This window comes from Brachycentrus maculatus, unplaced genomic scaffold (genome assembly GCF_059751285.1).
Source record: "Brachycentrus maculatus isolate JH-2025_06_01 unplaced genomic scaffold, ASM5975128v1 h1tg000362l, whole genome shotgun sequence".
NCBI lineage: Eukaryota > Metazoa > Arthropoda > Insecta > Trichoptera > Brachycentridae > Brachycentrus > Brachycentrus maculatus.
In genome coordinates, this window is record NW_028281111.1 from 922,856 (window position 1) to 1,211,213 (window position 288,358).

At 32.5% G+C, this 288,358-nt stretch overlaps 9 protein-coding genes and 1 non-coding gene across 23 annotated transcripts in view; 4 read left to right on the top strand and 6 right to left on the bottom strand.

Moving 5' to 3' along the window:
* The window catches only part of LOC148303559 (xaa-Pro aminopeptidase 1), a 60,451-nt gene extending 50,613 nt beyond the window's left edge, over window positions 1-9,838 (top strand). Inside the window, exons 2-11 of the mRNA XM_088269753.1 lie at window positions 1,122-1,312; window positions 2,482-2,688; window positions 3,434-3,638; window positions 4,823-5,084; window positions 5,670-5,937; window positions 6,837-7,050; window positions 7,147-7,380; window positions 7,672-7,740; window positions 7,814-7,989; window positions 9,620-9,838. Of these exons, the coding sequence (XP_088125879.1) occupies window positions 1,122-1,312; window positions 2,482-2,688; window positions 3,434-3,638; window positions 4,823-5,084; window positions 5,670-5,937; window positions 6,837-7,050; window positions 7,147-7,380; window positions 7,672-7,740; window positions 7,814-7,989; window positions 9,620-9,835 (2,042 nt within the window). The 3' untranslated portion in view covers window positions 9,836-9,838. The remainder of the gene's footprint in view (window positions 1-1,121; window positions 1,313-2,481; window positions 2,689-3,433; window positions 3,639-4,822; window positions 5,085-5,669; window positions 5,938-6,836; window positions 7,051-7,146; window positions 7,381-7,671; window positions 7,741-7,813; window positions 7,990-9,619) is intronic.
* An 11,820-nt stretch (window positions 9,839-21,658) lies between these two features.
* Window positions 21,659-33,084, bottom strand: LOC148303560 (STAM-binding protein-like A). The gene is made up of 9 exons (XM_088269746.1): window positions 32,726-33,084; window positions 31,158-31,425; window positions 30,387-30,515; window positions 29,420-29,559; window positions 28,678-28,858; window positions 27,674-27,811; window positions 26,484-26,596; window positions 25,253-25,355; window positions 21,659-23,770 (listed from the first exon to the last, which is right to left on the bottom strand). The coding sequence occupies exons 1-9, from the start codon at window positions 32,851-32,853 to the stop codon at window positions 23,708-23,710; spliced, it is 1,263 nt and encodes a 420-aa protein (XP_088125872.1). The 5' UTR covers window positions 32,854-33,084; the 3' UTR covers window positions 21,659-23,707.
* A 7,599-nt stretch (window positions 33,085-40,683) lies between these two features.
* Window positions 40,684-40,802, bottom strand: LOC148303561 (5S ribosomal RNA). The gene has a single exon (XR_015838470.1). It is a non-coding gene; the product is annotated as a 5S ribosomal RNA (ribosomal RNA).
* Window positions 40,803-44,036: 3,234 nt separating this feature from the next.
* Window positions 44,037-67,110, top strand: LOC148303562 (uncharacterized). Its single transcript, XM_088269760.1, has 4 exons — window positions 44,037-44,477; window positions 54,514-55,021; window positions 63,619-63,688; window positions 65,535-67,110. Exons 1-4 carry the CDS (start codon window positions 44,435-44,437, stop codon window positions 65,538-65,540), a joined length of 627 nt encoding a protein of 208 aa, XP_088125886.1. The 5' UTR covers window positions 44,037-44,434; the 3' UTR covers window positions 65,541-67,110.
* A 2,828-nt stretch (window positions 67,111-69,938) lies between these two features.
* Cisd2 (CDGSH iron sulfur domain 2) lies at window positions 69,939-74,444 on the bottom strand. Its single transcript, XM_088269761.1, has 3 exons — window positions 74,146-74,444; window positions 71,341-71,546; window positions 69,939-70,588 (listed from the first exon to the last, which is right to left on the bottom strand). The coding sequence occupies exons 1-3, from the start codon at window positions 74,240-74,242 to the stop codon at window positions 70,499-70,501; spliced, it is 393 nt and encodes a 130-aa protein (XP_088125887.1). The 5' UTR covers window positions 74,243-74,444; the 3' UTR covers window positions 69,939-70,498.
* Window positions 74,445-75,031: 587 nt separating this feature from the next.
* Window positions 75,032-205,101, top strand: Efa6 (Exchange factor for Arf 6). 7 transcript variants are annotated; one of them, XM_088269762.1, is made up of 22 exons: window positions 75,032-75,266; window positions 148,939-149,005; window positions 170,678-170,731; window positions 173,543-173,672; window positions 174,842-174,966; window positions 176,445-176,568; window positions 178,374-178,529; window positions 179,076-179,225; window positions 180,536-180,695; window positions 181,331-181,476; window positions 182,316-182,444; window positions 183,261-183,642; window positions 184,275-184,477; window positions 187,839-188,032; window positions 188,665-188,857; window positions 190,283-190,479; window positions 191,286-191,412; window positions 191,528-191,629; window positions 192,209-192,353; window positions 192,441-192,560; window positions 193,194-193,390; window positions 204,420-205,100. In XM_088269762.1, the coding sequence occupies exons 1-22, from the start codon at window positions 75,132-75,134 to the stop codon at window positions 204,433-204,435; spliced, it is 3,252 nt and encodes a 1,083-aa protein (XP_088125888.1). In that variant the 5' UTR covers window positions 75,032-75,131; the 3' UTR covers window positions 204,436-205,100. The 7 variants fall into 7 exon arrangements, with proteins under 7 accessions (XP_088125888.1, XP_088125892.1, XP_088125893.1 ...); XM_088269766.1 differs by having other exon boundaries at window positions 75,038-75,266; window positions 180,551-180,695; window positions 204,420-205,101; XM_088269767.1 differs by having other exon boundaries at window positions 75,038-75,266; window positions 180,551-180,695; window positions 181,337-181,476; window positions 204,420-205,101.
* Window positions 205,102-206,112: 1,011 nt separating this feature from the next.
* On the bottom strand, window positions 206,113-208,280 carry LOC148303565 (uncharacterized). Its single transcript, XM_088269745.1, has 3 exons — window positions 207,834-208,280; window positions 207,457-207,614; window positions 206,113-206,513 (listed from the first exon to the last, which is right to left on the bottom strand). The coding sequence occupies exons 1-3, from the start codon at window positions 207,946-207,948 to the stop codon at window positions 206,349-206,351; spliced, it is 438 nt and encodes a 145-aa protein (XP_088125871.1). The 5' UTR covers window positions 207,949-208,280; the 3' UTR covers window positions 206,113-206,348.
* A 1,700-nt stretch (window positions 208,281-209,980) lies between these two features.
* Window positions 209,981-211,302, bottom strand: Samtor (S-adenosylmethionine sensor upstream of TORC1). The gene is made up of 2 exons (XM_088269742.1): window positions 211,162-211,302; window positions 209,981-211,070 (listed from the first exon to the last, which is right to left on the bottom strand). Exon 2 carries the CDS (start codon window positions 211,063-211,065, stop codon window positions 210,088-210,090), a length of 978 nt encoding a protein of 325 aa, XP_088125868.1. The 5' UTR covers window positions 211,066-211,070; window positions 211,162-211,302; the 3' UTR covers window positions 209,981-210,087.
* Window positions 211,303-213,583: 2,281 nt separating this feature from the next.
* LOC148303567 (uncharacterized) lies at window positions 213,584-241,478 on the bottom strand. 8 transcript variants are annotated; one of them, XM_088269732.1, is made up of 21 exons: window positions 241,342-241,478; window positions 240,999-241,160; window positions 239,728-239,888; window positions 232,859-232,973; window positions 231,892-232,020; window positions 231,173-231,255; window positions 229,959-230,113; window positions 227,049-227,201; window positions 226,816-226,931; window positions 226,208-226,326; window positions 225,941-226,126; window positions 224,887-225,053; window positions 222,805-222,911; window positions 221,190-221,355; window positions 218,199-219,075; window positions 217,484-217,594; window positions 216,670-216,723; window positions 216,409-216,474; window positions 214,597-214,733; window positions 214,343-214,451; window positions 213,584-213,887 (listed from the first exon to the last, which is right to left on the bottom strand). In XM_088269732.1, the coding sequence occupies exons 1-21, from the start codon at window positions 241,349-241,351 to the stop codon at window positions 213,870-213,872; spliced, it is 3,201 nt and encodes a 1,066-aa protein (XP_088125858.1). In that variant the 5' UTR covers window positions 241,352-241,478; the 3' UTR covers window positions 213,584-213,869. The 8 variants fall into 8 exon arrangements, with proteins under 8 accessions (XP_088125858.1, XP_088125857.1, XP_088125855.1 ...); XM_088269731.1 differs by having other exon boundaries at window positions 221,190-221,358; XM_088269729.1 differs by having other exon boundaries at window positions 231,164-231,255.
* Window positions 241,479-246,022: 4,544 nt separating this feature from the next.
* LOC148303568 (acetylcholine receptor subunit alpha-like) overlaps window positions 246,023-288,358 on the top strand; it is a 207,421-nt gene continuing 165,085 nt past the window's right edge. The window contains exon 1 of the mRNA XM_088269754.1: window positions 246,023-246,386. The gene's annotated coding sequence lies outside the window, so the exon portion shown is untranslated. The remainder of the gene's footprint in view (window positions 246,387-288,358) is intronic.

The window sequence follows — 288,358 nt, forward strand, 5'->3', positions numbered from 1 at the left end:
TAATCCTATTCAATAATTTTAATAGGTACCTTTACTATACTATGTATTTTCCTTGAAACAAACATGTATTTTTCTTATAATTAGTATTTTATTTTTTTTAAAATCTTTATTTAAACAGAGTGCCAGAGAGAATGGATATTTGAGAAAATGAAACTAATAATTATAGCGTAATAATTTAAAATTATCATTTGGACTCCAATTTAGTTTTCTTTTAAATTACTTCAATCATTTTTACTTTGCACATGTCTGACTAAAAATAAAAACGTAGAAGTACACATAAAAAAATCTAAAAATTGTTAATAATTTGGAGTAAAAATTACTAAAATATTTTTTGAATTAGCATGAAAAATCAGCTTACGAAAACATACTGAAAATTCTAGAATTTGAAAATAAATCACGGATATATTTATTAATTTTTTTAGCCGTAATCCTTATTGCCATCTTTCAACTACTGGCTAGTGATAAAATATTTTTACTTACACAATTGTTCGTAGGAATAAACGTGAATTAAATAAAATAATTTATTTTAAAATGCCGATAATGCTTTTTACAAACGATGCATTGAAAATAATAAAAATCAAAGAAAAAATTACAAAAACATAGGTTAACACACCAGAATGATATTTTAGAAACATGAAATAAAAAAAGGAGAAAAATAACAATCTTGAAAAGAAAAAAAAACTTTATTGAAATAAGAAAAGAAAGAAATATAAAAAAGGAATAAAAAAATATTAATTATGAATGTATACCTAATACATAGAACTATGATGGAACTCCATCACTCCTAAGGACTCTAAAATGTTTAACAGGCGTCAACTTATATGTATATTCTAAAGCTAACATGTTTTCATTTATCAATTCGGCAGTCACTTTGTGGTAATATCTATCCATTTTTAATTTTAGTTTTACTTGGTAAATACCAATATTTCTTAAAATCTATTGTGACATGTGTTTCAATGCATTCCGTATTATTTTCAAACACGGTGTTTGAAAATAATGCGGAATGCATCAAAAACCATTAAATGTGTCGGCTATATAGACATACCAATTGTGTGCAATATATTGATAACAGAGTTTGTACTTTGCGATGTATGAGTAATATACGTTCATATTGTTTCCAGAATGCATATCTCCACTACTATGCAGCACCCCGCGCCCCGGCACCCCCGGGTCACGAGTGTCGTGCCAGACACTGGGTGTCCCTCCCGACGATGGCAAGTTGCGCCTTATCCGAGCCGAGATGAGAAGACGTACATCTGTTCTGGGGGCAGAACTGGACGCGTATATTGTGCCAACATATGACGAACATCAGGTATTCATTGAACATTATGCCTTTGGTTGCTTATTTTATAATTTTGCAGGTGAAAATTTTAAATTTTAAAACCTTTGTGGCAGGTCTTGGAATGTTCTGAAAGAAATCAACCATAATTTGCACTTTTTCCAAGAAAGAAAAAAAATACATGCAATATTTCATTTCCACAGTTTTGTTTTACATTTTTAAGTAATCTATTACATCGCTCACTCCTTTCAAGAACGTCATAAATCAAAAATCGTGAATTTTGAGTTGTGTGTGTTTTCGGAATGCCCAGAAAATGTACTATATACCAGTAAAAGTGACATATTTTTAACTTAATATTTACCCACCACAGGGCAGAAAATGTTGTTTTTGCATTTTGATGAAAAGGTATTGTTTAATTATTTTTTTAAATATACTAAATATTTTTCAAATGGAGAAAAAACCTTCAGGTTTTACCTAAAAAGATCTGTTGCACAGCAAAAAGTTCAATAAGTGGCTTGATGTTTATTTTTAATACATTGTGATTTCTTTTTAAACTTCAAAAACGTTCTGAAAAATCAAGTTTTTTGATTTATGACGTTCTTGAAAGGAGTGCGCGATATGTCTTTGTCCGCCTTCATAGTGGTTAGTACATTTGGTTACCATGTTAGAGGGATCAAAATAAATTTAAGTGCATTTTCACTCTAATATTTATTTTATATTTATATGTATTTACCTGTATGGTGGTACCTGAAGTGCAGTACTGATCACCTTACTTTCATATAATAAACTATTAATTTAATAAAGTGCCCCATGCACCATTGGTTGCGGAAAAGGGTTGGTAATGAATCTGTTGTTTTGCGGAGACTCACCAAACCATTTGATATAGATTGTCTGTAGAGTTCTCTTTTTTATTATTTCCACTTAATTTTTAACACAACATAAACATGCACATACAAGAAGAAAGAAGACATTGTATAGATTGATTTCTTGATATATATTTACCCAAATACATCCACGTGTAACAGAGCCCTCTACCAACTTACAAAGTCTCTCCGAGGGTACATCTTGGTTGATTCAAAATATGTAACGCAATAATCGATATTAAGGAGCCCATAGAGTGTCCAATTCTAACAAATATAATTTGAGAGAATCTTGAAAACCGGATTATAACATTTTACATGAATGTTACTTATTTATTATAGAGTGAGACTCCAAGTCACCGCGACCGCCGCTTAATGTACCTTACCAACTTTAGTGGAAGTGATGGAATAGCAGTGATCACAATGAACAATGCTGCACTGTGGACCGATGGACGCTACCATCTTCAGGCAGACAGAGAACTTTCGTGCCATTGGTTGATAATGAAACATGAAGAAATCAGCAATCCCACCATACCGCAGTGGCTAAATGTAAGATATTTAGAGTTTTTATTTTTAATTAGTGTTAAATCTATGTAGAAAATGTTAATGATGTAATGAAATATCTTGAATATTGATACTTAGTGGCACATTTTATAAAATTTATAAAATAAAACCCAAATTTTGTTTTTTACAACTTTTATTTTGGTTATTTTTTTTCAAATGGTTTCGACAAGCATCTTGTCATCTTCCGGTGATGGATATGTACAGTAGGTATATATGCTTGATTGCTTGTCAAAACCGGTTGGATAAAAATACCAAAAATAAAAGTAGTTAAAAACAAAGTTTGATTTAAGTTTTGTACTGACATTTCTAGGTGAAATTGCATTTTATAGAAAAAAATAACAACTATATATTGTGTTTTCCACACAAGATTTTTATCAGACTAGTCTGATGATTTTGGTTACAATGAAACTTGGTTGCTGGTCAAACAAAATTTATATGGAAAAAACTACATACTTTTTATTTTATTCTGTTTTATTTCATAAAAATTAGTTGTATTACCTTTTACGAAGCACACTTTGACATGAAATATTTATATAAATTTCACAGTGGATGAAACAGTCCCAGTCCTAGAAAACTAGGTTCGATAATGAGATGATGACATTTAAAGTAGATATTTTCAATTCAATATTTGTGCACTTCTATTATATATTATTCCAGTTCTTCTTCAATCGTCAATCTAAACAATTTCTTCAAGAACAAGGTCTGCTAACTATTGAAGATTGAATTTCAGGGTCAGCTATCCAGAGGAGCTAGAGTAGGGGCAGATCCTCGTTTGATCCCCCATCATCTGTGGGAACAGTGGGAGAACGGGCTCAGTCTCATGGGGATCTATTTAGTGCAAGTCCCTAACAACTTGGTGGACATCTTGTGGGAAAAGGATGAGAGGCCTCTCCCTTCCAGGGTACAAATATATGTGCATCATAAAGAATTTGCCGGTAATTATGAATAAATTAAACAAGTAGTTTAAAAACATCTCCCGCTGAGAATAAATGGAGGTCACTCACTTAAAACCCACTTAGATTGTAATATTTCATAATTATAACTATTAACACTAAATCAGACCTTTTTGTAAAAAGATACAGGGAAATTAACTTCGAGGTCAGTCTTAATGTCCTAGCTCATTCTGAGTTTTTATCCTACTTTTAACTCAATAAAAAAATGTTGTTATCACATGATGAAATTTTGAAAAAATGTGAAATGTTGCATTAAAGTTTTTTGTCCACCTCCGTAGTGTAATGGCTAGCGCATTTAGCTACCGTGTTGAACGTACCCGGGTTCGATTCCCAGGCGGTGAGGGTCAATTTTTTTAGTGTTCTTTAGCTCTAATATTTATTCCTGGACTGGTGCCTGAAACGTAAGACTAATCACTTTGCCTTCATATAATTAACGTTCAATTGAACATTACACCAATTGTATCCAGTGCCCATTGAGCCATTTTGTGCGGATGAAGGTAAGAAGAAAGAAAAAGAAAAATGGTAATAATTAATATGGCCAATATATATTGCGCTGTTTTCGTGAGAAAAGGATGCAATAATCCTCAGTAGTTTGTTTATTACACAAACTTGTTTGAGTATGGATATGCAACCCAAACCATTATTTGACATCTCTATCCCATCAAATACAATAATCCACTCCTATATTCAAACAACTAGAGCGCAAGGCAGATCAACTTTCCTTCATGTAATAATTATAACACCTTATTGTCTCAAGTATTCACCCTTGTGTACCATTGTTCTTTCACTATCTTCCTGAATATGACTTTGGCCAATGTCTGTACCCGACGGATTCTCCAGTTGTTTGGATACATTGCGCGTGGCAACGAGGATAGCCTGGAACGACTAGTTGTGATTGGTAGCCTGGAGGGAAAGAGAGGGAGAAGAAGATCCCCACACGATGGACCGATCAAATTAAGGCAGCAGCAGGCACCTCGGTGGTTGGAGCGCTACGTGCAGCACAGTCAAGGGATAACTGGAGAAGACTCATTGCTTCTGCAAGGGTCACAACCCTCAGCAATGAGGAATAAGACGGAGAAGAATCATATGTAATGTCTCACTGAGACTATAATTAGTTGATAGCTACTGTCCACCGATTAATATATGATTATTGGTTTGAACTGCAGGTAAACTTTGGCAAACTAAAGTAGCTGAACTCAGAAAGGAATTGAGAGATCACGAAGTAGACGCAATGGTTATTACTGCTCTGGACGAGCTGGCGTGGCTCTTGAATGTTCGCGGGAAGGACTTACCTTTCAGTCCGGTTGCTAAGGCGTACCTGATCTTAACTCACGAACAACTGCACTTATATGCTGAACCATCCAAACTTTCCATTGAAACTAAACTGAGTCTTCGTGCTGATGTATGCTTCAATCCTAATTGCACAAAGTGGGTATAATGGATATATTACTAACTATCAATCAGTTTTTATAGTAAATTCTTTCATTCCTTTTGTTCACATCTACAGAATAGGGCCTTTTCTAAGTAAATCCAGCTCAAAGTTTTTTTTGCAATTATTAATGATTATTAAATTTAAGTAAAAATGTTTAATTGCTTTTATTAATATTTTTATATTCATTTATAAAGAATTGACAACAAAGCCATAAAAAGGTTATTTAAAAGCACTGATTGCGTACACACACACACATGCAGGTACCTAGAGTATAACTTTATCCCCGATTTATCAAAAAACCCTATTGCTTTGCCTTCTGAATTAGATTTTCCTGACCATGTCATATCATGTCGACCTTCCTAGGCTTCTAAATTCTAAGTTGTCGAAAAAAATTGGCGTAGTAAACTTCTTTTCCTATTAAACGATAACAGACTCTAGGTTAGATAAATTATAAATTTTATATAAGTTCCATCTACTTCCTTTCTTCCATGATTATAGACAAGTATTTACCATTATATATTTTTACGAGATAATAAGTAAAAAAAAGGATGTATGATGTAATATTTTTCTTAATATTTTAGATTACACGCTTACGATAGTATCTGGAGTGATCTCCGTACATTATCTCAAGCCTGGAATGCAGTGTTACTTCCAGCGTTCTACTCCTTTTCACCTGGAGTAAGTGAAGCCATATACACTTCTGTTCCTGAAGAGAAACGAGTGTATAAACAGTCACCAATAATAAATATGAAGGCCAAGAAGAATCCAACGGAAATTGCCGGAATGAGAAAAGCACACATCAGAGATGGGGCAGCCATGTGCGATGTTTTATCATACTTGGAAGAAAGAGTAAGCTATAATAATAATTCAATTTTATGATACTTGCACTTTGATTCTGTTACATGCAGTGTAGCGTTTAGAGGCTTTAGCTATGTTACATGTCCAAGAATTAACAATAAATATGGGAGTCGAACACTGCAATATATCGTTCCGAACGTTTCCAATTTGTTGCCAACGGATGTTAGAGGTCAAAATAAAATATGGAACAAAGGCAAAATAAAGGAATGGGTAAATGATCAAGAGTTAATTTTATGAAAATTGTAAAATGTTTATATTCTTAATTTTTTCTCTTTTTTGTGTCTATATTAGGTTAAAATCGTTAAAAACAATAAAAATGTATTAAAAAATAACTCCACCGACAAGACACACAAGGTGGCTTGGTGAGTCTAAAAAAAGTTATAAATATGTATAAATTGTGATTTAAATAAATGTATACAAATAAAAAAATTAAAAAATGAGGTCCTGGAAAGGTCAAAATAAATATTATGTTTTTTTCACTCCAATTTATTTCCTGATTTAGTATGTATTACCGTGGACTGGTAACTGAAATGCCAGACTGATGATTACCTTGCCTTTATGGCATTTATGTTTAAATTAACACTGCTTCAATACAATGCCATGCCCTATACGCCACTATGTGCAGATAAGGGTCAAAAAGAGGAAGAAATTGCATGATGATAGAGTTTACATTAAACTAGTGTTCTCTGCCGAATATGTCGGTTGCTTGGGACGTGTTAAAATATCTTAGAAATGACAAAATTTCAATTAACACTGAAGCGAACTGATGTTTACATTTGAAAAAGACCATTATGACATGTTTATTAAAACATAAAACAACTCAAACGAGAATGAGTTAAATGAAATATATATTGAATCTTGTATGGTAATATTTTAATGATTTACGTTAGATGCAAATTGATGAGGGCTGGGATGAAATGAAGGTGGTAAAGGTGCTGGATATAACGAGGAAATCCCAAGAAAACAACAAAGGACTTTCTTTTGCAACAATAGCGGGTTATGGACCTCACGGAGCTCTACCTCATTACCAGCCGACTAATGAGACATCCAGTCTTATATTGAAGGACTCTACGTTTGTGTTGGACTCTGGTGGCCAATATGATGGTAAGTTTTATTAATTATCCAGCCTTATTTAAGCGAAATTATCTACATGTCCAAATTATTACTTTAATCATTAATTTTCTTTGTTACGTTTTATAGACGGCACAACTGATATTTCAAGGACCCTTCACTATGGAAAGCCATCATATCAACAGAAGAAAGCATACACTCATGTTCTAATAGCAGCTATAGATTTATCTATGATGATTTTCCCAGCAGATTTAAAAATCAACGATATTGACATTGTTGCCAGGAAGGAACTTTGGAAAGAGCGAAAAGATTATATGCACAGCACAGGACACGGAATTGGATCATTTTTGCAAGCGCATGAAGGTTGATACGATGTTTTCGATAGTTATGACATGATTCTAAATAATTGTTTTTAAATATATCAATATTTAAAACAGTAACTTTGTGATTTCATATTATATATATTTATTTTTTAAATTGTATAAAATCACCATGTGTTTTATTATAACTTAAAAAATTTATATAAATTAATGTTGAGGAAGAAATTGCTTACTTCAAACTGTTAGGCATTACAATTAAGTTAAATACATAAATATTTTATAAAAAAATTGTTTTATGTGTACTTTAAAATGATTGGGGTGTATATTTTTGCAGCTCCGGTTCAAATTGCTTACGGTCAGAGGCAAAAAGCTACCTTTAAGCCAGGATATTTCTTTTCAAATGGTAAGATGGAATAAATTATAGCCATTAAATAAGATAACTGAGAACTTTCCATTATGACAATTCATTTTTGTAGAACCCGGTTACTACGAGGAGGGCAAATTTGGTGTTCGACTGGAAAATATTTTAGAAGTTGAAGAGTACACTGGCGGTAAACACAATGATGGCAATACTTATCTCAAGTTCACAGATATCACACTTGTACCGTATGAACCAAAACTGATTGACCTCAATATGATGAGCCAATATCAGGTAAACAAAATGCAATATAGTCTTTTGTCACTTAATGACCATTTTCAGTTTTAACCACTAGTATGCGCTACCAACACTATACAGCACGGGTGGGCTGCTAATTTTTTAAGAAGGGGCTCGCGTGTGGATGGGGAAGGGGTTAGGGGGAGGGGGGAGGTGTGTCATTTTGATTTGACTATCTAAAATACATAATAATGAAAAATAAATAAAAAATACATAATATGCACATCAGAGACTCAATAAAGATGACTTTATGGTGTAAATTCTTTAATTTGACAAATCAAATATTTAATTTTAGTCGTATATGTACTTACGTAGGTACCTCAGATTTCAAGAAAATTTTAAAGAAATTTTCTCGAGAAATTTCAAAAGGCAGCAATGTTTTATGTTTCATAATACATTTAAACTAACCACTGAATTTGCATTTGTGTAATGATTTAATCAGAGAATATCGATTTCTCTTAATTTAACAAGGGGCTCGCCTGCCCAAGTCAAATTTAACAAGGGACTCACGCGAGCCCCTCCGAGCCCCGTGCAGACCACCGCTGCTATACAGGCATTCCATCATCATAAGTTGAGAAGTCGCATCATCCACCTCTCACACCAAGCAATTGACCATTCAATTATGTTGTATATAATATGCTTCTTGACCAGATTAGTGGCAAACATGACAAATTAGACGTTTCAGACATATTATTTTACAAAGTTGAATGTGCACACTGCCACAGTATAAAGGTGGAGACTGACCGGAGCATTTCATCGTTACATCGCTCGTGGCGATCGCTCAGCATCAGTGAGCATCCGAAACTATGGATGAAGCCCTCGGCTCGGTGTACTGACTGCCTATATGCTCGCATCGTAACGTGTTACGTTACGACGAAATGCTCCGGTCAGTCTTCACCTTAAGGTTTCTGAAACGCACAAATATGTGCATGTCGTAAACAATGTGCTAACTATCTGGAGTTGATAAACATAAATTAAATTTTAAAAAGGCTAAATAAACAATAATATCAAATATACTTTCTAGAAGCGACAATCTTATGTATGGCAATAAATTTATACATAAACATATATTTATATTCAAATATGCCAATTAAAATGTAATACCACTGAATTGACGGAGATTAATATTGACTGGAGATACAGTGCGTAGATACATTATTTTAAATAACCTAATCTTCAACATTTTGAGTGTGTCCAAATACTTGTTCACAAAATCTGGATTATCTCCAATTACAGGAGTTATTTTCATTTTATTTTTTGACAACTAACCAATAGATGTCTCTAGTGAAGTTCTAGTGATTCAAGAACAAAGTTTCTAAATTGGTTCATATATATAGAACTTCCAAGAATTTGAGTAGTGTGGTTGTCAATAATGGGTAGAATTGGTGAATGTTACACGTGTGTAAAGTGATCACTTAAACCAGCCTATGACTGTCGTCAGCCCCGTAAATGCCCAGACTTCCATATTCTTTCTCATCTTTGATGAGATGTCAAAAAATAAAACCTAATCTTCTGAGAAATATATAATTGTACTTTGGCCTTTAGTGTAAAGGAGATTAATATAAATCGTTCATTAAAATATAAATTTTTAAGGAAATTTTTAAAATGTTTAATTTCTTTATTTCAGAGACGATGGTTGAATGACTACAATATCCGCATAAGAGAAGTTATAGGGTCTGAACTCAAGAGAAAAACTAATATGAAAGCGTTTCACTGGATGATGAATAAAACAGTTTTAGTTCCCGAATATGGAATAGTTGATCATGCAAATAGTATGTACGTGTCCAAAGTACTGATAACACTAATGGTGATTTCTTTACTTATTCAAAACTTTTTACAATAAAAATATCGAAACAAAACTGTTACAAAATACTCTAACATGGCTATCGTATAAAAATTAATATTAAACTGCACTCATTTCTACATTATTATTATACATAAACATTATGACCGTTTGCTTGAGTTTTAAAATGCAAATTAAATGGTTATATCCATGTTTCTCTTCACTGCCACATTTAGATGTTATGAAATTTAATATATAAATTACTATGTAATGCAATTGTTGGTTATGTAAGAAAAAAAAACTATTATAAACATTCCTATTGTAAATGGAGAGTGAAAAATATAATGTTTATATTTAACAGTTAGTTGCCTTAAAAAAGGTTATACTTTTGTCACTAGCAAAAAGAGGTGCCTTTTGACTAAACAAACAGTAGGTAGTGTAAGAGAACAATTATTTTAAATAAAGGGAATAATTACAGCAAAATGAAATAATTAATTTTGATTAATGTTTTGCTTAGTAAATATATACCACTATTTCTTAAAATCTACTGTGACACGTGTTTCGATGCATCCCGCACATTGAAACACGTGTCACAGTAGATTTTAAGAAATAGTGGTATTTACTAAGTAAAACATCAATTAAAAATAGATAGATTTTACCACAAAGTGACTATCGAATCAATTAATGAAATAATTATATCTAAAACAAGTAACTGTCTACTCCGGGACTCAAACCTAGGCTTACCTTTTTTTAAAGCCTCTGCATCAAGAGGCTTATCTGCAGGTAGGGAAGGTAAATGTGGAAAATACATCACACTCATACCAATTGAAAGTAAATCTTTCTTGATTTCTTCGCAATTGGCGGGAATCGAACTCGCAACACCAGTTTCGCAGTCGAGCACAACCCAACATTGCCTCAGCGCTTAACCTAAGTTGAGAAATCAACCTTACCAGTGAAGGGTATCAAAATTTTCAAGAACCGGTTCGCCCTTTAGGTACTACTATCCCTACCTAAAAAAATATTTTTTCCATTTATTCATTTATCTGTTCTTCATTCTGCACATAAACAGAACATTCACATACCAACTCAGAATTCTCCAATTATAGTAGTAGGTACAGTAGGTAAGTCAATTAAAAGTAATGTAACAATGTTGTAGTGATTTTCTATCGCATTTTTTTATGTTCTAAATGTGTCTATCTCCTTCTGGCCCTGTGGGAGACCGGCAAGTTATAGAAAGAAAATCATAGTTTCCTTGTACATTTTTTGAAGCGTATATCTTTCACAACAATCTTTTTACTAAGTGCAATAATTTAACTGAATTTTTCCACTATTTTTATTCATCTTTCCAATATTTTCTCTTCGTGAGGTTCAAATATTTTTACAACGTGGCGGACCAAGTAACCCGAGCGTGCTCCGATACATGATCTCAATCGGAATATTGTGTGACAACAAAGGGTTGAGAACCGGTTCGGCGAGCTATAAAAATCCCACCACTGAATCTTACCCTATTGAATGTTATCACCTCCCCATCTCTTTTGTGTATTAGACCAAACGAATATGACTAAGATTATGAATTTTTCATTGTGCCCACAGATGGCAGTCAAACTTTTTACTTGTTCAATTTTATTAGTTAATTATTTCAATTGTTGTATTAACATTTCCTGTATTAACAATTTGTTGAATGTAAAGTGTTACCATTGCTTTATTCACAGATGAATATGTAAAAAAAATATTCAATAGATTATAATTTTCTGTATCATCCGGACTAAACTAAAGAAAGTTTTTTACTAATGGATTTATAATAAATTATTAAATGATATAATACTGATTAAAGGTAATTGTAATATTTGAAATTTTATTTTTAAATGATGTAGGTACAATACTCCAAGTACATATGTACTATGTTTATGTAATAGGTATTTTAGTGCCATATTTTGCCTCTGCATCATGCAAGAATACAGTACGTACAGTAAAAGCTCCTTAATTTGGAATAGAAAGTAGCATAAATGGAAAAATAATTTGAATAAATATTTTTGAAAAATATATTTACGCTCATTTTTCATGTGTGAACTGTATGGCTCAGTTTCCAAAATAATTAATATTTTTTTGTTATCAAGTAACAAAAGCGTGAATATAATTTTGTTTTTCTCAATTAGTTTACGAAAAATATCCGATTTTTTTTTCTATAAATATTATGTAAGAATTTTTAAATTTTTTGAATGATTTTTTGTTATTTTCTCGTAAATTTAAATCGAATTTTTGGCGAAATATTTTTTTAATTTTTTATTATAGAAAGTTTCGTACGAAAAGTCATTATAGGTACCAGAACATTGATTTATGGTGAAGCTTGAATTAATGAGCTTTTACTTTGTACTAATTTTTTTTATAAATATATGTTACTTAAATATTCCAAGTCTACAAACAAGGAATGTAAATATTTTTTAAAAACTGCCCTTATAACTTTGCATTCACTTTTTTTTAAAACTTAACTTTGCTGTATGCAATATTTTATTCAATTTAGTTTTCAAAAAATAAATCACTATTAAATTGTTGGTAAAATGCTTTCATTCCAATTCAAAAGTAATCAATCTCATTAAGACCAACTAAAGTGTTCATGCGTATTCAAAATTTATATGTAACTTTAATTAATTTATGTTGGTTAAAACTATAAATGAATAATTAATTTATGTTGGCTTACATTTATTGTCATCAATAGATCAGAGTTCTTCAACTGTTAATGTACATAAAATAAATAGTTTTAAGTTTATAGTTATGTCATTATACATATTTATATTCTGAATCCAAGATAAGATCTTAACTCATTACACCTAAAAAATCATTTTATATGTGGAGTATGTTAAATCCGATATACCTCTTGAGAAATTTTCGAGAAATCGAAAATGTGCCATTTATTGGTGATTTCTTTATATTTGTATCAATTTATGACTAGGTGATGAAAAATATTTTAGCACATTACAAAAAACCGGTACATGAGAAAAACTGTTCTAGAATAAGGTTTATTACCTACAATTATTTCTTAGTGTAGTGATGCATGTGTGTAGATTAATTAATATATATTTTTAATTGGCATTATATAACTTATTATGATTATTATGTCTAATTAATTCCAAATTATTAACTCATTTTGACTGCCGTATACAAATTGGTATTATATGAATATTTTGAAAATATTTATTAAGTCAAAAGGAGTTTTTAATGATTTTAACCGCCGTTAAATCCAAAATCCAAATAACAACAAACATTGAAATAATAAACTAAAATTTAGATTTTATCTGAAAACACTAGTTAGAATAATTATTAATTTTCATATATTTTTTTTTTATTTCTTAGTACTTAATAATCTTCCTTTATATGTTTAGTATAGATATTAATTTTATCTGTGATTATGTTGTGTTATAGAAGTATTTATTTATCCAAAGAAATATTATTTATATGTTTTAAGTAAAAAAAAAGTTAAATATCAATGGAACTATCCTTTAAAAAACATATTAAAATATTTGTAACATTTTCACAATTGTTAGCATCAGCTCTGAAGATGAACACCGTAATGCAGTCTGAAATGATGTCACACGGCATAATAACTTCGAAAATACTACCATATATTTAAATATGCTAGATAAAGAAATAAATCCTTCCACTGTTCCTCCACAGCTGTCATCCTTTTACATTTAATTTATGTTCTCGATATTACTGATTTTTCCAACGGATCCAACATGATTCGGCAGGTCACCAATACACTTCTTTTGTAGAAATCAAAAATTGTCTAATTACTTGGATCGTCTCAAAAGACGAGACGATTTCTCTTAATTGAATTCGAAAATTCCCTGAGAAGTGGGAAAAGTAGTATCCAATGAGACAATACTTTGCTTCTACTAATGTGTTTGTTCATTTTGTTCTGAAATAAGTGCATTTTCTCCACAAAAAATACCAAAATAATGTGTAATCGCAATAAATAACCACAAAATATTAAGATATTAAATTTTTTCAGTAAAAAATCAGCAGTGAGAGGGGGACCGCCATTTAAATATGTACGCCACTTTTAACTGCTGGGTAACCTAGCAGTTAATGTATATAGATTTTTTCCTTACTCTGCATATTTGTAATGCAAATGTCATGTTAAAAATGTTCATAATTTAAAACATTTATATTATTCACATAACTAATTTTATTATTTTAAAAATAAATATTATTGAGACTAGATTTACAAAGATTTTCATTAGGAAATGCTTTTTTCAATATCAGATAAGACAATGTCTTCAGTCTATTATCAAAGATGTTTGGTTAAACTCTTTTTTTGCAAAAGTGAAACTCTTTTTTTGCAAAAGTGCGAGAGAATAATATGGTAGATCTGAAATTTACACCAACATTCTTATGAAAACAGTTTATTTTATGAGTTGAATAATTAAAACATAACTGCTTGAGTAAATTATTCAAATAATTAATAATAATAATAAAACCCTTATCCGCACCCCAATGGCGCATAGGGCACTGCGTCATATAAACGCAGTGTCATCTTGATGGTTTACACATGAAGGAAAGGTGATCAATCCTCCGCTTCAGGTACCAGTCCAGGGTAATATTGAATAAATATGACAGTGAAAAAATCACTTATATTTATTTTACCCCCCTTGGGAATCGAACCCGGGACCTCCAGAACGGTAGCCGAGCGTGCTGACCATTACACTACGGAGGCGGAGACATTCAAATAATTTGTTAGTATAATCTTAGCATTAAGTGAATTAAATTGTTATGCCTGTAATAATTATTGATGTTCTATAATATTTCTTAGTAAAAATGATGTGTCCATAATAATTAAATGTGTCTCTGAGAACAATTAAAATTGGTTTGTTTTATTTCACTTCAAATTACCTTTACGGACATCAATTACAAAGAAAAGTTAAATATGTAGTGTAGATAAGTTTATTTCTATTTGGTAAAGAACAAATTATAAAAATCACTTTATCATCCTGACAATACAGATAAAAAACCGGCATAGTCAATGTCATTACAAATAAAAGTCTAGAAGTAAAGTTAAAGTTATCTTCCATGTGGAATCCCAGGCCTGACTGAAAAATGGAAATCAAGAATTCTATTGGCTGAAAAATAGGCACATAAATGTATGATTATAAAAAAAACTTGTCAACCATTTCCTTGATCTCCTAAAATAATTCACCGATTGCTGAAAAAAGAGAATTATTTGCGTTTTTATTATTTACAAAGATACCTCAATTTCATACAATTTCTGTGAGACTAAGCGGCTCATTATTAGAAATAGGTATCAAATTGTGGTAGAGTGGATTCGAATCGAGAAACTCTGACTCACGAGTCCGCAACACTAACCACGGGACCACAACCCGACACGTATAATTTGTACATATTAGAAATGCGTGCTTCCTAATTTCTCTTCCTCTTTTCCATTTAGCTGGACAGCCACAGCAACGCGTAGCCAGGTACAGTAGTATAAATATAAAACTAATAATTATTTTGTGAAATAAATCAAATTTGTCATTATTATTGTTAAATTTGTGTTGCCATATATTATATCAATATTTAATTTACACAATAGAAAACACATTTAAACATTCAAAAGCAATTTCAGTAGAATGCAATATCAATTCACTTGAAAAAATAAATATTTTTTAAATAAAACACATTTTTAATTTTTACATAGTTATTCCCACTGTAGTCATAAATCATGGTGCATATTTATAGGTTTACATGGTAAATATAAATTTAACCAGGGGACATATTGTATTAACACATAGAAACATACAATTGATGACATTTATAATTATATTTCATATGGTTCGACAATCACCAACGCTTAATAAATACTTTTTTTAAATATTCTGGCATACATAGTGATATAAGTTTGATATTAAACCATAATTTTATACTGAGTAATTTCACCGTGTAACTATATAAAGATTTATAGAACCAAAGGTTAAAAATAGTTATGATATTTTTATACAATATAATTTGTTTTCTTACAAGATACAGTAGAACCTCGATTACCCGGATTTTAGGTCATTCTGATAGTTCAAAATATTTTTTAAATATGAATTTGCTTATGTGCGCGAAACAAATGCTTTTACCTTTGTTACGCATAACGTTTTGGTCGTTGTTATATGCATTCTTCTCAACAATATCCTAGAAAATATGAGTCATCATGCGTAACATTTGTGATTTGGTAACTTCAAAAAGAACTGCTGGGTTGAAGCGGAAATTAGTAATTGATTTCATTATTTAAAAAAAGTAATACTGAAGCCATTTGTAAATCTTGACTTATAAAAATGATTAATACCAAAGAATATACTTCTCTTTCCTTGTCAATTATGAATTTTTTCGATTAAGCCAGATAATCGAGGTTCTACTCTACATAAACATTTCAATTAATAATAGTATTTTTGGGTAAGTCTAAGTGGTTTGAAAATAGTAATAAAGTAGGGTTCGAACCAGTGTCTCCGAGTCCACGACACTGCCTCAGGACCACAGCCTGACACAAATTAAAAATGAAACCATAAAATGCATCATAAAATGCATATATAGCTGAAGATTAACTGTGCAAGTTTAATCATAATTTTAAAGGACTGAAGGATAAATTGTCAATAGGCGATTCTTTAAACCTTGACTAGGTCTTAACTGTCTTTATAATAACAACAAACAGTTAAAAAAAACTTTCATAAGAATTTGCATTTCACACATTTTATTTGATTGTGAAATTTTATAATCCTAGTGTTCATTTTAGGCAAATTCTAATAATTTCACCCGTTACCACAATAATTTGAGTTTTCACTTAATACGTATTAATAGTATACTTCATCATGCTAGCATTCTGTTTTCAATTGAAAACACAATGCACAGTTGTAATTTGAGGTTAAAAATATATCAATTGGCAGTCAACATATTTCGTTTTTTTTTTGCTGAATAATTAAAAAAAAATTCTACTTTTACCGCATCGAATACATGTCATGTCACAAAAATCATGATCTTTTCTTTCATAGTTATGTAAAATTTTCGGCATTATTAAAAACAAAAAATGTAAAAAAAATCAATGAACAAATTGAAAATTTCGACAATATGATTTAGAATTTTAAAAGAATTGGTGACATATTTAACAAATTAAATTATTTAGCCTACTACATTGTTTGACTGTTACTTTACATAAGTATGTACCAAACATAATATTGTTTTAAAGAAAGTTCTTTAAAACAATATTATGTTTGGTTTCATGCCAATTGTATCTCAAAGTGTAATAGGAAGTGAGAGAAGTGGAAATATGAGGTTAACACGTCGGCTGCCACGGCAATTTTCAGAATTCCGGTCTAAAAAACCAATTCATTAAAAATATTATTTTACAATTTTTTTTATAATTATATTTTCTGTTAATTTATTATTAAATTTTCTGTTCATTTAAGCCAGCATTGATTTTTTGTTAATTAAAATATAACTTTGTTTTAGAATCACTATAAATTTTTAATTATAACTTAATTATAATATCTACCGGTTTCGAAGCTAACCGCTTCTTTATCAAGACTGATTAATACTATAGTATTGATCAGTCTTGATTAAGAAGCGGTTAGCTTCGAAACCGGTAGACATTATAATTAAGTTTTAATAAAATATTTATAGTATATTAAAACAAAGTTAAATTTTAGTTAAAAAATGGAAAATCACAAAATTAATGCCTCAAATATAAATTATATGATTTTTTGTTCTCTTCCCAAAAGCCATATTTCCACATTAGCACTGATTTACTATTTAACTGCACGAATATGGCAAGTACACACAGTATGAAATACCTCGTAGTCGGTGTCCTAGCAAGGAATGCAATTTAAGAGTTATCTCATATTTGGCAGTCAACGTGTTAGTATGTAACAGTTTAAAGCATGGGTAGCCGGGCCAGATTTTAATAATGACATTTCCTACCGGGCCGTAAAACAAAATTTATATTATTATTCAAGGCAAACAAGATATTTATATGTGTATATATATATATATATATATATATATATATATATATATATATATATATATATATATATATATATATATATATATATATATATACATATATATATATATATATATATATATATATATATATATATATATATATATATATATATATATATATATATATATATTATATATATATATATATATACATATATATATATATACATATATATATATATATATATATATATATATATATATATATATATATATATATTTACTAGTTACCTTATTGGGTACTTTTCAAACTTATTTGCAAGTTTAGAATGTTATACTTTTTTAAGATAGAAACAGAAATATTGCATATCAGGCATGTTGGCTTTGTTTTAAATTTCACGAAAATAGTTTATGGTCCATCTGTCTTAAAAACTTCTAAGTTCTTCTTTAGTCCAACGTCTGTACGACGCCATTATGGGTTTTGAAATTGTCAGGATAGTGAAATACTCCCATATATGGGATATTATGTGAACTATGCACGAAAGAATGTTCATTTGGTGGTTTTGTGTACACTAAAGGAAAAAATGTGTGATTTGCTCCGCGGACCGCAAGTAGACACCCGGCGGGCCGCGGGTTGGCCACCCTTGGCTTAAAGTCGACTCTCTGTTAGTTGCAATGTAAAAGAAGAGTTGATGTTTGCCTTGCATTATGTGTTATTTGGAAAAATTATCAGTAAAAATATGAACAGATTAGAATGGATATGAAAATATAAACTTAAGTACACCTTTGATTTGGTATCGGTGTTATATGCAAAATAAATTATTTCTAACAAAAATATTTTAACTTATTCAATTCAAATATTTTTAATGAATTATAATTTAACAGTATATACAATCTTAAAAGAAGGGAATAATTAACGTGAGATCTTATAAAAAAAAATAATGGCCGAAAATAAATAAAAATTTAAACATGGACTAAATTTTCTATCCACATAATTTTTTTTGTTGTTGATAAAGTGCATTTGATTCTATATACCTTCAATAAATAAAAAATTGATTAAAATATAGTTATAAGATTATGTTTACTAATAAAGACTCATTTTTTAAAGGCATTAATTTGGTCAAAAGGCTTTTTGGCGAACCACCCTAAATATATATGTATGTACTATGAAGATTTTAAAATACACAATAATAAATAAAATGCAATGTAAATATATTGAGTTTCTCCTAAGATTGATATTTAAATTAAAAATCAGAGCGATTTAATAAAAATATCAAGAAAATATAAATGGTGAAAAATTGTAATAATAAGGATATGATTTTTAAGCTGCCAAAGTATTATAGTTAGAAGTAGGCATGGTGGATTCATATACAGTGATACCTTGACTTCAAGCAAAATTAAAAAAAAAATCATACCAGTCAATTGAAGATATCTGTAATATGCTGAGTTCTCTATGCACACAATTGCAATAGTTTCAGATTTCGTTTGTAGTCTATAGATTATTTTCTATGGTAAAAATACATGTTTGTATGCAGCTACATATTAAAGATACAAAGTATATTGGCATTAGGATCTAGACATTTGTAAGCTCAATCATTTGACACTAGGAAAAGGAACAATAAGTATGATGTAAATGTTGGCTGCAGCTGTTCCGAACAATAAATCAGTGCTTCAGTTGAATCACTGTCCCAATTCTTCCTGAGCTGCATTTACCTTTAACTTTTCCTTGTAGTATAATTAATATGTATTTGTACGAAAAAATATATTTTTTTGTATTTCTCTCCCCTCGTTAAATGCAAAAAATAAAGGATTCACATAGATTAATTATGATTAGTTTTATTAAATACATGCAATAGAATAAACAAAAGCTAAGAAAATATAATGCACACAGCCCTATGAAAGTAAAAACAATTATAATTTAATAATAAAATATAAAATTAGTACAAATAACAAAACATTATGCAGTCACTGAAGTGTAGCACAAGTATGTATGTAATAGGTGTTTGCAAGAAACATGTAAAGAACTCTACAGACATTCCACCATATTGGTAAAAAGAAAAACTGAAAAACAATATCAAAATCATCGCTAAATACTTATAGGGTTATTTTTCACCTTTTACATGTTATTACTGCACTTCAGTGGCAGCTTTGCAGTAAACATAATCAAAGAATTCTGTTTGTAAATAAATTAAAATCGTCTTATCAGCAATAAGCTTGCATTTCACCCATTTATTGCGATTTAAATACACAAATTCTTAATATTATTCTCACTATCTTTACAAGAATATAAGCAGATTTAAAAATAGACAAGATACAGCACATAAGACTTGCGGAATGGAATGAATCAAAATAGCTTCCAATTAAATTCGGTTACTCCAGCTAAACACTGGAGAAAATGAAAAGATTTTATTTGGCAATTTTTATTTCCCTAAAAACTTGTATGGTAACTGTATACAAACAATTTAAGTAATGCAAATAAACACAATACCCTATTGAATGAAAAAAAAATTCAAAAAGAATAAAAATTGGATTGGATTGTAAAAATTGGACTGGTTGCCAGGTTACATATGCCAGTATGGATATTTAAAAAAATATATCTTAGTTGGCTCTGAATTGTTTTTTTTTATGAAAAAGAGGCTAAATTTATGATATTCACTTATTCAAAGATATCCTATTATGTTATAGTATTACTAAACCAAACAATGACGTGGTCTTTTTTACCTTCCATCAGACACAGGATGTGTAGCGAGTTTTTGGTTTTTGATCATCATACTGCACAAATGGTCTCTGGACACGGGGAGTTTAGAGACAAGCTTTATAAGCTTGGACTTTCCTCTGTTTCGGGCTGTGCTTGCGGCGATGAACATCAATCGGCCGAACACATCCTGTGGCATTGTGTGCTATTGGATGACGCCAGAGATGAGATGCTGAATGGTCTGACAGGGGTCATGCGACCAGCGTGGAATGTGGATCTGATGGCCAACAGTACGAATTTTGCACTCTTCCGTCGGTTTGTCCGGACTTGGGTATCTCGTTGGGAACTCCTCAGATGCGCGGACGCCTAGGTGAGATTGATTTGGTGGGACAGGCTGCTGTTCCTGTGGGATGCTGATACGGCCAGGACTGTGCTTCCTTCCGAGCGGAACGCACACGTTCTTTTGTGTTTTGTCCTCCCCTTACGGGGGTGGTATTTGGATCCTCTGCATTTGTTCACCCAGGAAGTCCTTCTTTATTAATGGTTTTTTTTTTCTTCTCTTAATGTAAATAACGGTGTTTTTTTTTTGTTTTTAAATATTATTTACTAGTTCTCTATTACTTTAGTCTTTAAATCATTGTTTGTGTTCGCCTTAAATTGTATTCTGTTTTTTATTTTTTGGAAACATTGTTATTTTTTTTTTGTGTTCTTATTGTTTTTATTTTATTAAAATTAAAAGAGGTAATGAGGGGATCCCGAGGGGTGGGGACGAAGTGTCGGCCTCTGTCCGTACATCCTCCTCCCCCCTCATTAATTGAATAGAGCAATATTTATTTCTTCAGAAATATTTTGAAGATTTTCCTCTATGTGCAGCTGACAGAGAGTCCCTCAGGACTCTATAACTGCTGCGGGTGGATGGTGGGCTCAGATTCCAAAAAAAAATAAAAATAAAAAAAATAAAAAATAAAAAAAATAAACCAAACAATTTCAACTGGATTTACAAAGTTGTTGAATGTTACCGTAATTTACAGTAAGCTTTGAATGCCCACTAATCGTAGAATTTCTTATTGAAAAAATATGTTTTGAATACAGAGTTCATCGTTCATATGGAGTCTTCTAACTCAAAAGAATGTGGAGTTGATGGCATATTTCAAATTCCATACCTGTATATTTTGAAATCTTTGCATGTTATATTAATTTGACACCACAATAGTATTTTTTTTAAGTTTATTAATTTTAGCAAAAATATTTTGGAAAACAGTGCAACAGTAATCTCTAAACTCTAAAGATTTATTATTTAATCTCTATCAGTCGTGAAGATTAATATTGAAATATAACAATAAAGCTACAAAAATTATGAAGAGATTTAATAAAAAATATTAATATTCTCCCAAATATGACATCATTATACGAGAAACTTGATTATCCAAACAAAATTTAAAAAAAAAATAAGGTGCAAATCCCACAATTTGATAATAAACATTATTTTTTCATAATTTTAAAAATAATATTATTTTTCAGATTTTGCTAGACATTTTAACAAGATCAGATATTCATATACCGGCACTTAATAAAGAAATTAAAAATATTTCAATATGCTCATTTGCAAAATCCACAGTGACAATTCAGTAGACTGCCATCTGTTGGGCTGTACACAAACTATTGTGCACACAAGCTATCGACTATAACAAACACTATTCAATCAAATTAGCCATTTAAAATTATATTGGCGATTATTTTGACGGCTTTCACTTATCTATGTAATTTGTACAATTAAAAGTAAAAAAATTTAAATTCTTTATTTTTTACACCAAAGAGATGAGATATTTTTTTGAACATCCAATGAATTTATAAGGAGCTAATTTACAAAAGGGTTTATGGCCGGTTGTGCCATTTTATATGTATAGTTTATTGTACTGAATGATCAAGTATATAATGGTCAATTTGAAAATTTTAATACTCTTTTTTTAGATCGATATAAACTGACGTGACAATGACGTATCTCAATCAACGATAGCTGCGGTCAGTAGTCAGTGGATACGTGTATAGATGTCAGGCAAAAGCGTTTGCCATTGCATTTTTGTGGAGTTTCACAGATTAACATATTTGGGAAATATTAATTGTGATAACAGAAAAATCTGGATACTAGAGTTTCAAGCATACTTTAGTTTCATCACTCGTACAAAACATTATTAAAAATAAACTTTTTTCACTAATATTATCACACATAACAATTTTAATTTGTCACACAAATGTAGTTAGTTTTAGTGATGCAAATCTAAATTTCATTAAAACAACAATATAATACAGAATCATCCTACAATATATCATATTACATACATACATTGGATCATAAGATGTCATAAATACTATCGAGTAACTATAATAGCGACTTGTTGCAGATTCTTACACATATTGTCAATAAGAAGACAAAATTTCATTTCAAAATAAATATTAAATACATATGACAAGTTTAGGATACAAAATATCAAATTTAAAAACAACTAAACCGCTAGATAAACATATCTTTGAATTTATATTAAAAATGCCAAAACTAAGTAAACAATTACTGTGTTATTGTAAAGCCGGTGAATTTTATACCTTCAATTTATTCATTCCGATGAATCAAATAACGGATGAGGTAGAAATACTAAGCATGTCCAAACCTTTAAACACAAATAAAGGATTTAATCACTGAGGGATAGTTATCAAGTATTCTTTAAATAGACATCTCAATAGGCATTATTAAACTTTTAAGGGGAATATGGAACTATTGGCATTAGCAAGACTTACCATCTGAAATTGGCAACATTCCATATTCAACTTGCGATGTCAACATGCCCTGTTGAACATAGTAAATAAGCCAGTTAAGTCAGGCCAATATCGTTTTGATTTAGAAAATCAGTTAAAATATATTATATGGGCAAGATCAAGAAACTTAAAAACGATCACAGGAGTGCTCCCTTAAATAATTTGGAAGAGAATTGTTTATTTTTACTCTCACCTGTTCAATAATCCCCGATGAAGTTAGATACTTTACAGACAAAGCTGGCAACACTTAACATGAAATTTAATGGAAGCGAATATTCATATATATACTTATACACACTTTCAATCACATACACTACAAATATTAAGTATAAACATTTTTCATAATATAATATATCCATGACAATGAAAGCTCATTCAAGTTGAATATAAATAAGTCATTTATATTTTAATTTATGCCAAAGGAATGGTCCATATTTTAGATATAGTATCTATCTTCTTAGATCAACAACTTCCAATGTGGAAAACTCATTCAAGATTATGTGCGTGGCATCCTGGAAAATATGAAATTATTAAAATTGGGAATAATTATTAAAAATATTCATAATTCAGAAGAATCAGACCAGACATTACACCCGGAGTCAAATACAAACACAAAATACAATCGAAAATATTTATGTACATTTTCCTACTTATAATTGACTTTGGACGATCTGTGCCCATTTTAACAAAGAACAAGGAACTTTCCATTATTATTTTAATTATTAAGTTTTTTTAAATATCACAAGAATGTCAGGTATACACAGGTCAATATTTCAAGAATAATCTAGGCATTGTGTGGCTTGATAAACGACTCAATAATTAGTAGAGGTATTTGATAGATGTATTCTCAATGCACGCTTCATATGATCCTATTTTTACATTTATAAAAATTAAAATATATACAGTCTTCTTGTACCATAATTGACACATTCTGTCTCTAATTTAATCAAAGAAAAATCACTGATAAATGTTATTCAATGGGCACTTGCAGTTCTATCAGATTACCTTAATATGTATTTACAGATGACGTATTTCAATATCTGTGTCAAGTCATATATCATAATATATTTTAATCTATACATAATATCATTTCAAGTCTGGGGTTAATATCATTTTCCTTTTAATTCAATTGAGCATTAATTCGAAATTTGTATTCTGTTTTATACTGTGGGTTTCCTGGCAAGTTAACTCGAAATAATGTAATTTTTACATAATGATGCAGTATTATAAAGTTTTCAACATTCTATAAACTGGCAAAATACACAAAGTAGTTTGAAATGTCATATTTATGTGGTTTTACAAGTAGTCAACCTTAAGTTTAATAAGTTAAGATGGGGTCAAAACGAATATCAATAAGCAATCATCAAAATAAATTACGGACTTTGTAGGTACATAAAAATAATTATTTGAAGGTGTAAGGTACATACAAAATACAAATACAATTGAATGGCTTAATCTGTTGGTATCTGAGAACGTATTTTTATTTCATTTCACAATATGTTCCCAATTAAATCACAGTGAAGCGCCCTTGAGGTAATATTTTACGAAAATGGCGCTATACAAATTATACAAAATTATTATTATCATTTGAATAATAAGTCGAAATCAACATCTTATATTTACTACTTTGGGACCAATTATGTTTTCGAAAAATAAGGTTCATCTGAAGAGTAGCATTTCATTTGTATAATACCGCAACAATATAAAGAAAGACCCCACCTAACAAGGGGGATACATTTCAATATGTTTCAATAAGTTCCAGTCTAACAAACAAGCGTTAAACGACGTCATTTTAAAATGTAAATACTCATGTTTCAACTTGTACTTTGATGATACCAAACACGCTGCAAGGTTGCATGCGAGTATCGAGACAGCCAAATTGTGTGCAATTTTGGAAAATACCAGTACCGCATGCGATTTCAGGAATTCCAATACTACCGAGTAATACATACTGAACAGCGTTAAGCGGAGTCTTACTGAATAAAGATATTTACCGTAAATAGAGGAGGGTCATTTGGGTGAGGGTGGAATCCACTGAGTCTACAGTTGGATATATAAGACATTCCATAGTTAGGTGTGAGGCTAAAGTAACGGGTCCTGGAAGATGAAAAAAAAATTATGGGATAAAATAGGATAATCAAACTACAAAAGGTCAAACATTATGATGCGAGAATACAAAATGAATGAGGGGGTCAATATTAGCCGGCTTAGGAATGACTGCCAATAACTATGCATGTTATGTTTAATGTATTTTTTTTTTAAAGAAACAGAAATCATTTGGTATAAAGAAATGTATACACAGCCATGCTATTCTTGGAACATATTATAGTGAAAAAAAAAGTAATACCGTAAAATACATATTTTTTTACAAAGCTTAATATTTGTCTCATATATTCAAAAAGATTAAGAGATAGAGAATCACAATCACAACACAAATTCAACATATCACAAGAAAAAAAAACTATTTCGCTCCAAGATTCGATTTGTAAAAGGTTTTTCGCTTTATGTTGGTTCGCCCTTAAAAAGAAGGTTAAGTATCATGATATCATAGATACTTTGTATTTAGCGGTTTAGCGTCATAGGCGATAGATAGTTTTCAATACTTTTAAATTACAATTAATGCCATCTATCAAGAGGTTCCTATATCAACTAATAATACTTTAATTATGAAAGGTTCTAGTAAGCATTTTTCACTGATTTAATAAATAAAAAAAATTATTTATAGACCGGTCAAACATTAAAAAGAATTGTAATTAAATTTCCTTTCCAACGTATTGAACTAAATAACTGCGGAAACAAATAACATTTGCAATAAAATGCAAAAAATATCTCTGATAAAGTTTATCCCAATATATATAAGTTATAGGCGGCAGCTTAGTGGGTATGAAGGTAGTCTTCCGATGAGTTGTATTTTGAATATAAAATTTACGATTTTATACTTTTTTTTTAATTTTCCTACTATGTAACTACCTTGATCAAAACCTCTGTTCACACCATTGGCTGCCATGATAAGATTCATTAATTTCTTAGTTTCACTAAATATTTTTTTAGTTCAGATAAATAAAATGTATGACCAGGTTATTTATTTTTCCTGTGATAAGATGAATTCATATTGTGATAAAAAAAAATATTAATTTTTTTGTTTAAAAAAAATTACTGCAACATTCACAGTGTTAACAGGGTAGTGTTAAAGCAAGATGAATTAATTACTTAAAAATTACATACTCATTGTATTTGGGGGCACAAACAATGGCGATTGCTTCCGGCATCATTAGCTGGTACGAGCATTGTGTATGAAGATCTACAGATGAAAGGAAGGCAGTCTGAGTTGGGTGGGTCTGAAAAGTTAAAAAATTCTTCATATTTATTTCACACACGGAAAACCATAATAAAGTTCAAGAAATATTTATCATTAAAACTTTTGAGTTTGACCTCATAATTGTATGTACATACATATTTTTTTATTGTTTAAATAATAAATGAAAAATACTTCTTACTATACAAAATACTTTGAAAATAGATACAAATTTGAGTTTGATAAATAAATCTTTCTAACCCATTGCAGAACAAGGGAATTTTTGCTTAAAATTCAATATTTTGCATAAAAAACATTCACTCTTTGGCAAATTAAGTTTAAAGGTGGAGACAGACCGGAGCATTTCGTCGTAACATAACGTTGTAACATCGCTCGCGGCGAGCATCAGCGAGCATCTGAAACTATGGATGGAGCGCTCGGTTCGCTGTACTGACTGCCTGAATGCTCGTATCGTAACATGTTACATTACGACGAAATGCTCTGGTCAGTCTTCACCCTAACAGTGGTGCAAAACCGGTGATAATGTGGAATTAATCATCAATAAAAACTTATAGTTATTCAGACATATCGCTCACTCCTTTCAAGAACGTCATAAATCAAAATACTTGATTTTTCAGGAGAACGATTTTAAAGTTTAAAAATATAATACAATATATTAAAAATAAATATCAAGCCAATTATTGAACTTTTTACTTTGCAACACATCTTTTTAAGTAAAACCTGAAATTTTTTCCTCCATTTGAAAAATATTTAGTTTATTGAAAAAAATAATTAAACAAAACATTTTCTTCAAAATGCAAAAACAACACTTTCTGCCCTGTAGCGGGTAAATATTAAGTTAAAAATATGCCACTTTTGCTGAGATATAGTACATTTTTTGCGCATTCCGAAAATATGCACAACTGAAAATTGACGATTTTTGATTTATGACGTTCTTGAAAGGAGTGAGCGATATGTCATAACACAAAAGGTGGTGGTAATTGAGAGTGGCCATTGATCATCAGTGAATTCTTTATAAAAGCACAGTAAAATTTGTACCATTGTTTTCTGAAGGAACGAGTTTCTACTGTAAGTAAATAGTTTGTATAATATGCCATACATGTATCCACCCGAGAGTTATCAGATTGTGTTGATCTTGGTAGTTAAAGATCTCTTCTTCATTCTTGGTTATACACGAGTCAGCGGTGCCGTTCTGCTTGGGGACAATCATGTGAGTTATCAGGAGGCGATCTCTTTCCTGAAAAGGAATTCATCCGAGATAAGACACGAGCTTGCTTGACATTTGTTTATATATTTTATCACAAGTAAATAAATAATATATTGATATTTGTATTTTCAAGGTATACCAAGGTTTGTTATTTATGTATATAAATAAAAAATCAATTATTACTTTGATTAAAATCTAAAATCTCCTTGAATTATTCACCGATTGTTTTAAATTTTGCCACAGTGTTTAATTTGAATACGCGGATGTTTAATATGCTTTTTTCCTTCTTTTTCATTTAACCAGACTTAACCACAGCAATGCATAGCCGAGTTCAGCTGGTTATTTATATATGCACTTAATTACTATTACATACAACTGGGGTTGAAAATGTATTTTTTTAAAGTAAGAATATATATAAATAGAGTATAAATTAGAAAAGAGAAAATATTAAAAAATTACAAACAAATTTTTTTTTACAGGAAAATTATTAGTGTAAGCAATGCAGCATCCCATGGTGACATATTTATTTTAAAAAAATACTATATAAAGTGCAAAAAAGTTTTAATATTATTTTAAAGTTGCGTCAGTATTCTAAGTGCACTAAATTTGAGGGATGTTCAATGAAGTTTTTACTGTAATTAGCAACTGTAGAAAGAGTCGTGGTAACTACGGTAGAAGGAAAAATATGTGGAATAGTCCCAACAAGATAGAGTAATGTCATCAAGAATGACACAGAACTCTTTCCTTGAAGTCCCGAGAATGGCACAGGATTGTTTCAGAGAGAGAAAGAGAGAGCGGCCATTCGCTGCTCATATGGCAACAGATAGGTACCCTCATCCTCGGTAGAAAAACTAGACAATATACGTTGATCATGAATAATATCTGTTCAGATTTACCAGTGTTCCAGCCAGAATGCCGCACGTCTCGATTTTCTTCTTGGTGTTGGGGGCTGCCAGACCCAGGAAGCGGTCCAGCAGGAAGGAAGGCACCATGATGGTCCGCAGGGAAGAGCCCCCGCTCAGCAGAGATGTCGCCGTGGGAGGCGGAGTTGGGTACAAACCGTCCGACGTCGAAGGCCTGAACACCAAAATTCACTTCAGAACAAATTGAACAGGTAAAGTAAGCACCTTAATCTAAAACTCCGGCAAAGAATGGTTAGGCATTATGTTTAGTCACCAATTCTAAATGGAGTTGAATTGTGGATTAGAGGCATTCGAAACATGGCTACATCGTAGAATGCTACGCATTCCATGGACTGATATGGTCAGCAACTAGAATGTACTCCTAAGAGCAAGAGTAGAAAAGTTGCTGACTGATATCAAAATCCTATCTGGAGCATAAGAAGTACGAGCTACTGCACCTAATCACTAAAGGCATAATAGAGGGTTGACGAGATGTGGTCAGAAGACAGATCTCCTGGCTCAGGAATATACGAGATTGGACGAGGATCAGAACCATCAAGGCGCTGCAAAGAGCTGCCTAACATAAGGACAATTACTCTCAAGTGTAGTCTATGTCAGGGGGAACTGACATGACAGGCACAGAAGAAAAAGAAAGTAAGTGCAGAGCTATCTAGATTTTAAGTTACTCAAACTTGCTTTGTTCAGGTCCGGAAAGTTAAAGAATAAATGAACTTACAGCTGTGGTTTGTTCTCTCTGATGATAGGCGGCGCATGTTCATAATTTTCGGGTGGAGCGCGATTCGGTTCTGTGGCAAAGTCATCAGGATACAGGACTCCTTTAACGCTCGGTACTTGGTTCACAACGTTCCAAAGGGGCTGGAATTTAATTTAACCTTTTAGAAATATGATCTTACTAGCTTAAAGGAAGCAAAATGACAAAGTCTAACCAAAAAGTAAGTAGATTCATCGCAACAATATTAAATAAGTGACATTCACTGAGCCATCACTCTATTACATATTGCTCACTCCATTCAACAACGTCATATATCAAAAATCGTAAATTTTCAGTTGTGCATGTTTTTGGAATGCTCAGAAAATGTACAGTATCCCAGCAAAAGCGGCATATTTTTAACTTAATATTTACCCGCTACAGGGCAGAAAGTGTTGTTTTTGCATTTTGAAGAAAAGGTATTGTTTAATTATTTTTTTAAATATCAACATTTTTCAAATGGAGAAAAAACCTACAGGTTTTACCTTAAAAGATCTGTTGCACAGTAAAAATTTGAATAAGTGGCTTGATATTTATTTTTAAAACATTGTATTATATTTTTAAACTTTAAAAACGTTCTCATGAATAATCCCATTTTTTGATTTATGACGTTCTTGAAAGGAGTGAGCGATGTATACACATTTGATATTGTCAAGTGAAGTGTCGTAGGATTACTTAGATGATGGTCTCTGGTCAACCGAGTTCTTGCAAAAATAGAGCCTTATTGCCAATATCATTTAAACTTTTTTTTGTTTTTGTTTTTGTCAAGCATCATATTTTGAGTTTCAAATTACTAACAGAGCATCCCATGCGATATAAACATTTAAAAAAAATACTTTCAAGAGTTAATGGCCTAACTTATTTTTGATAAAGTATATACTATCCTTTTGAGAGGAAGAAGTATTCTTTATTAAATAAATAAAAATTTAATTACTGTATCGAGTGGCGGAGCACTCGGATGATTGGAACTCGCAGCGGCCCTCACAGCATTTGCCTTATTTTTTTCATCATCTTCTTTCTTTTTCTTGAGGGCTTTTGCAGCATTTTCAGCTTCTTTCCGTTTCTAAAATAATTTAATAATAAAATGAGTATGTAACATTTTAATTTGAAATTTAAAAATTGGTTTAAACAGTAATATAATATCACAATGACATTATGCACGTTTTTAAACAGCAGATGTTTTATAACAAAAGAACTATTGATAATTGAATAAAACAGGTGGGAAGATTTGAAACAGATCATATCAGATAGACAAATAACTTCATGAACAATTGTTGTAAAAATGTATCCTTGGCATGGGAAAACCCAGTGTGAACACATTAATGTAAACTTAAAATTGTAGATATCGTAGTCATACAGTAGAAAGTGACCAACTAACAAAACGTAAAATATTCAGGAGGGCCATTTAAGTCACTTTTGCTTGGCAAAAAATAAACATCAATGCAGTTAATCATTTTTAACAAATCAATATAGTATACTTCCAAGTTTTAAATCCTTTGGGTTTTTTTTCAGGGCAACATTAAACTAGTAAGATATCATATGGTCAATGATCACGTTTTTGTAAAAAATGCACTTGGTCACTTTCTCCTGTATGACTACGCATTATGCATATGATAAAAAAATCTTATCAATTAAAAAAACAAAAATTGCTTGTTATTTTCTATTATTATATATCCATAGAGGGCATTAATAGAAGGAGCTGTACCTGATCAGCTAAGGCTTGATTATACTCCTTTGTAAATTGTTCCAACAGCTTGGCTTTCAGTTTCTCAGCCTTAGGAAAGACTTCTTTCAACTGCGCCTGGTTTGCAGATTTCATTTCTGCCGGCACCGAGGCATACTCCGGATGTTTGACTATCTTTTCCACGAATAACGTCATGAACCTGATGTAAAGTATGTAAGCATACTGCAGATTCCCTTCCTCCAAGTATACATTGGCCATCCGGACAACTTCTAATCCAGATTGATAATACCTAAAAATAAAACACCATTTTAAATAAAGTAATATTTAGTGAAAACAAATACAGTAGATCTTCTCTCCTGCGTCTACGACTGGTCCGACACTCGTTTTCAGACCGTGCTCACAAAAAAATTACTTTTAGTCAGTAATTTTTGATAAACTTCCGGAAAACTTAAAATCTATAAAAAATTATTAAACCTTTAAAACTGAAATAAAAAAATAAAAAACATAAGACCTACCTAGACTCCATACCAAGGAATATTTTTTTTATTTTTAATATATTTTGTTTAATTTGTTTTGTTTATAAAAAAATAAAAATAAATGTAAAACAAACTCCCTCTCTAAACACAAATATTGACTTTTTTAGAGAGGTAGAAACGTTATATTTGAAATGTATTACATATTTACCAACTATTTTGTTTTATTTAAATATGTATTTTGTAAAAAATTGAAAATAAATCTATAAAAAAAAATATATATATATATATTAAGTGAGGTTAAGTTGGGTTACATCAAATTTTTAAAGGTATTATTATATATATTGCTCTTCTTCAATAATAACAACAGCTTTTGTGCGGTTTATTTCAATCTTTTGAATGTAGAGAACGATACATGGTTAGTTATATTTGAGTTCAGAGTTTGCTTATTTCACTGTAAATCTATATTTTTCTGTATTTTCGGATAATCTGACCATTTTTGCGTTCCAATCATAGCCCTAGTCCTGAAGGTGACGGATTGGAAGGGTTCTACTCAAGCTAGTGCAATTATAGGAATGTCTGAATGTCTGTTTAGCCAAATGTGCTTTAATATTGATGAATGATATTTATTGAACGCCACAAAGCAGTACACAGTAGGTTCTCTTATACAAGCTTGGAGTACGGGTATGAAACCTCAAGTATCGTAGTCATTGCTCTTTTTCCTTTTCTTACCTACCATTCCTTCTTTCCCATAAAGCAATAATGTCTTCACGTTGACTTCTTTTACTTCAGTCATTGTCATCTGTTTTTATTCAAATATTTTCCACTCCTTTTAGATCTGAAGTGTAGGGCTGCATAATCTGCCTTAATACTATCAAGGATCATGTCGACACTGTGTCGACATGATGCTGTATCCAACGCACCAATTGGTTGTGATTAGGGATCAGTAAAAAAAATTGAGGTAATAACGTGTTGGGATTATTATAATACAGTATAAAACGTAGCTTATTTTAACAAATAATTCGATTTTATCTAAACATTAATCAATAAAAACCATGAATAATAAATTAAAAGTACAAATAAACATGGCATGAATACACTAAAATATGCTGTTACCTTCTAGAGGGAATATTTGGATCTACAGTAACAGAAGCTCCATTTTCTGCCAATTGTTTCACTCGAGCTGATGGTTCCATCAAACCGACATCGGCCGCTGAAGAATATTTCAAATGTGACGAATCCATGATTTCTAAATATTCAGGCACAGCAAATCATTGTACTCAAGTAATTCCACTTACAAAATAAACAAAACCCTGATTTGTTTATCCATAGATTTAAATTCCATTATCAACTGTAAAATTTTAACTCCTAGAGTCTTATAAGTACGATTGGGATGAGTAATGAAAAAATACGATTATTGAATGCATTTTGACGTTTAAACTAGATTTGACAGTAGAAAAAATTTCATATTGCACAAATAAACTGTTTTAAATTCCTTCGGTCGGTATAAAAATGAAGAAAACTGCCTTATTATGTTAGAAGAAAGTTTGAATAAAATCGTATAGATGGCTCTTTACTTCAAAAAAAAAACTTTTTATCCTTAATGCAAAACAATGATTATATATTTTCGCAAGAAGTAAATACAATACAGATTAGGGTTATTTTATTTATATTTTCATATATCTTGAATAAAATGTTTTATATGGTTATTTTACATACGCCGTGGATAGTTGCAATTTGTTGAAATTTTATGCATGGAAAATGCAATAATATGCATGGTAATCAGTACCTACCTTAAATACCTACAATAATGTAAAATGAATACAAAAACAGTTCACACCAGTCAATAACTCGCATCTATGTCATTTCCACTTTGCCTCTATTCGCCCTTTATGTTACATAAACTAACTAACCATCACGCCGCTTCCCCGCAGGGGTAGGTACAGAAAATAGAACGCCACACAACTCTGTCTTTGTAAACATTCTTCGCCTCTTCCACGTTCATGCATCAGCTCATACATACCCGCAGATTATTTCGACTTCTAATCTGACCTTATAGTACATAGGGTACCTAATATTTAGTCCCATTCTTATTACTTTCTGAATCGACCTTACACCTCATTTATAATGGTTTACAATTTTGAAAATCATTTCAATATAGTGAGGATTTTTTTAAACTTTATAAAATTAAATACCTTTGTTATAACCACTTTTTTATTCATACAATTTAACTACCGGTTTAGACAAGAACCTTGTCATTATCAGGGTTTATTTAAATAAAAAAAACATTAAAATACTCTCACCAAAAAAACTTCCACACACTCCGTAAAAATCCTAAATATTATGCTTTCCGGAGTCTGTGGAAGTTTTTTGGTGAGAGTATTTTATTGTTTTTAAAATAAACCCTGATGATGACAAGGTTCTTGTCGAAACCGATAGGTTAAATTGTATTAATAAAAAAGTGGTTATAACAAACGTATTTAATTTTATAAAGTTTATAAAATGTGCCACAAAGTACCTGCGGAAAACATTCAAGAGAGGATTTTTCACTACCTACAATATTCTCTCGCTATTGAATGCAATTCATGTCAATGTTCAATATGCTCATATTTGCATAATCTAAAATTAGTTTCCTTGATGTCAACGTCACGACCATTTCAAGTAGTTGAGTACATAGTTACCCAGGTGATCCCCACATACAGAGTGTTCATAAACATATTTATACACTTTGAACTCGGAGCGGGAGTTTGTCAACATTAGTTTCGACCTTTGACTCATTGGAGCCTTGAGGCGAAGGTCAAACTGGCGTCCAATTTCATATCGACGACCAAAAAAGGTCGTCTAACAAATTTCCTACCCTAAAAAAATAAGGCTACTTGAGATCTACCTAATCTTCGTTCCTTAACCGTCAAAATATTTTGAATATTGTTTAGTAGATATTGTTTTAGTATTAATCAGTTTTGATAAAGAAGCGGTTCGCTTCGAAACCGGTAGACATTATAATTAAGTTATTATACAATATTTATAGTGATTTAAAAACAAAGTTACATTTTAATTATAAAATTTCCTACCGCTTATTGCAGTTTTTCATGATTTTCCAAAACATTCCGCGAACCTTTTTTTGTTGATGGGGGGGGGGGTTCGTTTTTTTTCTTAAAATTATAATTTTTCATGCTCATGTCGGCGGAGAGGGGAAAATCAGCACTATTCTGTTTTAGATTTTCAGGTATTTTCATGGTCCAGATGTTTTCGAAAACAAAGCAGAATTTTCAAGGATATCTTCATTTTTAGGGCGTTTGTAAATTACTCGAAATTTTACCGTCCGGTACGTCAGATAGCGTTTTAAAACGATGATTGTCTTGCATTGGCTTGTGCTTTTGTCCATCTTTCTTCGGATCGGTGCGTAAACACGTTGCGCGTAAAATCTAAACGCTAAACTGTCGTAGTCGCTTTTATTTTTCAAAACCGGACTGCCGGACGGTAAAATTCCGTGTAGTGCACAAGCGGCTTAGGGGCGCTAAGTCAGATCGCTAATAGTGCCGTGTAATGGGATGCCCTATATTGCAAGGTGCCCTCATTCCACGACCTAGCCTCGCCCAAAGCACATACTCGAAGAATGAAGAGTTTGGAGATAATGATATTTACTTCTACTTAAACAACTTTGCGCCCAACCTGTGGCTATATTATTATTATTGATTATTATTGAACTAGAAGAAATTCTTAAATTTGTTTTTATAATTCTGAAAATACCTTTTGCCATAAATTTATTGTTCTTCTTAGAAGTAAACGTTCACTTTTTGAAATTACTTAAAAATACGTAACTTAGAAAATAGAATTGTTTGTAAAATCACTATAACTATGTATGTTGTAAATCGGTTTCGAAGCAAACAACTTTTCCTACCGACAAATAAATATTTAAATTTTTTTTAAAATAAAAAATAAACAAACACAAAAAAAAGCCACGCGAGTCAACTATCGGACTTTTTAAAATTCTAAATATTATGTACTTGTACATAGTATTTAGAATTAGTCTTGAGGTAACCTGTCGACATTACAATTAGGTAAGTAATAATAATATACTTAGCGATTTTATAACAAAGTTATTCAGTTATAAAAAATAAAATCACAAAGATGGTGCATGATTTTCGTATGAAAATTCGTCTTATCTTAGAAAAAAAACGCTGAATATACAATCATTCGAAGCGTGTATGTCTACACTTTTGGGACACCTTGTATGTGATAGAGGTACGTGCAGTGTATTACGATTAGTAAGTTTAGTTCTGTACATAAATAGACACTTAGGCATCGTATATTACAATCATACACATTGCCATTACAAGTATTTGGATCCATTATTCTATTTGGTTTCATATTTCAGCTTCTCCAGTCCTTGTAATATTTTATTCGCCCAGAAGTGCAAAGCGTTAGGCATTCTTTATATAAAAAACATCAAATATAAATTATTGATAATATTTATTGCAATGCACGCTAAGAGATTGTTATTCTCCGAAAACCGATAAAGCGACACATCGCAAAACATTAACGGTAAATATTTAACGTTTATATTAAGAAGACATCAAAATACCACAACATTTGAGTGTGTCCGAATACTTGTTCACAAATCTGGATTATCTCCAATTATAGGAGTATTTTTCATATATAAAAATAAATGTCCAGACTTCCATATTCTTCTTCATCTTTGGTGAGATGTCAAAAAATAATATCAAAATATCAGCTTATTAAAAAAAACATTAAATCCTTACGTAAAACGAAACTACATATACTACAACAACTGAAAAAAAAACGGTGGCTAAAATTCTCAAAATACAAATGTATATTTTTGATACTATGTATAATATAAATAAAACGAAGGAATGTTACATGAAATAAGCATAAAATAATCACATAAACCAGCCTATGACAGGTTGTGAGCCCTGAAAATACACAGGCTTCCATATTATTCTTCATTTAAGTTGAATTATCAATAAAAAAGGAGCTGAAACCATAAATTAAGAACGAAAATTTGGACACACTCAAAATATTGTTTTAGTAGAAGTTGATAATACTGAATCCAAAGCTGACCCCGATTTTAGATTATTCTTTTGATTTTTAATACATCTTCATGAAAAGAAAAATTCAATCTACATACATACGTATATTTACTAGTAGGTATTGCAAATTAAATTGGTAAAAGCGTATTCATACGAGGATATGAGGGTGAACTTTCTTATTTCGAAGGTTGAAGACACCTGTAACAATCAGAGAGTTAATTTAAAATTGTTCGTATTTAACCTTTCGACCTTCGACATTGATTTTTGAGCATGTTGCTGGTTGAATCTCCATACTCCGCTCCCCCAAAATCGGAGGCCCGAGCTCGTGAGTTGATAAGTATTAATGTACATTTTATATGATCGAATTGTAAAATTGATTATATCCTTTTCGTAAGATATTTCACTGTCTTATTACAAATCCTTTGGATCATGGGTTATATAGTTTAGATATTATACGAGTACATAATATTATAAGAATTACATGTATCTACGAAAAACAATCTTAGATAATGTTTTTTTCTATCGATTTTTTTTTACAAAATACATATTTAAATAATACAAAATAGTAGGTAAATATACTATACATTTTAAATATAACGTTTCTACCTCTCTAATAAAGTAGATACTTGTGTTTAGAGAGGGAGTTCGTTTTAATTTAATTTTAAACAAAGTAAATTAAAATTATAATTAAAAATAAATAAAGTAAATAAAAAATAAAAATAAATATTCTTTGGTATGGAGTCTAGGTAGGGGTGTGTCTTATATGTTTTTTTTTTAATTTTAGTTTTAAAGATTTGATATTTTTTTTATAGATTTTAAGTTTTCCGGAAGTTTATTTTTAAAAAATTATCCACGTACGTATAATAGTTTAACGCTGCTGTTATTCCACATCTGTGTAATATTAAATTATTAGAAAATCTAGGGTTACGTGAAATTTGTACATCAGTTGTTTTTTTCTTTAAAACTTTGTAAGATAGAGGCTTTATTATTAAAAAAATCAATTGTTGGTACATTAAGTTCTTTGAATACTACGTACATGTATCTACGAAAAACAATCTTAGATAATGTTATACGAAGTACATGTATCTACGAAAAACAATCTTAGATAATGTTATACGAAGTACATGTATCTACGAAAAACAATCTTAGATAATGTTATACGAAGTACATGTATCTACGAAAAACAATCTTAGATAATGTTATACGAAGTACATGTATCTACGAAAAACAATCTTAGATAATGTTATACGAAGTACATGTATCTATGAAAAACAATCTTAGATAATGTTATACGAAGTACATGCATCTACGAAAAACAATCTAATTGTTCTTAATATTTGATTCCTGAAAGAATTAAACACTTTTCCTTCAGACGGGTCTAGATTTTAGACCACCGTTAGACTTTGTTGTCCTAAGCATACCTTATTTTACTATTAGACGCACTATTTTCTATAAAAAATTGCCTCCAAAATTCAGGTGCTGCTTATACTCAAAATTAATATTAAAATGTCCAGTGTTTGATTCAAAATTCCTGTTTGTCTTAACAATGACCATATTTAATGTCGTGGGAAACCCATCTCTATCTAGCAAAATTCTAGTGTTGGAAATGACAAATTATGGAAATCGTATAATAATACAAATGGCACTTTTTTACCTAACGTCCAAGGCACCCTGAATTCTAGCTACGGCTTGTGCAACACCGTTTATCGTCACCCTACCTTAGGCTACAACTTTTTAATTTTTACAGCCTATGCCTACACGTGAGTGGAGTAACTCCTTCTGTTTACATGTTTACATAATTTCATGTAATACATGAGTGAAAAGCAAGGCAAAAAGCAAAAACACTTACAATAGCACTCACTGTAACAGGCTATTAGATTCTGCACACCAGAATACGAGAATACCTATTATCCTAATTTAATAAATAATGATATACATTCCTAAATAAAATATTGCTAAAACTTAATTGAAGTTAATTGGTGAGAATCTTACACGAGTGATCTTTGGATTTAAAAGGTTAATATTAACTTCCTACGCGGTTATCAATAACATTTATGTTCTAAGAATACATTGTATACCGTAAGAATAATAACGTCTTTTTATTTGATTGATAAGAGAGGATTTTGTTGCTGAGCTGTAAGAAAGTAAATAGTAAATATATGTATATATATATATATATATATATATATATATATATATATATATATATATATATATATATATATATATATATACATATATATATATATATATATATATATATATATATATATATATATATATATATATATATATATATAAATATATATTTATATATATAATATATATATATATATATATATATATATATATATATATATATATATATATATATATATATATATTTGTGTGTGTGTGTGTGTGTATATTGAAGTATATTGAATCCCTCTTCTTCAAACCCTTATCCACACCCGATCATATAAACGCGGTGTTATCTTGATCATTAACACATGAAGGAAAGGTGATCAGCCTCCGCTTCAGGTACCACTCCAGGGTTATTAATATTGAATAAATATCAGAGTAAAAAAATCACTTATATTTACTTGACCCCCCCCCCCCTGGGAATCGACCCCGGGACCTCCAGAACGGTAGCCGAGCGTGCTGACCAATGAACAACGGAGGCGGACTATTTGATTTTACATATATTATTTTTAGCAAAAATATTTACAGTGTTGTATGAAAATAATTGAATAGCTCGAAATAGATACGATAATTCCGCAGACACAATTGATTTTAATGTTTCTATCTAAATGTCGAAACTTCAATAAAAAGGTCATTTATGTAATACCAGTACATTAGTGGTAATCTTGAAATTCCAATGCTCAGAAATATTGACCATCTACGTTTTATTTTTTCCTTCTTTATCTTTGTTTATTCCGGTACAAGTTGAAAAACATGTTTATTTTGTTTACTATTTGAAAGAATCGTGAAATAGTTCAACATCCATAATAACATTTTAATGGCATTGATAATAATGAACTGATATATTATTGAATTATGCTCTTTGATTTTTCAGAATGTCAACGTAAATAACTTATATCTAGAATGCACTATGTGCAAGTAGTATTATTGGTGCATTCGTCTCTATGCATGATATGGTACGGTGGTATTTGGAATTCCTGTGGCATACGTGACCAGTCGTCTTCATAGATTTGGGTCCAGACTGTGGTTCGCAGAGTCAAGGAAGGCATGTTGCCTTCGAATGTTCGTTGAAAATAACTTCAAAATGTAGATTTAAAAAAATGTTCATATCGCTCACTCCTTTCAAGAACGTCGTATAAAATATTTTAAAAAACTTGATTTTTCAGGAGAACGTTTTTAAAGTTTAAAAATAAATACAATGTATTAAAAATAAATATCAAGCGACTTATTGAACTTTTTAGTGTGCAACAGATCTTTTTCGGTAAAACGTGAAGGTTTTTTCTCCATTTGAAAAATATTTAGTATATTTAAAAAATAATTAAACAACACCTATTCTTCAAAATGCAAAAACAATACTTTCTGCCCTGTAGCGGGTATATATTAAGTTAAAAATATGTTTTTTTTGCTGGGATATAGTACATTTTCTGAGCATTCCGAAAACACGCACAACTGAAAAATGACGATTTCTGATTTATGACGTTCTTGAAATGACTGAGCGAATATCATCAGATTGTTCATATTAATGATACCTTCTTTACAGCACGTTCTTTACGAATACTTAAATGTAGGAATTCATTTTAAAGAGAGCCAAAAAGAGTTTTATTTTAATATTTCGTTTGTTTAAATTAGCCAGGCGCCGTGGCGTAGTTGGGTAGACGTTCGATTCTCGCCAATTGAAAAATAAATTCAAGAAAGTTTTATTTTCAATTGGTCTGGGTTTTTGAGATGTGTTTTTCAAATTTACCTTCCCTTTGCTTACTATCCTACCTGCAGACAAGCTTCTAAAAAGTTTGTGGATTATTTACTTAAAAATTAAATTTACAAATAAAATATCAAAAAAGGGGCCAACGGCACGCGGTGTTCCCAAGCGGTCACCCATCCAAGTACTGACCGCGCCCAATGGTGCTTAACTTCGGTGATCGGACGAGAACCGGTGCATTCAACATGGTATGGTCGTTGGCAATTGGTTTAAGAAAATAGCTCAATATGTTAATATTTTTAAAATGCTGCATTTTGTGTTTCTTGCTACTTCTTCATCGTCATCATCCTGGACTGGATCTCACCACTCTTCGCAAAGGAGAAAATGTCTTAATGTTTAAATGTTTAAAACGCAATGCATAATAAAAATAACATTTAGGATCTTTTTACGGAGTGTGTGGAAGTTTTTGGTAAGGGAATGTAATTAATTATGAGTATTTTAATGTTTTAGAATTTAATAAACCCTGATGATGACAAGGTTCTTTTCGAAACCGGTAGGTTAAAGTGTACTTATCATAAAAAAGTGGTTAAAACAAAGTTATTTAATTTTATAAAGATTATAATTTATTTTACCCCCCTTGGGAATCGAACCCAGGACCTCCGGAACGGTAGCCGAGCGTGCTGACCATTACACTACGGAGGCGGTATTTGTGATTTTTTCACTGTCATATTTATTCAATATTACCCTGGACTGGTACCTGAAGCGGAGGGCTGATCACCTTTCCTTCATGTGTAAACGATCAAGATAACACTGCGTTTATATGACGCAGTGCCCTATGCACCATTGGGGTGCGGATAAGGGTATTATTATTATTATTATTATAAAATGTGCCACAAAGTATTTGCGAAAAACATTCAAGAAAAGAAAATCTCTTTAATATCTCTAATCTGATCATCTCCTGAACCCCATGAAGCCACATTCATTTACTTTTGCCAAAACATTGCAATTTCCAAAAAAAAAAACAGCGGACTATAATGTTCACGACGAAGAAGGAAAATTTTGTATAAGGGCGGCAGTATTTCTTCGTACGAAAGTAATAAAAAAAGCTGCAAAATAATACTATCAAATGCATATAAAAAATCTGTCATGATAATCGACGGCCCCTACGTAAAGTAATCTATCTGCAAATCTGTTACTTTACAGGAGAGAGCTTAGAAGATTTTTTCAACGTATTTTTTTTTATTAATTAACGGTTTTATCCAAAATTCTAAACTAGCATTAAACATTCAAAAACATGTAAAATAATGTATTCAATCGTTTTAAAACATTATGCCTTGCCAAAATTAAGTAGTTAGCGTTTTAGGAGTTCAGTTCATTTCGAAAATTCGATGTAGATAGCGTCTTATACGCCTGAAAGCTAGGCGTAATTCATTTTATATACTTTGTTTCTTTGTTTATATTTGTAGATAACGGTCAATTGATAACATACACCTCATATCTCAAAATTGTTAAAAATGTAGTTAGAGCACTTTACGTAGGGCACGTCGATGTGATATGTATATTTTTATTATTCAGCATTTATATTTCAAAACGGATATTCCTTCCGATGACAAGAGATTACTGTCATAACAGATTATTTGTCATGCTATAAAGAATATCAGTGACTCAACTCTTTACGGCCAGGGCTAATAATAATAATAATAATCTTGGATGATTTATATAGCGCCATTTTCGTAAAAAACTACCTCAAGGGCGCTTATACAGGTATGGAATATGATATGAAAATGATAATGAGAGAAAATTTAAAAAATATATAAGAAATATATAAGGGCTCCCAAAAAGCCTGTCGAAAACCGGATACCGATTTTTCGTACATAAATGATTTTAACTATTTGATTAAGAAATTATGGAAACTTTAAAAATTCATACTTGAGTCTTATGCGCCCTTTAGGTAGTATTTTACGAAAATGGCGCTATATAAATTATTCAAATTTATTATTATCGCCGTCGCTTGGCTTAGGAACTAATTAATTAATTTTGTACTTTATTAATATTTTTTGAGAACGAAATTTTTTAAAAGTAAATGTAAAAATATTCGTAAAAAGGGCTAACCGGTAGCCGGTTTTTGGTTCAATATTTTGAATCTGTTTTAATTTTTAATATTGGAAACCCTACCCCGTGTCATTGCCGATAGTAACAATACAATACATAGGTTTTTTTACTATACCGGTCTCGAGTTATGCATCATTATTTATAGCAACCGGTATATACATAGATAAGATGATAAAATGATGGTAACAAATCAATAATCCAAATATAGAAGACTATTTTTTTAAATGTAAAAATATATTATATGAAATATAAATTAAACCGCTATTTGCAGTTTACAGTATTAAAATAATAGGGATCGAATTTAATTGTGAAGGAGATCGCATCATAGTATTTTCATATATTTATTTCACCGTAAACCCATTTCTTACAAAAAGTGAAAACAGGGTTTTTTTTAAAACAAAAAGGTCCTGGAACTCACTTCACGTCAAGCTTATTACAAAATAAAATATATTAAAATATCATTTAAATATTCATGACAATACCATATTTTATCATATTGACAAATTATATAAATATAGATTCATTATATTCAATTACATAAATATAGTTTCGTCTAAAAAAAAACGTGAAAAAAGGTGCTGGAACACCGTTTTACTGCGTTACATGGAAGAAAAGCCCTGGGTGTATGTATGTACCTACCGGGGTGTATTTATATAACAATATTTAAAAAAAATTACATTGTCATGAATCAAATTTCATTATTCTCCGTGCAAATTGCCATCCCCTTCAATCGATCTCGGTACATTGTACTCGGTACTATGAGAAAAAAAAATATGTCAAAAGGATCACTTTCTCCATCACCACATTTTTCTTTCTTTCTATCTTCCCTTGCACGATAGTCTGAAGGAACTCATACTAGGTGGATTTCTGTAATGCGGCGTTTTATATAGTCCTTGGGAGATCTCTCCTTTGTAAAGCATTTCCATTATACACGTATGTACTAACGATATCAATAACTATGAAACGTGTGTACATCATAGAAACACAATTTATAAAAAAAAATACTTATAGACCTAGGGGAGGTCATAAACGAAAACTAGTTTTTAACACTATGTACATATATGATACAAGCAACGCGTCTATTTAGTACTATATTCGAGTCAACTCTGATGGAGTTAGGCCACACCGTTATGTAATTTACGATCGAAATAAAATGTTCCATAAGTACCACGAAATCAAATTACTTTCAGCCACGTGTAGCAAAGAGTAAGGTATCAGGAGAGCAGAAAACGCAAAAGGTTCCGCGGTCGCTGGTCGCTGGCTCTATCTCAGCTGTTCACACCTCCCCCGCCCCTCTGTCGCCCGCGCCTCAGCACCGTGTGGTTCTACGTCACGCGCCAAACTTATCTATACCTACCTCGAACTCCACGCTCGCCGAACACTTCCAGTTGCTTGTCTCTGTTTGGTCGGTTCAGTTCGCTCGGAGAAGTCAATAGAGAAATTTATTTCGAAAATATCGTACCCGACTGTCGTAGGAAAATCGTTTAAACTATTGAACACAACGGTCGGCGCTTTAGTATATGCGATTTCCAATAAATTTCCTTTACTTCGAACAAGCGCGTAAGAACTGAAAACGAAATAAAGAAAATCATCCGGAAAATATTTTTTTCTCACAATATTTCACTGAATTATGTATCGTGCATTTAAATGTTTGATGTCATTCAAATGTCATGATATAAACAAAGTTACAGTTTAAAATTCACTGAACAAGACTCTGAAAAATAAAAATAGTGCTAAGCTAAATATTTATTTAAGTGCTCAAGTAAAAAGTGAATTACGAAAATGTCTGCCTCATTTATTTTGACGGTGATGTTTATATCGTCAGGTAATATATAATATTTTGTAACTATATATTAAAAACCAGACCAGTACAGATAAATTTATAATTGTATAATATTTTGATACAGTTAATAATTGTATTGGCGATAATCGAACCCGCGACCTTGTGTATGCTAGTAAGATGCATTACTTACTTATCTACACCGGCCGTCCTATTTGTGTCAATTCCATTAAAATCTTCTACAAATTTTCAACGTTCTAACCATATACGAGTAGCTACAATTATATTGTAATGAAAATAATTTGTTGACACCTTAACTAATTTATCAAATAAGTTCCTATAAAATAATATTAACCCTTTGCAGCATAAGTGGATAAATTACATACAAATATTTGATATGTGACATGACATTAAAAAAGCAGTTTAATAATCGATGTTTTACTAAAATTGTTTTTTACAAAATTAAACCCTCCGTGCCACATAAATTTCTTACGTATTCACGACCGTTGAAATGCTGGTAGCGTATTTTTGGGTTATTATGCTGTTGAAGTAGATTGTACTTTTCGTCAGAAATTAAATTCGTTTTTAATTAATATTTCTCTATGAAATATCATTGTAACGATATCAATTTGTTGTACTGTAAAACTCAAAACAGCCTATTTCTGAAAGGCTTCCCTTCTTTGAGCCGGAAGCATATTCTTTTTTAAACCAAAGGTCCAACATTTCGCATCACTTATATTGTCCTGAATATACATATTTTGCCCTTAGACTGTCTCCACATAACGATGGAAAACATTTGGATAATTTTTATTATTTTATTTTCTGATTAGTTTCCCGTCTGAATTTCTGATTATTCATATTATTTTTTGACAAAGAATATGTATTCACATAGTACATTCATATTTACAATTTTCTTAACTGTTACTTATCTATATGCTTTTAATGTTTTTGTTTTAAATTTGCAAATTTTAAAAATACCTACGCATTACTCGTCTTCATCGTTTACTTTTGCTACAGTAATCACGATCAAACATTATTTGGCCTCGTGACACGTCGAACTATTTTACGCCACCTGTCGCGCTGCGAGGACTGTCTTGCGCATCCATTCAAAGGAGAACCTGCTAGTTTTTTTTATCCGTTCCGGCCAACGCACAAGGGAGCGACCACATGAAATGCAACTGCCCTGGACAAGTAGTTCCACGAATTCTCCACTTGTTCATAGTACCAGAGGATACTAGAGTTTATGAAAGGGGACAATCTCTCCGTAGTGCGAAGTTTCTAATATGGAGACATCGTGTGGTGTTTAGTCCATGGTACACGCAGCATCCTTCTGCAGATCCACATCTCCAATGCGTCCCTGTTCTATGGTTCCCTTTCCTTTATATCAATGGGCTGTACAAAAAATGGGAAAACAAGTATATTACTAGTATGCATTGGTTTTTTGGTTATATTCCATCCGTAGTTTGTATATTATAGTTGCTCCATGAACGTTCTCGTTATAGCAATACGCTACTTTATATTTTCTACTGAGCCTTCGTCTTCTCAGATAAACGGAATATTCTACAGTTCGCAATATGTTGTTTGTGGAGCATTGTCGCAGTTATAGAACACTCATTTTTTGTTTTTTTCTTGGCCGAAGTTTAGATAGGTACTCAAAGGTGATCTGTCAACCCAAGTTATGCAATAAGAGTTCACATGTTACTAATGCTGTTACGTCATCGGAAGTTTGAGATATTTTTCCCACCAAAGGGTATAACTAACTGTCCTATCTTCTATCGCTAGCCTTATTATGTACTCCGTGTATATGTTGAACGAGTGGGTGACAAAATATATCCTTAATGAACACCGCAGCGAGATACCAGTGTCCATTTTGACACATTTTTCAATAAATTTCGCGACTTGGTTTTAAAAAATTGCTTTGCAAGAGAAGGTCTGTCAGGAAGCCTAGATGCTTGTTTATCAGATCTGGGAATGCGGTGAGACAGCTTTCAATGTCCATTTTGACAGATGCTTATTGGCATTATTTATTTATCTATGGAAGATTGAGCTGTATAGGGTTAAAATCTTAAGTGTGTATACAATAGTTATAATACCTGTATCACAAACTGGAAATAAAAACTGATAACCTTAATTTATGATTATTTTGCCAAAATAGTTTTTAGCACGGGTTAAATGTTTAAATCTTAAGTAAATAAGTTGCAACTTTGGAGATTATAAATGTTAACATAAATATGTATTTCACAAAAACTGTAACGAACGAAATGGCTTTAAATTTTAGAGATAAGAATCATAATGTGAAATATATTGGGTGATTTTCACTATTATATTATCATAAAGGAAACGAAACGAAATATTGAATAAAACATATATTATAAATATGTTGATACTCTTACGTATATAGTAATAATTGATAACGATTCTGCGGAGTCGATAGTAAAGATTTTTCATGCGAACCCCAGCAGAGGATCGATGAATAATTTGTTTTTTTTTTTACAAAATACCTTAGCAATGAGGTATTCTCCATATCGGTCCATTTTTCACCCATGCTCAATGCACGTATAAGGGATTTTCCGGATAATCAATTGATCAGATTCTGGCTAAAAAGATTAAAGCTAACCTTCTTTACATTTTCTTTTTTTCTTTTCTTTCCCCAATTTAATTTCAATGAAGCGCCCTAGAGGTCGTATTTATGAAAATAGCGCTGCATAATTTAATTTTTTTAAATTATTAATCAATACAAGAGCCAGATAAAGAACAAGACCATCAGATCATCCAAAAAACATTGATCGATGATTTTTAAAAAGCCGCGGCGACATGCTTAGAATGAATGTGTTGTTGATATCTGTGTTCTTTGTATTATTTGAAGTTAGACCTATAGCACAATAGACATCCTTACAATTTTCAACTTGATGTAATAAAAGCCCGAGTACTAATTGAAGCGAAAAATTACTATAATTTAATGTTGAACAAAAAAAAGATTTGGAAAATGACCTACTAAGGGTTGGTTCGGTGTTAAGTCACAAGAATTACTTTAAATATTTCGAAAATTAAGACTGAAGAACTATCATTGTCAGTTATCGTCAGTTATGTAGAAATAATCAATATCACTTACACAACTTATACTTCACATAAATTATTGGGTACAATGCAGAAAGCCTGATGGCGAAAATGAGACATCCATTACAGTCTATTGTCTATTATTAAAATCTATTCACAGATTGAGAAAACGTAGTGACGAGGTGATTTGTAATCATCATCTGCATTCGTGTGTTTTGATTTGTTGCTTTTAAAATTCTGCATACATAATAAGCGACTTTTTACTAATTTTTCAATGTTTAAAATATTTTAGACATATCTTATATTTATCTTAGTAACTACTACTTTATATTTTTTCCAATAAGAGAAGCTGCGTTTATCTTTTTATTTGATATACCTTCCTATGTGGGTCACAAAAACATCTTTAAATAATTTCCATAATTAAATCATATGGACGATGTATAGTTTTTACTACAATAACACCAATATTAGACCTCACGTGCATTGGTAATCTTTTTCAAACAACTTTTTGATACCCATAATGAGACATATTAATTATTGATACGCGAAAATATTTTGAACGACAATTAAAAAATAATCATTCTCTATTCTAAGGCTGATATAACTTCTGTTGGTGGTAATAAATTAGAAAACCGTGCTTAAAAGTTTGCTGTCGCGATGTTTATTTTTCATGTTAAGTTTTGGCATCTCAACATAGATAAAGAAGAATATGGGAGTCTAGACATTTACGGGGCTTATGGCCTTCATAGGCTAGTTTAAGTGATCAGATCAATCAATCTACTCAAGTTCTTGGAATTTATATATATATATATATATATATATATATATATATATATATATATATATATATATATATATATATATATATATGGTTCTATATTAAAACTTAATGCTTAAATCACTATAATTTCACTAGAGATATCTATTGGTGAGATATATGACAATAATATGAAAAATAACTCAAATAATAGAGAAATTAAGCATTTGGCCACACTCAAAATGTTGTATGTTTATTTTTGCTTTGACGCTGTTGTTTAATTTACTTTTACTTGCGAATACGCGACTTTCGTTCATTTGCTTGATTGAATAACAATACTAATAAAATATACTCAAATAATACTCTGACAAGACATCGAATGAGATGTTGTTATTTAAAAATATTTGCTTTTCTAATTTGAAATCTTGCCGTACTAGAAATTAGTTTTTCGCAACAATTTTGTCGGTCAATGGTCGCGTACCTAACAGAACAGTTGCAAGTGCGCGGGGTGCCTAATTATCATAAGAGCATCATTATTTATTTTAGAAATAGTTTAAACTTTTTCTTTATAAATTTCAAATATTCGCGTCATCTGTAAGTGCGATTTTCTGTATAAACAATTGCTTTATTTTATTCCATATGGCAACACAGGCGTTTTATATATCGCTAGACATTCCGATCTCGTTCACCTTGGACGTACATATTTCTACTTGTTTTTTAGTCTGATTTGACGGTATTTATTATAATTCCAATTGATTTTATTAGGCTTGTAAATTAAGATAATATGTAAATTATACGAGTGATCTTCTGCATATATTTTAAATATATAAAAATATCGATAACAGATGGTAAAAGTTTACATTGTTTTCTGCTATTAAATTTCAGTAACAATTATTTTTATTATCTTTTGCAGACATCGAGTAATTATGTTACATGTCATTGGATGAAGATACAATATGTTAATTATTTTCATGTTTTCGTAAAAAAAATATAACATTTTAAGTTTTTAAACAAATAGGTATTCTACTCTGTTTTTTTTTTACATAATCGTACTACCCATATGAAGCCAATGGTATGTAGATATTTTGCTTTTTAGTTGGTTGAAAGATGGTTGAAAGTTGGTTGTTTCCATGCAACAAATAGGTACTCTTCTATGTTTTTTTTATATAATCGTACTACCCATATGAAGCCAATGGTATGTAGATATTTCGCTTTTTAGTTGGTTGAAAGATGGTTGAAAGTTGGTTGTTTCCATGCAACAAATAGGTACTCTTCTATGTTTTTTTTATATAATCGTACTACCCATATGAAGCCAATGGTATGTAGATATTTCGCTTTTTAGTTGGTTGAAAGATGGTTGAAAGTTGGTTGTTTCCATGCAACAAATAGGTACTCTTCTATGTTTTTTTTTACATAATCGTACTACCCATATGAAGCCAATGGTATGTAGATATTTCGCTTTTTAGTTGGTTGAAAGATGGTTGAAAGTTGGTTGTTTCCATGCAACAAATAGGTACTCTTCTATGTTTTTTTTATATAATCGTACTACCCATATGAAGCCAATGGTATGTAGATATTTCGCTTTTTAGTTGGTTGAAAGATGGTTGAAAGTTGGTTGTTTCCATGCAATCCAATGTGCTGAGATCTATTTTGGGTGAAGTTTTAAATGAAATGAGTTTAAAAATTTAGCCTGTTTTGGATAGATTTAAATGCAAATTTAATGCAAAATTATCGTGTATTTAAAATTATGAAAAACTCTTTTACGGAATATCTTAGAAGGATTTCTGAAGCGTCTCTTAGTTGCTTACTTAAATATTAACATACGATATAAAAATAAAAATAAACCTCTTATTGAGACTCCTGATGTGGAATTTGATATATTTTTTTACATATGTAGGTACTACAAAATATAAAATAATGAGTCTGCCTCCATGTTGTGGTGGTTGCCTTATTTAGCCACCATGTGTTGGTCCCAGGTTTGATTCCCAGAGGGGTCAAATTAATATAAGTGTTTATTCACTCTGGTATTTATTTAAGATTACCTTGGACTGGTTCCTGAAGTAAACGATTAATCACCTTGCCTTTATGTAAGTAACGATCAAAATAACATTGCACCACCACGATGCAGTATCCTATGCACCATTGGGTGTGGATAAAAGAAGAATAATAAGAAATTTAATGTAATAACCTTTCCTTGAGATTTTTATTGTAGACTTGGTGAATTTTTAGCATTTGTTCGTACAAAATATAACTTTGTGTCTGTATGTATGTATGTATGTATATATATATATATATATATATATATATATATATATATATATATATATATATATATATATATATATATATATATATATATATATATATATATATTATATATATACATGTATAGATATATATATATATATATATATATATATATATATATATATATATATATATATATATATATATATATATATATATATATATATATATATATATATATATATATATATATAAATATATATATTTATATATATATATATATATATATACATATATATATATATATATATATATATATATATATTTATATATATATATATATATATATATATATATATATATATATATATATATATATATATATATATATATATATATATATATATATATGCACATATTCTTCAAATTGAGAAAAATATTAAATTATTTTTATCTTGAGTTATAAATAGTATATCTGAAAGTCATATTTCTATTTATACTTATTGAAAAATAATGTTTTTATTTAGCATAACGGTTTTTATTTAGCATACTTGTAGATAACAAATAAAACCTGATAAAATGTGTTATGTCTAAGAATACGGTAATAACATGGTAATAATCCTTATCACTATCACCTTTGACTGTGGAACGGGTTGACTAGCACCGCTTCTTACCATACACGTGCAAAAATACACGTGCAAAATGTAAATTAATATAACAATAGACTAAGGTTTATTTACTACCAATGATTATAACAAAACGAAATACATACATCGCTCACTCCTTTCAACAACACGTCATATATCAAAATCGTCATTTTCAGTGGTGCATGTTTTCGGAGTGCCCAGAAAATGTACTATATCTCAGCAAAAGCGGCATATTTTTAACATAATATTTACCCGTTACGGGCAGAGAGCGTTGTTTTTGCATTTTGAAGAAAAGGTATTGTTTAATTATTTTTTTAAATACACCAAATATTTTTCAAATAGAGAAAATCATTCAGGTTTTACCTAAAAAGATCTGTTGCACAGTAAAAGGTTCAATAAGTGGCTCGATAATTACTTTTGAAACATTTAAGTATATTTTTAAACTTTAAAAACGATCTCCCGAAAAATCGAGTTTTTTTTATATCTGACGTTGTTGAAAGGAGTGAGCGATATGTAAACGTATCCTTGTACTGTCATCTGATGCCAGCATTCCTGCCATAGATTTTAATTTATGATTATATTTAAAAAATAGCGAATATTGGCCAAGACCCAAATAAAGGTAAATAAATGAATGATCATTCTCTTTAAACAAAATATTACCGTTAAAAAATTGTTCATAATGAACAATAAAATTAAATTTAAGTTTTACTTAGTAAATACCATATTTTCTTCAAACACCTTTGAAAATAATGCAGAATGCATCGAAACACGTGTCATAATAGATTTTTTTTTAAAAAGTGGTATTTTCCATCTTAAACTTAAATTAAAAAATCATATATCCAATTCCCGAAATACGAGATGTTAGTATAGATGTCCGGATACTTGGTTCGCACAAACCTTTCCCTCAAGACACTACACTAACAGCAATTGAACCACTACAAAGTAGTGGACATTCGGAATATCTCCAAAAACAAATTATGTAAAGTAATAAAACAAATTATTTGATATCTTACAAAATAACTTTTTTTCTTATATATATATATATACATACACATACACACACACTACATATATCGGTAGTGTAAAGGCAAATGGGTATATCTGTCTCAGACCAAATTGTACAGGAGAGCAAAATCAAACTTGTGAAATTAAATAACTCATTTGTTTTACTATTTTTACATGTACATATACCGATATATATATATATATATTTATATATATATATATATATATATATATATATATATATATATATATATATATATTTATATATATATATATATATATATATATATATATATATATATATATATATATATATATATATATATATATATATATATATATGTATATATTTTTTTATTATTTATTTATTTATTTAACTCTTTATTCCAGCTTGACTAAGTGGTGGGTGCAATACTTAGTCAGCCATATATGTTTTACAAACATTTTATTTAAACAATGAAATTAAAAATAAGAAAGAAATAAGGAATTGAAAGAAAAAAAAAAAAATAAATATATATATATATATATATATATATATATATATATATATATATATATATATATATATATATATATATATATATATATATATATATATATATATATATATATATATATATATATATATATATATATATATATATATATATATAAATATATATATATATATACATATATATAAAGATATATATACATATATATAATATATATATATATATAAAGAAAACAATTGAAAGTTTCTAACCGCCCGCCATTTGCTATTTACCTCATTTTCCCCTACGCGTTTTCTCATTTGATTAGAAACATAAATAGTTGTTGTCCGACTACGATATTTACATATCTTAAGAAATAAAATTAATTATTACCGACCGTCTAGAGTCTAGACTAAATATCGTTCTAATTACGGCTATTTCTTCCGATAAAGACTTTATTTATTGCGTTTATGGTAGGCTATACGTAATAATTTAAATTTATTACAACATCTTCAATAATCACGCAAATAGAAAGTTGTTGCCAATGGCTACAAATATTATGATTTAATCGAATTAATAGTGGGTTGTATTATAGCACAATCATTGTCCTTAAATGGATTAGCGGAGGACCAAAAAGTAATAGTAACAAAATTTAAATGTTTAAGGCTGAGATCTCGGTCGTTGAAATTCTGAACACGAACGATCGCGCTAGAGGTCTCGACATTTTTTAAAAGAATATTTATTTTAAAAATAAACAATTTTTTAACTCTGACCTTTCAATAATTTCTTTTTGGGTCAGGAATAATAATCGGCGGGTATGTATGAGGAGATGCATGAATTTGGAAGACGCGAAGAATGTTTGCAAAGACAGGGTGGTATGGCGTTCTATTATCTATGCCTACCCCTGCGGAGGTGCGGCGTATTGGTTAGTTAGTTAGTTGTATTTATTTATTTTTCATTTAGTTATATTCATAAAGTTATATTTATTTATAAGAAAAACTTTAAAGCGGTATTTTAAGCAAAAGATTCATTTATGGTACATATTTCAAATGTTACCTAGGTTTGAAGTAAATTAAGTTGCGATTTATCGTACATTGGGCCTTAAATATTTTTTTAGCTTCAACACTTCCTTTTGCAGGTGATACAAACAAAACATTTGAATGTGTAGATAATTCCATAGGAAAAACATTGTACAAAATAAAAAATGCATTAATTTATCATTGTTTGAATTCTGATTTAAATCTACCGAAATTACCACCATCTTTTTTGCTGTACACTTTAGAAAACTAACTAAAAAAACAGCTTGCAGTAATAAGGAAGAAAATTGTGACGTTTGTAACATAATATATGATTATATTTTATATAATATTCACGACCGCATTCTTTATTAATAATAACTCGAAAGCAATCTGAAATCTCTAAATATATCTGATGAAGGAATTCGGTTGAAATTTGACTACACACTGCCATTATTTGTTTGAATTTTGTATATAAATTGTGCACCGTATTATAATCGATTAAATTATTCATCAAATCATCTGGTATTGTTTTATGACACTCGCGATTTATTCATATTTAATTTTGCGGCAAAACTCAACGAAATATTTACCGATACAAGATCGCTACCTTGAGCCACATAATGTTCTAGATTAATGTTATTAGTCGCAACAAATTTATTAAACTTAGTTGCGAAAATTATTGAAAATGTGAAATAAAATTGCATCCCAATTTAACTTTGAATTTACATTTAAAAGCTTTCAATATCCCTGTCACTGTCAATCTAAATAAATACAAGTTTGTAAATCCACCACAAAATTTTTAGTTCAAAGGTCATTCAAAGGAATCCTTTCTATGCAGTTGTAAATTTTGCCAATTATTTTTTATTTTATTTCCAGGTATTTCAGATTATGTCCAGTGCATCAGCCTAGATACATCCTCCCAGAAGTCTTCTAGCGTGGAGCAGCCTCCCCTCGTATTCCCAGAAGACAGCAATAAATACAAAATAGTCACCAACAAGTCCCCCGAACTGGACACCTTACTCTACAAGTCAAGCAACTCGTCCAAGTCGGAGATATTCGACCTCCTGCACGCTCCGACCTTCGAGCAGACCAAAGAGCTGTCCAGCAAACTGGACAAGGAGAAAGAGAAGCCCATCGAAACGTATGACCTATCAAAAAATGCGTCGGTTAGGATGTCGTATGATTTGGTGAACTTGAAATTGGATTCGGAGTTGGTGCAGAAAGTTGGAGCGAATGTGGAGAAAGACACAGTCAAGCAAGACGTCGGGGATGGCGGTGGGCTCGGGATTCAGACGGGGAAACTGGCCACCATGATAGCTGCCATCATATTAGCTGTTGCAGCTGCCGCGTACGTTGGCATGGTCTTATGGAGGAAATCACTCGAGTAAGTATAACAAATGAGTTATAATTATAATCGCTTAGTGTTAGTTTCTGTGTGTGGGCAGGTGATAATGAACACGAGTGTACGCTTTCCGATATTATTGTCAATGAAGAAGGGATGCTGATATTTAAAAAAAAAAACATGAAGATATTTCAAATGAGAGGTATAAGTGGAAAAATACAAAGTGCACATTCAAAACTCAACGGCAAGGATAAGTCTGACCAGTGGCGTGCACAGAGTTTTAATCAGGGTAGGCAGTAGGGTTGGGTAAGTAGGCACTGGTCGAGTTTATATATGGAACGCGAGTAATCCAGGGTAGGCACCGCTTTTCTGCTTATATAGAATACGCGCCTCTGAGACCGACATAATGTTTACTACAGATCCAAGTGGCGATATACATTTTGCCATCCTTTGTAGTAAATTAACTATTTTGGTGTTATCAGAGTCGTTTTTCATGTGGATGGGTTTTCAAAAACCGCATTTCTAGGCCTGTTAGTTAATAATTTTAATAACAACGAATTTAGATAATTTATATAGCGCCATTTTCGTAAAATACTGCCCCAAGGGCGCGGCACTGTGATTGAATTGGGGAAAAGGAGTTAGTGGAAATGATTTAGCAACTTAATACGTTTGTCGTTTTTTTAAGATACCACATAAAGTGGACGCGCAAGCATGATCACTTTTGTATAAGGCGCTGATTCGATTCTAACGGCAGCATCCACCCGAGTGATTAGCAACGTAAAGCTAAATCACTAAACAAACTCTCAACATATTATGCTAAACGTAGGATAGTAAGGATAGGGAAGGTAGATGTGAAAAATACATCACAAACACTCATACCAATTGAAAATAAATATTTTTAAATTTATGTTACAATTGGTAGGGATCGAACCCGCGACGTCAGCATCTACCCAACTACGCCACGGCGCTGGTCTAAAATTGAAAACACATTATTTACTCTCGATCTAAAAAAAAACATTATAAATAAATAAAAACAAAAAAACTGGAAATCATTTTTAAAAAGTAATGCACATTTTAATAAATAAAGTAAGTAAAAGTCAGTAACTGGCCACTCAAACACAGTGACTGACAACAAAAATACAGCTACTTATCACTGAAATAATATTACTGGTAACTCGATAAAAAAACATTCTGGAGTTAGGCCTTTTATTATAGATATAGATTAAGAAATCTCAAACGAAAATACTCGTACATATGAAAGTGCGAACTTATAGATCAGTGCAACGAACGGGAGTGGATCAAAATTGCTATATTTTTTGACGATAGTCGTCACTTCAAATGATGTCATTATACATATTATTTATTATTGTATAACGTCATCACTAAATAAGCTTTTAAAAATCGTGATAATTTTTTCAAACTATTTCATAACAAACAGCGCTATTTGATTCATTAGATTTTTCCCCAGTATTAAGAGGATATTCGCAAACACAAAATTTATTTTATGTATTGATTTTTAAATCAAACACAGATTTTTCGAGTCTACTAAGTTGTATTTTATTTTTAAAAAACCCATTAAAATTAATATTGTGACAATTGTTTCGCCTAGTTATAACATTTTCAAACGAATGTACATAATAAAATAAAATACAACTTGGTAGACTCAAAAAATCTGTGTTTGATTTAAAAATTAATACCTAAATTAAAATGGAGTTCTACAAAGTAAACGCCAAATCAATAAACAAAATTTATTCCACCGGAGAGGTCACATGTCAGATGACGCCTGATTTTTTTAAAGAATGCACACTGGATATTTTTGTTTTTTAAATAATAGAGAAAAAAATCTTTACATTTTTTTAACTCCTTACCTTTCAATAACTCTTTTTTTTTAAACTATTTAAATAATTATTTCGAAGAAAAACTTGTTTTATCAATGCAAAAATTGTGTTTTCAGAAAAAAATCTATTTCGTAAAATGTTGCCTGGATTTAGAGAAAATTGCATTAATTCAAAATTAGAGAATACTGGGCCTTAAAACATATGTATTATTATACTTGTGCGTATAAATTCTACACCTATTATATTTAAATTATACATTATACCTTTGTCCGCCCCCGTAGTGTAATGGTCAGCACGCTCGGCTACCGTTCTGGAGGTCCCGGGTTCGATTCCCAAGAGGGGTAAAATAAATAAAAGTGATTTTTTCACTGTCATATTTATTCAATATTACCCTGGACTGGTACCTGAAGCGGAGGGCTGATCACCTTTCCTTCATGTGTTAAACGATCAAGATAACACTGCGTTTATATGACGCAGTGCCCTATGCACCATTGGGGTGCGGATAAGGGTTTATATTTATTATATTATACATTGTTCACCATTATTGAATGGAGATATGGATAGGTAGGTACAGGGTAACAAAAGTGTTTCTGTCGGACGGATGAAGACGAAACTGTACTTTAAAGATGAAGTTGGCTGTAATTTATTATTGTGCTCTGAGTTTCTTGAACTTGTAATAATTCTTGGAACATATGATAATTTATTCTCTTCTTTGTTGCGAATCGTATGAGGAATTCTCTTTTAACTGAAGGGACGTTTTCAATGTAAACTTTTTCAAATACTTGCGCCTTGCATCAATTTTTCATTGACATTAAAATGATTTTATCAATTTAATTTCATTTTATTTTGAACTAACCTATTGAAATCACTGTGAATCTTTCTTCTTCAGCATTATCTAAGTTTCCAGCGTTTTCATACATAATATTTTGAGTGTGTCCAAATCTTTGTTCGGTAATCTAAGTATGTTCAGTGATGAGTTATTTATATTAATACCCTAGCACATATTTACAGGATTTAAGCCCTATAAATCTATCATTATGTCCTGTAAATGAGCCCCTGTGAATGTCTAGACTTCCACATTCTTTTTCATCCTATGTAGAGAAATCAATATTTCGACTAATTCAACAAATTTTTAGTGAAAAATATAAATTCATGTTTATTGTAAAAACCTTTTGTTTACGCCCTTACTTACGTCTTTGCCTTACGTGTACTAAATTTGAAATGGGACATTTTTACAATAAAGTCTTCTGCAATTTGAGCATACACTTAAGAAAAAATCTTAGCACTAAAACGGTTAATTTTAATTGAAAATAAATATTTTAAAATGTCTGTATTCTCAATTCGTCGCTGAAATTCGGTTGTGTTCTGTTTGGTTGCTGATTTCCTGCTGTTTATTTAACTACTGGCTGAGAGAAACGAGAAACAAGTGAAGACTTATAAGAAAACAAGAAAAACTAGTATTCTTCGAATACGAGTCGCATTTGTATGTTCGTCTGTTGTACCGACTCGGCTGCCTGCAAAACTTGAACAAATATTATGTACAGCATTTTGTAAACCTAGATTTAAACCAGTTTGTTATTTTTAGACAGACTTTTGACTTTAGGGCTGTTACGAGACTGCATTATTATTATTGAAGTATTTTGATTAATATCGAATGGACATGTTTACGTTATCTGTGCAATTAGCCTACTTTGGTTTAATAACATACAATATAAGTTGAAACACATTCATCTTTGTATACAGAAAAATAAGGTAAGATCACTGTGTAATGTTTAAATCAATAAAATCACAAGGCTAATTATTCAAATATAATTTATGTATATCAGTAAATAAATACAAAATAATTTAATACATTTTGGATCTCCAACACCAGCAACTAATAGAGAAATTCCTGGATGACGTTTAACGACATACAAATTTGATATATTTTTTTTAAGACTCTCGCCTTTGAGCTGTCATTGAGCCATCATTTTCGCAATCTTAAGTAAACGTATCGCTTGTGGTTGTCATTTTCATTGGGTTGAACGAATGTTTTTTAAATTATTTTTTAAAATAGTATGTTTTAAAAGTAGTATGTCATAAAACGCAAAAAGCTATATTAATAGTAATTACATATTTACAAAAAATAACTACCAAACGGACGTTTCTTGAACGAACAAAAGCCTAGAGAAAGTGGAGAAATCAAAGTTTTCCCGATTTTCTTCTATTATGGTTGGAAATTTTCATTACATAACAAATCAGGATGCGTTTGTATCGTTTTTAAGTACGTTTTTAAGGATATAGAGTGACGATTATTTACAAGCAAAAAATTGATGAATGGAATGTAGAAGAATACCCTTGTATTCTTCTAGAAGAAGATCGAAGGTAGAAGATCTGGTTATTTTTTTTGGGATGACTTTTCGTCATAAGTTAAAATTTTAACAGCCACACGAATATCTTTAGCAGAAACGATTTAGATGAACAATCCCATTTCTAAACTAAAAAGTATTCTAGATTTATAATTGATGTGTATGTATTTGGATAAAATAATAGCTTGCACATACCATTTTATATTTGCATGAAACGCGTGCACAACAAAACGTGCCAGTAATAAAGCAATTATTACCATTATAAAAAAATATATAAAATATATGCCATATACTTTGTATCTATGCAATATGTGTTTGTGACTATATCCAGCGACGTAAAATGTACCAGCAATGTAACCTGTATACTTTCTACATGCAAATGCACGCTTTAAAAAGGCAGCCAGTTGACTTATGGGACGATAATAATATACTTCGATAATAATAATGTATTTTAGATCAGGCATGTCCAACGGCCGTGAACATAAAACGTAGGCGTACAACATTTTTAAGATTGCGATTAAAAATACAATATAACCTGCTATTACAGTGGAATCAGTGGAACCTCTACATTCGTCAAATTCGATATTCGTTCCAATATTCGTCAGCATTTTCGATATTTGTCACATTCATCGTGCGTGAATCTTAACTGAAGAATTGTTGGATCTTCATAAAGAATAAGAAGCTGAAAATAAAGGAGTCAAATAAAGAGTAAGTTCTACTAAAGGTCTTACTAGAGCAAAAGCTGGATATCGAAGTGACCACTAATTTTACTGAAATCAACAAAATATTAAAATGCCAAATAAAAACAAACAAGAGCTCCGTAATGTAATGCGCTTTTATATCGTCCTTCGTTCATGAGATATAGTCTCTCGATCGATGAAAATGTGTCAATCTTGACATATTTTTTTTCCATGTTCGCTCCCTAGGTGGAGCATATGGCCAACACGAGACGTCTCCAAGTCACTCTGTCACGCGCCATCTCCTTGGCTTCCTCCCAGGTCAGTCCGGCGTCTAGGAGTTCTGCTGAGTATAGTCGGTGAATGGTCGTCAGCGGCCTTCCGGGGCGCCGGAATCCTCGGGGTTGGAAGAAGAGACATGAGGGGTTGATGCTCTCAGATGGCATTCTAAGGACATGTCCCAACCATGTCCACCTTCTCCTCTTCAGGACTTCCAGTATGAAGGGCTATTGAGTTCTTCTCCACAGCCCCTCATACTGGACATATTATTACAACATAGAGCTTTCATCGGGAGGTACGAAAGTCGAATGTCCAAATGTTGAGGACTGCTTGTAATAACAGTAATACAAGTTTGTACCTACCTTTTTTTTTAAATCAGTGGGGCGACAGTGATTATGTAAAATAATGCAAACAGATCAATCGAAAATTAAATGAATAAGAATAAAAGTACCTGTCCGTAAAATAGGTTTTCAAATTTAGTTGGTGATTTTTTTGTATACTCAGATTTTGAGACTCAAAATTTACATTTCATACGACGATTGCGTACAAAATAATACGTTAAGAAAGAAAATGTTTCAGCATTCTACTTGCTACATTTAAATTTTAAAAACACTTCATTTTTATTCCACCCCTATACTTCTTACTCGAACATTCTCAATCAAGTATTTATTGATTAGTTTGTTTTGCGGTTCATGTTATCTTAACCCTTAAATGCACGATAAAAAAATATTAAAAAAAAAACATATTCTGTTGATCAGACGCCATGGCGTCGTTGGTTCGATTCCCGCTAAAAGCTCAATGATTACAATAAATACCTACTTAAAGAGTTTTTTTAAAAATAGGTATAGGTATTTGTGATGTATTTTTCGTAATAAATTTCCCTAATTTTACCTGCAGACAAGCTCCTAAAACGGAGCCTTTGCGAATTATTCTTTTTTAATTTTAATATCATTAATTTTTAATATTAATAGCAATTATTTTTCGAGCATTACTGTTTATGTTCAAATGAAAACACTAAATATATAAGACTTGAATACTTTCTATTAGGTTCTGATTAATCTAATAACAAAAAAATACATGTTTAATGTAAAATAAATATTTTTTGAACTACACATTACTGGTTTTAAAGGTAAATACTTACAATGTAAAGACAAGCCTATTTGCGTAACTGACACCTGTATTTACAACGAAAAAGTAAATTGTTATTCTCGTGAATTGTTCTGCCTTAAGTGTAGAAAAAATAATAAGGCTATAATACTGTCTGCATTTTAAAAATAACTTCAGTGGGGTCCTTGTTTACGATCTAAAAAAAGATTTTTTTTCTTACTGCAATCGATATTTGCGGCCCAATATACGATAAATCGCAACTTAATTTTGTTTAAACCCAACATATGACGTAATTGTATTTTTTAATAATACACAACTGTAATAATATAAATAAATTAACTGACGTAAAGTAGAGAAACCCAGTTTTGTGAACAAATATTTGGACAAACTCAAAATATAGTGAATATATAAAAACTCCGGTCGTGTGGTCCTGCAAACACGTCTTTTTAAAATTAAAAACTAACAGATGATAGTTTCTATCACAGAATTAACAGATGACAGTCTTACCAAGTAAGCCTACGATACAAAAATAAGAAATGAAGAGATTAGGCGCTGGACAAAAGTCTTTCACTCCTTTCAAGAACGTCATAAATAAAAAATCGTCAATTTTCAGTTGTGTATGTTTTTGGAATGCCCAGGAAATGTACTATATCCCAGCAAAAGAGGCATATTTTTAACTTAATATTAACCCGCTACAGGGCAGAAAGTGTTGTTTTTGCATTTTGATGAAAAGGTATAATTTTAATATTTTTTTGAATATACTAAATATTTTTCAAATGGAGAAAAAAACCTTCAGGTTTTACAAAGTTCAATAAGTGGCTTGATATTTATTTTTAATACATTGTATTATATTTTTAAACTTTAAAAACATTCTTCTGAAAAATCAAGTTTTTTTCATTTATGACGTTCTTGACAGATCGTATTGCAAGATTAAAATGGCAATGGGGAGGACATGTTGCAAGACAGGGTACCAAAAAATGGATACCAAGAATTCTAAAATGGAGATCCTAGGAAAATAATAGATCGGTAGGCGGATCACAAATAAAATAAATGGCTAAAGAAGAAGAAGTCTTACTGTAGCCATAATTGTTATTCTTCCTTTTCTACCTTTTATTAATTTTCTATTTTTTATAGCATAGAGCAGTAATGTCCTCCACCCTGAACCGCTTCACTTCATCCTTCAAGTCACCGGTATCTTATCAAATAAATTCCATTTCTAAATCCAGGAATCTGTAGAGCAGAACTAATCATCATCCCTTCATACGATTAATGATGAAGGTTTTCCATATTCATCTGATATGGTGCTCTACAGTATAGAGAATTAATTAGGATAGGCAGTAGAGGTAGGTAGTAAGGTAAACTTGTACTACTTATTAAGGTAGGGTAGGTACTGGTTGCGTTTTTATATGTCACGCGGGTAAGTTAGGATAGGCACTGCTTTTCTGTCTATATGGAATGCACGCCCCTGGTGCTCTATGCGCCATCTGGATACAGATAGAAGTAATAATATAAGAATTTCTTGTTATCAAAATAAGCCGCTCAATTCTGTTATTCTGAGCTCTCATTCTTTGTGAGCAATAATCCCAGATGTAAGTAGGATTGGATGATCTCGAGAGTTTGGTTATACCAATACTCATGTAATGTATGATTCTCCAGATGTTTAATATTAAATTTCTCAATTGAATAAAGTATGCAGTTTAAACACCGAGATACAAAATAAATAAAACTGAAATATTGGGTACACATGGTTAAACATGACACAAAAATAATGTAAATAAAGTTTCCACACAAAGATTAAGTCTGCATAACTTGAGGTTTCAACGCTAAATATATAATTATTGTCAGTATAAAAATACTACATAAGTATATATAAATGTTAGCGCTTCATTTGCCCACATTTAATCATCTAACGGAGGCGAATGTAAAATTTCATTTATTAATAAACTCAAATAATAAAAAAATGTTTTCATAGTATCCTGAATAGTCACAAGCACTGGGTCATTATCATCTTCTTCGTCAAATTCACAGGTTTCCGACGTTTTTGGTCTAGCTCTCCCCTACCAAAAAAAAGTTGATAAGAGAAAGACAATGCCAGAATGCCTCATAGCGGAGAAGGAATGAAGATAGATTGACCACTTTCCAGCCCTCCATTCAGTTTCTTAGGGTCTCTAGAATCCCTAAGAAAAGATAAAAGATCCCCCCAGCATGATCAGGGGGTTGTACCGTTTCTATCGGGAACCTATGATCAATTTTTTATATTTCAATTAAATTACATTCTCACAGGCTTCTTTTTGTGAATCATGATAAAATCATGTAAAAAATCTTTCTACACAAATTAAAATATTCATGAGGAGTCATTTCATAAATAATAATATTTTATGTATTTTCAGAAAAAAATATGGGAGCCGTCATATGCTAGTAAATGAGGAAGAAGCCCCTAATTCCTTCAGACATTCCACGGTAATTATTATTTATTTTCTTATATTGTTAACATAATTCAAATAAGATAAAAAATCAGTTATCGATTTGGTATTCCATTTGTAGAATCTCAAAATTAAACTATGGAATTACTTTTCATATCCAATAAGCAGTTCATAAGTCATTTTCCATTTGAGGATTTAACACTTCAAATGTCTGTGGTAGCTTTTTGCATACTATAGTAAAAGAAAAATAAATGGTGCATATAAGGTGGAGTGCAATCTCTGTATTGCGCTTTTAACTTTGAATAAATATATTTAAATATGTACTTTATTTTTAATTAAACCATAATCATTGTAATTTTGTAATTGGATGTTGTTGACGTCAATAGTTTTTCACATTTGTAGACAAAGCAGACTGATTTATTTCAGGTACATGTGTAATTTAATCATAAAAGGTATTGTACTCCGCAATTTTGGTTTGGAAAAATTAACATCATTTGATAGTCAGTCACTAAAATCAAACCAACAGCTAATATAACTCTCGCAAGCTAATTATGTATATTTTTTTAAAATTTATAAGTTTTAAAAGTTGTGGTCCCGTGGTTAGTGTCGCGGACTCTTGAGTCAGAGTTTCTCGGTTTAAATCCACTCTACCACAATTTGATAGCTATTTCTAATATGAACTGCTTAGGCTCACAGAAATATAAGATTGAAGTATTTTTGTAAATAAACAATTACAAAAATTTCTCTTTTAATTTAAGAATAAATGACACGCCCTTATAAATATGGAGAAGTTTGTAAAATATAAAAGATTTGTATAATTGTTTCTTCCTTAGTGGAATCCTTTTTCTCTCCCTCCTTTGCACATTGATTACTGAATATGCGCAAGCCGTGTACTACCGACATTTTATCAAGTATTTTACTAACAACATTTATGATACTCAGTTAGTAGTATGAAATAATCAGCATCACTAGCTAGCCATAACTTGATGTTACCATGAAAACTGAGAGGTGTTATATTGAATCCAGTCAGCAATAGTAGTTTTAATTTATTTTCAAAGATGGCCCTAGTGTGCATGTGGGTTTATTATGACTGACCTCGCAATTTACTTATCCCGAAATGTATTGTAAATATTTCTTAGGAAACAGTTTAATTTCTATCGGTTTTATTACTTTATTCCTTTTAAATTAGATCATCCTTCTAAATTACTTGGAAATATTTTGCAATGGACATGTCAACTCCTTGCCTGATTGTACTTTTTATACCTTCCTTTCTATCCTCGATTTGCAGTATTGTAATCTTTACATATTCCAACTGCAATTTCTTTGTGTTTTAAAATCTTATACTTCTCACTTTTTTGTACAATCACTAGCTTCTCACTGATTTCAAACATGTTTATAAGGTAAAATCTATGTATGTACTATCATTAGTCTGTTTATAGATGGTTCAAAGGTATTGCTTCATAGCAATAATCCTGTTAATGTACGAATGCATATATAGTACAAGTTGTTTAGTACTAATGTTTTAAGGCAAATAGCTGTAACTCAAGTTGCGGCTGTTTGGCTCAAAGCATTCTTAAAACTGGCCCTATCATATACAATCACAGATTTTACTCTATCTCTTTCCTTTAACGAGATATTCATTATCCAAATAGCCTCAAAATTGTATTAATTTGATACATGTTTTGGCAAAAAGCATCATTTTAAATTAGCTATAAACTCGAAACTACTGTTTTTAACATGCGGCTATTTGCCTTTGCACATTAGAGTAAAAAGGAGTGTTTAAAAATTTTTGAAATGTAAATACAACCACTAAAAAGATGTTTTGTCCTGGAGCAAGTAGACATGTATGGTACTAAAATGTATGATTATTTTTTGTGTTGCAGGTTTAAAAAGCACTGGAAAAATTGTGAAAGCTGATCGGAAACCACTTACAAAATTTTTGTGAAACACTACAACCTATTGATATTTGAATTAAGTGGCAAGAAAATGTGATTTGAAAAATGTAGAAAGTGGCGATGAATTTTACAATATAAAAATTAACTATACTCTTTCAAAATATTCCACGTTCACTGGTCATTTTTTTTTATTTTTTCAGAGGTGAATAATGCACCCTGTAAATAGGGGACCGATTACTGTGATTTATCAGCCAATTAAAATTACTTTTTGAATTGCAATATACATACAAATGTACTGTTTTCCTTTTGGCAGATTTATCTACTTTAATTTATTATGTAAGTATGGAAAAACACCCATTTAAATTGATTTTAGTAATCTAATCATTCTTTTTAACTTGTCATATGCAGCAGTTGTTAAGACTTAAATAATTGTATAAATTTTAATGTGAAAAAAATCCTCTCCATATTGTCAATCCAAGCATTTGTTTTACTTGATGAGTTGATAGAATCGGCAAAATCTGCAAATAATACAACTGGCGTTTGATCGTATCGCCTGAATATTTTGAGAAATCAGCGATCCATCAGAATGTGTTAGCGAGTTTCAATCACATGGGGAATATCTAACACCATTGACCGTTTCGACTAGAGATTGTTGGGATCCATTGTTCATGTAAAGTATGTTTTATTCAGTTCTAGAACTTTACCAAATGAGTGAGAGTTGTGATTTGTAAATGTGTCGCTATGAAAGGAAGTGAAAATTTTAGATTTGGGAACCTTTATACATATCTATTACATACATGCAGGGTTTTTTTCTATGTAATGTGGTGGAATGGCGTTCCGGCACCATTTTTCACAGATAACTTAATTTTTTTTTATTTAAAAAATCAATTAGACAAAACAATGTTTGAGCTTACGTAATTAAAAGCAATATTTATTTAATTCGTTAAAATGATAAAATATGGTATTCCAATGAAGTAATTGTTTTAAGTAAAAAGCTTAACATGAAGTGAGGACCTTTTTAGTTTTTAAAAAAGCCCTGCATACATGTAAAAAAATATTTTGTGGTTTAATTTTAAGGCAGAATAAGTGAGTTGTTTATATTTGAAATTAATATTATGACTTTAAATTAATAAACAAATCCTTATCATGTACATATTATTTTAAAATAAGACAGTGGTTTCCAAAATTAATATTAAAATCTCTTATCTGCCAAAAGGATATATTTTTTTTAAAATATCCAGATTTAGAGTAAAAATGCCTTGATTTTTCAAGTTGGAATAATACTATCTCGCTTTTGTCAGTTTATGGTATCATCAGTATAAAAATTGTAATTACTTAATCATTCATACAGCAACTATTTCATATTAAATATTTTATTCTTCTCACTAATGTGTGCAAGCCCTATCTGCCCGCTAATTTCAAACATCTGGATTAGCCACAAACCTTGACTAACATTATCAGTCTGTTTTTGGTTGGTTGGAAGATTTTAGTTCATAGCAATAAGCCTGCCAATGTACATATATTTTGAATGGGAATTTAATATTTAAAAAAAAAAAATTAAAAATGTGTTGAGAATTTTTGACAAAAGTAGTAAAGTTTTTGATAGAAATGTTTTTACACATCATTAAAACACACAAAACTGTTTCTTTTAAAAATGAATAAGGTTTAAACATAAAATAAATAATATCTTAAACTATACAAACTTACATTCTGTTAGAATTCAATTTTTGTACGCTTGCCGTATTGGATACCGAAAGATGATCCATCAATCCAATGCTAATTTTTTTTTTTAAATTTTAAGATTTCATATTTAGAATTAGTATCTAAATCAGTTTATATTTTTACTAAATCTGCTTGCTATTGTAGTTAAATATCTATAATTTAAGATTCCAATTGAAAAAATAATATTCTTGGGTTCATCCATTGCATTCTTGATCAAAACTGGAAAATGCAGATTAGCAACAATAATATGTGCATGACGATATAATTAAATTGGTGCTAATTTAAGCAGTGCCGGCCTTTGACCTATTTCCCCCCTACAAAGGCTTTTTAGGGTACTTTTTAAAGGGTTATAACTCATTTTAATTGATATCAATGACTAGAAAAAGTCATCGGCTAACAAAATTTACAAGATAATTTTTTAGAAGCCAGAATGACCTTGTCCTTTCCCTAAAGACCGGAACTGCATTAAGATATGATATATTCACTATTTTGACTATTAAAAGGTGATATAATCTCACTTAATACTATCATAAATAGTTTCTTGTTTAAGTCTAAAAGTCAATCAGCTACATTTCAAGTATAGTAATGACTACCAATTAGGCACGATGGGTATTCATTACTTTTTCGATTACCAAATTGGAATGATATACATTGCTTCTTCTCAGATTGTTTATTTCCTACTTAATTGCTTGGTCCCGTGGTTAGTGTCGCGGACTCTTAAGTCAGAGTTTCTCGGTTCGAATCCACTCTACCACAATTCGATACCTATTTCTAATAATGAAGCGCTTAGGCTCACAGAAATAGTATGAAATTGATATATTTGTGTAAATAATAAAAACACAAATATTTCTCTTTTAAAAATTAAAATAAAAAATATTAAAAAATTACATAAGTTTTCTTAAAAAGGAGAAATTATCATCTGTGCATTACTTAGTCTTTTTGATAACTACCCTCTTAAAACCTTAAATACTCTAAATTTGCTATGTATAATATTTTTATGGTCTCGTAGTATAAGGTTTTACGATATGTTAGAATATTTAATTTTATAAGCGCTCTTGAGATAATAGTACAAAAATAGTGCTATAGACTTTATCCACTTTATTATAGTTTCCATTACAATCTGCTTTTAAATGTATATTATTTCATGTTTGTTTTTTTTCTTCCATTCTGTTACTATTATGGTTTAATTTTTTTTTTGGTTCGTAAGTTTATATTTTATCTTTGCTCTGATACCATGTTACTTTAATATAAGAACATAATATATCAAAAATATAATAAATGTTTTGTCATTCTCTCAAATTTTTCAAAATAATTTGTGGTAAATACCGGTCAATTTTTTTTTCCTTCTATTTTCACATGAATCCTCAATATGTTATGTCAATTTAATTTTTTTCACATCTCATCAAAGATGAGGAAGAATATGGAAGTCTGAGCATTTACGGGGCTGACGACCGTCATAGGCTGGTGTAAGTGATCACTTTACACATGTGTACCATATTCTTCTTCATCTTTGATGAGATGTCAAAAAATAATAAGAAAAATAACTCCTATAATAGGAGATAATCCAGATTTGTAACCAGGTATTTGGACACACTCAAAATGTTGTAAATGTTAATAGTAAATAAATAAACTTTGTTAACTAATTTTGTTTTACTTTAAAATTCAGTAGTTATATTAACTACTTTAAATGCATCATATCTTAATAGCTTTTACAAATAAACTTAAAAAAATACCCATGAATGAAATCCAATAGATTTTTACTTATAATAATATCAAATTACAAGTATCTTTAACATTTTCCGGTCCCCAAAAACATCCAGGTTGACAGTTACACATTCCAATGGGCAAAAATTCATTTGCTCTATGCTTCACATACATACCGATGTAATAGATACGAGTGAAAAAAATGTGAGCTTGCATTTTAACTTGAATGATACTAATTATGAAAAAAATGTCCAATGATATTCGACATGCGACCTACGAGGATTTTTTTTATCTGAAATGAGATTGAACATTCGACTGGTATGCGTTAATATAAATCTTCAGTAATTCCTTCTCTGTCCAAGCGGCCAGACTATGGAGTGAATTACCTCTCCTTGTAAAATATGCACCTTCTCTAATAACTTGTAAGAAACGTCTGAGACATTACTATTTAGCATTAGAATCTTGTTTATCCTATCATTAGAATCCTATATATCACTAGAAACTGTCCACAAATCTCCTCCTTTAGTTTTTCCCTCTATCTCCTTCCCTAAACTCCCTTTCTCCTTTGCCTTACTTATTATCATCAATTTGTAATTTATGTTTTTTTAAATGTTCAAGTACTATCTACCCTCTGATTGTAAACAGTTTTATATGGTATGAAACATTTGTTAAATATCATTATGTAGTCTGTTTTTGTGTTGGTTGGAAGATATTGCTTTTTAGCAATAAGCCCGCTAATGTACTTATTTCTTTTCTGTACATGAAGTTTAAATAAATAAAGGATGGGTAAAAAAGTAAAATAATACCCAGACCAACCAAAATAACATTGTAAATAGACTGTTATACTAAGCTTAATTTGACAGTCTATTTACAAATAATGATAACGATAATGATAATGATAATCAACTTAACATTCTCATAGTGTACTTTCTGCATTTCAGAAGACATTGTGAAAAAAAATACCAGTTATCAATGAGTTGAAATTTATTGCAATAGGATAGTAATAAAGCACCACAAACTATTAAACAATTACATTAGTAATAGAGTTAATATGTTTTGTAAAATATTTGTGACTATCAAAAAAATATATTTACAAACCAAAAACCATTCATTAGACAACTTGTGTGAACTACTAACAATTCTAGTAACTAAGTCACATATTTCAATATATTTACAGCCCAATCGTGTAAAATACTTAATGTCTTTTTTTTTTAAAACATCTAAAACATGTCCGAGATGGATTGAAACTTAATTAATATAAAAAAATATTGCTTTACACCATTTAAAATGGATTTTCAATCCTTTTGAAGATCCTTAACTATTATGCTACAATATCATATTATCACCCAATTATATGTTGTTCTCTGAAATCTCGTATTGATTTTAATCAAATTCGAGGTGCTGGAATATGAAGCAAAAACTGGTTGATTTGATTTGATTTTCAAGAGTGAATATCAGACAAATGCAGATTAAACATAAAATGCCGGAAGACAAAATTGGTGATTGTATAATCTTGATTATTGTTTCTATTTCTTCTTGTGGGCTATAACAACGGGTCCTACATTATCACCAGTGCTTTTATTATGCGGTCCATGGCTCCCATCACAGTACGGCCACTAAAAATGACAAAAACGAGTAATTAAGCAACAACGTTTAATAACCAGATACAAAAAAGGATCAAGTATTCATAAACTATGAAAAATAACAGTTTGACCAGTAATATAAGTATTTTTTCAATGATTTTTGTAAATAATCTTATTAGACATATTACAAAATTCTAAGTAAAAAAAATTGAATTTTTTTCTTTTTGTTGCAGTTTTGTTTGAATTAAAAGGGAATAAATACATTTGAATTTTTTTAAACACTAACATTACTTGCTTTGTTTATTTAAATAAAAGTTATTTTTTTATCAAACAATTTTTTAAACTCATTTACAGTCAAAGATAAATATGGAAAAATATTAAATTGTCAGAAACAAAAAAATCCAAATCAATGTTTCTATAGACGACTTTTGAATAATGTGAATAAAACCAGCTTCTTTAAGAGGCTAGAAAATATACAGTTTACCAAATGTAAAAACAGTTAAATGAAACAAAAAAAAAATGAGGTGATTGAATTTGATAACCGAATGAATAGATAGTACAAAAAGAATTGTTCTTTATTAAATGATGCTCAGATGAAAAAATTCGGGAACTGAATTTTTTACAGTTCTCAATAAAGCCATTATACAAATACAGGCTAAGACATTAACAAGAAGTGTTATTAGTTACGTTCGGATGCCAAAAAGGGTGGATTGATTTTATTATAAACAAAATATGAAATAAATCACATAAATTATAACTGTGGTGATATTAGAAAAAATCCTTACATTTTTGCTCAGCCAACACCTGCACATGACTGCTTTCTCAGCAATGTCTTCAATGTCAATAGAATCCACCACTTTGGGACAGTCCTTCTGGATACCAGGATTAATGGGCTTATTCTTGCAGGCCATGGGACAGAAGGCCCTGTACGTTATGTAGTACAGACCGGCAGTGGCCGCCGCGGGAGGGATGAGGGCGAGCCAATCCTTAACTGAAAAATCAAAAATTCATTTTAATTCTACAAAAAACATGCAGTTATCAGATGAGGCCCAGCCGCTAATAACAAGTAATACCCTTTAGTTTGAGTGTTAGAAATTCCATTTCACAGTCAGTTTCATTCTAACTATTTTACATTTGTAATCCCCAACATCACACAAGCGCCATGATGTAGTTGGGTGTAGATGCTCAACTGCGAAACTGGCGACACGGGTTCGATTACCACCAAATTAAAAAATACATTCAAGAAAGGCTTATTTTTAATTGGTCTGGGTGTTTGTGATGTATTTTTCACATTTACCTTCCCTACCTCACAATCCAACCTGCAGCGAGTCTTTAAAAGTAGAGGCTTAGCGGGATATTCCCTAAATAAATAAATAAATTAATGTACTTTATTTGAAACCAAATATCGTTTTCCCAACAAATCATCATATACCCCTTATTCTTGTTTTAAAGTTCTTTTTTTTAAAAATTATCTCACATTCAGTTTTTGTATTACCTAACATCCGTTTTTTTTAATTATGTAACATCCAAAAAAATACTTTAATATTTATCTTTACAATTCAAGGACAAACGGTGTTTACATAGAAAGATATAACTATCTATTCTTTTTTTAGTAAACCGATTGGGATGGTATTTTTTTATTATTTCAGTTCATATTTCTTAATAGCCCAAGTTTTTGATTTCAAATATATTGTATTAGGAGCTAGAAATATGCGATATGTAACCAACTTATGATTGGTGTGATGACCGTTAAATAATTAAATCTCAAAATCAAAATTAGTGACAACTTATTTTTAATTGTATCTGATTAAGTTTAAAAATTCAATCATCCATGTCAAGTTGACAATTTTATATTATTTTGAGAAATAAAAAGACTTAGTTTTTTTTATCCAAAAACAAAGTCTTCTTATTTCTCAAAATACATTATGATCCACAAAGTTAATGCTTTCAATATTGAAAATATGACAATTTTATGTCCAAAATTTAAGATATAATATTAACACACCAAAGACAGGTGTTCTTTATGCCTGAAGACTGCTGGCGACAGGATTTGATAATTATGTACATAAAGATAAGACCTCTTAACAGAGAGATTGGTACATAATATTTATATAAAAGTATTAAATATGTAGTTCCTTCTTTTCTGACTTTGAAATGAGGCCTGCGTAGGTAAAAATACCCTTCCCATCTTTAAGCATCAATCGACCAAACAAACCTTAACCAATCCCATCCATAGTGTGTTAATATCTTAAATTTAGTCAAAATTATTACTTTTTGAATTACAAAAAAGGTATTCTTTTTAATATACCTATAGCAAAACTTATATCTGTAGTATTTTTTGTATCCTATAAAATAACTTTTATTTTAAATATTTGCTTGACAATAAATTTAAGTTAAAATAAGAAAAGCAATTACCAAGCGAAAGATATCTCACAAATCAGCAGCAGTTTGTCTAGCTTTTACAAGTACGGGTATGCACACGGAGTGCTCTAGCTATTGCTGTTATTCTATTTTCTCAACCAAATGTCTGAGAAATTTTAAAACCCGAAAAAGTTACCCAACAAATCGGGTAGTATATTATGGATGGATGCTAGTTCTTTTTATAAATAAATAACTTTATAAAATATAGCAAACAGGCATCATTCTTTAAAAAAAAAACACACAGATAATACAATATTATATTTATTTACTAATATTAAAAAACCTTAATTTGTTTCAGTATGGTGAAATCTAGGTTAACATACAAGGTTAATACATAAATGTTATCATTTTTTTACTTAACATTCAGTTAATGACTCTCCTTGTAAAGTCAAAATATAAAAATAATCAAAAAATAAAATGAAAATATACAGAAAAAAATAAAAACACATACAGTTGGTACTACGAATAATATTGCTAAACATAATACTGTTTTTGTCAAACTACCTACTTCTGCTATAAATATGTAACTAATAAACTAAAAACAAAATCAAGGATGAACCATCTTGTATATAAATATTTTACAATGAGGTGACCATTTCTACTAGTTTTACTAGTAGCAGCCTCGTTTTTGTGACACTTTTCTATTTTTTTTTAGATCACAAACGCGTTAGGTACATAGTGCGAATGACTTTAACTTTGCTTCTATTTGGTTAAAACATCTTTTTGCTTTCATTTTTAATTCCGTAACTTTAACTTCCAGACAATCCTAATTGACAACCGGTTTCATAATGCCCAAGTCCCACCCGACGGCGGATGGACCATCATATGAAGCTATAGTAGTTAAAATTCCTGATATCAAAATCTTAATTAATCCGGGTTCTAATTTTGTTTCGCAAAACGCATGATAAGAAAACCCAGTAAGAATAAACACAACAATCAGATAAGATTCTATTATAACCTTGAAGCCATTCTTGTACGTAGGTTTTCAATTCGAGTTATTTAGTAAAATATCAATACCATTACCAAAAGCATTGACTTTTCAGTCAATACAATCTAAATTAGAGTAGCCGCACTTTCGTTATTTAGAATGCCTGCCAAATGTGATGTAACTGGGTCAATGTATCGGTCGATTTAGTATTTATTTAAAAAAAAAACATAATTTTACTTACATCCTAATCTGAACCAACCACCTATGGAATCCGGGATCGGTAAACTCTCCAAATATCCAGGCAATGATACCTTCACTAAATGTGCGAATGGTTGCATTTTAAACTTTTATTTTAGATCTCTGCCTTAAAAGCGTCGACAAGCACTCGACGGAAACGAAATGTATGAGTCAATGAGTTAAAAAACGAAAACGTACGACCTACGGAACAAGTATGAGCGGACTTTTACTGCGAGTGACGAGAAGACAAACTACGTAAACGTAAATCTGTCAGGCGATCGGCGAACGAATCAAAGACTAACTAATTTGAAGAAATCGACGAACGAAACAGGAAACAAAGATTTATATATTAGAATGAAACGTCGTAAGTGCACGGAAACAAAATCCGGCAATATATGACTTAGTTCATTACGATGAATAAATGTGTTGCCAATTTGATCTTTATACAAATTGTAATAAGGCACACTTTTAAATGCCAAAAATGATAGAATTTTCAAAATTATTTATTTTATAAGTATTTAAAAATGCAGAAAAGCGCAAAGGCCAATTACAATTTTCTAGTAAGGAGTTTTCAAAATTAGTTTTGTAACCGATCATCCCGAAAATGTATAAAAAATCATATTTTTTCGCATTCATATAAAGTCGTTAGAATCACATAAAATCACGTGCTCAACCGAAAATTGTATAAAAAAATTCAATATTAAAATTATGAGATCACCTTTTTATTTGATCTAAAAAATTACTACATGTTTAATTAGATTTTAGAAACTGTTGGGTTTGGAAAAGAATAAAGTAAAATTACGATAGATGTCGCTACACAAAACAATTTAAAATAGTACAGTGGACTGTAGCGCTGCCTGCATGCATGCGGTATGTTCCGTTACTACTGCAGTCTTGTGCAGGGAGCGCCGTCGGGTGTTGTGTGAATAATAATCCGAGGGCGAGTTCGTTTTGTTGGTACCGTGAAATCGATGTTGTTAAAAACCGAATATGGCTGAAGAGTGGTTGGTGGTGTTAAATCGAAGTGACAGTTTAGGATTTGGTTTCTCTTTATTGGGAAAAGCTGGACTACCGCATATTATATACAAAATTGAAGAAAATTCGCCGGCGGCGAGAAGCGGCGAGGTAAGAATTTCCGTCCATTTTGGATTATAAACACGATTTAGCAGTTCGGCGTCCCGTCAATTTGACGTTTTGCAAAATGTGGTCTGTTAAAAATTTCACTACGTTTTTAAAATATACCTTGTTCGGTTCACCCGAATCAAAGTTTATATTGAATTGTCTTATTTAATCGTCTTCGAGTCACCAGCTGCGACTACACTTTTTTATTAATTTATAACAGCCGTTTTATAATTGTTATATTATTTACCTAGTAAGTTTATGTCCTTCACCGTGTATTATTTATTATTACAAGAGATTGACAGACGTAGAATTCGTGATATTTTTCTAATTACGTTTCACACACGTGTTATGAAATATATAATAAAACAGTGCATTTTGCATTATCGCATTAGCTGCATTGCACGTCATGCCCTATATTAGAATACCTCGAAATCCGTAGATAAGTTCGCAACGGTAAAACCTAAATCAACCTAGCTTATTTTATGCCTTACTGAAGTAATTCCACGAAATTTGTAATTATTATTCATACAAATAATGGCCCTTTGATCTCCGCCCACTTCTGCTTAGGTACTCGCGGTTTAAGTTTGACGTAGATTTTAGCGTAACAAAATCGATCTGAAAAAAATACACCCCATCTATAAAAATGTATTTTCAACACCTACTTTCAAAGGCCTTAACATTGTGTATTATTAATAAATGTCAGTCTGTAATACGAAATATATTATCTGCATGGTATTTTAAATCAATGCGCATTAGAAAAGTAGATAGTCGAATTAAACAAATCTCTTTACCGTACCAAGGTTCTTGACGTTTTTTCTTCAAAATGATTCATTATAATATTTTTATCGTTTACGGAGAATTTTATACTTCGCTTAACGCCTTTCCAAACTTTAACATTTCATATATATTACACATTATAAAATAAGATAGGGATGTTTAAATTCAAATACTAATCTTATGCAAAATGATTATTTTTATTTTTAAAAAGACTTATCTGCAATTTTTCTATTCTTATTATCTGACTTTCATTCATTATTCATTCCATTATATTTTAATATCTTCTTATTTATTACTGTTTCTATGTCGTTTTTCTTTTCCCTTTATTGTTTATTTCACTTTATTTTATCTCTTACTATATTATGTTTTCGTAATCAAAATATGGCTAAGTATTGCATTGCGCACACCGCTTAGTCATGCCAGAATAAACAATTATTGTAATCATTATCACTCTGAGACTATTCATTAAAATATCTTCTTCTTATCCTCAATCAAAATCAAATATTTTGATACTTATAATAAAACCCTTACACGCACCCCAATGGTGCATAGGGCACTGTGTCATATAAACGCAGTGTTATCTTGATCGTTTACACATGAAGGAAAGGTGATCAGCCCTCCGCTTCAGGTACCAGTCCATGGTAATATTGAATAAATATTACAGTGAAAAAATCACTTATATTTATTTTACCCCCCTTGGGAATCGAACCCGGGACCTCCAGAACGGTAGCCGAGCGTGCTGACCATTACAATACGGAGGCAGACATACTTATCCTCAATTAAAATCAAATATTTGAAAAAAATATTTTGATTTGCAGTGACAGGGATATTGAAAGCGTTTAAAAGTAAATTCACAGCAAAGTCGGGATACAATTTTATTTTGTTTCACATTTTCAATAAATTTCGCAACTAGTTAAAAAAAAAAATTGTTTTGCAAGATTAGGTCTGTCAGGAAGCCTAGATGCTTCTGTATCAGATCTGGGAATGCGGTGGGACAGCTTTCAATATGTTCTTATCCTCATTTGCGGACAATGGTGCATAGGGCGCTTCATCGAATCCATGTAGTGTTAATTCGATATGTAATCTCATGAAAGCAAAGTAATGAATCTTGCACTTCAGGTACCAACCAGTTCAGGGTAATAATGCATTTAAGAGTAGAAAAATCTGGTTTTTGGTTTGAAATTAGAAATTTTGGTTCCCACGTTTCAAGTTTTAATGTTTCTTCATCGTCTTGTTTTATGGTTTTCGGCTTACAGCTTAAAAGAAAATATAATGTATGCGTACTAAATACAGACTCGCGCAAAGACACTCATTTTTCATATCTCTAAAACTGCTTAATTCATTCCATAAATACTATATTTATGATAGACATTAATTATTTCAATTTGTTTCGATTTAAGATTTTGCTGATTATTTTTATTAAAAAAAATCAAATATCTCATTTTAATTTAAAGCTCATAAAGTATTTACTTACTTATCGTTAATTTTTTTATTTATTTATTTTTATATATATTGAATTTTTTTCAGTACCCTTTATTATAACCTAAAATAAAATGTATACCCACACACAGGCCATGCCTTTGTGGGATTTTTTTTGTATTAATGTACACGCAATTATATTTTATCATGAATTACAAAAAAAGGAAAAATAATAATGAATAATGAAATATTAAAAAAAAAACACGTTCGCGGTTACTGAATGTACTGTAATCGTGTCGTGTTTATACTGTGTCACCTGTGTTTATATTATGTGATAGATTATCACCTTCTACTACCTTATACGAGTATCAGCTTATCATGTAGATGTATAAATCGACGATTGTTATTATGCCATACACCAGTGGTTCCCAATTAGGTTTACCTGCATATACTACTTCAGGAAAGACCTCAAACTCGCGTACCCCTTATTGTGAGAAACCCTTATTGCGAGAACCCCTTATTGCAGTAACCCCTTATTGCGAGAACCCCTTATTACAAAACTCCCTTATTATGAGATCCCCTTATACCACTCTGCGCATTTATACTGATCGATTGTGAATATATTATTCCAACTATGCGTTTTACACATTACAGTGTAATGATTAAAAAAAAAACCCTGTCTGCACCCGATGGTGCTTAGGGCACTGCATCGTATAAACGTAGTGTTATATTGATCGTTAACACGTGAAGGAAAGGTGATCAGCCCTCCGCTTCAGGTACCAACCAGTCCAATATTGAATAAATATTAGAGTGATAATCACTTAAATTTATTTGAGAACCCGGGACCTCCAGTAAGGTAGCCGAGCGTGCTGACCATTACACTACGGAGTCGGAATAATTACACTGATGTATTAAAAACATATTTCGGCAATTGTAGTATTCGCAATTGTTTTTTTTACTGATTTAATTGTCTTAGTCGAGAGATCGTCGCGCGTACCCCTTGATGTAAGTTGAGTACCCCTGGAGGTACGCGAACTAGTTGGGAAGCACTGCCCTCCATTATGGTATATATGGGCGTTTTAACCCTCTCCGGCCCGAACGCGGTTTTGTGGCGCTCAATCAACACGTTTGCCATTATAAACCCGTGCGGAATTTGAAGCGAGTTCTGTGAATTGAACACGCTTTTCTGTTAAAATCGTTTACAATCGCTTACTATCCGCGCTTATTTGGAGGCACTATAGCCTCGTATCGGTGATAACACCCTCTGCCAAAAAATATTAACCATCACCCCGCTTCTCCGAAGGGGTAGGCAGAAAGAATGGAACGCCACACCTCTTTATCTTTGCAAACATTCTTCGCTTTTCTACATTCATGCATCTCCTCATAATTACATACACGCCGATTATTCAGATTCCTGACCTTACCGCTTTCAAGCACATATTTGAAATACTTGATTATTCCAAGTTTTTCTCGGTCTTCCTCTGTTTCTATTATTAACTAAATTCGCCTCATAAATTTGTTTTACTTTAGTATTTTCACACTGCATGTGTTGCGTGGTATTGATCTTGCTACATTTTTTACTGAAAATTTCAAACTCAAAACTATGTTAACGTAGTCAGATGTGGTGCGAATGGAAAACGGTTGACACATTTAAGGTTTTAGTTGACTTTTTACATTTATTTGACTCCGCCAGGGTATGATAAAATATTAAATAAGTTCTGCATAAGACGATACTTCACGACTTCGTTAGTCCGATATGAGATTTTTTTTTAAATATTCTCAATATTATTAATATTTAAAGCATTTACTTTGTGGTTGGTCATTTTTACTTTTTTTTTTTTTTACGAAAAAGTTAATAATATTAGTATATAACCACTCACCGAGATTTTTATGTCTACCGGTTTCAAGACGTACCCGTTTCTTCGTCAGGACAATCACTACCACAACATCAAACATTATCACCCTTCACTACCATAGCACCATTTACACACTTAAAACTACAAAAAATGTTTAACACATGCGATTTTTGGTCAACCCGAAGACCAACATGCACTAAAAGTTTCAGCACAAACATGCGTTACGAGCCGAGGTTGAACATAAAAAAATACTCATCCCTCAAAAATTCGAGTATTATTAAAAATACTCAAAAATAAAAATATTCAATTATTCGATAAAAATACGTATCTTGATAGTAAAAATCAGTTGTAACTATGTCATTACAGAATTTTGATTGTGACGATATTATGTATAGTGTACAACCGGAATTTACATAATATATTTATAGTGCTATGTTATATATAGAGGCACCTACCGAAAGAAATTCGTCGGTACAAATATTTTTCTTCCTGTATTGGAACGTTCAGCCTTGAGAGATTCACGATCTGGATTTTCATTTTTGGCCCTGTGTCGCAGCGCAAACGGCTGCTATAAAAATCTGGTGTGGATGTATCCAAATTTATATCGAATCCTCGCGCAGGCGTAAAAATACGTGTGGCATAAAATCAGAGCAAGTAATATGCAGCCGAACATATAAAAAATATCGTAAAAATAAATTAATTATAAACTTGTGTGCGACTGAGATTGAATAAGACTGTTGACAAATCCTGCCTATTTTATTATCATTCAATCGATACATTTTAAAAGTTTACTATTTATCTAATAATTTATTTATTTGTTTAAATTTATATGTACAAGACAGCAAAGCCAATTACAATATACGTATAAGTATTCATATATATTTTTAAATGCACGAATGAAAATAACAGAAAGTTTTAAAGAAAGTATACAAAAAATAATAAAACGTAACGTAAAAATAGAACCCAATAACATCCATAATATATGAACTAAAAAATACTTTATGGAAATATGTTTGTATTAGTTATATTTTCTTATTTGTTTTCATTAAACATGCTTCTTACCTTATGTTTTATGTGCCTATTTACTATATCTGTTTATTGTTTTATATTTTTCCCTGTGTTAGTTTTGTTTATTTTTTTATTTTTTTTTTGAACTTTCTTACTTGTGTTTCAGTCTTGTTAATCTTAATCCCATGACCCTACATGAGAAATAGAAATCATTCATCGGGAATATTATATATGTGACCTATGTATGTTTTATGTTTAAATTAAATAAATAAAAGAACTAAAAAATTACAAGACAAAACAAAATCACCAGTACACATCATGTTATATAATCCGAGAGTAATTGCCTAAATCTATTAGTGCTAAGATGAAACAGATCCACCTTTCTTGGTAGGCCGTTGAGTAGACCAATAAACGTTTCATTAGAGAATATTAATTATATTAACATTATTAATTGTTTCGGCATTATGACATGATTAAGTTAAAAGTAGAACACTTGTTAAACTTTTAATTTATTCTATTAACATCGTTAGTCACAATTTTAGAAATATCCTTCATATACTTTTTTTTATAAAACATTCTTTGACGTATAAAAAAAAACATTGCACGCCAATTGACAAATAAAATAACACCCTTAAAAACGATCAATATATTGTTTTCATCATTGTTTTTCTAAACGTAAAATTTACATTTCTTGATTTATGGCAGAGCATGGGTCGGCAACCTTTTGTTGTAAAATGACCAAATATTTTACACGGGGATTAGTGCGGGCCGCACTTAGACCACATGTTATTACAGTATGCCTATAATATTTTCTATAAATATTTTAGTCTAAAAAAAATACATTTATTGTATATTTTTACGACATTTACCATATTCTACTAGGTAGAGGATGGTGTATGTAAATTCAATATAACAAATGGCCTAGTATTGAAATTTTCGTTTTAGTTTCCGAGTAAAAGGTTTTAAAATTGAATGTATGGCATATTGGAAAATTGACCTGAATAAATGTTTCGCAATTTCCATTATTTGATTTTCTCTGAAAATAAATATTTATCGTCTGGAAGCAATATATTATTACGTCGGCATTACTAAACTGTGTTGATATTGTTTTATGCCAACTTAGCCGAGATTTATTTTCCTTCTGGGTGATCCATTAGCGTTGGCGAGAATATGCTTTTATATCGACACGATTATAGTGTAATAGATAAGACTCCCTTAATTCTGAATCACTTTCCAATTCCATTATGGCCATTATCGCATACTGAAATGTAGGGTAAAATTTTCGATAAACCACTATTAAATATTTATATATCGACGCCAAACCCTAAATATGTTTTGTTATTTATGGAAAAATGAGTATCTTAGTCACAACATTTTGAGTGTGTCCAAATACTTAGGAGTTATTTTTATGTATTAATATTTTTTTTCGTCACGTTTTTATTTTATTTCAGACATTTCTCAGTGTGTTAAAATAGTCCGGTGTTCGGATCTTGCATGTAAATAAAAGGGTCTCTGCTAAATAAAAGCTTTTCTCGATCCAACATATAGATGGCTGTTGTGAACTCTTATGTGGTGTGTCATAAGATTCTTCGATATATCTAAGAGATCCGAAAATTTGAGTAGTGTAATTGTCAGGTAAGAATGGTGAATATTGCACGTGTGTAAAGTGATCACTTAACCAGCCTATGATAGGTCATGCATACAAATAGGCATACAAATAAAAGTGTTCACAATATAATACTCAAGTCGTAAAAAACAAGTGTTTTTATTTATAATTTAATCATGTTTTACCACGAAGAGAATGCCGAAACAATAAATAACGTAACCCGGTTAATATTCAGATTTCCATATTCTTCTTCATCTATGTTGCAACAATGAAGTATACATATTAGTTTCTATTTTCTTCGTTGCATTTTTCTCGGAATTGGGAATGAAACGAGAAATTAGATTTTTTTTTATTTTATGAGTTTGTGTAGATTGGCGCCAACACGAAAGTGTATAAAATTCAATTTTTTTTCGTCTGTCTCAGCCTGTAATGGGGCACAAAGTTTAAAGCGATGATTACTCGAAAGGGAATGTACCAGAAAGTATGCGCGGTGAAATGCCGACATGTTTCTAATGGACAACAAATTAAGTTTCCAACGCGAAAGCTAAACGCGTTTGTGCACTGCAGTCGTCGTTAGCACGGTCTCAGAGGCTCTCAAATATTGCACTCGGAGAGGTCCCATGTTCTCGACACATTTTCAAAATGCCGTTTCTAACAAAATACACTTATGGGTAACTTAAGAGATGAAAACATTTAGATAGGTAAAATATTTAAATGCACGTTTAGTTGGTATTAAATAATGTGATTGTCTACCTTTACCAGATCCCTGACTAGCCCGAGCGTGACTCGGGCAAGTATTATGTATTGCATTTGATGAGCCCGAGCACTGCTCGGGTAAATCGTATTCCGACTCGTCAGTTCTGCTTTGCCCGAGTCAAAGCAGAACCCATTTGTTTTTATTGAATAACCCGAGAGGTGTTCGGACTGTCTTGTTTCGACTTGTGGGTGACAATTTCCTGCACCGACGAATTTTTTCGCCAGAATTCAACAGTTGTGTGGTTAATAGAGCAGTGATCAGTGCCTTTGAATACAATACTTCATTATTAATGAACATAATAACTCATCAATATCGTACGTTGTCATCAAGTCTAATGGAATTCAGTTTATCCAAATATTTAGTCCAGGCTCTTTTTGGAGGTATTTCTTAAAACGCTTACAATTCACACATCCTTGATCTAATAAGATAATATTCATCTTTTCTGGTCATTATTTGTAGAAGGTAGAGAGTAGTTGTATCACATTTGTAAGTGAATTCCAAGAAGTATTTTAAAATGACTACCGGAGTCACAAATAAGTATTTTGATTATGAAATTCGATATGCTTATCAATTAAAATTCTTAGAAATAATTATATTCTTTAACTAGTCGGGTTTTTATGGATTGGAATTATTTATTTGGAAATTGTTCATAATATAATTTTCATCAACATGTACATAATTGTAAATTTTGGGACAAAAAACGCACGTGTCACGAAATCCATCTTTACAGGTAGTTAAAATTGAACTACTTTGTTAACACATCTACACCTCGGCTGTCCAAACTCAAAACACAGTAAGGGACAATTTTTTTGTAGTATGTTTTTTTTGCATTTTTGGACTAAGTAGATCCTACTTAGTCTAAAAATGCAAAAAAAAAACGTACTATAAAAAAATGTCCCTTACTGTGTTTTAAAATTCGACAGCCGACCTGGTCGCTTTCATTAATACTTCTGCATTTGTCTACAATCACATACAAGGTATCTAATATCTAAAAATAAAAATGAAAATTTTGGACATTGTAGTTCTTGGCCCAAAGTTTTCAATTGTTTATTGTTCCAATTGAATTTGGCAGTCCTGTAGGTTTGTTGTAAATAACAACTCTAAAGGTCTAATCAACATTCTTTAACGGACACGAAAAATATTGTATAAGTATATACAATATCTGAAAAGGTCATCGTGGTATTTGGTAAGCATTATAAAATAATGGAAGCCTTCGGATTAACAATTGTCGATGTTTAAAAAAAATATATATTTATTTCTTTATGTATGGAAATCAAGCATGGAGTTGGCTAAAGAAGGATGAAAATAGACTGAATGCAGTCGAAATGCGATCTTTCAGACAAATGTGCGGCAAAGCGATGTATGATAGATGTTCGAATGGTGAAATAAGGAAGGAATGCAAAGCTGAGATAAGCATTATCGATAAAATTAAGAAAGGCGCGTTGGTTTTTACATGTGGAACAAATGAGCGACAAATAACTATGAAAAAAATTGATGAGGTGAATGTAGTTCGAAAAAGGAGCAGAGGATGACCGAAAAAAACATGGCGCGATCAGGTATGTGAAATACTTGAAAGGGATCAGGTTAGGAGTCGAAATAATCGGCGGGTATGTATGAGGAGATGCATGAACGTGGATGAGGCGAAGAATGTTTGCTAAGACAGAGTGGCGTGGCGTTCTATTCTCTCTGCCCACCCTGCGGGGAATCGGCATAATGGTTGGTTAGAATCATTCCAAAGTCTCCGTTTCAAACATTTTGGGAAACTCTGCGGCTCGGAGGGTGAACACTTTGAACAGTGTTCGCTCCTCTGCACCTGCCTTATTTTTGTTTACTGCCCGGCGTACTATAATATCCCCATTAGTAATCAAGGTAAGAAACCCGAAACGGGTCTTTGCATATCTACATACTACACAATATTCTGTGCCAACAGAAAGCAAGAATGTCACCAAGCATAGCTTCTATAGCATAGATTTTTAAATTTAAGGCGGTATAATCAATAGCCCGCGACTTAATTATTTTAAACCTAGGTACAATTTAACGTAAAAGCATTTTTTTCGCTTAAAACACTCATTGAAAAAATAAGTGTTTCTTCGAAATAAATATATGATTTTGATAAGAAAAGAGTTATTAAAAGGTAAGGAGTTAACAAATCATTAAAAAAAATATACGACTAATTCCAATATATATTCTTTAAAAAAATTGTGCGCAGACTACACGGCTTCTTGCGAAGCTAATCGAGCACTGACTTTGTATATTTCAGATTACACCCTTAAGGAGAAAAAAAATACTTGAACTAATGAATGAAATAAAAAAATATATACCCTTTATAAAATAAAACTCAAACTTTGCTTTTAATAACTTTTTTTTCGGTACTTTTTTCCAACCTGTTTCGAGAAGCACCTTTTCATCTTCAGGTATGGATATGTAATCCTGCCTTGAAGATAACAAGGTGCTAGTCGAAATTTATTTAAATGATTTATTTAAAAGAACATGTAGGAAGACTGGTATTCTGCTGGTTTTTGTATTCGGAGCAACTGCTTAAAACAGAAACTACAAAAAACATTCTCATACTTTTTTTATAGCGAAGCGACCATATTTTCATGTCGATATTATGACAATGAAAATGTTTATAAAGTAGCTGACTTTTCCCTTGAAACAGGGTATAAAATTTGGAAATTGAACTACATTGAATTTAAATGTATTGATTTATACGTAATTCTGCTTTTTCTCTTTTATGCGTAGTATTATCTTTAAAAAAAACTCTTTTTATATTGATGAACAATACCTCGTTCCGAATGTACTCATATTCTTTTCTCCTTCATTCGTGTATTACCATTTACTAGAAGTGGGGCTTTTTTATCGCCTTCCTCTTTATTCTCTCCGGACTTCGACTAATGTACCTAATGGATTTATAAGTGAAACTCCTTGCTTTGGAATAATATGCGTTTATAAAAAACATCTTATCCTTGTGTATGCTCTCATTCTTCTGGTAAAATGTCGTATACGCTAATTTGACGAAATGATTAGTTGTCCCGAAACATCAACATCTTATCAAGAATGTAATGAATTCAGAAAGTACATGTATTATTTCTTATTATTTATTTTCAATGTAAGTTTTACTTATTATTTTTTGACATCTCATCAAAGATGAAGAAGAATATGGAAGTCTGGGCATTTACGGGGCTGACGACCGTCATAGGCTGGTTTAAGTGATCACTTTACACACGTGTAACATTCACCAATTCTACCCATTATTGACAACCACACTACTCAAATTCTTGGAAGTTCTATATATATGAACCAATTTAGAAACTTTGTTCTTGAATCACTAGAACTTCACTAGAGACATCTATTGGTGAGATGTAAAGAAGCTTTTTTATTAAGCAGAATCTCTTATATTTAGTATGTGAGATCCGAATCCTAGACTAAGTTTTGATTCGTAAATACCACTATTAAATCTATTGTGACACGTGTTTCGATGCATTCCTCATCATTTTCAAACACCGTATGTGATGCTAATTCTAAATTTTAGAGCTGGGTCCTCTTTTTATTTTAATGTATTAATATTGAGCATTCGTTTTAGTAAGGTAGCCTACCTACGTTTATGTATCTAATAATTCTTACGATCTTTTTTTTACATTTATTTCTCCGTAGTAATATTTCATTCGCTTTGAAATCACTAATGTTTACAACATTAGCTACTAATATTCTTGTGGAATCATAACAGAGTTTTTATGTAAAATTTTCATCATTTAATAAAACTTGCATTAATAAAACTCAGTTGGCTACCGGCAATACATAGAGCCGGACGTCTGTTCACGCCTAATTTTTTTTTTAATACATATATTCAATTTTTTGTTAATTATTTAGAATATGTATTGAAAAAAATATATTTATAACTCATTACCTTTCGACACCTCTTTTCTTTTCAAAACCATATAATTATTTCAAAGAGAACATATTTTTTCAATACGAAAACAGTGTTTTTTTGACAAAATGAAAAGCAATTGCGTCAAATGTTACCTGGGTTTAAAAAAATTAAGTTGTGACTTAACGAATACTGTCCTTAATTTAAATGAAAATCGCCTCGCGGATAAAGCTAGACATTCATTTTCATCACCATTCATAAGAACGAATTTCCTTTGATTTTCATATTATTTTTTTGACGTCTCATCAAAGATGAAAAAGAATATGGAAGTCTGTGCATTTACGGGGCTGACGACCGTCATAGGCTGGTTTAAGTCATCGCTTTACACATGTGTAACATTCACCAATTCCACCCATTATTGACAACCACACTACTCAAATTCTTGGAAGCCCTATACGTATGAACCAATTCAGAAACATTGTTATTGAATCACTAGAATTTCACTAGACACATCTATTGGTGAGATGAAAAGAAGGTTTTTATTGAGCAGAAACTCTTATATCAGTATGTGAGGTCCGAATCCTGGATTATAATCACACACATCCTTTGATTTTGTTTGTAGATTTAGTAATATCACTAAACAAATGTTCTCGATTTCATTGCATTATCATTATCATTAAGTACATCTCGGCTGTACAAACTTAAAACACAGTAATGAACATTTTTTTTTGTAGTACGTTTTTTTTCATTTTTGGACTAAGTAGAATCTACTTAGTCCAAAAATGCAAAAAAAACGTACTACATAAAAATGTCCCTTACTGTGTTTTGAGTTTGGACAGCCGATCTATGAATTGGTTGAAATTTCACTTGACTCACCAATCAGACAGGTCAACAAAAGGATCTCCCGAAATTGCAGTTACGGTCGGCGGTTCGAGATACTTTGCGCAAGCAATATTCATCTTAGTGTGAATGGCTCCGCAAATGGACACCGATTGAATGGATAAACAGGTCCAATTACGATCGGAATTTTCTCAATGGCTCTACATTTGGTTACGTTTACGACTTTTCGGTCCTCTTCAGTACCTACCTACTTCGCTTGTTTATTTCCCCTCACAACTTTCTCGGTTTTTACGATCATTTGATGGGCGTATCCGTTTTATATTCCTTCGAGCTGGTCACCATTTATTTGTAAAGATATCGGAAACCGGCATATTATTCATTGAATTTTTACATTTTATATTCTGATAATTATAATATAATCTTCTTCTTCTTCCTCTGCATTTAAGACTATGTCCTGTCATCCTCCAGTCCGCTCCTCATAGGCTGGTTTAAGTGTTCACTTTACACACGTGTAACATTCACCAATTCTACCAATTATTGACAACCATAGTTCTCAGATTCTTGGAAGTTCTATATATATGAACCAATTTAGAAACCTTGTTCTTGAATCACCAGAACTTCACTAGAGACATCTATGGGCGAGTTGAAAAGAAGCTTTTTATTGAGCAGAAACTCTAATATCAGTATGTCAGGTCCGAATCCTGGATTATAATTACATACATAAGAAACGCCTGAAAATATCATTTTAATTTTTATTATTTTAGCTTATAATTTGGCCAGTTAATTTATTTACAACATTTTGAGTGTGTCCAAATACTTGTTCAATAATCGGGATTATCTCCAATTATTGGGGTTATTTTTTATATGAAAATTAACTCCTATAATTGGAGATAATCCAGATTTTTGAACAAGTATTTGGACATGCTCCAAATGTTGTGGACATATATTAATTACGACCTGATTCTTGTTATTAATAAAGTCATTAACTTATATAAAAGTCAACGACTTTATTAATAACAAGAATCATTATTATATAGAATATCTGCAATGGGCAAAGTGATCTTACCAACTCGCAATCAACGCACTAAATTTGGCGAGCGTGCCTTTGCTGTTGCGGGACCGACGGCGTGGAATGCTCTTCCACCAATTGTTAGAAATAGTGAGAGTGAGATGATCTTTAGGAAAAGACTAAAAACACATTTGTTTGCTAAATCATTTCCACCATAATATTTTCCCCAATTCATTCACAGTGAAGCGCCCTTGAGGTATTATTTTACGAAAATGGCGTTATATAAGTTATCCAAATTTATTATTACTATTAACTCCTGTCTGCTTTATCTACTTAAAATTAAACACGCACTGAGTACCTACTCACTGACTGTCGAAGTTTCAGCCAAATTAAGTTTGTTTTGCGCAGTGGCGAGCACAGAATAGCGAACATGCATCACTAAAAGCTCTCAACTCTTCCACATTCTACACAACAACATTCCTAAGGGAAATGTTTCAATTCTCACTCTATCTTCCTCCTCTTGCTACCGACCCTCTAAGCCATTATTATTCTACAAATATCTCTACTTAACTCCTCACTATATTTATTTTATAAATTGAAATACTCTCATTCATTACTAAACTATCTTTCTTATTCCTTTGTGTTGTCTTTTTTTATTTGAATTCTAACGTCAAACACACATAAAAATGAAATTAAAACATTTTCATGTTTATTTTGTTTCAAATTAGGTACGAAAAAGGTTTTGTAGGGGCGGATATGCAATTATAGTATATATTTACGTAAGAAACATAAAAAATAATAGAATATCTTCATAAATTCCAAATTTGGTGCTAATGAAAAAAAAATTCAACAGCTATGTACAATTTGATATATAGCTCACTCCTTTCAAGAACGTCATAAATAAAAAATCGTCAATTTTCAGTTGTGCATGTTTTCGGGATGCCCAGAAAATGTACAATATCCCAGCAAAAGAGGCATATTTTTAACTTAATATTTACCCGCTACAGGGCAGAAAATGTTCTTTTGCATTTTGAAGAAAAGGTATTGTTTGATTATTTTTTTTAAATACACTAAATATTTTTCAAATGGAGAAAAAACCTTCAGGTTTTACCTAAAAAGATCTATTGCAAAGTGGCTTGATATTCATTTTTAATACATTGTATTATATTTTACAACTTTAAAAAGGCTCTCCTGAAAAATCCAGTTTTTTGATTTATGACGTTCTTGAAAGGAGTGAGCGATATATAAAAACAGATTCTTAATTTAAGTTAATTCAAAACTTTGGTAGGTACTTTACTTTCTCGTTCTGTCGCGGTATTATTAAAACAAACAAATTTTGGTTAAAAAATGCTTCTGAAGAAAATATGTTTTGCTCTGTTTAATCGTGTTCTGTGTAAATTAGTGCAAATAACAATCCCATTTTAGTAAATGTGTTTGTTTTTTTGTTAATCGTTTTTACGTGTTTATTTTATTTTATTTCTCCCACTTGATGGTGTATGTATGGAACTGTTACTGCGTTATCGGTGTTGGGCTTCAGGTACGTACATAATAAATAATAATAAAAATATGGAATCAGTCGGGAATCGAAGAATTGATTTGTTTTTGCCAAAAATAATAATGAAGGAAGAAAAATTCATATTAAATATGATGCATCCTTAAAAAAAAATTGTTGATCCCTTTAACATAAATGTACATTTAATGAAATGAATCTAATTCCCAAGTGTTTTTTCTTCAATCTGTCTTTCGTAGAATATGATTGGAGTTTATTGTCCAATTGGATTGAGAGTGTCTGTATTGAAATTGTATTTTATGTGAAAAAAAAACAAGTTTATTTTCATCTTTGTAGCCGGATGTTATTGTATTGCTACTCAAGTACTGTAATATTGGATATAATGCATTTTTCTCGATAGAATTTCTTTACACATAATTGCCTACGTGTGTATATTAACACGTATTATTTCGTAATCTATTGTATTATGAATGACTCATTATTAAGAACCCTTGCTTACCACACGAATCACACGTTTAGTATTTATTTGAACGTGTGGTAAGTAAAGGTTGTTATCGCACATGGTTCCGAGTGAATGCCGTGCATTTGGCTGAATGCAACCGTTAGAAAACGGGGAAAAGAAAATTCGAGAATACAAAGCACCACGGGGATATAAATAATAACGCGTCTCTACACAGTTACCCAGCACTCCTGTGGCGTATCACGAATTCTCGGAAATGACTTTGGATCCACATTTCTTCCACCTGCATTATGGATACCTCAAGATCCCCACAGGCGAAAATAAAGCATAATCTATTTTTTCTGAATGACAACCATTTTCCTCTGATTTGTAAGTTTCATCCGTACCTAATGGTGCATAGGGCACTGCTTCAAATTGATGTAATGTTAAGTTTATCGTTAACTATACGATAGCAAGGTGATCAGTCTTGTGCTTCGGTTATCATTGCAGTGTAATTGTACCCGAATACGTATTAATGTGAAAAAATACTTATGTTTATTTTAACTCCCCTTGGAGTCGAATTTAGGATCTCTAGCTCGGTAGCCGAACGCGATGACCATTACACTATGGAGGTAGGCACGGTTTTTGCTTGATTGATCATAAATATGGCAAGGTGGTCAGACCTACGCTCTTTCATTCTGGACATACGATAGATTCTTGGATATACGAGTTAAATATATTTAATCTGATACTGATAACGTATGTGAAGAAGCTTAGGGTTAAGGATATTACAGCCGTTCCGAAAAGGAAATGGAGCCGAAAAAGCAAGTAGAGAGAGGAGAATAACATCAATGGCTTGCATTCGAGGATTTATACCCATAAACAATTTACTTAGTAATTTAAGTGCATTGTATATGTAAACGTTACATTTAAGTATCGTTTTCGATACACACACACACACACACACACACACACATATTAATTTATATACATATACATATATAAACATATGTTCACAAACATAATACGGCCACCATAGTATTACGTCATTTCGGACAAACTGTTAAATTAAGAAAATTTCATTGTATTTTTTTTTCCTAAATACTACACTAGCCCGAAGCGTTCTCCGATGGTTATAATTATGATATGGTTTTATTTTTATTCTTTATTATTTTTCGCCTTGCCTTACGTCACTTCTTCTCGATGACCAAGGCCTAAAAATTCGGTGCCAAGGATTACTTTACAGCGAATTGATAGTACCAGTGATATCATCAGTGTTCAAACACACATTGTAAATATTTTGAAATTCTTTGGCATTCTTCTTCGAGTATGCATAACTCGGAGTGCCAATTATTATTAGGATAAAACTTTTTACGTTGTTACTGAAAATAAAAATATACATGACAGACTTCACTGTTATTTGATCCTGTTTTCAAATCCTGATTGGTAATAGTAATGTAATATATATATTTTTAAATTATTATTATTTATGTAAGCTACAGTAACTGTTGTGGGGAGGTTTTGGTTATTCTGAACACTTTAATACAAGTATAATTTAAATATATGAGAAATTCAAGAAGTCACAGTCTCTATTGATAAAGATCTGTCTATAGTAAGGAATTGCTTATGGCCCAGTATTCGATAAATCGCAACTTAATTTTCTTCAAACCCTGTAACATTTGACGTAATTAAACTTTTTTCTTAAAACATTGTTTTTTTTTTAAAAAATAAATACAATGTTTTTCTTCGGAATAAATACATATATGGTTTTGAAAACAAAATAGCTTTTAAAAAGTAAGGAGCAAAACAATATATTTTCAAAACATTCTTTAAGGCAATTTCTTTAAAAATATGTATTCTAAAAAAAATTGGGCGTGAACTGACGTCCGGCTCTCAGCGTTGCCGGATGCTAACTGAATTGTATTATTGCGAGTAAGGCCTTAAACTTAACTCACCAGTTGTGAGAGAGACTTTCAGACTTTGACGTTCCAAGATTTTTCATCTTTGTTCTAGAACACTCGTTGGGAACAGCATTAATTTTATTCAAATTTTAACAGTACAAAAAAGTACCATTTTATTTGTGGCTGACGTGCAGATTGCGAACTAGCGCAAATGATATTAGTCCAAATTGAAGTGGGAAGAACACTGCCACTGTCCAATTAAGGGATCATTTGCAATATTGTCACGCCGGTTAATTTTATGAACAACCGTTACATAAATTAAACATTTCGCTCACTCCTTTCGAGAACGTCATACATCAAAAATCATCAATTTTCAGTTGTGCATGTTTTCGGAATGCCCAGCAAAAATGTACTATATCCCAGCAAAAGCGGCATATTTTTAACATAATATTTACCCGCTACAGGGCAGAAAGTGTTTTTGCATTTTGAAGAAAAGGTATTGGTTACATCTTTTTTTAAATAGACTAAATATTTTTCAAATGGAGAAAAAACATTCAGGTTTCACCTAAAAAGATCTGTTGCACAGTAAAAGGTTCAATAAGTGGCTTGTTATTTATTTTTAATACATTGTGTTATATTTTTAAACTTTAAAAACGATCTCCTGAAAAATCATGTTTTTTTTTTATATATGACGTTGTTGAAAGGAGTGAACGATTTGTATGGGTTTAATGATAAATAGTTTATTATGATTCGTAATGGAGCCTCGGTATTGAATATTATTAATTTGATTTAGGACGCCTCTTCCGTCTTCTGAGCTCAGACGAGATTCCTAATCGCCGGCGCTGGATGCGGAATGTCTCCACAGACGGAAATGCGACAAATTCCATTCACGATGATCCACGATCGCTTCGCGTTTAAATTATATCTATCCTTGCATAATAAATTACAATATAATTCTGCTATTCTTACACAATGCAAACTGAACAACTATTGCATAAATGAAAATTTTATTTCATTTGGCGACTGATATTCCACATTTTTTTTTCACCGATATTCCTTTATTTTCAAATATACTTATGAACATATTATTTATAAGTTACATAAATGTTTGTATATCTAGCACAGCGCACCAGTTATGACCGAGATAGAATTTGCCGAACAAAATATTCCGTTTTTGTTTATTGTTACCCAGAAAATCAAGGTTTCTCAAATTGATAGTAATAATAAATCATTTTCAGAGCTCAAATTGGTAAAACATAAATACATTTAAATTTCATTGAATAACCTCAAAGATCTGAAGTAAAGTCTCCTGTATATATATACTGTATATATATATATATATATATATATATATATATATATATATATATATATATATATATATATATATATATATATATATATATATATATATATATATATATATATATATTTGTGTAAAACACTTATTATTAATGTTTTTATAGCTTGTATGTTAGTGGTACAGTAAAAAAGTACTCTCATTATGTGCCATGGATATCGTTCATCTTCATTTGATTATGTTTATTTACCTAGTGAAAAATAATGAAATCACTTAAAAAAAAAAAACAAGAATATAATAATAAATATAATAAAACCCTTATCCGTACCCCAATGGTGCATAGGGCACTGCGTCATGTAAACGCAGTGTCATCTTGATGGTTTACACATGAAGGAAAGGTGATCAGCCCTCCGCTTCAGGTACCAGTCCAGGGTAATATTGAATAAATATGACAGTGAAAAAATCACTTATATTTATTTTACCCCCCTTGGGAATCGAACCCGGGACCTCCAGAACGGTAGCCGAGCGTGCTGACCATTACACTACGGAGGCGGACAAATAATGAAATCACTTTAAAAAAAAAAGAATATACCATGTTTTATTTGAAGTTGAGTACCTACTCCAAATTATACAGTTCTTCAAATTTAAAACAAATTCAATGAATATACTATAAATCATTTTTAAATAAGATTTTCCCCCCAGTTTTGAAATACCGGAGGTGTTCAGAGTTTAGCTGTGGGGTGGGCATTTAAATGGAAACGGGAAGCCTTATTCATTCTACGAATAAACTTCCATTTCATTCTAATTTTACCGGTTTTTTATTCTACACCCCAATTCTTTCACCTGGGGAGTTACTGTAATCCCTATCTTTATCATAATCAGACGTTTCATATTATCTGTCTTTTGTTGTTGTTACATAAATTATATTTCTTTAAATACTTTGTCACCATAACATAATAATATGCAGAGATGCGAGTACCTACTACCTTTTTTTCTAATTTTTAATTAATGTTTTACTTAGTTTTTTTTCTAACCCTATCTGCACTCAACAAAGCACAGGACACTGCATCGTATAGAAGCAGTTTTCTCTTGATCTATAAAATCATGAAGGAAATGCGATCACCCCTCCGCTTCATGCTTCAAGTCCAGGGTGATATTTAATAAATATTTGGAGTATAAAATCACATACATTTATTTTGATCCTCCCGGGAATCAAACCCGGGACCTCCAGCACGGTAGATAACGTACTGATCACTACACTGTGGTGGCAGACATATGGAATGCCATTTACTGACCAAAAATCGTACAAACAGCGCATTAAGCCAAACTTCATGCTGTTTAATTGTCGCGAGTCGGGTGTTTATAATGTACGAAGTCATATAATGCGTTCTTCTTTTTCCACTGAAAAACTCAATCAATATGGTAAATTGTTTTATCAGAATGTACACGGTAAATTTTTGAATTCTATAGGATTTAAAGTATGTACTCACAAAAACACAGACTTAATACGTTTTACTAGTATGCTCTCGATACAATTTAAGGATTTTGAAAATTTATAGGCAGGGTAAATAAAAATATGAATCAAAGGCAATATGAAGGAATGGGATCAAGAGTTTTTTGTTGGTGTTGTTTTTTGTATGTGTTACGTATTAATTTTGTCGATGAATTTATAAATGTATGTGCATATATTTGTATGTATGTACATACATATTTTTATAAACAAATGAATGAAATTCCAAGAAAATATGAATTCTAGATGTAAAAAAATACTAAATTATACCCTTGGCATTACATGCCCTCCCAGATTTAAAATTCTGCTATATAAAAGGAAGAGAATACAACCTTATGAAAGTAAGAGAATACAAACTAAGCATTCGCTTTGGTCTCGCTGTGTACCTACTTGATCAAATTGTAGCCGACGAATATTCACTTCCGATGTTATTTTAAGCTTCGCCTCACCTAATCAGAGACATGGAAGCCTGTATAAATATTTTCTCAAATTGGATTTCTTCTGTGTACAAAGCCATATAATACATTTTTAGAATGAACCGGGTCTGTTATCGTAATCCCTATCCGCGAGCGCGGAACATCACCTGCACAATTATACTACATGTTATTTCCTTTCCCGCAAATATTGGCATTGCTACGTTTGAATTCATTGTTTGCGTTAGCGTACATTACACAAAATCCGGTATTTTTATTGCAGTATAATAATTTCGGTGTAACCTGTCGTTAAGACAATAGTTGTCTTCAATTAAAGCTAGAAGGGCTGACGATGAATCTCGTGTAAATTGGTCAGGTAAGAGTCGAAATAATCGGCGGGCATGTATGAGGAGATGCATGAACGTGGAAGAGGCGAAGAATGTTTGCAAAGACAGAGTGGTGTGGCGTTCTATTCTCTTTGCCTACCCCAGCGGGGAAGCGGCGTGATGGTTAGTTTTTTTTTGGAACTGGTACATATGCAACATCTTCTATATTCTCTAAAAATTGCATTTTTGCGATATCTATGATATGTTTTGAAAACAGTTGCTCTGGGAATAAATCTAGATTTTTATTTTTATTATGAATTTTAAAATATATGCTTAAACTACTCTAAGGGTGTCTGTTCAGTTAGCACGTCGTTAAACAATAGTAATTATGGTGTATTTCCGTTATCTCTCAGATTCGCCATTTCTCTTTATCGTTTGATTGGCGAACTAATTAATACGCGGAACAGATACCCTTTGTCGTTAGCGCTCCGATATCCGCCTAGTGCCTAGTCGATGCATTCTGAATTCTGACACACATTTCCCTGCAAACTAGACCTACAAATTGCAGTGGCGCGTATTGAGTTGGAAAAAGCCGAGAATTTCCCATTTCGGTACAACCTCCAAAGAAAAACCCCTTTAGACGCGGGTAAAATTGTTTTCTGCGGATTGAAAACGAATTCATAATAACAATAATCATTAAGGATAATTTATTTACATACCGCCAGTTTCGTAAAATACTACCTCAAGGGCGCTCCACTGTGATTCAATTGAAGAAAATGAGATCGTGGAAATGATTTTCACAAATAAGATACGCGGATCGATTCATGAACTACGTATGTAATAATAATAATAATAATAATAATAATAAATTTGGACACAGGGAATGAATTGGGGAAAAGAAGATGGTGGAAATAATTTAACAAACAAATGTATTTTTTTCTTATGATCATCTCACTCTCAGTGTTTCTAATTACTGGTAAAAGAGCATTCATGCCATCGTTCACGTAACAGCAAAGGCACACTCGTCAAATTTAGCTGGTTTCGAGCTGGTAAGATCACTTTACCCATAGCAATTGTAGCCGGTCGAAGGGTTATACGTCTATCAACCAATTCCTCAGGAATGCACAGCTCGTTTAGATACTCTGGAGCTACATTATGTATTGATTTATACATGAGTAGGCATAGTTTATATTCTCCCTTTCGGGAAATCGTAACTAGTGCAGTTCGTGAAGTATGGGGGTTATATTTAGAAAAATGTTGTTTTTTGGTCACAATATTATTTTCTTTATATCAAAGAACGAGATCATCCAATTTAATAGCAGAATTCTTGAGATTACGGGTTTTATATATAGATAAGATGATGTTTATTAACCGACAAAAAAAAATTGAAGGTTATTTTAGCAAGTAATATAACGTCTTCGTAAAAATTAATGACCCAGAACAAACACTGTTTTGTGGAGCTCAATCGGCACGTGTATCATTACAAACCCGTGCCAGATTCAAGGCAAGTTCCGTAAATCCAACACTGTTTTGTAAGTTGAAATTTCTCACCACACCTTGCTGGCTCGGAGGCGCCACTGCCTCCCATTGAACACGCGAACGGTAATATGCACACAGCATTAGTTGGTCATGAGCCGTTCTGGAATCGGTGCAAAGCCGATACGGGTTCGGCGTAAGCCGACGGGTTCTGAACAAGCTACCCGGTGTGAACGGAAAATGCGTACAGTCAGCGTAATGACAAATAGCTAGGGGCAACTGCTGTACCTATGAACAGATTCTTAATTTAACAATAAAATATTTTTATTCCTTTTCTAATTTTAGTTTTACTTGGTAAATACCACTATTTCGTAATTCGATTCATTTTGTGTCATTTTCAAACACGGTGTTTGCAAATGATGCGGAATGCATCTCCATATTTGCTTATTTCTCCATAGGTACAATCGTCGAATGTACCTATGAACAAAGGTCAATAAACATTATCGATAGAATTAAGATAGGTTTATTGAGATGATTTTAGAGATGAGTTTATTGAGACAAATTGATGAGGCGAATGTGGTTTGTAATAAAAGCAGAGGAAGAACGAAGATAATTGGCATGTAAATTTTTATATAAAATGCAATTACACCAAGAAATGTCAATGCAAACGTCACCAAAATTTTAACTACTGTTTACTTACACACACAATTTTTAACATGAATAACCTATGATGGTAATAACTTTTTAATAATCAAATTACAACTAAATACATAATTGGTGGCATTGTATTTCAAGTATATGGGGGAAAAACAATTTAAATACGTAAAATGATTTACTTTTTGTCGAAAAATAATTCAACTCAACCGAACTGCGAGAACTTCAAAGGAAGAGAAGTAACTGTCAGTGTTGCTTTATGGCAAAAATACGATGTATTATATTTATATATTTAATAAAAATGTATGATTCGTGAGATATGCGAAATGTGCACAGGTAAAACCGTCCACTGATTTAACATTTGCCGTAATGGTCGACCAATGCAACGACCATCGTAGAACCACGGTATGTCGCTATTTCTAATCATTCAACCGTACCAAGTTCATGGACATCCATTTTAAGCTGAAATAAGATGGCGTTGTCTGTTGAAAATTTCTTTATCTTCACCAATAAAAATGTTGATTAAAGTTTTATGCATTTTTTACCGAATTTACATTTGTGCATAATGTATTTGAACGCCGACAGAAAAAAATGTTAGAGCTTTCGGCGCAGTACTGGACCATTAGCGTTATTTGAATATTTTGTGACGAAAAAAGTGTAATGTTTCTTTCAGTTAGTAATATTTTTTAGTATATTACTTTCAGATCTGTATTACGTTCAAATTGTGTGAGGCGTTAAATTCCAGTAAAATTTCCATTTTATAAATACGTACGGTTATTATATTTTTATAGCAATAAAATATACTTGTTGGTATCTTTATGATATAATTAAACAAAGCAGAATATGTTTAATTAATGTTATTATAAATGTTACATTTTTACTTAAATTTTCATCATTAACTTGTAAATTGAAGATTTTTGAAATATTTTTTCCTTTCCCATAGTAATTTCCGTATCTCACCTCTCAAGTTAAAATCATATTCTCTGGTTAAATATCACCGCGTTCAGTACCCAAGTCTTAAAAAACAAAGTAAACGCAAACTCATTCATTATGTTAACAAAATTTTTAAAGACAATCAACAAAACAATTTAATGTACCTACCTAAGATACCTTAAAAATATTATTTATGGTCTATTTACTCAGCTGTCGCGAACCTTCCAAAAATTATACCATACATAAATCAAATATATCGTAGTCATACAGGAGAATGTGACCATGTGCATTTTTTACAAAAACGCAATCATTGACTATTTGATATTTTACTAGCTTAATACTGCCTTGAAAAAATCCCAAAGGAATTTAAACTTGGAAGTATAATATATTGACTTGTTAATAATGACTAACTGTATTGATATTTATTTCCTTGCTAAGCAAGAGTGACTTAATTGGCCCTCCTGAACATTTGGTTAGTTGGTCACTTTCTCCTGTACGACTACGATATGTTTATAAATAAATATACACTCACATATAAATATAACAAAATACATATAAAAATTTTACCCATTTTAATTCTGTTATAAGGTTGTTAAAAAACAACGTTTATTATTATGAACATTATTTTCTTACATGTAAAGCGTTGCGATATTGTTATTATTTCATTGAGAATGTTTACTCATATTATTGTATACAATAATCCTAATGGTCAGTTGGTGAATCTCATATTAGAATAGACGTTTTATGTAGGTAGGTGAATAATGATTTTAACCTACATTTTCGGAACACACATTACTGACATAGTAAGAGAATAATAATAATAATCGATTTATACATCAATAATCCATTTCTTGGAGTAAAATGTTAATTCAGGGCATGTATGACTGTTCGTTTGGCCGTTCAAATAATTACAAATTTGTGGCAACGAAGAAAACCGGAGTAAGTTATAAAACGCTAGAATTTCGCCAAACTTCTCGTCGGTAAAATGTTAATTTTTATTTTTATTTTTTAAATCCACTATCTTGCAAGTTATGGTAAATATGTTCATATAGCTGCGATTTATAAAAATAAGTAAATTGATCATGCTCCTTTCATTAGAGCATATCTTTTGAAACCCTTCTTATTCGGAAAATTATGGCCAATATCTTGTTTACAAATCGAATAGCGTGGGTTAGAGTTCTAAATAAAACATTCTAGTAAATCATTAGTATGGTGTGAGCTCTTTGAAAAATCAACGGTTGAATATTTTTTTAATATACAGTGAATTTAGGATCCCTGATAAATCTTTTTAGTTTAGTTAAATTGTTTACGTAGGTACTTATGTACATCTTACAATCACAAGTTTATGACATCGGTAACGTTTTTCAAATTATCGAGACGTGTCATATATACCCTATTCTGACGTTTCGCCCTTATTGAAGGGTCTATCTCAATCCAAATTATGAATGTTGCAATGTGGCCCTAAACGTTTGCAAGAAGTGCGAACAACAACCTAAGGGCGCACTATCAAATGTACAAAGTCAGTACGCCCACGCGTGCGCGCAATTTTTTAAAAGTAATATGTATTGGAATTCGGCGAATAAATATTTTTTATCATTCCTTTCTTTTCAATAACTCCTTTCTTTTCAAAACCATGTATTTATTTCGAAGAAAAACTTGGTTTTTCAACACAAAAACATGGTTTTCAACACAAAAACAGTGTTTTAAGCAAATAATGCAATAACGTCAAATGTTACCTGGGTATAAAGAAAAATAAGTTGCGGGCTATTGATAATCCCGCCTTATGGAAGGGTCCATCAATCCAAATTATGAACGTTGCAATGTGGTCCTAAACGACTGCGAGAAGTTCGAACGACTTAAGGGATAACGGTCGTGATAATTCAATCCGTTAATGAATTATATGAGAAAAAAATTTGTGAAAAATTTTACCCACCAAGATTACCTAGTAGCCACGTAATTGTGTTTCTGGATTACCCTTAAGTTATTAACCGACTTCGTTACCTAATATGTTCCGAAAATCGGTTATCATAACCGTTATAAGTTAATTCTGTCGCCGGTTGGAGAGTTCGATACGTTTCTATCTGCCATCCGAATTCGAAATTAGAATCGTTTCACTAATGCGATTTGCAGAACGGCCTATTTCATTTGCGGTCTGAGAGCAAAACTGAGCCAAGTGACAATTGGTGCAATTCGGGTCCTAGTATTTGTAACCACATTTTTTTGGTTTCATTATATTTTTTAATCTTCTTTAATTGAATTGCTATCCCATTTTTTATATCTCAACAAAGACGATGAATAATATAGAAGTCTGGAAATTGATAAGGCTTTTAACCTGCCATGGCTTGTTTAAGTGAACATTTTGTACAATTGTAATATTTACCATTCTACCCATGATTGTGACAACACTACTCAAATTTCAGAAGTTATATTTATACTTCAATTGAAAAGATCTTCCGTGTGATCGTAGACATCTATGGTTGAAATTATGAAGCAAGTGTTTTTATTAGCAGAAACTTTCATGAAATGTATGACTAATTTATGAATACTTAGATACAATTCTTGAATCCTATTTGATATTTATTAAAGTAATTTAGGTGGTTTTGAAAATTAGAAACAAAATCTTGTGTACTTAAGATGCATACTTATATTTCAATTCAAGACAATTCCCAGTTAAACTTAACCGGCTTGTGTTTAAAAATATGAATCTAGTCGAGGGGATTGAAATTCAACCCAGAAACTCGGACTTATAGTCCGCGACACTAATCACGAGACCACAACCCGAATTTTACTACACCTAAAAACATAAAATCCAACTATTCAACCAGTTTACAGATAGTTCCTTAGGACTCCTTTTCATGTTTGGTCACAGGATGTATTTGTTCGCGTCTGGGAAATTCCAATAAACTTGTTGGAAACTTTAGCCTTTACTATAGTAAACTCCCCCATAACGTATAGTATTAGTACCGCGTTATTGGAGAGAACGTTATAGAGGATAAATGTTTGAAACTGTATTTCAATTTAATAATGACTCATTGCAGTTATTTCCGCTAATTAAAATGTAAAAATGCAAATTGAAACATTAACCTCTTATAAAGTTTCCTCCGATAACGCGGTACCTATCTCAAAGTTATAGGGGGAGTTGCTATATATCTAATGTCGAGTAAATCTGTTACATGTTTTACTTTTGTCCTGAATCCTTCGATTGCACTAGCGCCGGACATTCGAAAATTCCGATTAATTCAATGCATTCATCTGCGGACACGATACGAGTAGAACAATAATTGTAATTCTACTATGTTTGAGCGATCTGTTTCGGGATCGCTATTGAAAAAGGTACCTTATCGTAAAAGGGAAAATAGAAGATCGACTAGGTGTGGGCAGAAGGCAGCTACCCTGGCTCCGGAATAAACGAGATTGGACGGGGATCTCTTTTGAGCTGCCCAAGACAGGGACATATACTCTCAAGTGATAGTCGACGCCGGGAGTACCTGACATGGCACATAAAGAAAAAGAAGAAGGTTGAAAAAGGCGTGGATTTCATGGCTCTGGGTATTTTTCTCATTTTAGAATATTTCGGGAAATGTTTAAAGTAACGACGCACTTAATGTCTAGTTCAGAGATGATACCATAATTTGAATGTATTATGTACAGAACTCGACACTCCGGTGAGACAAAACACATAAATTCATGTTGACGTACAATGCGAAAAATCTCCGTAAGCTTATTTTCACGTTTAAGTTATGGATTGCCGTACAGCATAATGTTTATACCTGTTTTTTTACTAGATGATATTTATGATCAAATAAAATTGTATAATTACTGACAACTTTTTTTTTGGTAACTAAATATTTATTTCAACTTTTGGATCCTGAAATATTAGATTTAATTCCTGAATCTTTCAAACATACTTATTTTTAAAATTCTTTGAAAAATATAGATAAAAATAGTTCAAAATTAGTAAACCAGCACTAGTACAAATCTTTCTTCACTAGATGTCTCTAGTGAAGTTCTGGTGTTTCAAGAACAATGATTCAAAATTGGTTTATATATATAGAACTTCCAAGAATTTGAGAAATGTGGTTTTCAATAATGGGTAGAATTGGTGAACATCATACGTGTGTAAAGTGATCACTTAAACCAGACTATGACGGTCGTCAGCCCCGTAAATGCCCAGACTTCCATATTCTTCTTCATCTTTGATGAGATGTCAAAAAAGGATACAATTCTTTCTGTATCAAAACCGGAAATCTAAACAGTTTATAAATCTTATGCAAAAAAATCTTGGCTCTAATATTACAAGCTGACTCGTATGAAATGTGCACTTTTTTAATATCATTTTATAATGCAGCTCGCCATTATTTTCAGCGAGTACTTTCTCTGTTCGTTTTATGGAGTTATTGACCTTTAAACACTTTATTACGATTGTGTCTCTTTATTTTCACATTTTTGTTCGCAACATCGTTGTATTACATAACATTTGGAACTAATTTCGCCTTCTCCTAAAAACCCAGGGCAAGATCGCTTTGAGTTTACTTCATCAAACACCGTACTTAGACTTGATCAGGCGTCTTAGAAACGAAAAAAAATGGTTTAGTTAGTGAATTAACATGTGTAGGTACATTTGAATTCAAGCAATAAAATTATTTAACTGGGTAAATAGCCATTGATCAAGTAGATTTCACTTTTTATTCTTCCGTTATGACGTGGAAAATATATATCTCAGAAGATAAACGGTTAGACAGAGATGTTGCTTACCCGATTTCTATGGGCAGGTTGATTCTAAGCTACCGAAGCAGACTGGTATTCTTAGTCAAGTTTAACTCTAGTCATTACGATTTTATACATATCAATTTTCTCGGTGATAGCTATTATTTGCAGTATGTCATTAGTAGCGCATAAGATGTACATTTGGTGACCAAACGTACCTACATCTTATACGCTTATACAATTAATATCTCATATACTAATATTACTAACATTTTTGTGAAAATAAAAATATAATAGTAATAATGAAACTACAAAGTAAATGCTTTAAATATTAATAACATTGAGAGTACAATATCTTATATTTATATTTGTGCGAGAGAATCAAATAACTTTTTTATTTTTATGTATATAGTATTTATTGAATTTAACTTTTCATTTATGTATGCTTGTTTTTTTCGTTGCAAGACTTGGGTCCATGAGTCTACTGCCTTGTCTGTCTTGTATTTTTTGTTCACTATTCAAACTTTACTTTGCAAGTCATTAATTAGTCCATGTCATTGAGGTCTTCTACGTTTATTGTATTTTCGTGAAAGCTAAAATCAATTTCTACTCACGATATTTTTTAATGCGTCTAAATATTTATTCACCAATCAGTTTTTATCCACTTAGAAGGTATTTATATTGACAGCTCAACATAGATGAAGATTAATTAGAACTACTGTTCACATTATAATTTTGAAAAATAAAATAAAATCATGTTTTCATATTCTTAGTATTCTTAATATTTAAAGCATTTACTTTGTGGTTAGTTATTATTACTTTTTTTTTACGAAAATGTTAATATATAACCACTCACCGAAATTTTTATGTATACCGGTTTCGAGACGTACCCGTCTCTTCGTCAGGACAATCACTACCACATCGTGCAAACAATACATGTTTTCAGTCGTCTCCTAGTATGTATACTCACTTTTTTAATATCGTAGTCACACAGGAGAAAGTGACCAAGTGCATTGTTTTACAAAACCGTGATCATTGACTATTTGATATCTTACTAGCTTAATATTGCCCTGAAAAAATCCCAAAGCGATTTTAAACTTGGAAGTATAATATATTGACTTATTAAAAATGACTAACTGCATTGGTGTTTATTTTCTTGCCAAGCAAAAGTAACTTAAATGTCCCTCCTGAACATTTTACGTTTTGATAGTTGGTCACTTTCTCCTGTACGACTACGATATATTTCGTCACTTTATACACGATCTGAAGTGTCTTTAGCTGGTTTTGCTGATCAAAGTGTAATGATCCCGCCTATGACAGGTAAATATAACCCTGTAAATATCCAGACTTCCATATTATTTTTCGTCTTTGTTGAGATGTCAATATACTGATGATTATAATTTTCATTGCACTCTGCAGGTATTTAAAGATTTTCATATGCAAGGAGTCACCGCTGCAGATATATTTCGCGTTTCCTCCGTCGGAATTCCACACGTCCCAGCAAGTCGGAGAGGTATCTAGCGCGGGGCAATCAGACCGTGGCGAATATCTGTCCTATTCCATGCCATCTGGTAATATTTTCTCTGTCTGTAATGCAGTTAGTTTGCCCGGAATGCGACGCGCGCAGTGTTCGCGTGCAGCGTCACGATCATTGCTCATTTCTTGATCTCTGTGAGTTTCATTGAATTTATCACTTGCACACGTCACATTGTATAACAATTCAAAATAATGTATATTTATATATATATATATATATATATATATATATATATATATATATATATATATATATATATATATATATATATATATATATATATATATATATGATTTTATTTTCTTATGTATTTTTTGTGATAGTGGTAGTTTTTATTGATTTTAATTTCTTAGTGATACTAGCTGTACTCAGTCATGTTCGAGTATTTCCCATACTTGAAAGTGGGCAGGCCAGGAGTCGGAATAATCGGCGGATATGTATGAGGAGATGCTTGAATGTGGAAGAGGCGAAGATTGTTTGCATAGAAATATTGGTGTGACTTTCTATTGTATTTTCATTCCTTTGGGGAAGTAGAGGAAAACCGAGGAAAACTTGGCATGGTATGAGGAGATGCGTGAATGTGGACGAGGCGAAGAATTTTAGCAAAGACCGATTAATGTGGCTTTCTATTCTCTTTTTACTTCTTCGGGGAAACGGCGTCGTGGTTAGATAGTTTTTTTTTTAATTCATTTTATATTTACTTTCTTATGGTTCAGCAACAACACAGTTCCTGTACATTCAATAGCATTAAAATACGTTATTTTTCTTACTGAATACAATGTTTTCTTAGAACATACGTATGGTAAATATGTTATTGATAACCGCGTGGGATATTAAAATTAACCTTTCAAATCCAAAGATCACTCTTGTTTATATGTATAAATATATAAATAACCATATTTAAACCTTATCTATTAAGATTTCTGAAATACATTAAGTATTGCATATTTTTTATTTATTTTGGTTCCCACCACATACTCGTACATGCATGTAATATCTGTTCTCTAAATATGACAAACTTTTCAATAAAAAACTATTACAATTTAGTGTCATCTGTATGTTGCACGATGTTCGGTAAATTAATACTTGGCATAGGATCATGTTTTGTGTATATTGTATTTACAATGTTGCACGTATCAGGAATCGAGATTTTCCATTTTCTACCGACAATATGTTCCGAAAATGGTAAATAATTATTTTCTTTCCAATAAGCCATCTAAAATTATTGATTTCATAATAAAGTTATGTATCTAGAGCAGTGATTCCCAAAGTGGTCTATATCGACCCCTAGGGGTCTATGACAACCTGCAAGGGGTCTACGTCAGCGAAAAACAATTTGGGGGTCCATGAAATGAAAATGGCGGTCCACGATAGTGGATCTCAACACATCACTGATAATATCTATTTACTTACATCATACTATCTTATAATATCAAGACATATTATACATTATTTATAAAAGTACCTATGAAGTAAAAAAAATATTATATATAAGTATTTGTAAAATTGTGTAAGTTGTAGGATGTTGGTATTCGCTTTGTGGTCGCAATACATTTTGAACTTGTAAAAACCACAAATTACAAAATTTTATTTTGAGTAGTTTTAATTTAAATTCAATTAATAAATGTATAAATTAACATGTGTTTTTACTTTAAGTTTTTAACACTAAACTTCACTACAGTTAGAAATTTACAGGAAATCAATATCAGGTAAGTAGGGGGTCTACCCAACACGGAAAAACATGGCAAGGGGTCTACGACACAAAAAAGTTTGGGAACTCTGATCTAGAGCATGTTTCTGGTTTTGTAACAATATAAATAATTTATTATACCAATTTTAAACTTCAAACCTCGACATCAAAATAATTTTTTGGCACATTTGCGACTTTTACTCTGTCCTGATGATGTGTACATACGTATACGAACATTACTTACACGAAGTTAATAATATTTGCTCGTCCAATTTAATATTTGCTCGCCAAATATTTATTGTAATATGTACATACATTGAGTCACCCTTTCTGAAATCATGACAATATGCCACCGTGCATTCCACATTCTCATGATGTTAGGATTTCAATTTATTAAAATTCTGATAAAATTTTAAATTAATTTACATTTTGTGCCCAGACTTTCATATTCTTCTTCATCTTTGATGAGATGTCAAAAAATAATATGAAAAATAACTCCTATAATTGGAGATAATCCAGATTTGTGAACAAGTATTTGGACACACTCAAAATTTTGTAAATTTATTTATAAAGTATTTATTAATTATAAAGTTTGTACTTATTTGCATATTTTTGTCTCTAACCAGAGGCTTTCGAGGTCCAACTGTGATAAATGCATAGCAATTTCATTATATTTTTAAACTTTAAAAACGATCTTCTGAAAAATCATTTGATATATGACGTTGTTGAAAGGAGTGAGCAAAAAGTGTCCCAAGTTCTGTTCCTTAACTTGAGTCAAAGCCTCATGAGTAATGCTTTAATCTTAATTGAAATCGATTGTAATTTTTTTAGTTAAAGAAAAAGATTAATAAAAATAAATACCAACTTACTTACTCATTTTATGTAATTAAAAAAGTAAAATGCCCGTGAACTTGCGTAAAAGTCATCGCATTATGAAAAGCGATCGCCCAGTTTTTTTTATGCAGCCCGACCTTGCATTGTGAGCGCCGGGTACCCACTGAATGCTGACGTGTACTTGTTATTGTTGACGTGCCACTGTTGGCTAGACTCCACTAATGCAGTTAATGAGTAAATAATGCACCCATAACTATTAGTTCCACCCAACACGCAATACACGTGTTATGTCGGCGACTAAATGGACCTTCAAAAACACAACAGTAGGAATTAGTGACAACTAATCGCTTTCTGAACGCTTATAAATAAAATGTCTTCTTTGCCCATATCTGCTTCCTTTTTAAGTATTTATTTGTAGAACGAGTCGCAAGAAAATGTAATGATGCGATTATAATTTTTTTAAACAATTTAAACTTATCGCTTGAATTTTTTTTTCTTCAAATGAGATAGAACTTGTGTTATTTACTGGACAAATATTTTTTATCTGCATTCCATTTAAATCGCATACATTTAAAGAAAAAAAGGCATATGTTTTTAAGTGTTTTATGAAGAAGTGTTTTATGTCTTTAAAAGTTCTAAACCTTATCCGCACCCAAAGGTGCATAGGGCACTCATCGTTAGTGAATTGAATTCTACTTTTATTTAAATATATACGATGATGTATATTGTGACGCTTATCAAGACATTATCATGAGTTTGATAATGTCTTGATAAGACGAAACGCGTCAAAATATGCATCATTGTATATATTTAAATAAAAGAAGAATTCAATCCAATAACCATGTTTAATTTTGGATATATTATCCAAAAATTCAAAAGGCAAGGTGATCGATCACTCCTGCACTTCAGGGACCAGTCCAGGGTAAAACAAATACCCTAGACATCAAGCCCAGGACCTCCACTACGGTATCTAAACACGCTAACCATTACACCACGAAGGCGGACAAAGTGCTTTATAATTATTTTTCTGTACTTCGATTACCATTTCAAAATAAGGAAATCGTATTATTTTAAGTAATTATACAATATTATTTATTAATATATGCTGCAAAAGTGGAAACATAACCTATTATAATTTATATTTGAAGCAATAACTTTGTTATTTTCCATTTTATAATTAAAATATAACTTACAATGATTAAAGAAAACACATGTTTTTTACCACTTGAGTTTTATTATAGACTACATGTTTCAGAAGTTAAACTTCCATTATTCAGGTCTGTATAATAACTAATATTATACAGACCTGAATGATGGAAGTTTAACTTCTGAAACATGTAGTCTATAATAAAACTGAAGTGGTAAAAAACAAGTGTTTTCTTTAATCATTGTAACATGTCTTACCACAAAGTCAATGCCGAAACAATAAATAAAAATATAACTTTATTATAAAATCAATGTTAATATTTTATTATAACTTAATTATAATTTATACCGGCTTTGAACATAACCGTTTATTTTTCAAGACTGATAATTCAGTCTTGAAAAATAAACGGTTGTAATAAAATATGTATGGTGATTCTAATACAAAGTTACATTTTAATTATATAATTATGGAAACATAACATTATTTACAACACCGTTTCTAGACCAGGGGTAGCAAGTCCATTAGTCTCTAATATTGTCTGATATCATGGAAACACTATTTTTATTCGGAACCGGAAAACGCATACTACCGTTTTATGAGTCACAATTTTTGTTCGCATTTAGAATTATGTGTTATAGTAACTGTTGGGTATTTTGCTAAATATAAAATATACATGAGCGTACACTCGGACCCCTCTTGAAAATTGATAGTTCCGTTTCCATTTGACCTCGGCAACTCGAATGCTAATAACGCGGTAACAGCCAACGGTATTGAATCCATTGGTTCATTTGATTTGATGAATAATCAATAATTATGCTAGGAAACATTCCGACGCTTTGATATTATTCAACAATAATTAACATAAACAAAATTCAAATGTATGGTGATTTATAGCGTTCCCACTCCTAGGGTATTTTTAATAGAAGCGTTTGTTATCGTGTATAGCTCTGTTGTACAAGTATAATGATGATTTGTAGAATGGAAATAAAATGGGATATATTGGGAAATTATTAATAGGAACTTTGTATATTCAAATTATTTTCTAGGTACAAATACATATATGCAAGTTACAATTACTTTCGTTGTGAAAACTTCATGACGTATGCGGTGGAGACATGAGCCGACACAACCAGAACCAAAAAAACTACCTCTAACATAGGAAATGAACGTCTTAAGGGCCATCACAGGGAGGACGCTCAGAGACAGAATTCCAAACGAAGATATTAGGAGGACCTATGAGACCGAAGATATACGATCGAGTAGAGAAAGAAGAAGATTTTGGAGAGACCGTGTCAATAGGAGGAGGAATCAAGGATGTATGGGACATTGCGGCTAGCGAGATACCACCGGGTCACCGTCTTCCTAGAAGAGACGGAAGGATAGCTGGGTGTCTACACCACAGGGAGAGTCACTTTCTTGAAGAATAAAAAACAGATCTTCAAATCTAATACAAGAATGAAAAGAAGAAGAGATGTCAAAACTATGAAAAAATCATTATCTTCCGGCAGGATATTGTAAACGCTTATTTATACACTTGCACTGAAGAGAATTTACATAAACAAATGTTGTATTTTATTAACGAAAACACAAAAAAAAAATATTGTGACAATTGTTTCGCCTAGTTATGGCATTTTCAAACGAAGGTGAAGATTAAATGGACTGACGGTCCTTATGTAGCTTGTAGCAATTGTCACAATATGAATTTTTAGTGTTATTTAATAAAATACTACTTAGTAGACTCAAAAAATCTAATAATATATTAAAATGCAATTCCATCACGAAGTGTCAGTGGATAATATAAATCTATCAAAAAATCTGTGTTTGATTCAAACATTAATACATAAATTAAAAGGTTCTACAAATTAAACGCCAAATCAATAAATAAACAAATGTATCTATCACAATTTGGCAAGTTACGATATTTTCTCAGAAAGGGTACCATGTACTATGTTTTTACAATGTTATGATGAATGTAAAGTGCTCACAATCACCGCGAAATTTTTCATACCGAATTTGACCTCAGCGCGTCGGAAATAAAGTGCAGTTCTCGCGTTGATCGCTTTTTTTGTGGTTCTTCTCGTAAGCGCGTGACAAGAGTGCGAACATGTTACACAGAAATGCAGCTGGGTTGGGATTCTAATCCGAGTATTGCACCAGATTATTTTGGGAAGCGAGGCAAACTTGCAAGCTAAAGGAATGCAATCAACTCTTTTTTTTTTCATTTTCCCGTTGTCAATATTTTATTAAAAGTTATACTTAACTTATTCCAGTTGATTCTCATGTAGCTTTTATTATTTAAAAAAAAACATATATTTCATTTCCATCAGATCTTTTCCCAATATTTTAATTTAATTTTACTGTATTGAAGAATATGTATGTATTATATACGGTATTTACAATTGGTATTTTTTTTCCGCATATTATTATGTTCAAAATTCGTGTATTTTAACATTATTATTTTTTATCTTATTTTCAACTTAACACATTGGCTACGGTGAAGTTTGTTAATAAAATGTAATTTGACGCGGCCGATACTAGATCGTATCGAAGGAATGATGACAGAAAATAATCGATAATATTTTTGTATCTAGTTTCACCTATCAGCTACACAGCAAAGCAAACAACACAAGAAATTAGACATTACATTTTTTTGGTGTAAGAAGGTAACCGAAACGCACAAAAATGTGCACACCGCCGCAACATACAAGATAAAATGGACGAAATTGTAAAATTCGTCTTAAACTTACTTTTATATACTTACTTTTTTCAACCCTTTTTTGCTCTAATAACGCTATTGTAGCGTCTGAACAATAAAGCAAAAAAGGATTGAAAAAAGTAAGTTTAAGACGAATTTTTCATTAATTGTTTGGCGAGCTCAACTTTAATACGTTTGTAGGTTAAAGTCAGACGAAAAAACTGACGTAGTGTCAAATTCATACACCCCGTAGTATTTGGTAGCGCCTTCTTTTAATGAAACATTATGACTAGATAAGACTTATGCATACATCTGGTTTGTATTATTTATTACACATATATATATATATATATATATATATATATATATATATATATATATATATATATATATATATATATATATATATATATATATATATATATATATATATATATGTGTGTGTGTGTAATAAAATACCTAGGTACCTATCTATACATTTTATTAAGTACCTACAAATAGTACCTACATAAAACAGTTCTACCACCAGATGTCGCATGCGTCACACAGAATAAAACAAAAGACATCCGATAGAAAAAATATAATACTCTGAACTGTCAGAATCAGATAGATAGATAGAAATTTATTATAAAGATAAATTAAGAATAAACTTTAATTATAAACTTTAATTACTAAGCAACACATTGTTTATTTTATTATTATACACCCACTTTACATATTATTTACACCCAATTTACAAAGAAAAATATTACCACGTTATAGATATATATACACACACACACACACACACACACACACACACACACCCCACACACACACACACATATGTAAATAATGCATTAATTATTACCTAGTGATTACATTAAACTGGGAATCATAAAGTTGCTAAAATGAGTTATTTTTTACTACCCAAGTTACATCTATTTTGTTTAATGTTATTAATTAATGTTTGAGGTGTCCCCCCCCCCGTCCGCTTGTAGCCCGTATTTTATAATGTTTGTGCGCCAGTAACAAAATGACCCTTCCTAATTAGTTGTGCCATTCCACGTCGGCCGGTGGACTAACTCTGTGATTATAATCTCTCTAGCCATTCCCACCCCCGCCCCCAAACTAAACCCACTTTTTGTCTCTATCCCAAACTTGCGTACAACTCACTACCGAGGTGTAATCACTTGTGCCCAAACATCGCCCGAAACAGCAAAATAATTAAGCACCAAAACCTTCGTTTCCATAGAAACTTTTGTAAAGTTTAAATTTGTAATTTTCCAATGGAAGGCACATCGCCGACGTGTCGGCCATCCCTACTCCGACAGTCGCTCACTCCTTTCAACAACGTCATGTATCAAAAATCGTCAATTTTCAGTTGTGCATGTTTCCGGAATGCCCAGAAAATGTACTATATACCAGCAAACGCGGAATATTTTAAACTTAATATGTACCCGCTACAGGGCAGAAAGTGTTGTTTTGGCATTTTTAAGAAAAGGGATTATTTAATTATTTTATTTAAATATTTCAAATATTTTTCAAATGGAAAAAAACCTTCATGTTTTACGTAAAAAGATCTGTTGCACAGTAAAAAGTTCAATAAGTGGATTGATATGTATTTTAAATATCTTTTATTATATTCTTAAACGTTATAAACGATCTCCTAAAAAAACAGGTTTTTTATGTATGACGTTTTTGAAAGGAGTGAGCGAGTTTTAAACTTCAATATTTTTTCAATGCATTTTATTTTCTTTCGTAAAGTACAGACACCTATGCCACTAATTAAGCGTGCTTAAGACGAGCATGCCTTCTAGCTGTATACATTTGCTTGAAATAAGCTTGCTAATTTTTTTCTTCTTTTTCGAACCCTTATCCACACCTGTTGGTGCATAGGGAACTGCATTCTATAAACGCAGTGTTATCTTGACCGTTAACACATGAATGAAAGGTGACCAGCCCTCCGCTTCAGGTACCAGTCCAGGATAATATTGAATAAATATTATAGTGAAAAATCACTCTTTATACATACTCGCCTATTATTCCGACTCCTGGCCTGACCACTTTCAAGTATTTAAAATACTTGATGAAGCCAAGTTTTCCTCGACTTTTGAATACCCAACTTCTAAATTTTGGTCTACAACAAGGGTGGCCAAGCCGCGGCCCGCGGGCCGCATGCGGCCCGACAGGTGTCTACTTGCGGCACGCAGATCATATTATCACACACTTTTCCTTTAAGTGTACATAAAACCACCAAAAGAACATTCTATCGTGCGTAGTTCGTATCATATCCCATATATGGAAATATCTTATTATCTTCCATAGTATATTCGTTTTAACAAACAATGAAAACATTTTGCAATTGACTTTTAAATACACATTGATGCTTCTATAACCGACTGACTAGAGAGATTCAAGAGTCAAAATACTTTGTAAAAGCTAGTTATGCAGTAGCCATGATACTAGCAAAAAAATCGAACCAATATTCAGATTGTGAAATGGCTAAGGAATGTTTGGAGAGTGTCGTTAAAATTCTGTGTCCAGAAAAAAAAAGAGATCTCAAAAATAAGCTTGTCCCTAATTTAATAAATACGTTTGATTATTGCCTGACTCTAATTTAATTTTAATTTTAAGTTTGATTATCATTTTTTATATCGTCTTTAAAAAACAATGCATTTCATGTTTGCTTTGAATAATTAAAGAAATTTTGTTTTATGGCCTGATAGGAAATCTCATTTCTAGAATTTGGCCCGGCTGCCTAAAAGGTTGGCCACCCATGGTCTAAAAAGTATCTAGTATTCTCGTTCCTCGCATTAAAGTACGCACGTTCGCTCGTTTTCAAATGATTAATACGGTATTTGGTTCCCTTAGTTGGACCGACTATTATTGCGAATAATGATTGTTTTCCTCGCCAGCGCTGGGCGAAGCGACGCGCTGGTCGCTGCCCGTCCGATGGCTATAGTGTAATTGGATTATGACATGTTGATTTATTTAGGTTCCTTTCAGTTCTCGCTTGGTACGTTGAAAATAAACGGAATTTCAAAATTACTACCGCATTTTTCATCCCTCGTTGTAGACACTTTCGACAAACGTTTTAAACATTTTACAGTGAAAATTATTCGCACGACGTGTTTGAATAATCGATTTTTGATAATTTTCAAGACTAATATCTGATCTTGTAAGTCTACGTAACCGAAGAGAATGTTTGACTAGATGTATGAATGTGGAGGAAGCTAGAAGTGTATATAACGGCTATATATGGTATCAAACGTTTTGATCAATATCACTAGTCCGTCTTTGGTCGGTTGGAAGATATTGCTTTTTAGCAATAAGCCCGCCAATGTACTTTTTATTTTCTGTACATGAAGTTTAAAATAAAATAAAATAAAATAAAATAAAATAAATAAGGACACATGAGTGTGGCGTTTCATACTATTTTTCTACCCCTGCAGGAGACGGTGAGATGGTAGTAATAGTAGAAGTAATTTTTTTTACATTGTATGATAGATGTTGAAATAGTGATATGAGGAAATAATACAAGGCTGAGATAAGCATTAATAAAGGTATGTTGAGATGGTTTGGGGATGTGAATCGAAAGAGTTACGAAAAATAGTAAATCAATATTATTAGGCAAATGTGATAAGTAATAGAAGCAGAGGACGACCGAGCAAAATTTGACATGATCAAGTATTTCAAATACTTGAAAGTGGTCAGGTCAGGAGTTGGAATAATCGTCGGGTATACATGGATGTGGAAAAGGCGAAGATTGTTTGCAAAGACATATTGGTGTGGCGTTCTATTCTCTCTGCCTACCCCTGCAGGGAAGCGGCGTGATGATAATTAATTTTAGTAATATTATCGACTAATTTATGATTCGCGGTTTTTATTTTGTCATCTAGGTAAATTATCACTTTCATATGATGTATAAAATCTGAGAGCTCTTTTTTCCGCTTTGAAACGTAAGTATCGTATAACAATAAAACATTCTTCTGTTGTACGCGAATTGCATCTGTATTCCGCGGTCGATAAAAATTTCATAGAATCGCGTTATTTGGGGTTCCTTTCTGGGAATAAACTGCTTTAGTTATAGTTTTAAACCACACGCTCACGTATTCTTGCGCGTCGTCTGAATTTTAAACTGACGGAATATTTTACATTTATATGCGGCGACAAGCTTCACCGATTGCAGTCCCCTTCTATCTTATTTTGGTGTTGTGCTACGGCCAGGGCCTCTATCACGGAGGATCGATAAAGATCGATAAAATTGTTCTATAAATAAATAAAAAATATTATGCTTTTAATTTTGCCCATTACTTTATTCAGTTTAAAGAAAAATTCAAATTTAATGTTTGTTTTTTTACAACTCAATATAGATGAAGAATAGTATGGAAGTCTTGATATTAACAAGACTTATATGTATGTTATAGGCTGATTTAGTGATCACTTTACGCACGTGTAACTTTTACCATTCTATTATTGATTGATTGGGCATTAATTTTGTGGAATGATATGTTGATTATTTAAAAAAAAACGCTTGTATAATACTACTTAATGATTTTTATTTCATTACACGTGACTAGTTTTGTTACATAGTAAAACTAATGTACTATTCACCTGTAGATGAAAACATCTATAGTTTTCGAAACTCGTCATGTGTAATGAATTAAAACTCATTAAGTGGTATTATACAAGTGCTTATTTTTTTAATATTAACCATTCTACCCATGATTTACAACAACACTACTAAAATTTTTGGAACTCCTACATATAATGTAAATCTAATGACGCTTTACGTGTGAGTTCACTGGAGCCATCTATGCTTGGTTTGGAAATATTTCATATAGCAGAGACCCTTTATTGGTGTTTTTTAAAAGTTTTTGTTTTAATTTTTAAATTTAGTACTTTGATTTCGGATTTTAAACGATATTTCTGTTTTTGTCGACTAACATACCCATGGCCTCTGCTTTATCTGCATCTCCGAAAGGTTACTTTATAACGTATTTTAGTGCTGAACTCTAACTTAAAGACCCGTAAATTCTACAAAAACGTAAAACTTTTTATTTTATTTATTTTATTTAGTGCTTCTAGTTTAAGTAGTACCACGTACTATTTAAGCGTTAAGCACTAATGGGAACAGGTGACTCCTCTCGAAATAAATTGTTAAAAAATACATATTATAGTTTTTTTTTGTTGATACATTTGTAAACTGTGTTTGCCAACCTCCAACTTCCAGACTAGCACAGTTCAAACGGGACTTCGCTTGTATCCTCTTTTGTCGGTAATATTGAAGGAATGTTAGGTAAAAAAAAAACATTTTTATTTATTTGACCCCCCTCCCTCCTAAGAATCAAACCCGAGACCTCCAGTACGGTAGCCAAGCGTGCTGACCTACGACACTACGGAGGCGGACGGACTAAAATTAGGGGTGCATAATTATGTGTCCTAAATTCCATACAGTAATTTGGCATTACGATACGGAGTCACGCTTAAACCTATAAGCTTACTGCGTAGGCAGACGAAACTAATTAGTACGGTAGGTGTTTTCGCAATTAAACGACTGAACGAGTCGTAATTGTTATAACAGTTCACAAAATAATTTATCCCAATTAAAAGGTCAAAAAACATAATTTGACGTTCCTAAAGTGATGTCATATCCATTCAACGCGCCTGCGCCCGGGCTGTAATATGTTTTTCCAACCATTACCGCCCGGAGTAATTGCTCAAATTTACACCTGAATGTATGAGTTAATGGCTGATCAAATACCTCCAATTTGTTTCTTTTCCCACAGCCTGTTGCAATTGTGGCAATAAATAGTGCGGGTCAATATTAGACTTCATACGGTGACCCGGCGTACCGAAATACCTGCTCGGATGAATCTACCCATAAAGGTAAGGCATTCTTCACACGCGCGAACCGTTTTTCTCCGGGTGGAATAATACTTTTGCTGATTCTGAACATCTAGCATAATCAAATTTATCGCGACATATTTATTTTTATAAATATTTTCTTATGTTTTATATTCTTCATAACCTTAGGGGAGCTTAATATCTCACCGAGAATATTCGTTCACCTTTTTAAACATGTTTTATCACTTTCCTTATCTTTTCACGGGGAACTAAGCAATCTAAGCATTCTCTTACTAGTACGACATCGTGCAGTAAGTACCTAATTCCTTTTCTGTGAAAGATACTTATCTTTGGAATGAAAATCTTCCTCCTGTGAAAAATTCATCCCCTTTAATAACTTTTGAGGGGAGTCTGAAACATTATCATCTTGTTGAATACTTTATTGAATACTTTATTCCTAACATCGTTTCTGTTTTCTGTGGATTAATTTAACTCATTTTTAAGTATTATGTATGATTTTATTATCATTAAATATTTTTACAAACCCTATCTAGTCACGATTAATGAAGGTACAAATCTAGAATATTCTTACATGTCTGTTTTCGTTCATTTGATGAGTCAATCTATGACCCTTAACATTAACTGACTATTCAAAATTACTAAAAATAAATAATAATATATTTGGATGCCACGACTGATTACTTTCCGAGTAATTAATCACCTTTTGAATTTAACGTGTTTTTTTATAAATACTTATTATAATTTGCTACCATGACATGTGTAAAAAAATAAATTACACATTATGTTCTATACTCATTCTCAAATCTTTTTCTCCTTCTATTCGGTTTTGCAGTCAATGATCAAAAACGTAATAATTGAATGAAAAAAGTTGTCTATGTAAGAGCGCCAGGTAATAAAAATAGCTGGTGGGAATGTTTGTTTATTGTTGGGCAGTAAAATTGTGTGCTGCAAACGAAATTGCCGATTATAAATTTGAAGCCCTCGGTTATATATTCAATGCAGCAGCCAGTCGGGGGCTCTCGTACTTGCATGTAACTAATAACGACTTGAATATTTAATCGGCCCGGCGATAAAAATGCTTTATTATCCGTCTCGACGTGGAACAAACTCCTTTAGATTCTAGGCCCACGAAGATAACTTGGTACTCTATTGTCGTTAAGTTTTTAATTTTCCTTCCGGAGTCGACAGTCGACACGAGGGCTGTGCCCTATTGTTGCACTTTACCCTCCACCTCGCCGAAGAAAACTGCACAATTAAAGTTTTGCGACCATTTAAGACCATTTGCGACCATTAATTTATTAATTCAACATCCCTTACATAAGCCGTGGGTATAATATTGTTTAATTTTATTTAGTTGTGTTGATTATTTTCGACACGAGGGCTGTGCCCTATTGTTGCACTTTACCCTCCACCTCGCCGAAGAAAACTGCACAATTAAAGTTTTGCGACCATTTAAGACCATTTGCGACCATTAATTTATTAATTCAACATCCCTTACATAAGCCGTGGGTATAATATTGTTTAATTTTATTTAGTTGTGTTGATTATTTTTTTTGACATATCAACATAGGCGAAGAAGAATATGGAAGTCTTAGTATTTCCAGGATTGATAACCTATTATAGTCTGGTTAAGTGATCACTTTACACACGTGCAATATTTACCATTCTACCCAAGTTGACAACCGCACTTCTCAATTTTTCGGAACTCCTATATATATGATTAAACTGAGACATACATATTCTTCTTCATCTATGCTGACATGTCAAAAAAAAGTAAATAAACCATGAGTGGAAAAAACCCAGATTTAGTATTTGGACACACTTAAATGTTGTGAGTTTTTTATTCGCTTTTATCAGAAAATTCTCCAGTTTGATATTATGATCATACTCACGTTTTTTCTGTGTTATCTGGATAATTTTTAACGTTGTTAACTTCAAAACGCTATTTGGGCATAAACAATCAATTGACGTAAATTTTAAGTTGAATTGTATAATGGTTGGTATGTAGAATGCGTAAGCAAGAAAACAAGATGTTTGAATACCGGATTCGATTATTATACGTTTTGATAAAATTAGATTTTTTTCTAAATGTTTTATTTTTTAACCTGAATAAAATCGTAATCTTACAACGCGTTATCTTAAAAAAAATGTCTAACAGTCAATATAATTACTAACAAAATTTCACAACAAATCATTTTCTCTCAGGGGTTGGTTTTGGACAGATTATTATCAATATTCTCTCCTTTGCACTTTTTACCCAACCTGGGCCGTTGAAAACTTGTATTTGTACAATATTAATACTTCGAGTTCCGTTTGCAACCGACCCCTAGGTCCATTTATGATCATGAATACCCTGTTAGTGATTCTAAACAATCGAATTACCGTACAACACTTTACGTAATAGGGTAACACGGGGTTAGCTGTTAGCGCGTGCCACTTACGGGTTCTTCCACTACTTGGGTCGTTAAACTTATGTGATCACAAACCATACTGTTGTATAGCATAAGTGCTCCGAATGTTTGCTTGATAGTGCAACCCGGTAGATAGGCATTCATTACCAGTGAATTATGTCTAGCTAACATTAAAAGGATGAGTGGGTGTGGTCTCTAAGATGGGATATGACTTAACCTTCAATTATGCGCATGTTGGTTTATGTTTATCCCGGTGTCAGCGCTGAAGTCTTTGCAGAACCGTTAAAGGAGCGTGAGCGGTAGGACTTACCAGATCTATAGTAGCTTCGATGGCACATAGTTTCGATTATAGATCGAAGTGAGACTAATCCGAACTAGTGTCGTTTCAACTTCGCGTGATTAAATTAATAAAAAAAATGTTTGCTTTGACATGAAAACCTAGTCGATCATTTCATTCTTTATTTTATAAGAAAAGGGTCCATGATTACCAAGGGCGTGCATTCCATATAGGCAGAAAAGTAGTGCCTATCTTAACTTACCCGCGTGACATATAAAAACGCAACCAGTACCTACCCTTTCTTACTAAGTAGTACCTAGCTTACCTTACTACCTACCTTTAGTGCCCACCCTAATTAATTTTCTGTGTACGCCACTGATGATTACACGTCTAAACGTGGTGAACCTAGAATCTAATATTGGAGTGTAATTCCACGCTCTGGGGCAACTTGGTTCTCATTTGCTACCACCGTACATTTTCTTATTTGATAAACCTAATATTATAATATCATTTAATATAAAGGAAAACTCATAATAATTGTATTAAACCATTGCCTTCTAGATATGTATTGTAAGTACACTAGGCGCAGGTCCACTAGCATTATTGTTTGAATAAAAACGAGAAGGATAATTTTTCCTGACTGATATTACCATGTAAACATTGGAAGTCTTCAGAGTCATCTCCGCTGTTTTGCACTATTGCTGTTTGAAAAAAACTCGTATTACATTCTTGAAAAGGCCACTCACTTTTGGAACAATATGAAGCATCAGCCATTGTTTATGCAAACCATTGTTAAGATGCATCTTTAGAAAAGTATCTGGCATACCTAGTTTTTTTTGCGATACTGGTATCTACTTTAAATAATTTTAACTCATCCATACGTGATCTGTAAATTTTGTCTTCGTGGTCAGTATTCGCATAATAAAATAAAATTAAATGATACCCTTAGATTCGAGACCGTTTTAATAATTGCTATCGGCCTATTTTCCCGGGAAAACATATATATTTATATTAGCGAAAATATTTCTTGTATGTCTTGATTTAATCGGAAATAAAACCTGGAACCGGCAATGCCCGCCTCCACAGTGTAGCGGTGAGCGCATTGGCTACCATGCTTCAATGTCTAGAGTTCGATTCCACAGTGATTTAAAATATATCAAAGTATTTTTTCACTCTAATATTTATTTAATATTTCCCTGGACTAGAGCTGAAGCACATGATTAATCACATTGCCTTCATATAATACAGATATTTTAAATAATTTTTCTCCATTTGAATCAATTTACATTTTCCAGGATACCACGCACATAATCTTGAATGAGGACCATTCTTACAGCATATATAAAAAAATATGAATGACTTATTTATATTCCATTTGAATAGGCTTTTGCTGTAATGGATGTATTCTATGATAAAGAAAATTTACATACATTTTGTGTATACACACACACACACATACATATAGTACTAAAACATTATTATATAGATTTAATACAGTAAATTTTCTTATGACATATTTACAACGTTTCACAATATTTAAACTCCTACACGAATCCCGTTATTATTTATTGCAAAATTACGCAAGGGATGTATGTAAGTAGTTACTTATTTAAGTAATAACTCACAAGGGTTTGTTTATTCAACAACGGCAGTATTAACTTGATTGTATACTCTATTTTATTATATATTTTTATTTTGATTGCATGCTACGATATCATTATCGTAAATTGATTCATCACTTATAACCTTACCCTCACGCAAGTTTTTTTTACGTGATTCGTTATATCAACATATTATGTAGCTTTTAAATATTTATTTCTATTAGGACTTTGGATCAGTTTGATATCTGTATTAGGTACAGACTGAACTTGAAAGCTGTCTTTTTACTTTTGACATATCGCTCACTCCTTTCAAGAACGTCATAAATCAAAAAACTTGATTTTTCAGGAAATCGTTTTTAAAGTTTAAAAATATAATGCAATGTATTGAAAATAAATATTAAGCCACTTATTGAACTTTTTACTTTGCAACAGATCTTTTTAGGATCTTTAAAACCTGAATGTTTTTTCTGAATTTGAAAAATATTTAGTATATTTAAAAAAAAACAACACCTTTTCTTCAAAATGCAAAACAACACTTTCTGCCCAGTAGCGGGTAAATATTAAGCTAAAAATATGCCGCTTTTGCTGGTATATTGTACATTTTCTGGGCATTCCGAAAACATTCACAACTGAAAATTGACGATTTTTGATATATGACGTTATTGAAAGAAGTTAGCGGTATGTTAGAGACATTATGAATGTCGTTACACGTATCTTTTTGATAAATAAACGCGTAGTTTTATACGTTTTTTGTGTGAATACGGCGGTTTTTAATCCGCTTCCGTAGTTTGATGATTAGATCGTTTGACTTCAGTATCCGAGGTCTTCCTCGATTCATGTGGGATCAACATCGATTTAAAGTGTTTTGCGACGCATTATTTTATTTGGACAGTTAACAAAAATTGAAATATAACATTTAATAGTATGTACTGCTACTATTACTACTACCATCACACCGTTTCCCCGAAGGGGTAGGCAGAAATGATGGAATGCCACACTCTTCTGTCCTGACATACACTCCTCGCCTCCTTCACATCCATACATCTAGTCATACATGCCCTCCGATTACGCAGACTTATGACACCACCAGATTTTAGGTTCTGGTTGATCTGATTGTGCCAAGTCTTTTTCGGTCGTTCTCGTTCTGTTTTCCCGCTCACATTCGCCACAAATATTTTCTTTTATTCTCTCGCTATCCATTCGCTCCGCACGTCCATACCACCGTAAAGAACTCAATCTTTTCCTAATCTTTTCAATTATTCCTTGTTCAGCCTTACATTCCTTTCTACTGTATGTTAGTATGTACTGTTGTTTTACTTATTATTGTTTTAGGGAAAGGTGCCTCGGGCTTTTAGTTTTACATTGCCTTTAGAAATCAAAAGACGAAACAGCTGTTACTAAAATTAAAATCTTAATTTGTAGGATCATAAATCGCAAATTCGATTTTCTCTTCTGACCGCTACTCCGGTATTTTGATCATTTAATATCTGAAAATGTTATCTTGCATATGTGTAAATGATTTGTATTACTTCGATAAAATAATGATAATTATAGCCTGCAAGAAGTATCGTGAACAATTTCCCGACACGGTATTAAATTTATCATAAATTACTGTGAAAGTTTAAGTGCATATTTTATTTCCGATAATTTAACCGGCGATTCTCATAGATAACACCATTTTTTTATTCTAGTAGGTACATGAAAACTTTTACGGCACCAATTGAGTCCAAATGTAAAAAATAAAATTATGTAGGTATTTTTCATTAAGATAAACTTTTTTTATTAAACGGCAAAAAATACAATCAACATTATTGTCACAAGCTACATCATATTTGTCACTTTTTCCTCACTTATGAAATATTGTTTTACACTGCAATTAAATTGTTGCTCTTAACAATTTGATTGTTGGTTTGGTGTATATCGCTTATTTTGGAATCTCCCACTATGGTATGAGGGATCGGCCATTTGCTATGTAGAGAAATTGGATGAAAGTTCCCACAGGCAAATAGCCATTCAATGTATGTAATCCAATTTATGATAAATTATTTTGCTTCCACAGTTAGCACCTAACTTATAGGCTATGATGTTATCAGTGAAAACTCTCGGCTATAATCCATTACTAGCTGTTGCTATCCCATTAATTTTTCTGTTATTTCGGAATTCATTATTTCTTCTATTTGTTCAATAAAGTAAGTGCATTTTTTTATAACATTGTATTAATATTTATAATAAAATGAAAACCCTTATCCGCACCCCAATGGTGCATAGGGCACTGCGTCATATAAACGCAGTGTTATCTTGATCGTTTTTTTTTACACATGAATGAAAGGTGATCAGCCCTCCGCTTCAGGTACCAGTCTAGGGTAGTATTAAATAAATATTACAGTGCAAAAATCACTTATATTTATTTTACCCCCCTTGGGAATTGAACCTGGGACCTCCAGAACGGTAGCCGAACGTGCTGACCATTACACTACGGCGGCGGACAGTCACTCCATGCAGTATAGTACAGCTAGCGTTCAAACATAGTTTGTAAAAGTTCTATTTTAAATTGTAACGTTGCAAATAAAGTTGTGTGAATTAAAAAGACCCTTTTTAAAAAGCCAACTTATCACGACGTCGCAACAATAAAATTAATATTTACCCGTATTATTTAAATGTATGCATATACACCATTATTGCTCGTGAAATTATTTAACAAGTACCTTTATACCTTAAAGTACCTTTTCTACTCCTTTAAACGTAGGTAGAGCATGTACAATTTACGAAATACGGCTTTACCGGTACATCGGTAATAATATGAAGCAAATAACGGTTTACCTGTTAATAATGAAGGTGTTAATATTTTTTATTACATCAATTGCAATAAATTATTGCAGCCATTTGAAAAAAATGTATTCCGCCCTTCTGTACCTCTTTCAGTGCTAGAATAATTCATTTGACCACCTTTTTAAAAATATTTTATTTTGTGTGTAATATCAGACTAGCCGGTAATTAGTAATTTGGTAATATATTCATTGAAAACCGGTAAGTTATGCATAAGACGTAGGCAATCTCTATGGCGGAAGACCTCCCTATCCCCCGTTATCTTTACACTTCCTGAACTCCTGTTCGGTCCAATCCATTTTCAATCGAGATTTATTAATATCAAGATTTTTTTATTCATTTTATAATTTAGATAAAAACGAATATGGAAGTCTAGGGATTTATAGGGCCTACACCTGTCGTTGGATGATTTAAGTGATCACTTTATACACTGTAACAAATTCTACCCATGGTTGACATCCACACTTCTCAAACTTTGGGAGTTGTTAAATAACAACTGTTGGGAAAAAATCCACATTCAAAATGTTGCGAATAAAAATGTTTTAATTTAAGTTTTACTTAGCTAAATCCCTTTTTCTTCATATTTGCTGCATCAATTCATTGCAGTAACCCGTTCATCATATGGACAATTAAGGAAAATAAATAAGTTAAAAATATCGATCGCCCATATTGGTGCCCAAAAGCGGGTAATATTGTATTATGGAGTAATTCGTGAACGCCGATATGAACAATTTTATCGGCTTTTATATACGTTTTATGTCGATATAAATGTTCGTTTGAGTGGCGCTGATGGAGTACTTATCGATATATCGCGCACGCGATATTCGTGTACGAATTGCTTTCCGTCGCGTGTGTTGATTGATCGGTGTTTTCTGGTCAAGTTTTGCGGAAAAACTAGACCAACTTGGAAGCATCTGTTACAAATACCACCCCTTTCCCCTGAAGGTTTAGTCACATGGGTTTTGAACTAAGGTTAATTAGCATAAAAAGTAACCATCGAGGTCTGTAATTTTATAATTCTCCTTCTCCATTCATTGGTTATATCTGTTATTCTTCTTCTTCTTCAAACCCTCATCCGTACCCTATAGTGCATAGGGCACCGCATCATATAAAGGTAGTGTTGTCTTGATCGTTAACATATCAAGGAAGGGTGATCAGTCCAGGGCAACATTGAATAAATATCAGAGTGAAAAAATAACTTATATTTATTTGACCCCCCCTGGGAATCGAACTTGTCCGCCTCCGTAGTGTAACGGTCAGCACGCTTGGCTACCGCAATGGAGATCCCGGGATATCTTTTATATAAGTTGTAGTCAGTCCAATCTTTTTCTTTTGACGCTTCCCATCAAGGTAGCTGTTTTCCCGTCAACCAGTATTTTTGATACAAATAAAAAAATATTTTTAATCTAACGAGTGTAATAGAATAATAACTCCTCGTGTAAAGTAAGGGTAATATAACCGGTATGTTTGTATGCGCTCCATTCCCTCAGTGGTATTAACATATTTTCTTGGGAAAAACACGACTTTGATATTACATCATTTCTGAGCTTGTACGTACACTCGGAAAATTTGATCGTTTTCCCCAATATTCATACTAATCCTGAAGTTTAACCCTCGACCATCCTATTTAAGTAAAAACAAGCGTATATTATACATGTATACAATCATAAAATCATATGTATGTGTGTATAAATTGTATGTAAATATGTGTATATAAATATATTTTGTAAAATGTGCCCTCGGCACGGGAAAACTCGGTGACGGCATATAACCGTAATCTGTAATTTGTAAATATGTATATGATGATAATAAATAAAAATAAAAATAATAGCATTTCTTCATGATGATAAAATGAGTGGTGGGATTCAGCCAGTTCGCACCGGTTCGCTAGAACCATTGCCTAAAATTTTTAGAGTTCGTCGAACCGGTCTTTAACCCTTTGTTGTCAAACAATTTTCCGATTGAGATCGCGTATCGGAGATAAAAGAAGTCGCCTTAATATTAATAATGTAGCTAATTTAATGACGATTGATTTGATAGGTTTCAAAGCATGTAGACGACAACCAAAAGGCAATTTGGAAGTATTGAAATAAAACTGACTGATTTTTTTTAGTTATTTTCTTTAATGTACTGTGTTCATTATTTTTTTTTTTAGTTATTTCATGTAAGATGTAGATACCTACTTTATTACAGAGCTTGTATATATACATATAAATATATTATGATTTATGTTCTACAACATTGTTACATTATTTGAAATTGTCTTTTTAATCTGTACCTACTATTATAATTGGAGTGTTCTCAGTTGTTATGTGAATGTTCTGTTTATGTGCAGAATAAAAAACATATAAAAAAAAACAAAAAAAAGGGGGAGAAGGTAGTTTGTAGTACCTAAAGGGCGAACCGGTTCTTTAAATTTTTTAATCCCATCACTGGATAAACTATGTAATGTTGAAAGCAGTAAGCCTTTCAAAAGCTTTTTTTTTAAAGATGTATAAAAATACTTATACTAAAAATTGAAAACCAAACTTTGGTCAAAAAATAAAATACAAATGAGCTCATAAAGCCGTGACGTGAATAGTAGCATCGCATTCTCAATGTCTTAACAATTTTAGGACTTGTCTGGGAGTCTTGTGTGTTTTCATTTATTTGCAGTCTGGCACAGTAGACACGACTGGCGGGGTAACAAAAAGAGAGTATCAAAACGCGTCAGAATCGGCAATCGGCGACCATTCCACGATTCCGAGTCTTGAGTGAGTCGTTATCCTTTAAGTTTATAAACAGTGGCGGAATGTGAATTTCCAGGGAGAACTGCGCATAAATAATACATTCTCTTATACGGGGGGGTAGACTAAACCCCGCGTACGTACTACACTTTTCTGTAGACGCGAGGGTGGCCCCGAACCCTCCCCTAACTCCCGCCTGAACAGTGACCTCATTTCTAGCATCATCCCTCCAGGGGTGGAATTACATTATCATCCTGGTTTGGTGTTTTTGCATACGTTCTGATACTTAAATCCCAACTTGAATATACCGTTCACATCCTTCTAACCCTTATATCCGCACCCAATCGAGCATAGGGCACTGCAGCTTTCAAAAGCAGTGTTATCTTGTTCGTTACTTACATGAAGGCAAGGTGATCACTCCCGCGCTTCAGGGACCAGTCCAGGTTAATATTAAATAAATATTAGAGTGTAAAATCACGAATTCTTAGACAGTGCAATATAAATAACAGTTTTAATCAGAATAGTATCTGATGCTTACTATGCCTTGTTTGCAAGAATTTTAGCTAGATAAATTACTGTACATGGTCACGCGTTGCTGTGGCTGAATCTGGATAAATGGAATAGAAAGAAAAAAAATAACACACATTTGCATGTGTTGAATTTCACAATGCCTGTAGGTATACTAAATTTAAGTATCTGTCTATAAACACGCTGTCCGCCATGAGCAATGTTTAGTATTGTGTGTGGACTGTTATGTTGAACAGATTGCGCTGCCATTGAGGTAAAAAAAAAGTTTTACCTTTCAGGTAAAAAACATGCACTTATTCGAAGATAATTTAAGATTTTACACAAACTAACCATTACACTTTTATTTAAATAGATGCTTATGGATATATAGATACTAAATATATTTATTAATTAAAACAAAAATCCATCCACAAAGTGTTAAGTGTTATGTCGTTCACAATACAAAAATAAATAAATATTTTGTTTACTGTAAAAAGATGTAAATATCTATATGATGTCAATTAAGTGTAAGTAATATGTAGTTTGTATTAAATGTAATATAAGCTAACTAAAGAAATAAAAAAAATATATACAAATATATATATATATATATATATATATATATATATATATATATATATATATATATATATATATATATATATATATATATATATATATATATATATATATATATATATATATATATATATATATATATATATATATATATATACATATATATACATATATATATATATATACATATATATACATATATATATATATATATATATATATATATATATATATATATATATATATATATATATATATATATATATATATATATATATATATATATATATACATATATATATACATATATATAATTTTTTGTGTTATATTCGCACGTTTCAGACGCTTTTAAATACTACGGCTAAAAAATTTAAAACGTGAATACGTTAGTATAATGATTGTTTTATTAAGAGCACTTGATAACAATTTTAATTGGCCCTTGTAATCCGAACCACTCAGAACATCAAAATAAATCATTCCTCCAAGGGAAGGGTTGCGGTTTCAAAATAATTAAAGGCAATATAATTGGCGTATGAAAATTAATCTGATGCCTTATTTATAATACTGATGTTTGTTTTCCGAAAAAATATTTGCTGAATTTGAAGTATTATACACATTTTAATTATCACGATTACATACTTTGAAGTAGACGACAGCTTTATGTGGAAGATAATATTTAGTCATGCCTAGTGCGTAGTCAAAATTATTTATGTTACCATTATGCAACGACAGTAATATATACAGTATCTACTCAATGAATTAGGGCCACCCATTATTTTTTTGAATACTCTGAAATCTTTTGGATTATTACATTTATTTTACATAAATACTTTAAGTTTTTTATTGACATCTAATATCATGTATATTACCTTCAATAATATGTAAAATATACCTGGATTATTTAAGCGTTTACAAAATTTTAAACCCTTTTTCTGAGAAAGGTCCCTAATTAGCACAGGTAGACAGATAGTTGAAAGTTCAAAAAAAAGCCCTATCTCATTTATTAGTGAAGTTTCTTGAGTTCTGATTGTTGTTTTGTTCAGAGAGGTTATATAGTTATCGTGTCTTGTGAAAAAAACTTAATTTTTAATTTTAGTTCATAAAGTATAATTTTTTTTTGTAAACACAAGTGTTTTTTTTGAAAAGGACAAAATGGGAAAAAGTAAAGACATTTCTGAGGAAAAAAAGTCTAGTGTTATAGTGCTACTGAAATTAGGAATACTATCTAATAGAGAAATTTCAAAAAAAGAAAACGTTTCTCGTCAAACAGTGGACAAAATTTCAAAATCAATAAAAAATCAGTCACCCGCCACCAGCAATCAGCGAAAGAACTGTCGTAAGATTAGAAAAACAACACCGAGGACTGATCAAAAAATCGTTCAAAGTGCCTTAGAAAACCGAAGTGCATCAGCAAAAACATTAAAAATAAAATTGGAAGAAGAGGGTATAAATATATCGGTATCAACACTGAGGCGACGTCTTTACGAAGTAAATCTGAAATGCAGGCGCCCTGTAAAAGTACCAAAATTGACACCACGAATGGAAGCGGATCGATTAAAATGGGCCAGGCTACATCGAAATTACTCGGTAGATGATTGGAAAAAGGTATTTATTTAAATTGAATTTTCAACATATCATTTTAGTCAATAAACTTATATATTTGAATTAAACTTAAATTTTCATTATTTTTCAGGTCATCTTTAGTGATGAGTGCCGGTTAGAAGCCGTGACAGAGAGCCGTCGATTCGTCAGGAGAACACCAATGGAACGTTACAATGAGGCCTGTGTGGTTAAAGTTATCAAACACCCCCCTGCAACAATGATATGGTCATGTATTATTAACAATTTACCTGGGCCGTTGTTTTTCGTGGAAGGAACAATGAACCAAAATTCCTATAAGCAGGTCCTCGAACGAATTTTATTGCCCTTCTACCATACACTCGACCCAACAGAAGGTCCATACACCTTCATGCAGGATGGGGCACCTTGCCACCGGGCTAAATCAATAATAAAAATTTTGTCTAACAAAAATCTGCCTTTGCTCCCCTGGCCTGGAAATTCTCCGGACCTTAATCCTATAGAAAACGTATGGAGCATGTTAAAAAATAAGGTATACTCATTCCCAAATCCGACAGTAGACTGTCTAAAAAAAAAATTAAAAAAATTAGGTCAGAAGACGAAGAAATAAAAAACACGATAAAACAGTGCATTTTAAGTATGCCAAAAAGAATTGAGGCAGTTATTTCTGCCAAAGGTGGAAATAATAAATACTAACTATATTTATATGAAAATATATGCATAATTTAAGCGTAATAAAGTGTTCTTGTGTAAATAAAATTCAATGTTGTTTAATTCAAGGTTTTCTCTGAGTTATTCCTGTTTGAATTGAGAAATTGCGCGAAATTCTGCGTGGCCCTAATTCATTGAGTAGATACTGTATAATGAAATAACCCGCGAAATGCCTATCTAGGGACTTCCCCGTATGCACTAAAAAGTAGAAAAGTATGTAAAGGGCGGGAAAACGTTTTTTTAACTCACGTGTACGATGTAATTCATACGTTGCTTCATGTGCGAGTTCGCGGCAGTATCTATGGTTGATTTGAGTTAGCTTTTTATTTAGCATAGACCCTTTTATTTCCAAATGTACCCGAATTATTTTTCATATGGAGTCTGAAAACATGATTTTCAATTTATACAAAGCTTATAAATTGATTGATTTTATTCACAACACAATCCTTGTTCACATATCTGGGTTTCTCCACCCAGAAGTATTTTTTTCATTTTTAGACATATCAACATAGACTTTGAAGAATATGGAACACTGGGTATTTACAGGGCTTACGACCTATCATAGGCTGGTTTGATTGATCACTTTACACACGTGCAACGTTCACCTTTGTTTATCTTTTTTCTCTTCTCAGGAAACAAGACGCGTTACTGTGGATATTTCTGCGAATACTAAATATAGAACTTCGATGTTTACAATTTTAGAAGAGCGTTACGAAATCATTGTCTGGGGGGACAGAATTTTGAGCCCAACGAAATGGGTCAAGTCATATTTTTTCGTGACGTTTGACTGTTAAGATCACTATCGCGGCATTAACGATAATTATACCGAATTTTCATAATTTTTACAGATTTTAACCAATACTATTTCTAAGCACGTATTATAATTAAAACCCCCCGCAGTGCGAAGGTTGGCTTGCGTGAGGTATCGGGTTCGAAACGCGACTCGGTTTACATAATTATTAGCCGAAAAATATCGTTACTTTAAAATATGTTATTTTAAGTTATTGGCAAATAAATCAAGTTAACATTTTTTCGCGAAATACGTTCATACGTTCATATAAAAAACAAGCGAGTCAGATTTTGGTTCCTTGATGGCGTCGCGGCCTTCGGTTCCGAAGCCCCGAGTTCAAATCTCGATTCTTCTTTCTAGGTTGGTAAGATTCATATTAGTTTTTAAAAATCTGCAAAAATACAATTTATAATGTGTAGAGATATAAAAATATGAAAACGATTTTCTTCTTCTTGAGACAATAAATAGTTGCATATTTTTTTTGCCGTCTTAACATAAATGGCGAATAATATGAAAGTCTAGGGATTAACAGAGCTTACGACCTGTCATAGGTTGGTTGAATGATCAGTCGACACACGTGTAACATTCATCATTCTACCCATGATTGACAACCACACTTGTCAAATTTTGGAAGTCTTTCATATATGATCAATCTTATGACATTCCACGATTGAGATTAAAACAGCCATCTATGATTATATTTAAAAAGTTTATATTTAGCAGACACCCTTTTTTGCATGTTAGCCCGGATTATTTTGATGTACATAATTTTTATGAGAAACTCAGATTTGTTAACTAGTATTTATTTGGACACTCTTAAAATATTGTGAAAGTTACATAAATGTTTAAAATAATGATTTTTGTATTACATGCAATTGTACAATTTTTATTATAAAGTGGTTTTAACTAACCGTTTAATAGTTAAAATTCTTTAATATGGTGATACTCTAACAATATTTTCATTCTTCATGCTTTCTGACATCTCATCATACAGTTCCCGATGATTTCCTGGATCAGACGTTGAATGAGCTACAAAACTTTTCTTGTTTCAAATTATTACATCTCATTTTTCTATCTCCCTCCTCTTTTCCCTTTGAATACAAGTTGCATTATTATTCACCCCCCATGACTATACCTGTAAAACATGTTAGTGTTAGTCGTTGCCGTGAAATTTTCGTTTCTCCAACGCCACCTTCTCGAAGGTGTTTCTCCTAATAATGCTGTCTTCATTTATTTATGTATATAATGCTCTTAGCGTTATGTTAAGTGCATCTTATTAAAACATGACGTGGCTTTCTAGTATTATTTATTGATAAGGAGTGATACAGCAAATGCACGTCATTATCGTTGACGCGTTAGAAACTAATTCATATCAATCTTTGTAATAATCATGTTATTTTATGATGAAGAGTAAATAAATACATTCCTTTGACCATTGTTTGGTAGACTTTTCCCCAAATATAGGGTTCACGCATTCGTCGAATCCTGTGTGTAACTGATATCAATAGTAAGGTATAGGAAAAGTAATGGATCATTCTCATGGTGTGTTATTATTAGCTAATAAATTAATATGAAAAATCACAAGACTATCGGTAACATTTTTATTGAAATCTGTTGAGAAGTAAGGGAGATATGAAGGTTTAAACTCAAGATATTTAAAAAAAAACGGAAAACGGACACCGCCATACGTCATCAAATTTTACGTCATCGAGTGTGTTATGGGGCGTATCCCTTTGTGTGCCTGCTAGATAGAGCTGTAATAGTAGTAGTGTGGATTCGTTTCTGTGACGTCATGAGTTACTAACTTACGAAAACAATGTTTTAACGAAAGCGAATTTTGCAAATGAAAATTATGAATGAAACTATTGATTATATCGTCTGTTATAAACACAAAACGACTCTTAAACAATCCATTGTAGGTTGAGTATGTTAAATTAGATTTTCTTCCTAGTGATAATACCCTGAGATGGTATGGGCACATAGGATGTAGAGAACCTAAAAATATTGTAAACCAGGCGATTGCAATAGATCTTCCTGAAAGACGTCTAGAAGAAGACCAAAAAATTCATGGATGCTACAGAATGATAACATGATTCGAAGGTATGACCTAGGTAACGTTGAATATGATAAAATGACCTACAACGTGACTAGGAGGAGGGCTGGCCCTAACAGTCAACAAATACGATAAGTTGGGATGAAGCAAGGAAGAAGAAGAAGAAGTAAATACATTCCTTTATGTTCCAGAATGAATATTTGCAGAAACATAAATATTTTCGGTCTTCATATAAATTTCATAAATAATATTAATTCAAATAAATCAAATTTAATGGGAATATTTCTTAAAAAAATCTCAGTAGCAAAATTTTATACTCTTACAAATTTGAATACCCTATCGTGTCATTGTAGAATTTTGTAAGCAGTGATTAATGGTTATAGACAAATTATGGTTATTATATATTATTATTGTAATATACATAGTTGATATAGGCTAATATTAGAGCTTATATAAACGTTACTGCATAATATATACATTTATCCTCGTTTAATAAAAATAACCTACTGTCGCATCTGCACTAACTGTCGCAACTGTAATTTTTGCTCTGATTTGTCAAGCTTTAAAAACAAACAAATATCAATATGATTCTTAAAATTAATATATGCTTCGTTCATTTTACATCGATAAGAATCTGAAGTATTTCAAATATAACGGCGTGATGGTAGTAGTAGTAGTAGTAGTAGTAGTAGTACAAACTTAAATTTAAATCGTATACATTAACAAAAATATAAAATAAGCAAGAATACTATTGCAAAAAGTGTAGAAGAATCCAACTTCGGAAAACTCCTTCAGACACACGGAATGAATGTGAGATGCATGAATGTGGAAGAGGCGAAGATTGTTTGCGAACACAGATTTGTGTGGCGTTCTATTCTGTCTGTCTACCCCTAGCGGGAAGCGACGTGATGATTAGTTAGTGAAAAATGTTATATTAATTTTTTTACATCTCATCAAAGATGAAGAAGAATATGGAAGTCTGGGCATTTACGGGGTTGACCACCGTTATAGGCTGGTTTAAGTGATCACTTTACACACGTGTAACATTCACCAATTCTACCCATTATTAACAACCACACTACTCAAATTCTTGGAAGTTCTATATATCGCTCACTCCTTTCAAGAACGTCATAAATCAAAATACTTGACTTTTCAGGAGAACGTTCTTAAACTTTTAAAATATAATACAATGTATTAAAAATAAATATCAAGCCACTTACTGAACTTTTTACTTTGAAACAAATCTTTTTAGGTAAAACCTGAAGGTTTTTTCTCCATTTGAAAAATATTTAGTATATTTAAAAAAATAATTAAACAATACCTTTTCTTCAAAATGCAAAAACAATACATTCTGCCCTGTAGCGGGTAAATATTAAGTTAAAAATATGGCTCTTTTGCTGGGATATAGTACATTTTCTGGGCATTCCGAATACATGCACAACTGAAAATTGACGATTTTTGATTTATGACGTTCTTGAAAGGAGTGAGCGATATATGAACCAATTTTAATATCTTTGGATTACATTTGTAGTCGAGCTTACTATCTGGCATCATTTGATTTTCCCTAAAATAATATTTCGGATGCTGTCAATTTGAAATATTCACAAATGAAGATTTTTTGTTGTATTTGCAATATTGGTGCTGGGAAACAGAAAATAGAAATAAAAAATAAGTGCCTTTCCGTTAAGTGTTTTATTTTTCTAGCGGAACTTGTCATGATTGAGTTCGTCAAATTACTTCTGTCGTGTGCCAAAAAAATTATTTATTCAAAGGAATAACCGGCTGTCAGTTTTTCATTTTATCATTTTATTTACATGATTTACGGGTTACACATTAGAAACCCATTAAAACGTATTAATTTTGATTTATTTCACTCTCGCGACAACTTAATATCGTCGTGTACTCAAAAATACTAGACCATAGAGACGGGTAAAATAGGATACGGCCGCCGGATAAGTGATTACATTTCTGACCCATTTGCTCTGTCTTATTGCTCGATTCCCGAGGACAGGATGGAAGCTTTGGAAAATGATTTTCTACCACTTCACAATAAGGGAATAGATGTTTCTTATCACAACACTGTATAAAGGCAACTAGCCGCAACTCAAGTTGCGGCTGTTTGGCGCAACACGGCTCAAAGCATTCTTTATAACTGTCCTCTATCACAGTGCTCTACAACCTTTTCTCACATATTATTTATTTATTGACTTGGCGTTTAATTTGTAGAACTCCACTTTAATTTACGTATTAATTTTAAATCAAACACAGATTTTTTGAGTCTACTAAGTTGTATTTTATTAACAAAAAACACATAAAAAATTATATTGTGACACGTCATACTAAAGGTCTTCCTAGTATTCCGCGGTACACCAAAAGCTGAAGTATATAGACCATTGAAAAATTATTTAATTGCAGTAAGTATTACCTGCTTCGTAGTGTAATGGTCAGCACGCTTAGCTACCGTTCTGGAGGTCCCGGGGTCGATTGCCAGGGGGGGGGGGTAAAATAAAAATAAATGATTTTTTCAGTCTAATATTTATTCAGTACTACCCTGGCCTAGTACCCGAAGCGGAGGGCTAATCACCGTTCCTTCACGTGTTAACCATCAAGATAACACTGCGTTTATATGATGCAGTGCCCTATGCACCATTGGGATATATCCTACATTTTGAAAAACAGACAATACTTACTATGAAAAATAATTTGTCGTCGTGTATCAAATACACAATGAAAAATTGTAAAATGTCAAATACAATGAATTTGATCGCGACACACCTGTATCCGGCTCACGGCACGCCGGTTGCGGAGCACTGCTCTATCATATCTAATCACAGATATTCATCCGAGATATTCATCATCCATGTTTTGGCATAAAACATTACTTTAAGTCAAATATAAACTCGTTTATCTCAAAACTACTGTTTTTAACTTGCGGCTATTTGCCTTTGCACATTAGAACAGTGATCACACGTTGCGCTGACTCGACCCTTCGGATGAGGGTGTTGTTTTCTTTACGTATTTTTATCCCCGTGAATCAACGTATGGCTCCCGTCATTTTGTTTCTCGCCCCGTCGTTATTTATGTTTTCCCCGCGCGTCTGCAGTCAGTAGTCACAGTTATCTCTCTCCCCCGAGTTGTGTTTTCTCTTCACACGTAGCGCTCCGTATCAATATTGTATGTTTCATTTCGAAATTAAGTTTTGCGGAATACCGAATTTGTGATTTCAGCCATCCGTATGTATTGCCCGGCTGTGTGAACAATTCCGTTCGGTTGGAAAATTGATGGAACTGCCTCCAATTAGTGGCGGAGTGAAATATGCTTTGACGTTTATTAGTTCCTATTATGCAATATAATAGCGAGTAAATGATTATTTTTCGTGAATATTAATGTCTTATTCAAAGTATGCATGAATACGGCTAGCGATTTTGTAACTTTATCATAGTATTAAAGTACCCCGATTATCTATATATGTGAATAAAAATGTAAATGTTCGTTTGTTAAAAATCCTAAATCTCCTAAAGTCATTAAAAAAATAATGCCTTAAAATTTTGACACAAAACGTTGCACTAAAATATGCGCATGTCTATTTAAATAAAAATGTTACAGATAATAGATATTGTTTTCTAAATTCAAAGTTTTTTTCTTCCGAAATGGCAGAGGAATCTGTTGAATGTAAAAGCAACCGACGCAATCCTAAAAAACACTCAAGGCGTACAGCGTGCTTCTTGGCAGCTGCCGTCTCTTTGAATTTTCAATGATTTCGATTTCATTGTTTGATAGATTTTTCACATTTCATTGCTTCCCAAGTATTCTGAAATTGTACATATTAGAAATGTGTGTTTTCTTTTTTTTTTCATTTTTATTTGACCAGACTGAGCTACAGAAATGCACAAACAAGTACACCTAGTAATGTATAAAAACATGCGCAATCCATTAAACTGTACATCTAGTAATGTATAAAAACATGCGCAATCCATTAAAATGTACATCTAGTTATGTATAATAATATGCGCAATCCATTAAACTGTGCATCTAGTCATGTATAAAAATATGCGCAATCCATTAAACTGTACATCTAGTTATGTATAAAAATATGCGCAATTCAATTAAACTAGAAAGTTTTTTATTGATTTTCGCGACGAAACCTTAAACCACCCTCCCGCATGACCGATATGTCGTGTTACGCGTGCCAAAATATATGTGTAATTTTATCCAGAATACATTGTTGAGTCGTCACCAAGTTGTACATGGACTACCTGGAAAGTATAGTTGTGGAGATGAAAAACTACAATGAAGGAGGATAAACGTCGGAACCGGAAATTGTAGAACAACTATGACCAATATTTACGGAGCTAAAGTGTAGTGGAGTGGAGCGGCTGAACGCTGCTCTACCCTCTTTTTTTTCTCCCACATAATGCATACTGGAAAGCACTATAGTAAGAGTGTAAGAATCCCTTACCTTGCATTTATAAGCAGGGTGCAAAAAAATACATTGTTCAAACTCATTACATGGATTTCCGGAATTAAATATAGCATCATATCATCATATGAATGGAGGAATTTTCATCACACGTTTATTCGTATTTAGCGTAATTAAGCTTCCCATTGTTTCGTATACCGAACTACAATACAAGTATTGTGTAATTTAATGAAACCGAAAGACCACCGCCCCCCGTTCACCTGCTAATGTCATTTGCCGCCATCATCTGGCTTTATGCCCCATATAAAAAGTCCATTTCGTGGCCGCATTACGTAATTAGAAGCCGGGATAGGTACATTAGCTAATGAAGAGGTCTAATAATTGTGTAACGGCCGCTTGAAGGGGATTGATTATCCATTTATTCGGGCGGTACCGTGGAACGCCCTCCCCTGACCTCGGGCCCGACTGAAATTGCGATGCTGTTCGCTAGTTTACGAATCAACCCCCCAGGGTGTTCGCGCTCGATAAAGTGAAGTGTACTTACAGGTTGCATCACGTGTGAATAATGATATTTTAAAATATCAGTTAAAGAAATATCAAAATGGCAATTAAGGCTGAGATCTCAAACCATTTCAAAAGTTCAAAGACAGAACCGAACGGCAGCGCTAGGAGCTTGACGTGCCTTTTTTTTAAAACAATATTTATTGAAATTTGACTTTTTTTTAGAATACGTATTAAAAAATATTTTATCATTTTTTAACTTCTTACCTTTCGATAACTGTTTTTTTTTTTCAAAACCATGTATTTTTTTCGAAGAAAAACTTTTTTTTCAATACTAAAATGGTAATATTTCACGTAATTGAATTTCAAGCAAAAAATTCAATTACGTTAAATATTACCTGGGTTTAAAAACAAATAGACTTTCATGAATATTACAATAATTGTTTTGCCTTTTTTTACTTTAGCAATAAATTGACAATTTACATCCAAATATCTTCTTCGTCTTCTTCATGTGCCTTGTCGGGTTTCCCCGTCATCGACTATCACCCTAGAGTATGTATCACCTAGAGTATGTGTCCTTGTCTTGGGCAGCTCTAAACAGCACTTTATCTTCCCGATTCCCGTCCGATCTCGTGTATTCCGGAGCCAGGAGATCTGCCTTCTGCCCACACCTCGTCGACCCACTATTTTTCCTTTTATGATTATACACAAATGTACCTGTCATATTTTTTTATCTATTCATGAAAACCCATTTTTAGTATCATATTTTATTTTGATGACGAAATTAATAAATTAATATTTTAACCCTTAGCACTCACTCGAAAGTTTTTTTTGTATGTTTACACCGCCAACTCAATAAAATTCCCTACCTTAATACTATTTAATTTACAATATGATTCTCTTTAAATTATATCGAAAAATATTTTTTCACAACTATTGAGAAATGAGACATTATTTTCTTGCTCTCATAGCGGCGGCACTCAAGTAATAAGGCAAACCATGCATGCCACCTCTATGGCGGCACTAGCGCGCTAAGGGCTAAAATATCATCACTTACGCGTGATGCAACCGACGCGTTTTCTTTAGACGGAGCGTATATCCCCCGTTCCAAATTGAACTCGTAGAGAATTGAAAATATGTTAGTAGATCTCCAGTATGTAACGCGGAGAAACAAAACATGACAACTAAATTAAACATTTTCCCGAGAGAGTTTGACTTGGAGCATTGAGATTTTTGATTCCTCTTAGTATTCATGGAGTCGCGGCGCCGATGCCGCATTTCGAAATTATTCAGCCTCCGCGCTAGGGGCGCTGAATGAGCGAGCCTTCGGAAATGGCCTCTTATTCACTCCAACCACGTATATATTTATTTATTTCTTTTAAAACATATTACGTACATATCGCTCGCTCCTTTCAACAACGTCACATATCAAAAATCGAAAATTTTCAGTTGTGTATGATTTCGGAATACCCAGAAAATGTACTATATCCCAGCAAAAGCGGCATATTTTTAACTTAATATTTACCCGCTACAGGGCAGAAAGTGTTTTTTTTTGTATTTTGGAGAAAAGGTATTGTTAAATTTTTTTTGGTACTAAATATTTTTTAAATGGAGGAAAAACATTCAGGTTTTGCCTAAAAAGATCTGTTGCACAGTAAAAAGTTCAATAAGTGGCTTGATATTTATTTGAAATACATTTCATATTTTTAAACCTTAAAACTGATCTCCTGAAAAATCAAGTTTTTTTTTTTAATCAAGGAATTTACCATGTAAAATTTAAACAAAAAAATAATAAAACACTTGTATTAGTCCACTTCATTTATGTAAACACGGCTAGTTTCGAGAACATCTATAGTTCTCGAAATATATATGTTTGGGTATAGGCAATATATTGTTAGGACCTAACTCCAAACTAAGTTGTGTTTTATCGGCTCCACATGTATTTCGTCATGTCCTCGTGTATCGCGCTAATACGTGTGTTCATCACGATGGCAGACGGGACGGGTGTCACGTAATACAAGATATAACGTGTTTATTCCTTCATCTTCATCCGCCGGACGTCGAGGATACGACGAGGTTATGTGTGACTTGTAAACAAAATGACTCACGAATTTAATATCATTTTGATTTGTTGCCCCAGGAACTACGCATGGTTTACGAACATACGTTTTGTTCTCTGTTACAATATGTTTTTATATATGTAAATACTTAATATGTTTTTTTTGTGATTTGGCAATAAGATTTTCAATATGATGCAAACCTGCATGATATAATACCTATTCAACTTGAAAGTATCCTTATATATTAACATTTCCCATACGTTAGTTGATCTGTAAATATATATCTAACAATTCTTACTTGACTAACAAGTGAAACAAGTGGTCGGAACCGTGTATTGGTCAAAAAAATGTGAGTGTTTATTTATTGAAAATCTTAAATTTTACGTTATTCACCGATTGTTTTGAAATTTTGACACAACGTCGCATTCAAATACGCGCGTTTTTTATGTTTACTCTCTTATACACAAGTTTTTTCTGTGACAGGTAAAAACTGTTTTTAACATTTTTGCACGCAATGGCAGCGCCATCTGTTGAACGTAAAACAACAGCACAATCCTTAACGTTGCTCATGGTGGACAGCATGCTTCTTTACAGCTGGTATCACACGGCATTTTTCAATGTTTTAGAATGTATTACATTTTCATTGGTTCGTTAGCAATACAACTGTGAAATGATACTCGAACATATTGCGAATGTGTGTTTTTTGTTTTCTTTCGTTTCCTTTTAACCTTTCTGAGCCACAGCAGCGCGTGGCTGGATACAGCTAGTTTAATATTATGATACATAATTATTTGATCTTTTTCCATATTTTGATGCATTTTGTAGAAATTAACGTAGCCTTCTTTTCGATCCTAATATTTTATTTCATTATAACGATTCCAATGATTGTAAGGTGCGAAGAAAGTGAAAGCATTTGCTAGTTAATTTTTATTTTAATAACTAGCTTTTTTTCATTCTAATACCCTCTACTGTAAAGTTTTTTTTTTAAAATTTAACGACTAAAGTTTAGTTTTTTTTCAGATTCATAAAGCGTTGCCAATTATGTGTAGTATCATACCTATACTTATAAAGTCGTTACGGTAGGTACTGAAATATTAAATTATTGTATTTGTTGATTTTAGTAAGTTTTGTATCATTTTATATTGATTCGTTTATTAAACCCTAATTACGAAGTGAACGCGAATGCGATACAATTAGGTACCAGCCCAGCGTGTCTGTGTTGTTTTGTTCGTTAAATACTCTATTGGCGGTAAATATTTACCCGGGCGGAGTGTTAGCGCATAATAAAGGGATACCGCTCACCTTACGCAAACATTTGGTGGATTTTTTAAATGAAAAATATGGGTCGCCGTAGCGCGTTCTGAGCTTTAACCCGTTCAATGTCATGATGCGATATGGGCATCATCTATAAGGTCTTGTAAATGTGTCCATCAAAGTGCCTTCCTCCCGCTGTGTTTTTCCTCAGTGCGCAAGTTCCGCTTGCTCTGCATCCAATAGGTTAATTCCAATCACTAATGGCTGTCATTAAATTCAATTGCTCCAATTACGTATGCTTTTCACTGGGGACGTACACATGTTCTATTATACACGACGTACTCGTATGGTACATGTCCCCTCACCCATTCAATTTGATAGTCGCGTTAAAAGTGTATCGTCACCGCTGTATCTTCTTCATCTAATACATTGGTTCTCAAAGTGGACCCCCTGGCACCTTCAGGGTGCCCTGGATAGAGCTGAGGGGGTAATTCTGGCCCTGGGAGAGAAGGCCACGAGGGCCGCAAAGGGCCATGAAGTGCTGAAATTTACAACCTTATACAATTTTGGAAATTTGTTATTACAAGACGTATATACATACGTATCTAACTTGTTACATACCAAATGTTTTTGATGAAAATCACATTAAAAATAAACATCATCTATAATTTTGTGACGTTTTAAATCATTAAGCTGTGTATTCCAGACGAATTGTTTGATAGACGTCTCACGCTTCGATTGGCTACAACGACTGCTATGGGCGAAGTGATCTTACCAGGTCGCAACCAGTGTACTAAATTTGGCGTGCCTTCCTTTGCTGTTGCTTTTGCGGGATCGATAGAGTGCAATGCTCTTCCACCAGTAGTTAGAAATAGTGAGAATGAGATGATATTTAGAAAAAAAAATAAAAACACATTTGTTTGATAAATCATTTCCACCATCTTTTTTCCCCCAATTCATTCACTGTGAAGTTTCCTCAGGTAGTATTTTACGAAAATGGCGCTATATAAATTATCCAAATTTATTATTATAACACATGAATCGATCCGCTTATCTTATTTATTTAAGTAAATACATACATAATTATTAATAAATAATTTCACTACGTTTTTCTGTTTTTATTTCATTTTAAATAAATCCAGGGGGGGCTTGTGTAATTTCGTATCGGGTCGAATAAGTTTGGGAACCTATGATCTAATACAATGTAACGGGGGCTTGTGTAATTTCGTATCGGGTCGAATAAGTTTGGGAACCTATGATCTAATACAATGTAACGGTATATTCGGTTTGCGGACCAGGCAGCTCGCACGTCTTGACGACTCTTTGATCAGTAACTGTGTTGATAACTTTCTACGTATGAATGCTGATCTCGAAGGTTCTTTAAAGCAGCTCGCACTGATAATTACCGTCCAATTAAAACGGTAGTAAAATTCAATCGAGCCGATGGCTAATCAAATATAAAAAAAGATAATTAAGTCGGTAAAGCATACGGTAACGCCACATCATACATCCATTACGACTCATGACCAAGGCGGAGCACTTTTTGATTGCTGACAAATTAACTTAATAAACACTCTCATATGTCAAAATGTTATCTGGAATCAAAGGTGAATATATCTTGTTGATCACGTTGTTAACTTCGGATAATGTAACGAATCCGAAACACGCAACGTCAGTGCTGAAAAGGTACCATGTCGTGTTTCGTAGAAAAATATTTCATTAATTTTTCCTATTAAAATTTCTATTAAAATACGTCAATTTACTTTACTTTGTTTCTCTTCAGTACTTAAACAGATTACGTGGTGATGTATTGACTATTTCAAGCGCTTATATTCAATTATCGCCGGTTATTTTGCGTTTTTTTTTTACGTACGCTTGATAAACATTTAAAAATATATTTTATCACGAATTTACTGTAGGCGTGATGGTACAAAATGCTCGACATTTTTATAGCTCAATAAATTAATTTATGCAGGTGTAAAGTATTCACCTCGTATGTTTATACTGTGATATAAATTATATATAATCAGCAGTAATAATTTTGTGCACTTCCACACCTTTAAAATGTGACGTATTTAAATGCTGACTTTTTTCTTCCTCATAAAAAAATATTATGCTTTGATTTCGTCCGAAATCAAATACTTATGCACCTAGTTTTGGTTTTCGATTTGGATAAAATATGCATAATATGTTCATTTGTATGCGTGTTTTAATTATTATAGTATTCCCATTTCCGTTTTTTTCTCAAAGGCGAATTGTAAATGTTTTGATAAACTCGACTTGATTAATTTGTGAATCATAATTGTTTGATGTGAACACGTTTATTCCGTGCCAAGGAATCATTTTTATAAGCCTGTTGCGTTTGCAACAAAGCCGTTAAAGGTAGCGAAATTTTTCTTGTTCTACGTGTTAAACTGATGGAGTTTTATAAATAAAATTCTCCGGAAATTACATTTAAATTTTCAAGGCTCTTTTTTTAAATCTCGACTGGGTTGGACGCGAAGTGAATCTCCACGTTTTTGTTTCATAATTTAATTTCCGATCCTCGCGATAAAGGAAATGTAAATGATTCATTACTTATTCGAAGCTGGGAAGTGAATAATAGATTGCGCGATTAATTTCGAGACGTCGCTTCCGAGGGACGACAAGGCGAACATGATAATAAAGGACTCGAGAAGACGGTGTCCCGCCTATAGCCCCTTCTCGGCGTCCAGTGTCCGCGGTCACTCCATTACTGCATTACTCCGCCTCGCCTCTGGCCTCCCGGTAGTTCGCCTATCCTACCGCGGCCAACCGGTGTTTGTTCCCGGATAAAATTGAAAGTGAAAAAACCGGACTTTCGATTTTCTTCACCGTCGCGTATACGCAGTGTCCAGTTTACTGTGTTGTCTCGTTTATTTTTACACGAGGAAGTCATCGGGCAGTGCGCTCGTCTAGAAGCAGAATCAGTTTAGTATTCGGTTAATCTCTATCGCGGTACATTGTTCCTATCTCGGTATCCGGCGTATTTGCACGCGTCGTATTTAGTTCGGAGTGTTGTATTGATAAGTATTATTACATTATTCGGTATACTATCAAGTACAAATATTTGATTGTAGGCACATAGTAGTCCGCGGTAATCACTGATCGGATTAGGTATGCGAAGATAATTTAATATTGCCGCGTTGAAACGTGGTCAAGTGGGCTGTCGCTGGTGATTGCAATCACTTGGAGAGCCACCGCATGAATCATGCCAACGGACGCCATTTTCGTTTTAATCTAATAAAAACAGTACACCGTTTGTACTGTGGTGATAGTGCTGTGATACAAGTGTTCAGTGCATGTGGGCTAACTTTAAAGTGCTTTCAGCTTAATCCTGAAATGGTGCATCTCTGTAATCGGGGAGTAGTTAACACTCACTTTGTATAATAACAATTCGAGATTGTAGCAGCGCACCGATAAAAAGTAACCTTACTATCGGAAGTTTACTGATTTCCTGACTTGTGCGTTGACATAGTACGTATTTAATTGTATTTTCTTTGTTTCATTTTTTCATTACGCCTTATTAGCATCATCGTTACACAATTTTACCCTTTTTTTGAAATTCCAATAATAATAAAATCGCATTGCTTTCCTCGTGAAAGAACACTTTATATTCTTCGACACAAGATATCGTTCTTTATTAATTCAATTTTTCTTTAAGCGGCCTAATTATGGAATGATTACTTCTCCTCGTCAAACACTACCATCTATTCTTAGAACGTTAACTCTCCGTCATATCACTCCTTTCTTAATTCTTCTTCCTCTCCCCACTTAGTTCTTTACCCGATACTACGTCCTGTCTTAATCGTTCCTCAATTTCCAGTATCACAAATATAATAATAATAATAAAACCCTTATCCGCACCTCAATGGTGCATAGGGCACTGCGTAATATAAACGCAGTGTTATCTTGATCGTTTACACATGAAGGAAAGGTGATCAGCCCTCTGCTTCAGGTACCAGTCCAGGGTAATATTGTATAAATATCACTCATTTATTTTTACCCCCCCCTGGGAATCGAACCCGGGACCTCCAGAACGGTAGCCGAGCGTGCTGACCATTACACTACGGAGGCGGACATAATAAATATTGTAATTATTAAAAAATTCCTTCTGTAACTCCTCATAACTTATGTTTTCGCTTTTACTTAGATGATGTACAAGCCTTACCTTCCCCTCTAATTTCAAATAATTTCTTTTTAAATAAATTTATAACTTATACTCGTAACTCGTTGATTTCAATAATGATTGTATAATGCATTTTAATATGATCGATGCGAGTCTTGTTCTTATTCATAGCTCATTGCGCGTCTTTATTTCACCACTAAAGATTGTACTTAGGCAATGGATGATTGTAATAAATACGTCCGTAATACGTTTTATTGTTTTACGTGATGGATTGTTTATAGGCCATAATACTGCAAGGAATATAAACAGATTCAATATTGATTTGACAAATCGACGGGAAAGGTTGAATGTGTCATGGATTTTAGTACACACTTAATAATCATAAATGTAATAAAAATATATGAAATCTCTGTATTTTTTTCATTTACTGCACGTTTTGATGCGATGGTGAACGTCTAAGCCACGTAATAAAATTAGTTACTCGACTATAAAAAGTGTGCTAATTTCGACCGAAAATTCCTTAGGGGCGGATTTCAGTACAGGGTAGTATCATTCCCGTTCGAGCAAAAGTAATTAAGTGCAAAAACATGGTTTTAAGATTTTCTGCTTTGATAATTTCATATCGTCGTATTTTATTATTTTGAGACGTTTCGGTTTTTGTTTCTTGTAAGATAATTTACACTTTTCGAACATAAATAAGTCCTAATCTTTTAACGACATCTACAGGTATATCTCAACTAATTGGAGCTACCTTTATTCTTTTCCGATTCTTCTCAATTAATAATATACTGTACCTACGTTTTTATTTGATATAGTCTTAGTGCAAACAGACAATGGAAACCATATCAAATACATACATAAATTGAAGACTAAATAACAAGAATCGGATAAAACGAGAGTAGTTGTAATTAATAATAATAAATTGAATTTAAGCTCAGAAAAGTATAGTTAAAATCAATTGCTCTAATTCACGATTTCTATAATTTAGTGACTTCTGCCAGACTTCTTTTTCCGAATCTAACTCTATATTCAAGCATTCATTTTTTACAGGTATTGATTTCTACCTGAACATGTACGATTGCATAGATTTTTTCTATACAAGACCTAAATATAAAATGGATTTCGACCGACTAAACTAAAAAGATTTAATAATAAAGGTTGATTTCTGTCTTTAATCTTTTTAAGTTTAGTCGGTCGAAATCCATCCTATATTTAGGTCTTGTATCGTAAAAATCTATGAAATTTTTATGAGTTAAATAAAAAAAAAATCTTTGTATTTCTTTGGAGGGTGATTGATATAAATCCAGATTTTCGATACTCCAACTTTGTTGCGTCATTGCCGCCATCGCCGCATTATGCCTATAGAAGGGAGGGAATCTTTTATTATTGTGTTATCTCGATAGTATGATAATTCAATATCACCCCCCTTTTCAGTTCCAAAACGAAAACTTGTAGAAAATACAATTTCTTACAAGTTTGGCTATTACAATTTTCAACATAATGTTCAAAATATGCATAATTCAAGATGGCGGCTAACGAATAGGTCTAAAAAATGGATTTAGACCATTAACGCTCCCCTTAACGATTACAAAATAATTTCTGTATTCAATAAACGCCATTCGAATGTACATAGCGACTGGACTAATTTATTATGTAAATCGAAGGTTGCTTTAATCTTTACTGTAATTTATCATGTTCTTTTTACAAATTCGTCTTTTAACGGCTCAATGAACAGCGAAACCCTTTCATTAATTCATAATTTTCTGTTAGCTTCCATTAAATGAGGCAAGTATTCCCCTGACTGGTGAGCTTAGCCGAACCAACCACTGATGGGAGGGAAATTATTAGAAAATCTGACTCAACTACCGAATTTACAAAGCCTTCTTTTGTAACGGTTACAGCCGATTACTCGCGTATTGATTAATTAATCTTCGACCTTTCAATCCTCAAACTATTTAATATCTCATTTACTACTCGCCACTGGGTGAAAAGGTTTTCATCTAAAAATTAGCAGCATTAGTAAAAAAAAATCTTTATAATTTATAATACAAATCTGCCGATAACATTTTCGAATATTTTTGTCATATCATGTACCGTTTTAACTTCGTTCTATTGGTCTAGCTACACTTTTTTTGGTCAGTATCGGCAAATAGTTAAAAATGAGAAAATCGTTATTTTAATTTTATACAAACGTCTACGTCTACATCTACTTTTGACTAATCTGCGACTGTACTTGAGCGAACTATTTTAAAATGTCATTGGCATAACTGCCCTTACCTCGACTGTTATAACTAGATAAACGAACGGACTCAAATATGTAGGTAACTTCAGATATGTATTTTCTATTTCAATAATTAAAATTTACTATGTAAGATTCACTAATTTATTATTATTAATATCTATCAATGCTCGATTGAGGATTAAATTAAATTAATTTATTTTTGTTACAACTGATTCTACATGGTAGAAGAATCTAAGTTTGTTAATTGCGTTACTAAATTTTTGTACTTGAATGTGTGTAACTGTTTTATTACGTCACAGTTTGACGATGCCTTCGCAAGGTGAAACCGCTGTTACCTAATAAGTAAATTGAGTAAAATCTTCAACGATTTTTCATTTTTATTAATGATAATAATTCAGATATCTTCTTAAAGTATTTTGTCCACATTCAGACTAACCTGGTAGTATTTTAATTTGTTTTATTTTGTTTAGTGTTATTATTACGCCATATTAACACGATCGTTATATGATTTTACTTCTTTTGTTGAATTTCAATAATAATAAAATCGCGTTGCTTTCCTTATGAAAGAACACTTTATATTCTTCGACATAAGACATCATTTTTTATTAATTATTTTTTTTGTTCCAGCGGCCTAATTCTGGAATGATTACTTATCCTCGTCAAACCTAACTTCTTTACTAACCTGGTAGTATTTTACGAAAATGGTGCTATATAAATTATCCAAATTAATTATTATTGTCATTATTTATCCTAATTATGAAAACGCAAAATAACGCAATTGGGAAATCTATTTAAAGATATTTAATTGCATTGTGATAGCAATCTATTGATGTAAATAACTCATAACTACATATTTGTACATCCCTAGTTTTAGTATTGAGCCCACGATAATATGTTTATACTAACTTACAATTTTCTTGTTTTTTTCAGCTTGAAGCTGGCGATGTCCTGCTGAATATCAACGGTACGGATGTCAATAGATTGACAACTAAAGAAGGTAAGTTATTAATTCTAGAATTCCGTATTTAAACAGAAAAAACATTTTTTTCTTGCATTTTCAAAAATAAACATTGCATATGATTAACATTCATTTGCATCATCTGTATCCCATTAAATGTATTCCACTCAATCTAAAATCCATGTAGCACTGAGTTGATTACCTCAATTTCATGTATTTGACGATCGGGTAATATTGCGTCGATATACATACATAGTTCAGTGCTTATGGACCAATGCGTACGGTCAGGGGACAAAAGATTTATTCATATTAATAGGAATAAATACTTTCGTACTTAATTATTATGCAAATAAAGAACCACTTATGATGCATATTTTTTTATATTTAAAGAATTATCTTTGTGGTCAGACATTTGAACAAAATCTCAGTTACATCAGTATATATCCTCTCGCCGAGATTTTAGTTTATCGGTTACGGGACATGCGCATCTTTTCGTCTGGGCCATCACATCCATCTATACCAGCACGCAAGTTACACTATACACCGCTAATATAACACTATGTATACACTAGCACCTACACAAAATATTCATCACATGCGTTGTTAGTCGGCCCGAAGACCAGACACCGAGTGCATGTTGGATGTCGGTCCAACTAATAACGCATTTGATTATTTGCATGCTGGTGTGGTGATTGTCTTGATGAAGAAATGGGTGCGTCTGGAAACTATTAGATTAAAATCTAAACCAGTTTCATCACGAGTATTTTAGTTCAAATCATACCCACGTTTCCATGAGAATACTTGGTATAGTTTCTTGCTTCTATGGTATTATATGTTTGTATATTTAGACACTAAGGATTTCGAATCTTTGTGCTTAAACCTCACAAGAACTTCTACCCGTGTTTCAATTTCTTGATTGTTGCCTCAGTTTCGTAGGAGAATATTGTCTATCGTGCAGTCCACTACAATACGTGCTGTATTCTAAATGTGCAAACAGTCTAGCGAGCGTAGGTAGACTGCATCCTTAGATATACGTGGATGACAGTACGGCTGTCCAAACTTTAAATACAGTAAGGGAGATTTTTTGTAGTACTTTTTTGTTGTTGCATTTTTATACTAAGTAGAATCTACTTAATCCAAAAATACAAAAAAAACATACTACATTTTTTTTCCCTTACTGTGTTTTGAGTTTGGACAGCCGAGTAGCGCACATCCCTCGACATATAAGTTGGAAGATTTTATTTCCATAAAGTATTTTTCAGTTCATTCATTTTGGATCCCTGACTGGGTTCTATTTTATATATGTCAGGCAACTGGTTAATTTGGGTTTAGGCAATATATTATAAGGGCCTTACTCCAAACTAAGTTGTGTTTATCGGCTCCACATGTATATTGTGTTATGCCCTCGTGTATCGCGCTAATACGTCTGTTTATCATGATATCACGGCTGTCCAAATTTATAAAACACAGTAAGGGTAATTTTTTTGTAGTACGTTTTTTTTTCCATTTTTGGAGAATTCAAATCTACTTAGTCCAAAAATTCAAAAAAAACGTACTACAAAAAAATGACCCTTACTGTGTTTTGAGTTTGGACAGCCGTTCAGTCATCTTCTTAATTTGGGTATAACGTTTTAAACATCATTATTTCGTAAAAGTTACCCCCGAATCCGATTAATCGTAGCAGCTCGTGTCTAACATCCAAGTTTGTTTGGCGACATTCACAGTCGGTAAACGTAAACAGATTATGCGTAATACAGCAACACATTACCGTGTGGCTTTGTGTTCCCGAGGGAGTCGAGCCACTCGCTAGACGCCAAGCGGCAGGCCAAACCCTGCCGTAACTTAATCTCGGGTTCCTTGATCTGCGAATCAAATCATGAATATCGTAACTGGATGCTGCAGTGCTTTGATGCTGCTACCTGCTAGGGCTTTCAACTTTCCACTCGGTAATTTAATTACTCTACTGCAGACAAACCAGTTTTTAGTATAATAACAATGTTTTGATATTTTAATGAATATTATATATGTATGTATATATATATATATATATATATATATATATATATATATATATATATATATATATATATATATATATATATATATATATATATATATATATATATATATTTATTCTTTGTGATGGTCGTAGTTTTGATTGATTTTAATTTCCTAATGATACTAGCTGTTCTCAGTCAAACGTTGCTGTGGCTCAGTTCAAATGGAAAAGAGAAAAAAGAGTTAGTGCACATTTAATTAAGTGCATACGTTTAATTTCGCACTTCTCGTGGGTATATTATAATTCAATAGCTCTCAAGAAGCACGCTATCCCCCATGAAAGAAGTTTAGTATTGCGTATATTCATTTTACGTCCAACAGATGGCGCTGCCATTGCAGTAAACATGTTTTTACCAGTGACATGTAAAAACACCTGTCACAGACTGTCAAAATTTCAAATCAATCGGCGAATAATTTTAAAACATTAAAGATTTTGAACAAACACACATGAACATGAACATTTTTATTTGTGTAGATTTGACATTGGCAGCATAAACACCCTCATTCATCTTACCTGATTCGTGACATTCTGCTTCTGTTTCAAAACTTTGTCTTGTAAGATCGCGATGCCCGTGTTGGTAGTTGATACAACGCGGATTAATAGCGAGTCTGTTAGGATTTGGAGGCTGGCCGTGTGTGGGTGGTGCGCTAATATATTATTCCTCGGTTCAGATCCTTCGGCCGGTCTTGGCACACTTACCGTGCACGTTTATGGAAATAGATCCGGCGCACCATTATTGACTGCGAATGAGAACGTAATGCGTATATCACATACGAAAATAAGTTGCTATATACACACAATGACCTTAGGCACAGCCCTCGTTTTTTATCCAGATTGTTTCATAAAACTGTTGGAAGATATGGCTTCTGAATTGTCTAGATTATTTCATAAAATTGGGAAGCTATGGCTTCTGAATTGCCCAGATTATCCTATAAAACTTCACGAAGCCTATAGCTTCTGAATTGCTCGGATTATTTCATAAAACAGTAGGAAGTTTTGGCTACTGCACTGTCCAGATTATTTCATAAAACTGTAGGAAGCTAAGGCTTCTGAATTGTCCAGATTGTTTCATAAAACTCTAAGAAGCTATGGCTTCTGAATTGACCAGATTATTTCATAAAACTGTAGGAAGCTATGGCTTCTGAATTGTGCAGATTATTTTATAAAACTGTAGGAAGCTAGGGCTTCTGAATTGCCCAGATTATTTCATAAAACTGTAGGAAGATGTAGCTTCTAAATTACCCAGATTATTTCATAAAACTGTAGGAAGCTATGGCTTCTGAATTGCCCAGATTACTGTAGGACGCGATGATTTTCATTCAGCATAGTGAAAGTTAATTATCCCTGTGATGATTTTAGATATCCTATGTATTATTCTACAAAGATTTACACTAAAAATAGTTTTCACATCATAATTTTCATATAAAACGTAATGCGAGATGACATTTGTGTTTTTATTTACATAGATTCTAAATGATTCGATTCCATCAGCATTGGAATCCCCAGTTCGAAAAGTATGTTTTTGTGTTGTGTGTATATTGAGTTGTAATCCTAGGGCTCTGTCTCGTTTCAAGCCCTTCAGCCTGGGGCTATAACCTTTCGGGTTTACCTCTGTGAGCAGTCTCTGCCGTGATCTCGTTCGTAATTTTGCTATAAATTGTCTTCGAGTTTTGTCGGCACATTGCAATGCGGCAAAGAGTTTATTCCTAATTCTTGCTGTACAATATATTTATTTTCATTAGTCCCTTTTACTTGTTCATTTTTGTGTTTCGTTTCGTAGTTTTAGCTGGGATTTCGGTCTGACAATGCTTAAAGATGACCGTAGGCAATCCTAGATGTTCGAATTGGCTATTTCCCATTTACCGCATGCATAGAAACGGTGAGTTGTTCGCGCAAACCTTTCGCTAAAATATATACTAGTATTATATATTCATAAATAGAGACGTATATATGAATATGCGGTGTGGATAGTAAATGACTAATTGAACTCTGTTTTTCATGTAAGTATTCGGAAATTTCATATTTAAAAAGGGGAATATGAAGACCAACGTTGCGTTTTTGTATCGAGCTTATCGCTCAGAGTGACTTTCTTTACAATAGCTAATACATATTTTTGATGTATTTCCCGATAATTATTTCTGATCATTGGATTTTTAGTATTTCGACTGTCTTGTAATGAATTACTGTAAAACGGGGCTACTTGAACTTTGAAGTGTTACTTGAGTCCAGTACATTTTTTTTATTTAGATCTGTATTTGGTCCATAATAATGAACGTATCGACATGATTCATTGTTTCTTTGGCAGGTGACACTTATTGCCACGATTCGTCCATTATTGTAGACCAAATACAGATTTTTTTGTAGTGGGCTCAAGTAACACATCAAAGTTCAAGTAGCCCCGTTCTATGGTACTTAAATTGAATTAGTTCATCCGTGCAGTATAATTTTTCTCCTGAACGCGACCCAGGCAATTTTCGAACCACTCCCTCATTTTTACCTACTACATATTTATGGACTCAATCAGCCAAGAAAATGAAGTCCAGTAGCATTTCTCGTGGTTATTCTCTGCATATCATTATTCTTCATCCATTCCATCGACCCCAATATGTGTTTACCATATTCACTCACACTCTGTGGTCTTTGGACGAGAATATTTTTTACATCTCTTCGGAGAAAGGTTTCCTTGACCGTATCGGATGTGTGATCCTTCCCCATTTCCATTGCATACCATAGTCACAGTCGAATTGATCGTCCATTTACAGAGTAACGAACCCTTTTCTTTTCGATTTGTAGATTCTCAATATCCTCTCGGGGATGTGATCAAATCCGTACGTTTGAATTTTCGATTAATTCATCTTCATAAAGTAGGTTTATCGTTAATTTTTGTCCTTTATTTTTTAAAGATATTTTTTAAATTTATTTTATATAGATACCATAAGTAGGAATGTCCGGAAATTTAATTGAATTACAATTTAATTAAATTACCTACCAGACATTTGTACTTATAACATACCTCATACTAGTCACGCTGTGCCTCTCCAAAAAGGAGAGTAAGCTCTTACTTGGAGAGGGACTAATTTTTATTGTTTGTACTTAATCGATGAATAATAGTATTTTTTCATTGTATGATTTTTTTTGTGTTTTTATCTATGTTTGTGGTTGTTGTTGGAATTAACATGTATAAAGGCTTTTTTAATAATTTTAATATCTTGTATTTTTTATATCTGTAGGGAAGTAATTGAAATATTTGGTTCCCAAATAATCATCCTTTACATTTTCATTTCTAAATAAGTATCTGTACGAAATTAAGTTTACAAATTACTACCGAATCAATAAATGAGTCGGTAGAGGAAAAACGTAATAACATTTTTGAACGTATAAAGATGTATTATCAATTATTTATTAACTTAGACAAATAGTAATACTTCCTTAATTTCGAACAGTCTATTTGGACTTTTCTATTTATTATAATTACCCATTACTACTCAATGCCTTTCAATAAGAAATAAATCTATCCAATAATAAATCGGTATCATTGATCCAGTAATATGAATGGTAATTTTTATATGTGACATTTCTTTTATTTTATTATAAAACTTAGAGATAAAGGGATAATATTGAACGACTTTGAATGGCAAACAATTTCTTTTAGTGTCGCATACATCATTTTGTTACAAAAAACGGTAAAGGATTATACTAGTTAAAACGTGTAGAAATAAATCTGTCAAATTACGCTCAATAATTTTATGATCATTTCCTAATAACTCGTAGCGGAATATTCTAAAATCACTACTATGCCTCTCCTGAATGTTTGTCGTTTTGGATTTACGATTGTTTTCCTCGTACCCACCGATATATCATCGTTGTATTATTGACTTTAGACAATTGAAAAGAAATATTTATCTATTACTTTTATAAAGTTTTCACGTCAGTCAACTTTATTTCGCGTGTAATGGTGCTCAGACGTGTCCCTAAGCACGTCATTCTCATCTTTCAGTGTTATTGATGTTCCATTCTTCCTGCTGTGAATGAGCCCGTAATGCTCTCTTTTAGGGGTTTACTCCCCTATTTTATGTTATGTCTACAGACAAAACGCCCCATACACTTGTTTTTACGTTTATTTTAATCTGCTATTTTTACGTGGAAGATAGTTACAATTTTACACGATAAAACATTTTTTACGTATTTAGTCAAATTAGTTTAAAATAATAATGATAAGTATAACTATCATATGATACAACATTTTGAGTGTGTCCAAATACTTGTTCACAAAATCTGGATTATCTCCAATTACAGGAGTTATTTTCATATTATTTTTTGACATCTCATCAAAGATGAAGATGAATATGGAAGTCTGGGCATTTACGGGGCTTACGACCGTCATAGGCTGGTTTAAGTGATCACTTTACACACGTGTAACATTCACCAATTCTACCCATTATTGACAACCACACTACTCAAAATAGGAGACCGTAGCAATTGGACTTGGTCCGGTAGTCATGAAGTAGTATTTTTAAGTGGTATTACTCAAAGTAAACGATGAATGATAAGAAGAGTGGTAGAATTTATGATTATATTCATCATAAGGGAACCCGGTCAAGAATGTTTGGAAATCACTGGTATAGAAAAGTGGAAAGAGATCATAATTAATTCCATATTTTGTGTATATTAGATTACCATTAGAATTGTTTGTCTTAATATTGTAATTTAAAAAGTCGGTAATCTGAAACGGCCCGAGCCAACGTACCCGGCGAGCTACCCGGCGACCCGGCACAAATTACGGAATGATTTTATTGTTTACGCAAAGCCGGTTCATGAATGTCAAGTAGAGTAACAATATCAAGATATCGTTAGGATAATCTCCCTTTCAAAGTTTTTATCGGGAGCGCGGAAACTTTCGCCCTTATAAACGTCATCAAACGATCGTTTCCGATTTGATCTTTTGGATTCCACCGTCGGAAATATGATAATATCATGAAGATGAATTGGCGAAAACACAAAGCGCCCCATTTCCCCCCCCTCTCTGGTGTTTTCCTTTGTTATTTTTACATTTCTATCATTATTATCTTTTGTTCCGACCTCTGGGATGGGTCCCCGAGAAACTCGACACCGATCTTAAAATAGCCGAGAAGCCTGATTGCGAATGGCTTTTGTGATTTCTCTTTTCCTAATAAATATTTCGGTGTTTGCAGATATCGTCTTTCTGTTTAAATAATCCCACGAAAGAAAATCATTCCGGCTATAGAAAAAAGTATATCTAGCCCTGACTGTTCTTAAGTCTACAATACAATCCAAAACGCCAACAGTAAAGAGACGCTATGCTGCCAAAAAAATAATTATAATAACTGCCGTGAACATATTATGTATTTTTTGACGTACTTGTTTATAATTTGCGAACAAGATAACATTTCACTTCCAACATAATATTTTATGTACCATTAAGTACGGAGAAATAAAAAAAAAATTGTTGATTCAGTTTTTAATTTTTGTATGTTTTTCTTTGAATTTAAATCAGATAATACATAGATAGGTACTACATTCCGGTTCTAAAATTGATTTTATGTCAGATACAGCTGTTCCGGATTAAAAGGGCATTGTTTTGGAAAAAATTACTGACTTTTTTTGACATCTCAACATTGATGATGAAGATTATAGAAGTCTTGGTATTTACAGGGTTTATGACATGTCATAGACTGGTTTAGTGATCACTCATCACACGTGCAACATTCATTATTCTACCTATGATTGACAACCGCACTACTCAAATCAAACTTCTACATATATAATTAATCTCATGACACTGTACATGTGAGTTCACTAGAAGCATCTATGGTTGGACTGGGTTAGCTTTTATTTACCAGAGACCCTTCTTTTTCGTACGACTTCTTCATCTATGTTGACATGTCAAAAAATGTAAAATTACTAAGTTAGGCAGCCTTTTTCTTGGTTGGATTTATAAACGAACCAAGTAACTGCTGAAATTTCCTATTGCATATAAGAAAATTCTAATTATTGTATTATAAAAACACCCACTGAGTTATAATATCGTGGGTATACTGGTCAAAAAGCGTTAACTCGAAAATATGAAATTTTGACGAATGATGCAGTATTATAAAGTTTTCAACGTTCTTATAAACTGGCAAAATACGCTTAGTAGTTTGAAATGTCATATTTATATGGTTTTAAAAGTAAATTCCACTTAAGGTTTGATAGCGGGTATTTTATACAGGCTAAAAGCTTTTAAGAATAGGGATTATTCAAAAAGGGATTTTAGAGTTGACGTTTTTTGCCAGTATACCCACGATATGATCACACAACGCGATGATCGTATGAATGTTTATTGTTATGTAATAAACGGTGTCCGCGTATGGACACGAGGTTGACAATGCCTTAATTATCCCGGCCACAAATAATCGCAGGTGTACATACTGCGGCGCGCCGGGGTCGTAATCCTCCGGCGGATTTGGGCCGCTATTGGCATACCGGCTCGAGGTTGTGGGAAGCCGCACGCTTGCCGACTGCAAATGTACGCAAATCAGTGCCTACTCGATCACTGTCCGCGTCCTCGATTTCTGGTATACCCACTGAGCATTTCTGATAAATATTAGCGTCGAACAGAACCTCCGGGAGTCGGCGTTCGTAGATATTTTCAGCGATACTCTTTGACCTTTTAATCTGAAATAGATACCTCTTTTGAACTTCTAGCCGCCCAATTTTTAATAATAATAATTTGGATAATTTGTATAGCGCGATTTTCGTAAAATAATACCTCAAGGGCGCTTATAAAGACATGGATAATAATAATAATAATAGGATGATGATGATAATGATATACAAAAATGTAAAAAAATATGTTCTTTATATATAACTATTAAAACATTCAGAGATAAAAAAAGGGTATGGTATAAAAAAAATTGCAGGAAGGAAAAGGACTATTCTTCACTTAGACGTTATTTTTTTACCATTTTTATGACATCTCAAAATACACGAAGAAGAATATAGAAGTCTGGGTATTTACAGGGCTTATGGTCTCTCATAGGCTGGTTAAGTGATCACTTTACATACGTGCAAAAGGTACATTCTTGTAGCGTAACATGTGTTCGTTGTGACACGCCACATTTTTGTGGCTATCTGTTAAATAGAAAAGAAGAAAAGAGAAAGCATACGTTTCTGATATGTTTAAGTTTAAAATACTGTGAGTATACAATATGTAAGCAACTGTCAAGAAGCACTCTGCCCGTCACAGTAAAATATTTATTAAAAAAAACATGCGCGTATTTGGATGCAATGTTGTCATATTTCGAACCAATTAATGAATAACTTTAGGTTTCTAATTTTAAACAAGCAAGCATTTACATTTTTGTTTATAAAGATTGAGAAAGAGAGATAGAGAAATTAGATTCGTCAATTTTTTAAGCAAGATTATGAATCAGGAGAACAATTTACTTAAATTAGTGAAGTTTTTATATTTTCAGGTTTTAAACTGGTCATAAGTACACAAAGAGTAAAGCAAAACGTTGTTTAATTTGACTTTGTTTAACACGCAACCGTACTGCTTAATTTTTACGCTAAACTTTGAATGTATCTCTTCATAATCCACACACATGAATAAGCACGCAACGGAATGCAACCTTTAATGGCACCACGTTGTAAATAATAATACACTAACTACCGTGTGAACTTCCTTTCTATGAAATTTCTAGCTAACATCGTTACCATGTCTATTTTTAATAATTATTATTTACAATTTATTTTATTCTCAAATTCTTGGAAGTTCTATACATATTCTTCCATATTCTTCTAATTCTATGTTGAGATGTCAAAAAAATTAATGTAAAATAACTCCTACAATTGGAGATAATCCAGATTTGTGAAAGTGTATTTGGACACACTCAAAATGTTGTTGATATTCAAAATTACAAAAAAATGTTTTATTTTTATTATCTTCTCTTGCAATAAAAAAATACGAGTATGTCCGGATCGACCGCCGATATCTAAATTCTAAAAGCGTTAAAATAAATCTCCAGAAGTACTACACGTATCTCAACAATACCACACGTATCCCAACAATACTACACGTACTATGGTAGTGATGTGTAGTATTGTTTGCATGCTGTAGTGATGTAGTGATTGTCCTGACGAAGAGACTTGTACGTCTCGAAACCGAGTGATTATAGACGAGTGATTACCTTCTCTACTAACATTACTAACATTTTCGTAAAAAAATAATAAAATAAAGACATGACAATGAATTAGTCCTTCGAGAATAATTGTAGCACACCCGTCTTCTGTTAATAATAATAAATAATAATAATAAAACCCTTATCCGCACCCCAATGGTGCATAGAGCACTGTGTCATATTAACGCAGTGTTATCTTGATCGTTTACACATGAAGGTAATATTGAATAAATATTATTGTCCATGGTAATATTGAATAAATATTACAGTGAAAAAATCACTTATATTTATTTTACCCCCCTTGGGAATCGAACCCGGGACCTCCAGAATGGTAGCCGAGCGTGCTGACCATTAAACTACGGAGGCGGACATAATAATAATACCAAGTGCATTTTCATTCATCAGCAAAAAAAATGGGAACAAGGAGATCACTTTAGCATCTTTCCAAAGCGTTTATCCACAAAGGACATTCCTGAGAATGTAATTGCTGACAGTCGATAGCGGTACTTAGAGGCTTATCTATCTTACCCGAATGCTGAATAAAGGTGTCGGCAATCGTAATACTGTTGACAAACCAAAGGAAGGCGCTAGCAATTTATGCCTGAGAGTTAATTAACAAGACCCTATCACCCCACCGTATTATTGCATGCAGAATCATCATGCTAGGTAACCGAGGACCCTTAAAGCTGTGATGTGCTATTTCTAAGAAATTTAGGATCTTAAATCCCACCCCCCCCCAACGCGATAGTTTATAATTCTCACAGAGCTTTATTGCCGTGGTGATTCTTGGGTTCAATAATTTTCTGAGAATGTCCGGTTACTTCGGTTCGATGCAGTGGTAAAAATTACAAAAGAAGGATAATGAGATGCAGATAAATCATATGTACATGTATTATATATTTATATATAAAACCCTTATCCGCACTTAAATGGTGCATAGGGCACTGTCATATAAACGCAGTGTTATCTTGATCGTTTATACATGAAGGAAAGGTGATCAGCCCTCCGCTTCAGACACCAGTCCATGGTAATTTTGAATAAATATTACTGTGAAAAAATCACTAATATTTATTTTACCCCCCTTGGGAATCGTACCCGGAACCTCCAGAACGGTAGCCGAGCTGACCATTACACTACGGAGGCGGACGGCGGCGGCGGCTATATTTAATAAATAAATAAATAAAATAAGAGAAACCGATGTGGATCGATAAGAGTCTACAATAACATAATATTTACAAAAATAACGAAAAAAGCAAGCATTAAAATAATTTAAAAAATATGTTTACTCAATATACCAAACAATTATTTAAATTTACAATTATTAAATATTTGGCGACTTAGTACTTTAACAACCTTCCTAGAGACACAAAAAAATGAAGACTTTAAAATGCTAAAAAAAAAATCAAATGAATTTTATATATATTAATCTAAGAAAAAAAAAATCAATAAAAATATATTGTAAATCGTAAAACAAGTGTAAGTCCCTCTCCTAGCACAAGAGCTAAGTCTCTTTTTTGGAGAGAACTGCGTTTTTAATTTTAGGATTGTTAGAAATTTTTAGAAATTTAAAAAAATTATTAAAATTGTTAAAAAACATTTTAACCATATTAAATAAATAAAATTTAATAATGTCTAGTAATACAAAAAAAAATCATTCAAAATGGAAGCATAAAAAGGTTTTTTATAAGGGTGTCTGTATAGAGCCGCGTGATCGTGGTTGCACATTGGCGGACAATCTAAAGACTCGAAACGATAAACAAAAAAAAACATTTTTTTAGAAATATCGAATAAAGAAATAGTCCTTGTATACATTTTACATTTATATATTTTGTGTTTGTTTTCGACATTATAGCTTAAAAATAGTATGTATGTACCATTGTCATTTATGTTTATACTCGTGAGTATGTGGAAACTCGGAATGGACTCGCTTAGTGCTGATTCGTTTAGCGCGCCATTCCGCTGGCACGGATTACCCGCGCTAAGCGGGGTATTACCGTAGATGAGTTTAGAGCCATTTATAAATAACTCTTTTGATCGGAGGTTTCTCTCGTGTTTGGGAATAAAATAACATGGGTGTTTTTGACATCAAAATGTTTCCTGAAAATGGCGCGCTGGTAGTACTTTTTAAGCGACAATATCAGTTACATTAAAATAACACGAAAGCTTTATTCTTTAAAACAAAATATATTTTATTCCATAAAACGAAATTCTCCCATCCTCCTGCTAACAAATCTGAATTCTAACATACATATTTTACATTTCTCGATATAAATTATTCGCTAACGGTCTGTTAAATATGATTGATTCGCCTGTCTGCGTATTAAAATTTATTAACTTTACCTCGAAATATAACGTAAGATTTCTTGAACGTCACCTTTTAACGTTTAACATTCAACTGATGGATTCGTGGCTGTAAAATCGATTGGCGTTTATACGGTGATATCGCATTGCTTTCTGTTACAATGATACAGCTACAAAATGTCTTCTGAGAAAACCAAGTATTACTGCAATTTGAGTACGTGTCCAGCGTCGTTCGGATTGATGGCATTGTATGTATGTATACTGTTTATAGATCTAGATACACATGCTCATTATTAGCACAGAAGCATGCTATATTATTTAGCCATTCTTAGTTAGTAGCATGTGTGTACGTACTTTGCTAAAAATAACCATGCTCATTTTGAGCCTGCTCAAAAATTGACAGTCGTTCGTTCTTCGAGCATGCTACCTGCAGCGCGGGTGGGAGGGGCGTTCTCTGAGCGTGTCTGAACAGGTTTGCTTATGAGCATGCTAGTAATAATGTATGTAAACAAGAAATTATAGAAATTTTAAACATAAAAAGTAAATACACTCACGAGTAGATAAAAGGCCATAAAACTTATTAAGTTGAAAGCTAGATAGGGCAATGAACAGCGGTGTTGCATAAGCCGTAGCTAATTATTAGAGTCACTTGGGCGTAAGGTAATCAAAAAGTATGTAAACAAGCATACTTTTTTCAAGTAAATGTATACAGCTAGAGAGCATGTGCTCGTCTTAAGCATGCTTAATTAGTAGCATGTGTATTTGTACCTTAATGGTTGTTAATTGAGTTTCAGCTGCCTCCGTTTGTCATCGGCTGGTTAGTTTAGGTTAGGTTGACCATGATCGCAAAAGTCACTTGACGGATAAACTCCATGGTTCTATAATAAAGCTAAACGCAGTTAATTATTACCTTGAAGGCGTACACAAGAGTTGACTCGAAATTATAAGAAGTTTAAATAAAATTCTAGAGATGTAATTAGTGTGTAAACAGCGTAGAAGTGATCGTTATTAATTTAATTCGCAACTTTTCACTTTCAACACGTTTTATTAAGGATCCGTCTACATAGAAGCGAGCATAATATTATCGTCATTAATATTAATTACATTCATCGCTCATCGCCACGAATAAAGTACTTTTTAAATTGCAATTTTTCATAAATTAATTCAACCATTTTATTATAAGGATGAATTAATATGCGCATTTTTTGTAACAATGCATGATAATTATTGGTTATAATAACGTTAGTAATTATTAAAGAAATTCTTTATTATTTACTAATACAGTAAAACCTCGATATAACGGACTCTATTTGACGAACTTCGGATATAACGGACAAAAATCCGGTGAAATTTAAAAAAAATTATAAAAACGTCCTGTTAATATTATACATAATTAAATTCAAGTGTCGCCGCATGTAAACAATTTTAAACGGCCATGATAATCACGTCATACGTCTATACATATGACTATATTATCCGCATTTTCGTAATTTTAGAGAACAAGTATTTGGACACACTCAAAATGTTGTAAATAAATTATCTGGTCAAATTATAAGCATAATAATAAAAATGTAAATGGTATTTTCTGACGTTTCTCATGTGTGTGATTATAATCCAGGATTCGGATCTCACATACTAATATAAGAGTTTCTGCTTAATAAAAAGCTTCTTTACATCTCACCAATAGATGTCTCTAGTGAAGTTCTAGTGATTCATAAACTAGGTTTCTAAATTGGTTCATATATATAGAACTTCCAAGAATTTGAGTAGTGTGGTTGTCCATAATGGGTAGAATTGGTGAATGTTACACGTGTGTAAAGTGATCACTCAAACCAGCCTATGGCGGTCGTAAGTCCCGTAAATGCCCAGACTTCCATATTCTTCTTCATCTTTGATGAGATATCAAAAAATAATATGAAAATAACTCCTGTAATTGGAGATAATCCAGATTTTGTGAACAAGTATTTGGACACACTCAAAATGTTGTAAGTAATTTTAGAGAGTTAATTATAAAAAAAAAAACAGCAAAATTCAAGAATGCGAACAAAACTTGATTCCCTTTTCATAGCAATGTTACTTCGCGACGAGTGTCCAAAGACAATAAATAGAATTTTGTTTGTGTTTTGTATTGTTTATTTATATCTAAATACAAATATTTTTTTATATATCGGACATTCAGCTTTAATGGACACCCCCTCCCCCCCAATAAGTCCGTTATATCGAGGTTTTACTGTACTTACATATATCTCTACCCGGATTTTAACAATGAATCATTGCGACATTGATTAGAATTTTAAGTGCACAATTACTTATTATTATTTTATCGTTACACACGATATTGAATGGAATTTATGAAGGAGCATCTAATCAAAGCATTCCTTTTCAAGATTTAATATTATATATTACTTTTGCTACTATTTAACTACATTGGCCCAGCCATTAAAACAAGTTTTGCCCAAAAAAATTTTTCATTCCTCGCTCCAAAAATATTTAATTTGCTGCCCGAAACCATTTAGATTTCCAGGAGTGATCAGGTCTTTAAGAACAGTGTCCGTCGATGGTTACTTAACATTGGAAGGGACAAGGTGGAAAGTGAATTAATTAAAGTCCAGGTGTAATTATCACATTGAAAAACCTTAAAACATAAATTATTTTTGTATCTCCTGTATGTTATGTTTATAATCTAATCATTAAAAAAAAATATATATATGTATTAAAAATAAAAAAATATATAAACTTTGTATTACCATGTTAGTATTCGGCTCAACACAGGCTATGCCTAAACAGCCGTAATACGTATAATAAATGTATATATGAAATGAATATGTATATTGAATGTATCTATGTATTATGAAAATAAATAAATAAATAAATAAATAAATTTATAAGGATAGGAAAAATCTTTGAAGAATCGTCAGTATTGACTGGTCGCATTTATTATTTACTCAATTTGGGCCTTCGTGCCGGTCTACGGCGCTTGAACCTAACTTCATGTAAATTGCGGCTCTCTGAGGTCTTCACAACTGCCTCCTTTAGTTTACAAGTTATTTGCCTATTTGTGGCTATTCTTTGAGGTTTTATTGTTTCCACCAATTCTCTGTGTACAGGTGTTTATTTGCCCTTTTATGAGCGGTACAAAACCAACCTTGGCCAATATTGGCACCCAATTGATTTAATAATAAATAAATATCTACTTAGGTGTAAATAATATTCATTTCGAATCCAGTCAGAATTATCAGAATGACATTGTTTTCAGTAATATAGCTGATTTTTCTTCTTCTAAATCTAATCTGCATCAAATGGTGCATAAGACAATGCATAGTATTGACGCAGTGTTATCTTGATCGTTACTTACATAAAGGCAAGGTGATCACTCGTGCGCTTCAGAGACCAGTCCAGGGTAATAAAATAAGTATAATAATAATAAAACCCTTGTCCGCACCCCAATGGTGCATAGGGCACTGCGTCATATAAACGCAGTGTTATCTTGATCGTTTACACATGAAGGAAAGGTGATCAGCCCTCCGCTTCAGGTACCAGTCCAGGGTAATATTGAGCAAATATGAGTGAAAAAATCACTTATATTTATTTTACCCCCCTTGGGAATCGAACCCGGGACCTCCAGAACGGTAGCCGAGCGTGCTGAGTGTAGAGCGTGTAGAGTGTGTAGAGTGTAAAATCACTAATTTTTATTTTCACCCCCCCCCCCCCCGGGAATCGAACCCGGGACCTCCAGCACGGTAGCTAAACACGTTAACCATTACCCACATTACCCACACAGGCCATGCCTTTGTGGAAACTTTTTTTGTATTGATATTATATATGTATATATTTTGTACTTGTAATTATAATATATTGTGAAATGCAAAAGAATTTAAAATAAAGAAAGAAAAACGATACACCTCGGAGGCCAATATTACTAACAATTTTGTATAAAAAATTGTAAGAATGTAACGAGTATTGGGTGTCCCGTGGTTAGTGTTGCGGACTTTTGAGTCAGAGTCAGGGTTTGAACCCACTCTACCACAATTTGATACCTACTTTTAATAATGAGTTCATTAGGCTCATAGAAGTACATAGTATTTGAAATTTTAGTATTTTTGTAAATGTTAAAAACACAAATATTTCTCTTTTTATTAATTTAAAGTAAGCTATCTTTACTTTGGAATAGACCACGTCATGTTGTTGTTGTTTTTGTTTTTTTAATTGTTGAAGAAATACTATTACAACATTTTGAGTGTGTCCAAATACTTGTTCACAAAATCTGGATTATCTCCAATTACAGGAGTTATTTTCATATTATTTTTTCGGACCTCACATACTAATATAAGAGTTTCTGCTCAATAAAAAGCTTCTTCTCATCTCACCAATAGATGTCTCTAGTGAAGTTCTAGTGATTCAAGAATAATGTTTCAAAATTGGTTCATATATATATAGAACTTCCAAGAATTTGAGTAGTGTGGTTGTCAATAATGTGTGGAATTAGTGAATGTTACACGTGTGTAAAGTGATCACTTATCAGCCTATGACGGTCGTCAGCCCCGTAAATGCCCAGAATTCCACATTCTTCTTCATCTTTGATGAGATGTCAAAGAATAATATGAAAATACTTTTAATTCACTGCGATATTATATCGCCGAAAGTGACTCGCCGATCACTGTCACTCGCCGTGCGAAAATGATAGTACACCACAGTTACAAAGCGCTCGTTTCGCGGCGACCTGTGACCGCCCGCGACTCCTGACCTTTCCCGCCGTTCGCGTTCTCGTCTCCACTTTCTCCTCTCGCGGGCGGGGCGGATGGAATATCAGTCACGGCCCGTTCGTAATGGCATATTATTATTTATCATGTGTCCTCGGTGCCGACTTTGGCTTTGGCATCGATCGCAGGGTTGCCAACCTGTGGTTGCCGATTGGGGAATTTGTGGGGATTGCCACTATGTGGGTAAAATGCGGGAATTTTTATCATTTTATTATTATAATAATGTTTTGAAACTATATTTTTGTGTGCTCTCCTGTTAATATTGTTTTTTATGTGTTCTACATAATTGTTTAGATTTTCATTTTTTGAACTCTGTTTATGCTACAAAATAATGAGTAGGTAAAGTGTGTCAATTTTTTTGTGTAGGTACTATGTAACTAAATATATATGCTGTATTTTTTAGGCTATACTTTGTTATGTATTTTATTACGTGTCAAATGTATTTTTAATTACTATCATTATTTTATGTGAATTCGATCACGCTAAACTATCGTAGTCGTTTTCATTTTTCAAAACCGGACTGCCGGACGGTGAAATCCCGTGTAGTGGACAAACGCCCTAAAGGCGCTTGTGAACTACAGGAATTTTACCATCCGGCAGTCCGGTTAGCATGATAAAACGAATGATGGGCTTGTGCTTTTGGCCGTCTTTCTTCGTATCGGTGCTCTCGATCGATGTGCGATCACGGTGCGCGTGAACTCGATCACGCTAAACTGTCGTAGTCGCATTTATTTGAAAAACCGGACTGCCGGACAATAAAATTACGAGTAGTGCACAAGCGCCCTAAAACTTATACATTCTAGTGATTCCGGCGAATCAATGTATGGGTTTAACAATCTATAAAAGAATTATTATTTATCATGTGTCCTCGGCGCCGACTTTGGCTTTGGCATCGATCGCCGCCCGTTTCGTCACTCGCGAGGCGTAGAACCGTACCACAGACTAACTATTTTATATAAAGACCGCCAACTACCTCGATTTTTTATGGCTGGAAGTGATATTCGCCAGCGGCCGGAAGTGACGTAAACGGCTAGAAGTACTAAGCTCCCGGCTGGGCGTGACTTCGCCGCGGCTGAATGTCAAATCCACCCGCCGAAATATTTATCATTAATTTTTCAGGTTAAATGGTATTTATATTGAAATTTGTTGTATAACATATTTTCAAAATTATAATATTAATATTACAAAGAAGATATTTCACTATCTAAATTTATTTATTTCAGTGTAAACAAAAATAGAAAGGTCACGGCTAAAACGCGACATTTATAAAAAGAGTTCAGGCGATTAATAATGGTTACTCAACTCAACCTTACAATGGTAAATGGTAATGGTAACTTTTTTGAAATTATTATCCCAAACTATGTATAAATATAAAGCTTTTCAACAAAAACAAAAACGATAGAATTTTCAAATTACTATATTATATTTAAAATTCTAGAAAATACAATATTTTAAAAGGGCGGAAGGAGTGCCCACCACTTTCTGAAGTTATGTTTCTTAACGGGGGTGCCAGCGCCCCTTTGTGGGCGTTTTGGAAGTCTGGCTAGGCGTTTTTAAATTTTTCGCATTTGGAGGGTGCTGCAGAAGTTCAAGGGAGCGTTGTGTTAAGTAAGAAAAACTACACTTTCATACGCAAAATTTAACTTTAACTTTGGCATAATACTCAATATTATGAAGTTCTTCATAGACGGATTTCTATTTTTCTATCGATAATTGTCTATAACCATAGTCTGTCTATATTTATTTGAAATATTTGAACAACTTGTTGGTATCTCGTATTTTTCGTTCCCGTTTTGGTGTTTTTGTTAGTGTATTAGTGTGTCTCGTCATTTTCTGGTCGTTTTTTGAACAATCTGACGTTTACGAGTCGACCCCCCCTGAACCGTACTAAAACCGTACTATGCGGTGACGCGAGCGACGCGCGGCCGTGAGGCGGTTTATAATTTCTGTGAATGAGTTTCATTCAGGAGTGTTTGTGTATACAACGCCGTTTAACGTCGACAGCCGGCCGCTTATAGACTAGCTACTAGCTACCCACATATGCAAATTATTTTTATACTCGGTGCAATAGGACAATTTCGCTAGCAAAAAAAACAGTTTTAAAGCACTCTACATTCAAATGAAATAAACAAGTCCTTTATTGTTGATATTTTTATTTAAATCAGGCGTTTAGAGCCATTTTCTCTTAGATGGATACTTTAAGAGATTTTTTCTTCATAATTTACTGAGCTAAAGTTTATTACTGAGAAATACAACGAAAAATCTCAGAAATATAAATTACTCATGTACTTTTTTTATTAGTCAAAACAAATTTTTTGTGGTAGTGGGCTATTTTTTAGGTTGTATATTTAACAAGTTGATTTTATTCAAATATGTGACTGAATTTTTATAATTATCCGGCCGCACGTTGCTGTGCCCCAGTCTGATCAAATGGAAAAAAAGAAAAGAGAATGCACACATTTCCAATGTTTAATTTCACAATGCGTGTGTAAACAGTATTTTAGCAGCTGCCATGAAACACACTGTTTGCTATGAGCAATGTTTAGTATTGCATGTGGTAATGCTGCGTGCAACAGATGGCACTGCCATTGCGGTAAAAACTGTTTTTTAGCTTTCAGGTACATGCGTGCATTCGAATGCAACGTTATGTCAAAAATTCAAAATATTTATTGAATAACTTAAGAAGATCTAATATTTTGAACCGGCTAAAATTAACATTTTTATTCATCTAGATATTCGAATTCGCCTACTTTTTACTTTCTTAAAAATTCCCTCTTTTTTGAGAATTTTTCTACAAGTTGTAAATTTATTTTGAAACAGCCATATTTGTGCTAGTCAATTAAAGTGAAAAATCGCTTATATTTATTTTGACCCTCCTGAGGATCAAACTCAGGACCTCCAGCATGGTAGCCAAACGCTCTAACTACTACACCACGGATGCAGGACTTGTTTAAAAAAAAAACTGAAAACAAGATGTTTGTGAAATAAAATCGCTTCTTTTTGTTGAATGTTTAAGAATTCCATTGCATATTTGATGTTATACCCGATGCTCATATAAGCTGGCCTACCATCCGATTGATGTAAACATGCTCTTGCAAGGTGATGAATAATCCTATTGCATTGTTCTCCTAATAATAGTGTCAACAATTCAATACAATACAATACAATCCGATGTGTAATTATTACAATTTTGAATAATTCATCATAGGTATCATATATTACTTCAATTAATTGGTAATATGAAGAATACTCATCAATGAATGCATTGACTTTTTTTTTGTTGTTGACATACCGCTCACTCCTTTCAACAATGTCATATATCAAAAATCGTCTATTTTCAGTTCTGCATGTATTCGGAATGCCCAGAAAATGTACTTTATCCCAGAAAAAGCGACATATTTTTAACTTAATATTTACCCGCTTCAGGGCAGAAAGTGTTGTTTTTGCATTTTGAACAAAAGGTATTGTTAAATTATTTTTTTTTAAATATACTAAATATTTTTCAAATGGAGAAAAAACATTAGGGTTTTACCTAAAAAGATCTATTGCAGGGTTAAACAATTCAATAAGTGACTTCATATTTATTTTTAATACATTTTATTATATTTTTAAAATTTAAAAACGATTTCCTGAAAGATCAAGTTTTTTTTAATATATATCGCTGTTGAAAGGAGTGAGCGATATTAACAAATATGAAGAAGAATATGGATGTCTGGGCATTTACGGGGTTTACAACCATTATAGGCTGGTTTGAGTGATCACTTTACACACGTCTATCATTCACCAATTCTACCCATGATTGACAACCACACGACTCAAATTCTTGGAAATTCTAAATATCATATTGTGTAAATTCAAAATATTGTGCTTGAATCTCTAGAATTTCACTAGAGATATCTATGGTGAGATGAAATTAGCTTTTTATTGAGCAGAAACTCTTTCACGACTGTAGTAAACATCGTGAATGCCCAGACTTACGTATTCTTCTTCACTTATATTGAGACGTCAAAAAAATAAAATAAAAATAACTTGTATGGTATAATTGGAGTTAATCCAGATTTGTGAAAAGGTATATGGACGTACTCAAAGTGTTGTCAATGCAACGACAGTTAATTTTCTTAGCCAATTTTGACTATCTGGTAAAAATAAATATAAATGTGAAACTTTACATTTTTCGCAATATTAATTTGTGGTTTCAATGACTTTTTTGTATGGAATACTCACCAATGCAATGCAATGACAGCTAAATTTGTAACCCGATTTTGACTATGTTATGAAAAAAAATATATATATAAATGTATAAATATAGAGATTACATTTTTGGCTATATTAATTTGTGATACCATTAAATTTTTATTTAAATTGAGCAAAATTATAGTAATGTTTCTAATAACTGTTTAATTTTTTTCAGTACTAAAATGCCTCCGGCTATCAACTGATCCAGTGACATTGAAACTTAAAAGAGGTAAATATAGTCGGGCATTATTTTTTAGAATGTAATTGCATATTACATTAATTGATTTAACCATTGCCTTGTAATTTATTGGCTTAATTTTATTATAAAATAACACACAATTATTTAATAAAATTTTCACTGAAAGTCAAAGAATACTATGAACAACATGTTGAGTGTGTCCAAATACTTCACAAATCTGGATTTAAAAAAATTAAATAAAATTAAATAAAAAAATACTTCTTATTGGAGAATATCCAGATTTGTGAACAAATATTTGGACACACTCAAAATGTAAATAAATTAACTGGTCAAATTATAAACTAAATTTAAAAAACATATGATATTTTCTAGCGTTTCTCATTATGTGATTATAATCTAGGATTCGGACCTCACATACAAATGAAAGAGTTTCTGCTCAATAAAAACCTTTTTTCATCTCACCATAGATGTCTAGTGAAATTGTAGTGAATTCGAGCACTGTGTTTCGAATTTGAACAATATAAGTATAAAGAAGTTCCAAGAATTTAAGTAGTGTGGTTGTCAATCATGAGTAGAATTGGTGAATGTTACACGCGTGTAAAGTAATCACTTAAACCAGCCTATGACAGTCATAAACCCCGTAAATGCCCAGACTTCCATATTCTTCTTCATCTATGTTGTGATGTCAAAAAAATAATATAAGTAATGCTTTTATTTTCTTTAGTAATATTCATAAGTTTGCATAATGCACTTGAGTATAAGTGTACCCCAGACTATTGCAATAACCTATCAAGTTACGATTCCCATAGAGGCAATGTAACCTTAGAGTTATGGCATTGCCTTAGGCATGATACTTAAATGTGAGTTACAGTCTACTTTCCTACAAACACGCGGTATAATATAAACACATTTGGTTGGGAAAATTTATGGAAAGTTACGTGCATTAATATCAAATGAACTTTATGAATATTCTAGTCGAGTGCATCCTCGTGGAGTCGTTTCCCATTTCAGCGCATCAGTTTGCTCATTAGTGAATGAAACTTTTGAAATTAGTATTAAGTATTTCAAATTGTTTATTGAGCACACAATGGAGTTCTGGTTCCAACCCTTATGTATGGAAGCGAAGCATGGAGTTGGCAAAAGAAGGATGAAAGCAGACTGAATGCAGTCGAAATGCGATCCCTCAGACGAATGTGTGGCAAAACGATGTTTGATAGATGTTCGAATGATGAAATAAGGAAAGAATGTAAGGCTGAGATAAGCATTATCGATAAAGTTAAGAAAGGTGTGTTGTGATGGTTTGGACATGTGGAACGTATGAGTGAAGAAAGAACGGTTAAACAAATTTATGGGGCGAATGAAGCAGAGGACGACCGAGGAAAACTTGGCACAATCAGGTATGTCAAATACTTGAAAGCGGCCGGGTCAGGAGTCGTAATAATCGTCGGGTATGTATGAGGAGATGCATGAATGTAGAAGAGGCAAAGAATGTTTGCAAAGACAGAGTGGTTTGGCGTTCGATTCTCTCTGCCTACCCCTGCGGGGAAGCGGCATGATGGTTAGTTAGTTAGTTAGTAAGTTTTATTGAGCAGTGAATTATTTCCTCTGCATTATGAATTAATAATGTGCATTTGAGATCAAACATAACTTCATATGAACTTATGCAAGTACAATATTTATATTGACATTATCAATCTTTTTTCTTCAATATTATTGTTAACAGTGGACTATTATAATTTATTGTGATTGCATATTTTATGCAAATATGAAAATAAAATTGTGGTTTTTAAAATAAGTTTGACCCTATCAACTCGGATTTTGAAGTCTTTACAAATACATATAATGCAGTTTTTCAATAAAAAAATATACACCATAATTTGTTTTCGCTAATTTTGCATATTTCATAAAAAAAATCAATATTTAAATTTGCTTGTGGGCTTCTCAATACTACTTTCTCCGCAATTATTTTATTATTTGGTTGAACTATGATTATATTTATCTCCATTCAAAAAAAAAGTGTGTAGGTTACTTTAACACTGGGATATAATTTGTGTCGGGTTGTGGTCCCGTGGTTAGTGTAGCGGACTCTTTAGTCAGAGTTTCTCGGTTCGAACCCACTCTACCACAACTTGATACCCATTTCTAATAATGAGCTGCTCAGGCTCACAGAAATAGTATGAAATTGAAGTATTCTTTTAAATAATACAAACACAAATATTTATCTTTTAAAAAAAAAAAAAAACAAAAAATTATGTGATAGCTTCCACTAAAAAATCATGTGATAATTTTCAAATTTCTCCTTAATATTTTTATATTATTATTTATTTGTTGTAAAATTTATGAACCCTCTTCAATCTTATTATTTTTTCAAAATGCGGTTTAAACCTCTTTCGCTTGCTAACATAGATATTATTAATTCTTGCTTGTGTATTATTAATATGCATTCATACTAGCTCTCAGTATACTCCCTATAGAAATCTTGTATTTTTTATGAGTGGTAACATCCATGGTGTTTTTAGACTGCCATACAATGACAAATATTGTATATCGTAAATCGAAAATGCTAGTTTGACAATAAAAAATTATGCAATATTAAAACCTTATAATACTGCATCTGCTTTTCATTCTTCCCAAGTTGAATGTGATATTCATAGATTGTATTCGTGACATTTCTCCATCTCTCCCGGTAGCCTATAGTTCCGAGAGCCTCCAGAGAAGTGAATATGCTTTTCCAGACTATCCTCTCTTCTACCGAGATGCCCCAAGTGTTGCATAATGCGTCTGCAGCACACGGAAGAGACTCGTAATATTGTTATAATCAATATGTCTGTTATTTTACAGACCCCCAGATAAAGGCACACGTGGGCAGGTACCTGTCCCCGGCGGGCTGCGGCAATGACGGCTCCGAGTACATCCTGCCCACTGACAAGAAGGGAAAGGCCAACCTTCGTAATGCCAAAACAAATCACTAGTAAATATCTCATCATTATTTTTTCAATATACTATCTTAACCGTTGGAGCGCTGAGAATCAATTTATCGACTCTGAAATACTTTATCAAAAACGCGGCTTTCAATATACTAACAATGACGGCAATGCATTCCGGCGGTTAAGCTGGAAAGTTGTGTCACAGCATCCTGGTTGCTAAAGATCTGAATCATCAATAATTTTCACAAATTTATAAATTTAACTAATTTAAAGTAAAAATTGAATTTTTATTTTGTAAAAACCTATTATTTTTGCCCATACAATGTGGGATTCATCCGATAGTGATGTTGAAAGCAATTGTCAAACATTGCACGAAAATATTTGTTTTACTCGAAGTAGTGATAGTGACAATGAAATAAAATGTTTACCAGTCGCATTGACTGTAAAAACTCTTAGGATGAGCCAATTTCACAAGACCTTGACACATTCTTGTGAATGAAATTTTATTTTTGTTTTTTTTTTCTCAGAGTGCATTTATTTTTAAATACATACATATGCATAAGTATATTTATTACAAAATGCTATTTTATTTTTGTACTTTGAAATGTTATTCTCCAATACCAGAAGGAAATAGTAAAATCGGTTAATATTTGTGAAGAATATTGTTAATTTTGTGCACACGTAATAAAAAGAACAATTTTTCCAACAAAGGCTGCAGCAATTTTAGCACACATATAAAAAAAATCTCAGCACTAAAACGTTTAGCTAATATTTACTATTGTGATTAATGGTTTAATAAAAAATGTTTTTTTTGCAAATTAAATATGTATCATTTATATGTTTTGCCAATTTGTTCTTTACTTTACCAGCTAATTAAGACTATTGTTTAGAAAGACAGCAAACTCCAAATATATCCATTATATAAATGTCAAATTAGAATTCTAGTATACAATATGAAATCTTTGGAAGAAGAGATGGTATGAAAATACCATCAGAAAATTTACTCAACCGAAAAAAAAAACTTAAAACTTAAACTTTTTTATTGATTGGATTTCAATCTCCTTTCTGCAGTCAGTTCACTCTACTCAGGCTTTGATAAACATCTTTAAATTTCATTGTAATTTGTTTTTCATGTTTGGCACACAGTTATGAATTTGTTTGGGATTTCTATCAGTTTAATTTGGTTACTACATTACCTTTACTCTTTTTACAGTTCATCATCATCTCCTTCACCAGAGCAGCTGCCATCACACGTAAAGTCGGATCCCGGCCACTCTCCCCCTCGCTCCAACGGCTGCAGCGAACGTAGTAACAGCAGTAACGGTTGCACAGACTGGAGTGAGTTTGCTACATTGAAATGATTTCATAGTTTGATCATTTGCGCTCTCTTAAAGTCATAAACTGAAACAGTGAGAATACCAGTCATGGTATCCTCACTGCTTGGTAGGAAATTGAAATCGGACGGGAAAAATTGCTTCAAAAATTGGTTCAAACGCATGCAAAAGTGTATTGATTTTCAAGGGGAATATTTTGAGAAACAATAAAGCCATTTTCAATTATGAATATTTGTTTTTCGACTTTTTTTTTATTGAATTTTTTTTTACAAAATACATTTTTCAATAATACAAAATAGTTGGTAAATATACAAAATATTTCAAATATAACGATTCTACCTCTCTAATAAAGTAGATACTTGTCTATCTCAACTTAAGTAGCAACGAACCTACGTATGTCAAAAATTATGATCTAAATACCACATTTTGAAAAATTAAGGTTTGAATCTTGGATGCTGACAAGATACTACAGTATTTCCCCGATTTGATCATAGCAAAGCGCAGTTGAGGTAGTATTTTACAAAAATTTTACTACATAAATGATCCAAAATTATTGTTATTATTATAGTCCGTGGCACTCACAGGTCACACACCTGACCTGTGAGTGCCACGAACTCACAGGTGCATACAAGAGCCATATTAAGAGTTGAGTCCAAAAATAGCAGGAAAAATAAGCCCAATAATGAATAAATAATAATAATAAACATGGCCGATTTATATGGCGCTGTTTTTGTGAGAAATTTTCAATTTACAGTAATTAATATGGATAAGAGTTTTGGATAAGGCGGGTCTTGAGTTTAGATCAAAATTTGTGTGGTTAGTATAAACCTCTTTATACTTTTGAACGAGTCATGCTCGCGCGCTAAATGCGTTCCGTTTTGAATTTTTAAATGACTTTTTCGACAATGAATTAGTACAAAATATTGTAAATTAAATTAGCTTAAACTGATATATTTTATTTGAAAAGTGGAGAGACTTTGAGTAAAACATTTAAAAAAACCTGATGTTTATTTAACTCTTACCACTCTGTAGGCCAGACATTCTGGCCCGTATGATTCTAGTAGGCAGCTCCATGGGCCACAATGTCTGGCCCGGCGCAGGTATAAATTTAATCACTGATTTCTCTATCACCCAAGTATATTCTACCAAAAAATATTTCAGATAAACACAGTTAATCTTAATTAACATAGTCATACAAATTGCCAGACAGAGTGTCCCAAAATTAGGGAACCAAAATATTTATTTTAATGGTAGAAAAACGTCGCATTTTTTTGATCAGGGTAGCTGATCAGTTATGAGGAAAAATGGTCAGAGTGGAAAGGGTTAAACACTTTTTATAAAAAACCCTAGCACTAAGTGGTTAAAACCAAATATAAAAACAAAAAGAGTATGGTTTCACACTGTCTGCAATGTCGAGAGAATGATGTTTTACCTCAGCAATCTCAGAATGTAATGAATTAATTTTGGTATGTTCCTATCCAGGTGAGAGGAGTAGTAACGGGTGCACGGAAAAGAGCAGCAGCAACGGGTGGGCGGGGGGAGGGAAGAGGGGCAGCAACGGGGGAGTAGGAGGGGAATATCACTCCCCTCCGGTCAAGCATTCCAAGTATGTATCCACACTCTCCTTGAACCCCATTCATCTATGTTGTTACTGCTAACGGTACTGGAACACTTGTGACGAGGAAGACGGAAATGCGTAAATGGAGACAATTATTTATTTATCAAAAAATTACAAAATTATCAAGTTGAGAAAAGCAAAGTGACACAAATATATAAAAAATTATAACACGTATTAAAGCGACACCAATATAAAAAATTATAAAACACAAGGGCGAGAAGAACAAAGCGACACTAATAGAAACAGAGAGCGCGACGTAAACACGTTTGAATATTATTTAATCTGAGCACACTAAAATTTGTCCGCCACCCCTTATATACGATTTTAAAGGAGTTACATATCGCGGGGACAATATTATAAACAAAATAAAAGTCGATGAACTGCGCCTCTTTCTTCTTCTCGCGTACATTTATGAATACTATTTTAATACATAAATTATTCTGAAAAATACACAGATTTTGGTCGAAGCATATGTATATATATTTTTTAACTGATCGAAAGATGGTGTACAGAATATTCTCAATGCAATTTTTCAGAATATATAGCATGATTGTTATTGCATATGACTACGTGATTTATCTCTCGATAATTCATATTGTGGCCATGTATTTCTTACCTTTGGTCTTTTTCATTTTTCACTGTGTCCAATTTCATCATCTCTCTTCCAAAGAGACAAATCTTGATATGATCACTTTTTGATGACGTGTGCTTGGTTATTGTGACCGATTTATCCTTAAAAATAATAATGAAATACACCTAAACACAAGCAACTATAAAGTCGTTAAATCGTAATACTTCTCTTTGAAAGATGGATGATGATAATATCCGTTAGTTGCAAAAGGATTGTCTTTTCTGCTGACAATTTTTATTTGAGTTGAACATTTTTAACACACAAAAGAACTACGCACCCAAAATAATGAAATGAACTTAAAAATCATCTTGAATTTGTATATATTAATGACCTTTCGTTGTACCTTTGGAAGGTACATAAATGATATTTGATGTTAATTTTAGAACAGTTTCCCCTATAAAGTATCTAATTTAACACTTGTTATGTTTGTACTACCGATATAGATATAATATATATATATATATAAAACCCTTATCCGCACCCCAATGGTGCATAGGGCACTGTGTCTTATAAACGCAGTGTTATCATGATCGTTTTACTTATGAAGGAAAGGTGATCAGCCCTCCGCTTCAGGTACCAGTCCATGGTAATATTGAATAAATATTACAGTAAAAAAATCACTTATATTTATTTTACCCCCTTGGGAATCGAACCCGGGACCTCCAGAACGGTAGCCGAGCGTGCTGCCATTACACTACGGAGGCGGACCGATATAGAACTTTGATAAAATCCTTTGGTAAATAAATATTTAATAGGAAAGAGGCACAAATTTTGATATTTATTTACATTGGTTATACCACTAGGTGTCATCATTCACTCTGGATTATCTCCAATTAGGAGTTGTTATTTTACATTATTTTTTAACATCTTAACAAAGATGAAGAATGGTGGTCGGATTATAAGCTAAAATTAATTTAAAATATATTTTTCTATTTATAAAGTAAATAAATAAATAATTTACTTTACAAATAGAAATGTATGTAAAAGTATGTGAATATAATCCAGGATTCGAATCTCGCATACAAATGGAAAGATTCTCTGCTTATTAAAAGCTTTCCTCATTGAAACATAGATGGCTGTTGTAAACTCGCACATGCTGTGTTTATGAGTCAATATTAAAAATCAGTAAAATGTTGGTTGGTAACATGTTGATTTGTTGCAGTAAGTTCGAGGCGTACATGATGACTGGCGAGCTGATGCTAAAGCTGTCTCGCACAGAGCGCAGCGGGGAGGGCATCCTCGGGGGAGGGCCGCCCGCCCACCCGCACCGCCACCACCACGCCCCGCGACACCGCACCCCCGACTACGACATCAACACGTAAGTCCTGAAACTTCTTCGGAAAGGAAAACTCATTTGAAAGATACTTCATCCCGGTGAAAGATTAATTCCATAGTCTTCATTTTCATCTCTAAAATTTAGAATTAGCTTCGCATACGGTGTCTGAAAATGATGCGGCGTGCATCGAATCACGTGTCACAGTAGATTTTTTAAAATAGTGGTATTTACTAATTAAAAATGTTTTTTTAATGTTTTCTTTTCTTATAACATGTTTTGTCCGTCTCAGTAGTGTAATGGTCAGCACGCTCGGCTACCGTTCTGGAGGTCCGGGGTCGGATTCCCAGGGGGGGTCAAATAAATATAAGTGATTTTTTCACTCTTATATTTATTCGATATTACCCTGGACTGGTACCTGAAGCGGAGGGCTGATCACCTTTCCTTCGTGTGTTAACAATCAAGATAACACTGTGTTTGTATAATGCAGTGCCCTATGCACCATTGGGGTTCGGATAGGGGTTTGAATTGAATTGTTTTGTTTATCAAACAATTAGTGATTGATTGAATAATATCTTCTTTTTTGTACAGATACAACTCCACACCCGTGTCGCCCATAGACTCGAGGGTTTCCTCGAGCCCCGTGGTGCAGCGGTACAACTCCACACCGGCCTCCAGTGGACTGGACTCGCAGCCCTCCAGGTGCTCTGAACCACCCATGCCCGAACCCACCGCCTTTACGTTAGTATCTCAGCCTTGCCAATCACAGAATTTAATAACTGGCCGACCACCGGAGAGGTCACACGTCTCTTCATGCCCCTTTTTAAAAAACTAATTATCTTACTAACCATCACGCCGCTTCCCCGCAGGGGTAGGCAGAGAGAATAGAATGCCACACCACCCTGTCTTTACAAACATTCTTTGCCTCTTCTACGTTCATGCATCTCCTCATACATACCCGCCGATTGTTTCAACTCTTAACCTGATCGCTTTCAAGTATTTGGCATACCTGATTGTGCCAAGTTTTTCTCGGTCTTCTTCTGCTCTTTTTTCCAATTACATTCCCGATTTTTTTAAAGATTGTATATTGGATATTTTTTGTTTTTTTTGGAATATATGTGAAAAAAATATTTTCATATATTTTTTTAACTCCTTGCCTTTCAATAACTCTTTTCTTTTCAAAACCATATAATTATTTTGAGGAAAAACTTATTTTTTCAATGTAAAAACGGCATTCCAACCTCTTGAGAAGTAAGATTTTAATGATATTTCAAAACATTGTTTGTTGAATCGGTAAAACATGTAACTAGCCCAAAAATGATTTAATTGTGTTGTATCGTCAATAGAAGACGTTGGTTGTCCAAATCCCGACATTATTTGGAAATATTCGAGAAATAATCACTACGCCTCAAACGAGGGGCCACACGCTATCTGACCTGGTATTTTATGGCCCCACGGTTGGGGCGGTACGCACGGAGAGGTTAAGATAAAAATCAATTACGTAAAATGTTGCCTGGATTTAGAGAAAATTAAGTTGTGACTTAATGACTACTGGGCTTTAACCTTTTGCACTCGAATGGCGACAATATGTCGACATGGTAATTCGGTTGGCGACTATGTGTCGCCACTATGTACCGTTATGTTGTTTAAATAATAAAAGGCTGGGATACATACTGATGCTGGTACAATTCTGTCCCGCCAGTTGCTCAATATCCTTGCTACCATTTGGGTGTGTTGTTGTTGTGAAAAAGGTAAAAAATTAAGTTGTAAAAAGTTTCGAGTGCAAAGGGTTAACAAATTTTTGCTTCCTTCTAAATTACATCAATTTCTCTTGATACCTTAGCGACGTTTTATTAGGACAATTCCATAAAAATAATAACAATAATTAATGTGAATAACTTTTATAGCGTCATTTTCGTAAAATACTACCCAATGGCGCTTCACTGTGAATGAATTGGGGAAAATATTATGGTGATTTATCAAACAAATGTATTTTTTTTTCTTTCTAAAGATCATCTTATCTTATAATACCGGTACTAATGTTAGAACAGTAAATTTGATGACAGATTCAAGTCCACCCCCACCTCCCCGAGCGATGTGCGCTGCTTCAGGACCCTCAGTCCCGCCGAGGGCTCCACCGCGCCCCCCGCGCCTCCCTCCCACCTGCCTCTCGGCTGCGTCAGGACCAGCCGCTCCGAAGACCACCTCCAGGTGAGATACACCAACACCTACCACAATCACACTAGCATATCTAGAAATACCACGGGAAATTAGATTGAATGCCGGGTAATAGATTTCGGAAGCATTCCAGAGGGTATGAGATTGAACGACATGGTAAAATAATAGTCCAAAGTATGCAGGAACAATCCAGCTGTTGCTGCTAGTATAAGAATACAAATACAATGTATCCAATAATCTTTAAAACGGACTCAACTCTCGAAGCAACTCCAAGCTGATTTAACAGAGAAATTCATCATAATAATACATTACATAATAAAATACGTGTGGAGCCGATAAACATAACTAAATTAGGAATAAGGTCCTTAAAATATATTGCCTAATGCCAAATTAACCAGCTGCCTGACATATAAAATAGGACCCAGTCAGGGATCCAAAATGAATGAACTGAGAAAATGCTTTATAGATAGATTGTTAGTGGTTAATTAAATTTTCGTTAAAAAATTCTCGCCAAATGCGCTAATCACTAAACCATGCAGGTGAACGCTACGATTACATACACAGGCTTCCTGCCCTAGTATACAGAAATAAGTTAAGATATAGACTTCTCTTGGTATGTCAAACTGCCGCATGCAATTGTTCCCTTCAATGTTTACAAACTGGCCCAGTTTCAGAAGGAGTCGTCCATGAGCGCGGTGGCAATAGATATAGAGGACGATGACGTCACATCTTCCCTGAACACCCTTCTGGACACGCGGCCCGACTCCCGCGGCACCTCCTCGGGACGCCAGGCCGCTACACACCCCACCGACAGGTATAACAACATTCCACTAATGTTCAACGTGTAATTCCCCCCGTCCCTCAGCTAATTATTTTCCTTTTGACTGTTCAATAGGGATTGATTGATACAGTGCCCGTGTGCTGTGAATTCATCTTAACACATTGTTGACGAGCGGTTTTTGCATCAACCTCGACCCTTATTAGTATACTAATCACAAGTAACCGCAAACCCAACTCTGATCTGTACAATATTTTTTGGGATCTCGCGCTGTACCAAAAGTAAGCAAAAAAAAAAACGCTCATTGATACAGCATTCATTTGAAAATGCTATAACAAGGTGAAACAATTATCACAAAATTTATTTTTGTGTGTTTTTCAACAATAAAATACAATTTAGTAGACCAAAAAAAATCAGCGTTTGATTTAAAAATTTTATATATGAATATAACAGTTAAAAGAATCTCACGCTCTCTACCAACAGTATGTTAATGACAAACAATGTGTTAATATGATATTATCCTATGAGATGCCTGTGTTTAAAAATGAAACTATCAAAAACTCTTTGATTAGTACGATTTTCTACTAATCTTACTAGACTTTGGCTAGTAAAATGAGTAGAAAGTTCTATGTACAAACATATAAATTTTGTATTTGTATTTTCATGATAATCATTTGAAGGCTAGGAAAATAGGATACAGGAAACTGTATATTCTCAAAAGTAAAAATGTGTGGTGCTTTTTATAAGTTACATATACATAATACATCGAAGCCATGGTCTTTCATGCGCTTCTTCCTGCCAGATGTATACATAACACTTATCAACCTTTTGTTGTTATCACTGGCCATAATAAATTGTCGCTTCTTGCGTTTCAGAATTGTTTGGACATATAATGCACCAGTTTCAAGTTCCTCGGAGAAGAACACTTCTCAATACAATGGCTCAAGTTCTACTACCGCTACATCCAATTCCACCTCTGTGTCAGAAGGCATCTCACCTCAAAGGTATGTTTATTTTATTTATACTCTATGTTACAATACTGCCATACTAAGTAAAATGATAAAAATTAGTCATCCAATTTGTACCTCCTACGGCGTGCAATAATTTTAAAACTTCTTGTTTATGTGATTTCACAAAACTAATATTACTGTTTCGAGAAATAATCTGAAAAAAAATTAAGAAATGACACATTCATGTTTTGCATTATTACTATCTCTAGTCTGATGCTGCCTAGTGCCGATTTAAAACTAGTGATAATTAACAAACCGCCACTCCCATTAGTGCCATTTGTAAAAGCCTAAAAATACTATGGATCTATTATTGTCTAGTTAGACATAAGTTTTTTAGGTAAAAACAATGTACACTTAGTTTTTTTTCAAACATTTCAGCTTTAATCTTATTTTTTGTTTCGGCATTCACTTTATGGTAACTCATGACTAAATTATAAATAAAACACTTGTTTTTTACCACTTGAATATTATATTTTATTTTTAACGACTAGTTCGGAAGCTACAGTTGCTTCCATCTACGGGTTTGAATATAAACTGTCTATATTCAATATGTTAATATTCAAACCAATAGATGGAAGAATCTGTAACTTCCGTTAAAAATAAATTGTAATATTGTTAAAAATAAAAAAATAATGTTCAAGTGGTACAAAACAAGTGTTTTATTTATAATTTATTTCAGCTTCTGTTGGCGGGGATCATATCCAGGATGTAAACAACAACACTCCGATGATGGCTCTCGCAATGGGCATTGTAACATAATATTTTGATTTGCTGTTTTTGGTTATTATGTAATGTTTCGGTTTGTTACAGATCTCTCTCGCCCGCGTCCCCGACCAGCGTGTCGAGCTCGGTGATGTCGAGCGCCTCAGCGTCGCTGTCGAGCCGCACGCCGCCGCGCGCCGCCGCGCCTCCGCACGCCGGGCACAGCGCCAGCGAGGCCGTGTCCAACATCTCCAGCCCCGACTTCCAGGACCCGCCGGCCGACGTGCTGGCCGGCCAGGACATGGAGGTGTCGGATCCCAGCGACTCGGACTCCACCATCCTCGTGTCGGAGCCGTGTGGGCGCCGCGCGTACAGCGACAGCGAGAGCCTGGACCACCGGATCGTGATCCAGGTGAAGGGCGACCCGGCCAGCCCGCGCAAGCCCAACCCGGACCCCGGACAGCACACCCCCGAAGCTCAAGGATATCACGTTAGTATTTAGTACTTACAGGATTAGTTATAAATACGCTCGGCTACCGTACTGGAGGTCCCGGGTTTGATTCTAATGAGGGGAAGTCAAATTAATATATACAATTTTTCACTCTAATATTTATTCAATATTACCTTGGACTGGTACCTGAAGCAGAGAGCTGATCACCTTTCCTCCATGTGCTAACGATCAGAATAACACGTTTATATAATTAACGTTTATTTGATGCAGTGCCCTATGCATGCATGCATATGTATGCTATGAAGATGAAGAAAAGATAAATATTATAAAAAAAAAAAAAAATTATAATAATAATAAGATAAATATTAGTGATTTTTCACTCAAATATTATTCTCAAGAATCGAGAAGAAGGCGTTACAATTTGTCGGCTCACTTTTTCCCCGCCTTGGACTCAGTGCATCGGTGAGCATATAGAAAATGTGTAAAATCTTTGTTTTGTTTTTGAATTGAGGAATTACAAAAATACAATGATATAATGTATAATTATGCATTATGTATTTAATGATATAATGCATAATGTTACAAAATACAAAGGTTTTCATTACATTTGCACAAGTATATGATTAGTTAGTAGTGTGGGTAAATCTGATTGTATGTCCGCGTGTGTTCAGGAGCTTCGAGAGGAGGAGGTGTGTGCGGGGTCGGCATGCTCGTCGCCCGAGGAGGCGTGCTCGGAGGCGGACGCGGACTCGCTGCACTCCTTCCACTACAGCCCCAAGGCCGTGGATATCCCCTCCGCCATCCGGCTTGCCAAGCGCCTCTACAGCCTCGACGGCTTCAAGAAGTCCGACGTCTCCAGGCACCTCAGCAAAAAGTAACGCCAATTCTCTCTTGCTTGTCTTCTTTTGTACGTATAATGTCAGGTCCCCCTGATGTCAACTATCACTTGAGCGTAATTTTCCTTAAATTTTTGGAACTCCTACATATTTATTGTAACTGCAGACAGTTGGTAGAATTCCATGTTGAATTGTTGGGTAATATATCCAAAATTAAACAAGGTTGAGAGAGAATATAACAAAAAATCGCACGTGTTAAACATTTTGTGTAGTTTTAAGTGTGTAAATGGTGCTATGGTGGTGAAGGGTGGTATTGTTTGCATGCTGTAGTAGTGATTGTCCTGACGAAGAGACGGGTACGTCTCGAAACCGGTAGACATAAAAATCTCAGTGGGTGTGTATATACTAATATTATTAACAACATTTTGAGTGTGTCCAAATACTTGTTCACAAAATCTAGATTATCTCCAATTACAGGAGTTATTTTCATATTATTTTTTGACATCTCATCAAAGATGAAGAAGAATATGGAAGTCTGAGCATTTACGGGGCTGACGACCGTCATAGGCTGGTTTAAGTGATCACTTTACACACGTGTAACATTCACCAATTCTGCCCATTATTGACAACCACACTACTCAAATTCTTGGAAGTTCTATATATATGAACCAATTTAGAAACTTTGTTCTTGAATCACTAGAACTTCACTAGAGACATCTATTGGTGAGATGTAAAGAAGCTTTTTTATTAAGCAGAAACTCTTATATTAAATGCCCAGACTTCCATATTCTTCTTCATCTTTGATGAGATGTCAAAAAATAATAATATTATTAACATTTTTGTAAAAAAAAAGTAAGTAAAAATGACTAACCACAAATTAAATGCTTTAAATATTAATAATATTGAGAATAAGGTGTTTGATAATGTCTTAATAAGAGGAAATGCGTCACGTATTAACATATACATATATAAATGTAGAATTCAATCCAATAAACCTTGATTAATTTTGGATATATTACCCAACAACTCCTACATATACAGTTAAACTTCTCAGAACGAGCATAATTCGTTCCGGAATCTTACTTGTTCAGTGAGACACTCGTTTTGCTCAACATTTTTTGTTTTGACTGGTGCAGAAGTCCCGGCCCACAAGTGAATGTCATGAAAAAGGGACTTGCCCTTTCTCTGTCACTTGTTATGTGAAATATCGGTCGTTAAGGGAGCAACTTTTTCAGTTTTTTTTTTGCTATTTATGTGAATTTCTTACTTAAATTGAGTTATGAGAGGTGCTCATTATGAGAGATTCCTCTGTATCATTAATCTCATGACACTGTGTATGTGAGTTCACTGGGGTCATGTATGGTTGGATTGGGAAAGCGTTTATTCAGCAGAGAAACTTTTATTTAGATGTATAAAACTCAAATAAAAAACATAGCTCTAAATGAAGACTTCTTCTATTCTTGTCATGTCAGGTCCCCCTGACGTCAACTATCCCTTGAGATTAATTTTTCTTGTCTTGGGCAGCTTTAAACGGCCCCTTAAGGGTCCTGATCCCCATCTAATTTCGTATATTCCAGAGTCAGGACATCTGTCTTCTGCCCACACCTCGTCGACCCTCTATTTTGCATTTTATGATTAGGTGTGATAGCTCGTACTTCTCTTCTCTCAGCACATGCCCCAGTAGGACACCTTCCGGACCTTGATATCAGTCAGCATCTGTCTCCCTGCTCTTGCTCTTTGGTGCACATTTGCGTTGCTGACCATATCGGTCCATGAAATGCGTAGCATTCTACGATGTAACCACATTTCGAATGCCTCTAGTCGGTTCATAGCCATTTATATAAATATTTTAATAATATCAGTTACATACAAAAATTTAATAACTAAAATTATGCTCTTAAAATATATCGACTTACTGCACTTTAAGTTCTGTACGCTAGTATAATGGAACATCGATGTTTCGAATCTCAAAATAACATTTTTTGCAGTATCTCTTTGAACTATCCCTAGAAATAATGTAAAATATACGTCTACATAATGAATATAGCATGTTGACAAACCTCCAAGTAACTAAAGTAAGTGAGCTTAATTTATGTAAATATTTTCATGCATATGTAGTTTCAGTATATTACTAATGTATACAGTAGTAATATGTAAAATAAAAGTGTGTACATACTAGTAGTATGTACATATTTCAATTATGATATGTTTACTGTATTATTTCTCATACCACATTTGAATCGTTTTAGCAAGGTTGAATTCCACAGAATTTGTTTTATAGAGGTCAACAAATAAGAGAATGAACCTTAATATTGGGGTTTTTAGCCATCCAAACCGCAATATAACAAATCACTCTATATATTGAAATTTTCAAAACTCCTTGAGATTCGTTATATCGAGGTTGCACTGTATAGAGAATAGTTAATAATGAATAAATAAATTATAGGGAATAATTATTTTTGTTTTGAGAATTGATAGTAAATTGAATTATAGGTATGGAAATTTGATAATGTGCATCTAAAATTATTTCCTATATTTGGGCAGGGCAGTAATGATTACTTATGGATAATTAAAAAAAACTCATTTCAAAAATGCATCTGGATAATCAAAATGTATTGTATAATTAATTTCACAATTAGTATATATATGTAGTAACACTGGAGTGGGTAATATTTTTGCTAACTAACTAACCATCATGCCGCTTCTCCGCAGGGGTAGGCAGAGAGAATCGAACGCCACACCACTCTGTCTTTGCAAACATTCTTTGCCTCTTCTACATTCATGCATCTCCTCATACATACCCGACGATTATTACGACTCCTGACCCGGCCGCTTTCAAGTATTTGACATACCTGATTGTGCCAAGTTTTCCTCGGTCGTCCTCTGCTTCTTTTTCCAACTACATTCGCCTCATAAATTTGTTTAACCGTTCTTTCTTCACTCATATGCTCCACATGTCCAAACCATCTCAACACTCCTTTCTTAATTTTATCGATAATGCCTTACATTCTTTCCTTATTTCATCATTCGAACATCTATCAAACATCGTTTTGCCACACATTCGTCTGAGGGATCGCATTTCGACTGCATTCAGTCTGCTTTCATCTTTCTTTTGCCAACTCCATGCTTCGCTTCCATACATAAGGGTTGGAACCAGAACTCCATTGTGTACTGCCAGTTTAGCTTCCGCTGATAGATTTTTATACTAAATTTAATATCTGATTTAAAATCTGATTTGCGCTTCTTAAAATTAGAAAGTTCGCTTTATTAAAACCAGCCGATTCTTGTGTAGTTATTGTGGATTTTTTAAACGACAAATAAAAAATTTTGGGAACCAGATCTGTGACAAAGTTATTAAATTATTATACCTAATTGAGTTTTCTTTTTGTTCCTTTTCAGTAACGATTTCTCCCGAGCAGTTGCGGAAGAATACCTTAGGTACTTTGTGTTTGACAAGGACACTTTAGACGGAGCCCTTCGCAAGTTCCTGAGACAATTCTGTCTCACCGGAGAGACTCAGGAACGAGAGAGGGTGCTTGTACACTTCTCCAGGAGATATCTGGATTGTAATCCCGGAACATTCAATTCACAAGGTAACATCTTTACTGATTATATTTTACACATTTTGTGAATAAAGTAACTGGTATTAAAAATAACTAATAAATTTAAAATGATAAATATATGAATTATGTATTTTATTACATATACGGCAGCAAAAGATAAAGTTCGACTATTCAGATCCATCAAAATAAAAATATGAAATTACTGACTTCCACTAAGCGAATTGCGTCTACCGTTGTTAAGTTATAATGCATAGCATTTAGGTCATTGCTTTTAGTGTACGTCTCAACAACATACATATTGGAAAATATGAGTTATCACGCGCAACATTCCCAGTATTCGCGATATGGCAGCTTCAAAAAGAATTGCTGGCTTGAAGCAGAAACTAATGATTGATTTATTTAATAAGAAATAATTTGATGTTAAAGCTATTTGTAAATCTAAACTAATAAAAATGATAAGTTCTTAATGTTCTTGTCTTTCTTTGTCAACTATGATTTTTTTCAACAGATTTTTCCTTGTCCTTATAGTTGAAAAACTCATAAAGTATATACCTTCATCCCCGATTAGTCCAAATAATTAAGATTTTACTTTATATTATATTTTATTATAAAATAAACATAGCGGTTCCAGTTATACATGTTAACTTATTTCTCTTCAATAGATGCGGTTCATACATTAACGTGTGCAATAATGCTGCTAAACACGGACTTGCATGGCCAGAGCGCTGGGAGAAAGATGTCGTGTGCAGAATTCATAGAAAATTTAGCTGATTTAAACGATGGTGCCAATTTTCCGAAAGAAGTTCTTAAATTATTGTACTATGCCATCAAGAGTCACCCGCTGGAGTGGGCACTGTAAGTTGCAAATTTTATTTCTAAACTTTTTTATTTTCATAATTATTTTGAAATACCCTTGCAGTATCTTTAAACCTCTTCCCCTGGGACTAGATTTTTAAAATAACACCATACACTCCAAGAAAATCTAATTCAACTCTATGTTTTTAATTGCCTTATATCCTGTCCATTATCAGATGGTGGATGCTCCCAAGTAGTTTGAAATATCTGTTGCTTCCCGCAATATGCTTAGCGTAGCCCGAAATGCATTAACAACAAAATTGTTAGTTAACAAAAGTTATTTAGATTCTTTACTAACCCAAAATGCATTCTGAGGCACATATGAATCCACCTTTATATTTTCTTGGTATTTTTATATTGGAAAGTATAAACAGTAACTTTTTCTAATACAAATCAATCACTCGCATATCGTAGTCGTACAGGAGAAAGTGACCAACTAACAAAATGTAAAATATTCAGGAGGGCCATTTAAGTCACTTTTGATTTGTAAGAAAATAAACATCAATGCAGTTAGTCATTTTTAACAAGTCAATATATTATACTTCCAAGTTTAAAATCGCTTTTGGATTTTTTCAGGGCAATATTAAGCTAGCAAGATATCAAAATAGTCAATAATCATGTTTTTGTAAAAAATGCACTTGGTGACAGGAGAAAGCTCCTGTATGACTACGATATTTTAAAACAACATTGGTATAAAAGAAACCTGTTTTACTGACCAATTTAACCTGACCTTTGTGACATAATCTAGTTTGGAACTAGTGATTGGTAATTGAGGAAATTCATAGTCCACCTCCATAGTGTAATGTTCAGCACGCTCGGCTACCGTACCGGAGGTCCTGGGTTTGATTCCAATAAATAAGTATGTAAATATTTATTCAATATTACCTGAAGCGGAGGGCTGATGACCCTTACTTCATGTGTTAATGATCAAGATAACACTGCGTTTTTATGATGCAGTGCCCTATGCACCATCGGGTGTGGATGAGGGTTTGATGAAAGAGAATTGAGGAAATATTTATTTCATCCTTAGGAATTGTACATATATACAGAAGTTAGATAAAATATATGAAATGAGCATACTGATAGTGTTTAAAGGAGAAAAAATATGGGATCCATTTAAAAATCTCAATAATTTTCAGTAAGTTATATTTTATTGTTAAAAAACACATTAAAATAAATTTTGTGATAATTGTTTCGCCTAGTTTTGACATTTTCAAACGAATGTTTTATTTGTTTGAAAATGCCATAAAAAGGCAAAACGATTGTCACAGAATTTATTTTTATGTGTTTTTAACAATAAATTACAACTTTATTACAGCAAATTTAACGTAGATTTTAAAAAAATCAGTGTTTGATTTAACATTTAATACACAAATTGAAATGGAGTTCTACAAATTAAACGCCAAATCTATAAATAATTTTCAGGGACTCCGAGGCTGGCGAGGCAGTTGAGGGCGGCGCAGGGGACGGGGCCGCGGTGCGCGGCAGCGAGGCGCACCCCGCGCGGGGGCCCGCTCCGGGACACAACCCCTTCCTGGACGTACCCGACCGCGCACACGCCGTCGAGTACAAGAAGGGATATGTCATGCGCAAGTGCTGTCTCGAGACTAACGGGAAGAAAAGTATGTTCTTCCCACACTTCTAGAATGTTCTCTGATTTAATATACCACTATCTGGAAACTGAAATAATAAATTTATGTAAATCGCTAATATGGAAAATTCATAATCTCAACAATGGAATCGTTTTATTTTGTCTGTATTTTCTGGATCTTCAAGAATTATTTGAGTCACAGGATCTAGATCAGGGCTTATTAGTATGTATCAAGGTTTCACTTATTAAATCAGGGTGTATCAAGGTTTCACTTTATTTGCTTTTCTGTAAATATATCACAATTCTAAGATATATTTTTTATACACATACTGCTTTTATTAATACTATATAAAAATTTCTGGAAACATTCTCACATTTGAATATATGTGCAAAGTGTAATAAGCGTATATTAAAATAATTTTTGAATAACTTATTGTTATCACGGGCGCTGTGGCGTAGTTGGGTAAACTCTCAAGTGCGAAACTGGCGCCGCAGGTTTGATTCCCGCCAAGTACAAAATAAATTCAAGAAAGATTTTTTTTCAATTGGTCTGGGTGTATTTTTCACATTTACCTTCCCTTTCCTTACTATCCTATCTGCAGACAAGCCTTAAAAGTAGAGGCTTTGGGGTTATTCCTTAAAAAAAACTTAATTTAGCTTTTCTAAGTGATAAAAAGAATCAAATGTCAAATATGTATCCCGCAGTAAACAATCCTAGTGTAATTGTATGGAAGTGAGCCATGAAAGAAAGTTTTTTTTTTGTATTGTATTTTTGTATTGTAATATTAAGGAGGATCTATTACATTATGACATGATTAGACAATGTTTTGTTTGCAGCTCCATTTGGCAAACGCGGCTGGAAAATGTTCTACTGCACACTTAGGGATTTGATACTATATTTACACAAAGACGAGCACGGATTTAGAAAAAATCAAATGTCGGACAATCTGCACAATGCAATAAGGTAGAATTTAACACGCTTTCTATCAAAACATTCAACTTCACGCTTCCATAAGTTGACCTAACTCTTCGTGTTGATGCAATAACCTTGTGGATCATCTCAACGCTTTACTTTGCAGAATACATCACAGTTTGGCTACAAGAGCGACGGATTATACCAAAAAGCAGCATGTGTTCAGATTGCAGACTGCCGACCAAGCTGAATATTTATTTCAAACAAGGTATATTTCTGATCAATATTGATTTATTATAAAGTCATCCTCAGATTCACGTGGGATGATCTTAAAATAAGGTTACACACAGTAAATACTTGTTAATTGAGCATAATTTGAATTTTACTGTAGTTAAAAAAAATATATTTATCTCATATTTTAGTGTCATTTTTTTATTGATTACATTTAGACTTTTACAACAAACAAAAAAATAGTGTAATTCTGATCCCTCCAATGATCTTTATATATAAAACTTGAAAAAATATTTTGACTGGAAGAATTCAATGAAATTATTAGAAAAGATGAAAAAACATTTTTTTTTAAATAAAGTGCATATGTACTCGTTTTTGTTATTTAGTCGACAAAACGAAAAATTGGAAAATATTATTCATTAGTTTTTGTATGAAATTTTTTATTTAATATTAAATTTGTTGATTCAAAATATTTCTTTTTGATCCTTCTTCAATTTCAAATTAACTAGCCTGAAATCTAATATATAAAAAAGGTTATTTACTTCCATATTACAAATACAGTTATCATTTTAATTTTTGGATTTTTATAGATTCATTTAACGTTGATTTTTTTCAGCGATTCAAAAGAATTACAGTCTTGGATTGACACAATAAATTTTGTATGTGCATCATTTTCTGCGCAACCTCTCGCCGGAGCTGTCGGTTCGCAGAGGAAGTTCCAGAGGCCCCTGCTGCCATGCTCACACACCAAGCTTACTCTGGTAATTATTCAATATTAATTTTTTATCATTTTGTGTTGCCTTTTGTTTTGTCTCTCTTATAATATAATCTTACGTTTGTATTCCCAGCGTGAGCAGCTACGAGACCACGAAGAACGATGTGAGAGAATCGAAGCGGAGTTGAAGCAGCCTCGCCAGCCCGGATCCTCGCATCATCAGAGGGAGAAGGAGGCCTATCTGCAGAGTGAGGTGAGATATTACTCCACTTCTTGCTGATAATTTACGATGCCCGCTTATTCAAAACTCTAGGAATGCAGTGATACTTATTATGGAGAACGTGGTCACAGATATGGAGAAATGTTAGTACGTCGGGGTAACCAGATATGGAGGACGTGATTACCCCCGATGTGGGGAAATGTGCGTTTATTTAATACTCCTCAGAAGCTACGTTTTATTAATGGATGAAAATTTAATAAATAGACTTACTTGAATGATTCACTAAGATTACAAATTTTAGTACTAGGTTTATGTACACAAAAATTATTTAATGTTACAAATTTTATAACGACGAGGCACTGATGTAAAATGTGGCGGCAGTTTACACTGCTGGTGCGGTGGCGAAAGAGGAAGTACTTCTCCTCGTCATCGCTTATAAAGGCGTGGTGACGTCATATTGTTTACGATGTCACTGTCGTCTATAGTTTGTCATCATCAGTTCCTCTATGGTGGTCAGGGCCGAATGAGGCACCACATTGTTATTTCTAAATTAACCCTTTGCCTGATTTGCTTGTACCACATACGGACAAAAAAAGGCGTTTGTGGATTTGCCTGATAATTGTAATTCAAATAGAATTTTTTTCCATAATAACCGTGTGTTTGCAGCTGAAGCGCTATCGGACGTACGCGTATCTGATCCGCTCGCGCGTGTCGCAGTGGGGGCTAGAGGGCGCGACGGCCCTGGCGGCCGGCGTGCCCCCCGGAGGCCCGGCGCCCCCCGGGGGCCTGGCGCCGCTCTCCGCCCCCGAGCCGCCCGAGCCGCCGCCGCTGCCCGAGCGCAACCCGCCGCCCCCCACCTCCAGGTACAGTTACCGCCAGGCCATATACACGGCGCCCGACACACCATGACGAGTGATGGCCGTGTTCGCCGCTTGCGTACTGTGATTGTGCACTCTTCCTCTCCAGCCAGAGAGCCCAGTCTAACCGGAGAGCTTCGCTAACTGATTAGAGACGCTTAAAATATTTTACATATTTAATTACTCAATGGGTTTATTTATTTATTATTTATGGGAGTTTTGGCATTGAAATCATTTTAACCAAGTTCAAAATATTTCAGATTTTTCTTGCATTTGTTTAAAGCGACAAGAATTGAGTGATATTTTTCAAATTTGAATTATGGTTGTTTGTACTATACTATGATCAGAATTTACATAGTTTTAGCAGGCATTGTTCATATAAATGAGGACTCAATTTAATATGGCAGATACGTCATTGAATAAAAATAGTCAAAATGATAATTGGACTATCTTGCCTCAATTTGATGTCCTTTTGAGTTGATATTATTATCTACCCGGCTCTCTAAACTTTCCAGTTAGACTGGTACGCCGCTACAAAATTGACTGTCTTTTCTCTGAGTGGAATACCAAGCTTTGTGAACTCTATTTATTCTGCATTGTATTTGTTAAACACCGTATTGCTCAGGGTGTGGAAAGTGAAGCTAACTAGACTGACGAACCAATTTAATGTTGGCTTTCGAATTCAACATTTTTCCAGACAACTGATATGTTTTTTTTTTAAAGAGAACCAAAATAAAAACATTTTGTCAATGCTTCACAAAACTTATTGACATATTCTTGTACATAGTTTCTTTATAAAATTTACAATATTTCTTTATAAAATGCTAAGATTATTTCTACTAAGATAATTATCTTCTTTCTATCTTCAAATAATTAGTGATTCTGTAGCTTAAAATAATTGATAAACTTAGATTTTTTGTTCCGTTTATCAACACATAGTATAATTTGCTCAATTTTAGCGGGTTTAAGAGGTTTTGATGACATGGATTTGATATATTTCTATGTAATATACTATAGTTTTGTGAATTTTTAATTATACATAGCGCTCTGAGCCATATGGTTATTGCTACGCCAATGTTTTCTAGCAGTTTTTACATGAACAACACTGCTCATGTAATAATCGTTAAAAATGAATACATTTGTGTTAATAGACTATTTATTGGGACATTTATGATATTTTACATCTGGGCTTTTGATAACATTCCTTAGAAATATTATTTTATCTATGCGTAAAATATCTATAATGACTCAGTATTCCTAACTAAGAAATATATATCTAGTATATCTAAGTCAATTCATAAGGTCTTTTCACTATTTATGCATTTTTTTAAATGTTGGTTCATAAATAGTAATTCTGTGAAAAATATTGTTCTTAACATTATTTTAAGAGGATTCTGGATATAATTTCAAATCTGTGTTCAAAAGTATGTTTGATGTATTTTTAATAGTTTTATATATATACAATATTACTCCTGTAATGATTAGTATAGATCAGTGGTCACCAACTTTTTTGAGAAAGGGATGAAAAAAAGATTGATTCTTTTTTTAAGCCTTGGGAGCCTGGGGAATGAAATATTAGAATACTGATATGTGCTTATTTCATAATATAAAAATATTTATTGTAATGTAGGAATATGTAATTTATATGTACAGCTACTTAAAAAAAGGGAATAAAGTAATAATAAAAGGCTTCCATTTATTCAATTATTTATATGCAGAATTTGGGATTTTTTTTGGGAGGGCGGGATGAAAATCTTTGGTGGTGGAATCCGGCCTGTGGGCTGTATATTGGTGACCACTGGGACATTAATTTTAATTTACAATTTTGATAAAATACTATTTTTTGTTATTTTAGATACTAATTTTACAACATCTGCTGTTATTTAAATTTAATAACCACATAATCAAGCCTGAGTTTACTTTCTGGAATCCCACATTTTAAATTCAACATACATACATTGATTTTGATTCAAATGAGTACTGTAAGTAAGGCCATTTAAAAATATGTATTTATTTTCCTCTCTGGTCACATTTCAATTTATTTTACTTAAAAAGAACCAATCACATTATCAGTAATAAAATATGTATACATATTTATCAAGCATGTTGTCACAATTATTTTATACCACATACTGCTTGATGCTTTCTCAAGAGTGAAAAGACCTTGTTAAATAAAGGAATTGTATCTATTGTTGAGGTATCTCTGTTGGTGCTGGCGGTTGTGGTTTGTGTGTTATGTACTAATGTATGCACTTATGTATGTTTTATATTTTGTTTTCTTTTACTGTTTGGCCTATCTCCTCTTTAGTTTCTAAATTATACACATATTTTGATCACTTGCCTGACTAGGGACAGATTTTTTAATTGTCCCTTACTTATTCTTGATGCCATTTTCATCTGATACAAATATAACCAAAATTTATGCATGGAGCGGTTACATAATAGTTATTTCTTAACTGCTCTATTTCCTGGGGTTAAATATATAATGAATTGTTTTTGCTCTTTAACTGTGACAGCTGATGTAGTTATCAAATACATATGTTAATTCTAAAATTGATCAAGCAATCAATTTGAATATTTTAATGCTATTCGATTTGTTGAAAGCGCTTGGTGCATGGGTTTCATGTGCAATTAGCTGTTGAAATTGTTGTCGACAGCAAAATAAAATTGCAAGCAGCCGGTGACTTCTCGGTAGCTAGAAATCTTTTGCTTGCCTTGTAATGAGAGATCACTATCAGTGGGACAAATCAAGTAATCTTTAACACGAAAAACAGAAATGAAATTTAACAGCTTTTTAAGGGACCATCATAGTGTGTGAGTAACGGGTGACAATGAGTAACGGGCTACAATGGTAATTTATGTATTAATTTTAAATCAAACATAGATTTTTTGAGTCTACTAAGTTGTATTTTGGTAATGTTGACAGTGAGTACAGATCTACCGGGTCTGGCAAGTGATCTAAGTGTGTTTTGTCTTTAGTTTGATTTGCGTGATTATTAGTTGCCTTATGTAATGGATTTGTATCTATTATTCATCTACCAATACAGAGTAAGTTCTTAGAAATCTATTATATTGTAAAAAAAAAAACTTTTCTTATAAGTCAGCATGTTCTCAGTCAATATACACAAAAACTGAATAATTATTATCATGTTTTGAATATTGAAAGCATTAACTTTGTGGATCATATTGATATATTATTTTAAGAAATAAAAATACTTTGTTTTTTGATTCACTCACATTTTTATTAACAACCAACTAGTTTCGGCAACAACCTGTTGCCCTCTTCAGGGTTTAATTTATAAATTAAACCCTGAAGAGGGCAACAGGTTGTTGCCGAAACTACATACATAGTTGGTTGTTAGTAAAAATGTAAGTCGATCAAAAAACAAAGTATTTTTATTTCTCAAAATAATATAATTATTATCATATACAAATTAAGGACTTACTGTAATCTCTCCTGACATGCAATATATCTAAGACAAAAATTATTATACAGTAATCTAGATAATACTTTTTCTAAAGCCGTATCAAAAAACCTAATCATGTTACAAAAATATTGTGTAGACTTTAAAAAAGCGAGGATCAATAAATAATTTTAATATAGAAATGTTATCTGGTCAAGTCATGTTACTTTTATTTCCCAGATGTTAAGAGTTTATAGCGATCTGTTTGCATTAGCTAAACTTCGCACAGTGGTTCTTAACCATGTTGGATACCTCCTCGGTACCCCGAACCCTGCCAGTGTCATATGCACGTTCACCGAACCCTTAATTGGAAAAATAAGAAATGATTTTTTATAATTCAAAACATAGGTAAATTTTTATATACGACTCTTCTTGGGTGATAAAATTCGACTCTTGGGCGGCAGCATTGCCAGGAAATTATCACTGTTCTGTTCTATGTGATTCCCCAATTTTGTAAATCACATTTCGTAATGCGACACATTATGACAATAGATCTTGTACATTTGTTATGACTTTTAAAGTCCCATACCAGTAAAAAAATGTACGATACGGAGTATGTGCATTGTTTTAGCGTTTGAACTCTTGTATTACATATTATTTTTTGACATTTCATCAAAGATGAAGAAGAATATGGAAGTCTGGGCATTTACGGGGCTGACGACCGTCATAGGCTGGTTTAATTAGATCACTTTACACACGTGTAACATTCACCAATTCTACTCATTATTGACAACCACACTACTCAAATTCTTGGAAGTTCTGTATATATGAACCAATTTAGAAACCTTGTTCTTAAATCACTAGAACTTCACTAGAGACATCTATTGGTGAGATGTAAAGAAGCTTTTTACTAAGCAGAAACTCTTATATTAGTATGTGAGGTCCGAATCCTGGATTATAATCACACACATTACTTTTATTGCTAGATTCATATATTCCTTTCAAATAATATACTAAATCTATTGGATAAATAAATATATCTCACGTCGTATCATTTTTCATAATATTTTACAATAAATTGGGTGTGTATTTTGACCTCCGCCGAACCCGGAGACTGACTCACTGAACCGCTGGGGTTTGATCGAACCCAGGTTAAGAACCACTGCATTAGTATCACTCATTATTACTATAAATACAGAGCTTATACAAAAAATTGCTCGTATCAAAGGGAAGTGTTTAAACATACATTCAGAAGTGAAATCAAATGACAAATGTTGGTGATATTGTCAAACATGACACAAAATTATATGCAACGTCAACATTTGTTGATCTCCTATAAAATTGGCTATTTTTTAGTTTGCAATATATGTATGTATTAGTTTAAGTTTTCATCTTTTTAATATCAATCTGATAGGAGACTATTATAAAAACTGATTTATTTCTTGAAATCAAATACTTAAATCAGTGATTTTTCAATCCTTGATGTGGACAACGACAAATATACTGATGTTTTAAAATTCATAGTTTACCGTGTTTCACATAACTTTTTTTTTTATTTCATGTAAATGGTACTTCAGATTACAAATTATACATAAATGCGTATTGGTGCTCAGGATAAAGCTCAATAGTGGAATGATATGTATTTGTTTGAATTGGTTAGTACTCAATTAAATTAGATTCCATTGAGATATACATATTCCATTTTAAGTGAAACTCGGTTAAACTATGAATTTTGCCATTATTTATGAGTATATTATAAATATTTAATCATTGGTGCTAACCATCTCAATTGATTTGTATATCTCCGATATATATATATATATATATATATATATATATATATATATATATATATATATATATATATATATATATACACATATAGTGAAAATAGTTTATACATTTGTAGGGTGAATATGGAGTTTCGATCCTGTTGTTTATAAAAGTTTTATGAAAATTATTAAGTACATCTCAGTTTATACCATTTTTCTTATCAACTAATCTATTAGAGTTCCTAATTTCGTGCAAAATTCCATGCATAATTTTTATGATCTTGTACAAATCGGGTAAACTAGAGCAAAAATTATCTTACACTATTGCTCGATAAAAAAATTAATTAAGGTTCAGTCTTAATATAATTTTAAATTCTTATAATCTGCGGAATTTTATACTTCATGTAGAATTTTTTCATCTATGAAAAATATTATTTTTAACTGCGGAAGAAAATATATAGAGTATTATAATAGTATGACACATTCAATATCATCTATGGTAGTTGATAATAATAGATAGGCAATTTTTAGCATTATTTTTGTGAAAAAACACCTCTAGGACGCCGTATAATAAATTACCAAACCTCTAGATCTTATTACTATGTTAATACAGTAGTCCCCTCCAATCCATCACCTTATGGTCGAAATGCAAAAAAGTCAGATTATTAAAAAATATACAAAAATACAGATTTACAGTAAACAATATCTGAACTCAAAAATGACTATGTTTTGTTCTCTATAAAAAACATTGCAATAAGCTGCAAAAAATTGTTATTATTATTGAAAAAGAGCAATACAATAATACATTTATAAAAATACATACTTAAAGTTGCTTATATTGAAAGCTGTCCCACCGCATTACCAGATTTGATACAGAAGCATCTAGGCTTCCTGACAGACCTTCTTTTGAAGCTTTTTTTTACAAACTAAGTTGCGAATTCATAGAAAATGTGGTATAAAATTGTATCCCGATTTTACTGTGAATTTATATTTAAAAGCTTTCAATATCCCCGTCACTGCATATTTAAATAAATACAAGTTTGTGAAACCACCACCAAATTTTCTAGAAATGCCTCGGTAGGCAGTGAAAGGGATTAGTAGTTATTTAGTTCAGTTAGTCAGGTTGGTAAGGTTGCTTATAGCACAAAGATACTTAGAAAAAGAATCTGGTTTTGTTTAACAAGTTTGGCTCAAGCACGGTCGGATCAACCGAAATGCCAGACCAGCCAAGTGCGGACGAGAGGGGATTTATCGTAATCAAAAGTTATTTATAAAAATGTTAATTATTGTAATTTTAATTTGATAACAGATATTTTGACAAAATGATACAAGAGACAATTTGCAAACTGTGAATTAATTTAGTTATGCACACGCAAAATAATAGAATGTTGATAATTGCCTTTTACAAGTTTAGCAAAATTTGATTTGATTTATCAAGTCAAACTATAGGACAATTATTGTTAGATAAGCTAAAGATTGGGAACTCTAATGATATGCAGAGTGTCATGTTTTGAATTCTTTCAATTTTATTCACCGATCCATGAGATTTAGAAATCTAAACGTATTAGTAATTTAGAGAAATATTTATGTTATAAAAAAATTCCTTGTTTTATTTGAAATCAATGTTTATAACAATGTTATATGTGTCGCTTACTTTCAAAATCCGCCAGATCCAATTTGATAAAATTTTAAAATAAATACTCTATTGCCAATTGTGGGTTTTATTGTTTAAAATATTTATATACTTGAAAACCCTGCTAAGAAATACTTAAAAACAGCCTTGTTTTTCTAATTCCGCTATATTCATGGAACTTGCCTTCTGACTCATATCGGGCAATTCAGAGAGTGGGGATAGGTCAAAAATTAAGATGACGTCATTATCGGTTTGTGTCTTGTGTTTTTTTTTTAATACTGAAAAAAATATAAAAAAATGTTAAAATTCTCTATTTTATTTAAAGATCTTTTAAATCTTTTAAACATAAATTTTACCCAGAGAATTTAGCATTTTTTGGAAAATCGACTTACATGGATCTGGCGGATTTTGAAAGTAGGCGACACATATTTGTATGTGTTAAAATATACCAACTAATAGTTGATATTCTTTGTAATAAAATATGCCAAATTTTAATAAAAATGAAACATACTTTTGTATGTATTAAGTCCGGGAGCATACTAGCAGCGAGCTGCTAAGGTTAACTATTTACTGCAGTTGGCTTACTGTTGAGTGTGCGCGAAATGAGATCTTGGAAGTTGATTGTTATTAAGCTTCTAATGTATTCTTTCACTTAAATTTTATGTACTAGAGTTTAAATTGAAAAAAAAGTCAATTTAAAACAGTTGAAGTATTTTGGCTAGAGACTATGACTTGCATTTAGTATAGAAAGCACACAATATAAACAGAAAATTAAAAACTTACATGTTTTGGATTCGGGATCGAGACATAAAGACATTTAAAACATAACACCCTGTACTTTGTTAAACTAAAGAAATTAGTGATATTTAGACATTATAATGACTTTATTACGGAATGTGAATGTACGGAATTGTCAGTTGATTGTGAAGTTGAAACGGTATTTATAGAATAGGGTAAACTTATTATAATATTAAGTGAAGTTTTCTCGGTGTCACAGTTTTATTAATGTTACGATACCCTTTTAGTTTATCATAAGCAATAATTTTCCCCTTAATAAACATAAGACTGTTTCATTATAATTTATTTTAAAATTTGTACCCTAATATTAATAATTTAGATATCCGCTTTGTCGGCAAATAGAATAGAAACTTACTTTTTACTAGTCAACCTTAGTCCACTCTATTTCTTACTCGAGTGGCTCAGAATGTATATAATAAACTCTAACTATTTGTATTAAGTCTATTCTTTCAACCCTAGAGCCTCTAGTGTTCCCAAAATAAAATTATCACACGAAACCAACGTTTAATCAAATAAACCTCTTTTCAAATTCTCACAAATGAGAATGACTCGTATGTTTTAAATTATAATATGAGTTAGTAAAAACTACTTGCTAAAATGTAGTGAAACTTTCTTCAAAGTCATTTTCACGTAACATGAAGCCTCATGGAGTTGGGACATGTGACGTCCTATGTATGCATATCTATTATATTTATAATAAATAAGTAAAAATAATATTTATGCCAGTAGCACCTTTTGCTATCAATCTGAAATAAATAAGATTAAAAAAATATATCATATTGAGTGCCCCTAGTAAAATGCCTATTTTGGTTTCATAAATTTTACAGGAGAGTCAATAAATTATTGAAATGTAATTTTTAAATAATTTATGAATTAAAAAAAAAAACATGAATCTTGAATGTGAATGAGCTGCATTTCTATTTCTTAATTTTCAACTCAAAAATTTCTTTCTTATAAAGTTTTTCATGAATTGATTCGAGAGTCACTTAGCAGTCACAATATCCATTTTAAAATTTAACGTTTACTTGGTAAATACCACTAATTATTAATCTCTACTGCTACATGTTTTGATGTACTCAACATCATCATAAAACGCCATATGAGAATGATGTTAATGCCTCAAAAGCATGTGTCACAATTTAGTTGAATAATTAGTGGTATTTATCAAGTAAATGTTTAGTAAACAAAAAAAGTAATGTAGCATCGTTTGGCTGCATTGATACGGAGCCAAACGATGCATGACTCAAATATCATAATATTATATAATTCTGATAGGTAACAAGTACAACATAAGATTAGCAGAGAAGAGATACAAGAAAACAAGATGTTTTTAATACTTAAATTAATTTTCATCCCTACAATATAAGTTTGAACTCTGAGTAGTCTGTATAAGGTTTAAATGTTTTCTGTCAGGTCATTATGATTCAGTGAGTATTTTTTATTCAAATCATAAGTAATAAGAATTTGACAAAATGCTACATTACCTTTCATCACTGCCAGTGGAATTGCCTCGCTAATACATACTTATATGCTATCAAATAAATAAAGGAATGAAGCAGTTTTCAGTTATCATCTAAACCGGGATTCAGTGTTGCATTTACGGTACGAAATTTAATATTTCTAATAGTAGATTTCTGTAGAAAAGCATGACCAACCTTTATTTGTGTTTGCTTCATTCTTAAAAGTTGGCAAAGTATCCGATTGAGACATTTCCCAGCTGATTTTTTTTTTTACACAAAATGTGTTATTTGTTGAATGGTTTAACATCACATGCCTTTTTCGTTTGAAAACCCACTTTAACAATCAAAATGGTTTTAGCAATTTAGACACTTATATACACATGGTGAGTCACTGTACAAATTCCATTGTTCATTTAAAGCTTTCTTTTAAAACTACAGTGCAGTTTCATATCGCTCACTCCTTTTAAGAACGTCATATATAAAAAATTGTCAATTTTCATTTGTGCATGTCTTCGGAATGCCCAGAAAATGTACTATATCCTAACATAAGAGGCATATTTTTAACTTAATATTTACCGGCTACAGGGCAGAAAATGTTGTTTTTAGATTTTGAAGAAAAGGTATTGTTGAATTATTTTTTTAAATATACTTAATATTTTTCAAATGGAGAAAAAACATTCGGGTTTTACCTAAAAAGATCTGTTGCACACTAAAAAGTACAATGAGTGGCTTAATATTTATTTTTAATACATTGTATTATATTTTTAAACTTAAAAAACATTCTCCTGGAAAATCAAGTTTTTTTATATATGACGTTTTTGAAAGGAGTGAGCGATGTGTGTACAAGGTAGAGTGCCAATACACCAACCTATTAAGTCGAGGAATTAATTATTAGCTTTGCCATAGAAAAATAATAAATAGCTCGGAACTGTAGCTTTTTGCAGTATTTCAGTTGAAGTTTGAAAAATAACAAAATATGAAATATCAGAAATTATTATTACCTTTTTATGCAATTATTATTATATCGGGTTTCTGTCAATTATGTTTTAAAAGATATTTGTTGTCCTTTGCATCCATCTAGTTCAATACCTTTATGAAAATATAATTTCGCAGTTTTAAATTTGTTGTTGAAAATAAATACATTTTTAGTGTTAATGTTAAATGTTTGTCAGTTGTCTCATACACATAGTGCTTTGCTAAAAGAAATTATTTTTGTTTTTATATTTGTGCAGATAGATGACAATTTCTTCAAAAGATTGCAATTCTACATTCTTTAGGATGAATAGAGTTCACATATAGAACCAATAGGAACCTGGTCATTATGGTGATATTGCCTTTGTTATTTGAATTAAACGCAATAAATAATCCAATTATAGAATACATGACATTTCGACCACCATTGAAGAGGTCATCTTTAGAGCCATTGTACTGAAATTGGTATACTATCATGATTAGTTGTTGAATGTAACACTGCAGTTTTAGAGATCCAAACAGGGTAGGTACGGAGTATGAAAATTATGTTAAATACATACCTAATAAGTAATTGGTGTTGTATTTAGGAATAAATTTTGTCAATGACTTTTGATTAATACTCATTTTTTAATAAGGTCAGTTTAATAACATAATTTATTGACCAAGATATGTTTATTATGAAATTAAACCATCAATATAAAATATCATTTGTAAATTGATTTAGATTTAAGTACCGTTCTATGTATTGAACCAATTTGCTCATGCAGCGCCTTAAATTGGGAATGCATCGCTTTTATTGTGTACAACTTTTATTTTATTTTGTCCTTTGCATTCTAATTATTTTAAATGTATGTCGATTTATGTACACCTCATGTTAAAGTACTTAGTTATTTTTAGTGCACATTTAATTTATTTGTTTGTCCTTCATTCTGTTGTATATATTAGTCTGTTTCTTGGAGGACGATGTCTGACTGTGTGTTTGGTTTTCCTTTGCAGAGACTCGGCCGGATGAGATTCGACCGACCGAAGCAGATGGCCGTTCAGTTGGTGCTGCTTCGTGTTCTGCCATTAAACTCCTGTGGAACAATATCCGCCATCGTGTACTCGAGATTTTGTTTATTGTAAATAATTCCACACAGTATAACATTTCCATTTTATGTTATAAATTCCATTGGCGTCTACTCGTGTTATACTATTGGAAATTCTAGTTCATAGAAGAAGTCATAGGTAAAAAGTAATTATACTATTGTACAGTTGCTCCCAAATTATGTTGTAAAAATAACTATTATTACTTTAGATTTTAATACAAATGTACAAGCCAAATCAAATTAAACATGTTGGGCAGATTTATTTATTAGTGTTGCTAATCTGTTCAGACCCTGCGCAATTCCTAATAGTTGTATTTTTTATTAAATATGTATTTTTTTTAATGCATCATATTTTGAAACGTATACACTATAAACTTTTTTGACCCTTTTATCTTTGGGTCGTAATAATAAGTATTGTATACTCCGATATTGTATCTTAAGACTTTTCTATACTATTACTGTATTAATATCACAAACCTTTGGATTATTGAACGGTACATAGTATGGTATATGTAACGATCTATAGGAATGAGTTATTGAAATTCAAGGCTGAAATTGCATTATATATTCAACAATTATTTATTATAAATTAAAATGATAATTTTTAATTGACTTATTTATTTCATGCCCTCACCTTCAGTTTTGCCTGATTCTACGGATATCTGTCCCGTGTGTGAGTTTAAGCACATGGCAACCGAAGTGACTGAACTGATTCAATCAGATCTACCTGGCTGAAATGTGTGTGGCCAATCCCTTTAGCCAGTGCTCAAGTAGCAAATGTGTGGTATTTGTGCGGGACATGCCTGAACGGATTGTGTGTAACCAATCCCGTCAGTCCATACTGGAGCTACACACTTGTTGTTCTTGTGCGGGACACTTTTAACCTATATATGCTGTTCTGTTGAAAAAATCTCCTTCGCATCACTGTTTGATATCCTTAATCCATACAAAATTCACGTTTTATAGTCATTAAATTGGTCAAATTTGTTATGAGCATAATCATAGATAATGCTCTAAATCATAAGTTCCCATCAATCATAAGGTGGCGGTACCACCCCATGTGATGGAGGGGTTTTTCAGGGGGTACTAGAGGCCCTCAGAGACAGAAGGGAGGTTCAGAAAGAAGGCAATTTATTTTATGAAAAAAAAAACAAACTTTGTTTTTCACCACTTCTATTTTTGGTACTTTTCTCCAACCGGTTTCGACAAGCACCTTGTCATCTTCAAGGATGGATATGTACTAAACTAGCTAGAGAAATATTCATAGCTAGGTGAGTATGTGGGATAAAGGAGTGGCTTATAGACCGGAATGGCGAAGGAGGTGTCATTTGTTGCTGCAGACCAATCCACGGGACTGAGACCACAGAAGAGAAATTAAATGAGGTTTGAAATGACAGAGAGGATAGCGGCGTGGAGTTTTTATTATTATTATTTCCAGGAATATGGGAAATATTTTAAATTTCAGTTTGAATGTCTACAATTTCTCAAAATGTAGATATTTAAACTGAATCGGAGCAAAGTTTGGGATCATTGGTATACGTGGCAGTAATACATACATAGTTAGTTCCCGAGATTAGTGGTATCGAACATATACAACAATGTTTTTATATAGTAATATTAATTATATTTTACAACAAAAAATTACAGATTTTCATATGAGTATATATTCATAAAATTAAAATGGTTTAGTATTAAATCATTCACATTGTTTTATTTTAACAGTGTAAATAGTTATTTAACTACATACATATATATATACATAAAACCATTTAAAATAAATAATTTTGAAGCAGCATGCATCAATATACAATATAAGTTAATCTGGGATTATAGCATTTTACTTTTTGGCAGGAACAGTATCGCTAATCCATTTCAAGTAAGGCGGGTTCCCGTTATCTATTGGTACAGTTATTACTTCGCAAACTTCGTAAGGATGATTTTCCCGAACAAATGTTATCAGTTCATCCACGCGTGATGTCCTTGTTTTAATCATCATTAGAGCCTGGAAACACAAATAAACAAAAAAAAACATCAATAGAATGAATTGTAAATGAGAACACTTATTTTTTACCACTTGAGTTATATTTATTTTAACAGCTAGTTTCGGAAGCTACAGATGCTTCCATCTACGGGTCTAAATATAAACTTGTATATCATTTTATGGTGAGAATTACAATTTTTATGGTGAGAATTAATGGATTTTTGTTGGCCCCCAGATGTTTTGTTCACAAATCAGGGTAAGTCCACTTAGGAGTTATTTATATTGAAAACCCAGATTCGTGCACAAAGATTTGGACACACTCTAAATATTTTAAATAAAATAACTGGTCAAATTACAAGTTGAATAGAAATTTAAAATCATGTATTCAGGAGAAATCTTACATACATTTCATGAAGATCTCTGCCAAATAAAATAAAAACTTGGAAATAGCTCTATTTTTTGGTTCTCTTTGTCAAACTACCAGATTATTACTAGGACTGGTTGAAACAGCACACAACCTCGCTTTCTCTTCTACTTTTCATGGTTTCGACAGTAATTTTCGAATGGTTTTATATCAAGTTCTATCTCTATACATAATTACTCAGTGCTGCATATATTTATTTATAGACTAACATTTAGAGAAATCATTAAATAGTTCAAAATCCTCTTATTTAACTATCTACGAAGATAGATTGCTAAAAAGTCTACATCTTTTTAACCCAAGATTGATAACCATATCTAGAATATACATTATCCAAACCTTTTGTATATTATATAAAAATGGGGTGACAATTTCAATAAATTAAAGGGAGGGAATCATGTGATAATTACTGATTAAAAATTATGCATTTTTATGTCTCATATACGTAAGAACACCACAAGCTTCAGTTTAGAAATTGGGAGATCCACTTATTGGTTAAATCATTACATTTTTACTGTCATGAAGAAAAAATGTTATACGTACTTCACTGTCTTCATTAATTTCACCTTCCCATACGTAGATTGATGTCACTTTGGGAACAATATTGACGCAGGCAGCGAGTTTAGATTCAATTATTTTACGTCCAATAGTTTTGCCAACATCTTCACTAGGAACGGTTACGTACGCAATTGAATGCACGCCTGAAAATATAAGTAATTTATGAACGAAATAATATTTTTTATTGATTTTAAGATACATCAAAGGAATTCTAAATGGAAATTTCTCCCCGCGAGATTCAAATAAAGTTAAAATTCCAGATATTTTAGTTGCGCACAAAGCTCGAGACCTAAGGGTCTCAAAAAGCGGAATATGAAAAGTACGAAGTAAGCATTATCATGAAAACTAATATAATTTCGTACCTTTTACGTCGCATTCACCCTCGGTTTGTAACATATTGCAAGCAGCTGAAACCGGCCGGCGAAAAGAAGTCAAGAATAAACCAATCAAAAATCTTGACTTTAAATGATATCTCATTTCATGTGATAATATGGGAAATATTTGAGATGTAATTACGTTATTATATCCGGTAACGATATGCAAGTGACGTTTGTTTTGGTAATTTCAATTTTGACATTGACATTTCAAATGTTTAAAAGCATAGAAAAACGAGCCGCGTTCAATTATTCAAGTTGGCAATAAGAAATAAATGCTAACTGACAAATGATTTAAAAAAATCAAACTGAGATTAAAATTACAAGGTAATGTTATTGAGGTTCTACTCGGCATTTTGACGATTAGAAGACCTACTAAAGAAATGCTAACTGCCAAAAAAGTCTGTTGACACGTCGGTTGCCGATCACGCGTATACGCGTGATGTCCGATCACGCGTTACCACGTGATAAATATTTACATTATGTTAAACCAACTTAGATAATATTAAAATTAAAGACACACTTTAAAAAGTTATATAACGATGGTTTAAAAAATAAAGGCAATTTTAAAAGAAAAATAATAATTTGGCTATCTCCTGAAATCCAGCTTTTCAGGTAGGCAATCAACGTATTAAACTGATATTATGACTATATTGTTTTTTCACCTGTTGATGATGGCACCTGTAGTTCTTGGAGCTTGTCATGTTACCATTAACTTAAAAGCGATTTATTTTATATTTAAAACGAAAGGGATAGTTTGCGCTCATAAACATTAAAATGTTTATGAGCGCAACCACTCGGCATATAGAAAATTAGAAGACTTTAGGGAAATTTCATGTTTTTTTGTTACCTAATAAAAAATTACAACACAATTGTAATTTTTTTATTTAAATCTGTTGAAGAATAAGGGAGATTAGTTTATTGAAGAAATTTTAGCAATATATGACGTTTTCCTCTGTTAACCCTTTAAGCGACAGAAGTAAGGGAACTATTTTGAATTTTTTGTAGTTCTTTTTGTCCCATTTTTTAAAGGTAATAATATTTTCTTTAACAAAAATTTCCATCCGGTAACTTTTTTTGAGGTGGGAAATTATTATCCCAAAGAACCTCTAGCAAAATGACAATCTCTATTAATTCACTGAGTGATTTATTTTCCACTTGCAAAAGACAGCCGTTTGGTTTATAAATATGCTCAAATTAAAATTTTATTACAAAATATTATATGAATTAGAAATAAATTCACAAATACAAATTTTGATTTGTGGAATAGCGAGAAAAAAGTCTTGCATAAGAACACATTGAACATATAATATTGCTCTTTTGCTTTGCTACTGCACCTGGCACAATAAGTTTTTATAATTATTAAAGAAAACACTTGTTTTTTTACCACTTGCGTTTATTTTATGACGACTAGTTTCAGAAGCTAAGCTTCCATCTTCAGGTCTAAATGTAAACAGATTACATTTAGACCTGAAGATGGAAGCTTAGCTTCCGAAACTAGTCTTTATAAAATAAACTCAACAAGGTAAAAAAACAAGTATTTTCTTTAATAATTACATCATGTCTTACCGTAAAGTAAATGCCGAAACAATAAATAAAATATAAGTTTTTATCTTTGTTGGAACATGACCACTGACATTTGACGGTCATATCGAATTCTCCACTGTCTGTATGGTTTCTTATTCATCCTGTTTTCTTGTGCGGGGGAGAAGCCAGGTTTTTCTTGCTAGAGATCATTTTCTGTTTTGAAAATAACAATATTCATAGTTATTCTTTATATTGAAAGAACGTTTTGGTTGTGTTTTATAAGGTACACTGTTATTGATTGTTTTTACATCTTCCCCATTTATTATTTTCTTATTCAAAATATGGTAAAAATACTGACTTGGTAAAATAATATGGAAACCCAGTAAAATAATAATGAAAATCATTATGATTTTTTTATTTCCTATAGCGCTGTTGTATACTTTGTAATTTGGATAAATTTCATCGAAAAAATAATCAACAGTCTATTTCAAATGTTTATTTCTGATTTCTGGATAGGAATAAAACAGGGTTCAGAATTAACTTCCTTAAATGTGACTTTTCTTTCTTTTGAACCATATAACACATTAAAGAATGTTTTAAATACAAGAGTTAAGATTTCTTTTAAATATTAGCTGTAAACTTTGTACCTTATAATATAAGAGTAAATTTAAAAATATAAAATAAATAACAGTTTATATAATTTAATCAGTCAGATTCAACAATCATTACTTGGTAAATTGATAAATAACTGAGCTGTGCTCTCTGCATGAGATTCATCTAAATTTGAGGGTGCTTCTTGGGCCGGATCTTTCAAGAGAATCTGCGCATCTTGTGGAATATTGATCTCTTCGGTAAAATAAGGCTCTCTGTATAAAGTCGCCCACCTGATCGCAATGTCCGGGTGTAAACATTTCCTGAACGCCATGCAATGGAGGTAAGGCAACTTCTCATAACTGAACCTCGAAAATCCCATCAATGCCAATGTATACCTCCAGTTCTTCATTAACTTGGCGTTAGCACCCACGTGTTTGGAATCCGGCGTGATTATAACTAAAATTCCATTGTGTTTTAAAAGAGAATACGCTTTTTGACAGCATAACTTTCGCTGTTCCGATGCTGGAAGGTATTCTAACAATAAACTGAAGATGACGACATCATAAGCTTCCTTTGCGAGCTGGTAAACTCTCCGGTCCATTATTTCCTGTTTACCAATTTCAACAGAGAGAAAATCGCATGTAAATACATCACTCCCGACAGCTGGGTACAGATCTATCGGAAGAACATTCATGAAGGAACATGAACGAAAAGGGTTATAGCAACTACCAACATCTAGCACATTTAGAACATCTTTCGTGGTGTTGCATTCCGGATATAAAGTGATGTTTAACTTGGCAGCTATTTCAAGATCTTTAGCGCAACTTTTCGACAGGCCACCATGGAAATAATATTTACTGCAGCAATCAATGACCCAAGATATTCTAGAAGTCGCTAGTTTGCTGGAATCGGAGGCATTTTTTTCCCAGTGGTTCGTACCCAGAGTTTTCATTGCATTGGCATACTCTTTGAGGGTTTCCTGCTGCAAACAATGTTTTGACCATGCAACTTCATGTCCATATTCATGATTCAATTTTCTCAAAGTTAAATGAATATTTTTAACAAATTGTGCGCATTCCTGGTGTTCTTTTGTCGCCATATTCACTAAAATGCAAAATGATGTGAATTTAAAAAAAATATACAATACAAAATTTAATAAAATGTCTAGGTTAGTTTTATGGTATGACTAACAAACCTGTGTTGATAGTTTGTTTGGACTCACAGACTATATAATGTGTGTACTGAAAAGAAATCAATAATCTTTACAGAACATTTTCATGGTAGAGTTTGGCACATAGTTGAATCTCGAATCATATTGGCGGCACCTAATATAAAATATAATAGCTTATGGTTGGAAATCGTGCTGTCACCTGTCATCTGTCACCCAAAGTCCAAAGACAAACTATTATTGTTTACCCAAAGACTAACAAATCTGTCAACAAAGATTATAATAAGTATCTACCTACTAGCTGTCACGTTCCACAGTGCATTGAAAAAGTTGTATAAGCAGTGTATTGGTGATTTGACCGCACGCGCATCGAACCCAATTACCTCCTCACATTTTTTTGTAAAAACCTAGAAAACAAAGAATCGCGAAGAAAAAGTGCGATCCACTGATTTCTGCTCGTTATCTTCTAAGGCAGACAGTACGCCGAGTTCCCCTCTTTGGAAATTTTGAATCCACGATTCCCGTACTAAATTCGGATAATTACTTTGTCATTTATTTCACTGTGCTGTACGCTGGGGGCTGGTAACCCAGTTGAATATTTCAGAAATCTAGCAAGCTTAGTTATGCAGCAAAATTAGTAGTGTGTTCTGTAGGTTGCCCTCACACAGGTGTTTGGCTATCTTTGTATTTCACACATAATATTTATTCATGAAATAAGAATATTCTCAATTACACGGTTTGCAACAATTTTTAGAACATTTAAGATCTCAGCAAATAAAATACATTTTAGATACTGTAATGCCTATGAATTCTAATGAGGCGGCAAGGCATGTGAAAATTTGTGTGCGAAAGATGCTTCAAGTGTCCATACCTGCCAAAGATGGTTTACCAAATTGCATTTGGGAGATATCAGCTTCAAAGAAGAAGCTCAATCAGGACAGCCATCTAAGGTTGATGATATTTTAAAAGCTATATTAAAGGATAATCCACATCTAATGGCCAGGGAGATTACAAATGTGTCGGGCATTCATCATTCTGTAGCGGACCGCATCAAATATTTAGGAATTTGTATTGACGGAAAGGATTCTGGTCCCATGCAAAAAACATGGTCTGATAACCCTAAAGACATCCGTGGTAAGATTATGAGAATGGCTTAGGGCAATGATTTAACACATGTTATTTGTTGAACCCGGGCAGGGCAGGCGTAGAGTGTGCAATGCACAAGAGGCATACTTAAAACACTTTAGACAGGAAAGGTATTTCTACCCGTTCAGTCGATTGATGCTTAAGGACGGGAAGGGTATTTTTACCTACTGCGCCGGCCTCATTTCAAAGACAGAAAATAATGAATTATCTAATGTTTTTATATGAATACACATTATATACCAATCTCTTTTTTAAGGTCTTAACTATGTTACATCGATGATCCTGGAATTGCGTGGAGCATAAGTATGTAAATTCTCAATAATAAACTTAGACAGCTTCAACATACATGGATTATTTCACATTCCAATAAACTGGACCAACCAGTTAATAGGTATGCTATTGGAGGATCAATTAGGCCTCATGTTTTAGGGAGGTTTCTAAAACAGAAGTCTTCTACTCCTTTCCATTTCTTTTAAATATGTATAGCGTAATTAGCTATATTCTGTGTTGTTGGCAGATGTTGCCGTGTTTAATGGCATGTGAAAGGATCACATTTTGGTTATTAAAAAGGGAAGCCAGAAAAGAATATTTAAAGAATGTTGTTCTTACTTACAGATTGTTTATTTTCTCTAAGCGCGTACACTACAATTTTGATAATTACTAAAAATACTTAATCTAATGAATTAATGAACTTAGGAAGTAAAAACGTGAAGCTAGATAAACACGTCCGCTGTGGACAAACAGTGTAGGCGACTCTCGTCCTTTTCTCCTCGGTTCGCCGCGATCGTTGATTTCGTTCGGGAATCTCCGTTGCGAATTCGTCATGTTTGTATTTTTCGGCGGTGCCAATTTGACGGTGTAGCTAGACGCCTACATATGTATACATAAAATTTATTAAATGGGAGATTGAATTGATTAAAAATCTGCAATAAATACCATATTTTATGGAAAAGTCCAGTCTCAGACAGTCCACAATATTAACATGACTAATTGTGTTACTGATAAGAGGCATTGCTGCCCAGTGTTTAACTTCATATTAAATTATCATAGTGTAGTGGTTAGTGTGTTTGACTACTATGCTGGATTTCCCATGATAAATTTCCAGGGGGTCCAAATTGAAAAAAAAAATCACCCAAATAATATTTAACATCACCCTGAACTGGAACCTGAAGTGCAGGACTGATCACCTTACCTTTATATATGTAATTGACAATCAAGAAAACACGCTGATATAATCATTGGATGTGGATAAGGGTTGGGAGAAGGAATTTTATGATCGCCAGAAAAATAAAACTCTTCAAAATGAGAAACTAGTATTAATTTTTGTAAAGTAAAATAATACATTATCACAACGAAAAGGAAAACAGTAATATGTGATGGATTTATGTCATAGAAAAGTATGTATAATTTACATAGAACAAAGTTCAGATTTCCAAAGCATCCAGAAAATAGGACCTCATAATTCACTAAAATGGCCGATTATGCAGCTATAGTACAAAGAAGCTTAAAATTAACTACAATTCACAAATTAATATCATAGTTTGATTCACAAAATTTACCTACAACTCATTCCTATACTAATGTTTTCGTCAATTTGAGTCTGTCTCCTGCAAAATAAGAAAACATAATGAACATATTTTCCAATGAAACATCAATACAGGTTAAAATTATTTTTTACAATTACTGATACACACTGAAATCTTTGATAATTGAATCACAATATGTTAGAGGTTTATAAAATGGGTGGGAAAAAAATTAAGGTATTTTTAAAAAGCAATATTATATCTATGCAAATGTACAGGAATGCTCTTCTGCATAACTTAAAGTGTAGAAGGGGACCAATATAATTGATATGTAAACATATCGTTGGTTAAATGCCAAAGGGCAAAAAAAAAAAATTATTCATTTTCTAAATTGTCAACATTTTCATATTCGAAAAAGACATAAAGCCTTTCACGAAAGTGTTGATTAGATAACATTTTTGGAATAAAGAGTGTAATTTTTTAGGGTTGTGGCCCTTTGGTATTAAACCAGCGATATTTACATTGTTATTAATACTCACTGTTGGATCACAGTCAGCGCAATGCCAGGAATACCCCCTCTTCTTGGGATTCTTATTAAGTGGTGGTTCCAGACAAGTAAAGTGATATCGCTTGGCGCACTCATCACATCTGGAATAAACATCACTCAAACTTAATTATAGAATGAATATTACTCAAATTAAAAATGTGAAAAAGGTGGAGATAAATAACGATAAGCAAAAATCCTTCACTGCCATGGGATGTGTGTCAACATTAGTAGAATGGATGAGTTTACCTGACGAGATTGATGTGAGTGCCAGCTTGGGTGCACACGTCGCACTGAGTCAGGTTCTCATTCCCCTGGACCGGAGTGGTGGGGGTTCCCTCGTTCTTTCGGCTTCCTCCTGATCTGGCACGGCCAACTCGAGGCGACTGCGTATATCAAAATTAGCTTATTAATAGGTGTATTCTTGAAAAATATTTCATGGTTAATTTTTAACACAGCAAAATACTAGCAAAACACATGACCACAAAATGCAATTTCAAATTTAAATTTCATACTGTAGAATAATAAACATAATGAAAAAAAATAATGGTCAGAAACTGAAATCAAAGAAAATAAACAATTTTTACTAGAAGGTAGGTACTAATACAAATTTTCAATGTATAAAAGAAAACTATGGTCTCATATAAAAGGTATATATGGGGTACAGAACAAGGTACATAATTTACAAGATAAATATATTTTATTGGATATATAACGGTGGAATACAGAAGGAGAAGATCTGTTTTTTTCATGTACATACATACTTTTGTTAAACTGGTCAATTGAACATTGACAATTTTTTTACAATAAAATTATAAAGCCAAGAATGAAGGAAATAATTACTGGCTGCTCAAATCCCAATTAATTGCCTATTGAAGCTGTCAAACATGGTTATGCTGCTGTAATAACAGAGGAGGTAACAGACATTTTCACTTTATTGGATACGGATTCTGCAGGTTTTGCGAGAGATTAATTACAAAAATATATCGCCATATTCATAAAGAAAACATTATCTATAAACTGTAATTCTAAATCCAAATTGTCCGCCTCCATGGTGTAATGGTTAGCGTGTTTAGCTACCGTGCTGGAGGTCCCGGGTTCGATTCCCAGGGGAGGGGGGTAGAAAATAAATATTAGTGATTTTACACTTAAATATTTATTAATTATTATCCTGGACTGGTAAGGAATGCTACTTCAACTGTAACATTGTACTTTTATTTTTTATTTATCAAGCCTCAACCCGTTTACGAGTGATTTTAGTACCGTTGTACTTAGCACATAGTTAATATCTATATTTTAAGGAAATGAGAAGTATGTTGCTTAATATTCAACTCTTTTCATTTGTTTTATAACTTCATATTTTTTATTATAGTCTCGAATATTCACTTTTAGGTTAGAATGGATCGTAGTGCATGAATACCATTTTACAACATTTTGAGTGTTTCCAAATACATGTTCACAAATCTGGATTATCTCCAATTAAAGGAGTTATTTTTCATATTATTTTATGACATCTCATCAAAGGTGAAGAAAAATATGGACGTCTAAGTTGAGTAACCACACTAATGGGTAGAATTGGTGATTGTTACATGTGTATAAAGTGATCCCTTAAACCAGCCCCGTAAATGCCCAGACTTCCATATTCTTCTTCATCTTTGATGAGATGTCAAAAAATAATACCATTTTATATCAAATAGTTGGTTATCTATAATTAAATTATACAAAATTACACACACATATAATTACACAAACACGTACAATTTTAAATATCTTGGTTATGTGAAACATGCAATTGACATTGTTTTAATCAGTGGAAATAAAAATCTATGTAACATAAAAATAAGCTTTGAAATGAAAAGTTGGTAATTTTAATGATAAAGATAAAACTGAATTATTGCATCGCACAAGTATTTGTTTTTCTAAAAGAGAATATGCATTTTCCACGATAATAATAAAATATAAAATGCTAAGCCAGAAAATGGCATTTTTCATTCCAAACCAAAAAACAAAAGAATACAAATGCAATTCAAATCTACTACACTGACAGAAGACAGCAATTACCTTAGTTTTTACCGGAGGCGTTGTTTTGTTTCGATTTGATTTATTGTTTGCCGAAACTGTGGCTGGCTGTAAATAAAATACAAGTTGAAGATGCTCCGTGTCTATTTGAATTTTAGGAGAAAACATAAGCCTTTATACGGGGCAATCTTATTTCTTTTATACAAGTGTATGATAGAGAATTATATCAATAAGAATGAAGTATGTTCCAACCGGTCAAGCCAGTTAATGTTAGTATAATTATTTTTAATTGTTTATACTCACAGTCTGATCAGGAATTAGAGATTCGACTGTAGCAGGCTCTTCTTCAAGATGATGCTAAAAAAAACATTTTGATTAGGATTATTTCACACAACAGAACTATTAATGTACATTTTCTAACCCTTATCCGCACCAAATAGTGCATAGGGCACTGCATCATATTGACACAGTGTTATCTTGATCACTAACAGATGAAGGCAACGTGATCATTCTTGCGCTTCAGGGACAAGTCCAGGGTAATATTAAATTAATATTTAGAGTGTAAAATTAGCAATATTTTTTCACTCCCCCACCTGGGAATCGAACCCTGGACTTAGCTAAACCCGTGGTTATCGTTAACGTTAAATTGCACGTTTAACCTCGGCTCGTAACGCACGTCTGTATTGATAACTATAGTGCATGTTGGTCTTCGGGTCCACCAAAAATCGCATGTGTTAGACATTTTGTGTAGTTTTGAGTGTGTAAATGGTGCTATGGTGGTGAAGGGTAGTATTGTTTGCATGCTGTGGTAGTGATTGTCCTGACGAAGAGACGGGTACGTCTCGAAACCGGTAGACGTAAAAATCTCGGTGAGTGGTTATATACTAATTTCACTAACATTTTTGTAAAAAAAAAATAAGTGAAATTGAAAATTGATGAAATATAAATAAAAACATATTATGTATAATTTTTTCATCACAAATTTGATGCATAAATGTTACAGAATGAAGTGATCTTAAAAGTTTGCATTAGTAACTATTGTTCCATTGGTTTTACATATGTATGTGATATTTTTCTCCAAATGAATTTTGAATGAGAGTCAAATATATGAACATACCTTGGAAGAATGTTTCTTTATAAATGACGGAGGGAGTCCATCATTACTGTCTGTGGGAACGTAAAACAACTGTGGGTCCACTGAACCTGCTGGTTTGGGAATTGGCTTAATCTGAAAACAAAGCATTATACATACATACAAGGAATTAATTTATTTTCTATATAAAATGAACCGTGAAACTTTTGTTATTTCCTAGTGTAAAACTAATAATAATTACATACTCCTATAATGATAGCAAAGGCTAATTCCATAATAACTTTTGTCAAATAAACACCTAATTCAATCATACACAGAAAAGCTTTTAGTACACTGTGAAATTTAGTTCATAACCAAAAGAATATGACGGCATTCAGAGCAAACCATGTATAATAATTCACCAATATTGAAAAATGAATTATATATTCATACCAAAATAAAGATAACATAAGAAGCTACACATATTCCAAATAACACAAACATGGATTTAAAATTTCAACAAATAATAGTGTTGATCAGAATGAACGGTTAGCCATTTTATTCAAATATATTGGTTACTTATTCAGTAGATAATTTAACTTTTGCTCCAGACTCCTTATAAAAAGTTTTAAAAATACTGCATTTTCTGATCTAGAAGTTTTTAGTCATGCTAAGAAAAAAAACGAAGAAATTTAAAGTAAATATAAGATTAAACTATGTAGAAAGCATTAAGTAAAATACAGAAATAAAAGAAACCAACCTTAATTGTAATTCTAGGGTGTGGTATATCGGGGTTTTCCATATCTTGAGATTTCTTTTTCCTCTTGTGTTTGTGAGTTTTTGAGGGAGATCGCATCAGGTCGGGTGAGTAGCGAGATCGGTGCTTTTCCTTGCGACGCTTCCTGGCCGACTTGTAGCTCACTTCGTGATTGTTGCTAGCGCTCGCATTCTGCTCCGTGTCCATCGGAGTCTGAGAGGAGTTGGAGAGGAGGGTGGAAAAGGTGGAGTTCGGAGATAAGAACGACGTGTCCGATGTGATCTGCGAGCTTATCACATTGGCCGTGGATGTGTTTGAAAATTCTTGTTGCGACGGAGATTCGTGAGGACTCTCGGCCACAATGGGCGTGATGGACATGAGAGGGGTATTCGTTAGCGCCGGGGAAGTGAAACTTCTCTTTCTCGACTTCTTTGACGGAGAATTGGTGATGGAATCGGCCGAACTCGACGTGTACTCGTGCCCCTGTCGCTGTTTCAACTTTTTTATTTTCTTTTCCCGTTTGTACGGAGGCTTATTGATATCATACTGCTGCGATGAGAGATTGGGCGACTGATCGATATTATGATCTTGGATCGTAAAAACGTCCGAGGAATCCACTTCTTTGTTCGGCTCGGGGGGGCGTTCCACCGGTTTGATTTTGACTTTCAACGATGCGACATTATCCGATTTCGGGGTGACCGGTAGGATTTTGAGAGTTTTGGAGTCCGATTTGACATCTGGTTGTGACGTGTTGCCAATATCTGAAGAGCAGTTGAGGTTCAATCCATCCTTACTGTACCTGGCGCGAGATCTCCTAGCAACTTTTTGTTCCAGCAATTCGGCTTCTGATTCTGAGCTCTTATCACACTCCGAGCATTGCCTAAAACATAAAAATAGCAACTTACAAAAAGTAATTGTAATAACATAACAGGTAACAAGCAAAATAATGCAGGTGCCTGTTTGTGTAAAGTGCACCTGTGCTGTTGTGAAGACCATTTTATTAACTTGATTCTGTATTTTTAGTGTCGAATTGTGGTCTCGTAGTTAGTGTCGCGGACTCTTAATAGTCCTATATAATAATAATAACCATATCCGCTCCCTAGGTGGAGCATATGGAGTCCACAAACTGTCTCCAGGCTTTTCTGTCGGCTGCCAGCTCCCTTGCATCCTCCCAAGTCAGATCCGCGTCGCGAAGTTCTGACGAGAACTGCCGACGAATTGTCAGCAATGGTCGTCCTGGGCGGCGCGAACCTGATGCCTTGTAAAAGAGGCAAGCTTGATTAAGGCTCTCAGGAGGCATGCGGAGTACGTGGCCAAGCCAACTGAATCGCCTTTTTTTGACGACAGTTGTGACCAAGATTTGCTGCGTCCTACGCCTTATCTCTTCATTCCTCACAAAGTCAAACCACCGCACGCCTAAGATTCTCCGCAAACACCTGTTCTCAAAGCTTAGTACACGGCTGCTTTGGGCCCTTGTAAGGTGCCATGTTTCACAGCCGTATAAGAGAACAGGAGCAATGCAGGCATTGTATAGGCGGCATTTGGTTTTCACCGAGTATAAATCCGATCTCCAGACAGCCTTCATACTGTTGAATGCGGACCCAGCGAGTCCTAATCGCACTCCCAGTTCCTTTTGAAGGCTGCCATTTTCAGTCGCGTACACTCCCAAGTACTTGAAACTCTCGACCCTTTCGATGCGCTGGTTACTCAACGTCAAATAAACTATTGTATATAGTCCTATATACAATAGTTTATTTTACAAATATAAAACCTGGATTTTGCGAAGTGATTATGAACAAAAAATATAAGAATAATTCAAAACATTAGCATACACCAGGTAGCATAATTAAAAATAAAGTGTTTGTACTGAGAAACAAATGCATTTTTATCTTCACATTTTCCAGCCTTTCAAACTTGCAGCATAGCAAATGAATCTATCAATATGTAACATGAAAATTGGAGGATTTTATGACATCTCAACATAGATGAAGAAGAATGAGGCCTGGGCATTTACAGGGCTTCGACCGTAGGCTTGGTTAAGTGATCACTTTACACACATGTAACATTCACCAATTCTAATTCACCGTAAGCCCTGTACATGCCCAGATTTCTACTTCATCTATGTTGAGATGATAAAAATAAATGACAGGCAATAAATGGTGTAGTTGGGTAGACGCTCGACTGCGAAACTGGCATTGCGGGTTCGATTCCCGCCAATGCCAAAATAAATTTAAGAAAGATTTATTTTCAATTGGTCTGAGTGCTTGTGATGTATTTTTCACATTTGCCTTCCATATCCTTACTATCCAACCTGCAGACAAGCCTCTAAAAATAGAGACTTTGCAGGTAATTGCTTTAAAAAATATAAAAAATAAAGCTCCTAATTGGAGATAATCCAGATTTGTGAACAAGTATTTGATATAACATTTTGAGTGTATCCAAATACTTGTTCACAAAATCTGGATTATCTCCAAAAAGAGTTTCTGCTCAATAAACAAGCTTCTTTTCATCTCACCAATAGATGTCTCTAGTGAAATTCTAGTGATTCAAGAAAAATGTTTCAAAATTGGTTCATAAATATAGGACTTCCAAGAATTTGAGTAGTGTGGTTGTCAATAATGGGTAGAATTGGTGAATGTTACACGTGTGTAAAGTGATCACTTAAACCAGCCTATGACGGTCGTCAGCCCCGTAAATGCCCAGACTTCCATATTCTTCTTCATCTTTGATGAGATGTCAAAAAATAATAGCATAACAATATTAATACAAATAGGTGTAGGAAAAAAATATGTAAGAAATTACATGTTATGAAATATCAGATACATACATGCATAGGATTATTTGAATGACGATAATTGTTTTGCGTCATCTTTGAAGGGAAAATTAGCGTATATGATTTGTATATTGTCAGCGCTACCGATTGACGCACTTAAAAGCGAATTGTTAATCGATTTGACACATTCAAAATGTTGTAAAATTAGAGGATAATCTCACCATCCGTAGAGTTTGGACTTCTTGGGCAGCCTGGCGAGGGGGGGCTTGAGGCAGCCGAGGTGGTAGTACAGGTGGCAGGTGTCGCACTTGGCCAGCAAGTGTTGGTCCGTCTTCTGCCGGCAGATGCCGCACTCGTTGTTCAGCGAGATGATGTTATCCGGAGTGCCTGCTGTAATGCAAACTCTGTACTATGGAAGGATTCATTATGAATTTGCCCGATTCATTAACCGCTCTTCCTTTGTTCTTGTTTAACCGGTTAACTGCCAAAAGCGTCTTAAGATGCATAATTTTCTGTGAACGAAGCGCCGCTCATACAAAAATTACGTCTTAAGACGCGCCGTTTTAAATAGGCTTTTACTAAAGAAAATCAATTATTTCAAATGTATTGAACGCATAGTGACATCTATTGAGAATATCTTTGCATACTAAGAATTGAAACAGAATTAATAATTAGAAGCAGTTAAAAGGTTAAAAATTAACCCATTGCATTCGAAAGTTATTTGGTATGTGCATACGCCAACCTAATTGAATTCCGAGACTTATAAGTATTTAATTGGAGTTATATGATTCTGGTTTAATTATATTAAAAAGAAAATAACCATACATTAAAAATATTGAGTATTAGGACTTTATTTTCTTGGCGCCATAGCAGCGGCACTCGAGTAATATGACAAAACCAGGCATGCCACTTCGGGTTAAAGGGTTAAAATAATAATGACATAAGTATACGCAACAATAACACTTCATATCAGAAATTGCAGTGTATTTTTTAACTTATAGGATCATGTCACAATAGATTTAGAAATAGATCACGAGAAATCTGGATCTTAGGTTCTGGTTAAGTAAGCGTGGCACTGACCTCCAACTACAATAAGAATAAAGATGCTACAAAGTGAAAGGAACTAAAGTTAGAATTGTGAGTTGAATTTAAGTACATGTTTTATCAGCTAAGGTAAATTAAGAGCCTTCGCAAGAATCTGTTAGTAGATGCTCTTCAATTGATAAATGCGTTTGTAGTATCTATAATTGATTATTACAACGGTATATAAACAGTTGTGCCAAATAATAAAATGACTTGACAGCAATAAATGTTAAACGCTTCAGAGAGACTAAGTTTTGGAATTTTTAAATTGAGTTACATCACCCCACTACTTCAACAACTGCATTGATTACGCTTTCCTGAAAGGGTTGAGTATAAACGCTGCCTACTCATGTATAAATCAATACATAATATGGCTCCAGAGTATCTAAAAGAGGTGTAGATTCTACACAAATTGGTTGATGGACTTCTCACGCTTCAATCGGCTACAACTGCTATGGGTAAAGTGATCATATCAGCTCGGAACTAGCGCAGTAAATTTAGCGAGTGTGCCTTTGCTGTTGCAGAGTCGATGGCGAGAAATGCTCTTTCACTAGTAGTTAGAAACAATGAGAGTGAGATGATCTTTAGAAGAAAAAAAAACACATTTCATGTGCTTATCTCTAATTCAATCACAGTGAAACGCCCTTGAGGCAATATTTTACAAAAATGGGGCTATATAAATTATCCAAAATGATTATTATGATTATTAGGATTTAATAGACAAATAACAGATTGATTAAAAATAATTTTAACCTTGTCTGGATGTAGAGAGAACCTTTCCCTGGTGTTCTTCAGGGTTCGAGTTCAAGGGGAATCCAACACCCATTTTCTTGGCAGCCGCGGTATGAAATACCATTGGTCTGTGAAGCAAATACAGGAACATTATTACTTCATGCAGAATGCGCATAATTATTTAAAAAGCATTTTTTTCCAATGGCTCCACAATAAAATATCTACATAAAAATACGTTCATAATAAAATTTAAATAAACTAAAGATAATGGCAAAAAGTTAACAATATATGTTTGACTAAACATCTATAGATTCAAAGGTTGATGTTTTTGGTTTTTTTCTCATCTACACTTTATCTAGGGACATTAACATAACGTGGGTATACTGCCAAAAAACATTAACTCTAAAATCCCTGTTATTTAAAGCTTTTAACCTGAATAAAATACCCGCTATCATACTTAAAGTTGAATTTACTTTTAAAACTACATAAATATGACATTTCAAACTAAAAAAATATGACATTTCAAACTACTTAGTGTATTTTGCCAGTTTATAGAGTGTTGAAAACTTTATAATATGTACTGCATTTTTAAGTCAAAATTCCATATTTTCGAGTTTCAAACATTTTTTGCCAGTACACCCAGAATATACTCTTGATATTTTGCAATCAACAATAAGTCTGTAGACATTCTCACGGCATTCTGCTAGCATTTTGTGAAACGAGGTATAAATTCTGAGAAATGTATACTACATAATATGTATTTACAAAAACGTTGGCAATAATTTCTGCATCCGTTATATGGACTGGTGAGTGGAGAGCTTAGATGAGAGGCATTGCAATCCAGTCCTAAACATCAGCAGTAAATACTAAACATGGTAGAAAAATAACATTCCGTCAGATTCTGGACGGTTGTAAAAATGTAAGAAATTGAAGTATAAAGGTTTTAACTAACTAACCATCTGCCGCATTCCGCAGGGGTAGGCAGAGAGAATAGAACGCCATGCCACCCTGTCTTCACAAACATTCTTCGCCTCTTCCACGTTCATGCATCTCCTCGTACATACCAGCCGATTATTTTGACTCCTGACCTGGCCGCATTCAAGTATTTGACATACCTGATTGTGCCAAATTTTCCTCGGTCTTCCTCTGGTTCTTTTTCCAACTACATTTGCCTCATAAATTTGTTTGACCGTTCTTTCCTCACTCAAACCATTGCAACACACCTTTCTTAATTTTACCGATAATGCTTATTTCAGCCTTGCATTCATTCCTTATTTCAGTATTCAAACATCTATCATACATCGTTTTGCCGCACATTTGTCCGAGGGATTGCATTTCGACTGCAGTCAGTCCGCTTTCATTCTTCTTTTGCCAACTCTATGCTTCGTTTTCATACATAAGGGTTGGAACCTGGACTCCTTTCCGCTGCCAGTTTGGCTTTTGCTTGTAGGTTTTTATTTGCTATGACTGATTTCAGTGCACCATTAATAATAATTAAGGTATTAACCCTTAAATGCATACCGTTGCCATTCTGCAACAAGAATTTCAAATCAGTTGAAACATCCGTCAGTTGCCTGGAATTGTTATAATTCACTACTACTACTACTACCATCATGCCGTTTCTCCGCAGGGGTAGGCAGAGAGGATGGAACATCACACTCTTCTGTCCTGACATACACTCCTCGCTTCCTTCACATCCATACATCTAGTCATACATACCTTCCGATTACGCAGACTTTTGACACCGCAAGATTTTAGGTTCTGATTGATCTGATTGTGCCAAGTCTTTTTCGGTCGTCCTCGTTCTGTTTTCCCTCTCACATTCGCAACATATATTTTCTTAGTCATTCTCTTGTTATCCATTCGTTCCACATGTCCATACCACCGTAAAGAACTCTTACTAATATTCCCAATTATTCCTATAACACTGTTGCATATTCATCACACACCTAGGTGTTAAAATTAAGTCAGCCTTTTATAACTAGATGACACTGTGAGTACTTTCTTGAAATATGGTTATTGTTGTCAGATTTTTTTAATTAAAAAAAATTCAAAATCATGCATTCAAGGGTTAAGATTACGTATATATGGGGTGTGGAGTACCTTCTAGGTCCGGCATTAATCTGAGGAGGTGGAGTAGCCGCTACGAGGGCGTCCAGGTTAGGTAATGCCTTGTTAGGACACACCCCGGATATGCAGGAATACAATTTACTAATGTTTTGTTTCAACAAAGACATTTCTTTGTTCACTTCGTTGTTCTCTTTTGTGACCTGAGGAGTACCATTCACATAAGAACATTAATCAAATCACTATTTCAACCGTTAGAGCGCTTGCGCACTATACAGAATTTTACTCTCCGGAAGCCCGGTTAGCTTGAAAAAACGGATGATTGGCTTGTGCTTTTGTCCGTCTTTCTTCAGATCGGTGCGTGATCACAGTGCGCGTGACCTCCATCACGCTAAACTGTCATAGTCACTTTTATTTGAAAAAAAAACGGACTGCCGGACAGTAAAATTCCGTGTAGTGCACAAGCGCCCTTAAGGTTGTTTGTCAACTAAAAACTCGTGGACCGTATATTTATGATGAGATAGAATGCAAATTTGATGTCGAATCACATTCGACATCGATTTTTTCCTCTTAGGTCCCATGTCGGATGTTATTTGACATTTTTTCATCATTAGTATTAGTATTATTTATTTAAAATGCAAGCTTACATTTTTGTCAAACGTATCTATTACAACAGGATGTGGAGCAGAGGACAATTTTTTTTCCAAATGGAATATAACTGTCTACCTAGATTGTTTTTTTTTAATTTTGGGGGGACGTTATTTTTTTTATCTGCTAGCGACATGTTATTTCTTTCACTCTAATAAATGTGGTATTACCACAAGAAGAGAGCAAGATAATTAGATAACTCCACTTTCGTTTGATCCGAGTTCCAACCTTTCATTCTCGGTTAGTCGGGGCTCGGCTGCGCGCTGGAAAGGACATGGGATATGTGACTCAGCTGTACTATGATTTTCATACAAATACGAACTGGAATCTTTTGGTAAGCCTCTTGGATCACGTGTAATTTTTGGACGATTTGGGAAAGGTAAACAACAAAAAACTAGTAATAGTTTAAAAATATTCAAAGTAATAATTGTGTATATCTTACCCTATCATATTCTTCTATTAATTCTTTTTGTTCTTCTATCAAATCGGTGTTTGTGTCAATCAGTTCTTGCAGTGATCGTTTCATAGTTTGCATCCGACTATTTCGCTCTAGATAATAACCTATGAACTCTACGCTGAATGCCGGTGGTATGTGCCATTTTTTCCTCACGTCTGTTAACGCGGCCAGCTGGAAATATTTCATTAGTACAGAATTAGTGTTGCGGCACATGAATTCAGGAGTCGAGATGATTTTGTAATGAATATTCACCTGAGCGTCTTGCATTTCCAACGCGATAGTATCAATTCCCATTAAGGTAGCTTTGTGTAGAAGCTTTCTGCAAGCAGTTGCACTCGTTGGTAGAAGTCTAGGCATTTTTTGGGTAGGAACTGAAATAGTAAAAAAAATACATATTACACTCAATCTGGGTAATAAAAGTTAATGGTTAATTTTATGGATTCTGCATCAAATATCCTTTTGCCAATAAGAAATTGTAAAATTAGTGAGTATTTAAACTTATCCGGTAAATCAGGGTAACATCAAACACCAATTCAATTAAACCAAATCGTATAGCTTTAATAATGTTACGATGTGAGGATATCTTTGAATCAATACCAAATTAAAAACACATAATTTCACAACATTTTACTATTCTTTGTATATCGGTGAAAAATCTACTGTTTTACTTTTTTTAATAGAAGATAATGCATTAATATTTTTTTGCATCTAGCATGCCGCACAAGTTACTAATTGCTATACAAAATATTTTTATTTTGTTTAATATTACCCAGATTGACAGTAGAGCTATTATCACATAAAAGAGAATAGTTACTATTCACATTGAGATAAATTAATATTTAAATGTTGTGACAACTAACCCCATGGAGCATTTTTAAGTTCTTTCATTGCCAAGAATTTTTTTCTATATTTGACCAATTTCCGCTGTGTTCTCAACTGTGTGGCGCTGTCTGTTTTGGTTTGTAAATCGATTTTTCTAAAAAAAGAGAAGAAAGTTTCATTAATGCATTGCATGACAGAAGATGCGCTAACTGCGGAGATCAGTGCACTATCACGGTAAGTTAGATGTCGGTGTGTTGATGCGTCGATTTACCTTTTTTCAGTACGTAGTTGGAGAGCTAGCCAGTTGCGTTTGCGTTTCCTTATGAGAGTTTTATCCGAGTGCAGTCTGCAATGGGCGTAGAAAGGATCCGCCTGTTCAACTTCTTCCGAATGCGCTTCCGCTAACAATCCTTCCCGTTGACCACTAAAATATAAACAACCTTCATTCACTGTCACATTAACGGAAAGATATAAATGAACTCAAGCCATGTGTTCCAGTAGATAGTGGCTACAATCTACTCACTGTTTATTATCTATTGTGATTGTTCCCTATCTTTTCGAGACAATAGATAAGGATAATCTTATTTTAAACTCTTAATACATTTTAGGTAAAAAAAAAATCGATCATATATATTTTGTGCGGTAATTAAAAAAAACTGCATTAAATGACGACATCTTTAAAAGAAGTACATGCTTCATTCGGTTTTTAGATTTAGTCACTTAGAGCTAATCACGCCAATCAGTGAAAAAATTAGGATGTGTATTATGTGTTTCTAGCCATCTATAATTTTTATGAGGGTTTTTCGGTTCTCCATGTGAAAGAAAAACATATTTTTCTGCTTCCCCAATGACTAATTACCAAATACATACCATGTTCACCTTTCTCTATTAATAGCATGCGACCCTGAGCAATATTGCACAAAATAACTTTTTAAAATACAGATTATATATGTAAGGTAAATAAAAAGTTGTTAATTCCAACGATGAACTGAAAAGCTATATTTAACTGTTAAATTCAAATTAATTTAAGTTTTACTTAGTAAACAACACAATAGTGGTATCTACAAAGTAAAACTTAAATTCAAAATGGATAGATTTCACCACAAAGACTACCAAATCAATTAATGAAAAAGTTCAAATTAGTTTGTATACTTAACCGGATCCATGCGGCTCGCATAACCGTATGTGTTTTAATAAAACATGCCCCATACGCGGCTGACATAACCGTTTGTGTTTTTACTTTGCTCCAAGTTTCGAACCTCAGTTCAACTTGGAGGGATTTTTTCATGGTGTGGAACTTTGGATAAAATAATACGTCAATCCTTGGCCTTATGACATCTGTTGAAATATCTGACTAATGAAAGAACAGATCCCTGATTTTTCTTGCGGTCTGTAATTAGTCCGCGCCATAATCATGCCCTATATCTGTCTCACTCTCGACGCTACGCATCGCCAGCGGGTAAGAGTGACACACGATGCGTGCTATGATTTATTTATGTTACGATGTTATTTGTTTATATTACGATATATTTCAAGAATAATTATAGAGTACCAAAAAGGCACAATGAATCCCATTGAACGTTTTTGTTTAGGAAAATAAATCGTTTCTTAACTAAATACATGATAAAAGTAATCATTTAAAAAATGGCGAAATACCGCCGCGTACGGGCGTCTCTCAGGAACAAAGTTGAAGCGGTTAAAAGGTTAAAATTCTGTCAAGTACTGTACTTTATATCTTTTAGTATTATACATCAAGGACTAAAAAAACTCATATACAACTAGTTTGGTTTACATGTAAATAATTATAATGCATGCATTGTAATTACTAGGATGTTTTGTTCCAGAGTCAAATGGACAAGTAGTGATAGTGTATGTTAAAAATTAATGATTTGCAGTTGAATAAATTGTAAAAATAAAAAAGAATACACACTAAACTGTTAATATAAATATGTGTAATCCGTAAAACAATTGTTTATTTGCCAAGCGATTTTGAAGATAAGTTTAAACTTAACTGGTCAGTGCATGACGTAGCCTTGTTTTTTTTCTGTATTTTAAATTCTTTTGCATTATTTAATTAAAAATTAAAAACCCTTATCCGCACCCAATGGTGCATAGGGCACTGCCTCATATAAACGCAGTGTTATCTTGATCGTTTACACATGAAGGAAAGGTGATCAGCCTTCCGCTTCAGGTACCAGTCCAGGGTAATATTGAATAAATATTACAGTGAAAAAATCACTTATATTTATTTTACCCCCCTTGGGAATCGAACCCGAGACCTCCAGAACGGTAGCCGAGCGTGCTGACCATTACAATACGGAGGCGGACATATGCATTATACAACATAATATAAATACAAATAATATATATTTAAAATATAAATACAAAAAAAGATCCCACAAAGGCATGGCATGTGCGAGGGTATACAATATAATTCAGGTCATAGTAAAGGGCACTGGCAAGAATACAATAGAAATTATAAGAAGTAGAACTAGAATTAAATTGTTAACCCTTTCCACTCTTGACTTTCTCATAACTGATCAGCTACTCTGATTAAAAAAAATGCGACATTTTTCTACCATTAAAATAAAAAAAATTGGTTCCCTAATTTTGGGACACTCTGTCTGACAATTTGTATGACCATGTTAATTAAGATTAACTGTATTTATCTGAAATATTTTTTGGTAGAATATTTATTTTATTTTCATAATACATAGATACATTCAATATACATATTCATTTCATATACACATTTATTATACGTATTACGGCTCTTTAGGCATGGCCTGTGTTGAGCCGAATACTAACATGGTAATACAAAATGTATGTTTTTATTTTTTAAAATTTTTTATTAATATTTTTTTTAATGATTAGATTATAAACATAACATACAGGAGATACAAAAATAATTTATAGTTTAAGGTTTTTCAATGTGATAATTACACCTGAACTTTAATTAATTCACTTTCTACCTTGTCCCTTCCAATGTTAATATACTTGGGTGATAGAGAAATTAGTGATTAAACTTATACCTGCGCCGGGCCAGACATTGTGGCCCACAGAGCTGCCTACTAGAATCATACGGGCCAGAATGTCTGGCCTACAGAGTGGTAGGAGTTAATATATAATACAATTTGCAAATCTGGCTGTGTGAAGAACTAGATGACAGCGAAGAACTCACCAGGTGACGTGGAAGTAAGTCCTGCACATGCCGGCGTCACAGCCGATACAGATCCCCGTGCGGGAGAACATCTCGTCTTCACACAAGCAGCACGCTCGAGCACCCCACCGACTGTACGCCATCTCAAACAGAGTCACGCCACTCAACTTTTCCACCTGGAAATATTGAACCAATTATTACCCCGAGACTATCATTATTGCAGCAATGAGTTATCTGGTTACGAAGATAGACTTTAGTGCTCTTCCATACCATTATTCTTTATAAAAAAAGAGGTAAAATTTCATTAATTCGCTACTATTTGAATTCAAAATTTTCCATAATACGAAAAATGAATTCTGGCCCCGCTATTATTTATGATTTAATTAATTAAGTAATTATAAAGTGTTACAAAGTTTATTCCAACATCATTAGTTTAAATACTTTATTTTTAATTTGTATTTTACTTGGTAAATACCACTATTTCTTAAAATCATGTATGACATGTGTTTCTATGCATCCCGCGTTATTTTGAAACACGGTACACTGTTTGAGGAATGCATTAAAACATGTGTTATGATAGATTTTAAGAAAAAGTAATATTTAACAACAACAAAAAATTAAAATAAATATATATTACCACGAAGTGACTGCCGAATGAATTAATAAATAAATACTTAATATTTGCTTTGACATGAAAATATGTGACTTTTATAAATAAATGTGCTGATTCCAAATGTGAAACTTCTTTTTATCACCCGCCAATTTTTCATGAAAAATTAATTGAAATACCCAAAAAAAGCATGTTGTGATGAATATTCCGAACAACACAGTGGAATGTTAACACTACTCTTTTGCTCAAATAAGCAGCACACCTACATATTTTGTTGTTTTTTTTTTATAAAAAAAATAATTGGAATATAATATATTTTTTCTATCTAAATAATACAGAACTCATATTTCTTTAACTGAAATAGATTTTTCTTAAATGAAGTGCGTTATATTTTGTGACATATGATTTATAGTGATGAACGATGATATTTATTTGCCATTTCACATATTCTATATTGCACATAAAAACATATATATTTATTTCTCCATTTCCAATAATTTGTTCTTCAGCTTCCTTCCTTCTTTAGATCAACTTGCGAAAAGGTCAAGTTCAGGTGCAGTAAGATGGGGTGAAGTGTAATGTAAGATGAGGAATAAATAAGAGGAACCGTCCATACATAATTTACCTCTGAGAACGCAACTCCAGGGACATAGAGAGCGCAGACTAGATGTACCCAGGCGCCTACCTCGGTTTCCTTGAAAATACCACCTGAAAAAAAAATCGTTCAGCCTTTAGCGTTAATTGACCATTTGTGTAAATAATAGAGACGTCGTATCACCATTGCTAAAAGTGCAATTTCTAAGCTATATAGACAAAATCTAGAAAGATCGGGGTATGAGTAACAACACCACGATAAAGCATGTCAGAAATTTGGTCCACTTCATTTTTCTCTATGCTGCTGAAACATGGACCACAAAAGCAGCAGAATTGAGAAAAATTGTTGTTTTCAAAATGTGGTGTTAGAGGCGCATGCTTCGAATTCCATGGACAGCTAGACGCACCCACGAGTTCATTCGTCAGGAGTTACACTTGGATGGCTTGACTCTGCCCGATTCTTCAGTTCTTAGGACACGTTGCGCATGGCAATAAGGATAGCCTGGAACGACTGGTTGTGATCGGTAGCCTCGAGGGGAAGAGAGGAAGAGAAAAAACCCCCACACGATGGACCAATCAAGTTAAAGCAGCAGCAGGTACCTGGGTGGTTGGAGCGCTACGTGCAGCGCACTCAAGGGATAACTGAGTCATTGCTTCGACAAGGGTCTCAACTCTCAGTATGAAGACTAAGACGGAGAAGAAGTAAATGACAGATTATTTACAATGTGTACGTACAAGTTAGATGCATACCTGTATTAGGGCACAGTTCGCACGTTGGATTGATGATACCAGCTTTGCAGGCTTCACAAAACCAGGGTTCCGTGGAGGCGGAACTTACAGTGCTTGATTCGCTTGTGACATCAGATACACCGTAGCAACCTGCAGTAGTAACAACAAAAATAACGGATAACTAGAAGATCTGCCGGCTTGATATATCCTAGGTTGAGCATACAAGCTAATATTTTAGTTAGCCATTCCTGCAATTTACTCCGCATTTTATTTAGTCTGCCTACGTGGTATAATGGTTAGCGTGTTTGGCTAACCATTACAGCATGGATCGATTACCAGGGGTGGTGAAAATAAATAAATATTAGTGATTTTACACAGTAATATTTATTTAATATCACCCTAGGCTGGTCCCTGAAGTGCAGGAGTGATCACGTTGCCTTCATGTAAGTAACAATCAAGATAAAAATGCATCAATACCATGTAGTGCCCTATGCACTATTGAATGCAGATAAGTGTTACAAGAAGAAGATTACTACAAATATTGATTGGCTCCTCAGACTTAATAGCTCTAAGAACCATCATTTGATCTACTCTTTAAGCCACCTTTATTTGTGCACATACCATTAAAGTGGTAGTAACATTCTTGTTCTTCAAACCCTTATCCGCACCCCAATGGTGCATAGGGCACTGCATCATATAAAGCAGTGTTATCTTGATCTTTAACACATGGAGGAAAGGTGATCAGCCCTCCGCTTCAGGTACCAGTCCAATATTGAACAAATATTAGAGTGAAAAAATCACTTACATTCATTTGATACCCTCCTGGGAATCGAACCCGGGACCTCCAGAACGGTAGCCGAGCGTGCTGACCATTACACTACGGAGGCATAATATTCATATTGCCATTATATAGAGATAAAATGAGATGGTACAGTTTGCTTTTCAAAAGCTTTGGTAAGATAATATTGAGATCGTTGTCAAGTTATACCTTCATGGACAGTGACTCCGCATCCATCACATTCCACTATTTCATTGGAGTCATCACTCCTGGAACCAAGACACCCCGCACATATCAACATCTGCGCCAAATCTGCCGTTACAGCCTGGAAAAAAATATAACCAAACGTTTGAACATAGCTAGTAGTTATTTCACTACCAGGTTTGGATTATTTTTTACATCTCAACATAAATGAAGAATATTAACCTGTCCATGAGTGAGTATTTACATAAATATTTTTTTACTTTTTATAATTTATATCATAGTCGATGCTATAAGCAACATATTTTCTTGAATAAAAAAAAAATAAAAAACATTTACACCAGTAAACATGATTTATCGCAACATTGGGAATTTTGGCATAAATCATGTTTTAAACATGTTTTGATATAAATCACGTCATAAATCATGTTTTGTGTTGGTCGTATATATACATATACGACCATACTCCTGGAAAGGTTAAAGTCTAGGCCTTTACAAGGCTACGACAATCATATGCTGGTTTAAGTTATCACTTTATACACGTGAAACATTCGCCAATTCTACCCACGCTTGACAACCACACTACTCAAATTCTTGAAACTTCTAGATATATTGATCAGATACAAATGAAAGAGTCTCTGCTTTAAAAAAAACTCTCCTCATCCCACCATAGATGTCTCTAGTGAACTCGGGCATACAGTGTAACGAGTTTGATCGATATATCTAGAAGTTTCAGACTTTCATATTCCTCTTCATCTATGTTGAGATGTAAAAAATATCGGAGTTTTACCTACCATTAAAACTCTTATTATGTTTCTATTGATTTCTGGAGTCCATCATGAGAGAAGCGTTCATTTTCTTTCCCGTTATCGCGGTTTCTACTGTCTATTCCTGGGTCAGTGTCCTACTCTATGGTCGCTTTGTCCGTTTCCGCTGATTTGGTATCCGGTCATCCATGGATTTGGGTTGTTCATAAAGCTCATGATGCACCAGGTAGGTCTTACCTGGACTCCAGAAATCAATAGAAACATAATAAGAGTTTTAATGGTAGGTAAAACTCCGATATTATGTGTTCTGAATTGATTTCTGGAGTCCATCATGAGAGATCTGTCTGTTATCTCCTGGTGACCGGGTGACGCCTTTATTTGATGTTAACTGGTTGAAACAGGCTTGCTAGAGAGGAGTCTTTTGAGACGGTGTGATTAAGCAACTCTCTTTGGTAATATTTCCTGAAGGTATTTTCACTTTTCCAATTTCCTCTCTCTAAGATATTATCAATTGGGTAGTTTTCTAACCAATTGAGGGATGCGACCGCTGAGCGTGTACTGCCGGGGGTAGCTTCCACTCCTGCCATTTTCAGCGTGCTCTTTACCCATCCTCCTATTATGGTTCTTGTAGCCGCTTTTACGGGGCCCCTCGTACTTATAAATAGGTTATTAAGGTTATCCACTTCCGACCTTCGATCCTTGGACAATTCTACTAGTTTTCTTGTCCAAAAGACTGGGTTTATATTAAGCTCCGGTGATTCTAAAAGTTTCCAGCTGGATTGCTGGTGTAACCGGGTGTCAGTCTTTGATCCAAAAGACGGATGTAATATAATAGAAGTGCCTTCATCCTGCAGGTTTCCATCCGAGATGTTTAGTAACGTCAGGTCGTGTACTCTTCGTCCTGACGAGAGCAGCAATAGTGTTGCCACTCTACACGATATCTCGTATAAGGAGTTTAGTTTAGGGCTATTTTTACAGAGCCAATCTTTAACAATCTGTGGATTCCAGATTGGAGATTTTGGAAGAGTAGGCTTTGCCATGGCTATTGCTTTAAGGGTATGTTTTACCAAAAAATTAGAGCTGAGACTTTCCTCAGCTGTTGGGTTACAGAATGTTGCTATCGCTGACTTATGTACTAGTATAGTATTGTATGACAATTTCTCTTCGATAAACAACTGCGCCAGGTATCTGGCCACCTGGTTTGCAGACGGTTTGTTAGGATGGAAATTGTTATTTGATGCCCAGCGGCACCATCTATCCCAAGCTGGCTTGTAGGTATTTAGCGTCGAAGCTCGCCACCCTGATAAAAGCAAATTCTTTTCCTCAGGATTCCATCTACTCAAAACGCCGTCCCACCCCCAATTTTCCAAACTTCTATTTCCAGTTCTTGGATTTTGGGCGGAGGTTTGCCGGTGGATGTGTCGATTAGTACCGATTCCAGGTTTGCTATTTTGAGTGGTGGTGCTAATGATCGGCGTATTAGGTCTGGTCGCCAGAACGCCCTCGGCCACCTCGGGACTGCGAGAAGGTAAGTTCCGGTCGCCTTGTTCAGGTGTGCTAGGATTCTTGGTATTAAATTTGGCGGAGGAAATATCCAGGCCAGATTGAAGTCCCAACATTGACTGAAAGCGTTTTGAAAGATTGCGCACGAGTCCGTGCAATCTCTTGACACGTATGTCGAAGTCACGTGTGCCGTTACGGAAGCAAATAGGTCTATATCGGGTTGCCCGAAGAGATTGAAAATCGGTTGGGTTGCTGCCGGTAAAAGGTGCCACTCCGGAGGTGTTTTTCTCCGAGATAGGTGATCCGCGTCTCCGTTGTATTTTCCGGGAAGAAACTGAGCTGTCAACGAGATATCCCACTTGTCTGCAAGGATCAGGAGGTCTTGGGTCAGATTTAAAAGTGTTAAGGATCTGGTGCCCCCTTCCTTGGAGATATACGCAACCACTGATTTGTTGTCCGATTGCACTAAGACTTCTGAACCGGAGAGGTTGTGAGCTGAGTGTTGAAGGGTTGCAAGCACTGCGAACAACTCTTTTCGGTTTGAATGCCACTTTTTCTGTTGGACGGTCCACTGACCTGATAAGGTTAAATCGTCTAAAGTTGCTCCCCAAGCCAGGTCTGAGGCATCTGTTGTCAGGAAATGACTGAACATTTCCTTGTGAATGGTGCTTGACGAGTTCAAGTTCTCTAACCACCATTCCACCTCCTGCAAGCACTCCTCGGTCATTGGAACTAACCTTCTGGGTGGAAGTTGCTTCAGCGGTTTGCTCGCTATCTGCAATTGTCGGCAGTGCAGCCGTCCTCTTCTCACCACGAAGTTGGCAAAGTTTAACCTTCCCAGGAGACTTTCCGCTTGCTTTCGTGACCATCGGCGAGAAGACAGTATCGCTCGAAGTGATTGGTGGAATGCCGCACACTTCCGTTCTGACAGGGACTTGCGATTGTTGCGCATGTCCCATACGACCCCCAGGTATTCGCACTTTTGTGTTGGGGAGAGCACTGACTTTTGGAAATTTACATTCCATCCCAGATATTGTAGAGTGTTTACTGCTAGCCGCGTTTGTCGGCCTAGATCTTCCTTGGATTGGCTCGCAAGGAGGAAGTCGTCGAGATACACGATTGTCCGCATACCTTTCTGACGCAGTAACTCGGCTACCCAATTTGTAAGGGTCGCGAACATTCTGGGAGCAGATGAAAGGCCAAAGGGCAGACTTGTCATCTGAAGCAAGTTTCCTCGGTAGACCAAGCGCAAGAATCTCCGATGCTTTGATGCGATCGGGAGATGGTAGTATGCTTGTGAGAGGTCTATCTTTGTCAACCAATCGTTTGGTTGCAAAAATTCTGGAACCTTGCAGTGGCTTATGAGTTTGAATGGAGCAGGGTTTAAAAACAGGTTTAGGGACTTCAAGTTGAAGATTACCCGTGAGGAGCCGTCCGATTTTGGTGTTAGGAACATTTTTGATAAGAAGCTGGGAGTGAGATCCGCGGCTTCCAGAACACCGCTCTCGGTGAGTTCCTTTATTTGGGAGTCCATCTCGGCAGAAGGGGGTGTGCTGAAGTGATTTAAAGTATTCTTGTGTGGCATTATCAAAGGAGGTTTTGACACAAATGGTATTCGTGTCCCCCTTATCATTTTTAGCATAAATGTTGGTGCTCCCAGTGTCGCCCATGCTGCCTGGAATAACTTTAAGCATCCCCCGCGAAATGGATTCCTTCTGGCGTCAATTTCGAGTGTGCCTTCCTCTAAACTTTCCTTTTGAACTACCAGAAGTAGACTTGCCTCCCCCCTTTTTCTTGGTGGAAAATTTGCTGGGGCCAGCTTCTCCTCTGGGAGGACCGTTATTTTTGTTAGCGAGAGGCCTTCGCTGTTCACGAAAAAAAAACTGGTTATCTGGCTTTTTTCTGGTAGGAACCTGGGGTCTTGATAAAGGATGGGTTGTTGCAGGTTTTATCGTAAGCTTGTCAGAGGTACCTACCCTAGAGAGGAAGGCCGTCAGATTCCCCTTTTCAAAGAGATATTCTGAGCAAGGAGGGATTTTGCAAAGTCCCTCTCTGACATGCTCGTCTCTGACTTCCCCGAGGATGGATTTTCTGCGGAATTGTACCGCCTCTGTGCGCCTGCCACATACCATCTGAAGAATATCTTCGGAAACCTTCTGGTATGCGGAGTCAGGAGCAAACAAAACTTTTACTTTATCGAATACGTTTCTTTTATTAAGAATTGTGTTCTTATCAGCGGCCCAATTGACCAGTTCTTGGAGCCCTGATTGAAACTCCTCTTTTTGTATGAGGAGGGCATGAGATAGAGCGGCGAAAGACCTTTCCAGCGAAGCTTGGGCAGGGGAGCTGACATCGCAGCGTCTGAGCTCGTCGTTGACTTTCAATTCAACAAACGATGGCTCTGCCAGAAATTTCTTCTGGACATCAGCATATCGCACGCCTGCCCAGTTTTCACTACCAAAGTGTTGCAGCTTTTCTAAGGCTCGAATCCTGATGGGATTTGCTGTAAACAATTACCGCGCACTCAAAATGGCGGCGGCGTCTCGCAATCAAAATAAACACGATAATTATCCGTTATACACAAGAACTTGACGTTTTAATGACGTAAATTAAAAGAACTAAATATGTTTTCAAAGTTTATAACACTATCTACGATATACTGCCCAGGAATGAATACGATTTTTTCGAATTGATCGGACAAAATCAACGAACGTCGTTACACGATGGGAAAATGACGCTTTATGAACAACCCAAATCCATGGATGACCGGATACCAAATCAGCGGAAACGGACAAAGCGACCATAGAGTAGGACACTGACCCAGGAATAGACAGTAGAAACCGCGATAACGGGAAAGAAAATGAACGCTTCTCTCATGATGGACTCCAGAAATCAATTCAGAACACATAATAACTCCTAATTGGAGATAATCTAGATTTGTGAACAAGTATTTGGACGCACTCAAAATGCTGTAAACGAGATTTAGTTTTACACAGCATTATTGTGATTAATTTAAGTTTAAATTAATTTTCATTACAATGAAACATTGTTTTCTCTTTTCCGGTTTATTTAAAAAACAAATACATATCTTAAAAAAATTAATTATAATGAAAGTATAATAGATAATTGAATTTTATACAAGCTTGGTATTACATTTACACATTTAGACCAAGTTAAAAATAGGCAGTAACTAAAATGAATTCACCCTCAAGATGCCAAGAACCAAAAACCATCGATTCAACATCATTACAGCCTGTGAAAATCATTATAGGTCGACATATCGCTCACTCCTTTCAAGAACGTCATAAATCAAAAATCGTCAATTTTCAGTTGTGCATGTTTTCGGAATGCCCCAAAAATGTCCTATATCCCAGCAAAAGCGGCATATTTTTAACTTAATATTTACCCGCTACAGGGCAGAAAGTATTGTTTTTGCATTTTGAAGAAAAGGTATTGTATAATATTTTTTTTTAAATATACTAAATATTTTTCAAATGGAGAAAAAACCTTCAGGTTTTAACTAAAAAGTTCTGTTGCACAGTAAAAAGTTCAGTAAGTGGCTTGATATTTATTTTTTAAAACATTGTATTATATTTTTTAACTTTAAAAACATTCTCCTGAAAAATCAAGTATTTTGATTAATGACGTTCTTGAAAAGAGTGAGCGATATGTGAAAACATTATCGAAAATTCAGTTCAAACAGTTCTCCTCTCATTAGGTTACTTTTAAAAGGTTCTATCATATTCATAATTTCAAACCATCTCAAAGTAACTTCATAAGAATCTTTGATAAGATAAAACCATTTTGAAGTAACCTAACACTCTGTTCACAATATGCCGTCCGCATGTCTAATTAAGATTCTTTTGTTTGGCGCTGTAGTTCAGGTCATTTTGCTTGTTGCCGGCAGTTTATTTTTTGAGGTTTTCGGCAGATCATAAATTGCCAAGTTTTACTAATTTCATCGTCATCATGGCATTTCAATCAACTCCCTCTATTTTCACGAAATCAAGGATATTGCCATATGATATTGGATAGTATCACCGGGATCTCGATAGTTTTGCACACGACACAAACGTGGTGCCACCGTCATTTGCCCGATAGTTTTGTTCAGGATACCAAAATTTGTCACCAGATGGCAGTGTTTTAAAAAAAGCTGAGGTGGCCAAATATCCAATATTATTTTTTATACATGTAATTATTATACTGACACAAATAAACACGAAATAACAATAAAAAACTTATCTTTTCATTGATATATAATAGCAGTTTTTATAGCATCACCCTTTATGACTAATTTTTTACATGAAAATATGTTTATAATATATGAAATACAGTTCCACAAGCTTAATACACATTAACACATTTCGGATGGGTATTTTTTACACCTACAGACCGCTGGCGACGGGATTTGATAATTATGTACATATATGTAGTTTAAGAGATTGGTATATAATATTCATATAAAAACATTGGATAATTCCTTCTTTTTTGCCTTTGAAATGAGGCCAGAGCAGAAGATAAAAATACCGTTGCCATCCTTATGCATCAATCGACTGGTAGAAATACCTTTCCTATATTTAATGTGTTAATTTAAAAAAAAATAATTACCTTCAAGTCATTATTGAGTTTAGCTTTCTGAAGGAGATCATTAACTGTCATGTTAGAAGAAGATTCACCACAACCAGATTTTTTATTTCCGGAAAACTTGATGAGCGAAGAGTCTTCTGAGTCATTATCGGAATCATCATTTTCCGCTCCATTCTTACCACCTAGAAAGAGATATATCTAATCAGAAAATTTACAAATTAGTTGAACCCCTCTCGCCCACCTTTGGCTGGTCTACCACTCCGTTCAATCTGACCATGTTCGAGCCGAAGAATGAGCCAAACAAATTTCATCTGCTAAACAAAAATCTATAACTGACTTTTTTTCTATGAGCTACCTCCAACTTTTATATCGTAGTCGTACAGGAGAAAATGAACAACTACCAAAACGTAAAATGCTCAGGAGGGCCATTTAAGTCACTTTTGCTTGGCAAGAAAATAAACACCATTGCAGTTGGTCATTTTTAACAAATCAATATATTATACTTCCAAGTTTAAAATCCTTTGGGATTTTTTCATGGCAATATTAAGCTAGTAAGATATCAAATAGTCAATGATCATGTTTTTGTAAAACAATGCACTTGGTCACTTTCTCCTGTATGACTACGATATGTATGTATTATTGCACTGCTTTTTTTCAATAGCAATAACAGCTTTGTGCGGTTTATTCCCGTGTTTTTAATGTAGAGAATAATCTTCTTACCCTTATCCCCACCCAATGGTACACAGGGCACTGCATCGTATAGATGCAGTGTTATCTTGAACAGTACGTATATGAATTGTTATTGATATAATTGTCAGTAATATTAGTATTTTACCACTCATCGAGATTTTTATGTCTACCGGTCAGGACAATCACTACAAGAGCATGCAAACAATACTATACATCACCACCATAGCACTATTCACACACTTATAACTACACAAAATGTTTATCACATGCGTTTTTGGTCGACCCGAGGACCAATATGCACTAGGGGTTGCAGAACAAACATGCATCAAGAGCCGAGGTCTGACATACAAAGAGGGTACGTCTCGAAACCGGTAGACATAAAAATCTCGGTTGGTGGTTAAATACTAATATTACTAACATTAAAAAAAATTAAATGACTAATCACAAAGTAAATAATTTAAATATTAATAATATTGAATATAAAAACGTCTTGGTTTGACAGGGTTTTATTTAGTTAATTAATTCGAATAAGAAACTGCGATATTGCCTCTATAACAATGGGAGAGGTTATACCATATGAAAGGTGTAATAAATAAAAATACCTTGGTCAGCATCATCTGAATCGATTGAATAGTCGTCACTTTCATCAGCATGATCTTCTATTCTAAAATCAGAATCGTCTGAACTCTCCCCTAAATCAAAATCAAGCAGGGATTGTGCGGCCTCCACAGGCTTTACTTTTCGTTTGGCGGGGTCTCGTTCGTCTAAAAAAATTAATTAACAATTATCAAACATATTTTGAACGAAGTACGTTTTCGTTTGATTATTAAACATGCAAATTTGTAATTGATGATAATGAAACCGGCTTTTTTATGTCATTCGATATGTTTTTTGAAAATAAATAAACTATGTCACCGAGGGTAAAAGTAATGAAAATAAACTCACAAGAACTCATTTTTTCTAAAATATGAAACAACCGTGATGAATTTAGAATTATAAAACGGGTTTATTGTTAAATAACCACTTTTCCCGACCAACAGACATAACGCCCCTCACTCCACCGCCATTTGTATTTTGACCATAGACAATTCGTTAAACGACAATACACATGTGTATTTATTGCCATATTGCTAAATCTTGACAATAGGTACCAATAAGTAGGTATATTTTTAAATGTGTGAAACGATAATGAGGCATATTGTAAGCAAATGTAAGAGATTGGTAAGCAATATAAAACCATTTCATGTAGTGAAAAACTGTTGAAATCCAGAAGATATAAATTATTGCATGATTTTAACATTTTTCTAGTTAAATGTATGCTGCAGATTAAAAAAAAATTATAGTTATGAAAAAGTGTTTTGTTCCGAAACAAGAAGGTATATACTACTACTCGCGACTTTTTTGACCAGAGAATTTAAACCTACCGCACAAATTATACGGCAAAGTGCGCACACCTAAAAGCCAGAAATATCTGTTTACAGAAGTAATTTTTAATTTTCTATTAAAATTAATCTTATCCGCCTCCATAGGTTCTGGTTAGCGCTTTTGTTACTATGCATGTGCATTAAAAAATACGAGGGACTCTTTCAACCACAATATGTATTTAATTTTATCTTAAACTAGTACTAAAAATGCAGGACTGATCGCCTTGCCTTCGTGTAATTACGTTTTTTTATCAATTCAACTCCGAGTTGATTAAATGTAGTTCCTAATGCACCATTAGGTGTGGATAAATGTCGGACGAATTAATTTTATTTTAATAATATTTTATTTCTTGACAAACTAACCATCACGCCGCTTCCCCGTAGGGGTAAGCAGAGAGAATCGACCGCCACACCACTCTGTCTTTGCAAACATTCTTCGCCTCTTCCACATTCATACATCTTCTCATATACATACCCGACGATAATTACGACTCCTGACCCGGCCGCTTTCAAGTATTTACAGGAAGAAATGATAAAAATATATTTAAGTTTTCGGTGATTACTGTAGACCTAACGCCGTCAGAGCTGACCTGAGCACAGACGTGTCGTTTGTGTACGAGGTGTTAAAAAATTACGTTACTCCGGCCTAAAGGTCCCAATGGACATGCAGTTCAATCACCTAAGTATTAATTTGTAAGATAAACTCTGATACCAACTTATAATCAATTAAATGCGTGGATAGTCAATATACTCGTAACCCTTTTATTAAGCAATTTTGTTTATATATTTTTTTTTATATATAAAGCCAGTACCTACCGGAATTTGCCAGGAAAAAAAGAATGTGCCAAGTCATGATTTTCTTTCAAGAGACAAATTAGCTGTGTCCAAGATACACAAGCAAGCATGAGTACGGATATGCAACCCCTAATACCGCAGATTCATAGCTATTTTTTCATTCATTTCTATTTTTTTTATTATTATTATAATAGGTATTTTTTATTATTTCTATTTTTATTTTATTTTATATTTTTATTTAATATTTTCTTTCTCCTCCACTTCCTTTCCTGATTAGCAGTAATGTTCTTCGCCCTGGGCTCCTTCACTCAAATTATTTGTATTCCCCTGAAAGTTATTCAACTCCTTTATTCAAGAATTTGGAGCGCATGATGATCTGATGATCAAGTTGAAACCACGTCGGTCTGATACGGTTCCCTATGCACCATCTGGATGAGAGCAGGGTCACAGAAAATAAGGAAGCGCTACATTTTTTTCCACTATCGGTGAGGAATATAAATTAAGAAGTCCTGAGAGTTAATAAAGTTTTGAAAATGGAATTAATCCAATTCTCCCCTCGTTCTGTACACTGATGAGAATGAAAGTGAAAATATATTTTTATTCTCCCCTCACAGACGTTAATTTGGGTCCTGTAAAGTCCTTCTATCTACGAAATCTTTCTCGAGACAATTTTTTTGTTGAATTCCGACGAGCCGACGACCATTTATATTTTATCGTCAAAATGAAATCAAGGGTAACACCGAAAAACTTTGGACTAGGATAAGAACAATAAGAACGAGCATATTACCCCATTAATTGATTCGCCGGTCAATTTCTGGTAATATCTATCGATTTTTAATTTTGATTTTGTTTGGTTAATAACACTATTTCTTAAAGTCCGTTGTGAAAATCTCAAACAAAATCTATTGGTGTTTGATAATGATGCTGAATGCATCGAAACACATGTCGCAATATATTTTAAGAATTTGTGATAAACTTAAAATTAAAAATGGAATATTACCTACTTTGTTTTCAGAAGATAATTTAAACATCACACAGTGGGTGACTCAATCCTAGGTTTGAAAACTTTTTTTTCAAGAAACAAAACCAAAATTATAAACAATGGGATCGAAATTATAGAACTTATTAATTTTGACGAAAAATCGTGTTTTTTTATTTGTTCGTTTTTATTTTATTTTGCGGACATTTGCGAATGATGTAAACTTTTATAAAAAGAGGGTGCGGCCCGGGGCAAAGGCCTCTGAAGTATGTCACTGTTTATACATATTTTTAAAGTACTATTATATAGTTTATTTTTAAAACGGGTATTATACAAACCTTGTTTTCTAATATAGATGAAGTTTGATGGCCTTACATGAAAAGTATTAAGGCCTTTTAATTTTTCTTTTTGCTGCTACTACGAGTACTACCATCACGCCGTTATTTATTAAATTCCACTTTCGTCTTTCCTGACTTATACTCCTAGATTCCTCCACATCCTTACATATAATCATACATGCCTTCCGGTTACGTAGACTTTTAACATTACCAGACTTAAGGTTTTGATTGGTTGGGCCAAGTCTTTCTTGAACGTTTTCGTTCTGTTCTACCATTCACATTATTCAAAAATATTATCCCAGTCATTATCTCGTCATTCATTGGCTTCATCTATCCAAACCATCTCTAGTTTTTAAATACCCATACAATCCAATTCAAGCCAGTGAAGCAGAAACTCATTATTCTTGTTTTTTTTTCATTTTCATGTAATTGATCATATTCAAAAAGCTATTTCTATAAACTGTATGAAAGCTATTACGTAAACCTATACCTGGATGGTGGATTGTTTAATTTGAAACGATTCAAAACCAGAACTAATTTAAGGAAATGGATAGGCAACCTGCAGTACGCGGATGATAGTGCTCTCCTAGCCCACTCTGCTCAAGCTCTCCAGACAACGGTAGACATCTTTTCTTAGACTTGAAATGCTCTTGGAATGAAAGTTAATACCACGAAGACCAAATTACTGTCTCGATGGATACCAGATGTGAGACCCCGTTCTCATCGATGGAACACCGATCGAATGCGTACAGGGATTCAATCATCTTGGCAGTTTCAGTGAGAAGAGTAACATCGTAGTGACATCAATAATCGGGTATCGGCTGCAGCTAGATCTTACTACAAACTACGGAAGAGGGTCTTTTATAACCATGATCTAGCCATAAGTTAGTACTTGCCATATGTTAGTACAGGGCTGTCATAATGTCAGGTTTGTTGTATGAACCGTGTATACTCCTGCGCTTCAGGAACCAGTCCAGGGTAATATTAAATAAATATTAGAGTGTAAAATGACTTATATTTATATCCACCCCCCCTGGGAATTGAAACCGGGACCTCCAGTGCGGTAGCTTAACACGCTAACTATTAAACCATGGACAGCCACACTACTCAAATTTTAGAACTCCTATATTTATCATTAATCTCATGACACAACAGCCATGAATGCTGGATTGATAAAGCTTTTATTTATTCTTTTATTTGGATGTTTGCATTATTTTTTTATTGTATGGATTATTTTTGCATACTGAGAAACGCATGAAAACATGATTTCCAATTTGGTGCACCTTAATATGAACAGTTAGTGGTATTTGTAGGAGTTCCAAAATTTTAGTAGTGTGGTTGTCAATCATGGGTAAAATGATGAATGTTGCGCCTATGTAAAGTGATCACTTTACCACCCTATGATGGTCTGATGATCACTTCACTACCCTACGACCCTCTGTAAATACCCAGACTTCCACATTATTTTTCATGTACGTAGAAATATAAAAAACATATAAGTATGTACACATCACTAGAAAGAGTGATGGAAAATACCGTAAATCGGGCTTTTATTGTCATCACTTTCTTATATCCGATATCATTTTCTTGACTTTATGGAAGAATAATTAAGATATCAAATAATCACAATCCAAATACAGAACTATAGTTTTTCATCCATAATAAAAAGTTATGGCCAAAAAACATCGGGTCATAACTTTTGTGCCGCCTTGTAAATAAAACATAATATTTTTTTTTTTGATAGTTTTTTTGATTTCGTGTCTCAGTGAAGAAAATTTCTATTTTCGTGATGTTGTTTTCAGCTGAAATTTCTCGTGCGTAATAATAAAATAAAGGAAATTGTTTACTCGTAATTGTGTTTGTACAGTAGACTAATTTGCAATGTTTAATGTTTACGAACACAACACACTGTAGTAATTCAAAAAACGGTTCGCGTCGAGCTTCGCCGAGGAAAGCGGAAAACATTTCGGCACACTTTGTACCTGCGGCAGAGGGACGAAGAGAGGAATGGAGGGGGGGAAGAGAGGGATGTTGGGGCGGAGGGGGGAGGGGTGGAGGACGAGCTAGGGCGGCTCGGTGGGCGGGTAGTCAGTTGCGCGCGATCGCCCATACCGGTCAGACGTGCCGTGTGCTTCAAACACCGGGACATGTATCGGTAAACACATCAAAAGCTCCGAATTGTCATGAATGAAAAGCACTCATCTTCGCGATGATAACTGACAATTTAAAATACGCAGATTTCTAACAGAAACTGATCGTCAAATTTAACATTTTCGCCGCGGAGACGAATGAATTAATTTCACGCACGTTTTCAAGTGATCAAAGTTATTGTAATGTTACTTGTGTCGATTAGGAATGCTGGGTCACAGGTTAAGATAGTGAAAGGGGTTGTTGGTCAAGGTCCGGCTTTACAGAGTCACACTTCACGAGATCCGAGGGGGCGAACACCTCAAGGTAAACACTTATCTTAAAACCTCCTGTCAGATGTTTTCCGCTGCATTTCACTCTGTCATGCATCGTGTCTCGCTTTACAACGCTTCCACGTTGAGAAAAGGCACGGAGGGATGTAAACTGTGGAAAAATACATTGAAAACTGTTGGATTCGTCGGGAAAACAAAATATAACCTCTCAGCAACTCTCAGTAGTAAGGAGAAAATATAAGATTTTGTAATAATTTCATGTACTCAAAACAAACAAGTTTAAAAAAGGTTTATTTTTAATCATTTATAAATTATTGGGTACTTCGTAAATCATACATATAATTATATAACACTCGCATACACAGACACAAATATTATATTTGTATATATAGATAAATTAAAGTTTATAATATTTAGTTATAAAATGAAATAAGTTAATGTAAATTTGTACATAAGAATAACTTACTCGTATTTATGAAAATTTCGTATTCATATTTCATCAATTTTTTTAGGAGGAAAGGAAGGATGAGTAATAAGGATTTGGGGAATCTACAATGTCACCTACAAGCAAATAATAAAAATTAATAAAAGTAAAAATTAAATACTATTCCAACTGGCAGGAATAAATCCTTGGTTTCAGTTGAACTATAAAATTGACTTAAATAACTAAAAATCTCATAAAAAACATACGTACGTAGAGTACATATCCATCTCTGACGATGACATGGTTCTGGTCGAAACCGGTAGGAAAAAAATACCAAAAATAAAAGTGGTTAAAAAAAGTTTTATTTTATAAAATACACAAAAAGTATCAACAAAAAACTATTAATAAATAAATCACCTTTTATAAATATGAACAATAGATTATTAATACAAATAAATTTCCTCTGCTTGGAAAAGGATTTCAACAATGTTGATAGCTGTTGAGCATAGGTGGCTATTAAATCATTTATGGAAGCTAGATTTTTCTTCTAAAAGTACTGTTTTGAAACACCACTTAGCAACACTTAGTGTTGAGTACAAGATACACACCCCTAGACAACGGAGACACCTTAAAAGCAAACACTTTACGCCGTTTCATCATAAATTAAAAGTTATCATTTATGTATAACCAGTGGTGGATCAAGTATTTCGGAGTCCCTCAAGAGCAATTTAAGTTCAGGGCCCCCTTTTCGTGTGATAAATGAATAAATTCCATGTTTTTTTTATGACGACTTAACGACATTTCAGTCTTTATTTTATAAAAAAAATCATATGTAAAACAAATACTTTGTAGTAAAGCTTAATTTTAAAATTTGCATAAAATATGTCACAAATTAGTGGCATAAAGCATTAAAAAATCTACCCCTTTTATTCATTATTGATGTGCGTGGTTAAAAATAAAACTGGGTAGGCTTTATCTTCTAAAGGATTGTGTTTTTTTTAATTTAAGGGAAATTATGGACTGCAGTATTTTGATTTAAATTGATTTATATTGTACGTTTTAAATTGATTTATCATTGGCATGGAACAGAAGTGCAGAGGGGATGAACAATTTATTGAATATTGGACGATGGTACAATAAGCGTGATACTTAAAAAATAATATTTCATGTATTTATTTTAGATATGCTTCTTATGCCTATTTATTATATCTGTTTATTGTTTTTATATTTTGCCATGTATTGGTTATGGTTATTTAAAAAAAACTTTTTTGCTAATTTATTATTTGCGTTCCAGTCTTGTTAACCTTAATCTCATGTCAATATTATATGTATATATGACTTATGTATGTATGTAATACGTTTTTGAAATAAATAAATAAAATATTGTATGACGCCGAATTCGATATGTAGTTCACTCAGTGACCGGACGACGCCATTCCAATAAGATTATATGCAATGATTAAAGAAAACACTTCGTTTTTTACCACTTGAGTTTTATTATAGACTACATGTTTCAGAAGTTAAACTTCCATCATTCAGGTCTGTATAATAACTGTTATTATACAGATCTGAATGATGGAAGTTTAACTTCTGAAACATGTAGTCTATAATAAAACTCAAGTGGTAAAAAACGAAGTGTTTTCTTTAATCATTGTAACATGTCTTACCACAAAGTTAATGCCGAAACAATAAATAAAATAAGATTATATGCATTTTTTCATTAATTGATTCGGCAGTCACTTTGTGGTAAAATCTATCCATTTTTAATTAATACTTTACTTAGTAAATACCACTATTTCTTAAAATCTACTGTGACACGTGTTTCGATGCATTCCGCATCATTTTCAAACACCGTGTTTGAAAATGATGCGGAATGCATCGAAACCCGTGTCACAGTAGATTTTAAGAAATAGTGGTATTTACTAAGTAAAACATTAATAAAAAAAGATTATATGCATTCTAGGAACGAAAGTACGGAATCAGACATTTATATGAAACGCATTGCTTATCTTTGAGGAGTTGTTGTCAAAAACTCTAGAAATTGAGGTTTGCAACTTGGCTCCTACCACTGTAAAGAGTTTTAGGCACGCGACATAGACCCCTATACTGGAAAACATTGTAGGAAAAAAGAGAAAATCGCTTGTCAGGTACTTGTTAAAGAATATAACATCATGATTAGTACGTCGTATACCTGAAAAAATAAGGTGCTGAAACAAATGCGGGTGCTTGTTTCTTACGACATCATAATAGCCCCCGCAAGGTGTATTGAGAAATATATTTTACTTTGCGCGAGTCGTAAATTCTGAACACATTTTACGTTGAGATAAATAATATGCTTTTAGATTACTGTTGCAGAACAACGTTTAGTTCACAAAATATGTGTTAGCGACTAGTGATTTTTCAAATTGTTATTGCAAGTTAATTTTCTTAACAATTTAGAACCAAAAAACTTTAGATTTAGAACAAAATCAAATGAATAATTCAATGAGTAAGTCTTGAAAATCTCAGAAGAAGATTTAAACAAAATAAAACATTGGAAAATAAATAACTACAAAATGTAGGTACTCGCTTATATTCGTATCATAGAGGGAATTCATCGAACTTGACTGATCTTTTATCCTGTAATATTCGTAAAACATTCCGGTTCTTATCTAGAGAGTACCTTTCATAAGAATCTTAGGAAAATTTTATCCATAAACTCTTATGAATATAACACCGAAAAAATAGAATTCTCCTTCACCTTCAAGAAACGTCCGAAACAACTGTCCATCGCATTATACTCTCCACCAACTCCTTACCTATTCTCTATCTTACTTCATTATTACGATGCCTTCCTTATTATATCTTCTCATTGTAATAATGTAATTAAGTTGAATGATAACTATTGCTACCTGTTTACTAATCTTACCAGTTCTGTAACATATAACGTACAGCAAAATTCGTAACGTATTAAAAAAATCGACCATTCATACTTATTTACTTTTGATCGGTTTGAAGATACTCGTATTGCTTTATAGTAATAAGCTCGTCAATTTAGAAGCCTTTTGTACAAAATGATTAAGGCGATATTCGCAACAGCGGAGAGGTCACATGCCTGTTCACGCCCGATTTTTTTGAAGTATGTATATTGGATATTTATTTTATTTTTTAGTATTCATAAAGATTTTTTTAAACTTCTAACCTTTCAATCACTCTTTTCTTTTCAAAACCATATAATTAGTTCGAAGAAAAGCTTATTTTTTCAATGCGAAAAAGGTATTTAAAAAAATCCTTTACGTAAAATGTTACCTGGATTTAGAGAAAATTAAGTTGCGACTTAACGAATACTGGGCCTTAAAGAAATATGTTATCCCAACCACTATGAAAAAAAACCAACATACATATTTACTTTTACATATATTTTACATCCATAGTCTCCATTCTTAATGCTATTAGAAAACTTTATTTCAACACGACTTAAACAATAATGTTATGTACCTACAATACAATATTTTGGTAAATATGGAAGTAAACCGGAAAGACGTTCCGGTTCGTACATTTTTTTAAAAACACGCCTACAGTCAGTGAGATACTCGTAAAAATAGTTTCAATAAAACCGAAGCAATTTATATTGTTTAATTTTTTATGTACCTACATATGTACGGGTTTATTCAATTATCTTTCGATTCGTTACAATTTCCGTTTCCCTGATTGTTACCCTTTCGAAAAATATTATTAATACATTTTTTAAGGTACTCATATGCCATATTTCACTCTCTTTAAATTCCAAGTAGCCATTACTGACGGGCAAACTCCACTAAGTCTTGAATAACCCGTGATTTATTAAGTAACTTTATCGTACTATATACTCGACTCTAGCACTCCTAAGTTAGAATTTGATTCGAAAATAGGCAAAGAAAACAAGCGACGCAAAAATTTGGCATAGAAATGCCCGTAGGTGAGATTAGGCGGAAAGGAATAAAATTTATGCCAAGTTCGAAGATTGTTTGCGTCAGAATGGAAAATAATGAATCATTAAAAAACGATTTTCGTATCTTGAATTGTTGACTGAAGAACCTTTGTAGAACGGAGTAACAGAAATATATTTTTTAGGTCTGGTATTTGAGCTTCAGTTCAATGAGGCAGTTCTAAGTAGAAAATTTGAAAGCTGGTAAAACCCTACTTAGTTTAATGGGTTATCACCTCATTACGTTATGAAAATGGAAAGGGAACGGTTTTAATTTCAATAATATGGAAGTTTATCGAAACTTTACAATGGGTTTAATGAAATTATTGATATTCCTCTGCGTTCGCGGTGAAGTGAATAACAAAATGTACAGGCATGCGTGAGGTTATTATGGATTTGACTTTAGTTATTACATTAATTGACATTATTTTAATATTTTCATTATTCTCAACTGATAGTGCATCATAATATAGTATTATAAAGTCATTCATCAATTTCTTTTACGAAAATAAATTAGTTTATTTACAAAATGAAAGTACGATTATTTACAAACGTAAGTAAGATTTTATAACAAAAATTTTATTACGATTTTTTAACAAAAACTTTAGTACGATTTTTCACAAAACTTAAGTACGTTTTTACAAAACGTAAGTACGTTTTTCTACAAAATACGAGTATAAGTAAGTACTTTTTTTTCACAAAACCTTAGTACGGTTTATTGCAAAACATAAGTACATTTGTACATAACCTAAGTAGGTTTTGTAAACCGTTTAAAGTTGTTAAAAAAATTGAGTTTATTTTAAAATGTTTTATAAAATGTGCCACAAATTATCTGCAAAAAACTTAAAAAAAAACATTTTGATATCTTTGGTATGTTCTGATCCATCTTTGTCTGCCACCATAGTGTAATGGTCATCATGCTCAACTACCGTTCTGGAGGTCCCGAATTCGATATCCAGGGGGGGGTAAATGAATATAAGTGATTTTTTCACTCTAATATTTATACAATATTTCTCTGGACTGGTACCTGAAGCAGAGGGCTGATCACCTATTCTTCATGTGTTAACGATCAAGATAAGACTGCGTGTATATGATGCAGTGCCCTATGCACCATTGGAGTGTGGATAAGGGTTTGAAAAATGAATGAAAATGTATTCGTATATCTTATACTATGGAGTATACATAAACATAATTATAATCTATGAGTATAAATATAAAATCTAAATGCTGATTTATATGTAAATATTACCAAAATTAGTAAATTTGCACCATCGGGTGCAAATAAGGGTTTTTGAAGAAGATTCTTGTCTATCTAGACCACTCATTTCTAACTAGCGCAAAATAGGGTTAAAGGAACCATAATTTATCCGGCGGATTGAGAGTGCCGTAAATAAGCGATTCATTGCAAAAACAATTAATTAAAGCCTTACATGCACCTGCTAGATGTTCAATCTTTCTCCCAAACGGCAGATAAGGAACTCGGCTACACCACCAATCGTTAAAAAGTACTCAGCGCGAATAGCACGAACGGCAGCTTCGTTATTTAACGCCGACGCCCCAGTCAACTGTGACGGAAAGATTTCGCGGTCGAAAATATACAGTTTGACTGCCAGTCCGCGGTTGCAATTTTAAATGAAAACCCGGGCTCAGTGGTGCATTCGAGATAATAAATAGATTCTTTAAACACCTTCTGCGGGGAGTTTAAGGTGATTTTTATGTTCAGCAAATGGCAGTGGAGCACGTTTCTTTGATAGAATATATTTTTCTTTGAATGGGAGTTCTAATCGTTTTACATCTTAGTAGCGAAAATAATTTAGAACCGATAATATATTGTTGCACTCAAATATTTTCTTCAAATCACTAATACAAACTAACAATGCCAAACTCAAGTTGATACGAATAAGAGTATGCAACCCGAGTGCCCTTGCCATTCCTCTTTTCTAACCTATTCCATCATAAGCTTTTTCAATTACGTTATCTGTATTTCATAAAATATATTTAAATCCAATATCCAATAATCAGGATCACAGGAGAACGATAACCTTGCCTTCACGCAACTAGTGATTAAATCCGATAAGGTGCCTTATGTATCACCTGGGTACCCATGGAGGTCAAGTAAAAAAAAGGGGTTAATGATAAAATCATGTACGTATTCGCCAAATTGCTTAAAAACAAAACATAAAAAATATATAAAAAATGTACGATGAGATGTTAAAACGTAAGAATGAAAGGAAATTGAATAATTTTTAAATACTCGTAATTGTTGAATGAGTGTTATATCATATAGGACAAGAAAGATTTTTTTTTTGTAAATATTAATATATTATAGTTAAAATATGTACTCGATTATTGGATATATATATATATATATATATTAGTAACTAATTTTTCTCTATTAATTTAGTAATATTAGCTAACAGAATCAAATAAATACATAAAAATATTCAATTGAATTCAAACCCTTATCTGCGCCCTATTGGTGCATGGGGCACTGCATTATATAAACACAGTGTTATTTCGATCGTTAACACACGAAAGAAAGGTGATCAGCCCTCCGCTTCAGGTACCAGTCCAAATATTACAGTGAAAAAATCACTTATATTTATTTTACCCCCCTTGGGAATCGAACCCGGGACCTCCAGAACGGTAGCCGAGCGTGTTGACCATTACACTACGGAGGCGGAAATAAATAAAAAATACCCGAAATTCAATACCCTTAAAATAGATTCAAAAGTATATAAGTATTTATTTTCCATACAAGTAAAAAATATGAACGAAAATATGGTTCTACGATTTTGACTTACTACTTCTTACCTACTTCTTTCTTCATTATACAAACCCTTATCCGCACCCCAATGGTGCATAGTGCACAGCATCATATAAACGCATTGTTATCTTGATCGTTAACACACGAAGGACGTAATCGATATTACATAGCTATTCTTATTATTTTCTTGTTTTTAATGAAATTTTCCATATTGATATTCGTAGCAAATCTTTTTATAAATTATTTAATGTGAAACATCAACATCTTACGTGTAAAAAAATCTTGAAGTGAACTTTTCACATTATTACAAAAGTTAAATGCTACAACGTCTTGAACTCGTTTAAAATTATCCACTTTCAATTTCTGAAAATCTTTCTTTCCGAGTCGACTCCATTTCGGAGTTTTTAGCATAACGTTTTTTCCTGTTTAACTTTTCCTTCACTAAATAATTACATCTGTAAGTACCTACTCCTGACAATCATAACTTTTCTGACATCTTTTTTCAAGCCTACTCAGAGTGGGTAGGTACTTTTAGAGATAAAATTTCACTTCCGTAGATATTATTTTCGCTTCATCGTTTTTACGTAACGAAAAATACCAGGCGTAATACAGAAAAAATAAATATTCCAGGTCGATCAAGTGACGAGTAAAATAATTGGTAAGCTATATTTTCATTGTTTTGAATATTGAAAGCATTAACTTTGTGGATCATATTGATAATGTATACATTATATTTTCATTAATTGATTTAGCAGTCACTTTGTGGTAAAAAATATGTCCATTTTTAATTTAAGTTTTAGTCAATAAATACTACTATTTATTAAAATCTTAAAACATGTGTTTCGACGCATTCCGCATCACGCAGTGTTTGAAAATGATGCGAAATGTATCGAAACACGTGTCACAAGAGATTTTAATTAGTAGTGGTATTTACTAAGTAAAACTTAAATTTGAAAAAGCATTATTTTGTTCACCAAAATAAAATGTTTACTCTTTACTATTACAAAATAAAATAAAAAAAATATTGATAAAATAGCGAAATTAATAAAATATAAATAATTATCAATAAAATATTATGCCAGTGTGATGATGACAGTAACTATGAAACCCGGTCATTGACAAATAAAATATATGTGAAAAAAAACAATATGGTCGTTATTTTGTTATATAAAATGCACCAATTACGAATATAAGTAAAGACATATTTTTTAAAGCTCTTCTCTAAAATCAATATTTCTATTGTATTATCTTAACAAAGCATAATAATGCTAAGATAAGGTGTAATATTCAATACTTGAACTCAAAATTCATGAATAGTCAGTTCGTCCATTTAAATATGTGGAGAATTCATAAACGCGGTGTGACATTCGCATAGGTTAAGTAATTCTTTATTCCCTGGTGACCAATTTTAATGCAGGGTCAGGCTGCATAAACATCAAAAGCTTTTTGGGTCTTTTACCCGATTGATACTCGTAGGGTAGTGAAAAGGGCACCTCGCCGCTCAAATTGGAGCTATTCAAGTCCTTGTTTATTTATTTAGAGCATTTTCTCATTTTATATTAATCTTTATCTTTTGAAAACGTCCGTGAACAACTGTCAAGAGCTGAATTTATTTATGAATTAGGTAGATTTTCAACATTCATTTCTCGAGAAAAACACATCTATTCACTGAATTTTTTTGATGCTTCATGGTGAATAAAAAAAAAAAATTCTTAAAATATGCGAAAAAGAATATGGAAGTTTGGGTATTTACATTTATATTCTTAAATAATCCATACACATGCACATAACAATTACTCATATGTAACACAAGAAAGCACCTCCCAGAAAAGTACACAATCTATACAATTTGTGGAAACCTACATCTACATGTACAAATCTTAAAACATTGAAACAAATCAAACAAAAACTCATACCTCTTTTTTAAAAATAACTTTAATTATTATTCAATAAGTTGTACAACCTGCTTCCATATCCTTAACGTCAATAAAAAATGAAACGATCTATAAAAGACTTTACAACATTTTGAGTGTGTCCAAATACTTGTTCTCAAAATCTGGATTATATCCAATTGCAGGAGTTATTTTCAAGTCGAAAATAACTCCTGTAATTGGAGATAATCCAGATTTTGTGAACAAGTATTTGGACACTCTCAAAATGTTGTAAATAAATAATCTGGTCAAATTATAAGCTTAAATAATAAAAATAAAAATGATGTTTTCTGGCGTTTCTCATGTGTGTGATTATAATCCAGGATTCGGACCTCACATACTAATAAAATAGTTTCTGCTCAATAAAAAGCTTCTTTTCATCTTACCAATAGATGTCTCTAGTGAAGTTCTAGTGATTCAAGAATAATGTTTCAAAATTGGTTCATATATTTAGAACTTCCAAGAATTTGAGTAGTGTGGTTGTCAATAATGGGTGGAATTGGTGAATATTACACGTGTTTAAAGTGATCACTTAAACCAGCCTATGATGGTCGTCAGGCCCGTAAATGCCCAGAATTCCATATTCTTCTTCATCTTTGATGAGATGTCAAAAAATAATATAAAAGAGTTATTCATAAATAAATAATAGATGTGAAAAGATAAATCGCATTATTTGACCATGTCGTATTTGATTGCTAGTCATAAACAATTTTCTTTCATATAGTTTAATAAATAAGTACATGTAAAATGTGTCCTTACGAAAAAACTCAAAAATATATTTAAAATAAATGTATTTATTTTTATCTGAGGGCACATTGTTATAATTTGTAGTATGATGAAAAATTAACAGTTTTGCAATTAAAAAAAATAGCCTGTGATTAAAACTGTTCGAATGTAGTAAGTTCTTTCTATATCACAAGCAACTCGCAATTATTTTTCTAGCGGGTAAGCAAGTAGGCTACGAACTGGGCAATATGCGACCCATTGTGCTTGTACCCTAACACCTTACACGAGTCAAAGTCCTGTGTTATTCAACAACTCTCAAAACGGTTATATTCCAAAGGGGTTATGTCGTTTTGTACATGCACTAAGGGTACCTACCAAAATCCCTTCTAGGATGTCAGCTCGAAAGGCAAATAGGAGAGAAAATAAGTAGCTTCAAGCCGCAAGGGCGATTTGACCGCACAATGTTCAAGGGATAGTAAGCTAAATTAATGTAAGTTTTTAGTTATATATATATATATATATATATATATATATATATATATATATATATATATATATATATATATATATATATATATATATATATATATATATATATATTTAAATATATATATATATAATATATATATATATATATATATATATATATATATATATATATATATATATATATATATATATATATACATATATATATATATTTATATTTATATGTATAAAAATATGTCTATATATATTAATATATATATATATATATATATATATATATATATATATATATATATATATATATATATATATATATATATATATATATATATATATATATATATAAATATACATATGCATATAGATACATATACATATATATATATATATACATATGTATATATTCATTAATTTTATTTTACTTATTTATTTTCCAAACATATTACATATTTAAGTCATGTATACGTATAATATTCCCGATGAGTAATTTCCATTTCTCATTTTGGGACTTGGGATTAAGGTCGACAAGACTGAAAAACCAATAAGAACGTTACAAAAAATATAAAGAAAATTAAACAAAACTAACAAAGGGCAAAATATTAAAAATAAAATGGTTATAGTAAATAGACATATAAAAAATATAAGGTAAGAAGTATGTTTAATGGAAACAAGTGAGAAAATATAACTAATCACTAACACAAATATCTTTCCATACAAGCGCAGATTACCATATTCTTCTTCGTCTATGTTAAGTTGTCAAAAATATAAAAATAAGTCCAATGTGGAGAAACCCAGATTTGTGAACAAGGATCAAAATGTGTGAACTTGAAAATTTTGTGAACACACTCAAAATGTGTGTATCATATTTCAATTTGGTATGATGGTTAGTTAGTTGGATAAAATCATTGTTAACATTGTGGTATGGTAATATATCACTCTCCTTATCATTCATCGTTCACTTTGTGTAATACCAATTTAAAAAAATACTACTTCACTACTTAGTAGTGTTTTTAAAAGTGGTATTACACAAAGTGAACGATGAATGACAAGGAGAGTGTTAGTCAGTTAGTTTTTCTTTGTTTTGAATATTGAAAGCATTAACTTTGTGGATCATATTGATTACAATGATTAAAGAAAACACTTGTTTTTTACCACTTGAGTTTTATTATAGACTACATGTTTCAGAAGTTAAACTTCCATCATTCAGGTCTGTATATTAACAGATTATTATTATCTGTTATTATACAGACCTGAATGATGGAAGTTTAACTTCTGAAACATGTAGTCTATAATAAAAATCAAGTGGTAAAAAACAAGTATTTTCTTTAATCATTGTAACATGACTTACCACAAAGTTAATGCCGAAACAATAAATAAAAGATCATATTGATTTATTATTTTAAGAAATAAAAAGACTGTTTTTTTGAGTGGATCAAAAAAGAAAGTAGTTTTTCTTTTCCCACTCACTCGTTTCACATGCACAAACCATCTCAACACACCTTCTTTAATTTTATGGATGATTGTTATCTCAGACTTGCACTCTTTACTTATTATTATTATTAATTATTTCTTATTATTTTATTATTTTATTATTTTAATCCTAATTGAAATGGAAGCACGAAGCTTGACTTCAGAATATCATATGATATAATCTGAATATCCTACACAGTTAAATGACAACAGATAATCAAATAACTATGTTTATGGCGCTTATTTAAGTGCTATATTAATTAATAATACTTCGTGCATTTTGGCTTAGTGGTTTTCCGTATTAATATGTAATAGGATTTCAAAATTTGTTCTATAAATGATGGTGTTAACTTAGGATACCAGTTTGATTCGATCTAGCTGTAGCCGACCATGCTTTGCTGTGGCACACTCTAGTTATATGGATAGATAATTGCATTCGTTCACGTTGCAGCCGCTTTTGATGACATTCGGCGGTCCATCCTTTTTAACGATCATATTTGTACGTGTAAAGTGTACACCGTTTTCCTTCACAGCAAACTAATATTAAATTTTTTATAGGATATAAAGTTGATTAAAATTTATGATATTCTGACGTAAACGTCAATGCACTAAAAAAATAGTGAGTTATTTAATTTTTACGAGTAACATTTAAGTTTAATAACTTATAAATATATCTTTATAAAATTAATAGACTTTGTTTTCACCACTTTTTATATTCATACAATTCAACCTACCGGTTTCAACAATACATTTTCATCATCCATAATAAGGGTTATATTTCCCCCCCGTGTGTATTTACCTTTATGGCACGGATTCCCGACGTTTATCGAACGTGCCCACCTCCCCATAAAGCATAGGTAAATCTCATCCCATGCACATCGGTGTTTGCTGAATGCACTGGTTTGCTGTGACGTGTGACAGCGCACCGCGTCATTTTCCATACTAAACATACTGGGAGGTTCTAACATATGATTTATCCTACTGCTTTGTTCTGCGTTCACTCATATTTAAACGTGGTACGAGTGTATACATTAAACATATAGTAATAATAATTTTTGATATTTTCTATGGTGCCATTTTCGTGAATTACTACCTCAAGGGTTTCACTGTAATTGAATTGGGGAAAAGGATATAAGGAAATGATTTGGCAAACAAATGAGTTTTTTATTTTTTTCTCAATATCATCTCAGTGTCAATATTTCTAACTACTGGTAGAAGAGCATTCCACGCTATCGCTCCCGCAAAGGCTTAAAAACGACCTAACCTAATATTTCTAAACATAACCTTACAAAAGTTAATAAAGTTTTTCACTTATAATTATTTTACTCAATTGATAATGGACCCTACGATGGGGTCTAGTACAAAAGCTAACCTAACATAACCTTATTTTTTTTGCGAAGGGGGAGAAAATTTTCATAGAATATTCTTCGCTGGGTTGCCGGTCTGTGAGGCATCTCCTCGCCTCGCTCGAATTAGCCACTACTCTCGCTGGTCAAATAGGCAGGCGCTGTGGCGTAGTTGGGTAGACGCTCGACTGCGAAACTGGCGTCGCGTGTTCGATTCCCACCAATTGCAAAATGAATTCAAGAAAGATTTATTTTCAATTGGTCTGGGTGTTTGTGATGTATTTTTCACATTTACCTTCCCTATTCTTACTATGCTATGTGCAGACAAGCATCAAAAATACGCTTTGCGGGTTATCCCTTTAAAAAGATACAATGGATAACTTTAACTTCATTTCTGGACTTCTATTTGTAATGACCACTTAAAACACTCCATGACAGACCTTAAGGCCTTTAAATACCCAGACTTCCACATTTTTCATCATCTATGTTGAATTTCGATATAAAAAGAGCAATTACTTAGATGCTAGTTTATTAGAGCTAATTAGTTATTTTCCGATAGGGTTATATAGGTACTTAAGCAGATTACAAAGGCTTTAATAATCGCCAGATTGATCTGTCCCGAGAAATAAATTCTCATCTCATTTATATTCTCAGATGATAAAAGAGTAATTAATTCTCGCAATGAAGAGACGAAAATTTAAGGAAGTGTTTTTGGAAAACACTTTCTTGAAATTGTGCCAAGAGAAAAGGCACAAATGTCGAATATTTCTAAAGCTACTTGTAGTATAAAACGGAACACTTTTGAGGTTTTTTGCCCATAGTAAAAAAGTTTTTTATTTTTATTTAAAAATATTTTTAAATTTACATATAAATAAATAAATAAATTATTTAACGAAACGCAGTAAAATGCAATAAAAAAGACTTTGCTAAATTTTATCAATTTTTTTAATATTTTAAAATAATATTTCATCTCTGAACAAAGGGGCTTGTCATAGTTACGAACATATGAAAAAGTAATGTGTGTTTTTAAAGGTTTTTCAAACTTAAAACTTAAGGTGGCATTGACAAGTTCGCATATGAAAGAACATTTGCAATTCTCTATTTCAAGTATCAAAAGTGTCCTTTAAAATTTGACTTGGATTCCTATTCGATGATACGATATTGATGCTCATTATTACACATTCTACAATTGTTATACAACAAAGGATCTGTTTGCAATGTGGGATACACTATTTGTAGGGCAAAGGGTTAAAATATCCCATTTCAGAGTTGATGATGTGATGAATAATTGGCTTTGTTAATAGTTCTCATATCATGCGAGGTAAACTATTATACAAAGGTATGTATAATACAGAAGTTTGTTCTAATATGGTTTTCAACAATTCATCAAAAAGCATTATTTATTAAAATTCTACTTGGCAAATACCACTTTTTAAATAAAATCATTTGGGACACGTGTTTCGATGCATTCCGCATATTTTTCAAATACCATACACCAAGTAATATTTAATTAAATACGGATAGATATTCATACAATGTCATGAATTATTTAATGAAAAAAAAAACATTTTGTTGAATCTTTCAAAGCTTGCGTGAGGCCAAGCATGTAAAACAAAAAATTACAAAAGTTTATTTTCTTTATATAATCATCTTTTTACATATCTTAGGAAATGAGTGGAGTTTTCACATGTTAAATATTTTTAAAACTTATTTTACTTACAATTCTAGAAATTTATGGTAAGTAAAGATGTTATATTTTCCATCCCCAAACAAGTTAATAATGCTTTTAACATACAAAAAAAAAGCATTACGCTCTATCAGAAAAGTACATCGTCAGTAAAATGTTGTATCATTAATTATTATTAATATCATGACTTTTATTTATGTTATTACATAAACTCAATAGATACCTTGAAATTATGAACATATGTTTAAAATCCTTAAAAAGTCTATCGAATCATTTTTTTGTGCTGTTTAGATGCATTCTATAAATTATCTGTGATTATTCTTGATATTTGTTTTGCACCAGAATTATAACGATAAACGTTTTATTTTAAATTCTATTTATGTTGTAGTTCAAAATAAAATGTCTTATTCATTGAACAAAACATTCTCTATGCAATTCAATAGTATTTGAAATGAATATTATGACATTTTATTATTTTTGTCATTTGAATGGATGTTTCTAAGGTTCAAAGCTTACTCTTCAATGGAAATGGAAACAAAACTAGTTGGGTTGATATTATTTTTTGACATCTCATCAAAGATGAAGAAGAATATGGAAGTTTGGGCATTTACGGAGCTGACGACCGTTATAGGCTGGTTTAAGTGATCACTTTACAATGTCATTGCTGTCATTTAGGATTGTCCAATTGTTTTAAAATTATTTTTTTTACAACATTTTGAGTGTGTCCAAATACAAAATCTGGATTATCTCCAATTACAGGAGTTATTTTCATATTATTTTTTGACATCTCATCAAAGATGAAGAAGAATATGGAAGAATATTTTTTTTTTGATTTTTAATTTTTTCATTGCTTCACAAGTATTATGAAATCAAAGATATTACAAATATGTGCGTTCTTTTTTCATCATTTTCTATTTAACTAGACTAAGCTACAGCAATGCGTCGCTAGATACAGCTAGTATTGAAACATAAATTGACTGAATATGGTGAAATTAAAGAGTAAAACCCCAATTTAGTAAATGGCGTACGAATACTGGTGAATTGAATGGTTGAAGGGATAATTGAAATTGTTATATGTGCTGGCTGGAAACCATAGCCCTACATTCGAGGATATGTTATTTCTAGGTAACGTATGTAGAACATACACAAACATAGAGAATCGGTGGAGGAATATATTAATTTCAATTGATTGAATTCATAATTTTAAGTACGCACAGAAACATATGATGGAAAATGAACTACTGTAGAAGCAATTCTGTTTATTCAAAACATTGTAATAATAATAATAATAATAATAAAACCCTTATCCGCACCCCAATGGCGCATAGGGCACTGCGTCATATAAACGCAGTGTTATCTTGATCGTTTACACATGAAGGAAAGGTGATCAGCCCTCCGCTTCAGGTACCAGTCCAGGGTAATATTGAATAAATATGACAGTGAAAAAAATCACTTATATTTATTTTACCCCCCTTGGGAATCGAACCCGGGACCTCCAGAACGGTAGCCGAGCGTGCTGACCATTACACTACGGAGGCGAACGTTTAATTAAACATTTTAGGTGTGCCAAAATACATATTTACAAACCTGGGTTTCATCATTCGGAAATTATTTTATATTTTTCATCTCATCATGGATGAAGACTAAATAAAACACTTATTTTTTTACCACTTGAGTAAAAGTCAAGAGTAGTATTTATAATTGTGTCGGGTTGTGGTCCCGCGGTTAGTGTCGCGGACTCTTGAGTCAGAGTTTCTCGGTTCGAACCAATTCTACCACAATTTGATAACTGTTTCTAATAATGAGCCAGACTCACAGAAATTAGTATGAAATTGAAGTATTTTTGTAAATAATAAAAACACAAATATTTCACTTTAAGAAAAAAATTTTAAAAATCATGTCTTAAAATAGAGTGAATGCCGAAACAATAAACAACACGATGAAGATGATTATTCAAGTCTAGGTATTTACAGGGCTTGCGATCAGTCGTAGGCCGGTTTAAGTGATCACTTTGTACACGTGTAACATTCACATTCACACACTAACACACACATATATACACACACACACATATATATACACACACATACACACACACACACATATTTGTGTGGCATTATTATATTTCGATATATATTTTTACTTGAATTGAATAAATTGTTAAATAATTTGTATCGGTAAAAATAACATAAAACGTACACGCATAAATTGACAACAGCTGTTTGTTCCACTCAATAAAGTCGATAAATAATGTTGCCAGTCGTTACATTCGCCTTATTTATGAAACCGAGGCTTATTTTGTACAGTGTAGAATTTACATCCCTAAAATTTGAAAAATCGCAACGATTTAGGGCCATTGCACACGCGTGAATTTTGTTTATTTGGCAGTCTGCAGCTACGGGTAGATTGCCGACATCCAGCAGCAGTGGCGCTTTGTTGCAACACAGCAACATTTTTTCATTTACATTGCTTGTCATAAATCTAGAACATGATATTCTAGAACACATATGAATTCTATAATTCTAAAAAGCCGTCATAAAAAAAGAAGAAGAAAAACCCATTTTTGTGTCTTTGATTTTAAGATATTGCGAAGGTTATGGATTAGTTAAATATTTTTTATGTAAACATTTTTCTTTGATATACTCTTTATAGAGGTAAAGCGGTAATTGGTCGAATAAATGTGGATGTGTAGTCAGCAAGAACATATTTTCAAGTGTGTCAAATACAATAATAGGATTTCATCAATGTGAATAAAGAGAATATTAAATGTTCGAAAGCTTGTAAAATTAATTTAAATATATAAACTTTGAAATCTATAAATTACTTTCTGATTCATTAATGATGCGGTGGTAGCACAATCTAAAAAATAACATTAACTTTATTACCAAGTATTAAACAAAGTTATAACAGTTTTGAACAGATTTAACAGTTCTAATAATAAGTTGAGATTTTATGATTCAAAATTCAGCATAAGAATATCATAAACATCCAGATATATGAACTATTACACCTGTTCTACTAAGACACCATCCACAATCACGCTACATCCCACCGGGATCCAAGAGAACACCATGCTCTTAGTCTTTGTAGCTGATATAGTCATGTTGTGTTTTTGACTAGCAAAATGATGTAAAGGAAGATAATATGTATGCAAGAAATAATTGTTTGCGATGCGCATCGTGCGCGTAGCCCTTCAATATGTTAGAGCCCGTGTTTTCATATTCAATTTCTCGAAACCGCCTCGGGTTGAGACTCGCAAAGGTAATATTAAAGTATTCTTACTTTAATAAGAATAACAAAGTGTGCTTGGAATTGGAAATTTAAAATACACACTTTATAAACGTATTTTTTACATGATCGCTGAAACTCCGAGAGTTTTTTACCTTCATATTTATTAGTAACCCCCGAGTAGTATAATTTTGTGAGCGTAGCATTATAATTCAGCAATATGTCTTCGTATGATTTATTTTGATGTGAAATCAAAGCATGAAGATTTTAATAAATATCAGGTTCCGATACTCGATACAAAATATTTTTCAAGAAGTATTTAAAAGAAAAATATTGTATATTTTGCTAGAATACGGTTTATAAAACCATTTGCGTTTTACATGACTGAATAAAAATAATGAATGTTAAAAAAAAACATTAAAAAAAAGAACTTCTGTACTCAAATTTTTTATTTATTTTTTTAAAATATCGATATATGGAAAAATACCACGTTTGATGAGTTTTTTCTCTTAATAAAATGTTAAATTATACAAAGTAAGAAAATGGGAGAAATAATCACCTAAAAATTCAATTTTCGTCAAAAATATAAAAAAAACACAAAATATCCATAAATTTAAAGTAAGTAGGCATTTAAAGAAATGAAAATATTTGACTAATTTACACTTCCACTTTTGGGTTATTTTTCAGAATAAAATGTTCGTTTGTTAAAAGTAGGAAAATGCGAGCAATATCAAAGAAAAAAAAGAAAATTACAATCATTTTTGGCTAATTCATATACTGCCATTTTCACCGAATGAGAGAACACTCAAAGGCGCCTAGTATTTTTTTATTTACTTAAACTATGTACTCGTGTCCGCCTCCGTAGTGTAATGGTCAGCACGATCGGCTACCGTACTGAAGGTCTCAGGTTCGATTCCAAGGGGGGGTCAAATAAATATAAGTGATTTTTTCTTTCTTATATTTATTAAATATTACCTTGGACTGCTACCGGAAGCGGAAGGCTGATCACCTTTACTTCGCGTGTTAACGATCAAGATAACACTGCGTTTATATAATGCAGTGCTCTATGCGCCATTGGGGTGCGGGTAAGGGTGTGAAAAATGAATGAAAATGTACTCAAATATCTTATACTATGGAGTATATACAAACATAATTATAATCCGAATATAAAATCTAAATAGATTTATATTATCCACTGACACTTCGTGATGGAATTGCATTTTAATATATTATTAGATCAAAACCAATATTTTTAGCTTTTCCACTTTATTTTTATTTGACCAGCGAACGTGTTTCGTCGTGACCCGTCTGATGATGTCGGTAACGACATCTAATAAAATATTAAAATCTAAATGCTGATTTAAATGTATATAATAATAAATGACACCCCACAAAGAGAACGGAGGAATATTGCTCTAGGAAGAAGGTTTTGATTTTATATTTTGATTCAAAATTTAATTTAATTTAAAAGATGGGACGTTCAATATCATTTTCTCACCTTATTATTTTAAGCTCGTTATAAACATACCACTATTTAACAGTTTAAAAGCCTTTACCGCGAAATATAAAAAAATAAATATTAAAATATTTTTTTTAAACGAGTATCACGTTAAATTAATAATTGTTAAGATGACATATACAAGACTTGTTGAGAATTTTGATATTGATAATTTAGTTTACAAGTTTCAGTACGTATGCATTTGATATTCAAACGAAATAATTTAACTTACTAACTAACTAACTATCACGCCGCTTCAACGCAGGGGTTGTCAGAGAGAATCGAAAGCCACACCACTTTGTCTTCGCAAACATTCTTCGACTCTTCCACATGCATGCATCTCCTCATACATATCCGACGATTATTGCGACTCCTGACACGGCCGCTTACAAGTATATGACATACCTGATTGTGTCAAGTTTTCCTCGGTCTCCCTTTGCTTATTTTTTCTACTACAATCGCTCATATATTTGTTTAACCGTTGTTTCCTCGTTCATACGTTCCACATGTCCAAACCATCTCAACACACCATTCTTAATTTTATTGATAATGCTTATCTCAGCCTTGCATTCTTTCCTTATTTTATCATTCGAACATTTTTCAAACATCGTTTTGCCACACACTCGTCTGAGGGATCGCATTTCGAAATAATGTGGTGTAAAAAATACTTTATGTATAATATTGTAAGTAGCTGTTTTGTAAAAAGAACTTACTACTCTAAAGTTCAGCTTCAAAGTAAATCTGGAGTCGAAAAAATGTAGGTTGAACTAAAAACTAACAACGGCTTTAGTACAAGTGATATACTGTAACTTTACAAACTACGCCAGTCGTACTACGTTCAGTCATATTCGTATGTGTACCTAGGTACTAATATTTAATTAGGGTTGCCAATCGTGATAAAAAGGTTTTTTAAAACATTTAAATAGGGAATATTTTTCCCGCTCCTTAACGTTCTCAACAGCTACCACCCATATTAACTATATTTAAAAAATCATGTTTGACTTATATTTCTAACGATTTTTGGGCATTTGAAACCGGTTGTTGATAAGGTCAATTTTACCTATGAAATCATAACCCCACTGTTTTTTTTTTGATATCTCAACATTAAAGAAGTAGAATATGAAAATCTGGGTTTTAATAGAGCTTATGACCTGTCATAAGCTGGTTAAATGATCACTTTACATACGTGCAACAATGACTTTTTTACCCATGATTGACAACCACACTGCACTTTTTTTGAACTCCTACATATGTATACGATAATTTTCATGACGTCACTGGAGTTATCTATGGATAGATTGAAAATGATATTATTTTGCAGAGACCCTTATACAAGATCATTTCCGGATTATTTTACATACATAATTTATCTGGGGATTTACATATCGATAACTCCTTTCAACAACGCCAAAATCAAAAAACTCGATTTTTCAGGAGATCGTTTTCAAAGTTTAAGAATATAATAAAATGTATTAAAAATAAATATCAAGCCACTTATCGAACTTTTTAGTATGTAACAGATCTTTTTAAAACCTGAATGTTTTTTCTCCATTTAAAAAATATTTAGTTCATTTAAAAAATTATTTAAAAATACCTTTTCTTCAAAACGCAAAAACAACACTTTCTGCCCTGTATCGGGTAAATATTAAGTTAAAAATATGCCTATTTTTCTGAGATAAAGCACATTTTCTGGGCATTATGAAAACACGTACAACTGAAAATTGACGATTTTTGACATATGACGTTGTTGAAAGGAATGAGCGATATACGCCTGAAAACATAATTTCAAAAAAATTATGCAGCTTACAATTTGACCAGATTATTTGATAAATTATCTGGTTTCATTATACTTTTATAAATATTTTTTTGTCCTGTAAAATTTACTTTAAATTGTAACGGTTTGTTTAGCGGCAATTTATTAAATGATTTGTTGAACATTCATAGACTGTGGGACTTTTTTGCGCCGGGGGGGTCGAACCGAAAACTTAAAGCGTGGAAATGGAATCTGGAACCGACAGCCAACCCCCCCTCCCGTACACCACTGCCGCTGGTTACATTAATGCTTTTTCCCTTTTATACTTCTAGTGGTATTTTCCAGGAAAAACACTCCGAAATATCACAACCGGAACAGGACTGAGTCGCGGAAAGTAAGCCACTTTTACTTCCGACTTGCGCGTCGGTTCTTTAATTTTACCGGCACAGGCGATCATAAAATGCAATTAAAAATTCAGCAATCTTTTAAAAACATTTTTGACATTTCAACAAAGTTGAAGAAGAATATATAAGTCTGGGTGTTTATAGTTTTTACTACCTGTTATAAGCTGGTTTGAGTGATCACTTTGTACACGTGTAACATTCACCATTCTATCCATGAATAACAACCTCACCACTCAATTTTTGGAACAATTTAATTATATCATAACACATAATGACAAATGAATGGATGTGTGAATTATATCATAATACATATGATGTAATTCACACGTTGCTTCAGTAAAGTGTAAGTTCACGGTAGTACACATTTATGGTGTATTTGAGTTAGCGTTTTATTTAGCAGGAACCTTTTTATTTTTTATGTATGCAAGATTTTCCGGATTTTTTTTACATCCTGGGATACGTCTAAAACGTGACATGTAATCATTATGAACCTTATAATTTTAGCATTTATTTTGTTCTCAAAATTTTGGGTTTGACTAAATCTTGTTTCCAAATCTGGACATTAAAAAAAACATTATAAGTGTGGCAACTTGAGATGAAACATCTATCGTTTACAAAGACAAATTTTCATTCAAATGTATAAAATATTTACAGTATAATAACAAGATAGCATGATCTTGTTCGATAAATGAATCGATGTGGTTTTACTTATTTCCAATAACGTAATTCCTAATCAATGATGCGATTGAATATCAATCCTAGAGACGTACTCGTATGTGCGGAAGGGGAAGTACTCCTACCCTTTTAGATCTAAATTATTGTTTCTACAAGAAAAACCCTTCCGTTCCAAATTAGCTCATAAATTAGCTATATTCCTTAAGAATTAAGATGTGAAAATAATAGTATCCTTTACGTATATTACCGAACCTTGCAGAATGCCTAGTGACCATACGAAATTATGTTAATAAAACCCTTATCCGCACCCCAATGGTGCATAGGGCACTGCGTCATATAAAATCGTTTACACACGAAGGAAAGGTGATCAACCCTCCGCTTTAGGCAAGGCCAGGATAATATTGAATAAATATGACAGTGAAAAAATCACTTATATTTATTTTACCCCCTTGGGAATCGAACCCGGGACCTCCAGAACAGTAGCCGAGCGTGCTGACCATTACACTACGGAGGCGGACAAAATACGAAATTAGAACCATAAAGTTTATCAGAATAGCTATAACCCAACTTAAATAAAACTTTTTCTTAAAATATTAAGATACCACATTTAAATGTTTGTGTTAAAATATTAAAATTGTTCATAAAATATTAAAATGTGGTATACCACAGATAAAATTTAAATACATTTATAATATTAACATTTACGACATACATTAAAAAACCCATTACGTAAATAATTTGTATAAAATGTAATATGTAATAAGTTTCTTTTTATAAAATATATTTTCTACCTAGTTTTAGAGAATGTTAAGGAATGAAACGACAATTTTGTTCATATGTAGGAAATAATAAGGGAGCCTACGAAACTAAAGAAACATTGTAATATTATTTTTACATTTCTCCATTGTATGCTCTGCTTTGATAAAAAAATCCTGTTTTTAAATTATAAACATGTACGTCTTTATAAGAATATCAAATAATATCAAAGTAATGTGATTGCTTGAGTAGCGTATGGCTTCCCTCCTAGGTATGAATTTCCGTTAAAAAAAATGATTATTTTTCTTTACGGGTATTAGAAAAAAGGTTACCTTTAATTTTATGTCGTAATTTCAAATGGAACATTTGTTATTTTGCCCAAACAGATTGAAAGCGCTGAACAAGATAGTAGGATGGGTTGATGCATGATATATATCTTCTTTTTCTTTTTCTTCAGCTTGATGTAGGCCTTGTGGTCTGTTTCTAATAGGGATTAGCCTTCTGCGATGATGATTCTTAGCCATAGATCCATCTCTTTGGTGATCTTCAAATGGTAAACACATATTTTCGCAATTAAAATATTACTTTGTTATAAAATCACTATGAATATTTTATTATAACTTAATGATAATAATGTCTACCGGATTCGAAGCAAACTACTTCTTTTTCAAAACTGATTAAAACACCATCTACCTAACAAAATTCACAAATTGGGTCACAGCTTGGGTCGATCTCAAGTGGCTTAATTTTTTGTGTTGAATAGCAGTTACAGCCAAAAAGGATCAAGGATATTAAGTGATTGGAAACATTTAATTAACGGACTTCTATTTTCATATATTGTAATATTGCTTGTCTCGCATAACCAGCTCAGAAAGGCTCGATGTTTTAAGGTTTTATTTGAAATATTTAACAGAATACTTTGTTTCAATTAACATGTTATTTTCACTTTTGATAAATATCGCTTTTACCTTCCGTTCCCTACAAGCAAAGGGTACTAGTTATTACTAGGTACGTGGCTAGCGATAGTAAAAATAAAAATAAATTGAATAATTTATATAGCACCATTTTTATAAAATAATACCTCAAGGGGCCTTGAATTGAGGAAAAGGAGAAAGTGGAAATTATTTAGCGATCAAATGCGTTTTTAGTTTTTTTTCTAAAGTTCATCTCACTCTCAATACTTTTTTCACTGAAATATTTTAAAAAAAGTCCTTAATGATTTTTTTGCCCTTATTCGCACCCGATGGTGCATAGGGCACTGCATCATATAAACGTAATGTTATCTTAAACGTTAACACATGAAGGAAAGATAGACTCTTGACGAAATGAGCAACATTAACACATTAAGAGTACGATTGATAATTCATATATTTTGTATTTGTGTCGATTCAATGTAGTGTTCTATGCACTTTTAGGTACGGGTAATAAATTCACACAATTTTAGTGTTACAGCGCCTTGAAGATAACCATGTATTGTTTAACAAAAAAATGCATTCATAATAATACAAGTATGTTATAATACTACGTAGATTTTTAATACTGAGATTATATGTTCGATCTTCATTACTACATTTTAAAATAATATGCATATTTAATAAGAAAACAGTTCAGTATTAAATATAATAATTAAATTACAAAATTTGGTTTTCATTTGAAAACTGAATATAATTAAATACTAACTATTCTGACCGTGGAAATCTAAGTTCATATATTACTGAGTAGCCATAATTTATTTATTAGATCATTACTAAGTAGGTACGCAGTTGCAAAATCCTCCTTACGCAAGTTTAGTTATGAAAATCCATGTTTGTAAGATAATCTTTAAAACAGCTTATTCTACGAACATAAGATGTTTAAAGCAAATATTCTTAGTATGATTATTAGATGAATTTACCGTTATTTAGAACGTTTAAACCTCATCCGGTAGTACATTAACACTTCAGATTACAAATCTAATATTTTATTAAAGACATAAATACTTGTAACCTATTGTCTTTTTGAAAGGGCGAATCCAGAATTTTTAAAACAATACCATGACATCACGATACGCATTTTAATAAATTTTCAATGAATTTATAACAATTAAATATTTTTCATTAATAATGCTAGGCCTTTGAAAAATAGGTGATATTATGTTAGTAATATTGTAGATTTGGCGTTTACTTTGTAGAACTACTTTAAATGTTTAAATTAAACACTGATGTATGGAAGTGAAACATGGAGTTGGCAAAAGAAGGATGAAAGTAGACTGAATGCAGTCGAAATGCGATCTCTCAGAAGAATGTGCGTGAAAACGATGTATGATAGATGTGCGAATAGTGAAAAAAGGAAGGAATGCAAAGCTGAGATAAGCATTATCGATAAAATTAAGAAAGGTGTGTTGAGATGGTTTGGACATGTAGAACGAATGAGTGAGGAAAGAACGATAAAACAAATTTATGAGGCGAATGTAAGTGGAAAAAAGAGCAGAGGAAGACCGAGAAAAATATGGCACGATCAGGTATGTCAAATACTTGAAATTAGTTAGTTAGTTAGTTTAAACACTGATTTTTGAGTCTACTAAATTGTATTTCATGGTTAAAAAATACGCTTGTTATGGCATTTTCAAACAAATGTGAAGATTAAATTGACTAATGTTCTTTACATAGCCATACAGTTGTGGTTACTTAAATAATAGTTTTAACGTATGCAGTAACATAATTTACGACAGAAAACAACATTACGTAAAAATAAAATAAGCTATAATTTACGGGCGAAACAATTGTAACAAATATATTTTTTATGTGTTTTTTTAACAATTTTTATTATTTTTTACTATTTAATAATTATTGTAATTAATGTGCATAGGGCACTGCATGATATAAACGCAGTGTTATCTTGATCGTTAACAAACGAAGGATCAAGATAACACTGCGTTCATATCATGCAGTGCCCCTTGCACCATTGGGGTGCGGATAAGGGTTAAAAAAATTAATATTTTAATTAAAAAAAAAAAAAATCACAAAACCTCTATTTTAGAGCCTTGTCTGCATGTAGGATAGTTAGGAAAGGGAAGGATTATGTGAAAATACATTACAAACACCGAGAATCGAACACGCAAAGCCAGATTCGTAGTCGAGCGTCTACCCGACTTCGCCATGGCGTCTGTCGTATATAATTGAATTCAATTAAGTAGACTTAACTCAGTGTTTGATTTTAACATTTAATATGTAAATGATATTATGTTCTAATAAATATAATATAAAATAATGAAAGAGAATACTATATTTATGATTTTCATAGCAGAGTTTAGTTTTTTGTGTAAATATTATTGGTATATGATAGATGTATGATTGATGATAGAATGGCGATATAAGAAATGAATTCAAAGATGAGATAAGCATTATCGATAAAATTAAGATGGTTTGGGAATGTGAATCGAATGAGTGAAAAAGGAGCAGTTAAACAAATTTATGAGGAAAATGTTGTAAAAAATAGAAGTTGAGGAAGACCGAGGAAAACTTGGCATGATCAAGTATTTCAAATACTCAGGCGTGGTCGGCAAAATCGGCGGGTATATATGATGAGATGCATGAATGGTGAATAGGCGAAGATTGTTTGCAAAGACAGTGGCGTGGCGTTCTATTCACTCTGCTTACCCATTTAGAGAATCGGTGTGATGGTTAGTTAGTTTCAGTAAGTTATTATTGGCGTTATTCACAAATGCAGATATGCAACCAATAAGTTTTTTTTAAACTTGTAGTTTTTATTATTATTCATATTTATGTTTCATATATATATATATACATATATATATGTATGTATATATATATATATATATATATATATATATATATATATATATATATATATATATATATATATATATATATATATATATATATATATATATATATATATATATATATATATATATATATATATATATATATATATATACATATACATATGTATTTATTACTTTTTTGTTAATGACAGTTATTTGATAACATATTTGACATTATTTTATTTAATGAACAATCCATAATTTATTATCTGCAGTACAATTAAAATCCATTTTATAGTTTATTTTGAAATATCAATTTGACAAGAGTTTGAAATTGACGCACAAATAAGTATTATTTTTAAATCACTGTTTATGACGGAAAACTGGTATTCGATTAAAATATTATAAATTGGCTAATTTTCTCACAAAATTGGATAAACAAATTTTAAACGAAAATGCGAGGCGCTGATTACAATAGGTTTTCCAAGCGATTCAATCTGTTTTGAGGTTAATTGATTGACACATCTCATTCAAATTTTCACGGTTTGGATCTAAAATGAAATATGGGGGTCTAAAAGGGAATATTTTAGTTATTAGTGGCTAAGCCACCCTAGAAATTAGTGATGTGAATAACGGTCAACAATTTTAATAATACCATATGTTACGTTTCTAACAACATTTTGAGTGTGTCCAAATACTTGTTCACAAATCTGGATTATATCATTCATCTCACCAATAGATGTCTCTTAATTCTAGTGATTCAAGTACAATGTTTCGAAATTAGATTACATATATAGAACTTCCAAGAATTTGAGTAGTGTGGTTGTCAATCATGGGTAGAATTGGTGAATGGTACACGTGTGTGAAGAAATCACTAAATCTAGCCTTTGATGGTCGTGAGCCATATTCTCCCAAGCTCCCATATTAATCTTCATCTATGTTGAGATGACAAAAAGTAATTTTGTAACTTATCTGTTTTCGTACCGATCAAATCCGATGGTTATTAAAATAATTCAATTTATAATAAAATCAGTTATCAGTCACCGATGAATATTAATTACTGTTAAATATTTAATGTTGATCGTTACTCAAAAATTAATGAATTTCATCAGTTAATGGACAGTTTTATAGATTGGATAGTTTTATGAATGTTTAATTGTTATCAATCAATAGTCATAACCGTACATTTTTAAAAATTGATTTCGCGTTTAATTTGTAGAACTCCGTAATTTATATTTTAAATATTAAAATCAAACACTGATTTTTAGAATCCACTAAGTTTACAATTCTTAGTCTATAAAAATGGACAGTTAAATTCGTGACAATTGTTTCACCTTGTCACGGCATTACCAAAATACTGTGAAGATTAAATGGACTAATGGTCCATACAATCAATCAAATAAGATTTTTTTATTGATTTTTTTCTCAAAGATTTATGGCACATTTTAAAAACTTAAAAATTAAGCAACTTCGTTTTTTAAATACTTTTTATTGTTAACCTTGTCATGTTGTAGTACATGTTTAACCCTGATGATGACAATATTCTAGTCGAAACCGGTTGGAGAAAAAAAGTACCAATAAAAAAGTGGTTAAAAAGTTTAATCAAATTAGCGACTTATTAGCTTATTACAGTTTTAACCGGTTATAAGTAATCAGTGCATCATCACTACGCGCATCACTAGTTGAGATGAGGATGATTGTAACGCAACGTGACTTGATGTCAGATCACGTGACTACCTTTCCGTAGTGTGCCCTGACGAGAAGGTGGGGGTGGTTTTGTTTTGGAGTCAAATTTCAAGCTAAAGTTTTTACGTGACACCGAGTACAAACTGGTGCAGCGCAAATGAGACATCTGGATAAATATTGAAGTAAATCTGAATTCCCTTGAGTCGATGAATATTGAAAGTATTGGAAGCAAACATTACAATTTTTGAGTTCATTTACTCTGTATTTTTTATGGAAAATAAATTTGGTCAGGATTGTATAAAACTTTAAAAATTCTCATAAAAATAGAACGATTCTCTTAAAAATAAGAATAGATAAAATATATTTTTTGATGTAAAATATTTAATTGCTTTTTAGAATGATACATTTAATATGATTAATTAAAAAACATGTTGATTTTTAAAAATTTGGAGATGAAAAAAATATATGCCCTTTTAAGTTTTTTTTACAAAAATGTTAGTTATGTTAATAAATAACCACTCACCGAGATTTAAGTCTACTAGTTTCGAAACATACCCGTCTCTTCGTCAGGACAATCACTACACTAGCACGTAAACAATACTATACGCCACTACCATAGCACTATTCACACAATTACACCTACACAAATTATTAATCTCTATGTGTATCAATAAAATATTAAAATCATTACATTTTAATCAAAGTTTATAAAATATTTATCACATTATATTGAAAGTTCTATGGAAGTGACGTGTAGTTCTATTTGCTTGCTGGTATAGTGATTGTCCTGACGAAGGGACTGGTACGTTTTGAAGCCAGTAGACAAAATCGTAGGTAGGTAGGTAAAATCTCGGACAGTTATTATTTACTAACATTACTAACATGTTTGAAAAAACAAAAAAAATACTAACCACAAAGTAAATGCTATTAATATAAAATAATATGTATTTTTTTTTGTTGTTTCCTTCTTATGCATTATTTTTCGTTTTAAATTAATATTCAAAGTATTTAGAGCTTTGACAATAAAAATAACACATTGTTAGTGTGAGATAACGTTTTTTATAATGTAAGTTTTACTTGGTAAATACCACTGTTTCTTAAAATCTATTTCGCATCATGTACCGTATTTACCAATAAAAACGTTAATTAAATATGGATAGATATTACCACACAGTGAATGCCGAATCAATTCATGAAATTTAGATAATGCTATTTGGTTTTAAATAATCACGTTTATTGATCTAATAAAAAGAATATCTTACTAGTAAGTAAAAAGTTTCAAGTACAATAAATATTTGATTTTCAACGGGTGCTTTTCAAATTACAAAAGTTCTCAAAATTCTTTTGAAATTATTCTCAGTTATGGAATTGGCATGAAAACTGTAAAATGCATAAGTATACATTTTGCAAGCACTTGTGCTTAGCGCGATGCATAAATTCTTCAAAGTCCAATTTTATGATAAAATCAATATTTTGTCTGGGAGGAGCAGAAGCAAATACCTTTTGAGAACGGGTGATGTATGGGGAAAACTTATCGGAGCTTCAGGTTTTTGCTGCCTTTATTTCTCTCGGGAAATCTTAAGGATCGCTTAAGTTTGACACATACGCCACCCATTTTTTATCGGCTAAGTGCATGGATAAGTATGGTGATGCATATCTGCCGGATTTCGAAAAAAGGTAGGTCGAGATAGGTTTAGCATTTTATGTTTTTTAAGATTTTTTTAAATGTTCCTTGAGTGGTTGAACATTCAAATGAACATAACCAATGTTCAGTGTTAAATATGCAGATAAAAGCTTACTCATCTCAACCACCGATGGTGCTGAGAGCTCACACGTGAAAGAATGTCAATTAATGAATACATATAAAATCTGAATTTTCAGTTTATATTTTGGTCAGCACGCTCGATTACCGCACTGGAAGTCCTGGATTCGATTCCTACGAGGGGTCAAATAAATTAAAAGTGATTTTTTACTCTACTTATTATTCAATATTACCCTGGACTGGTACCTGAAGCGGATGGATGATCACCTTTCCTTTATGTGTTAACGATCAAGATAACACTGCGTTTATATGATGCAGTACCCTATGCACCATCGAAAATAACTCATAAAAAATAATCCTTGGAAAGACGTATTTTATTCAAGAAATTAATGTTTGATTTTGAGAAATGTTTTCAATTCACAAATACATAAATACAAGATGAATATAAAATGCCCAGAGTTCCATATTTTTCTTAATCCATGTTGGGATATCAATTAAAATATCTTTGATAACTTAAATTCAAATGTAGATAACACCAATTATTCGAATCCAGACGTTTTCTCTTGCCCTTGGAAATGGTGGCGCAATTACGTTATCCTTTATTTCTATCGGCCATTTTCATCCCAAAGAGGTGAAATGTTCAAAATTTCGGTAATTAACCTATCAAAAGGCGAGTCAACTGGATATTGTGATTACGTTTAACGATAATGCAGATGAACGTTGAAACGGACCGTTTACAAAGAACTTCGGGAGAATAACCCTCTGGTAGAAGCCACAAAGATAAATGGTGATCCCTAATTAATCCCTTTACATACAACATAGGTAGAAATGGTCCCCATTTTTCAAAAATTGAAATTTAATCTGCTAAAGGTATACATACAAGTGAAAGAGTTTCTGCTCAATAAAAGGCTTCTTACATCTCACCAATAGATGTCTCTAGTGAAATTCTAGTGATTCAAGCACAGTGTTTCGAAATTGGATCATTTATATAGAATTTCCAAGAATTTGAGTAGTGTGGTTTTCAATTATGGGTAAAATTGGTGAATGTTACACGTGCGTAAAGTGATCACTTAAACCAGACTATGATGGTCGTAAGCCCCGTAAATGCCCAGACTTTCATATTATTTTTCATCTATGTTATTTTTTTTTGTCAGACTTGCAAAAATATTCAACTTTTGTTTTGTCCAGCTGTGGATGTGAGTTTTCGGCATGGTTTGTGTAACCAGTTCAACTGGTCAAATTATAAGCTACATGACAAAATTGAAAATCATGTTTTCAGGCGGGTCTCAAGTGTATGAATTTGATCCAGGATTCGGACCTGCATACAAATGAAAAGTGTCTATGCTTAATAAAAGGTTTCCCCTTTCCAACATAGATAGCTGTTGTGAACTCACGTGTACTGTGTCACGAGTTTAATCAATATATCTAACATTTTGAGGATTGTCAATCATGGTTAGAATTGGTGAATGTTGAATACATGTAAAAAAATCCCTTAACCAGCCTTAACCAGCCGAAAATGTATATTTTATTTCACCTTAAATTTTCTGCACCCCTTTGTACGAGTTTAAAAATAAATACAGTCATACCTGTGAAGTTTTTGAGATTTGATTCACTCCCATTAAATTCTTATACATAAATTATACGGATTTGAAAAAAAACAATATCCTGCTTCAATTAAATACTGTTTTTATTATCATAAAATAAAGTAAAAAAAACATGTTTTTCATAATTTTTTTTTGGAATAAAAAATCATTGGCTTAATCTGAAAAAGATATGTCTTAAAACGGTTGTCAAATAAACATTAAAAATATAAAGGTTTTTCGAAAATATTTTTCTCAATTTTAAATGCACAATAAATGTGTAATATTTACTAAAAACTAAGTAAATAATATTATTTAGTTTTTCATTAGATTTAAAACACAAACTTCTTTCCATTTAAAATGTTATTTTGTGAATTTTAATATTAATTACGTTTATAAGCAAACATTTTCGTTTTAAATGCTTTTTCATTTAAGAAAACTACTTAAGTTTTTTGTTGCGGAGTTTATCTTAAGATTCTATTTATTAAACAAATGAACACTTAGGGAAAGTACTTTTTTCAAATCGTACCAATATTGTTTTAGACGTAATAGAATTTCCGTTATTGGCAACAGCCTCGTTTTTTTATTATTAATTATCGTAATTCCTAAATACCAAGATTAAATTGGTTTGCAGAGTTAAAGTTAAAGTTGAAGATTGAGGTAAGGTTTTGCAACAAGAAAAACGTGAAATAAAAATAATGAAGTCGGAAGTAAGGTTGACGATAACTTTCAAACCGGAAATCTCAATCTTCCGCAATTCTCTGCCATTTCAGGTGAGTTATTAAATTATCATGAAAAAACTGAAATTTTATTTTTTGAATAAATTTCCTGATATTATCATTGCACAAATACTTGATTCTGTTTTATCAGGGAGGTAAATGAATTTGTAAAAAGGTATGTTTTATTTAAACATCAAACGGGTGTCCTGGCATAGTCGAGTTGACGCTCGATTGTGAAACTGTCGTCGCGGGTTTGATTCTTACCAATTGCAAAATTGAAGTCGATATGTACATACATGTATTTTAAACAATCTGGATATTATGATGTGATTTTAATATTTACCTCCCCTATCCTTGCTATCCTACCTGTAGATAAGCCTCTAAAAATGAAGGCTTTTGAGTTTATTGATGTAAACATGATATTTATATTTAAATGATCTGTTAAAACATACATTTTAAAACGTATTTTATTAGGTTGATGTTGAGGGTAGTGACGTGTCTTAATTTTTTTTTAAATGTATTGATTTAAAATACGAAGTACTCGAGTTCAATAAAACAATTCTTTTTGAAAATATGTGTACTTATCATATGTGTATTATACCTATCGATTTCACGAAAAATAAGAAAAAAAAAACCAACAGTATGTGTAATCGGATGATTTCATTGTTTGAAAAATATTAAGAAATACCATATTTTGATGGTTTAAAATTATCCACTTACATAGAAAAACTAAAGATCCTTTTTTAGCTTACAAAGTAAATAGTTTGTTTAAAAACTTAAATTTGAGTTGTTTTCTTTATTACGGGCAATACTTAGACGGGATATTTAAATTTAAAATTGAAAGGTTAGTGAACGTTTAGTATCACGTGAGTAGTAGAATAAAGTGAATTCAGCACGAAGCAATAATTAATGTACTACAAAGTTCGTTCGTAAAAACAGCAAAAAAACTTGTTATTAAGAAAATAATATAAAGCTTTCTATAAGGTTCATTAGGCGTTTTAAAACAACACATTGCATGTAGTAGCATTAAAGTTTTATTGAAAATCTAAGAAAATATTCATTTTCGATTAAAAGAGATTGTAAATCGAATAAAATACAAATACTTGGTACAAACATAATTTTATATTATTTAAATTTGACAAAATACATAATTATATAGAGAAGATAATATTGATGAACAAAAACAATGAATCAGCACAGTTTTGGCATAGGTTGGTAATTACATACGATTTTTATAGTAATTTCATTTATTTTTATACGTGTACATAATTATGGAAATCATATTTTTTCGTACCATATAGGGGTTAGTACATAAAACAAAGATAAACCAAGTAAATTGCTTGATTTCATTAAATGATTGGTAAAACCTATTCATTTCTTATTTAAGTTTTACTTAGTAAATACCACGTGTCACAAAGGATTTTAAGAAATGATAGTAAAAATAAATATCCCGTTAAAACAGTGGTAAACACACGTATCACAAAAGATTTTAAGAAACAGTGGTATTAACTAATTATAACCTTATTAACTACCGTTATTTAAACCTAATATTTATTTTTCTGCATGCTTATTATAAAAAAAACAAAGATAAACTGAGTTTAGTTAATCTTATTTTAAGGTTGTAAGCTTATGATAGCCATTCATATATTAACAATGCGACAGTTGCAGAGACCGTCATATAAACCCTATGTTTATTTTTTGCATGTTTATTGTCGTAATACAAAGATAAACGTAGTTAGTTGGTTAATTCCACATCAACCTGCCCGAACACGTAGAGCCTTAGAGGAGGCGTACAGTATACAGCCCTGCAGGATGCAGCCCCTTGGTATAATGTGCATTTCCTTAGCACGATACACCCCTAACCCTTTGCATAATGCTACGTGATCAGACCTCGGTTATTATACCCTCTCACCTGCTGTTCGTAGCGCCAAACGGGAGCACGAAAACGAAATTAATGAATCGGGAAATGCATTTCGCAAATTAATTAGCTTTTCTTATCCGGGAAGCAGGGAAAATTGTAGTTTTAAAATGTTTTAGAATCAGATTAGAAATTGGCGCTTTGAAAGCTTCTTGATAGATAATTTAGGGCAAATTCATTTGTTTCGTTAATTGATTCGGCAGTTACTTTGTGGTAATTAATATCTATCCATATTTAATTAAAATTTCACTTGAAATTACAATTACTAAAAATCTATGACATATGTTTTGATGCATTCAGCATCGAAACACATATCAAATAATCATTCTTCAGAGATCGCTACAATCTCACTTATAACAATAACGTAGAAATCCTGAAAAAATATATTTAAGAATACCTCGTAAATTGAAACATTTTGAAACTTTAGAAATTCGTAAAAATATTAATAAAAATAAACTAAAATGAAATTATTAACAATATGGCAATAACTAAAACCTCCCCGTTATTTTCTATGTTTCCAGTGATTAAAAATAAATTAATAAACAAAAATAACGAACAGCTTCTACCCCCTCTTCATCCTTCAACGACCTAAGGACACAACTATAAAATTTAGATTTAGCATCACATACAGTGTTTGAAAATGATGCGAAATGCATCGAAACACGAGTCATAATACAATTTAATGAAAAATTGGTATTAACCAATAAAACTTAAATAAAAATTTTAAGCTAAACTTCTGTATCAAGAGTACTAATATTAGTACTAGTATATGTTATATTCTAAACTAAAAGATCATTTACGATCATATCAATAACTGTCGACAAATGTCTAATCACTATAATATATGCGCTCGTTTATATGACGCTGAGGTATTTTGGTATCGAATAATAACTTAAAGCATATCAAAAACCATTGGTCTTGGATCTCTATTTTTAAATAATAAAAAAAACATTGATAGGTTTACTGCAAATTTAGAAAAAAATCGTAGTATGTTAATTTCTTCCTATCTTCCAGAGCCCTTCACGTTATATTTGAATCCTGTAAATAGTTATGCAAAAAGTGGAGAAACGTAGAATTGTAATCAAATTTAAGGGCGAACTCAAAATTTTATAAATAAATAATTGATTTCAATTGGTGCTTTTTCACAATTTATTGGATTTTTTTCCTTTTCTCACTTTTATTCCTTATTATTTAGGGTTATGAACTTTGTCGTAGCAATGATTCTTCTCCAGTTATCCCTTGACTGCGCTGCACGGAGCGCTTCAACCACCGAGGTGCCTGCTGCTGTCTTAACTTGATCGGTCCATCGTGCGGGGGTTCTTTTTTCCCTGTTTTCTCCTCCAGGCTATCATTAACAACTCCAGGCTATTCTCATTGCCACGCGCAACGTGTCCAAAGAACTTTTACTTTAATTTTTTAGATATACTCAATTTGGTAAATATAGTAAAAACTCGATATAATCGAATAATGGGGGGGGGGGTTGTCCATTAAAGCCGAAATATAAAAATAGTCCGTTATATAGAAAAAGGTTAACAATAAATATTTTTTTCCAAAATATGAACACTTTATTAAGATAAAAATACACAATACAAATCACATACAAAAATCTTATTTATTGATTTCGAAAATTCTTCGTGAAGTGACCTTGCTGATTGATTTCGACGCGATTGCTTTCGGTTATCCTACTTTGAAAAATGAATCCAATTTTGTTTTCTTTTATGATCAATTCAAATGCGTATAAAATAGTTGAACTTTGTAGTTGCCTTACAGTCCATTTTGACCTATTTTTTTGTTATTTTTATCCAAAGTTCATTAAATAAAGGTCCGTTATATCAAGGTTCTGGTGTATTATTATTTGTTTCAAATAAAAAAAGTTGTCGATCACTGTAAACTGGCAATTTCGAAATAATATAAGGGCAAGGGAAGGGTGGGTGAGGTTCCCGATATAAACGCTAAGGAATCTTTTGGTTATTGAAAATTCCACTCCATCCTGTGGCGTGTGGCATCCGTAATATCATATAATATAATGTTTAATACGAAGGTAAAGGAAAAAGGTCAAAATAACAGCGGGAAGGAGACACTGTAAAGCCATGTTAACTGCTCGCATTTATGTTGACATATTTAAAAATATATTCACAACATTTTGGATGTGTCCAAATCCTTGTTCACAAACCTGACTTTTTTCTAGTGAGGAGCTATTTTTACACTTTCACATCTCAAGATAAATAAAGAAGTATATAAAATAATGGGTATTTACAGAGCTTACGACCTGTCATAGGCTGGTTTAAGTGATCAGTTTATACTCATGCTACATTCACCATTCTACCTATGATTGACACTACTCAAATTTTGAGTTCATATATTCAAATGATACGATTCTTATGTTGTATTGTGTGCGAGTTTATGGGCAGTATCTTTGTTTGATTTGAATAAGCTTTATTTAGCATAGATCCTTTTGAATGTATGCAGGATCCTTACCGAATACATACTGGGAGACGCCCGAAAATATGATTTTAATTTTTTCAATTGTGATTACGTTGTTTAGTAGTTATAACAAATCTGCAAAAAAAAAATCATAATTTTTTGCAGATTTGTGAACAAGAATTTGAACACATTTAAAATGTTTTGAATTTGAATTTGAATTTTACAATAAATATATGTTAATTGTAATTTGTTGTTGACGAGGCTAATAATGTTTGCAAAGACAGAGTGGTGCGGCGCTCTATCCTTCCCGCATACCTCTGCGGGGAAGCGGAAGATTAGTGAGTTAGTTATATTAGTTATATTCGAACACATTAAAAGTTTTTTTCAAATCATTTTTCAAACCTTATAATTTTTCTATTATATTATATACATTTTTGACACTTTTCTCTAAATATAGAGATTTTTTCTAAAAAGCAACGTATTCATTTACATACACATATCGCTCACTCATTTCAACAACGTCATATATCAAAAATCCTCGATTTTCAGTTGTGCGTGTTTTTGGAATGCCCAGAAAATGTACTATATCCCAGAAAATGCGGCATATTTTTAACTTAATATTTACAGGGCAGAAAGTGTTGTTTTTGCATTTTGAAGAAAAGGTATTGTTTAATCATTTTTTAAAATAAACTAAATATTTTTTTAATGGAGAAAAAACATTCTGTTGCACAGTAAAAAGTTCGATAAGTGGCTTGATATTAATTTGTAATACATTTTATTTTATTTTTAAACTTTAAAAACGATCTCCTGAAAAATCTGTTTTTTTTTTATATTGGACGTTATAAAATGTTTAATTGAATAGGAATAAAATTTAAATAGATTTCATGAAGTAATAAATAACCCTATAAAATTTTAACAGCGGTTAAAATTATATTATACCATGTAAATATTATTAACACGGGTTATTTTGTCAACACATATCTTAAAGGTCATTATGTACAGGTTTGTAAATATTGTAAAACATTCCATATATGTATTTACGTGACGTAAATTACGACCGCGACGGGAGCATTTTTACAGGAACATGAATTGGTAGGGAAACGTGTCCCCTTCACAACTCCGTAACGTGCATATAAATATCTCGAGTGCAGTCTTCATATAAAATGTATGGAGTTGTCAGATACCTGCTGCGGATGTGACATTACAGTTATACTATCTCTAAACACAAATAAAGTTTACTTTATAACAAATAATAAAAGAGAAACTTTGTTTTTAACCATTTTATTTATTGATAGGTATAAACCGTCAAAACCGGGTATTCGTCAAAACCGGGTGGAAAGTATAAATGAAGTGGTTAAAAACTAAGTTTGTTTTTATTTATTTTATAAAGTTTATAAAATGTGCCACAAAGTATCAACCGAAAATATTTACACTTTTAAAACATTATAAAAAATTTATTTTTAACATTTTAATTAAAAAAAAACCTAATCGATGTTATCATCAATTTTGAGAAAGTATTACTTTATTTAAATGTCTCCTCCTAAATGGGACCTCCAGCACAGTAGTCAAATACGTTGACTACTACACCATAGAGGTAGACAGATTTTATTTATTATTTCCATTCTAATGTTATCAAATATAAAAGATAGTCTTTTCGGTTGCCTGAAAAATATGCTTATTAGCGACCGAAACGAAACCTTCCATTTACCAGATACATAATATTGAAGAAAAAAGGTTATTTACTAATGTTGAATGTAATAACAAAAAACAAAACTTTTTAAGTTTTAGGATTTTTTTAGTGAAATAATGTATTAAATATATTTGAATAATTTAAGCAAAAATGCCAAACTCGTGTAAATAATACACAACGTAAATTTCATTACTTTTGCTGAATCCTTCCAGACTTCAAGTCATGAGTATACATGACATATCGCTCACTCCTTTCAAGAACGTCATAAATCAAAAAACTTGATTTTTCAGGAGAACATTTTTAAAGTTTAAAAATATAACACAATGTATTAAAAATAAATATTAAGTCACATATTGAACTTTTTACTATGCAACGGATCTTTTTAGGTAAAACTTGAAGGTTTTTTCTCCATTTGAAAAATATTTAGTTTATTTAAAAAAATATTACACAATACCTTTTCCTCAAAATGTAAAAACAACATTTTCTGCCCTGTAGCGGGTAAATATAAAGTTAAAAATATGCCTCTTTTGCTGGGATAAAGTTAATTTTCTGGGCATTCCGAAAACATGCACAGCTGAAAATTGACGATTTTTGATTTATGACGTTCTTGAAAGGAGTGAGCGATATGGTTTGTTAAAAACAGACTCATTTTTTTATTACAAAGCTCATTTTAAGACCGCCCGTAATATTATAATTTCTTCTTACTTAATAAACGCGTGTTTCTCCCTGTTGACTAATTCTTACCCGAAGTTCGAAATAAACCCGAGCCCCAGATAAAGCTTCCCGAATCCAAGTACTTGGACGAATTAGTATTTGACAGACAGGCGCTAAACTTTCACACTTAACGTAAACAGAATTAAGATTGACAATTAAGTAACAACTTTCACGGTTAGTTAATTACAACTCATAATTGCATTGGATGAATTGAAAATTTATCGAGATGAGTTGAAATCGTAGGATTAGTGCTGTGAATTATATACGCGATGTTTTAAGTTTTTCAGATAGGGGCCGCGGCGTAGTAGAAACTGGCGTTGCGGGTTCGATTCCCGTCAAGTGCAAAATAAATTCAAGAAAGATTTATTTTCAATTGGTCTGGGTGTTTGTGATGTAATTTTTACATCAACCTTCCCTATCCATACTATCCTACCTGCAGACAAACCTTTAAAAATGTAGAGGTTTTGCGGGTTATTCTTTAATTTTTTTATCGAAAATGCGTATTCGTACTTAAAAATTGGGTTCAGTGTCGGGTTTTAGTCCTGTAGGTAGATTTTTGAGTTTCTGGGTTTGAATCTATTTTAAAAATGAGCCGCTTAGGTTCACATAAATAGTATAAAAGGGAAATATTTTGGTTAATAATAAAAAAAAACACCCATATTTCTTTAAAAACATCGCTTTTAAAAACAAGTACTTATTCCTCTTCTTACACTCTTCCGCGCCTAATGATACTTAGGGCACTCCATCAAATTGAAGCAATATTTAGTTTATTATAGGAAGGCAAAGTAATTAATCCTGAGCTCCAGTTACCAGTCCGGATAATATTAAATTAATATTTATAAGTGAACAAAACACTTACATTGTTTGACCTCTCCTGGGAATCGAACCCGGTGCCTCCACCATGCTTATCAAACGTAGTAATCACTATACTATGGGGACTAAGTAGGTACTTACAAACGTAAACTTCTTTATCGTTGATAGTTTGGAATTTTTTTAAGAGTTAAAACCTTAGTTCGTTAGTATTAAATCAATTATATGTAAATATTATGTCAATCATGGGTGAATGGTGAATGTTGCACATGTGTAAAGTGATCATTTGACCAGCTTATGATAGGCCATAAGCCTTGTAAATACACCCACGTCCATGTTCTTCTTCATCTTTGTTGAGATGTCAAAACATGTAACAAAATTTCTGATTATTTCAAATAATTTAATCGCTATCGACAGTATAATCTGATTCCGGATCTGTGTAAAGGAATTATTATTGGTTTGATGTCAACTCAGTGACATTCCAATACTCTCAGTTGGGAGGAGCAGGGCCGGTGCTAGGAGTTGGGGATCTCCTCGCAAGTTTTACATCCCCAAATGTGAAAAGTTCAGATGTGAAGCGATTCACCTCACGCGTGAGATCGTGTGAATCCCTCCGTGCCATGACAGAGGTTCTCAAACATTTTTTCATTTAATTTATCAATTACAATTAAAGTGATATTTAACATTCCATTAATCGTAAAATGAATCTATGTTATTTTGAAAACCTTCAATCAATGTTAAAATACCAATTAATCAATTACATTTAAAAAAATGATCAAAAGGATTATTTTCTCAGTATCTTACCCTCATCTACCAAAATTATAAATAAACAGTTGGACTAATATTTTTTATGACATTCCGTGATGAAATAAAATTTTAATGTTATTTACTTGAAATAAACTTTAGGTACCTTCGCTTATTTATTTAATAAATTTGCAATATCATCTACTGACTGGAATTGTCGTACTAGTTTTAACATATCTATGAACAGGTAAAAGAGATAATTAGTCAATAAAATAGAAAAATACCAATTTTTTTTTTATTTAAAAAAATTATATCATATTTTTATATTTAATTACTATGTTTTTTATGCTATTCTCCCATGAAATTAATAGAAATTGATGAAAAATGGACAAAAACATGGATTTAAAAAAAAGGCAAAGATATATGCTTGTTTTCCATGGTCATTTCGTTTTTTCCATTGGTCAAAAAACAGAAAATGTTTATACAGTTTATTAGAAATTAGAATATTTGAGAATTCCTGTTTTCTTGCTTTTCGTATTGAGCACATGAAAGGAGCCATATTATACATAAACACTAACGGGCTTATGTCTGAATTGCTGCAATAATTTTTCTACTTCTAGGATAGTTCTAATACCACACATCAGTCAAATTGCAAATTTTATAGGAGAATAAAATAACTGTGCCAAAAACTATTAATTTCCCAGACTAAAGAAAAATTAAGACGAAGTCCAAAAGAAAATATAGAATAATTCAATATTAGATCTCGTGTTACAATGCTTGGCTTCTGAAGGAATACTTTGCGTCAAAAAAAATGAAAAAAAGAAATAAGTACTTGGTATTTGAACTAGACCGGCTAATATATGGAGAAGAAATATTTTATTCGCTTGTGTTTACAAAAATAATTTAATAAATACATCTCGAGAATTTTGCGTTTTAGATGTAAAATATTTTATGTTGTGATAAAACTGACTACATAATACTTTGGTGCAGTAATCAGCATTTATGACTGATGAGCAAAAGACTTTGGTATTAGATTTAAGTTTTGTGCTGACATTTCTTGGTGGAACTGCATTTTACAGAATAAAATAATAAC

Excerpts from the sequence above, each read along its gene's own strand:
- LOC148303560 (XM_088269746.1), bottom strand. The coding sequence starts at position 32,853 with ATGGATTCGTCACATTTGAAATATTCTTCAGCGGCCGATGTCGGTTTG. Across the intron at positions 31,426-32,725 it reads CCAAATATTCCCTCTAGAAG|GTATTATCAATCTGGATTAG; the intron begins GTAACAGCATAT and ends TTTTATTTTTAG. Across the intron at positions 29,560-30,386 it reads GTGCTCCGCCACTCGATACA|CCCCTTTGGAACGTTGTGAA; the intron begins GTAATTAAATTT and ends ATTAAATTCCAG.
- LOC148303562 (XM_088269760.1), top strand. The coding sequence starts at position 44,435 with ATGTCTGCCTCATTTATTTTGACGGTGATGTTTATATCGTCAG. Across the intron at positions 44,478-54,513 it reads GGTGATGTTTATATCGTCAG|GTATTTCAGATTATGTCCAG; the intron begins GTAATATATAAT and ends TTTTATTTCCAG. Across the intron at positions 55,022-63,618 it reads TTATGGAGGAAATCACTCGA|AAAAAAATATGGGAGCCGTC; the intron begins GTAAGTATAACA and ends ATGTATTTTCAG.
- Cisd2 (XM_088269761.1), bottom strand. The coding sequence starts at position 74,242 with ATGCAACCATTCGCACATTTAGTGAAGGTATCATTGCCTGGATATTTG. Across the intron at positions 71,547-74,145 it reads TGGTTGGTTCAGATTAGGAT|TTAAGGATTGGCTCGCCCTC; the intron begins GTAAGTAAAATT and ends TTGATTTTTCAG. Across the intron at positions 70,589-71,340 it reads GGTGTTGGCTGAGCAAAAAT|TGGCCGTACTGTGATGGGAG; the intron begins GTAAGGATTTTT and ends TGTCATTTTTAG.
- Efa6 (XM_088269762.1), top strand. The coding sequence starts at position 75,132 with ATGGCTGAAGAGTGGTTGGTGGTGTTAAATCGAAGTGACAGTTTAGGA. Across the intron at positions 181,477-182,315 it reads GCTACACACCCCACCGACAG|AATTGTTTGGACATATAATG; the intron begins GTATAACAACAT and ends CTTGCGTTTCAG. Across the intron at positions 183,643-184,274 it reads CCGAAGCTCAAGGATATCAC|GAGCTTCGAGAGGAGGAGGT; the intron begins GTTAGTATTTAG and ends GCGTGTGTTCAG.
- LOC148303565 (XM_088269745.1), bottom strand. The coding sequence starts at position 207,948 with ATGAGATATCATTTAAAGTCAAGATTTTTGATTGGTTTATTCTTGACT. Across the intron at positions 207,615-207,833 it reads GGGTGAATGCGACGTAAAAG|GCGTGCATTCAATTGCGTAC; the intron begins GTACGAAATTAT and ends TTATATTTTCAG. Across the intron at positions 206,514-207,456 it reads AAATTAATGAAGACAGTGAA|GCTCTAATGATGATTAAAAC; the intron begins GTACGTATAACA and ends TTGTGTTTCCAG.
- Samtor (XM_088269742.1), bottom strand. The coding sequence starts at position 211,065 with ATGGCGACAAAAGAACACCAGGAATGCGCACAATTTGTTAAAAATATT.
- LOC148303567 (XM_088269728.1), bottom strand. Across the intron at positions 226,932-227,048 it reads CAACTACGTACTGAAAAAAG|AAAAATCGATTTACAAACCA; the intron begins GTAAATCGACGC and ends CTCTTTTTTTAG. Across the intron at positions 216,475-216,669 it reads CTCTAATTCCTGATCAGACT|CCAGCCACAGTTTCGGCAAA; the intron begins GTGAGTATAAAC and ends TTTTATTTACAG.